Below are 214,107 nucleotides of genomic sequence, written 5' to 3' on the forward strand. Positions count from 1 at the left end.
ATTTCTGAAGAAGGGTCTAGGCCCGAAACGTCAGCCTTCCTGCTCCTCTGATGCTGCTTGGCCTGCTGTGTTCATCCAGCTCTATACCTTGTTATCATTGATAAGTGACAACTGGCCTTAATAAACTACACAAGATTGTTGATGTAATAGGTGAATTGAATGATGAGTTGCGTTTTAAGTTTATTATTTATATTGTTTGCACATTGAAAACAAGCCATTAAAACACACAATGACTCATTTTGCCAAAAGGGAGGACTGCAGCGTATCATCGTTTACTCAAGTTTGCCATATTTACCTAACGGACTGATGATAAGAAGGTGGTGTCAGAGTGGTAACATCACTGAACCAGCAATCCAGAACCCCAGGATAATATCCTGGGGACATGAGTTCGAATCCCACTACAGCTGATATTTGAATTCAGTAAAATCTGTAACTGAAGGCATGCTTAATGGCAAATGTGCAAAACCTACTGGAGAACCCAGTATGTCAGAGAAAAGACAAAGTTGAAGTATTGTATCCATCTTCAGTTAGAAGTGGAGTGAATGATCCATCTTTGCTTGTGCATTCTCAAACTATTCATATAAATGTAGGCCAAACCACAAAAGGATGGCAGTTTCCTTTCTTAAAAGACACTAGTGAACTAGAGGGGTTTATCCCAACAGTCGACAATAGATTCACGGTCATCAGTAGACTTAATTCCAGATTTTTATTGAATTAAAATTCCACCATTTGTAACAGTAGGATTCAAACCCAGGTCCCCAAGACAATACACAAATCTCTGGATTAACAGTCCAGCGATAATATTGCTAAGCCATTTCAAGGCCATTATCCAAGTGTTCTGGGGCTACACTTCGTAGCTTGATCAATGACATGCCCTCTATCATAAGGTCAGAAGTGGGGATGTTCATTGTAGTGTTTAACATTCACAAACCTCATAGACTGAAGCAGCCCATGTCCATATGCAGCAAGATCTGGCTTGGGCTAATAAGTGGCAAGTACCATTCACACAATACGTGCCAGGCAGTGACAATCTCTAACAAAAGAGAATCCCCAACAGTCAACATCCTTGGAGTTAACCATTGTCCAGAAACTGAGCTGCACATGCCATAAAAATATTGTGCCTACACAAGCAGGTCAGAGGTTAAGAGTTCTGCAATGAGTAACTCACTTCCAGTCTTCCCCAAAGCCTGCCCGCCATCTACATAGCACAAGTCAGGAGTATGGTGGAATACTATCCATGTGCTTTGATGGGTGTAGTTCGACACTATGTAGGGACAAATCAACCCACTTGATTGGCACTCCAATCACCACTTTCAAAACTAACTCCCTTCACTACTGATGCAGAGTGGCAATAATGAGCACCATGAACTACAGTAAATCATCAGGACTTGTGACAGAATCTTCCAAATCAGTAACCGCTACCATTTAGAAAGACAAGGGTGGCAGATACACAGTAAAACCACCACCTAACAAGCCATTTACGGTTTTGACTTTGAATTATATCACTGCTCCAGTACTGTCATAAATCCTTGAACCCTTTTCCTAACAGTACTATGGGTGACTCTACACTATGTGCACTGCAGCAGTTCAAGAAGCAGTTCACAGCTATCTTTTCTCTAGGGCAATAAATATTGCCCTATCCGGTGCCATCCCGATCCCATGAATGAATTAACAAGTATGCCGGTGGAGAGAGACAGAAAACAAAAGATTTGCCACCCTGAATATTTCTCATTAATAATTTTACACCAGCACTATCATAGCATTGTCGTAGCTCTGTCATCATCTCCATTCCCACAACCCTCCAAAAAAAACATTATTCCAGGTCTGGACTATTGCTCAAATTTGTTGCATTACTGGCACACGTAGTTTCGGGTGAGGAGGCCTTAAGCTCTGGAATTCCCTCTAAACATATCCCAACTGTTTTAAAACATACTATAAAACCTAAGTCCTTGGCCAAAGTTTGGTCAACTTTCTTAATGTCTCTTCTTTGATTCAATGTCAACGTATTTGTAATTCTCCTGCGAAGCACCTTGCCACATTTTGATATATTGAATAACACATAGCACTATTTTAAGTTGTGGTAAACAGCCACACAGCAATCTATTTAGAATGCTGTTGTGTGTTGAATTCAAGGAATAGAATGAAAACATTAATTTTTTACAGCAGTAACATTCCGTGCAGCCCATTAACAGGGGAGGCCGAGCAAATCATCTTATCAGTTCTTTGTGGTGCCAGTGAAGGGTTCAGCAGCATTGCTCAGCAATGCAGCACAGATTGTAGGATTATAGATCAGTACAACATATACGGATTGCTAACAAATTCTTATCAGTTATCTACACTGACATTTTGGTGTGCCAATCAATTCAATCACATTACCACGATCTAATTGCATTCTGAATGAAGAAAATTCTGCTCTTTACATGGTTTGTAAAGTATGGTTCAACAGCATAAGCAAATGCATAATAAAGGATTGTCCTCATAGAATCCAATTTTCCAATTTATTAATTGATAAAAGGATCAAGTGGCACATAAACAGCAAATAAATTGTATTGCACGGTTTAATGCAGCTCTTAAGCCATAAAACAAATTACAAAAATCATCCGAATTCTTAAAACTCAGCAGTGGGATCAAAATAGGTTAAGTTTACAATGTGGGCATGTTATGCAAGTGTCATACTTTTTTTTTGCATTGTTGTCATATCAGTAAAAGAAAGGCCATGGAGCATTTAATAATGGTCAAATCGAAAGAGTCAGACATCAAGAAAACAGACCTTTTGATCCAACACGTCCATGCCTATCAAGTTTCCCAGACTAAACTAGTCCCATTTGCCTGCATTTGGCCCATATCCCTCTAAATCTTTCCTATTCATGTACCTGTCCAAAACGTCTTTTACATGTTGTAACCTGCATATGCCACTTCCTCCAACAGTTCATTGCATGTACGAACCACCCTGAGAACAAGTTGCCACAGGAAGTCATTAATACAAAAACAAGTACAACTTTTAAGACAAAATTGGATAATGATTTGAAGCAATAATACAAGGCTATAGATAGAACAGGATGGTTAGATCAGTCCAAAACTAATCCTAAGAGTCGACACAAGTACGAGGGACTAAAGATCCTCTTCAGTGCTATAAAGCTTGTGGGTAGTGGGCAGAATGGTTTGGGAGCTTGAATCGGCAGATATAGCATCAGTGGAGTCAAAGGTTGCAAGTCAGAGTTCATGGATCATGATGCAGGTGTTTTAAAACTCTGTCAGGAGTTACAATAAGGACAGTTACAATGCTGTTAGGGAAAGGAAATCTCATTTACAAGTGTCCGCCCAAACATTAGGAGGCTATCAGTATGTTCCACCACAAAACAAAAAGGGTGTTAAGTGGCTGGTGATAGGGGAAGGCACTACAAAATTATAACTCAAAGACTTCTCAAACAGGAGAAAACACTAACATTTGTTTAAAATCTTAAAAACGCTGCTGTTCCCATTTGGACTGCGGTTTCGTCCTCCCATTCAGACCCATTTGGGTTCAATCATCAATCATTGTGCAGTCCATTTTGTAAACTTTGCAACTCCAGGCTCTGGAGTTCCTTGTTTTTTTAAAGCATGCCTTAAAAACAGATAAAATTTGAACACTAAGTTAACGGATGAAAATATAATGACTTGCTATTGCAGATGTTTTCCATTTGTACTACGAGTTTGCAAATACAGCACAGAAGTACAAAATGATGTGCTTTCCTCAATTTGCTACTACATACAATCTTTAACATAAATAATCATTAAAATAAAAATCAGTGTGAAAAGATAATTTACAAAAAGTCTCCAGTCACAAAAAAGTCATCAATTTTTTGAACTGAACAGACGAAAGTAATAGGAAAGTGACCAAAAAAATTGTTAGTAAACTTAATTTTCTATTAACAAAAGCCTATTAGCACAGTTGTTGAACAGTCCATAAAAGAAATCTGCATTTGTTAATTAGTAATATTTGCCTAAAACAGAAGTTTTGAGAACTTAATCTTCAGTTTAAGAAATAAACTTGTCAAACCTCCCAACCTATAGTAAAATAAAACAATGAGCTGTGGATGCTGGAAATCTGAAACAAAAACAAAAATTGCTGAAGAAACTCAGCAGGTCTGGCAGCAGCTTTGGAGAGAAAAGCAGAGTTAACGTTGAGTCCAGAAATTTAGAAATCTTTCAAAGAGCTTTTCTCAAATGCAAATATATAATCAAACACTCTCAAACTGTTATGGGGTAACAATATCCAGTTAAAGTCAAGGTTTTTGGGACATGCCTGAACTTTGAAATTTAAAGCAAATCTTTAAAAAATGAATTTTAAGACAAGAAATTTGACAAGCATAATTAGCAGTGCTTGTTAATTATTTTCATTTGTTTTGAACATTAATAATTTGAATTGGATAAAAATATAGAAGACTTTTTGCTAGAGTATTTAAGTAATTATAAAAAGTTCCTGAATAAATTATAACAGTAAAATATAAGGTTTTCTTTTTCATTGTGAAAGTGACGTACAATTTTTCCACTATAAGTGGATCAATAAAGTTTTCCAGAATAAATGCAGACATGTAAAGTGTTAAGAGAAAATAATATACGTAAAAGGTCCTGAATTTCAACATAACTTGTCTTGATCTTTCACCAAAGCTACAGCAAAAGACTGGGAAATGCACACTGAAATTCAAGGACACAATATCCACAAAGTATTTGAGCAAAGCAGTTTGTCTAATGTATTTCTGAATTAGTTTCTAGTGATGTTCAAGTATCTCAATTCACAAAGACACAGTAAGAGGGAATTAATTTTCCACAGTTTATTACCAATGCAAAGTAAGAGAGAGTGTTTGCTAATGGAAGTTTCATTTAAAAAAAACCTTAGGACCATTGCACCACATAGAGAGCTTGAGAACATCATTGTCAGGTTTTGCAAAGTTTTGGTTCTAAAAATTCAGAAGGTCCCCTTTCACGGAAATGAATCCACACAATTTACAATTAGAAATGCAATCACTCACTGTTAAGACATTTTTATATATCAGACCCAAACAACATAGCGAAACAAACTGACTCATTCATACCAACTTGGCATTTTGGTACATTCGGTAAAATGTTTAAGGTGAAATGTTTAAATTTACTGGAAATAATAAAATTAAGAGTAAAACACCAATCACTAGTTTGCACATAACTGTCAGGGTATGCCAACGTCAATGCAAGTGATTAACATACTTAAACAGCACTAAAATTCTGAAAAAAAATCCACATAATATCTACAAAATCTAGTTTAAACTATTTAAATCAGAACTGTACATTAAATTTACAAAAGAAATCGCAGGACAGTGAAAAGTCTTTTAAAAAATTAATCTCTGTATTAGAACTACATAAATACAGACCAAGAATACCACAATGATAAGGTGTTTTGTTACTATAATGTCAGATATCAAAATCCTTCAATACTCTGCATGTTGATACTGATACAAAACAACATTCTGAAATGGCACAGCCAATGTGAATGAAATTTGTTAAGTCCAGTTCCAGTAACTCAGGTAAAAGTAACTGATGTGTAGAAACATGCTGCATGATCCAGTGCAGCCATGCTGGAATTAGCTCAACAACACTTGCAAATCAATATGCAAAACAACATGGAGTACTTGTCAAATATAGAAGCTGTAGCATGATGCATTTCCGTTAAAGCCCAGGCACTTTAATTTTTGTTAATCATCAGACTTCTGTGTGTTGTTGAGAATCCAGTGGTGGAATAGTCACATCAAAGTGGCCTTCATCCCCACTTTCATAGTCACTCATCATGACTTCAGATTCTTCCATCTCACAGCACGCTGAAACATCAGAGCAAGAGGCAGTAGTGGATGTATACACAGACATAGACATGTTATCCATAGTGGGTGGTTCAAAATCATCATTGTATGTTAAAGAGTAGGGTGGGAAGGTACCCCTGTAATTGCTTCCAGCAGGGACTGCATTCTGAGGTTCTGAGAGGTCCGCAGAATAGTGGTGATGGGGTAGATACTGATTCATGTTAAAATGCTGTCTATTTTTTGATGCTGAATTGAGACTTCCAGCCATGGGCATGTCCCGGGGTGGCTGTATGGAATCAAACTCATTGTACTCCGGGGGCAGTGGCGGTAGTTCCTCGTGAATTGGAAAACCATCTGGCGGAGGTGGGAAATCACTTTCAATATCATACCCTCCAGGGTAGTAGTCTGTGTCAATCGCATTAGGATCAGAATAAAGAGGGGCTGGGTGCTCCACTACCTCATACTGTGGGTACTCTTGGATACCAGGGAGCTGAACATTTGGCATCCAATCAGAAGTGTCCCAGTGGTATGCTTTTGCACAGAAAAGAAAAAGAGAAAAATTAGAACATTTGGCATTGAACCAGGCCTTTAGTATCATACAAAAATCAAGAACACAAAAAATAATTTATACAGAATTGGTAATTAATGTTAGTGCTGATTGAAGTCTCCACAGTGCAACAGGACACAGTTGAGATGGCACAACTCATTACAAACGACAAGACAAATACATCTTTACCTGCATGTTTTAAAATGACATCAATTCACAGCCAGCACATAACCATAACAAATGTACACGGATTTAAATTAGCGAGCAATGTTATTCTGGTTATATTACAAATGCAGTGGCCACTGTGCTTGGATAGAAACTGCTGGAGTATGATTTAAAAGGTAAATCTTATTGATTTTCTACCACACACATTAATGACTTAAACCAAACATGTGAATAATGGATTAACAATTCACTCTCTTGCAGCTATGCAAATCAACGTGCAGTGAATATTAAAGTAAAAGAGGCCCAGGTGTGAGTACGAGAGAATAAAGGCATGCAGACAAAAGTCACCTCTTGGGTTCTTGAGGTCATGACCCGCAAAAGTTTCTTTAGATGGTAAAGAGCAGGAAAGGGAAGAAGAAAACATGAAATATTAAAGCACCAAAATTCTAAAGAAATGTCTATACTAGCATTCCATGTGATTGCTTGCAACAAACAATTTAAATGCCTGCTTGCTACATACATACACTTTAAAGCAGTTAAGTGCTGTTTACCAGAAGTGATATTTTAAAACCCTTTCATAATACCAAGAAAATGGCTGTGAAAATTTCATAGTTCACAACGACAAAATAAATCTGACTCTCGCTTTAGAAATCTAATTTTAAAAAAAATGCTGTGAAAAGTAAAAAAAATCCAAAGTATTCTCAAACTGAAATGCCTTTCATTTAACAACAGCTAAGATACGTAAATAAATTGTAGAAAACACCCATAAATTTGACAAAGAAAATATCATACAATGACCTAATAATAGAAGAGTCAGTGAAAAGTACTCATTGGTACAATTTTCTCTCAAAGTAATGATTCTCCTAACTTAAGCCTGAGTTTTAAGGTTAAGTGCTTAAACAAAATGTTCTCAATGTTCTACTTCATTACAAAGCTGGGCACTTCCACATCATTCTTGGAGGTAACACAGATGATTCCTGGCAGGATACACTGTTAAAACAAAGAGGCTAAACTGTTCTGTCCACAATCATAGGGCACAACTTGTGTGGGCTCCACTTTCATCAGTGTTCCATCATGGGACACTATGTACCTGCAAAATGCAAATTTAAATGCTAGCGTCAGATGCAGAATTGACTGCAACTCCAACGGATTACATCATTTGGCCATTTTTCAAGATGCAAGGAAGAAGCAAACAGTACACCAATTTGGTTTGTGGTGGATGTTGGGTGCACAGTAAAAATGATCACTAAAACTGGGAAATTTTCAAATTACGGGTTGTACGCCACAAGTACAATTAGATTGTATCCCACATTCTTCACATTTAGGAAGTGGAAAACCTTGCTCCTTTCTCAGTAAAATGTATGCAAAAGTAATATTCTGATCTTATAAGTGAAAGTAGGAGAGTGGTGTGAATTGAATGGGGAATGGGGAGTATGTGACGATTACTACCACCAGCAGCCCCTCCATCACAACATTTCTCAACTTGGCACGCATGCCCCCTCACTCCCTCCTGACCCCTACCCCGCGTTGAAACTTCAGTCTTTTGTCAAATGTCTATTAAAAAAAGGCAACACTGCAGTAATATCTGGGGTGGCCTTAACAATTTGAGAGTGGGATTTTCATACCGAAAGGAAGAGAAATCCTGTTAGCAATCCTCTGAGCAACGAAAGCATATACTGGGAACTGCCAGATTACAAAGTCACCCCAGGAAAATATATCATAGAAAGTAAAGTAAGGGAGGTCTGGTGCTTTAGGCCTGGGACTTTAGGAAATGATTTGGAACCTGTGCGGAATTGCATTCTGGAGACGAGGAGAAGTGGTTGAGTACAAAGCACAGTGGAACAAAATAATGGATTCATCCATATTTTACATGTTTCCGATCCACTGAATTTATGTGCTTAGGTATACTATAAACTTGAATATTTTACTGAAGACTAGCACACCTCACTAATCTTTGGCAACTTGTGCCTGTTGTTATTGCTGCTCCAAGTCACTACTCAAAAAAAACACCAGATGTCTTAAATGGTTGCTAAGCAATTAGATATTATATTTTCCTGGAGAATACCTGTAGTCTATTTTTATAGAATGGCACACAACCTGAAGAGAGAGATAACTAACAAATAGGAGGCAAGCAAATAAAAATGCCAAAGTTATTAGTGAATTTGCAACAGACCATATGCTCCTGAAAATGCATTGTTACAAAACCACATATAAAACTAGTTCCATTATGTGAGGACAATCTTTTACTTCTACATGGAAAAAATGAGAGAGAAAATAGGATACAGGAGAAAAAAATTCAAGCTGCCATTGTTGTTGTTAGGAGAATGACTTGGGAAAATGTCACGTTCTATCAACGCTAAGGGCTCTTACTGGAAAAAGGAAATTTAGTTATGAAAAGATTCAGAATTTTATGATAGTCAAACTACTGCTACATGGATAAACAGCACTCTCACTGCATTTACATACATGTTAAAGACATACAAGAGTTTAATTAACCACAGTACACTTATAACTGAGCTTTGTAAAAAAAAAGATATACCTTCTTTTTCTACCGAGTCAACAACTGCATTGACAAGGTGTATTACAGTCACTATGGAAGCTTGCAGGAGGATTGGGAAGGAGCAGATTGAAATAAATTTACAATTAGTACAAAAATTTAAAATACATTCATATCATCTCTATCCTAGCTTGGCTGTTGTTTGGATTACAAATTTAAAAATGTACAGCCAAAAAATTATTTGCAGTAGCAAGAATATGATTAGAACATAATGAAATAATTAGCAATGCCCAAACATCTGATGGGTTCACTTCAGCTTGAGACGTTTAGTAATCAGTAGCTGTCCCCATTGGTTCTCTGGTTACTCTTTAGCTACGGTTTTGTTAATGAGAAATATACTTCAGAATTGTTTCTTTAAGCTTCACAGAAAATTCACAAGGAATGGAGACAAGCACAAAAAAGTCGTCATTCCCCATTGCCTTAAGTGGGTACATCAGCTAATTTAAGTAAGTTGCTGTGCCTATTTAGTTAAGAGTAAAATATGTCCATAAAAGAAATATCAGAAAATACTAATTTCCTGAGGAAAATTTGAGAGGGACAGATATTTGTAGTTGTGATGCTCTTTAACACTGTGACAGTTCTAGTGGTTGCAAAAACCCAAGAGCAAGGTACCGAGGTTAGAAAACTGCAGCACAGACACTGAGAATAACTACATACTTTCAAAAATAATCCCAATCAGGACAATTTTTTTTTTAAACAAAGGTTAAATGTCTTGGTTGTTACAAGCTGGAGAATTTAATTGCAAGGCATGCCATCTGTGAGCAATTAACACAGATTCCTATGGAGTTCACCTACAAAGCCCCACATCGACATTTTCAGGAACATAACTGGAAACAGACTTTCTTGGTGATCACTGCTCACTTTACAAAGATGTATGTTTCTCAAGTCAAAAGTACTGTGTTAATCATAATATGCTACTGAATTCAAGTTGAACAATTAAAACTGCACACCTATTATCTTTGGAATGTACTTCCAGTTTCCTGCTGAAAGACTATAGATTAATTCATAGTTATTCACAAATTTACACAGCAGTGAAAAAAGCTATAATGGAATCCTCGATAAAGATAAAAGGAAAACAATCAGCGGCTAACTATGAAAATTCTTTAAAAACAGAAAGAACTGTGGATGCTGTAAATCAGGAACAAAAACAGAAGTCTCTGGAAAAGCTCAGCAGGTCTGGCAGCATCTGTGAAGAAAAATCAGAGTTAACGTTTTGGGTCTGGCGACCCTTCGTCAGAGCTCAGAAAATTCTTTACCGAAAGAAGTGATTAGATGGAGAAACACAAATGCATTTCAAAAACAGTCAGTCAGTCATTCAAGAAATTTCCCTATGAAGTTACAAGAATGTTTGTTATTTCTTGTTGGAAGCATTCTCAATTAAGTTTCCAAAAACAAAAATATTGCCGAATTGAAAAAGAAAACAAAACAAAACTAAAATCATGAAAAATATTCAAATTTTGCTACACCATATATTACAACACTCGAATCTTCCACCATTGCCAAGGAGTTCGACTGAACAGACAACAGAATACTGATTTCAAAAATGTGGTGAAGATATTCTAGGTATTTTAAAGATTGATCTCTCTCTGCAAAATCTAATTAATGTTAAACATTTATGTAAGGCTTGACATTAACTTGTAGTTTATTTCAATCTTTGTGGTGAACAAACAGACAGCAAGGGATTTTCTCTCTCAGACGGTACTCAATCTTTAAAATCACAAAACACTGAAGCAGAAGTAGGGCATTTGGCCCATCACATCTGCTCCAAAATTCAATGAAATCAAGGCTGATCTGATAATCCTCAGCTCCACTTCCCTGCTGGTGACCATAACTCTCGATTCCCTTACTCATTAAAGAATGATATCAGCTTTAATAATACTTAATAGTCCAGCCTCAATAGTACTCTATGGACAGAGTCTGCCTACCCAAAGGCAGAAAAAAAATTACCCTTCACCTCTATCTTAAATGTTTGACCCATTACACTGAGATTACACTCTGGTTCTAGACTCTTCCAAACAAGGAAACATCCTCTCCGCATCTACCTTGTCAATCCTCCTAAGAATCTCATATGCTTCAATAAGGTCACCTCTCATTCTTTTAAACTCCAATGAGTACAAGATCAACTTATTTGAGCTCTCACCTCCAGAAAATCCCTCAATGCTCAGAATCAACTAAATGAACCTTCTCTGGTTCATCTCTAATGCCAGTATATCTTTCCTTAGACAAACTGTTCACAGTATTCCAGATGTGGTCTTACTCATACCTTGTATAATTTTAGCATGACTTCTCTATTTTTATACTTCATTCCTTTTGAAATTAAGATCACCAAAACATGCCAGCTTCTGTGATTCATGCATGAATACTCCCAAATCTGTGCTGCTGCTTTCTGCAGTCTTTCACCATTTAAATAATATCCCCAGTCCTCTATTATTCCAACCAAAGTGCATGACCCCACATTCTCTCACACTATGTTCCATCTAACAAACTCTTACTCACTCACTCAACCCATCTGTATCCTTCTGTACACATTGTGTCTTACTCACTCTTGCCTCGCCACCTATTTTTCTGACATTTGCAAACTTGACAATAGTACATTCTCTTCTGTCATCCAAGTCATTAGTACATACAAATAAATTGCAGCCCCAGCACAGATTCCTGTGGTACTTCACAGGTTGCCATCATGAAACTGCCCCTTTATCCAACCCTGTTTTCTATTAGTTATGCAATCCTCTAACCGTGCTAATATACAACCCCACATCATATGCTCCTATCTTATTAAATTGCCATATATGTGGCACCTTATTGAATGCCTTTTGGAATCTGTGGAATTCTTTACCACAGAGGGCTGTCAAGACTGGGTCATTAACTATATTCAAGGCAGAGATAAAGAGATGCCTGGTCAGTAAGAGAATTGTGTTCTGGGGTAAGGCAGGCAATGGGAGTTGATAGTTATCTCATCAGCCATAACCTCTTGAATGATGTAGTCGTCTTGATGGGCTGAATAGCCTACTTCTGGTCACGCAAGTCTTATGGTCTTTAGAGGCAGTGAGCATAATTAGTTATATAATGGCTTAGGAGAAGTGGTTCCCTAGTCTGCAGGTCCTGGCTCAATTTCTTGAAACTCCATCTAATATGAAGCAGGAATCTTTTTGTCAAGCTATCCTCCATGAACTGGCAGAGTACTGAGCTTGGACATTTGGAGTGAGGAATTTTAACACAGTAATGGAAGAGATGTTGTTCAAGTCTTTTACAGAACCAGGAATTGTCTGAGGAGGAGAAGCATGACACAAAGACCTGACAGCAGAAGGCCAGAGCCATTAATTTACATGCAGTTAGCTGTTTTGTGAGTTCTACTTTTTTTTCTTTAAATTGGGTAGTAGCTTAAACTAGCACTAAGGATATTTAATTACAGTATTACATTCAATATTAGTTATGTTAAACTGGGTAAAATAGCTACAAGTAATTCCTTAAGTGATATTTCAAAACCTGAAATATTAGTTAAACTACTTACGCTTAATATGGCAAGGCAAGCAATGTATTGCAGCTGTACTATGTGGGAGCTGGTGGATACCACTGTGATTTATAGCAACCACATCTGCACTAAGTGCCTGCGGCTCAAGAAACACTGGCTCAGAGATGATAAACTGGAAGTCCCAGCTTCAGATTGCACAAATCATCATTTTGCAAAGTATAGGATTGAGAAGACAGGTCCTGGAACAGTCAGTGTCTAGGTTGGATTGAATGTTGTAGGGTCATTGCCAGATGAGATTGCTTAAGAATCTAAGAATTGGTTAACACTTGAACTCAGAAGCACCTACATCGGAGGGTTTTGACGCATTGCATGTAATCATTCAAGATTTCCTAACATTCCAAACATTCTAATATTTTCCTGGTCAGTGCCTTGTCCTGCCCCATCTTTACTATATAGCTCAACGAAAAGCCATCGTCCCGACTCCTGTCTTCCATGAATTCCATATTGTCTATCATGACTCAAGCCAGTGCTTCCAAAATTTTCTTTCTATAACTCCATTTTGAGACTTAAAAATTATTGTGATCCCCTAGGGAGAATTGAGAGAATGCAATCGAGGTATTATAATATGGTCAGAACTACTCGTTGGCCACTGCTTCCTCAGAGATAACTTATATCTTGTGTTAATGGTGCAACAGAAATGCTTTGCAAGATTCCCATGTTAACTAATTTTGGACAATTTCAGTTCCACTCCTAATTTACACGTTTAAGCAAAAAGTTGTGTCTAATTTAGCATCAATTGGACAGTTTCCCCAGAGAGACTTTTCCAAGCAGCAAAGTCCTTTGAGATAACATTCAGGATATCAACCAGCCAGCCTTTTGTCACCTGCCTCACCATGGAGTCATTAAACACATCTCTGGCCTCATTTATGAGATCCATAGGGTCTCAAAGATTTTCCTGCAAAACACCAGGGATTCAGTCACCCACAATGAACACACTATCCTCAAACATGAAAGGCCAACTCTCTTGTGGATTCAATAGTTGAAAACATTTAAGGGAAATATCTCCGAGCAGTATTCAGCCTCATGTACTTTGTTCAAGTGGCTCTAATTCATGTGCAATTTAACAGGGGCTGCTGACAGGCCATCCACCTGTGGGAGGTTATCATAGTTGTGCCCAGTTTGTTACTACTCTTGCCTTGCATCCACGTTCATGCTTGCAGCAAATGTACAACCACAAGGGACTATGGACAGAAGGAAATCTGAAGTATATGTTTCTCCAAGCAACTTTTGCTCCCCAATCCACATGTGCAAGTGCATCAGCACCAGAGCAACTTTTGGCAAGCCTGAGTATAAAACAGCATCAGATTGGAATTTTACCTCTGAAGGGGAACTCTACACAATTAAACTGTGATGAATGCAAAAGAATGCTCAGCTTCTTTAGTGATCCTTGTGGTCATTAAGGAGCAGCTTTGGTTTTAAAAAACAGAAGTTGCAATGGATCCAAGCAGTAGCACCAACACAACTATAGTTTTTATTTGGAGTGCAACCCTTTCCCCACCAAGGACTTATCTTTAGCTGGATGCTGTCAAAAATATGCAGCATCTGCAAAGTGCAAGCTCCCTGTGAAAACGTAACAGCCACCATAATGCATGTATAACATGTCAGGGTGGCCCCAGGTCCAATTTCCAGCCAGCCTTGGACATGTTGGTATGAAAAACATCTTCGAGTTTATTTCTGAGCCTCTAACATTGATGTCAAGCAGAATACAGTGATAAACGTCTTCACTTGGAAGGACGTCATGAGATCTTCTGAAGAAATCATGCCAGAAGGTAAGAATACTCAAAATCAAACCATCTTTGTGCATTACAATCCATTTAAAACGCAGCATTACAAGATGACAGTTCACTTAAAAGAAAATTAGATGGCATTTAAAATGAGCTGCAAAATCACTATTGCAGAAGCCAATTTCCAAGCCATAAGTTTTGACAAACGCACATTCTTGATTTTGATCATTGCCATGCAGATGAATCAGTTTATATTCTTGAAGCCAGCCTGCAACTTACAAATAAATGTTCTTTGGCATAGGCATAAGGCAAATGGCCTTCTTTTGTGTTTGTACCAATCTGAACTCAGAATTTTGTATATGCGCCTTATGAAATCACAATTCTGATATTTCAAAACTAACATGCTGTCTTAAGGTATATTCATATCAAGTACTTAAAACAATATTCTCCAAATTATACATTACATCTGATGTGAATTTAACAATTAGTATTAGATACTGTAGCTTCACCTAAAAAGGTAGTGACCTTTACAGGCCACTGATACGTTTTAGAGCTAAATTTTGGGAGTTCCACTTTCCCTCTTCAATGCGCTTCTTTGCATCATTAACTGCCGTCTTAGTTGGAGCCTTTATGCCAATAAAACACAACAACCCAAGGTTGACCTCATGTAAAATGGCAGACAACTCCATTGATGGATCTCAACAACTTTGTTAATATTGTCTACCATTTGTATTAGTGACATGAGGGAATATTCAGGACAGTGTCATAGTCTCATTACATGGAATTTTTTTTTAAATTTTATTTTGAATAAATTTATTTGGATATGTTACAATATACCTCTAAGGCAGGTGGGGACACTGTCACTGTGCTACAAGAACTTCAAGGTCTTGCATCATTATAGTTATTTAACTAAGTTTGCTAATATTAGCAATCAAGAATTAGTGACTCTTACGAGCCATGTAATATTAAATCAGGTAACTACAATTTTTTTTAAAAACTACTACTTTAATTGGAAATCAATAGTTAACAATGAAACTATCGATATCAGAGAATCCCACTTCTCTCAAACTTCCTCTATTTTTGCAAACTTAAAACAGAATACTCATTAAATTCTGTTCTACTGAGACCTGACCTAAATGGGAGGTAAAAGCCTCAGAAAAATGAAATTTTCCTATAGCCACTTAAACATTTTAACAAAATGTATTGAAATCCAAAAATTAAGTCAAAGCTGGAAGTCACTTCATTAGTACGATGTATATTCAATATGCAATACTCAAGATTTTTAGTAGGCTTTTTGTTAGTAATAATATGAACAGGCAGCGAAACTTCAGGCATTAATTGCAGGAAAATGTATAACCATCTTCAGATGACTGTTGTAGAGAACTGACAAAAAAAAACCCATTGGATTCCAAAAACTTTAGTGTCCTCTAAAAAAGGCAAACTGCTAACAGTATATGACAATATAGATTTTGATGCCTGAAATTCTTACCATTGTCATCACATGATTCAGACTGGAAAGAGCTAAGGGATTGTACTTCCGAGATGCTTCCTCGTGTGTTAAAAGGATGACAAGCACTGTCCTCAACAGGCTTCTTTGATAGACAAGGATCGAGATCCACCATTTTAGCTATTAAGTAGACAAAATCAACGTGAATTTTTTTTTTAAATGTCTGAAAATCCAAAAAAAACACTTGTGCTTTTAGCAGCTGCAATGTACAAAGCTTGTATAAGAAATGGATTTATAGCGTGCACTTTTGGAGGCAAGAGAGTTTGAAGGAGTCAAAACCATGTTTTATTTGCATATCAAGTAGCATGTTAAGGTTTTAAGTATTTTGCACACAAGTGCTACCACAGAAGTAAAATCACCTTTGTCAGGTTTTTAAACTGCTAATGGCTACTTAATGTTTCCTAATTCAACGGCTGCTCGATTAGCAAAAACAATATTTAATGGGTGTATATCATAAAGCTACTTGTAAAATATTCTAAAATAACTGGGCTTTTTGAGCTGCTGATATAGTTATCAATCGAACAGTTAAATAGGAGTTAGATCATAATGTACCATACAATTCGCAACCAATATTATTAAATAAATGTTCACAATGTAAGGGAAAGAGCAGATAGATAAGTAGGAAGTTTTAATTTTAATATGTTTATGGGATGGGGGATTTGCAAGCTGAACAAGCATCTGTTGCTCATTAGTAATTGCTCTGGAGAAGGAGGTAGTGTGCTATCTTCTTGAACTGCTATAGTGCTTGGTGTATGGAGAGGCCCACAATGCTGTTAGGAAGATATTTCCAGGATTTTGACCCAGTGACATTGAAAGAATAAACACAACCAAATCCAGGACAATTAGGTAAAGACCTGTGGATAGTGGAAATCAGAAATGAAAACAGAAATTGCTGGAAAAAACGCAGCAGGTCCAACAGCATCTGTAGAGAGAAAGGAAGCTTGAGGAAGGATCATTGGAACCAAAGTGTTAACTCTGATTTCTCTCCACATTTGCTGCCAGACCTGCTGAGCTTTTCCAGCAATTTCTGTTTGTGCGCCCGGGACGATTAGGGATGGGCGATAAATGCTGGTCCAGACAGCAATTCCCACAGCCAGAAAACAAAAGTTCCAAGTAAGAATTGTAAAAGAACTGCCGATGCTGGAGTCAGAGGTAACACAGTGTGGAGCGGGAGGAACACAGCAGGCCAGGCAGCATCAGAGGAGCAGGAAAGCTGATGTTTCAGGTCAGGACCCTTCTCTATTCCAAGAAAGAATGCTGTGTGGCTCTGGAGGGGAACTTGCAGGTGGTTGAGCTCCCTATCTGTTGTCCTTATTCTTCCAAATGGCAGAGATTGCAGACTTGGAAGGTAAGCAGCCTTAGTGAGTTGCTGCAGTGCTACTCGATACGTAGTGCATACTGCATACATAGTGAAGAGAAAGTAGAAGTTGCAGCAGGAAGACGTGGTACCTATCAAGGGGGCTGCTTTCTCCTCGATGGTGTCCAGCTTCCAAACTGTTACTGGACCTGCACTCAACCAGACACTCCTGTCTTGTGTGTTGTAGCTGGTGGGCAGGCTTTTGGGAAACAGGAGGAGTGTTATTTGTCACAGAATTCCTAGCCTCTTGTGGTTACAGTAGGCAGGTCCAGTTCAGTTTCTGGCCAATGGCAACCCTCCCAGCAAAAGTCTCACTCCTGACTTTCCTGAGTTTTCCATCACCTACAAGGCATAAATCAGGAGTATGATCAAATGCTCCCTACTTGCCTGGGTAAATGCCTCCATCATACACTTAAACATTTACTCCCTGCACCACTGGGAAGCAGAAGCAGTAGTGTGTACCATAGACAGCACATTCCAAACCCACAACTCCTACCACTGAGAAGGACAAGGCATCAGAAACATTGAAATATCACCACCTGCAGGTTCCTCCCCAAGGTACTCTTGACTTGGAAATATATTGCAGTTCCTCTATTCATTGGGTCAAAATCCTGGAACTCTACCCTTTACAGTTGCAGCAACTCAAAGCAGCAGCTCACCACCACCTTCTCAAGGGCAATTAGGAATGGGTAATAAATATGGGTGAGGAATACGTTTGCACTTGTGTCAATTCTTTGGGGATAGGTATCACCACTGCCAGTGAAGAAAACCTTGCAGCTGGCCACACATGTTGCAGTGTGGCAACTGCTTCCAGCACAAATCTAGGTAGCACCACCTCCCATTCTCTGAAGTGTGGGAAAAACCCATTAAAATCATTTCTCAGTCCTGTGTGGGTGCATTCTGTCATAACAAATATCGCCATCTCAATCGATGAAGAAAAGCCAACTCTACTTAACATTGTTATGTTGTCCACATGCTGACTGAAATAATTTCATATGGATGCTGCACAATCTTGACTGCTGATAGTATCACTCAGTTTGTACTCCTTGTTTACTGCCTAAAACAGGTGTCATCAACCCAGAACTTGGAATATAAATGCATTATTACAAAACTGAACAGAAAGGGATGGTAGCAGTTCACCTATTTGAAATACTGCGGATACTAGAAATCTGCAAAATAAAAAAGGACAGGAAATGCTGGAGAAACTCAGCAGGTCTGACAGCACGTATGGAGAGGGAAATAGAGTTAACGGTTCCAGTCTGATATGATTCCTCAGAATTGTTAACTATTTCTCTTTCCACAGCATGTGTTGTCTGGAATAGTGCGGCAATTGTTCAAAGGCAAAGTGAAAAGGAAAGAAATGGCCAATTTATAAAGAATGAACCATAATGACAACATTAAAATACTTACCATCGTAATCATAGTCCCAACTAGGTTTTTGTATGGAATCACAGTCTGAAGGAGAGTTGGATGGAGGAGGAGGAGGTAGGTTTGGAGCAACGCTGCACACAGCCACTGTTTTCCGGTGGCCATGCGTAGAGTCAGGATTAAACGTGCTGAATTCTGGATGTTCTGGTATAGCAGATCCCTCAAAAGAATTTCGATCGAGATTATTTCTAGAGTCACTTGGAATACTAGGCGTGTAAGAGATTGGGCGAACAGGCACCTGAGGTGGAATATCTGAATAGATGGTTTTGTTAATTTTAGAGTCAAAGTAATTCTTTTGCAAGAAAGTTGCAGCTCCAATACGTTTTTCACCGGTATCCTTACGTTGCTTCTTTTTACAAATCTTCTTACGGAAGACAACAAAAACTAAAACCAGGATGAATATGGAAGCAACAAAGACTATGATTCCAATGACTTCTTCTAGCCCAATGTTCCAAGGCGTTGATACATACTTGTTAACAACAGTATCGTCACAAAGTTTTCCACCAAAGCCATGGGTACAGTTGCAAACGAAGGATCCATAAGTGTTTTCACACTTTCCTTCATTAAGACATGGACTTTCATGACATTCATCAATATCAGCCAAGCATCTAGAACAATAACAAGGTAAAAGGAAAACGTGAATTCCTTTAAAAGAAAAATACTGAAAAAAAAATCTAAAACTGCAGTTATACAAAACACATACCTTTCTCCTCGGTAACCTTGCTCACACTCACAGACAGGCCCATCAAGGCTATCGATGCATCTCCCATTATTTTTACAAGGATTATCTTTGCAGTATGGACCCAACTGACACCTAAAATCAATACAGATTAAATCACTAAATTACTTTATTCCATAGGAAGTATTTCAATGCAGCAACTGATCAATTTTAAGTTTTTGTGGCCAGATTGAAACCGAAGAGAAAATCAGGAAGGTAAAATGCAACTTTGGTGGGGAATAAAAATGGCGGATGATTAGCTGCCGATTATGCATCTGCCTGATCTCCTTTGCATTGAAAATTGTGCCTCCACCAAATTTGAAATTTATTCTCCGTGAACAAAAACTACTTGAGCAGGTCACAGTTCAATCAATAACAATGAGACTGACCTCTGCACATTCCTTGCGGCAACACTCTAAATGAAGCATGAATTTAACAAAGGTGGCTGGGTTGAGTCAAAGAGGGCTGGGACAGAGTGGGGAGAATTTCCTCCAGTGGGAAAGAGCAGCCCACACTTCCCCGCCTGACAGGAGGCCTTGCAGTCAAGACAACTGGTCCAAACACACATTTTGCCTCCAAAATTCCCTTCTGCATTTAAAATAGAGGCAGAGGTGGAACTAGACTTCAAGTTGCTCTCAAGAGGCCACAGAATGGACAGGAAAGTACTGGAAAGGCCAACTATTATTTTATGAGCTCCCCAACTGCTTTCAAATACAGAAGGCTGTAAAATCCAGCCCTAAATACATGAATGCTTCACTGTAATCAAACAACTCCTAAAATTCGGCTATCGTGCACCATCTTCAAAGTAATAAATACAGACACAACAGTTTAAAATGTGAAAAACATGCTTTCAATCTCAGTAATATATTTCAAACTTAATGCACTTCAGCAAATTCAGGAAAGATAGACCATTTTATAATGTTTCAGATAATACTTCATCTAATTTAGAAGTTAATTAAATTTCTGTCCAACATGTGACAAAAAAACTAACCTTTGTCCTTTATACTGTCCTCTACATTGACAGATATAATCATCATTCACTGGAATGCAAGAACCACCATACAGACACGGATTAGAGGCACAAGGGCTGACGGCAATCTCGCAATGAATACCATCAAATAGAGAAGTACATTTACAAAAGTAACCTGCAAAAATAGAAACTCATGTAAAGTTGAGTGACTAAAGACAATTAAGGAATTAAAAACAAATCAATAGTGAAATCGCAAAACAAGAAACACAGTATGTAGAATAAACATGCACTGAAGAAAGCACAATTTCAGCAGCATGGTGCTCACTTCTTTAAATCAGCAATCATTTTGAAATAGCTGTCAATTCCCCTACCACCAAAACCTCTGGCCAAAGGAGTCAATGACTCACACGAATTTTTAAGTAATTTATCACCTTAGGTAAAATTAGGTCTTTTAATGTTTTGCCAAATAAAAATGAGATTGATAGAAAGTGGCAAAATGCATGTAATCAAATTAATTAGTGTACCTTAAAGTTCTGGATGTAGTGCTCAAAGTACAACCTTCTGTAAGCATGTCAGAAATAAGGAAAGGGTAAAAGGAGGAGGAGGAGGGCCAATTAAGGACCCAAAACGCGATTCACACTTAGCAAAAGGCATGACTGAAGTGTTAAATTAATACAATGCATCAGTCTTTACCTATGAAGCAGACAGTACCCAGGCCATGTTGATAAAGGAGGAATCAAGTCACTAGAAGGGTTCAAAGTCAATAAGGAGATGGTCTTCGTTTAACCGTCAGTACTTAAAGTTGATAAGGTACTCTGGGACTGGGTAAGATGCATTCAACAATATTGAACAAAACGAGTGTCGAAATTGCAGAGGCACCCACAATAAACTTCTAATCTTCCTGTGATTCAGGGGAGGCGTTAGAGGATTGGAGAATTGCAAAAATTGCACTCTTGTTCAAACAAAGTAAAGATCAGCCCAGCAATTACAGAGCAGTCAACTTAACTTCAGTGAGGAAATTTCAAGAAAAAATTTGGGACAGACTAATAGTCATATGGAAAAATCTGGATTGATTTGGAAGAGTCAGCACGGATTTGTTCAGAGAGAAGAGTGTCTAACTTATACTTTTTCAGAACTAACAGTGATTTGATGAGGTGAAGGCTGTTGATGTGGTGATACAGTGCCACATAACAAACTTGAGAGGGAAATTTAAGTCATGGAATAAAATGGACAGCAGCAACATGGACCCTAAATTGGCTCAGGGATGGGAGACAGACAGTAATAGTTAATGGGTACTTTCTGAGCTGGAAAAAAAATAGTAGGGGAGGTGCCCAGAGGCAATATTGGGATCCTTGCTTTTATTGACATTTTAAAAAAATTAATTCATGGAGCATGGGAATCACTGGCTAGGCAAGCATTTATTGCCTGCTCTAATTGTTAGGGGTCAATCACACTGCTGTGGGTCTGGAGTCAAACATAGGCCAGACCTGATAAGGACGGCGGATTTCCTTCCCTAGAGGACATCAGTGAACCTGATTTGATTTCCCAATAACTGACAATGATCTCATGGTCACCCTTAAACTCTTAATTCCAGATTTTTGTTTAATTCAAATTCCACCACCACCAAAATCCAACTCCCCTGAAAATTACCTGGGTCTCTGATTAATAGTCTACTGATGATACCATTAGGCCATTGACCTAAGTCTTGGCGTCTTAAGAAAATTTCAAAGTTTACCGGCAATACAAAACTAGTGAGAATTGTAAACTGAGAAGTGGAGAGTGTAGAATGTCAAAAGGACATTGATATATTGGAGAAGTGGATGGATCAGTGGCAGATTAAGTTCAATGTGAAGAAATGTCAGGTAATGAATTTTATTACAAAGAATATGGAGGGTCAGCATAAACTAAAATGCACTATTCTGAAAATGTTCAGGAGCACACAGGCCTGGGCGTATATGTACATAAATCATTAAAAGTTACAACAAATAGGGAGAGCTGTTAATAAAGCATACAGCATTCTAGGCTTCATTAATTGAGCATAGAACACAACAGTAGGGAGGTTATGCTGAACTTAATTTGGACACTCATTAGACTTTAACCAGGCTACTGTGCAGAGTACTGGTTCTAAGTACCACGCTGTAGAGGGATATGATTGGAGATATGGCAAAAAGACATTTTGTCTGAGAGATGGCACATTTCATTAATGAGAATAGATTCAAGAAAGTGGGACTGTTTTTCCTGGAAGATGGAAGGCCAAGAGGAGATCTGACAAGACCTTTTCAACAATCATGAAGCATCTGGACACAGTGGATAGTGAAAGTGTGTTCCCACTCAATCAGTTTAAGAATCAGATGGCTCAGTTTTAAAGTGGTTTTGCAGAAGAAGCAAACACAAAATGAGAATTTATTTTTTGTACACAGCATGTAGTTGAGATATGGAGTTCACTGCTTGGAAATATGGTAAAGACAGGTTCAATCGAGGGATTCATTAATTAAAGTGCCCAGGGAGCCAGTGCAGACATGTTGGGGTGTATGGCCTCCTGCACTGTAACAATTCTGTGAAGCAGTAGGTCAAGATGTTGATTTTTTGCAGATTTGTTTTCTTTTTCATTCATTCACGGGTTGAGGGCATCGCTGGCTAGGCCAGCATTTATTGCCCAGAGGGCAGTTGAGAGTCAGCCACATTGCTGTGGGTCTGGATTCACATGTAGGCCAGACCAGGTAAGGGATGGCAGTTTCCTTCCCCAAGGAGCATTAGTGAACCAGATGCGTTTTTCTGACAACTGACAATGGATTCATGGTCATCATTAGACTCTCAGCTCCAGATTTTTTTTAAAAATTGAATTCAAATTCTACCATCTGTCATTCCTGCGACTCTGGATTAACAGTCCAGTGATGATAACACTGGACCATCACCATCCTGATGGGGAGTGCAGTGACATCCAGAATTCTGAAGCATTGCTATATTTAATAAGTGAGGGGATGAGTTAGAGTTCCTTGCCTCCTTTTTGTAACATGCTACACTATAGTTTTAGTGAGAGCATTAACATTTACAGAACTCCAAGTTTTATTTGATGTGCAAATCTGAAATTTGGCATGTTTTATTTGGTGCGAAAATTTAAAATTGATTTACCAATGACAAAATGGATTTCTGCTCTGTGACTACTTAATTCAAATGTCATAAAACCTGCAATTTAAAATCAGATCTAAAGCCAATGTTTCAGAACTTTTTATGCATTCTGATGGTGGAAGACTTCATGCCTGACAAAATAATTTTAACTGTTAAGGAGATAACTGGTACAATCTGCCAGTTCTTAAAAAGAATTAATAGTCAACAATCTTTGCGTGAAACCAGCCTCACAGTGTAAGACACTTTGCTCTATGTCAATACTTCGAAGATTGAAAAACGTCAGCCAACTGAAACGTTCATAAATCCAAAGAACCAAACATACAGTGAACATAAAACCATATTGAGGGGCATAGAAAATGCAAATGACACCTTCTTGACTTTAATTGGAGGAGACAGGTTTAAAACTATAATTAACCAGCAGAACTAGAGGAATATTTTCCATCTTACAAAATGGATTATTTGAATCAGACTCCGAGTGATAATCAAATACAAATTCCTTCAAAAGAAGAGCAAGTTAATCACAGGGCTGAAGTGAGATTTGATAGTTTGATGGACTAGTATAAATGGAGATGGCATAATTTTCCCTAAGACATAGATATGCACTAAAAAGAGCAATAAGTTAAGGACTCAACTGGCCAAATGACGACCTTCGGTGCTGTAATGACTCTTTGATAAAGGTGTCAAATACCAGATTTAAAACATTCCTCATCGGACTTCTCATCGCTAATGTTTTTGTAAGCGATTGACTCACCTCCATTGGGTAGTGGAGAGCACGTGCCACTGTTTAGGCACGGACTGCTCAAGCAGCCTTCTGCTAGAACTAATGAACATCCAGGAGCCATTTCCACCGATTCCTCCATGACTGCGTGGACCCTTTGTTTACTGTTCAAAGGTAGCTCTTGTCCATTTAGCATAATGGACTCCAGGCATCCTCTGAAGCCGTTACTAATCTGCGGGTTTCTACCATGTTTTGTGTGCGGCTGTCGGATATGGCCCCCAAAATACAAGAAATTGTCCAAGTTTAGTGTCCTCAGGGTGCCTGGAGCTGTGCCAGCAGCTGTATGGACCCTGTCTAAAACCAGTCTTGCATAATTGCCATCAACTGCCAGTGAAACAGAATGCCATTCGCCATCATTGATTTGAATACTCTGTACAGAAACAGTGCCTGGACCACTGCCACAGTCAAATTTGTACTGCAGTCTTCCATTGTTAATCTGCAAAACAGTATTTGGGAACATCATGTCAAAATAAGTTTTTTCTTGTTTCAAAAAAATATTGAAAGAGAAAACAACAATGGATTCAGATGATAAGATTTGTAGTGACTGTCACAAATCTAAATAATTCCACAGATTAAGATCATAACCAATCTCTCGTTTGGCAATTATGTCATAATTATAGAAAATATAAATCACTAGCTACAATAAACTATTAGCATAACGATAAATTAATACTTTTTTAAATAGCACAACCAACACTAAAAGAATGCTGTTCTCCCTGATCAAAGTGGAGTGGCATAGAAAGCTTGATTCAAACATACAAAGAACACTAATACCTGCAATCTCCAGCAATGCAATTTAAAGATTCATTTTATGAACTTGAACTGCACAAGTTCCTTTCATGGAGAAAAAAAATGCTTGACTTACTTCTTTTCTTGTTAAGATGGCATGCAACATTTTTAGATTACAGTAACAGTATCAGTACATTTTTAAGTCAACTGATATAAAAAAATTGTTAAAAATAGCACAAGTTGGAACTTTGCAAGTAAATTAATCAAATCCTACGAATAGTCCTCAATAAATTTTGCCCCATTTTATTTGAGCAACATGTACCTCTAGAATGCTGTAATCTGTTCCTCTAGCATACATAACAACTGCATGTGGATGGTATGTCCGTAAGCGCAAAGAGAGTTTCATTTCTTCTTTGTTTTCATTCTCCATGAGGCGATATTTCACATAACTATTACCACTGAATGACAGAGAAACACCACCTGAAAATGGAAGGCAAAAATACAGACCCGGTGACAAGATGAGAAAGCATTAAGTAAACGTACCAATTACAATATGAAAACTTTTATGATAAGCATACGTACTGTGACAAAGGAACACTTTAGAAATGTTGCTAATTTTGTGGAAAATCCTTACCAGAGCACTGACCATGTTTGGCATTTTTGCACAAACAATTATATTTTTCTTCTTTTGCCTCAGGTACACATTCAGTATCAGGAGGACAATGATTATCTTCACAGAGTTTATGTATCGTATGGCATTTGCTGCCTAGAATAAACACAAATACAAATTATTCAATCCAAAACAAACTGCAAAAGCATTTTTCTACAATGCCATCAGTATAATGAAATTGCTATTAATCAAAACAATTAGACATAGTGCAAAGATTTTTCCACTGAAAAAGTATTTCTCCCTTTTTCTTTGTACACATTTATTCTGTTAATTTGTAACTTGCTTAGGTAACATGTTGGAATCTTGTCAAAAAGATGTGTCCAGTGTATTATAACACTGAATATTAAAAATGCCTTTTTAACTTTTCAGTGACTGATTCCTCTGTGAAAAACACATTGTCTTACATCACCAAAAAATATTTTCAACAAGTTTAAAATGTAACCACGCTATTGGTTCCATCAAACAGAATTATACAGTTAACTGATCTTATAGAATGCTCCTTACCTTTACACAGGCATGCAGAGGTTCTGTGGTGCCGTGGGGTTACGAAGCTTAGCCTAGCAGTGCTGTGTGTTGACATGGCATTTGTGTCTATAGTTATCTTCTCTTCACAATACTTCATAGGGCAGTCTAGGCCAGCACAAAGTTTGTGAATGACTTTCAGTATACGCACACCCATCATTTCTTCAATGCTTAACATGGAGGTATTGAGCTTGTGGAAAAGGACTTCAGGCAGATGGAAAGAATTGCTTGCTTTATTGACTGTAAGGAGAACATCCAAATCGGAAGGTGGTTCAGAAGGCTGCAAGCTAATAACTTGAATATCGTGCCTTCGAACACCAAGAATATTTCGCAATGCCCTTTGGAAGTTCCGCCAATAGTCTCCTATAAACTCTTCAGGTGTAATGTTTGCAAACTGAATGGCAATAGAGTGGTTGACCTGATGTTCAGTTACTTGTTTAACGTGCACAGATACATCAGCAGCAGTTGTGAAACGACCATCCGTTACCGTGACATTCAGGACATATAGTCCGACATCTAAAAGTTTGTGCGCAATCATTTTGCCATCAGTACTGGAAACTGCAAATGAGTTTCCCATGTCTGATGCAAGACTATATGTGAGCGTATCATAAACATCTTGATCTGTTGCATGAATTTTTCCAACAACACCACCAGCGTACTCATCTTCAACAGTAGTTATATGGATTTCAAGAGGAAGAATAGCAGGAGGATAAATACTTTCTTCAATAATTTTAATCTTTATAAATGTTGAAGAGCTTAGTGGAGGTCGGCCACTATCAGTTACCTAAAACAAAAGAAACTCAACTATTACAAGATAAGCAATTTTTTAAAACATCTGCATATTTGCAATTCCCAGTCTGTATATACTTCACAGAACTACATTTCAGAATGCACAATGTGGTTTCAAAATAATGTCCTTGAAGCAGAGTATTTCATTATCTGTTTCAAACTTCTTTTAGAAACTATGCAGTCCAAAGATAGTTACTCAATTGTTTTGGTGAACAATCTTCAAGGTATAAGGGAATCATAAGGATGTGTTGTACTCACTTTGCACAAACCTGAGGGGTTAGTATATCCCCCCTATTTTACATTAATGGTCAGACAGACAAACTGAAATCCTCGCATTTACTGACTTTAGAGAAGCAGATTGTCTTCTGTGACAGCACTAAAATTTCAGGTGGCAGGGGCGGTGTGGGAAGCTGGATGGAGCATGTAATCAAAAGCATTCCGAACATTTAAGTATACTATGTCCAATGGCCCTCGTTCATCAATTTTGGTAGCACCATTTTCAAAAAACCCAACACATCTTCATATTTGCAAATCCATGCTAACTATGCCCAATCAGGTCATTATCAACCACGTGTCTGTTTAGCCCATCTTTCATACTGAATTTTAGCACGTGCTCTACAATGGATGCAAGGCCATTTTCTCTCTCACTGCCTTCTTAAATAGTGGGGTGACATTTGCTATCCTTCAGCCTACAGGAATCATTCTAGAATATATAGAATTTGGAAGGTAATTACCAATGCACAACAATCTCAATGGAGCACCTCCAACAAAACTCTGGGAGGAAAACTCAATTCCTGGGTATTTATCATTTTCAGCCCCATTAACTTCTCCAGTACAATCTTCTTACCGATTCTAATTTTCTTCAACTACTCATCCTCCTTGACCACTTGGATCTCTACTTCTGGGATTTTTTTCTTGCATATTCCTATGCAAATCACACTCAAATAATAATTCAGCTACTTTGCAATTTCTGTATTCCCTATTATAAATTCTTCTGACTCTGCCTGTAGTGGAGCCATATTTGTTTTAACCCAATGGTTCTTTTTTACCTACCTACACAAGCTTTTACAATCACTTTTATGGTTTTGGTTAGATTGTATTCTCGACATTGTGGAATACTTGGAAGTACATGATAAAGCAGGGCTGAGTTAGCGTACCTTTGCCAAGGGAGGTCATGCCCAACAAATGCTAGAATTCTTTGAGGAGGTTACAAGCAAGTTAGGCAAAGGAGAGTCAGTGGACATGAGCCATCTGGACTTTCAGAAAGCCTTTGACAAGGTGCCACACAGGAAGCTGCTAAATAATAACAGCCCATGATGTTTGGGCTAAGATGCTGGCGTGGAGAGAGGATTGGCTGACTGGCAGAATGCAGAGAATGAGACAAAGGGATCTTATTCAGGATGGCAACCAGTGACTAGTGGATCAGTTTTAGGGCCACAACTATTCACGTTAATGACCTGGATGAAGGAACGGAGGGCATTGTTACTAAATTTGCAGATGGCACAAAGATAGGTGAAGGGACAGGTAGTGTTGAGGAAGAGGGAAGGCTGCAGAAACACTTGCACAAGCTTGGTAAGTTGGCAAAGAAGTGGCAAATGGAATACAGTGTGGGAGAGAGAGAGATTATGCTCTTTGGTAGGAAGAATACAGGCGTACTATATTCTAAATGGGAAAGGCTTTGGAAATCTGAAGCACAAGGGGACTTGGGAGTCTTAATTCAGGATTCTCTTACAGTGAGCATGCAGATTCATTTGGCAGTTAGGAAGGCAAATGCAATGCTAGCATTCATTTCAAGAGGGCTAGAATCCATGAGCAGAGATGCAATATTGAGGCTATAAGGCTCTGATCAGACCACATTTGGAATATTGTGAACAGTTTAGGGCCCGCTATGTGAGGATTTTCTGGCCTTGCAGGGGTCCAGAGGAGTTTACAAGAAAGATCCCAGGGACAAAGGGCTTGTCCTATAAGGAGCAGTCAACAGCTCTGGGTCTGTACTTGGAGTTTAGAAATATGAAGGGGGATCTGTTTGAAACTTACAGAATACAGAGAGGCCTGAATGGAGTGGATATGGAGAAGATGCTTCCACTAATAGGAGATATTAGCACCTGATGGCACAGTCTCAATGTGATGGGATAAACGAGATGAGCAGGAATTGCTTCAGCCAGAGGGTGGTGAACCTATGGAACTCATTGTTGCAGATGGCTGTGGAGGCCAAGTCACTGAGTGTATTTAATTCGGAGGTAAATAGACTTTTGATTAATAAGAGGATCAAACGTTATGGGGAGAAGGCAGGAGAATGAGATTGAGAAACACATCAGCAACCATGATTGAATGGTGGCATAGACCTGATGGGCCAAATGGCCTAATTTTGCTCCTCTATCTTATGATCATTTCCTTATTAGCTTCTGGAATGTACAGTCTTTTTAAGTCACGTAGTAGTTCTTTAAAGACTACCCACCACTTACGTAAAATGGACAGAGGATGTACATTATTGAAAGAAGTGCCCTATCCAACAAATGGCTGTAGTATTTGCGTGGATAAAGGAGGAGCATGGTCCCTTAAAATATTTACAAGCTAGTTATAAACAAACTTCAAATTTCCTTTAAAAGGACAACCGGTTTGGTTACTTACTGTCTGGGACAAATGAACAGAATGTGTTCATTTGCATATATAACTCTAAATAGACACCTACAAGTGAAGTAGGACTTTGAATTGCACATGGTACTGTTGGGTGAAATTGCTGGCTACCCATTTATAGATATCCTTTGAAAATGCATCATTAGAGCTGTGGGTTCATCCTGACATTCTAACTGTTGAACAACTTATTAATGTCAGTCCTTCTATTTAACTTGACAAATCAAAAACCATTGCCTTCACTTTAAGTTATTTTTTATTAACTCATTCATTCTGGACCTTTGGGTAAAGATTTCAAAGTACTTAAATGTTGTACTGTTGATAAATTATGGCATTTTAAGTTTTATCATCAGTTTGAACTGTTCCATTATGCAGCATTATACGCTACCACTAATTATAATAATTGCATGGAATGTGCAGCTGCCTGATACCAAAAATTCAAATAATGCTCATTTCAATTTTTCTTGCTACTGGCAAGGGCAAGTTGATGTTGTTTACCTACTGTGAATTTTCTGTGAAACATATCCTAACATGGGCCATCCTTTCTTTTTTACAACATCTCCTCTCCACCCCTGATAACCTTGACCCGTTCCAAAGATCAGAGTGGTGGGCACCCTAAAGCACCTTGTTCAAATCACAATTCCTCTTACTTCAGACTGTGCAGCGAGTGCTGGCAGACAATTCTATCATGGGAGGGTCTGAGATGCCCGGGAGATTTAGCTGAATATCCTTACCATTGCGCTTTGTTGTTCGGGTCCCTGGTCAGCAATCAGTCTTGGACAAAGGCGTGGGGATGAGGGTTTCATAGCCAACAGCTTACACAATAGATGGAGATTATCTAACATGCCATGGACTAGAAATAAGATCTGCCTGGCTCAATTGCAGACTGATAGAGTCAACATGGTTAATTTGTCATTGTGGAATAAGATATGCTCACTACCACTTTTGACACCAAGCTTTCTTCAGACAGGAGTAAGTACAGAGAATTCAGTGCACCCTGATATTCTCTTTGCATATTTGGTCTATTAAAAAGAATGGAAGATACATTATATAGGGTATCAATTAGGCATCTTGATCAATGTGTCAAAACTCTTCAGACCTAATTCCTCATGCGAACTTTTCCAGTGGGAGCAGTAACTTGTAAAATTTAACCCTATTATTATTAATTACCATCTGCTTCAGGAGCAACAAATTAAGAACAAAACACTTGCACGGCATATCGTACATATAGGCACAAAACCGAACTCTGTCCAAAGTGCAAGATTAGATATTTCTTTTACCTGTACTTGCAGTAGATACATATCTTTAATCTTGTGCTGGAGAGGAGCCATTGATATGAGAAGACCATGTGGATTTATCTGAAATTCATTCTGGTCATTTCCACTAATGATTCCAATAGTGAATGGAGGGCCATTGTGAGAGGAATCCCTGTCTATCACTTGAAGCTGTAGCACACTGGATCCAACCGGCTTGTTTTCCTGTAAAATGCATAGTTTATGTTCAACAGGTTTATGGTTTCTCCGTGTCACAAACTCTTAGTTAAATTATTTTGCCTGAATCTTGGTCGTCCTAAATCTCGAGAAAGCTGATACATCATCATCCTTGGAATCAATAACTTGCAACTTTACTCGTCTTAACAAGAAACATTTCAGAGGGCTTCACAAATTGGAGTAAGGGAAACAGACAGAGGAGGTAAAGGACAAGCAAGCAGTATCAGCAAGAGACAGAACTAAGCAATCCCACAACCAAACAATCAGATTTAAGCTCTGCAATCCTACTACATCCAGTCATCAATGGTGGTGGACAATTAAAGAGCTCATTGAAGAAGGCAGCTGCACAAATATCCTCATCCTTAATGCTGGAGGAGACCAGAATGTCAGTGTAAATAACAGACTGCTGCATTTGCTGCCATCTCCATCAGATGTGCCAAGTGGATGATTTATTTTGACCTCTCTCAGAGATTACCAGCATTACAGATGCCAATTTTCAACCAATTTGATTCACTCCACGTGATATTAAGAAACAGCTGGGGGAAGGCGATGGTCTAATAGTATTATCATCGGACCGTTAATCCAGAGACCTAGGAAATACACTGAGGACTCAGGGTCGAAACTCACCATAGCAGATGGTGGCATTTGACTTCAATAAAAATCTGGCATTAAGAGTCTAATGATGACCATGAATCAATCCATTGTCAATTTTCGGAAAAACCCATCCTTTAGGGAAGGAACAAAAACAGTTCCGAGGAATGGTCAGTGGACCTGAAACATTAAATCTGATTTTTTTCTTCACAGATGCTGCCAAACCTGCTGAGCTTTTCCAGCAAGTTCGAGTTTTGTTCCTGATTTATAGCATCTGCAGTTCCTTCGGTTTTTCTTCAGGGAAGGAAACTGCCATCCTTATCTGGTCTGGCCTACAAGTGACAGAAATGTGGTTGACTCTCAATTGCCCTCTGGGCAATTACAGTTGGACAATAAATGCTGGCCTAAATCAGTGACGCCCTCATCCCACGAATGAATAGAAGAAAACTGACAATGATACTGCAAAGGCCATGGGCTCTGACAGAATTCAGAAATAGCACCGAAGACTTGTCCTCCAGAAGTTGATGCACTCTTAGACAAAATGTACCAATACAATTACAACACTGGCAGTGAACCAACAATGCTCAAAACTGCCCAGATATGTCTTGTACACAAATAAGGAAGACAAATCCAACCCAATTACTGCTCTGTCAGTCTACTCTTGATCATTAGTAAAGTGATGGAAGGTGTCATAACAGTACTATCAAGTGACATTTGCTTAGCAATAATCTGCTCACTGATACTCAGCTTGTGTTCGGCCACTTGGCTGCTCAGTCCAACATGGACAAAAGAGCTGAATTCCAGACTGATGTGAGTATGATTGTCTTTGGCATCAAAGCAGCATTAGACAAATGTGGCAACAAGGAGCCCTAGCAAAACTGGAGTCAACGGCAATCAGGGGTGGAACTCCCCATTGTTTGGAGTTAGGTCGAGCACAAAGGAAGACACAGTTGCAGTTGGTCGAGGTCAGTCATCTCAGACCCAGGACATTTCTGCAGGAGATCCTCAGGATAGAGTCCAAGGCCCAATCGTCATCAATTGTGTCAGCAGGGATCTTCCTGCCGTCATAAGGTCAGAGGATGTTCACTGATGATTGCACAATATTCAGCATCTTTCATGGTTCTTCAAATATGCATAAGCAGCAAGACCTGGACAATACCTATGCTTGGACAAACAAGTAGCAAGTAACATTCAGATCATATTACTGCCGAAATGCCCAACTCTAAGCAGAGAGAATCTAACCATCGAGCCTTGATGGTCAGTGATATTATCATGTCTGAATTGCCATTAACAAAATCCTAGAGTTTGTATGGCTGGATCAGCCATATAAACACTGTGGCTACAAGAGCAGGTCAGAGGCTAAGGGCTCTGTGGTATGTGACTCAGACCCCTCTCTCCCAGTCAGGACTGTGATAGAATACACCCTATTTGCCTCAACGAGAGCGGTTCTAACAATGCTCAAGCAGCTTGAGACCGTACAAGATAAAACAGACCATTTAACTGGCACAACATCCACTGCCTTCAACAGTCACTCATTTCATGATCATTGGCCTATCCACATCCCACAAATGAATGTGAAGACTTAGTTGTGAGCAAGTTGGTATTATTGATGATGAAAGATCATCAAAGACATTGTTGGAATAGCTGCATACAACGATAGCAGAGCCACACGTAAAGTTTTCAGGTATTTAAGAAACTGGCGAAGGGCAGATGCATTTTTGGGAGGGTAGAAGTCCTAATAGACAAGATAGGAATTATAGAATGGGGTTGCATAGGACACTACCCTCACATAACGTTCAAGATCTCAATGGGCATTGTCACTCTCCTAAAGAACAAAAAATGGTTGATCCCTTCAAACTCCCTTTCCTATTTGAAGTCCCTAAGTATGTTGATGCTTTTCAAATTCATTTTCAACTCCTCTTATGAATCCCTTCAGTTAGATTCCTGCCCCTGTTATGAACTCGTTTGTCTCCATGCTCGTATGCTATAATATTGATATGGCTCTTAAAGACTCAAGTGACATCCTAAGTAACTGTGACAAACACAAACGTTCCCTCCCCTTGATATGGTTGACCATACCATTTTTCTCCACAACCTAGTCTGGCTGCCCTCATATGGTTCCATTTCTATCAAATTGTAGCTAAGGATCACTTCAGTGGCTTCGCTTCCTGCTCCCACAGTGTTACCTCTGGTGTGCCTTAAGAATCTACGGTTCCAGTCAGATCTCTCACCTATATGCTTCGCCTTAATGATAGAATAAGAAGTCAAGATCAAGGGATGATATGATGTAAGTCTTCAAAACATTAACAGGATAGAGAGGGTAGATAAACAATTTCCACTGGTTGGGGATTCCAGAACTTGAGAGCATAGCCTGAGAATTAGGGCCAGATCATTCAAGAGAGATGTTAGAAAGCACTTCCAGACACAAAGGGCAGCAGATGTTTGGAACTCTCTTCCACAAACAGCAATGGATACTAGGTCAGTTGGGGGTTTAATGCCTACTCCTGTTCCCATATTATTTTTCATATGTACACCAATGACATTGAGCTCCACCTTCTCACCACCTCCTTCAATTCCTCCAGTGTTGCTAAACTATTAGACAGTTTTCATTATTCTTACGTGGCATATGGGCTTCACTGAAAGCACTGATGGGTGGGTAAGGGGTAGTCTCTGAAAGTCAAATTCAACAGATCAAATATCTTAAAAAAAAATTTGTTTAGGATCGAGCAATTATTGCTCCAGCATGGTAAAAATAATTAACATTCAGAAAAAAAAAACAGGCATTACTGAATCCTACTAAAATAATAGGTCATTCTTACCTGGATGATAACACTGTAGTTTGCTTGTGAGAACATGGGAGGATTATCATTGACATCAGCCACATCAATATTGACTGTAGTCGTATTGAAGCGAGGTGAAACACCATTGTCTGAAGCTTGCACAGTCAGTGTATAGCCGGATACCTACACAAGATGATCAAATGATGAAAACCAAGCTACATCTATGTGCAAGAAATCTAATTTCATACAGCAAGGATATTTTTTCAGTTATAAACGTTATAAATTAAAAATCCTAATTATAATCATATTCAAAACTCAAGGACTAGCGTCATATCTAAAGGAAACTGATTAAACATACTCTTAAATAAAAGATGAATATTGTTTACAACTTAATATGCACTTCCAAGATGGCAGCGTTGGGGCTCAGCTGCTTATGGGCACCATGCAAAAGAGTTGGCCACACACGCACCATCTAGTACACCTTCATCATTCAGTGCTGCAGAGGCTTCATCGTCTTTCTGCAGTTTTTATCCTGTGGGGGTTTAGGTTGGGGCTGGAGCCCCATGCAGCCCCAGATCCATGGCCAACTCTGGCTCCAAGGTCACAGAGATTTCAGCGTCAGTGGAGGAGCAGCCCAGATCCAGGACCCAATGACTGATGACTGATGACCAGTGTCAGTGTTTGGGGAACAGGATTTATGAGACCAGGCCCATGGCTCCAGTTCAGACATAGTGGTTGTGGGAGCAGTGGCAATGGTAAGGGAAAACCCGTAACTGAGACCCCGGAGTCCCTCATAGGGACCCCCGGCTGATGTCAAGCAGCGAATGGAGGAGTTGTGGAGGGTAACAAGAACAGGGAAAGACGAATTCTATTGCAGTAAAATCTTGCATTTCATTCAGTGTTTCAAGATGGCGTAGCAGCATTGCGGCACTTTGCGTTTTGCACGCGGTAAAACACTTTGCACTGTATTTTTATATACATGTGACAATGATGCTTAATCTTAATGGCTTTAGTTGCATAAATAGAAGTTTTGGCTCTTCAACGATGGATCAGCAGCTTATCATGCAAAGCAATAATATTGACAAATGTAAAGTTTACTTAAGTTGGAGGGTTACTTCTCATCTACTCACTTTTTCTCTGTCTAAATGCTGCGCTACTTTTATTTCTCCATTTGTATTATCAATAATAAATGGGTTTCCTTGATTCCCATGAATGATAGAGTAATGAATCTGGTTGTTTGATGGACCATCTGCATCATCAGCCACCACCTACAGCAAACAGTAAGATCATTAGGGTTACAGTATATTCAAATTTCAGATTTAATAGCGTGTATAAATAGTATGAGGAGGGGTAAAACTGGTTTTCAACTGATGCTTATAATAAACTCACTGGCATTTCAGTATTGAATTACTTAAAAACAAATCATTATTTTGCATCCAGTGCAATAAATAGTAGACAGTGGGATTTCACACAAACATTTACTAAAAATACCCATAAGCAACTTCACCCATATTGATCCACAATAATATGCCTTGTTCTCAAACTGTTCTCTCAACTAATTTAAAAAGCATTATTCTTGAAAATACAAAAAAAACTTCTGCTCATGTAGTCCGTTGCATCAACCATAGTCTCTGATTAACAGAACTCAGACAATGCTAAATTTCTCCACATTCTAAATGTTGGCTTCCAAGTTTCCACCTTCCACAAACTACAGCTATTGTAGAAAGTCATACCAAACATTTCAGTTACACTAAAATCTAAATCCTCATTAATTTGATCTGGTTCAAATTTCATCATAAATGCAATCCTGATGTTCAAGAAGTGGTCCCGATCCAGTTTAGAAGAACGTCCCAATAGCTCCTACTTTCCCCTCTACTAATGACAGTGTTCTTGAATCAAAACTCATTTCCCAACCTTGCCCTTTGCCTGAGGCATGGTGACTCTCAGGTTAAATTCACCATCTGCCATTTCTACTTCAGGACAGCAAAAGTCTATGGTTTGCTGAGACTATGACAACTGTCAGATCATAGAGTTATACTATGCATGGAAACAGGCCCGTTGGTCCAATTAGTCCACCCTTACCATGTTCCCAAACAAAACTAGTCCCACTTGCTTGTGCTTGGCCCATACCCCTCCAAATCTTTCCTACTCATGTGCTTAGCCAAATGCCTTTTAAATCTCCTGAAGCTGCAGACTTGTTTGTCCTGGATCATGCTACCATCAATTTGCGCCTGCAGTCACTGTCCTGCCCTTTCCATTGTGTTAATTTATAATTCCTAATTAAATTATATAAAGCACTTTTGATGTCAGTACTGCTGCGTCAATTTGCACATTTTAAGTAGATACCTGCATTATCTTTGGCACAACTGTGGCATCCACCGTGATACCTTAGTGCACTGGAATACAATGCAATATAAAGTATTTATTTTAAATGTGAATGCCAATGGTGAAATTATTCCCAAAGAGTGGACCAACTTCACAATTTCTTACTGCTCACATTCACTTCGGGTACAAAAATCTCAATGCAAAAATGAAATACTTAAATTGCAAAAACTTGTTTAGTTGGAAATAATCGCAACAATCAATTGAAGCTTGTGGTCGCAGAAACATAAGCAAGTTCTGAATGAGAAACAGTCATTCAATCTGTGAAGACTGCTCCAGAGCCCATAAAATAGATTTATGGAATACCTACAGTGTAGAAGCAGGCCATTCCGCCCAACAGGTCAATTGTGACTCTTCAAAGAGCATCCCACCCAGACCCAGATGTGAAACTGAGGCTAAAGAATTGGGTTGGTCAAAATGCAACAGACAGTGAATTAATGTCATAGAAAATTCAATTCGGATGTGCCAAATAATCACTTAATAACTCTGACTTTTAAGATCTGTCTTGTTAGCTCCTTTTCTCATAGTGCTGTTTTTCATGACTCTTAAATGATGAAGAAAAATATGTAAAGGGGTGTTAAAACATACTGTAACAACCAGCTGTCCCAGGGGAGCATCTTCACTTATCACTGCCATGTATACATCGTGGCTAAATTTAGGAGTGTTGTCATTAATGTCTGTCACATTGATATTCACTGTTGCTACATCATTAAGTGAAGGTGTTCCACCATCCGTGACTTCAACAGTCAAGTAATATTCATGAGATGTCTCAAAGTCCAGGCTTTTAATAACAAAAATGGCACCTGATGAAAACAAAAATTGCAAATTAACAGAAAGAATAAGGAAGTTTCACAATGATACAGTAATTATGTACAACTTCTTTTAAATGTTAACCTATTCTTTGCATTGCAATTGAGAAATGTGAGCATTCTTATATTCTTCATATTGTTATCCTGTTTGTATCTTCTATACTGTTTTGAATTCTTATGAATTCTGAGACAGCTCCTGGCTGACGAAGTTAATTATAAACATATGCTTAATTGAAAACAAATACCTGTGTGATGAGATATAAATCAAAATCATAGTATAATGAGGATTGGTGTTGCGAACTGACAGCATAAATTGGAATGGAACAGATATCTTAACTGTGTTACTAGTTGTGATTGAAAGATGTGTAGGTTAATAAATTTTGGATTTGTATCTAAACGAGAGTAAGAATCGAATCTGGAAAAATATAATGCAGGAAAAAGGTAAGAATAGGCTGTTTAGTTATCCTGTTAGGGTTGTGACCATGGGTCCACTGCCATTGAGATATGAAATATCAAGATCCACTGAAGACAGTAACATTAGAACACATTGTCAACACATGTTACCGGGGATAAAAGGACTTTGAAAAGTCCTCCTGCACCAGTTGCTGAAGGTAAGCACGCAGGTCCTGCAGGCAGTGAAGGCAGCAGATAGCATGTTGACCTTCACAGCAAGAGATTTGGAGAACAGGAGCAGGGATGCCTTGCAATGATACAGGGCCTTAGTGAGATCGCACCTGGAATATTGTGCGCAGTTTTGGTCTCCTATCGAAGGAAGTATGTTCTTGCCATAGAAGGAGCACAGCAAAGGTTTAGCAAATTGACTCCTAGAATGGCAGGAATGATGAATGAGGAGGTTGAATCGATTAGCATTATATTCACTGAGGTTCTGAAGAACAAGGTGGAGAATCCCACAGTAACCTATAACATTCTAACAGGACTACACAGGGTTATTTGCAGGAAAGATGTTCCCACTGAAAGGGGAGTTCAGAACCAGGGGTCACAGTCTAAGGATACAGGATATCACAACTGACGCAAAGATAACTGATGCAAAATCTTCAGCCAGAACTGCCAAGTGGATGATCCATTTTGGACTCCTCCCATCGTCCCCAGCATCGAGTCAAATCGATTCACTGGATGTCATATCAAGACACGGTTGGAAGAACTGGAAACTGTAAAGCGTTATGGGCCCTGACAACATTGTGGCAATAGTATTACAGACATGTGCTGCAGAACTTACTGCATCCTTAGCCAAGCTTTTCCAGTACAGTTACGACACTGGCTTCTATCTGATGATGTGGAAAATAGCCCAAGTATTTCCTGTATACAAAAAGTAGGACAAATCCAACCTGGCCAATAACATCCTATCAGTCTATTCTTGATCATCAGTAAGGTGATGGAAAGTGCCATTAACAATACTATCAAGTAGCATCTGCTCAGCAACGCCCAGTTTGGGTGCCGCCAGGGCCACTCAGCTCCTGACCTCATTACACTCTTGGTTCAACAATGGACAAATGAGCTAAATTCCAGCAGTGTGGTGAGGGTGACAGGCCTGGCCACAAAAGCCACTTTTGACAGAGTATGGCATCAAGGAGCAAAACTGGAATCAATGGGAACACTCTCCACTGGTTGAGTCATATCTGGCACATAGATAGATAGTGGTGGTTGTTGGAGGTCAGTCACATTAGCTCTAGGATTTCTTCGTGGAAGTTCCTCAGGCTAGTGACCCAGGTCCATCTTCAGCTCATTCAACAATGCCATAAGGTCAGCAGTGGGGATGTTTGCCAATGATAGCACAACGTTCAACACCATTTAAGACTCCTCAGATACTGAAGCTGTCCATGTCCAAATGCAACAACACCTGGACAATATTCAGGCTTGGGCTAACAAGTGGCAAGTAACATTTGCATCACATAAATATCAGGCAATGACATTTCCAACGAGAGAGAATCTAACCATCACCCCTTGACATTCAACGGTGTTATCAATGAATCCTGACTTTCAACATCCTGGGGGTTACCATTAATCAGAAACTCAACCGGATTTGCCATATAAACACAGTGGCTACAAGAGCAGGTCAGAGGCTCGGAACAGAGCAGCAAATAGCTCTCCTCTTGACTCCCCAAAGCCTTCCACCACCTACAAGGCACAACCCAGAAGTATGATGGAATACTCCCCACTTGTCTGGACACCATGCAACATAAAGCAGTCTGCCCGAATGGCACCACATCGACAAGTATCCACTCCCTCCACCATCGACACTCAGTCGCAACAGTATCAACTATCTACAAGATGCACTGCAGAAGCTCCCCAAAAATCCTTAGGCAGCACCTTCCAGACCCATGACCCCTTCTGTCTAAATCTTCACCCAGAGACTGGCAGGCCTATGGAATCCGTTACCACAGAAAGCAGTAGATGCTGAAAACATTGTACGATTTCAAGGAGGAGTTGGATATAGCACTTGGGGCTCAAGGGATCAAAGGACATTGGGGGGACAAAGCAGGAATAGACTTGTTGGATATTATCCATGATCATAATGAATGGCGCAGCAGGCACGAAGGGCCAAAGGGCCTACTCCTGCTGTTTCTGAAAGCTTGCTGCACAGATTTCAAGATGACAAATTCAGAAAAGAAAAACGAGTCATGAACCATTATAAGTCAGTGGAAGGGAAAAGCATCTAGATTAGGATTATACTGCCTTCATTTATTAAGTACTGTTTTTGTTATTTAATAACTTGACCTGATATCACGATATTGTGTTTCCCCTTGTCCAAACTGTACTGTCTGACATCTGACCCTCATAATAAGCAGGGTTTTGTCCCTCAGAAATTGATTTTCACATTTTGCCACGATTACTGTACATTAAAAGTACCTGTATTTGCATTTATGCTGAACTTTCCGTGTTCATTGCCACTAATGATGGAATATGTGATCTCTGTGTTGGCCTCAACATCCTTGCTGGCTGCAAACACCTGAAGAACCTCAGTTCCCAAAGGAGTATCCTCAGAAAGGGTGGCTAGATACTCTCTGTGCTCAAACACAGGTGGGTTATCATTGATATCGAGGACAGAAACCAATACTGTACAAACTGATGATAGCTTTTTGAGCGCGCCTTGGTCAGTGGCCTTCACAATAAGTGTGTATGAAGCTTGGAGTTCTCGATCCAAAGGTTTCTCCAGACTAATAATTCCAGATAACTCATCAATTGAGAAGTGATCTTCTGCGGAATCCACAAGTGAATAAAGTATCTTACGATTCAAGCCTAGGTTTTAAAATTGAAAAAGAAAACAATTCAATTAATATAATCATTTTAACATGAACTTTGGTTCCAAACAAGCTTTCAGCGTGTCTGTTGAAATAACAAAATTAATTTCATATCTTTCGTAAAAGAAAATGGTATCATGCAAATATAATAAAGTGCACAATTATACTGCCTTTTTAAGTGATAAGGCATTTCAAAGACTTTTAATAGTACTTTTTTGCCCTGTTGTCCATTACTGACTGGTTTAAACAATGAACTAGAATGCAGCACTAGCAAACTTTTAGAAGTGCAACAGATATTTTTAACTTTAAATATCTTTTGTCAAAAAGAAATGCAGTAAACAAATTTTAGAACATTTTACCTTCTGTATTAATTCAACTATCACAACAAATCAATAATTTGAAACAATAACAAAAATTAATAACTGTAGATACTGGAAATCTGAAACAAAAACAAAGTGCTGAGGAAACTGTAGTTTGGCTGTATCTGTAGACAGAAAACAGAGTTAACATTTTCAGCCCAGTGACCTTTATCAGAACTGAAAATAGCTGGGAAAAGGTGATATTTATGCTGATGACAGGGTAGGAAGAGTGAATACAGTACATGGAGATGAGGCCCAGCAACAGAGAGCCACACACACACAGGGTGACAGCAAGAGAAAGAGAAAGCAATAGGCATACAAAGACTGCTGATAAAGTCTGAACATACTGGCTCTGCACATATTGTGCACATTATCTATTGTGTAAAGGATACCTCTATTCCTCCTCCCACATGGCTGTGGGCTAGTGACTGGCTCATTGCTTTCCATTACTCCATCAAGCCAACAGATTGCTTAGAGAAGATTATTAATTCTACACACCACCACCACCCCCCCCAACTTTCATTGCACCGCTCAGTTTCCAACAGCAGGTGAACAATTTGAAGTAAACTCTGCCAACCCACGTACTATCAGAGCCCTAAGCGGAAAATGTACAGTAATGCTAAATGCACAACAAAGTTTCATACAGAACTTTTCTTCTCCTGCTGTCAAATGAAAGTACAGTTCTGCATTTTTTGAAAGAATCCTGATCAGAATCGCCTGTCAGAAATGCAGAGCTCTTGTGCTGTGGAGTAAAAAAAGAAAAGGAGTACAGTGGCCACCTGAGAGAGACTTCTGCTTATCGGAAAATCCAGACCAATAATTTGGAATAGAATTAACAGTCACTTGGACAAATATAATTTGGGAGAACCAGCATGGATTTCTTAGGGGAAAAGCAAGTTCAAACTGCTGGAGTTAACAGAGACGGTGGTGAGAGGAAGCTGTTGATGTACTGTACACAGACTTTCGAAATGGTGCCAAACACAGTACCAGACAACAGACTGGTGATAAAAATTATAATCCATGGAATGAAAGGGACAGTAGAAACTCAAATATAAAATTGGCTCAGTAATAGGAAAGAGGAATAACTAATGGGAATGTTTAGGCTGGAGGAAGGTTTGTAATGGAGCTCCCCAGGGTTTAGTACTAGGACCAAAAACAAAAGTTGCTGGAAAAGCTCAGCAGGTCTGGCAGCATCTGTGAAGGAGAAAACAGAGTTAACGCTTCGGGTCCGGTGACCCTTCCTCAGAATTTTAGTACTAGGACCTTTGCCTTTCCCAATTTATATAGTGATCTAAATTTTCCATGATATGTGACAATTCCAAAGTTTGGAGATGACACAAATAGGCATTGACAAATTAGCGGAGTGTGCTGATGGGTGGCAGATGAAATTCAATGTAGACAAGTGTGAGGTGATACATTTTGAACAAAAGAATAAGAGTCAGTATAATAAAGAGTACGATTCTACAGGTGTGCAGGTTCAGAGAGATTGGAGGTATATATGTGCATAAGTCCAAGGTGGCAGGAGAGGTGGTGAGCTATTAATAAAGCATATATTATCCCAGGCGTCAATAACAGGGGCAGAGAGTATCAGGGCAGGGAGGTTGCAATGAATCTATATAAGACACTAGTTAGACCAAAGCTAGAGTTGCATACACAGTTCTGGGGACCACACTTTAGGAAGGATGCAAACACATTTGAGACAGCGCAGAAGAAATCTAGAAGAACACATCTAGGGATGAGGCAATCAGGATGATCGAAAAGTTGGAACGAGGAAGGCTCAGAGGAGATATGAAGTTTTCAGACCTCTTGTAGATTTTGAACTGAGTAGATAGGGAGAAATTGCTCTCAGTTGTATGAGGATCACAAATAAGAGACCACGGATTTAAAATAAATTGCAAAACCAAAAGTAAATGTGATGTGAGAAACAGAGTGAATTATTGTGCCTCCGATACGTACTGCCCGAGAGAGTAGTGGAGGCTGGCTCAATGAATGTATTCAGGAGGGCAATGTATGATCATGGGGAAAGTGCAGGAGAATAGTACCAAGTCTTGATGCTTATTTGGGAAGCTGTGCAGAGAACAGGCTAAATATCACCTGCCCAATAAGCAAGTTGTGAATTACTGTATACGATGCATAGAGATACTTCAGTATTAAAGGCCATACTAATATCTTAAAATTCAAAAATATTTAAACTAAAAGAATTCATCAGTTCTGAGGAAGGGTCACTCAACCCAAAACGTTAACTTTGATTTCTTTCTGCAGATGCTGCCAGACCTGCTAAGCTATTCCAGCAATTTCTGCTTTTGTTTCTGATCTCCAATATCCACAGTGCTTTTGGATTTTATTTAAACTCAGCTTGTTAATTTAAACACCATGAAAATAAATTGAACTTTACAGAAGACCAAAAAGGTTAGCAATTTGGACAGAATCAATGTTGAATTCACCATGCTTGAAAACACTTGCTTAACAATTTATGCTGGATTCATACTACTGATAGTGGGCTTTACTGTTCCCTTAGCACCCAGTCTGACCTGTGCACAGAATATTACCATGATTAACGTTTTGCCTACATGTGCTGACATGATTGATTCTCTTTTTGTATTTTCACTAAATTATCAGCGACACAGCAATGTGTCTTATGTGAGCTAGAAACAGACTGTTTGGAAAGAAATGTAAAATTTCTGGTTAATTGTTATTTAGACATGTCTTGGTAAACTGTCATTAAATGATATCTATCAATACTGCTTTAAAAAGGCTGATGACGCAAAAAACTGCAAAACTCAGTTATAGCTAATGAAAACAACAGTTACAATCACCAAAATGCAGCTGGCATTCAGAATGCACATCTCACTGCGTTGCCAAACCAAGGCTGAGGAAGTCTTCCGAGTCAGTGGTAGAATCGCTGCCTCTGAGCCAGAAGCTGAGAGTTCAAAATTCACTTTAGGAAGTTCCATTCACAATACAGTCAAATAAATACCTACTTACAAACTCTTCCAACATACGGCAATGGCAGTCAGTAAGTAAGTGCAGGAGAGATTCCTAGTGAGCCACGTGATGGAAATAAATTGGAGCCTCCAATATTATTGCCCAAATCTCCACGCTACAATATGCATTTACAAACAGGTGCTGCCACAGCAAGATGGACCCTTTGGCAGTGGAGTTGCTAAGCTTAATTGGACAAGGCAGCAGATATGGATTTTGGACCTGCTTCCTTGCCCTACTCTTGCTGAAATCATGGGTCCATGGGTCGTGCTGCCTTCAGGCAGAGAACTCAGGTACAGGAAAAGGAATCCTAGAGTGGAGAGTTAGAAACTCTCAAAGTAGGAGCTTGATCAGTTTTAATACCACTATTTTCTAATGACACTACAACAAAACCTTTGAGAATTCCAATATTAGGTGCATTCAGCATCCAGTATAAATTTAGTCCTTCCAGTTGATGTGCATTATGTGTACTAGCATGGGTGTACTACATATTGGTCAGTCTTTTGTTATTTCTTGCCTTCAGCTTGCATTGCTGGGTACTAGTACAATTATTGCACAGAGAGACTCAAGTGCACAATCCTCCTCAGCCAGTAAATAGCCTCTTCAACAGCAAATGACATGCACTGATTCCCTGTGGCAACCTATGTAACTTGTATACCTTGGAGGTCCAGGCTAAACTACAGGAGACAGAGGAGGCATGGATGCCAATCACATGGCATGCCAGTGTTTGGTCACATCCTGGTGCCCATGAAACCAGTTTCTCAGCCATTGCTTGAGAGATAAATATAAGTAAACCGGACAGAAAACCCAGGGTGAGGTGGCCTAGACTGTAGCTTTTCATTTATCAGACTAGTTCTCCAGCTGGACTGGCTCAAAACGATACTGGTTTCATCCTTTTCTTTGAACAACAAGTGCAATGCCTGGAGAGGACATCTTAATACTTGGGGCAACTCAATGCAACTGCTACCTGTCCAGGAAGGGACAGTCCAGGGACTCATACCAAAATTGAGAGAGCTAATTTACAGAAAAGTCACGCACAGTCATTCAGTCATGGTATCAGAATTGTACATTATAAAACAATATACCAGACTACACCATCTCTGGATATGTCTTTTCCCAATTTGTAGGGCAAATCCTCCAGAGGTGGTGGCACAGTGATAAATAGTAGAGAGAAGTTGTTCTGAGAGCTCTCGACAGTGACTCCAGTCCCCAAGAAATCTCATGGCATCACAACAAACTTGGGCAAGAAAACCCCGTGAGTAACGCATATCCATCCTCCTGCAACTTGGAAGAAGCCCTGAGGTTGGCAACGACACAGAATGTACTCTGGGTAGGGGACTTCAATGTTTAACACCAAGAATGGCTAGGCAGCACCACAATTACTGAGCTCGTGAGTCCTAATGTCAGGTCCTGCTGCGAGACTGAGCCTGTGGCGGTGGTGAGGGAACCAACAAGTTGAACCACTCGAGTCCTCAGATACTGACACAGTTCATTTAAAAATTCAACAAAACCAGGCTTGGGATGACAAGTAACATGCGTGACACATAAGTGTCGGGAGACAACCATCCTGAACAAGATAGCATCTAACTATCTCCCTTGAAATTGGATGTTATTACCAGGGCAGAATTTCCCACTATCAGCATCCTGAGGGCTGCCATTGACCCAAAATTGAACTGGATAAGCCACATAAACACTGTTACTACAACAGAAGGTCAGAAATTGAATTTTCTGCAGCAAATAATTCACCTCTCACCTTCCCAAATCCTGTCCTCTAGCTACAAGACAGAAGTTAGGAGTTTGGTGAAATACTTACCACTTCCCTGGATGAGTGCAGCTCCCACAACAGCTTGGAAGCTTGATGCCAGCTAGGACAAAACAGCCTTGCATGATTGACAGCACTTCCACAAAGGTTGACTCCCTTCACCATCAACACTCAGCAGCAGCAATGTGTATCATTTAGAAAGGTACTGGAGAAATTGATCAAGGGTCCTCAGGCACCCCTTTCCAAACCCGTGAGAGCTGCCAGGTAGAAGGGCAAGGGCTGCAGATACATGGGAACACTACAACCTGCACGTTCACCTCCAAACCACTCACTATGCTGACATGGAAATATTTCAGGGTTCATTCACTGTCAGAGGGTCAAAATCCTGGAATTCCCTGCCTAACAGCATTGTGAGTCAACCTACACCAAACAGAATGCAGTAGTTCAAGTGGCAGCTCACCACCACCTTCTCAATGGTAATAGGCATGGACCATAAACCCACAAACTCAATGACTGAACAAACAAATAAAAGGCTGTTAAAGCTCCTTGAGCCTTGGTTGATCTATGCTGCAAATCCATCTAACAGCTTTTGATCTATACCCTTCAATATCTAATAAAAAAAAATTGTTCATCTTGGGATTTGACAACTTAATTGATTCAATGCACACAGCTGTGAGAGGGCCATAATTCCACACTATTAATCCCCAAGTATGAAAAAGTATTTCTTGACTTCCCTCTTGAATGGGCTGCTATAAGTTTAAAAAATGTGAATCCTTGTTTTTATTCAGGTAGTTTAAGCAACCTGTTTTCATAATTTAAAAACGTAAGTTTGGGTAAATTACTGGAGAATTGTCAGTACACCACCTCCAAGGCCAATATATTCTTATTTGCCTTGTTCATACTTGTGATTGGAGTGCTGCTGGCAAGGAAGCTATCTATTGCCAATTCTTAAGTGCTATTAGCATGATGGTGAACCGTCTTTTTGAACACCGCAGTCTATGCGGTGGTAGCACCCCTGCAGCACTGTTGGGGATAGTTTCAGGATTCAGAAGTAGTGGCACTGACAAACAGTAATATAGTTGCAAGACTGGATGGTGATGTGGCTTCAAGGCAGTCTTCCAAATCATGATGCTCCCAGGTGTCTGATGCCCTGAGAGGTTTGAAGCTGTTGTTGAAGGAGCCTTGGTGAGTCACTGTAGTACATCTTCTACAAGCTACTATTGTGTATCAGCGAGGAAAGAGTGAGTGAATGTTCAAAGTGGTGGGTAGACTGTCAGTTAAGCAGTAGTGTTAAGCTTCAAGTGTTGTTGGAGCCACATTCATCCCAGCAAGTGCAGCCTCTCACTCATTTTTGTAGACACAATATTTACAAATTGCTAAATAAAAAAGGCATGAAGTCAAAGCTTTTCACCTACCCACCAGGATTGAGACACAATAACACTGACTTTAGAAAGGCAACAATTATTTTTGCAGCATAAAAACAGTGTGCTGATTGATTGGACTATGCTTGGCAAAGAGAAGCAGCAGGAATCATTAACAGTCTTAGTCTTAATTAAATTCAAAACAGCCAAGTCAGCTTTGACTGATCAGGGCATCACCATGGGGATGCATTAGGGAGTCACTGTCTCCATAACCCTGTCCGCATTGAAAAAGGTACAATGTTTGGACATATTCTTTTTGCCTATAAAGAACATGACCTTGTTTGTGAACAAATGGACCTTCCAGCACATGCAAATGATTTACACAGTGAACCTGACTGATGATCTTAAATTAGATTCCAGTGTAATTCTTAGTACAGTTCGGGTTATTTAGTGAATGTTAACAAATGGCAGAATCTCATCTAATCTTGGGCACTATGTTTGAGTTCTGCAAGCATTGGCTCCATGAGCATAGTTGGCACATGCCCATTCCAGATAATCAAAGAGATTCATCATGGTCTGGCAAACATTGAGAACTACGATCTACATATCTGGAATCACATGGCACTGACATTCGCTCACCATACTACTCATTTACGTGGTAGGCAAAAACACTCTTTTGGCTTTTTGGTAACATCATGTCAGTGGAGAATACTATTTGTGTTCACTTCAAAAGTAAGTGCACGAGTCAGTTAACTTTATCTGCAGTTCAAATTTTTTGACATCTTACAGGGTAATTTGACGTAGATTGGGCACTTTTCAGGGTCAATATTTATATGATTCAGTTCAACTGAAGTATTACTTCCTCCTGTTTGTATTCAAATTGTTTACAAAAGGCTAAACTTTATACTAACACTGTTGCACTGGTGCACCGGTGCACCAACTTTCAGTGATACATGTACCTGGATAGAGAAATCCTCGGTCCTAAACAGTTCTTCCCTATTAGGAAAATAATCTGATGTTTTTTTGGGGCCCACTTTCCCTCATAGATTGAATAGGCAGATTGCATTCAATTAATTCCAGTGCACCTTAAACTAGTGTCAGCTGTAAACTTCTTTGCAGTCAGAGGAGTACTTCTACAATGTGAAAGAATATATATACATGTCCTATCTACAAAGGAAAACAGGACTAATCCATTTTGGTCACTCCCTCCTCTTCATCATGGCATATATCATCAATAGAGCCATTAAGCAACAAATTATTTAGCAATAATCTGGGTGTTAGTACTTAATTTATGTTCTGCAAAAAACACAGGCTTCAATATCTTTCCAAAGTTACAATCGAGGCAAAGACAAGACCACATGCTAGATAAGACGCAAAAATAACTTGTATCAAGGCAACATTTAACAGGGTACATTTTCAAGGAACATTGTAGAGAAAACAATGCAAGTGGGAGCTTAAAGACCAAATAAATTTGGAAATTACAGCTATTTTTCACTGGTTTAAGAATTAAAAATTCCTTTCAATGAAGGAATGCTACCATGACAAGGACTGCAGCAGTTTAAGGAAAAGATCCACAACCACCTTTCTCAGGGTAACTATGGGTAGAGCTTACTGGAGTCTGGTGGACCGAGCGTCTAGGCAGGTAAGTCTGGAAAATCAAAGGCGAGTTTCTGCGTCAGAATCCCAGTGCCAGAAATCCTGCTCTCAATTAAGTTGGGAGGAGGAAGGGTCCAATGTGGAAATTAGGCTCAAAAATGAGTCAATTGGGAGCACTTAAATTTAGTGGCGGTTCAGGGATTTAATTGAAATAATATGGCTATCCTGTGATCCTGAAGATTACCAGCAAACCTGGTGAGGGAGACATGGAAAACTAGGATCTTGCTCCCCTACCATCTCTGTCACTTCCTGTCTGATGACTCCCAAAAAAAGTCCTATTCACCCGATGCTCAGGCTGCACCTTGCAGCAACCTGGTGGTACAGCCTCTGACTGATTAGCAGTTCTTTGGGACAAAATTTCCATCCTACTGGTCTTGATTGCTTGGACAATCAGATGCTGGTTCATTAATCGCCTGGCAATATTTAAATATCATCAGGATTCTCGAACGGAAACAACTTTCCCACTCATTCTCCAACTGGGGCGAGGCAGGGCTTGGCTATGGTTTTAAATCCCAGTCTACATTTGTTATTAATGTAGTCTTGTCACATCTCAAAACAAAAATCTATGATTTTCCATTAACATAATATACTGCTGCATTAAAGCATTATTTAAAAGTATGTCATTGGTTTTGACAAATCATTAAGTTTCTTTGTTTGAAGGTCACTGCATTAAGTTCCTATGATTATATCCATTCACAATACTGGGAGGTTGCACTACCCTTTTCTAAATGGAGCTGTCATTGTACAGTACATCTGGAAACAAATTATAGATTTGTTTAGTTTCTGATAACTGTGTTCTAACATTTTTGGTTATTAGTAGAACTGGAACATATCTTACCTGTATCTGGATCAGTGGCTTGAACTCTTGTTAGCAGTGTTTTGTTAGCTGTGTTTTCAAAGACAGATACAGTGTATGGATCAGATGAAAACACTGGTGCATTATCATTCACATCCTCCAGTGTTATCACAACATCAGCTTGGCAGAAGTAACCTCCTCCATCAGTGGCTCTCATCAATAGGTTATAAACTGCTTGCTGTTCACGATCGAGTGGAGCTAAAGTTTTCAATTCACCTAAGTAGTTAATTTAAATACAAAGTTAGGTGCTAAAATGATCAGTTGACAACTTTTACATTTTCTTGACATTAGTACTTGATTTTCATTTGGCTTTCAACAGATTTTAGAACTCAATCTCTGTTCAGTCTACTTTCTCCAGGTATCCTACAAAGCAATACTATTTAACAGATTTTCATTATCTACCCAATAGTCCATTAGCTTTTGGCATGGATGTCAATTTCTTTTCATTCAACAATCATAATTAATTTTCTGGAGGCAGATTAGGAGTAACATAAAATCAATTCAACTGTGGAAACAATACACTTTATAGTGAATGTTGGAAAGTTTGATACACTTCCTAAATTGTAACAATCTTGGAAAATAGACAGAAGTATCTCAGCAAACATTCTCACCAGTGTCTGGATCTAGTCTGAATTTCTCCGAACCAGTTCCATGGAGTGTGTAAGTGATTTCAGCATTCGAACGGATATCTGCATCTTCAGCCAGAACCACAAGAATTAGTTTGCCAGAACCAATGTCCTCTGCAATTGTCTCAGTGTACAGTGTCTAAAAAGAAAAATAAGGTGCAACATTTTACTCAGCAGTTTTCGTTTCATATCTCCCGTAAACCTTGAAATAACTGGCAGATGATGGAGTTGAAGAAAGACACTGATGCAGTTTCTCACGCTATTTTAAGGATCCACTGTTATCAGTGAACATCTACCCCCCACTGACGCCAACTAAATTAGCTCTGCCTGATCATTTCCATTTATTACTAATTGAGCAAGATTGACAGATAGCAATTTATTACATCTTGTTACCCAATTCTCACCATTTGATGATTACTGTCCCTAACACAACAACTCTAAAGATCTTCTTGTACTTCAATAAGAATTTCTAACACATTTGATCTCTCATGGCATCACACATGGAAAGTTTAAACTAAGTGCAAACTTCAGGTCAAATGACATTGAACTGTGATGGACAATGGGGTTAAAAAGTTATTCAATTCCTATTTAAGGTCATACATTGTCCTAGTTGTTCATAATTTTATGAAGAATTTTTATAATGGAAGTTGCTAAGTAAATGCAACTTGTTGCAGTTAGATGCTTCTAAAGAAATAATGGCATTAATTTGAGAAAGGGCATAATCACCATATCATAAATCTAGATTGATTGTGACTGGTATAAACGTGGATGAGTATTTATAATGAAGCAAGTTAACAAGAAATGGATATAGACATAATAGATAATAACATTTCTTAACACATAAATGACATGATTTGACATAATTGCAATCATTCAACACTAATTGCTGGAGACAGATTTTTAACACATAGATATTTAATAATTCACTAGAAGAGGAAATTAAAAACAAATCTGGATTTGTGTTGCTCATTGATCTTGTACTGAATTTTGAGGTTGATTTCAACAAAGCAAAGTGGGTACTGCGCTGCATTTCAACATTTGATAATTAAGCACAGTTATTTAAACCTTGTATATGTCGCCTTTGGAATACGGTGTACAATTTGGGAATTACCTTGTATAGCAAATGATGGATTAGAACAGGATTTGGAAGTAATGACTATTAAACTTAATATTTAAGACTACAAAAGCTGGTCTCATTTTCACTGAAGAAAATGGCTGAGAAGCACAGATGCTGTTTAGAGATAGTGAATCCGAGAGAAAACACTTTTTGGACATCGAAATAAAATTAAAGCAGATTAAAATACAACTACAAATGAGATTCTCTTCATGGATATGAGAAATCAGACATGCAGAAAAAGCACTATTACTTTATTAATATACTTAAAGCAGAGTTGAAGATATATCAGGTAAAGACGAGGATTCAAGTTGACGAAACAGCGTAATCAATGGACTTATTGGGTTGAATGGCCTTTCTCGTGCACCTTGTTTTTCCAATTATATCAGAAATGAGAGAATGTGCGCCCTTCAGGCACAAGATTGATCAATGCTCATCAAAATTTAGTAATATAGAAATAAGCAAAAAATATGTTCATGGCATTCTCTATGGTTTGGTAAAGTAATGTGCCTATAACCTAGGTGTAATACTGTACTTTCTAGCTCCTACCACCATCGCGTAATTAACGCTGAATATAACTGAAGTGTTGAATGATAAATATCGAGCAATGCTGGCATACAGAAATGCCAAAGTTTAAACAGGCACAACAAATGTTATCTCTTATGGAATTCCCTTTAAGAGTTCAATTGGCATAAAAACCTGACTTGCTATTAAAGGAGCTGAAGGCATGTTCCATCTGGAGAACAGAAGTCATCTAAGCCATTTTGGTGTCCAGAGGACTTCCAGTATTGGCACAACAGATTATAATGCACACGTTGCACTTATAACTTTGATTTAACAGCAGTGAAACAGGGTGCCATAATATCAAAAATCATTTCAGATCTCCAGCATCTGTGGTTCTTTCTTTATGGCATGATGCAATTTCTGCTCTTAGTATAGAGGTAAACTAACACCAAGCAAGATTTTGACCAAAATAAATGTGCCAAAAATATAACGTGAAATCTTCCACTGGAAGAGAAACAGTGAAGCAGAGTCATTTAAGGAGGATAAAAACATGATCTTTAGACTGGAGCCGAGATTCATTCTGCATAGGACCAAAAGGATTACATTGCTCAATAAGCTAAAAAAGCGAAATTCTTTTTAACCTACTCTCTTTGGCTTAGGCCATTGATTAATTCAGTTAGCTTCAAGTACGTGAAGAGTAAATGCACAAGATTTTTTTTTTAATTTGTTCTTATCAAGTGTGCCATCAGCTTTTCATGAATCCTATCCAGCATTTTGTTTATAGACATACTCACAACTGAGCAACACCATCTGTTTCATACATATGAATTGTGTCACTAAGCCAGATAATGATCTTGTCCCATAATCTTTTAAAGGCTGAATTTACTTTGTCTAGTTTTCTTCATTACAATTCCCAAATACACAATAACATCAAAATTTAAGCTGAACTTTATGAAATTAAAGAATTAAGAATTTAAAATATAATCCATCTGATACTGTAAACTCTAAATTCAGGAGAAATATCGCTATCTACCGTGGTTAGAGTGTGAAACTCAAGCTCAAGGAATAGTTGCAGAGGGAATGCTGTAGTTGAATTCAAGACAAAGCTTGCATATGAAAGAAAGGAAAAAAGAAAAGACTGGGAGTAAAACGAAGGCAGGTAGACGGAGGCTGCTGTAGACTATTAACATTGGCACGGACTTCATAGGCTAAATGGTTCATTTCTGCCCTGTAATGACTTTGCAATTTGGTAATGCTCCTTAGACCTTCAACAAGTAAGGAATTAATTAGGAACTTATTGCTTACATGTTATACGTTGCATTAATATATTAATTTCTTGCAAATATTTCTGCACATCCAACACTCACCTTCTCGCAAATAGGACTGTTATCATTTGCATCAAGGACTTTAACCTCTACTACAGCTTTAGCCACTAACGTCCCATCAGTCGCTGTAATGTTCAGAAGGTAATGATCTTTCTTCTCTCTATCCAAAGGTTTTCTGACATAAACCTTCCATTCATTTTGAATGTGCTCAATTGCATATTGCCCCAGAGGATCGCCTCCTGAAAATTAATTTAAAGTTGGCAGGTATGAGCATACTACCAGATCAAGGAGAATGGTAATGACGACTTCTCATCACTGATACCTTTATTTGGCAAATATTTTGAACCATATCGAAAATATTTGTGTTGCAGTTGCTGGTGCAAAAATCTGTCAGGAGTCAACTTGGTTAAATAACACTAAGCGTTAAAGAACTGAACATTAGAACTTTATTATGAGGTGATGGGTTTCTGGCTTCTGATGGCCATTGAGTATTTTTTGGGAGTTTTAGCCTAGATAGCAAATTTCAGCAGGTTGCTGAATGTGAAGAGATTCATAATCAGGTCCAAATTATCACCAAACATGCCAACTCATATGCTTTCTAATTGGAACGTATCAAAGAGGAGACACAAGGCAGCGATTAGCATTTAGCCCACACACGAATCTTTACGTCTGCATTAGAAACAAAGCATAACAACTGACACAGTTTCCAAGATGAGCTGTTGCACAGATTGGGAATCGAGCACAGGTAACTGGCGTACGTAGCCAAACACTGCATTTAGTGGCACCTTCGCCTACTTGTTATTGAAAAAAAAACAGTCCAGTCAACAGAATCTAAGTAGTAAAGACATCCCAGAAAGCAATAACTTCTCTTGCTTAAAATGGGCTGTAGTGTGCTGGTGGTGACATTTTAAAAAAAACATATTTTTAATTGATTTCACATTCTATTTCAACTTGAATAGAAAACAGGGCTTGCAATTTTAATGCTGGCTAGCAATTTTAGATTCCAACCACCATCTCGGTGGAGAACAAAAGCAAAATGAACTCTTCTTGCCAGGTTTTGATTGTGGGCTTAGGCTACAACATTAAAATAAAATGCAGCATAGAATCATTTATATCATGGCTGTACACCATGAAAAGCATCGCTAAGTTCAATCAGTTTATCTAGCCAAATTCTTATCAAGGGGCACAGCTCTTTGTACATGGTTTAATTAATGACACATTACTGCACATGCAAACAAAGTTTGTTTCCCATCAAAGCTTTCTGAACAAATCAATTACAGTCCATCAGCAACTCCCATTCTGTCTCAATAATGTGCCTTCAAGTGGGAGTGCTCCAATAAACAAAGCTCAATAAGTAATCAGAAAAGGCTAACCTTTACAACTTTAATCCAATTTAACTTATCAGCAGCTAAATACCAAAAAAAAATTCTGTACAACATAAGTACAGAATTTTATTACACAAATAAGAATTATTTTGTACCATTCAAAACAGAATCCATGGAAATGTAAATAACAATGGTTTCCAAACTAATGATAAAAGTTAATGACCCTAATGTTATGCACTCCTATGACAATCTGCCATTTCATCATTTTGGCAACAATTTATAAACATGTGATGAAGAAATCCATACTTTCATCTCAAAGAAAGTTCACTGTTATCTAGATACAAGGCTAGAAAATTACCCACCGACAATAGAAAAGACCAGCGGAGAAACTAGTGGAACAAACAGTTTAACAATTGTCCTCTAAAAGATGGTGTTTTGCCAAATTTACAGCTTATTTTGTTTAATCTAATGCTTCAGAGACCAATCATAGGCAAAGTTAAATTCCTAACATTCTTTTGTTTGGTCACAAATAACAGAACTATCAAACTGAAAAGTTAAATTTTTTTTGGGCACAGAGGTTTCAGTTCATGACCTGCGCATACCTGTTCACTTTTGGAGAAAGCAGCAAACCTGCTGCTGCCTCCTCATTTATTTGATGGTAGTGTGGACTTGTTGGGCCGAAGGGCCTGTTTCCACATTGTAGGGATTCTATTAAAAAAAACTCCTCTTAAAGGCCATCACCCCCACTTTCAAAGGAAACCTCATTCTGTGGAAGGAAGCAACTGCTCATTGACACTTTCTGTAAGAGGGAGTTATGGAAGAACACAAAAACAGAAGAACTAGGAGCACACCATTCAGCCCATTGAGTCTGCTCCACTTCTCAATAAAATCATGGCTGATCTAATAAGGCCTCCATTTCACTTCATTGCCGGTCGTCCATAAACTGTGATCACCTAGCCAGTCAAAAACGTCTCACTCAGCTGTGAATATATTAAACGATTGCTGAATTAGAGTATTCCAAACATTAGTCACCCTCAATAGAAATTGTTCCTCTTCACCAGTTTACAATGGCATTTTAATGCCCCGTAAAATCCCAGCTCATTCCCATGTACAAGCTGCTGATACTGACGGTATGGGCATGGTCCTCTTGTTTCCTAAATTCTTGCCCTATGTATTGCCCCTACCCCAACACCTCCCCTTCAGATATTGTGTTTTCTGGTGCCCAGCAATAGCTTTCTTTCCAGCCACACAAATCACAGGATGGCAGGGGGCAGTGGGTCACTTCCTCTTTAAATCCTTTCGGTGATCTAGCCTCCACAACTCTTTGGGGTACAGAATTTCACACATTTGCTACCCTCTGGAAGAAACTCCTTCGCATCTCACCTTTAAACGAATGTCCCTTTATTCTATAACTCTGCTAGTTCGAGATTCCCCCACTACTGCAAACATCTCTCACACTTGGCTCATATTTCAATAAGATCACCTCTCGTTCTTCTAAACTCTAAAGAATAAAGGCCTAACTTATTTGGCTGTTCTTGAGCAATCAACCCCTTCATCTCAGGGATCAGCCTGGTGAATCTCTTTTGAACTGCCTCCAATACCAATTAATCCTTTCTTAAATACAGGGGCCAAAACTGTAGACAGCACTCCAGGGGAGGCATTGCAAGCACTGGAAGTCTGTGTCCAGTGGGATTCCACAGGGACCAGTGTTGGGGGCGTTGCCGTTTTGTGGCTTATATAAATGATTGAGACTTGAATGTAGAAGGGTTGGTCAGAGTTCATGGATGATATGAAAATTGATGGGGTGGTAAATAGCAAGGTGGATAACCTTAGATTACAGGAGGATACAGAGGGGCTAATTAGTTGCAAATGGAACTCAATTCAGGTAAGTGTGAGCAGGACAAACAAGGCATGATGAATGGTAGAACTCTAGCAAGCGCCAAGGATCAGATGGACCTTAGCATGCATGGACCTTAAGACAGCAGGATAGGTAGGTGAAGTGGATAAGGCAGCATGTGTAATACTTGCCCTTATTAGTTGAAGCACAGAGCTTAAATGCAGAGAAGTTATGCTGGAATTGTACAAAAGGTTGGCTGGGCCACAGATACAGTACTGTGGGCAGTTCTAGGATCTACACAATAGGAGGGACGTGATTGTGCTGGAGAGGGTACAAAGGAGATTGATCAGAATGTTGCTTGGGCTAGAGAGTTTTAGTTATGAAGGGAGATTGGATGGACTGTGGTTGTTTTCCTTGGGGCAGAGGAGACTGAAGCGGGACATAATTCAGATGTGTAAATTTGAGAGGAGTAGAGACAGGTAGATGGGAAGAAACTTTTCCCCTTGGTGAAAGGATCAATTACCAGGAGCACAGATTTAACATAAGGGATAGAATGTTTAAAGGAGATGTAAGAAAAAAATGTTTTCACCAAGCAGGTGGTGGGAATTTGGAACTCACTGCCTGTAAGGATAGTTCAGTCAGAAACCCTCATAACATTTAAGTAGTATTTAGATGCACACATGATGTCAAGACATATAAGGCTATAAATCATATGCTGGAAAATTTGATTAGAATAGTTAGGTGCTTACTTTTGATTGGTACAGACTTGATAGGCGGAAGGGACTTTTTCTGTGTTGTGGACCTCTATGACAGCATAAGACGCACTGCAAATCATGAGCAGGGCCATATAACATTTTAAATTATACATACCATGTCAGTCCTGTACCATATTAATAACACTCACTGTGTATTCAAATTCCAGCCCCATATTTGAGTGAAGATCTAAGTGGAACACTGAACTAAACTTCTTGGATACACGCACGTTCAAACAAATAAATTCAGGTATGTCAATTTTCACCTCAAAATTTAATATGCCCAATTACAGAAAACAACTAGCCAATTATAGTGTAAATATTCTGGGGTAGATTGTTATAGATTAGAGTATTACAGACAATGTATATAAAATTACTAACCACTTATATCACACAGAAAGCAGAAATTTATTTCAGCCCATTACATCCTCAAAAATGAGGGCTGTCACAAGATGTGTGCCGGAAGTAGGAGGCTAGAGGATGGCCAGAAATTGGGCCTTGGGCTGCAGTAGTATTACTTAGACAAAGTCATGGACAGATCCTGATGTCTCCTTGCCTTGTTGTGATTTTTTTTATTTGCCAAAGAATATTTTTACATTTTTTTTTTAAGGCATTCGTGGCACAAAGGATGTTGGTCTCCAAAATTGACTTCCTGTACCAGTTTTCCCAACAATAAAGTGTACAAAATGGGTGAACTTTGAATGAAAAACTATTTGGTTACAAACTCCAGAGCTAACAAATATGGCACGCTTATGGGATTTTGCAATTACTGTAATAGGTTACAGAACTTGTCTTCAGCAACCTTCTGCAGATAAACAAAATGCAATGATTTAAATCTAAAAGCAAGGCATGGGAAATATAATTTTCATACTTATAACATATCAGCCCTATCCAACCTATAAAAATATATGCATGTTTTACAAGAAAATTGTTAACATAATATGCAGTCATCACGATCTGCACAAAGCGCCTGTACTTTGACAAAACTTTTACCTGTAATGTAGCAGGTAACTTGTTTATTGACTTCTTCCGTGTCAGCATCTGTCGTACTCAAGAGGGCTATCACTCCACCAGGTGGGTCATCTTCACTCACAGTCCCTTTGTAGACTTCAGCAGTAAAGCGTGGAGGATTATCATTCACATCACTGACAGTGACATCCACTACTGAAGAAGTGGACAATTGCACCTTTTCCCCATGATCAGATGCTACTACTATGATACTGTACTTCTTCTGCTCCTCATGGTCCAATTCTTTGAGAGTAGTTATCCAACCTGTTTCACTGTTAATGGTGAAGAGTTCCAGTATATGATCAAGTTCCTGAGATTGAGCTAAACTGTAAGTCACCTGGCCATTTGTGCCAGAATCCTGATCTGTTGCTTTTACTTGAATAACTGTGGTTCCTTCAGGTAGGTTTTCGACAACAAAGGCTTCATATGGGTTAGAATCAAAAACGGGTGCGTTATCATTTTCATCTTTCACTTGAATACGGACATCCACAGAAGAAACTATTTCATATTCTTCAAAGCGATATTGTGCCATGACTGTAATCTGGTACCATTTAGTTGTTTCATGATCAAGTTTCTTTTCAGTTTTTAACCTTCCAGTGTCTCGTTCTATGGCAAATATTTGATCCATGTTGCTTTCAGGGGTATTTCCCTTCACAAGGCTGTATGTTATTTGTTGATCATTTTCTGCTCGAATAACATCAATCTCAGTCCCAATATTGATCTCTTCAGAGATTGTGAATGTGTAGAAGGGCTCAGGAAATACTGGAAGTGGAACTTCAGGTGGGAGTATTCTAACATAGACGGGGACAAGAGATTCCTGCTGTGGCACTCCGCTATCTTTGGCTCTCACGAAGAAAGTATATAAGTGGTTTTCTAGCCCAACCAGACTCTCTTTGGTACTAATGAGCCCAGAAACTGAATCAATTTGAAGGTTTTCTTCAACATTGTCAGAATTTGCCTCGATGGTGTAGACAATATCTGCATTACTTCCTTCATCAGCATCTGATGCTACAATCCTAATGACTGAAGATCCCTTCGGAGCATATGCTCCGATGTTTACCATGTACTCTGTAGCTCGGAACTGAGGCACATTATCATTTTCATCAGTGAGTATAACATTGATATTGCAGAAAGCTACTTTACCACCACCATCTTTTGCCATAACACTGATGACAATTACTTTCTCTACTGGGTTCTCACGATCCAACTTCTCTGATGTGAAAATCTTTCCTTTCTGCTCAACAGAAAATTTCTCTCTTGCAAAGTCATTAACAATGAAATAACTTATGCGCCCATATGTGCCAGAGTCTTGATCTGTTGCCCTTACTTCAGTCACCAGGGTACCAATATCTGAATTTTCAGCCAATTCTACCTCATAGCTGGTTTGATCAAAAACAGGACTATGGAAATTAGCTGTAATAATGCTCACCCGAACTTCTGCTGAGCTTCGGAAAACACCATCTGATACAGACACACCGAGATTGTAAACTGCCTCCAAATTCTGTTTGTGCAAGTTTGCAACTGTAATAATGCCGGATTTACTGTCAATTGCAAAATTCATATGCTCATTGCCGGAGACAATTGAATATTGAAGTTTCTCCACATCAGACGTATCTGCATCAGAGGCCTGAATATGCATTACAAAATGTCCACGGGTTACAGGCTCACTTACACAGGCTTCGTACAACAGTTCGTTAAACAATGGTGGGTTGTCATTCAAATCAGTGATGTGAATAGTGAGAATAATGTCACTTGAAAGTTGGGGTTTTCCACTATCCAGAGCTCTAACAAGGAGATTATACTGCTGAATCTGTTCATAATCTAGCATTCGTGCTGTCAAAATGAGGCCACTGGTGCTGTCAATGTGAAAATATTCAGAACTTTTGGTCTCATCTTCTACCAATTGGTAATAAAGAACTTTATTCATTCCTGAATCTGAATCAGTAGCAATGACCTGAACCACTGATGTACCTACCACAGAAGCCTCAGACAGAGTGGCAGTGTACTTTCTCTCTGTAAACACTGGAGAATTATCATTGACATCTTCTATCACAATATCAACAAATACCTCAGCATGAGATCCAGTCAGTGAATCTGTTGCTCTTACTGTTAACTTATAAGCTGGATGTATTTCAAAGTCTAGGGAACTAATCACACTCACAACTCCAGTGTTGAAGTTGATTGTAAACTGATTGAAAGGATCTCCATCTGTGATACTGTAAATGACGCGAGGACCTTCTGGACTGTTTGCCTGAACGTATACAACAGGAGTATGCAGCTGGATGTCTTCAGGAATTTCAATACTGTAAAATGGTTTTTCAAATACAGGCATGGCTTTGTTTATAACAGTGATAGGTACTTCAACTTCTGCTGAAAGTGATACCTCTCCTCCATCTTTTGCTACAACAACAATAACAAACTCCACATTTGATAGGCTGGGTTCAAAAGTCTTTTTCAAGGATATTGCCCCTGATGGTCCTACCTGAAAATGCTCATGATGTTCTTTGAGGTAATAGTAAACTTCTCCATTTTTACCAACATCCTTGTCTATGGCAGTGACTTGGCGAATAACATGACCAACTTCAGCATCAACCTGGACTACAGCGTAATAAGGCAAGTTCACAAAAATTGGAGCATTGTCATTAATATCTTCAACGGTAACCTTCACAACAACATGAGCAACTCTGGATGATTTCTTTTCTTCACTAACTTCAACTACTACATCATACACTTCTTGTTCTTCACGATCAAATGGAGCTCCTGTGGTTGCAAGAACACCCGAAGTGCGACTTATTTTAAACTTGTTATCGGGGTTAAGGATATGGTAAAATAGCGGTTCATTCATTTCATTGCCCATTGTGGTAATAATAGCTATGGTTTTAACGTCTGTAGAGTTTTCCTTCACCACAGCAGAATATGAACTTTGTGTGAATTTCAAGTTGGTTTCTTGGCTTTCTTTTATATTTACATGTACTGATGCGGTGCTTAAAAATCTTCCATCACTAGCTCTAACTGTAAGCTCATACCTGCTTCTCAGCTGAGTCATGTTTCTCACTGAAATCAGTCCTGTCTTTGCAGCAATGGAGAACTTGTCACCTATGTTGCCATCAATTATGGAATAAATTAGATCTGCATTTGAACCAGAGTCTGCATCTGTGGCATTTACAACAGCTACTCTCACTCCTTTATAAGTCGGCACAAGGAGAGATACCTCATACATCTCCTGAATAAATACTGGAGGGCAATCATTTACATCAATCACATGAATGGTAACATTCGCTTCATATTCTGCAAATAGTTGTGGATTTCCACTGTCATGCACTTGCACAGTAAAATGAAAGATACTGGTCTCCTCATAGTCTAGCTTCAGGATTGCACGAATAGCACCTGTGCTGGGATCAATGGCAAAATATTTCTGAGCAGATGGTTCAGCAATCTGATAAACCAGAAGAGCATTGGATCCTTCATCAGCATCTGTGGCTTGAATTACGAGTGGAGTATTTTTGTCGTTCAGAACCACACTGTTGACATAGGCAGACTCACTAATGATTCCAATATACTCTGACTGAGTGAAGACTGGCATGTTGTCATTTTCATCTTGCACCTGTATTAAAACAGTAATATTGGTTGATAAGCCAGCCATATTCGTGGCTTGAACTGTAAGCCGGTACAAAGCCAGTTCTTCATTGTCAAGTGCTTTTTGAGTGATTATGACACCCGAGTTAGGGTTAATGTTAAATGCACCATCCACATTTCCATCTTTAATTTCATAAACAATTGTTGATTGGCTGGATGCAGTTGCCAGGATGACAAAACTGCCAATATTAGCTCCTTCACTTATTTCCGCATAGTACTCTTTCACTGCAAACTTGGGTGCTGCATTATCAGAAATGGTCACAAAGATGCGAACAGTAGTAATTGCACTCATTGGAGGCATTCCTCCATCAGTTGCTTTAACAGTAAGTTCATATTGTCTCCGTGTACTACGATCCAGACCTTTTGCAACAACAATAGTACCCAGAACTGGATTAATGGCAAAACTGTTGGCGGCATTTCCTGTAAAGAAAAACATATGCGTATTATGACAAATTATAACATATGCAGATAAATCACCGTGTGTTCTCTGACTAAAGACAGATCCTTGGCTCACTGTTGTCTTTTCATCTCTCTCTATCTTGTGCCATTCATTTAATTTGTCAATAATTTGCTTTAATTATGAAACCATCCAAACTCAAAATCCTCTGATTTCCCCTTCCGCTTTACTCTTGAAACCTTCCCTCCATAAGGTCTCTAACAAAATCTCTTTCTTCTTAAAACATGCCCGATCCAGCTTTTCTGGCTTTTCCTATTCATGTACAAGATTTTTTTTGTTCATTCAGTCTCCACAGCACTCACCATAACAAGTTGTTTTTTCTCTCCAGGAAATCCAATTCATTCACATCCAAACATTTCAAAGCTATTTAGCAAACTGGTCCCTTCCTTCTGTTAATGTCCATATCTCACATCCATTAAGAAAAAAAGAAGACTCCAAATCTAGGTCTCTACAAGCCTTGAGGTATTTATTCTGCATTCCTACTTCTAAACACATCATCTTAGCAAATATGGGTTTTGTTTTTTGCATTGCTACCTTTGTCTTATTTCCATGTGTTACAAGTATACTTTATTAACATATATCTATCAGATACAATAGGATGGATGTATACTGGTAAAGTATACTATTAATACAATCGAACAATAATTGGTCATCATAGTGCCAGTTACTGGACAGAGGATGGGGGCACAAGTAACCTACCATACAGGATTATGCCCTGCTCCCCAAGAGAGCCTGAAAACCTTCTGATGACAAACTGCCTCAGATGACGTTCAGGTGACCACTTAAAACAGCATCAAGGTCCTTCCATCAGCTAAAGAGAGTGGCTTAATGCTTGCTTTAAATTTTCTGCAAGAAAACTCGGTAGGTTTAGGGGGTGCAGGATAAAATTTATAATTTGGTAATCACATACCTTTCCAAGGACATTCTCCAACAGTTCTTTGAGGAGTACTAGTTTATCAACCAAATACTTGAAGAAACTGACAGCACGTGTGACAATAGCATAATAAGGTCATGCAAAATTAAATTGGAAGTCACATGGCACCAAGTTCTAGTCCACCAGATTTATTTGAAATCACAAGCTTTTGGAGTGCTGCTCCTTCGTCAGGCGAAGTGGAGGAAAGCATACAGGCACAGAATTTTTATGCAGACATATAATGGTGAGATAATCCCAGGCCATTAACAATGTTAAAAGATAAATACAAACGGAGAGAGTAGAGTGAACAGATGACCTATGATCCGACTAATAACTACAAAAAATAAAAAAAAGGATGGTGCCAAAGACAAACTAAAGGTCTGGAAATAACATGATAGGTATGACAGTCACATGCCGAGGGTCCAACCAAAGTAACAAATAATCCAAAACTATACAAACTAAGATAGAGAGATCAAAGTTATCAAGGTGATGGTGTCAAAACAGAACAGTAAGGAAGATTTTACAGATACCGAACAGTATGGTGAGGTTACATATAGCGCGACATGAATTCAAGATTATGGTTGAGGCCATCCTCATGGGTACAGAACTTGGCTATCTGCTCTGTGGTATATCTTGAAGGCCGCCTTGGAGGACGTTTACCCAAAGATCGTAGACTGTATGTCCTTGACCACTGAAGTGTTCCCCAACCTGGGAGAACACTCCTGCCTGGCAATTGTTGTGTGGTGATCATTCATCCGTTGTCATAGCGTCTGCATGGTCTCGCCAATATACCATGCCTCGGGGCATCCTTTCCTGCAGCTTATGAGGTAGAAAACATTGGCCAAGTCACATGAGGACGTACCGTGTACATGGTGGGTGGTATTCCCACATTTGACAGTAGTATCCATGTTGATGATCTGACATGCCTTGCAGAGGTTGCCATGGCAGGGTTGTGTGGCATTGTAGTCGCTGTTCTCCTGAAGGCTGGGTTGTTTGCTGCGACTGGTGGTCTGTTTGAGGTTAGGCAGCTGTTAGAAGGCTCTTATACCTATCATGTTATTCCAGCCATTTGGTTTGTCTCTGCTGCCACCCTGTTTTCATTTTTTGTCATTAATCATCAGATCACAGGTCATCCCTTCACTTGCTATTCAGCTGATGACACGTAACTCTCATTGTTTGACACTTTTGAGCCTACAAAGACTTGTTATTCAGCCTGTTGACACTTCACTCACACCAGTTGTATTATCTTTTGACACTCTTAATTGCCTGGAATTATCTTAACACTAACTGTCTGCATAAACATTCTGTGTCTGTGTACTTCGTTCCACTTCACCCAATGAAGCAGCAGCACCCTGTAAGCTTGTGATTTCAATTAAATCTGTTGGACTATAACCTGGCGTTGAGAGACTTGACTTGGTCCACTCCAGTCCAACACCAGCATCTCCACATCAAAATTAAGTTGTACAAAAGGCACACAACACAAATGCAAAGGTTCTTAACCATCAGTTCCATGCAGACAAATTGGACACCCTCGCCATTATGACAGATGGCACAGTTCTGGCAACATTTGACCGTTAAGCGTCTACATCATATTTGCAATAGAAATGCAGCGTAATCTAAGTTCTAGGACCTCTCTTCTCCTGTCAAACAGGATCAAAGTGTGTCACCACCATCAAATCTCTTAGAATTAGGAACATTTATAACTTTGACCCTAATGTTGTGTAGAAACAGAGATTGGGGAACTTAGAAATGGTGAATGTGCCCCAAATCCAGGATTGCTGCCCCCATTCCTATCCTGTGGGACTTCGGTGTCCTTGTGATAACGAGCTCACAGTCAGCAATTCTGTCCTCACCTATCTCATTGCATGGACAGAACTTCAAACCACTTGAAAAATTGACCGAGTCCAGCAAAGTTTTGGAGGAGACAGTTTATGGCTCCAGAACGTAGACATCCTTACACTAAAGTCAGGAACTTTCTGGCAGGCAAGTTTACATGGGTTGTCAACTTCACATTCTATACTTAGGCGAGGGATTATAATTTAAGTATGTCTCAGTATTGCGGTTGCTGATAGAGCTTTGTTCTTAAAATGTTAAGTGAATAGCAATTTGGTTCTGGAAAAAATGTTTGGATGCATTAAAAGGTGCTTTGTCTAGTTGATCAAGTGTTCTTCAGATTTCTATAGTAAGGAGAATTTGGCATTAATGTCTGTAAAGGACCTGCTCAACCTTTGAAGCTCTCTTCAAACATCTAGTTACAGAATCAATGAGTCCGATAATAACAAAGCATACCTATGAATTGTTTTGAACTGTCAAAATAAACAGACATTCAAAACAGACAATAGGAAAAGAAATGCTTTTTAGAAATTCATAAAACGGTCAATAAAAGAGCCTTTTATACTGCAAGAAAAATCTTCCATCCTGTAAACACACATTCCTGTATAAATAAACAAACAGGCATTGAAAAATAAACTCTTCAAAGAAGGCTAAAGTTATTAAAAGTTCACAAAACAGTCAAAAAAACCTAAAAGTCCCCTTCACAACAATGTAAACAATCCCTACAAAGCTGGGTCCATTATTGGGTCAAAAATTCAACAACAGTAATGGTTGAATTTCGTTGCCTGGTGTGGCAACAAAGGGTCTAAAACTGAATATATTGAAACTTTTGAAGACTGAACCGGTGGTCATATGATTCAGCAGATCACTGACTTTGATTGATAGATTGACCATCTGTACAGTGACATCGGCATTTCAAAGGCCAGCGTTATTATAGGGCTCAATGGTTCTGTAACTAGTGAATACTGGAACACAGGAAGAGAAGGAAGCCATTCAGCCCCTCTAGCCTGTTCCATCATTTAACGAGGCCATGGCTGATCTGTGGCCTTACTCCATATACCTGCCTTTGGCCCATATCCCTTAATATTTTAGTAATTTTTTTATTAAGCAATCTCACATTTAAAACTAACTGACCCAGCATCAACTGGCTTTTGTGGAAGAGTTTCAAGCATCTACTACTCTTTGTGAGTAAAGTGTTTCCTAAACATCTCTCCTGGCTTTAATCCTCAGACTCAGAGCTTTGAATGATGTGTACTGGTTTTTTTTTTTCCAATGAAACCAGATCTACCTGAGTTGGAAGTGCCATAACAGGTTTTTTTTTAGCCTGCTCTCAGCTTTCATTCTCGGACTATTTGTTGTGGTTAACCTCAGTTGTTGCTGGTCTTTGTCCCTGTGGTTAACAGTTCCACGTTCTCACCACTCTGGGTAAAGAAATTGTTCCTCAATATCCTGTTGAATCTATAAGCAATGACCTGATACTGATACATTGAAACTTGCTACTTCCCCATAAGAGGAATGTTGTAGTAATGTCGGTGACTAGCACTCCGCAACTTAGGCTAACTTTCTGGAGGCAAGGGTTCGAATCTCTGGTGAAATTTTAAATTCATTTTTAAAAAAAAAAACTGAACAATAACTCGTCCAGTGGCAACCAAGTAACCAAGTACTAATTACCATGACAAACCCTTCAGGTTCACTAATGTCCTTTCTAGGGAAGGAAATCTGCCATCCAGATCTGCATGTGACTGCAGACCCACAGCAATGACTCTGATCTGGGGAGTGGGGAATGGAAAATAAATGCTCACAACACTTAAATCTCACGAATAATTTAAAAGAAAAATGTGGAAATGCAGTTTGTGCTTGCTCTGTCAGAACTTTTGTTTGGTCAGCAACTTGGCCTGTTGCTTTGTGAAGAAACCCAGCTCAGGGTGGCACGGTGGCTCAGTGGTTAGCACTGCTGCCTCACAGCACCAGGGACCCAGGTTCAATTCCAACTTCGGGCGACTGTCTGTGTGGAATTTACAAATTCTCCCTGGGTCTGCGTGGGTTTCCTCCGGGTGCTCCAGTTTCCTCCCACAGACCAAAGATGTTCAGGTTGGGTAGACTGGCCATGCTAAATTGCCTATAGTATCCAGGAATGTATAGATTAGGTGGGTTTTCAGAGGATGGATCTGAGTGGGATGCCCTGAGGGTCAATGTGGACTTGTTGGGCTGAAGGGCCTGTTTCCACACTGTAGGGATTTTATGATTCTATGACTTTGTCCCTAATTTTGGAATCTCCAAATCAGTGACAATAATTTAGCTTGGAGACAGCAAGAACTGCAGACGCTGGAGTCTGAGTCAACACAGTGTGAGCTGGAGGAACACAGCAGGTCAGGCAGCAACAGAGGAGCAGGAAAGTCAATGTTTCGGGTTGGAATCCTTCATCAGGCCTGACGGTATTGACACTGTATTCCTGTTAATAGCTTGAAAACTTCAATCAGATTACCCCTTAATCTTTTAAATTCTATAGAAAACAGGTCTAACATATCTCATCTCTCCTCATAGATTAACCCCTGAAGTTCAGGTATCATTCTTGTAAACTAATGATGTACTCCCTCCAAGGCCAGTATATGCTCCTAAGGCGTGGTGCACAGATCTGTTCACAGTATTCCAAGTGGGTCAAACCAGAGTTACGTATAGCTGCAGCATTACTTCGCATTCCTTACACGCCAATCCTCTAGATATAAAGGCCACACTCCACTAGCCTTCTTGTTTATTTTCTGCATCAATTCATGCTATTTTAAAGATCTATGTATCCCCAGACCTCTCTGGCATTTGATTGTATTTAACTTCATACCGTCTAGAAAGAAACCTGACCTGTACTTTTGCAGTTCAAAATGGATAACCACATACTTGCTTATATTGAACTCCATCCACTACTGTTTTGCATATGCATTTAGCATAAAATTACAAAGGGACCTTGATAGGCTATCATCTACACTATCTACAATGCTGCGAATCTGGAAATCTAAATTTACTGGTGATGTAAAGAGGATAGAGAGAATAAATTGTGGGGTGCAGAGCGAGGGGGCCGACAAATTGTGAACAAAACGGAGTGGAAATCCAAGCATCATACCATTTGTCTACCTCCGTTTCCATCTTGTGCCTACATTTGGAGATAGTGGCCCCAATTCAAATCCATCCTCAACTTCTTGGAATTAAAACATGGCAAGTGATTGTACGGTATTCCTGCCTTCTGCTTCCAAGGTGAAAATCTGGTCCTTTATTTAAAATGAGTAATGGCATCCACAGCTCAATTTAAGAATGTCTGGACTGTTACCTTGTTCTGTGCTTAATAAACTAAATTCTTTTTTTTGCCAGACGTGAAAGTAACTCGCATAGTCAAACCATTTCAAATTTTAAAAAAACATTGAATCACTAATGTTACAAAATGTATTCTATCTAATGATAAAATATCACAATACTTCACTTCTTGGTGGTATTTGATATTCAGAATTTTAGCCTTTGACACAAACTGAAACTGTATCATAAATAATGCCAAAATCATTTCAGATATCTAAGGAATGTGCTTGCAATATGCTTAATCCAAAATTCATTATGCTTTCCACCTCCAGTTTCTTTGTTATTTGTACAAATCACAATACTGGGAAAATAGGAAAAAAATGCCTCTAAGTTAGTATTGTGCCAATTAGATTCATCACTACACAATCCTATTATTTATCCTAATTCAAATATGAAAATGGACACAACAGATGGAAGTTAACAAATCTGCAGACACCAACATGAAACACCAGGGGTGCAATATTAGCAATATGGATGTGAAAGCTCACTATGATTTTCCATTCTCAATGGTTGTACACCTGAACTTACTCCACAGAACTGGAAGGTTACAGTGGCAGAGTGCTAGGTAGAGGTACAGTTTGTTTGTAAAGTTAAAATGTGACCAGTTTTGTATCTGGCTATATGATCAATTTGGGAGGGGGTATGGGGAGAAGAGAAAAAAGGATGAAGAATAAGTAGGGTGTTACATAACCAGCATTGGGTCTATTTCTCATGCTACATGGACATCACGTATTTGTAGCCAGTTAGTATTTCCTGTTTTCATTTCAAACTCCTACATATATTTTTTAAAGAAAATTCCCAAATTTCCCCATTTTCTCACTTTTTTGTTTGCACAAACTAACCAGGCCTTTGTTTTCACATTTAACGTCTCCACAATATCTTATTTTTCTAATAATCTTCTATCCAGTAGTTTAAAGATTATTCAGGCTATTAACTTCCTTCAATATCATTTGACTAAATGTTGCTTTCTCTCCCTCCCTTTCTAACAAACACTGAAACATTGTCCTTGGCTTTAGAGCTTTAAAGAAGGATACACATTTGAAACATTACCCTCACTTATTTCTCTACATTTGCTGACTGTTCTGTTGGATAGTTTCCACCTTTCTTGTTGCATACTATACGAGCAGTAGCTCGAGTCTCAAGCCAAGGAAACTGAAAATTACCTGATTCAATAGTGTAAGTAACTTCAGCATTTCGGCCTTTGTCTCTATCCAGCGCAGTAACTTGAAGCACTGCTGAATCAACGGCAGCAGATTCAAACACACGACCAGAATAGGAGGTACTAGTAAACCATGGTGCATGGTCATTGGTGTCTTCAACATTAATAATGACTCTCACGTAATTGCGTTTGACAGGAACATCTTGATCCCGGACCTTGGGAAGAAATGAATAATGCATACTGTCACAAAAACAAATCTGTTGACAATCTAACAGCTATCCTCACCTGCTTCCTCTTTAAAATTAGAATGGAGGGAAAACTGGTGACTCTAATTGGGCAGTCCGCCTTCTTGATAGTTTCTTACCTACCTTCATATCATCAGAAAATTTAGCTACAATACAGGTGTTCTCTTCATCCAATTCATTGATATACTACCAGCTCTCCTCGCCAAGAGAGAATCCTCACAGTGAGTCACCCAAGGAACACCACGTATTCTGTTATCATCCCAAGGGAATCAAGGATCAATACAGATAGGCCCCAGCATGTTGATTTCTCCCATATAGCTGCTGTGGGCCTGTATCAATAAGGAGGTTTTTTCCAGCATCTTCAACGGAAGAACTAGATCTCTTTTTGTACATAATTTTGGAATGTTATCTGGATAGCATGGGTAATTCGGATTCTTAAATGTGTACTACCATCTCCCAAAATTGCTGGCTGTTATCTGCACTGCAGTTTCTGTATGCATGGATGGGTATACAGGTACATTTGCAATGGAACCCTTCACTCACACGCATGGGTCACAGGTACATTAGGAACATTTCATCTAAATGCTGCTGCACAGTCTCAACCCTTAAGATGCAGCCATGACTGTAACAGATCTCCAGTGGAGTTGAAACGATCATGCTGAAAGGATTACAAAATCATAAATCCAGAGCACATGAATAAAGTGACAAGTTCCAGATGTGGAGAAATTTTCCAGTCTCTGGTACTGCCATATTTCACTCTGAAGAGAATCAAACCAGTCCCTCAATCTTCTGTTTATAATCAAACTTAACTGGTGAAAGATGGCTTAAAAAAAAAGTCAGCAAAAGTACATATTCACAAAATCATTAAAGGAATTGACTGTGATAAAAGCCAAAATGAATCAAGAAAATACATTTTCTTCAAAGGGTATCACACTCACCATAACAGTAAGAATATGCTGGTGCTTCGTCTCATGGTCCAGCTTTTCAGCTGTAAACAGAATCCCAGTGGATGGATCCAGCCGAAATTTCTTCAGACTGCTTGGATCTGTGCTGCTTTGAAGGATGTAAATCAACTTATTCTTCTCGTCCTTATCAGTGGCACTAACTTGCAAAATTATAGATTCAGGAATTGTATCTTCTGGGATATTTATTTCATATTTTGGCTTTGAAAACTCAGGGCGATGGTCATTGGTATCAATCACTTTAATATATACCTGAAATGAGATAAAACTTTAAAGTCGAGACCTGTAACTCAATTACGTTCTTTAGCATAGCAAAATACAATTGCAACCCGATCATTCAATGACACGTTTTTAACCACTTCATTTTATGACACAGCAAGACCAAGTTAAAATATTGCATGCATTACAAAGTGAATTATAGACACTGGGCAAAGAACATTTCCCTCGCTGGGGGTGGCGTGAGAAATAGTGCAAAGGAGACATAAATGGCAAGTTGCCCTGGAGAAATCCTCACTCTCTTCTTGCCCCCTCATCAATTAAATCTATCAGGAACTGTTTCTACTCACCAGCAATTAAGGTCTTTAAGTCATCAATTAAGTCAGCTGAGGGCCACAACACGCCCAATTTCTGGTCTTCCCAACCAACAAGAAAAGTGACCGAGTTCACTATTGATATGGCTGGCATCTGAACAGGATGATCTGCCTTCCAGATTTGGTGATAGCCTTCATTTGCCCTCAACACATAGCCCTGAGAAGCTAAAGAATATCACTTCAAGACTAAGCCTGACTGATGGATTTCAGGACCTAGAATCTGCCAGCCACTGACTGGCTGGGAACTTCTGGCAAGGCCTGTGATAGGTCATGAAGCTCACTGGTCAGCTCTTAACCAGTTGATTAGCTCACAATCTGGGGAGCTTCCTTGGTTGCCACTGAACTCAGGCTCCTACACTTGGACTAAAAAAATGAAACATAGCAGTCAAGTGTTTTGTATAAATTTATTTTTTAATTCTAATGAACTAACTGCATACTTGGATGAACAGTTGTGGAGCATGAGTAAATGCAACCATCTTATGAAAACCTACAAACTAAAATATAAATGGATTTGTAATTAGCTCCTTACAGTCTCTATTTTAAGTAGCTTTCACTCTTTTCCCTCTTTCATCCAAGTTAGCAAGACTTAAATGCATTCGTAAATGCTCAAACTGTTAATAAGCCATGCATGGCATCAAGAATTTAAAATACTTTTCTCTGAAACTTATATTGCAAGCATTTGGACAACTTCAGATAACAGCATGCCTATCTTGACTTTCATTCCATTGACTCCTACTGCTGAGGGCAGATGTGATGCTGACTGCAGTGATTCACTTGTTCAAATAAAAATTTTAATCTATCCAAACATTCAGAAAGAGGAATGGAAAATTAAATATCACATTGACATCATATACGACTTATCTCCAATTAGTTCATTGATGAAGCATGTGAAGAATGCTCATTTTGTACAACACTTACCAGCTTTCTAAATCTGTATCATTCTATTGCAGTTGTCATACTTCATGATATTGATGCCAATTGATGCTTACTGACAAAGGATACTTAAGGCACCACTAATCCACGGCAGCAATAACTGAACTTACATCGAAACTTGGAATGCTACACATGATTTTCTTCCACATTTTAAAGCAGTTAATGTGCATGGTGTATGTTATATATTGGCACACAATGCCAGATTAAACAATATGATCTAAAAGCAAGGGAAGCAATTTGTCTTGTACAAATACACACTACATATCACTATCTATAACATTTCAATTTATCAGGCTGCACAACAGGTGCCAAGACACGGTGTTAGTTGCAACTACCAGAAGGGAATCAGAATACCAGTACTTGGGTTTCAGTGTGAGAGATAGTGAAAATAATTGAAGGGAAAAGTATTTAGTTACAACAAAAATGGTTAATCACACCTAGTGTATATGAAAAGGTTTTCCAGACAGTGAGCTCGTGGGGAAACATTTTTGCTTCAGGGTGTGAAAAGCTGAATGTGATCAAGAATTTTAAATTATACTCCAATGACCTCCTGTTCAGGTTCCTAGTGTCCACCATTTATCAACAATTTATAAAACAATGGAACTGATTACAGGGTTAGATGATCAGCCATGATGATACTGAACAGCACAGCAGGCTTGAAGGACTGAATGGCCTATTCCAGCTCCTATTTTCTAGGTTTCTCCGTTCCTAATTATGAATACTTAACTGTCTATCTCAGGCATTGGTGGTTCCAAAAATCAAAATCTTACGGCCTTACTTCCCATTGTTTCTAGTTTTAAAACTCTCACCCCTTGTATTTTAAGTCTTTCGTTAGCCCCATTTCTACAACTGTGTTGTTGTTACTCTAGGAGGTCTGACAATTTCTCCTAACTCTGTTCCTTTGGCTCCAGGTCCTTGTGGATATACTTCAATGATGCCACTTTTGGAAGCCATGCCTTTCATTGTCTAGATCCCAGTTAGCTCTGGTGACAGGATAGTTTCAGAGGTGGGAGAGAGGGGAGGGGTAGGGGGAGCGAGAGAGAGAGAGCGTGTGCGCGCGGCGGGGGTGAAAAGGTGGAAGGAGGATTGGGGAGAGAGCGACTGAGAGTGAGAGCAGAATCTTTGTAATTAATTATCAATATAAAGTAACAACCTCTTAGTCTACCAATGTGAACGTTTCTACTGACTATTATTTCAGAAATAACTATCAAAAGTTCCAGTGCTGGAGTTGAAGCTGAATTCTATTTGGTACTGTTGTAATTGTTTATCATAAATATTTCCAGTTCCATTTCTAAATTTTGGTCTTGTATTTTCCAAGTTATTTTATGTGATTTTTCATTTAAAGCAGACCACCTGAAATTTTTCCACGGTCTCGTCTCACAAGCAACTAATTACTTGGAACTTCAGTGATTTTTTATTCTTTAAATGTGGTATTTCCACTAACTCCAGACTATGATCAGTCCACATAAAAACAAAATACTTTGCGCAACTCAGCACATAATCAGTGTACATTTTTTACGAAACTAAGGTAGTTTTTATATCAAGCGAAATGAAGACTTCCAAATTACAGGCAACATTTAAAACTACAAACTGCCCCAAAACAGATGAGAAATTACATACCATCAATAATTTTAAAACTAAGACCACCTGAATGAACAGCTTTGATAAACAGGGAACAAGATTAATTTTCCACCAGAAAGCAGTTCAACATTGAAGATTTTAGGAGATTATAAACCAATAACTTTAAAATGAAACTTGTGTTTTGCAATGCTACAGCAGGGAGAAAAAACTGAAGCCAACTGTTTCCCCTGAATCTAAATCCTTTATCAGTAATTCGATTACCTGAGTGCGGATGGACATTGTTCCATCTGTTGCTTCCACTGTCAAGTTGTAATTTGATTTCTGTTCTGCATCAAGTGGTCTCGCAACAATGATGGTTCCACTACCTTTGTCCACATCAAATCGGCTGTCATAGTTGCCACCTGGTTTTAAGAAAACCGAAAGATAAATATAACAAAAAGAAACAGATTCCGTTCAGCTATCAGGTTACATGCGAATAAAAGAAATTGGTCTTGCTTCACTGGACATGCAAAAACATACAAGGAGTGTTGAACCCTTGTAGAATGTGACTTCAACAGGAAAAATAAAAGCTTCTTTTTATGTAATAAGGACTTCTGGCGAAATGGAAGATGTTTTGATTAAACAGTGGTTCAATAGGCTCAGAACTACATTTCATTTTGTGAAAAAGACAGTAATATGGCTTACTATCACATTGCAAGGTAAAAATGGAGTTTCTGATTGGACTACAGCCGTTGAGAGGTTGGTCACTGACAGTTTAATTATCAGCAGTGACAGAAGGGAATGGGAATAGGCTTTAGCATTGAGAGAGGAGTTAGATAAAACTGGCAGCATCAGTTGGTAACCATAGAAGACATGTGCATATTAAATTTGATGTTTTTTAAATGTTTCCTGGAAGTACATCTGTTTATCAGTTTTCTTTCTGTCTATTAGCAGTCTCTTTCCTATTTTTAGATGCATGCATGTTTCTAATAGAAATATTTTTAATTCACAGTATTGTGATTTCACAAATCACAATAATCAAGGTAATTAAGGCTCTCTGCTTTCAGAGGAACGAGGAGTAGTAGTAGGCTATTTGGCACTCGAGACAGCCCCACCCGGTCAATAAGATCATGGCTGATTTGAGGTGGTCTTAATTCTACTTTTTGGCCTGCCCTGCATAACTCTCTACTCCGTTGTCAACAGAATATCTGTCCAAGTCGATGGAGCATATATTCGGTGACCAGTCTCTAGTGCTCACTGGGGTGGATGTAGGGGAAAAACTTTTTTAATGTCAATGACACAAACAGAAAATCCCCTTTAATTCCACACTAAATAGGAGGCCCCTTATTTTGAAACTGCTCCAAAAGTCGAGACTATGAGGCAAAGCATTCTCTCAGCATTTATCCTATCAAATCCTTGATATTTTTTCAGTAAGATGTCCTCAATCTTCCAGCTAACAATCAGCACGTCAAAATCAACTTAAACTTTTCTTTCCCCAACTCCTTCATCCCAATTCAGTTAATCTTTTCTGTGAACTGCCTCCAATACAAGTATTTCCCTCATTAAGGTGATCAAAGCTGTGGCTTCGCTAAATTCCTGTACAGGGGAGCAAGATTTCCCTACTTTCACATACAATTCCACTTACCATAAAACCTTAAAACACGAGAAAAATTGACCATTCGGACCATCCAGTCTGCTCTGTCACTCGATCATGGCTGATATGTTTCTCAAACCCATTCACCTGCCTTCTCCCATTAAACCTTAATCTCCTTATCAATCAAGAACCTATCGCTCTCTGACATTCAATGATGTTGCCATCACTGAATCCCCCAATATCAACATCCTGGGGCCTGTGGGCTACCATTGACTAGAAACTCAACTGGACTTGCCACTTCAACATATCGGCTACAAAAGAAGGTTAGAGGCTACGAATATTCTGGCAAGTAACGCACCAAAGCCTGTCTATCACCTACAAAGCACAGGTCAGGAATGTGTTGGAATACTCCCCACTTGCCTGGATAAATGCAGGCAACAACACTCAAGAAGCTTGACACTATCCAAGAGAAAGCAGCCTGCTTGATAAGAACCATATCCACAAGCATCCACTCCCTCCAGCACTGACGAATGGTAGCAGCAGTAAGTACCATCTACAAGATGCACTGCAGAAATTCACCAAAGATCCTCAGACAGCACCTTCCAAATCCACAACCACTTCCATCTAAAAGGACAAGGGCAGCAGATACATGGGAACACCACCACCTGCAAGTTCCCATCAAAGCCATTTACCATCCTGACTTGGAAATATATCACCGTTCCATCACTGTCACAGTGTCAAAATCATAAGGCATTATGGGTCAGCCAATATTAAGGGCGCCACAGTGACTCAGTGATTAGCTCCGTTGCTTCACAGTGCCTGGGACCCGGGTTCAATTCTAGCCTCAAGTGACTGTCTGTGTGGAGTTTGCACATTCTTCCTGCGTCTGCGTGGGTTTCATCCAGTTGCTCTGGTTCCCTTCCACAGTCCAAAGACGTGCACGTTAGGTGGACTGACTATGCTAAATTGCCCACACTGTCCAGGGATGTAAAAATTAGGTGGATTATCCACGGGAAATCCAGGGATGAGGGTGGGGGGTGAGTCTGGGTGGGATGCGCTTCAGAGAGTCGGTGATGGACTTGTTGGGCCAAATGGCCTGTTTCCACACTGTGGGGATTCTACGACGCATGAAACCTACAGCATGCAGACTGTAGCGGCTCAAGATGACAGCTCACCACCACCTTCTTAGGGGCAGCTAGCAATGGACAATAAATGCTGGCCAGCCAATGACGCCCATGTCTCTTGAGTGAATAAAACTCAATAACTTGGCCTCACAACCTTCTGCAGCAATGAGTTCTACAAATTAATCACTCTCCAGCTGAAGAAATTCCTCTTCATCTCAGTTCTAAAGGTTTGTCCCTACAGTCTGAGGCTGTGCCCTTGGGTCTTAGTCTCTCCTACACATAGAAACATTTTCTCCATGTCCATTCTATCCAGACCACCCAGTATTCAATCAGACTCCCACCACCCCACCTCCCGCATTCCTGCTAAACTCCACTGAGTACAGGCCCAGGGTCCTCAACTGCTCCTCATACGACAAGCCCTACATCCCTGTGATCATTCTTATAAACATCCTCAGGACTCACTCCAACACCAGCACATCTTCCCTTAGATATCAGGCCCAAAAGTGCTCACGATGTTCCAAATGTGGTCTGCCCAGAGCCGTACATAGCCCTCAGCAGTACATCTCTACTCTTGTATTCTAGCCCTCTTCAATGAATGCTAACATTGCATTTGCTTTCCCAATTGCCGACTGAACCTGCATGTTAACATTTAGAGAATCCTGAACTAGGACTCCGGAGTCCCTTTCTGCTTCAGATTTCAAAGACTTTCCCCATTTATAAAATACTCTATGCTTCTATTCTTCCAACCAAAGTGCCTAGCCTCACTCTTTCCCGCATTGTATTCCATCTGCCACTTCTTTGCCCACTGTCCTAGCCTGTCCAAGTCCTTCTGCAGCCTCCCACTTCTTCAACACTACCTGCCCGTCCTCCTAAGATTTGTGTCAATGTCTAATTTGTATTAATTACTTGCTATACCGCCATGCTGACTTTTGTGATGCATTTTCAAGGACCACAAAATTCTCCAGTCTCTGTCATATAATTATGACTCTGCTTTTCTATTGTTCCTGCCAAAGAGGACAAGTACACATTTTCCCACATTACACACCACTTGCCAATCGTTTGCTCACTCATTTATCCATATCCCAAAGCCCACAATCTCTACCACCAGGTAGAGCAAGGGCAACAGGTGAATTGAAAGGCTGCTATCTGAAAGACCCCTCCAAGCCACGCAGCATGCCGACCTCAAACAACATTCACCATTTATCTTTGCTGGGTCCAAATTCTTGAACTCACTACACCACACAAACTGCAATAAGACAGCTCACAATATATCAAGAGCAATTATAGAGAGGAAATAAACGTGTTTGAAAGACATTTTTCGTCAACAATTCTTAATAAACGTTATCAAGTAGTCCAAAGAGAATGAGGAAAGCCAGCATATTTTCAAATTTTTTAATTAAAAAGATACCAAATAGTCTTCCTGATTTTCATTCTCATTAAAACAAAATTAAATAACTACTTGTTGTTTTTAATAAAATCAAACTCATACAAATTTTACCAGAGTTTGGAAATTTGTTTTTCAAAATTATTTGAAGAAAATCTAACAACAATCCATTAACAAAGTCAATATATTAACTACGATAGAGTGCATCTATTCATCTATCTTACAAAATACTGATGCACCACCGGAAATTCTGTGCAACAAACACAGACACACTACAAAAACTGCCTCTACATCACACAATCACCATTCTGAGCAAAATGTCGAGCTCAGTTACAGGCTTTTGGGACAGATGATTCTCTTCCAGTAAAATCTTTACCATAGCTATCAAAAAAGGTAGAAAAAGCAATTGATGAATAAACCTCATGTTACCATAAAATATCAAGCTGCAACGTATTCTAGACATTAACAATTTCAATTGCTGAGTGAATAATAAATAGCTCTTTATACCAGGAATTCAGTTTTTTCGACAAACCTGACAAAAAAGTTGGCGCACATCAAAATGGGTATTTGCATTCTAAGTGTTTACATATGTATACATATGCCTAGTGTTGGCACACATAGCTCAAATGTTAATTGTTGAGATTAGATGTACGATTCATGAATTACAACTTGTGAACAACTAACATAAGCTAAGTGGTTCCAAAGATGCTTAATGTACTAAAGTGTAATTTTCCAGTCATATTTGGAGACTATGAAAAAAACTTGAAACAGGTTCAAAATAGAGGTTTCATTCATCTTTTAAGTTAATTTTCCTGGTATCATTTGCATCAAAATGTAATTTTATATCTTTGACCATTCTTTTATGATTTTACAGAGTGTGTTTGCAGATTTTTGCAAGCTATCCACGAAACTAAATATTCAACATCACTGACAGAAACTCAGTGCGTAAAATCAATTCTGAACTAAATCAGAAAATATTCATGCAATAACTGCTCATTAGGAGCCAATTGTTTCAGGCTTGTTAAAATGTGAAAAAACTCATGCTTCCTACAGTAAAATATTTTTCAAGACCTGTTCTTAATAAAGTGAAGGAACTTTCTAAGGTATGCACATTAATACACTAGCATTCCTAAGGAATCGATGTGCAACATCAAATCAGAGTTTTATTGAGCCCACCTGGTCTGTTCTGCTATTCAATAACATTATGACTGGTGTTGAGGGTTGGATCAATCAAATGTTTTTGCTCCACATCCCTCAATTCTCACACTTAATAAAAATGTCAATCCGAATCTTAAAAATGTCAACTGAGCCAGATTGTTTGGGCAGAGACTTCTTCTTTGGAGAAAAAAAAAGTGTTTAGTTTTCACATTTACATTATGGCTTCTGTTGTATCCCCTCACCAGAAAGAAGATAATTCTTTATATCTACCTTTTCGAATTCTTTTATCACTTTAAAGACCTGAACTGGATCACCCCACAAGCATTTCCACTCAAGGTGTGGGACAAAATAAATGGTATTTTGCAAATTAGTTTGTACATTTTGTTAATGGGATTCACTGGACTACATTCAATTAATAGGAATAGGAAGATAGCTTTCCTTGTAAATTTAAAACATTGCTGTTAGTTATTAATTGCAGTTTGTTACAAAACTCTTGGCTTTGGGTGGGCAGGAATCATCAGTGGAAGTTCCAAATCCTCAAAGGAATTAGTATTAAACCGTAGAAAACTTTGGTATGTTGCGTTATGCTGAATAAGTTAATTCTAACCTTTCCAATGTCAATACTGGCCAAAATATTTTAGTAAATGTTGATGAGACTACAAATAAATACTTTGCCCTCTAATTAATTTTAAAGACTGGCTACTATCTAACACTCCGTTTTTAAGACAACTCAAGACAGAAATTCCAAATCATAATGAACCAGAATTCGACAATTTTTATTACTCTAGTTTTCACTAGAAATATTTTCTACCATCCACTCTTAAAAACAAAACAGGTAGGTGATTATTTCAATCATTGGCAGATAGCATTTAGACAGCAACATGTTGACTATCTAACCTGACTCTAGCACAAGGTAGTCTATTTTATAAGACGAAGTTATAAAAAACAGATTGTGCAGTGCTCCAAAATATACTGCTACAGTTCCCAATCATGTTACTGCTAATTTTTTTGATGGCTTTATTAGTGGGAATTGGTTTAATTCAAAATTGTCTTATGTTATTTTGAAACTCAAAACTACCATTAAGATCATTTGCAAATCAAAACAAATTCAGTTTGTGGATTTATCAATAACTTCACTTTTAAAGGTCATGGAGATATGGCAGTCCAAGTATCTAATTAAATGCTGAAATCACAGAGTAGTCCAACTTTAATTGCTTCAGCGGTATTAAAACTTAAACTCTAAACTGAATTAAAAAACTTAAAATATCCGTTCAATCCAATACCATGGAAGCTTTACAGCACAGAATGAAGCCATTCGGCTCTTCATGCCTGCACCAGTGGGTTAAGTGGGCAGCATCATCTAGTATTAACCTCTTGTCTTCTCCCCATACCCTTGCATATTATGTTACCTAAATAACATCCAATGTCCCCTTGAATGCCTCATTTGAATATCATGCTTCCAGGTTCAGTTCCACAAGTTAACTACTCATGGAGCGAAAAGGGTTTTCTTCATTTCACCTTTGCTTCATCTGCACTTCACTGAATCTACGCCTTATTGTTCTTGCTCCTTTGACAAATGGAAACAATTTCTCCCCAACTACTCTATCCAGCACAGTGACAATTTTGAAAACCTTGATTAGATCTCAGCCACCTTCTCTCCAATGAGAACAGTCCCAACTTCTTCAAGCTATCCTCATAACTGAAGTTCCACATCCCTGGAACCATTCTTGTAAACCAGTTCCGTATTCTGTTCAAAACATTCACATTCTTCCAATAAAATGATGCCCAGAGCTGTATACAATATTCCAGTTGAGGTCTAACGTCTTTGCTCTTGCACTCTGTGCCCCTTTTAATAAAGTCAATGATACTGTATGCTTTACATACTATTCTCCGTATCTGTCTTGCCAGTTTCAATGATCTGTGCACACATACACGCAGGTCCATCTGCTCCCGCATCCTACTTAGAATTATACCCAATATTTTCTATTATCTTTCAATGTTCTTCTCATGAAAATGCATCACCTCACAATTAAATACCTTAAACAGAATTTATCTTTTTTCGGTAATTATTTTGAACATAAAACATTGCATATATGTGGAACCGAATGAAATCTGAATTGACAAAAGAAAGAAAACAAACTGCAATTCATTACCAAATTTGTCACTGTTTTAGATAAAAATGCTGGCTTGTTTTTATTTTGTTTCCAACTTTCTCACCTTTCTCTCTCTTTGGAGAACAGACAAGTGTTGAAGGATTAATAAACTGATCCTTTTTAAAATTTAAATACAAGGAAATATGAGGACATGAAAGTAGCACAGAGAAAAAAATGAATTAACAAATTAATTAGGTTAAAGGATATATCAAAGGAGATACAGTAGTAGACACTGAAGGGGATATTTTTGAAACATCGAATGGATACATTCCAACGCATGAGAAAAATCGTGTCATCTGTGGTGAACTAGAAATGTTACAGAATATTAAACTAAAAGGAAAAACATAATAGTGCTAAAATGGGTGGCAGGTCAGAAGATTGGACAGAATATAAAAGGAAACAGCACACAGAAACCAAAACAAAAGGAGAAAAAAGTTAAGAGTATGAGATATAGTTAGCCAGAAATATAAAATAGATAGTAAAAGTTTGTTTAAATATTTATATAAAGTTAAACTGAGCATTGGTCCTATAAAAACTAAGACTTGAGAATTAATAGTGAAAAATAAGGAAATGGCAGATGAATGTAACAGGTATTTTGCATTAGTCTTCACTTTGGGGAATACAAACAACATTCCAGGAGCAGCAACAAATCAGGAAATATTTGGATGGAAAGAAATCAGGAAGATAACAATCACCAGAGTAATTTTTGTTTCTTTATTCATTAACGGGAGGAGGACGTCGCTGGCCAGGCAGCATTTATTGCCCATCCCTAATTGCCCAGAGGGCAGTTCAGAGTCAACCACATTACTGTGCGTCTGGGTCACATGTAGGCCAGATCGGGTAAGGATGGTAGTTTTCTTCCTTAAAGGGCATTAGTGAAGCAGATGGGTTTTTCCGACAATTGGAGATAGATTCAAGGTCATCATTAGATTCTTAATTCCAGATATTTTTATTGAATTCAAATTCCACCATCTGTTGTGATGGGATTCAAACCCAGGTCCCCGGAATGTTATCCGGGTCGCTGGACTATAATACCACTTGACTATCACCTCCCCTGTGTAGTACTGAGTAAATTGTTGGAGCTGCAGACTGACAAATCATAGGCATAGAGTGTCTTGGGTTCTGATGGACTTTGTCTCAGAAAGTGGTTGGTGATATAGTGATTCAATGGTTTTATTTTTCCAAAACTCCCTTGATTGGGGAGGGTCTTAGTATCTTGGAGGTTAGGAAACATAACTCCTTTATTCAAAAGAGATAGAAAGAAAGAAAATACGGGCCAGTAAACTTAACAACTGTCATAGGGAAAGTGCTAGAACAATTAAAAGAAACTACAACAGAACTTTTATCCTAGATTGATAAAGATGAGTGAGCAAAAATGTGAGAAATGGAGTATAACGTGCAAAAATGCGAAATTGTTCATTTTAACAAGGAAAATATGAAAGAATCATTATGTAAATGATGAAAGACAAAGCTCCGAAATGCAGTGGAATCTGGCCGTCCTCCTGCATGAATCGCAAAAGATTAGTTTGTGAGAAAAGCAAAGAAGGCTAATGCAACGTTATCATTCATTGAGAGTAAACTGAATATGAAAGTAGGGAAGTTAGACTTCAGTTATACAGGTGACACTGAATCTGCAGTATTGATCACCCTATGTAAGGATGTAAATGGATTAGAAAGCAGTTTAGAGGAGATTTATAATATCAAAATTTAGAATGAGAGAAAGAAAGAGTTAATATTTTGAGTCCAATATGAAAAATAAGAATCACACTGGATTTGAAACAATAACTCTCTTTCTCTCCACCTTAAGGTTGCCCAGGACTTTCACTTTTTTTTTTCCGACCTCCAGCATCCGCAGTATTTTGCTTTACGTGGATTGAGATAATTCCCATATGAGGAAAGATTGGACAGGCTAAACTTGTATCTACTGGACTTTAGAAGAGTAAGAGGCGACTTGGCTAAACATACAATATCGTGAGGGGCCCTGACATGGTAGATGTGGAGAGAATGTGTCCTCTTATGAGGAAATCTTGAATTAGGGGTTAATGTTTAATAATCAGTGGTTGACCATTTACAGCAGAGCAAAACGTTTTATCACACAGGGACATGAATCTTTGGAACTCTTTTCCTCAAAAGATGGTGGAAGCACAATCATTGAATAATTTCAAAACAGATAGTTTAATTCTTGTTAGGTAAGGGGTTGAATGATATTCAAGAATAAGCGTAACTTCACAATCCCCAATCAGATAGCCATAATCATATTGAATAGCAGAGCAGATTCAAAGGGCCTACTTTTGCTCCCAGTTCTTATGTTTATATGATCATCAACCAGGACCATGGCACGCAGACATATCAGTCTTCACTTTAAAGTTTTATGTTCTGCTTTGATATGTACATTTCCTTTAGATGTTCCTCTACACATTTTTACTGTAAGTCTATGCAAGTGTGCTGTAATTGCACCTTTTCGCGAGTGGGTGCAGCTGTACACAACTGAGATGGAAGAAAGAAAGAAACTACAGTAAGTTTTTATAGATAGTCTCCAAAGATAATGAACAATGAAATTAAAGATAATATTACAGATAGTATGCACAGAGACAAGGTTTTCTTTAATATATAGACAGATCCATACATAGACTGAGCAAAAGAGAACAATAGTATTTAACGTAAAAACTACAGCATACGAAATCACGGGCAATATAAAAGACTTAACTTGCTAAACTTTCTAATAGGAACACAAGTTGCTCAGGGAACACTTTTTTGCTTAGTTATTTTGCAATATTCATGATTTTCACTGCTATGTAATGAATAGATCTTATAACATAGTACCAAAGAATAATTATGAGATGGCAGCAGATACCTTCTGCTGTACAGTTCAGGTCACAAGCCATTTGAAAGATACAAAACATTTCTGTAGCTTGTTTGTCACCTTACACAGCCAGAAACAGTCGAAGACAGAAAAGGCAGCAAGGATAGAAAAGAAAAGAAATTAAATTAGTTTGTGAAAGTCTAGTTGAAAGGCGAGATACACAACAAGAGGTTGACAAAAGAAATCCATTCTAAGGCTAATTTCACAATCCAACAGTCCTGGTGGAATTCACAAGGAATGCATTCCATGATTTTTTTTTTTGTTTGTTAAAATGAATAAATAAAAAATCTCAGATTGCACACCTGTGCCTTCCCTTACAATGCCACTTCCTGCTAGGAGTATCAGATTGCAGATTCACTGTTTGTTTTCCAATTTTTACTCAAGGTACAATTTACATGAATTAACATGCACATGTTTGTACTAAGGCGGCTAATTCCTTGGTGAGACATAACCAACAATTCTGGGAAATAAAAAGATTTAAAGACAGTTAGATATAATTAAATTCTAAATAATGAATAGATGCAATCTTAATTTATTTTTCTATTCACTGGTCTTGGGTATTTTGATTTCTTTTAATGTAACTAAACAAGTTAGTTACCTAGTATAGGAAGATCACAACAGGATGAATTAAATTACACATATATTCAGTCAGTTTGAAACTGTCACATGGAAAATGCAGATATCTATTATAGAGAATGTATAAGCAGTACATTCAGAAATACATAATATGATCAAGCAGAGTCAGTGTGGCTTCATGAATTGGCTGCACAGTGGCTCAGCGGTTAGGAATGCGAACCACAGCACTAGGGACCTGGTTTGATTCCACCCTCGGGCAACCGCCTGTGTGGAGTTTGTATTTTCGCCGTGTCTGCGTGGGTTTCCTCCGGGTACTCTGGTTTCCTCCCACAGTCCAAAAGATGTGCAGGTTAGGTGGATTGGCCATGCTAAATTGCCCAGAATAGCCAGGATGTGCAGGCTAGGTGTATAAGCCATAGGAAATGCAGGGTTACAGGGTTAGGGTAGGGGGGTGGGTGTAGGTGGGATGCTCTTTGGAATGTCTGGTGTGGACTCAATGGGCCAAAAGCCTGCTCCCACACTGTAGGGATTCTGTGATTCTATGAAGTGTTGCTTGACAATGTTATTGGAATTCTTTGAGAATAGATAAGAGGGAAGCAGTAGGGGCAATATATTTGGACTTCAAAAAGGCATTCAATAAGGTCTCGCACACAAGTCTACGTGATAAGAATCTATGGCATTGGGGAAAGTACGCTAGCATGAACAGGGGATTGGCTAATTAATAGAAGACAGAGTTAGGATAAAGGGTGCCTTCTCAGGATAGTAATCTGTAACTAGTGGGAATGAAACACTGTTCAGTGTTGGGGGGGCCACAATTATTTACACTACACATTATGGTGAGGGAAATGAATGTGCAATTTCCGTGTTTCTGGATGACACAAAAATTGGCGGAAAGTGTGACGACGAGCAACAAAGGGGCTGAATAATTTTTAAATAGACAAAGCTTGCAAAGCGTTGCAGCACAGGGATTTTGGGGTCCTTGCTAATGATTGAGAAAGCTAGCTAAGTAAATGGAATGCTTGCCACACTTTGAATAATGTGGTTCACCCTAAATATATACTAGCACTGCAGGAAGTCCAAAGAAGGCTCATTAGGCTGATCCCGAGTATGGAGAGATTGAGCCTGTACTTGTTGCAGTACGAATAGAGGATTATGATATTACAAGCGTGAGAAGAACGAGAGGAGACCTTATTGAATCATACAAGATTCTTAGGCGGCTTGACAGGGTAGATGCTGAGAGCTTGTTTTCCCTTGTAGGAGAGTTTATATCAGAGGGCATAATCTGAAAAATTGGAATAGAGATTAGGAGGTAGTGGGTCCATGGAATTGTTCAACACAGATGTCAAGGCGGGGTTAAGTAAAGTATATTCAAGACTGAGTTAGAAAGATTTTTTAAATCAGTAAGGAGGGGTCATAGAGAACAAAAGGCAGGAAAATGGAGTTGAGGATTTTCATATCAGCCATGATCTCTTTAAATGGCAGAGTAGATTCAGTGGGGTGAATGGTCTATTTCTGCTCCTACAACTTATGTGCTTCTCTTGTCAGTATTATTATAAACTCAGTCTACAAACAGCACATTGAATTTACCTCTGTACGTATAAATCCAATAAATTATATGCACATTCCACAAATTACCTTTGTAAATCTGTAATTTGGGGTCTGATGTGGGCACCTTTGTTGTTTAAGATATTTTATGTAAGTATTCACTTGTTCATTTAAGCATTTCTATTCATTGACTGACATATTAACAGTCAGTGATTCCAGGGGAAAAAGTGTGAAAAATGTACTTCAGTTTAAAGATAAGGCAATGTACTGGCACAATTTGTTTATGAATCCTTAGTTTAGACACAAGGACCAGGGCAGGTCAAGGTCTCAGGGGCTAAAATGGTTGATCTTGTTCAGAAAGTAACCAACACCTTACGGAAAGCCTCTGTGCCTCTCAATTAGGGTAGTAAATATAAATCGGGGTTTCTGCTCCTGAATAACAACTGTGAGGAAACTACTGAACCAGCTAGGAGTTTTCATAGGCAGCCAGTCATGTTAATGATCCAGGCATGCATGTATGATAACAGGGTTTTTTTTTCCACATTTTCTCATGGAATCTAAACATTGCTGGTAAAGTCAACATTTCTTGCTCTATCTTGAATTGCCCTATAATCTGAATGGCTTGCTATGCCATTTCAAAGGCAGTTAACAGACGATCACATTGCTATGGATCTGGAGCCACAAAAGAAAGGACAAATGAATAAAGATGGCATATTTCATTCCCTGAAGGAAATTAGTGAACCAAATCTGTTTTTACCAACCATTATTGATAGATTATGGACAGCATTAGTGAGATTAGTTTTATTTTCCAGATCCGTTAATGGAATTCATATTCCGTAAGTCATTAGGATGGGATTTGAACCCTGGGCATGTGGATTACTGGATCAGTGTCATCATCGTGCCTGTCTCTATTTTACCAAATTTGCAGAGAATTTCATGACACAGGGATCACATGATTTTTGCAATCTACTCAAGGTTCAAAGCTGAGAATGATTTTGAAGACCATTCACTATCAATTGATTAGACTTGTTCAGTTATAAGTGTACCCCAGAGGGGAGCTGACATATTCAAAAGGAGCAGGGACAAAAATAACAAGCAGCATCTTAAAAGACATCTGTGCCCAATGGAACGCAATTAAATGTTTCAAAGTAGCCAATTCAGTAAGGTCTGGGTTTTGGAAATCATTACAACTTAACTATTCAGAAAGCACATCCCCCACCCCCCCACCAGATTCCTTACCAGTGATATCAAACCAGAGGGTAGTTCCAACAGGTTCAACAGCAATAACTCCAACCATGTGAGTAACTGGATCACTCTCCATGACACTAAAGAAAAATGAAGGTTCTTCAAAATGCCACGGCACAGTCGGTGGCTTGGGTTTCACAATCCATTCAATATGCAGCCGAGCTGTAGATGATTTCTGAGGGCGACCATTATCCACAGCTTTTATCTGTAAGTAAACAATTATTTCAACTTCAAATCCTAGTGTACATGGCAATAAAAAAGGAACCATCATTGTATTGATAAGTAGCACACAGTCACTTCTTGATCTGTCCAGGCACCCGTATAACTCTTCAGTTTGCTCTTAAGAAATGAACATTCACCCCACAGTTGCTGGAATAAAAAATCATGCTGTAGATCCATAAAAGGTACCCAACTTCCATCTCAAAGGCTGGTTAATTGCAAATGCTTCACTGCATATGGCTTACTTAATTTTAATTAACTAATAGTGACACATTATATTGGATACTACAGTGTTTCTCAGTTATTTTGAGGTACCCTATATCGTAAATAAAAAATATGGCACAACACCCATGGACTACTACATGGACTATCTAAGATAACTTTGTCAGTTAAGATCTCAAGGGATGGTCATCACTCTTAGTATCTTTTTGCAACTTGCCCCAGGCCTAGGCAAGCATCCCACGCTCTGTTTCACGTCAAGGCCAAAGGCAGAACTGACAATTTTTCATGGTGATGGCAAAACAACTAAGCCTTGAGGGACAATAACCATTTACAGATGCCAGTTCTTTTGGGAACAAGTGTTTACTTTAAGCACATGAGGAAGTCAATAAGAAACTCACCACATTTTAGTTCCACTAGTTACAATGAAGTTGAGAATGGGAGGTTTTTAACCAGTAACTAAGATGAAAATGCAGGATTGCAAACCTGGAAAAATTAGTAGAGGGTCTGCCCTTGGGCAACTTATCAATACATGGAGTACCAAGGCTCCAGTTTGGCAACCAGACAGCATATGCACATTTCCAGTTTGAAGCGCACTGCTGCTTTATTTGGCAAGGACAAAATGTGCTCTTTATCTGCAGCTAAAACAGGAATTAAATCCCTTTTTTTTGCATATGATTGCATGAGGCCCCTTCTGCTAGATTAGTTTTGCTGAGAATGACTTTCAGCAATCACCTATGAGCCACAATCAAAAGCAGTCAAGCAACTTACCAGGACATTGAGCCAAAATCAGTGCTCTTCCCAACTCTACATTAAAGGAACTCGGATTGTCATCCATCTTTCCATCCCAGAACTGCCATGGTCTTCCTATCCCCACTATCCAATGCCGTTGCTCCCTATGGTTATCGGAACATGGTCCTTCACACCCAACTCAAACAAGACTCCTGTCCCAACTTATTTGAGGGTTATCGCAACTTATATATAAACAGACATGCCTGAATTTCAGGGTTTACATATTACAACCAAATGCATATGCACTCACCGTAAGAATATCGTATTCTCCAGCTGCAGATAACTTCTTAGATGAGACAACACCAGTTTTAGGCTCAATGAAGAACTTGCCCTGGTCATCTCCCTCTTCAATGCTGTAAGATATTTCTGCATTTGGACCCTCATCTTTATCAGCTGCGATCACTCGGAAGATGGGTTCCCGTTTAACTGATTTCTCTCGTTCTAGTTTTATTCGTTCCGGAAGTTTAATTTTATAGAACTTTTGCAAGAATTGAGGTTTGTTGTCATTTTCATCCAAAACCTTTACTATAACTCTGGTAATAGTAGATTTTGGGACACTGCCATTGTCAGAAATTGTCACCTATGAAAGCAGCAAGGAAAAGAATACATTATTAGTGTTGGTATTTAAATTATCCAGTTTAACATCAAAATTAATTTTCTAACTGAATGGAAAAAATGTTCATAGGTCCCAAATGAAACGTACTTATTGCCAGAGCAAATAAAACATTTCCTTTATTTTAGCTTTATTTTAAGTTTAACCAATTTGGGACAAGTAATTTTACATAGCAAGCTTGAAGGGCTAAATGGTCTACTCCTGCTCCCGTTTTCTGTATTGTAATGCCCTACAGCAGAGATCAGAATTCTCACAATGGAAGATAAAACAAAAAGTCAGAGCATAAATAACCAATGTTTGATATTGGGCATGTAAACAGGTTTTAATGGATTTAAATCTATTTTTAAGACAAGATATCTCACATAAGGAATTAAAACATAAATATGCCAAGGGATTGGGTTCCATGATTTCGTTTTACATCTGTGACCTCAATGATACCAAGCAAGCTGATCAATTCAGACCAACTCCAAGACTGAAAATGGGATGTGTTTGAGCAGTCTCTGAAATTCTCTTGGAATTATCCACAGCATTAAACTGTTCACAGATCAGTGTGTATTGACAGGTATGCTCATAACACATGAGGTTCATTTATGCAGGAAGCATCACGACACCAGGAATTCTTGATGGTGCTGTAACAACTACATATGACTGACCGAAGTGAAGACATTTTGACACCGTATCCAAAATGGATGCATTTGCAGTTAACAATGCAGTTAGGGAATTAATTCTAGCATTTTAATTCAGGGACAATGAACAAATGTGATATGGTTCTAACTAGAATAGAATAGAATCCATACAGTGTGGAAACCAGCCATTTGGCCCAACAAGACCACGTTGATCCTCCGATGACTCATCCCGACTCATCCCCATACCTTATCCCTGTAACACTGGATTTCCTGTGGCTACACATCCACCTAATTGGCACATCTTTGGACTGTGGGAGGAAACTGCAGCACCCAGCGGAAACCCACACAAACACAGGGAGAACATGCAAACTCCACACCGACAGTCACCTGAGGGTAGAATCAAACCAGGGCCACTGGCGCTGTGAGGCAGCAGTGCTAACCATTGAGCCACCGTGCTGCCCAGGAATGCCCAACTAGGATGGAGAGAGATTTGGGGAAGTGGTTAAGATATTTAGGAAATGATTTGAGTTTGATGGTATCTGCACATTTTTCCTCACTTTGCTATAAAACTCCTGCTGCTTTTCCCTTAGATCTACTGCCACTTGTCATTGCACACTCCATCAAGGGGGAATGGTTTCTTCTTGTACACTCTGTCTATGCCTCTTATAATTTTATACATCTCAATCATAACCCACATCCACCCTCTCAATCTTCCCTGTTCCAATGGAAAAAAAAATACCCAGTCAATCCAACCTGTCTTCATAAGCTCTCCAGCCCAAGCAACATCTTGGTATGTCTCCTCTGCACCTTCTCCAGTACAATCGCATCCGTCCCTGAACGTGGATTCCAGAATTGCACACAATACTCTAGGTGAGGCCGAATCAACATTTTATACAGTTCCACCATAACCCCTCTGCAGTTAAATTGTATGCCTCAGCTAATAAAGACCAATGTCCCATGTGCTGTCTTAACCATTTTATCTAGCCATCCACAACCTTAAGGAACCGGTCAACATGCACACCAAGGACCCTGTGATCCTTGGTGCTTTCCAAGGTCCTACCATTCATCATCATGTATTCCCTTGGCACGTTGGTCTTGTCCAAGAGCATATTCTCACATTTATCTGGATTGAATACACAGACTCCCAGTCGCAAAAACACCCCTCGACCATCACCCTCTGCTTCTTGCCACTCAGCCAATTCTAGCTCCAATTTGCCAAATTCACTTAGATCCCAATGGGTTTTATGTTTGCTGTTACACTTTAAATGACAAATGTTCCCTTCAAAGTTTACTTGCTATACAAGGTCCCATTTTTCAGAGTACAGCGAAATTGAAAGTTTTGTGCAGTCACACACTCCGTGTTGCTTATCATGGAAACAGCCCCACATAGAACCTCTCTTCAGCCCAGCAGGAGCATAACTTGCAAGATGTGGTTGAGCTTTAATGCTCTCTACAAATATTGATACTCAATAAGCCTGATCCTCCACAGCACTTTCCAGGAGCTGCCTTCACTTCTTCTTTGAATAAGAAAGTTGAGTCTTGGCTGGTATCCACGAGATCTATCCTACACCGCCAGTGCGCTGCTTGTCAGCACCTCAACAACGCAGGGATATTAAGGAGGCTGGATGGACCACAACTCAACTCTACACCCCACCCCTCCCCCTGACACTCAATATGATGTCCCAGCTTTCTGTCGGTGAGGGGGAGAGGGGCGCCTTTTTTATTAGTGTAGGAAAAATTGCACTGCCTATAAACTGAACCTCATTTGAGAACGCTTACATGATTTTTCCTTCAGTAAAATTAGCAAAGGCTGGTTTCACATACTAACTGGATTGTTCATATCAAAAGGCAGCTGCTTTGGACATCTGCCAGCATTTCAAACTACAAAACAAGCATGTTGGGTCTTACTGCATACCATTGATTGAAACGGCTGAACTCTAATTGTGACATAAATGTGTAACAATTAAATGGTATTGTACATGCATTTTTTTTTAAATATTTCAATTAAATCTATTGAAATAGTGTAAAACCCAAGAACTTTAACTTACACCAGCTGTTAGGTCTGCAAGTGAAACAGGAGGAATCAGTGATTTTTTTGTAATCAAAAACTTCTCTTCAAAGTAACAAATTATCTTGGTATTATTTTCTACCCAAAGGAAGACTAAAATCACATCGATAAGCATCTGAGGTTACATTAACATTTTAAGCAGACACTCAATACAGATGTCCACCCAGAATGTCTTCTCTCTTTGCAAGGCCTGGTGGATCTGTGTTTTCTGCTTTCATTGCAAACAAAATAAAAATAATCTTGAATTGCGTTTTGCAGTGAGAATTTCTTGGATCTAATTTTGATTCAGTTGAAGAGTTTGAGCACCAGCATGTACCTAATTTAATCCAAAAGTTAAAGCTTCAGTGCATTCTGCACTTAAAACTCCTCAAGAGTTCCAAAAAAATTACCTTTCCCATTGCCAGACGGAAGTATTCGGTAGATCTCTGTTTAATTTGTACTAAAAAACAGGATGTTTTTCTTCTTTAGTCCTTCTACCTACCTCAGGTTGTACTTAATGTATTAAATCAGCCAATATTTTACCCATCAGAAAGCCAAACAAGCTGAAACAGCCATATGAACATATATTAAATGAAGCAATCAATCTGGAAAGATACCACCCAGCATGATGTATTCCATATTGATCAATACCATCTCACTAATAAACAAAGCCATAAAATCACAAAGAATCAGTGGACATGTAATTATGTTTAATAGATGGTGCACCAATTGGCTCTCATTCTAATTACACCATAATCCAACTAACCTCTGACCAGAAAGTATAAAATTACCTGAGCTGTTCTTTAAAATATTGAATTTAAAAGTAATCCAGTTGCTTGACTTTGCAAGCGGCAACACTGTAACAGTCAACAATGTACTACGATACTAACAAAAGTTTCATTAAGGAAAAAGAAAAGCAGATAGGTATTGTCCAGACGGAAAAAAATACGATTATTTTACTCATTAACACAAAGTATCTCTACACCTGTTGCTTCTTGAAAATTATGTTATCAGGCAAGAGTGATTATGGAGAACATAACAGCTAAACATAATGAAACACAGCCCAAGTAACACACAGATTGTCCATTTATATATAAAAGAAGGCCTAAACCACAAAAAGAAGCAATTCGACTTCATGGTGAATAGCAGTAGACAATTAAAATGTACTCCACAATCAATTGGCAGGGAGGATGACAAACTTGACAAAGAGCTAGTCAATATGTGCTGAAAAGCCAAATGGGTGCCTTTACAGCAATTGCAATTTTAGCTGCGTCAATTGCCTCTGAAATCCATTTTAAAGCAACGGCACAAATGAATGGAGAAAACCTTTCAGCACACACCTACCACAGCAAACAAGGTTTCTGCCTTGAGGGTGCAATCTCACCCACACTCACTCCATCAACCTCAGCTGTTCCACATACCCCCCGCCCCGCTACCTTCCGGGTCTCACCACCTCACCCTGCCATTAAACCACCTGCACTTGGGTTCGAGGATTTAGAATATGGGGTAAGTTTAAGGTGAGACAGGAAAGATTTAAAAGAGATCTACAGAGCAACTTTTTCATGCAAAGCGAATATGGAATGAGATGCCAGAGGAAGTGGAGGAGACTGGTACAATTACAACATTTAAAATGCACCCAACTGGGTATATGAATAGGAAGGGTTTAGAGCGATATGAGCCAAATGCTAGCAAATGGGATTCGATTAATTTAGGATATCTGGTCTGCATGGACGAGTTGGACTGAAGGGTCTGTTTCCATGCTGCACATCTCTATGACTCTATGCTTATAGACTCAGTCCTGGTCATTGCACTACTGGGACTAGCAGGCTGCCAACTAATCAGATCAACCAGTCTTCCCGGAGGTGAGGCTACATCCCAAGGGGTGGATGAAAACCCTGTCTCCAGCCAACGAACACTCCTTGAAGTGGCTACAGAGAGGCTAAGAATTTGCAGGGATGCATTCGCCACTAATTCTTCTGGTGAATTATAATCAGAATTTCCCATGAATAAGTCCCGAACCTAGAATGTATCACACAAAGGAGGAATTGCAGTGTGGTTGTAGCTCAAAACTGCATAAATATCATTAAATCTTACAGGGAAACCATATGCTAGAAAACAGGGATACTTACAAACTTGGTGGCAGAGGGACTGACCTGACCTTATTTGGTTAACTGTCCCATAAAGGGATGATGAGGCAGCATGGTGGCTCAGTGGTTAGCACTGCTGCCTCACAGCACCAGGGACCTGGGTTCTATTCCACACTTGGGCAATTGCTACATGGAGTTTGCACATTCTCCCTGTATCTGCGTGGGTTTCCTGTGGATGCTCCGGTTTCCTCCCACAGTCCAAAGCTGTGCAGGTTAGGTGGATTGGCCATGCTACCATAGTGTACGGGGATGTGCAGACTAGGTGGATTAGCATGGGAAATGCAAGCTTACAGGGATAGGGTAGGGGGTTGGATGCTCTTTGGAGGGTTGGTGTATACTCGATGGGCTGAATGGCTTGCTTCCACAGTGTAAGGATTCTATGATTTCTATGATAATGATGAGGTTGTGAACTCAAGACACAGCAAAACATTTCTAGAAGAACTCTTCTCCAATACAAAATTATGTCTTGAAATGTCTTGTCTAAAGACCTTTAATTTGTCATGCCCAAAAAAATTTATATGACCTGGTATTTATTAAAATGTCATCCACCAAGAAACACGACTCTTTGAACATGTCTAAATTATACATTCCAATGAACAATAACCTGAAAGCAATATTCTGACTTATCACTGGATTATTTGTACTATTGTGGAATAATGAATGACCTTAACTATGATACATACATGGAAGCTTGGTCAAAGCCAAATAAAACAAACTGCATTAGGTAAGTTAATTTTGTCTCATCATGCACATTTCATAGGGCACCCTGAATTAATTCGTTCACTCATTTCATTATCAAATGGATAATTATAAAAATACAAATCATTGGATTTGTCAGCCAGCTCAATTCATTTTACCAGAGTGGAATTAACTCATGCTCAATGCAGGGACATTGCCAAAGAAGAGAGAAAAAAAAAAAAAAGAGGTTAAGCCCAAACAGTAACTTGGTCAAACTGAGATAACTCACTGCAGATCTGGAATGCGAAGTAGTTTTGTGGCGAGTTTAGTTTATGCAGCACATTCCTAAAATGGTTGGCCACTGCAAACCAGAGGATAAACAGGGAATAATCTCAATGCCAAAGGTGGCAAGTTGGAAATACACTGGATATTTATAACACCATTTTCTTCATTAAAAATAATCCCTTCAAGTGGGAAGATGAGGCAAACTTTTGATTTTATTCATTTTTTTCACAATAGGAAATGAATGCAGAATGCACGGTAATTGACGTCCATGTGAATTTTCCATTGAGAGAACGTTCAGACTAAGTGATTTGATGCACCACATTAGAAAATATCGAGCAATTACAGAAACAAATGTGGAATGCAGCTTCTGAAGGGCAATTTATCTCCTGTATTCATTTTATCCCATATTGATAGTAACCGAATACAAGGTATCTACAACACTCAGCACATTATGTTGCACTATTTTGAAAGGATAAAAGTTTGGACAAATTCTTAGTAGGAGTCCTAACCAGAGATATATTGTAAGAATCTCATTTCCCCAACAGATTGGTATATATTGTTAAATGGTTTAGACACGTCTTTCACCCTTATTGCATCACACCAGGATAGTGCACTTGATTTCCCAGTTCCATATTCTCTGTTCAGTGTAGGTTTTAGTACAATGTCATAACTGATCAAACTAAAAGTGAGCGTAATTTTACAGGTCTCAAATGTATTTGCTGAACAGAATATGAAATGTGAATTCCAGCTAACAGTTAATTTAGGATTTTTATGACAATTATCTAAATGGGTTATAGAGAATTTTCAATTGCATCTTCATAATTAATACATTCATGAGATCAGTCAACCAAAGGTTCACATGACATCAAATTCACATTGGTAATTTTTTTATCACTTCTGCCTGACTTGAGTTCCTGTCTGACACTTGAGATAATTGTGCAATGTACTGCAAAGGTGAGAATGAGTAAAGATCTACTTCGGTCATATACTAATTTCTGAAAAGGCTTTACTCACTTTTCTTTGAAGATTTCTGACACGCAACCTTCACAAAAACCCATTGATAAAAATTTCAACATCCCAAAGTAATGTAGATGTATTGCAGCAAAGAAAGTCCTCAGGGCTTTTTGGTAATGCAGCCTATTCCAGCACTAGGACCTATGTTCACTGTCCCTTTATTAATCGATTCTTGTGCAGCCTCCACTTAAAGAACTGCTAAAGTACTTTCCTAATATCATGGCAAGGGACGTCTGGGAGTTCAGTGCACCAAATATGATTTATAAAAAAGGATGGTCGAAACTAAACACCTGAAAACCAGATCTAAAGCACAAATCCAGGGGGTTGCCACAGGCACTTGCATGGGCCCCAGCTTTGCCTGCCCGTTGGTTGGTTATATTGAACAGTCCCTCTTCAGTACGGACACCGTAACACCCTAACTTCTCCACCATTACATCGATGACTGCATCGGCACTGCATCCTGCATCCAGCATCCAGGCTGAACTGGAGCAGTTCACGGACTTCACTAACAACTTCCACCCTGCCATCAAATTCACTTGGTCTATCTCAGAAACCTCCTTCCCCTTTCTTGACCTCTCCATTTTGATTTGTGACGACAGCTTACATACCAACATTTACTATAAACCCACAGGCTCCCATAGCTACCTAGACTACGTCTGCTCCCATCCTGTGTCCTGCAAAAACTCCATCTCATTTTCCCAATTCCTCCATCTCCGTCACATCTGCTCTGACGAGGAGACATTCCACTCCCAAACATCCCGGATGTCCGTCTTTTTCAAACAACGCTCTTTTCCCTCCTCTGCCATCCAGACTGCCCTGCACCGTGCCTCCTCCATTCCCCACTCCACAGCGCTTAACCACCACCCCCCCTCTAAACATAATAAAGATAGGATCCCCCTTGTCCGCACTTTCCACCCTACCAGCCTCCACATCCAACATATCATTGTCAAACATTCCCTCCAACTCCAATTAGACCCCACCACTCAGAACATCTTCCACTCCCCACCCCTCTCTGCCTTCCGCGAGGACTATTCCCTTTACCACTCCTTAGTTCGTGCCACGCTGTCCACCAACCACTCCAACCTGCCCGATACCTTCCCCTGTAACCGTAAAAGATGCAACACCTGCCCAAACACCACCTCCCTCACCTCCATTCAGGGCCCTAAACAGTCCTTCTAAGTGAGACAGAGCTTCACCTGCATCTCCTCCAATCTAGTCTATTGCATCTGATGCTCCCGACGTGGTCTTCTCTACATCAGTGAGACCAAACGTAGACAAGGTGACCATTTCACTGAGCATCTCCGCCTGGCCTGTAACAGCCAACCTAACCTCCTGGTCACTGCCCATTTTAACTCCCTGTTCCACTCCCCCTCCGACATGTCCGTCCTCGGCCTCCTCCAGTGTCGCAGTGACTTGGAATGCAAATTTGAACACCACCTTGTCTTCTGCCTGGGCACCCTACAGCCCGGAGGACTCAATTAACATTGAGTTCTCCAATTTTAAATAACCTTCCCACCCACCCCTTCCAGCCCTATCTCCTCCCTTCCATTTCACCTTCTGAAACACCCCCCTTCCAGCCACCAATCAGATTCATCTGTCCCATTGACCAACCAGGTCGTACCTACCGCCAGTGTCCACCTATCATCACCATTCCACCTCCACACCTCTTCCCCAACTCTTTATCTGCAGTTCCTCCTACCCCCACATGCAGTCCTGAAGAAGGGTAATTCCCGAAACGCAGACTGCTCCTTTCCTCCAGATGCTGCCAGGCCTGCTGTGTTCTTCCAGCCTTCTGTTTGTCTACCTTGGATTCCAGCATCTGCAGGTTTTTTGTCTCTATCTAAACCATACTAGATTAGAACAAGCAGACATGGAAACAGCTTCAAATATAAATGAATAAAATGTTAGCAAACATCCATAGTTTATGTTTAGAGAAATCTTTAAAGCCAACAAATGAAACTTACCTCAAGGATATGTTCTGCCTGTTGCTCTCTGTCTAGTTTTCGTGACGTTGTCGTAATCAAACCTGCAAATTCAAAAAGAACCATTTCAGAATGTCTGAAAAAATTCTCAACCAGATACTATTATACATAATTAAGGATTCATTAACATTTCAGATTAAGTTGACTGTGTTAGTACCAGAAGATTTCTACTCGATACAAAGAAAATACAGCTTTCCATCATCTAGCACTCACATTACTAAAAAGTGGATGCTAAATGAAAGTGGTCCGAAAAACTTCTTTTTTTAATTAAAGAAAATCTCTTCAAATGTCAGCCTGTTTCTCAGAAGAAAAAAATCCCAGGCCAGGCAAATCTCCTCTGGACTCAAATGCAAGTACTTCTTCCTGTAATAGTGATTAGAAATGTATGCAGCTGTTGTATAGTTATTCATTTCTAGCATAACTTCCGTTTGCTTATATTCTACCCCACAGCCAATATTGCTTATGCCTTCCTAACCAGTATAACTACATTCAGGGATATGGGGAGTACATTCCAGGTCCCTCTGCTCATTTACATTTCTCACTATCCTACCATCAATTGAGTTCCCTTGACCTCTTATAGAATGTACTGTCTCACATTTTACCAGGATACCTTCCATTTCCCATTTTCCCACACACTTGACCAGTTCGGTGATATCTTCATGCAGCCTATAAAATTTACTTAGTCATTACTCATATGATCTGCAAACTTCTTAATCATGCCCCTTATATTCACTTTTAAATTTCACAAAAATCAAGGCACCAAGACTTTCCTCAAAGAGGATTAAAGTGTTTGGAGATTCCACCGTTTCTTTACCGGTTCTCCTTAGTAGTTTCTGCTACTATGTCAATCCTATTCATTATCTCTCACTTTTCTCTCTTTTGTTTTTAAAAAAGGACACAAAGAAGAAATTAACTCATCATTTTGAAAATGAATAGTGGAGATCTACCCTAAAAACAAAAGGTGCTGGGATCACAGCAGGTCAGGCAGCATCCATAGACAGAAAGCAAGTTAACGTTTCGAGTCCAGATGATTCTTTATCTAATTTGCACCTACTAGGGGAGACGTACCTAATGCCCTGACCAATGTTTATCCTGGAATGAAAACTGTAAAAGCAGATTAGCTTCTCATTATCATATTGCTGCCTTTGGGAGTTTCCTGCACAGAAATTAGCTGTACTTTTCCTACATTATGACAATGACCACACTTCAAAGTAATTTAGTAGCTGTAAACTGCTTGGAGATGCGGAATGATCATGAAAGGGCATACTTAAATTCAAGTCTTTCTGATCTAATACATTTACAAAATAACTTTGTGTTTTCCTGGACTTTAGTTGCCAATATTCTTGCACCCCGTCTTTGCTTGCCAAATTCCCCTTTGATTCCACTCCTGCACTTTCCTTATCCCTTTGAGTTTGCATAGTATTCAGCTCTCTGTTTGACAAATTTCCTTACCCTATCTTTGCTGTTGAGATACACTTAAAAAGAACACGGTATCTTACTAGACCGTATCAAAATCATTTTGGAATGTTGCAGAGGTAAGGCTTTTGGCAGTTAATGGCTCTTTGTGTACGCTCTGTGTTCTACACTAAAACATGATTTCACTTCAAAAAGGTACTTCATTAGGTGTAAACAGCTTTGGGAAATCCAGATAACATGAAAGGCATTATATAAACACAAGTCTTTATTTTCTATTTTTACTGAGACACGTTAACTAATCCGTAAACTGTTTCTTCCATTTAAATTTAATGTGAGTTTGCTGTATCTGCAAACGTTATCATACTTTGTGATTTCATATTGCCAGAGCCAACAAATATCAAACTCAATACGGAGTAATTGTAAAGTCACACAAAACATTTCGTTCAGCAAAAATAGAAAACAGAAACCTGAAGTGACAAAAACCTAATAGAAATATTCAAACAGCGCACAAAAATTAACATTGCACACACGCACAATACAAACAAGAAGGTATACTGCATTTAACTAAAAAGTTCCTGGCTTGTTCATTCTAATGGTTCAGAGAAGCAAATTTTAGTGGTAAAGTGTACCAAAGCAATGAAAGGAGCTAATATTGTGCTACATCAAAAGAAGCTCATTTTCAATGCCTACTTGTGCATTGCTCTTTAAAACAGTTCAACACATTCTGATGGAATAGTGCTATATTTTCTCTTTTCAAATGAGCTACCATTAGAAACTAAGCTATTTGAGTGTTTATAAGCTGTACAAATATCCAATATAATCTTTTCCCTTGAAGTATTCTGTTTCATCAGCTGCACAAACATACAAGTCGTGAAATCAAAAAAACATAGCTAGTATATATCTGGATTTTTGCCATATTTGGAATGAACAGGACCAACGCTTTGTGAAACCCACCATCACAAAAGCAGTAAAATGGGTGCAGAAACATTTCCGGTGCCTGGCTCCATTTTAGTGGTTGCTATATTTTACCATTGGATTAAACATTTACAAAATCAACAAGTCTTTATGAGATCCAGAACGCCATAGCTTACTGCAATGACACCTCTTCAAAACAAAATACAATTGTTCCCTTATCCTTTAAAAACATGCTAGTCAAAATTCAACTTAGACACTTCAAATGTAACTTGTTTAAAGTTAAACCCAATTTGATTAAACTATATCCTAATATTCAAATATTTGAAAACTAATATCCTAGCAGTTCAGAATCGGTCAGCAATCACTCTTTAGCTTCACATACCAGAGAAGCAAAACTAAATAAGGCATCTGTATGTCTGAGAACAGAAGGGGCCCATATTGGGAAACAGTGATAATACAGATTAGTATATAGAAAAAAAAAGTCTTGCTTTACAGCCAGAACACACTCCTACAGTAGAACAGAAAAATAAAGTATGCCCTTTTTAAAAGCCTAATTAACTAAAACTTGTAGCAATTAAAAATATTTGAATTTTGAACGAGTGAAAGCAACCATGAAAGATTAACTCATCCTCGATTGTTTGGTATTTGTTGAATAAAGTTAAACTGTTTGCAGAGCACCCAGCCCTCCCCACGCTTCCTTAATCTTCAATTTTAGCAATTTCTACAGTCTGTTGGAAAAATGTTATTTTGAATCAACTTCAACTTTAGAGATTAAAACAGTCTACACGTGTTTATTTTATTCTAAAGTCAACCGCAAAAATTTCACTTAATCAAATGCCTGAAAATAACTCAAGCTCAAGTTTTTCCAAGAGGCAACATTTCCTCATGCAAACAGGTCAGTAAAATGTAAGGGGTCTAGAAACAATACATTGAGAGCCATAGACATACAAGATCAGTTGTTACAGAAGGTTTCCAATTCCTAAAATGTAAGGTTGTTGGATGAACAAAATAATTGGTAAGAAGGGTCTGCAAAATGGCAATCCTTCACGGATTATCTGCATTTGTCCCATAACCCACAATTCCAGAACTCATTAAACAGTGTATTTTGACAACAATAAAAATTGATGCATTTATGCAGCAGGTGCAGTTAGTTACCATAAAGATTTCGATAATTTATGAAATTAGAAATATAAACAGAAAAATTAAAACTCATTACTGGTTAAATGTGAATGTTTCCCACTGAATGTGCAATGAAATTGATCCAGTTGCAAAAAGAGAACACAAACAGAACAGGAAGACTTGCAGATCTGGACGTAAAAATGGACTAATCATTTCCAGTGTCAAGATAATATGGGAAAACCCAAACAGAATGCTGGGTACATAGCCAAAACAGTGAAGTGTAAATCCACAGATGTTGGCAAAGCACACTTGGAGGGCTATGTACAGATTTGGCCACTGCACTTCAAACAGGACATGCATCAAAAAAAAAGTTGCTTAAAAGGGCACAATGAATGACATCAATGCCTACAAATAAGCTGAAAGGAAAGATGAGAAAGCTGGGGCAGAATTTTACGATCAGGTAAATACTGTAAAATGTGCAAGATGCCTGGTCCATTTTAATTGAGCGAATGGGAACTGTGGTTGAAATGGCTCGGTACCAGGGCATAAAAGGCTATAGACAAGGGCAGTAAATAGGATTGATGGTAGGCGTAGACATGGTGGACTGAAGGGCCTGAAGCTATGACTCTGCTTCCCTGGACAACGAGAATAATAGTCATCACAAAAAAAATTAAACTTTTTTGTCACCTTTGCTAATGCGTCCCATGACCCTCAACCCCTTCAGTACAGCTCGAGAAATAAAGCACACTGCATCCAGTTATGAGCCAAAATTGCAATCACAATTCCACATGAGGTCTTAGTAACACCAGTTATATAATGAAAAGACCTACTACCCAAAGCAGATGTGTCACTCAACCACCTCAGAAGAAGCCCCTTTGATAACAGTGGGGACCACTGAGCAGCACTTGTCTTTTTGTTTTTGATCACCATTACCCCTTTAACACTTAGCAGTCCAAATTAAACTCCACCCCACTCCCTTTCTACTGTCTATACAGCAGGCTCTGAAAGAACATCATCAAAACAGATAAAGCGTTATTAGGTGGCACAGATAAGTTGAATTCAGAATTATGCTTCAATACAGTAATATTAATGGAAATAAACTGTTTAATGCAAAACAAATTCAAAATAGACATTAAAAACAAAAAAAAAGGTCCTACTGAAAGGGATATTTACATGGCAAACCAAACCATAATATTCAAGAACACACAGTGGAATCCCTGCCCCACAGAGACGGGTGGGATTTCACAAGGGATGAACCTTGCTGCCCCATCTGACTATTCCTCATTATTGATTTGTTTTTCTTAGGGTTATTTAAGAAAGTTTGATGATCCTTTGGACCCACACCTCTTGGCAAGAGTTCTGCAAGCTTACAATCCAGAAAATTGTTGGCAAATTTCTAGACTTGCAGGAACAATATCTTTGATGTCAACTTAGTGCATGGAAAATACATACTACTGGTCAACTAAAAGTAAAAACCACTACATATTTATGATTTAGTCTATGTAACAAATGCTGAATGCTACATCTTATCAAATGAATCTTTAAAAAAATTAAATGATATATTTCATAAGTAAATTGAAAATAATACCATAATCACAATAATCATTGAATCACAAAATACTGCCAATCAAATCTTCCTTGACCTACACACTCAAAATTGTTTTATACCATCATAGAAAACTCAAAATTGTGCCTCAATAGGTCACGGATCATAGAAATGCAACATCTTCCAGACATTTCTAAACCAAACCATCATTATCATCAGCTGAGGCTTGTAAAAAAAAATTAACATTTGACTTGGAGTTACATTTAAATCAAAATCAAACCCATAACAACTTTAATATTTTAATGCATAAACACAGTTAGTTTTTTTTACCACTGTCTATCTTTACTCATGAAGAAGTTGAGAACTATTTTCTTCCTATTTTTAACTGCAATTTGAGAAAGCATAACGTATCTTCAAACTAGCTGACTTGGTTACAGCAGTAAACATGTGAATGAATCCTATCACATTCATTATTATGCCACTGTTCTTTAGCAAAATATTAGTTTCAATGGTTGAACCTGATCAGAAATCAACCATGTCATTTTTTGACAAGCTACGTGGAGGGATTCTCTCTATGAGCCCTAGCGAGTTTTCTCACTCTATCTTCCCAAGCTTGCCTCAATAATGTTCCACAAGCATACAGCACATTACTTGTCCTATTCTCCCACTCGCCAGAACTCCCAGGACTCTTGGAATTGATACCTTTTTTAAAGCCCAACTGTGCAACCAGTCAAGCAATTGTACTCCAGAACTCCCCTACATTGTTTATTTTATTTGTCCCGGACATGTTAGACAAAGGATAATTGGCATCACACCTGGTGGTCCTGCTGGGTGGGGTTGTGTGGAGTTGTGTGGGGTTGCGGAGCATGCTTGGGGATATTGCTGACTGATGAAGGCTCAGAATAACACATGGTCAGCTTAAGTGCCAAGTGATCATTCTAATGTTCATCACGCACTGTATGATCTAATTTCTATGTAGGTGGTGGGAAAATTGAAAACTATACATTAATGTGGCTAGGTGCCACAAGTATCAGGATATTAATGCTTGCAATCAGGCTTTTTGCTATTCACAAGTTTTGGTGTTCAACTTTTGGTTGGAAAATGGGACTTCTTGCACTCAACAGTGGGAAACTCCTCTCTGCCAATCTCTCTCAATTCTCCCAATTTTCTTAAAACCAATTCCCACATTATTCAGGGGCTGAGAGGGCACCATCCAATGTAGCAAGAATTAGCCACTGTAATAGAATTACTTTGTGTTGTTATAAACGTTAATGGCATCAAATAATAGATCTTTTATTAAATTTAAATTTGACAAATTGTGAGCAATTATTATAGAGCTATTTGATGGGATTCCGGCATCAAATAAAATGGGCCAACAATTTCTACATCAGAAAAAGGTTTACAGGATGGTCATAGCAGTCGATCCAGCAAGGTATTTGAGGGAATAAAAAATTCTTGCAATCGTCTTTGTGGAAAATCACACTTCTACGAGAAGGTACTGAATCTAACTGTTATAGCTACTGTCATCTGCAATTAGCTTTGCGGCTAATCAAACATCTATTTACATAAAACCTCAGTATTATTTGTCACAGGCAGGAACCATTCTATGCATTATTACAGCCATCTGTTAGACTAGGATTTGCCCATCAGCATAACCAAGTATAACACAGCCTCGTAAATTACTCTATATTGTAGGAGTAGCCTTAAAGAAAGTTAGATTAGGAGAACAATACAAAAGCGAAAAAAAAGAACCATCTGGAATTACTTTACTGCTTGTGCAAAATATCCATTAAGTTATGATAAAGTGACAACCTTTTAATATTGCACATTGCATTTATATGAAAATGACAAACTAGGAACAGTAGCAGAGTGTTAGGTTACTAGACTAGCAATCCAAATACCAAGACAAATGATTCAGAGATAGGAGTTCAAATCCTACCGTGGCACTTCGGGAATTTAAATTCAGTTAATTAATCAAAAGCTATGTCTGTAGTGCTGGTCAACAATTCAATTCTTAAGTGCATTTTATTTTTAGGAAAGGAAATCTGTGTTCTTATCCTGCCTGGCCTACATGTGACTCCTGTACACAAAAAAAGCTGATGCTTAATTGTCTGCTAAAATGACCTAGACATTCAGTTGTCTCGAAAATGGCTTATCTTCCCAAAACAATTAGGGTTAGGACTTGCTGGCAAAAGCCACCTCCCTTTCTTTGTCAGGTCATGGTTCACAGGTCTTGAGTCTTTCTCCCTTAAAGGAACATTTAGTAGCTGTAATCCATGTAATAATCCTTTATAGACTGTCCACTGCCTATGTAGAGTTTCCTCAATCCAGCACAGTCAACTTGTGCCTCATACTTTCATAATTTCCCTTCAAATTTAACATCTTTGTTTTAGATTGAATTACCTCACTTTCAAACATAATGCAAAAATTCTATCATATTTTGGTCACTCATCCTTAAAAGTTCTTTTACAAACTTAGCAATTAGCCATTTTTCATTATGCAATATTAGATGTAAAATAGGCTGTCTTCAAGTCAGCTCTTAAACATGTTGTTCCAGAAAACCATTCCCAAGACAATCCAGAAACTCATTCTCCACAGCTCTAATGCTCTTTTGGTTTATTCAGTCTATATGCAGATTGAAGTCAGCCATGATTAAGGTATTGCAAATGCTACAAACTTCTCTCATCTCCTGATTTATATCAGGTCCCACACTACCATGATTATTTGGTAGCCTATAAATAACTCCAATGTCTACCATTCTTTGTATCTTAGTTCCACCCAAACAGATTTCACACATTTTTTGTCTCACCCAAGATGCTCCCCGACTAATATACTGGTCCATTTTGTGCTTTCAGTGCAACCCCATCTCCGTTTCCTTCCTTAAATGTCAAATATCCTTCAATATTCAGTTCCCAATCCAGGTCACCATGGAGTCATGTTTCTGTAATACCACCTAGACCGTAACGATTTACCTCTGGGTGTGTCTTTAGGAAAAGTGCCTATGACTTTATGTTTTTGACATAATTCCACTGTGAAAGCATTCTCAATGCTCAGCCTTGTTTCTCCTATCTTCTAGATGTCTTTGCAGCGTTTTTATTTCCTGCTACTAGGTGAGCTCCCTTCCAATTTTGGTTCCCAGTCAGGGGTGTGGGAACCAATCCTACAGCACTCACAAATCTCCCTGTCAGCATACCCACTGCAGTCCTATTAAAATGTAATCCATCCAATGGGTACAGGTCCCACTTGCCCCTGAACTGATTCCAATGCCTCAAATCTGCTGCCACCCCTCTGCTACACTGGTTCTGCTGCCACATGTTCAATGGACTGATCCTCCTGTTATGTTCACTAATGAGTAGCACTGGGAATAATTCTGAGATTACTGCTTCAAGTCCTTCTGAGCACCCTGAATTTTGCTTTCAGAACCTCACCTGTCCTCCAGAATTGTTGTCACTAACGTAGACACCGACATCTGGCTGCTCCCCTTCCCCTGAAAGGAAGCCTATAGGCACTCCATACACTGTTAACTCGGGCACCAGGGAGGCAACACACCATTTATAAATTCTCTCCTCAAAGAAGTTTCCAAACTGAAATATGAATTAGCAAGCACAATAGAATCAGTGGATTCCGGCTCATCCTGCCTGGTTTTCTTAGGCTGTCTATTCCATTCCCCTTCTGCCTGCAGGTTTTGAATCTGGAGCGCGACCACTTCCCAATACATGCTACTCACAATGACCTCTGCCTTGCACATGCATAAGAAACACAAGTGTCTGCTCAAGTTCCAAAACTCAGAGCTCAAGCTTGTGTAGCTGGTGACACTTTCTGCAGGTATGTTCTTCCAGGGAGCATGATATGCCCATAAATTATGGGCGGCACGGTGGCTCAGTGGTTAGCACTGCTGTCTCACAGCACCAGGGACCGGAGTTCAATTCCACCCTCGTATGACTGTCTGTGTGGAGTTTGCACATTCTCCCTGTGTCTGTGTGGGTTTCCTCCGGGTGCTCCAGTTTCCTCCCGGAGTCCAAAGATATGCAGGCTAGGTGGATTGGCCATGCTAAATTGCCCATAGTGCCCAGGGATGTTTAGGTTAGGTGGGTTAGATGTGGGAAATATAGGGGAACAGGTCTGGGTAGGATGCTCTTCCGAGGGGCGGTGTGGACTTATTGGGCCAAAAGGGCCTGTTTCCATACTTTAGGGATTCTATGATTTTCTGAAAATCACACACACCGCAAACTGCACAGCCCACTTTTTTGTGCTGACTTGCTATCTCCAAAATCTGAAAACTATTCATTACCCTTAGAAGAAATACAAACTCAGTAGTAACTTAAAGTGAAACTGAAGGAAACTAAAGTTACTATTTTGTTTTAACTGGATTTCATTTTGAATCTTCCTTTTACAGTGTTTCTTCCCGAAATCCAAGTCCTTGCCACTTCTTTATAAATGGTATTTTTAGTTTTAAGCTATTCAGACAGCATTTTTCTCACCAGGCAATAACCTTAGATTTCCTGTGCCAGCACTCTTTGGATTTTTTCCAGTCTGTCTTTGTGCTGTGTTCAGCACAAAGCCACTCCCCGTTCTCCAAATAATGTCTACACTTCTCTGCAAGCTGTGTTTAGAACAAAACCACTCCCTGCTCTCCACGTTGTTCTTCAACTTGTTGCCTTCTCTCGTGGTGCACTGTCCGAAACAAAGTCACTCTCTGCTGTGCTCTTTTCTAAACTTGCTGCACCCTGTTTCAGTGCTGTGTTTACAAAAAAAAAGTGAGACTTCACTACCGTACTTACCTCGAAATGAATCGCAAATGGCAAGGCTATGAAAATGAAAAAGATCAAGCATTTTTGTGAAATTGGAAAATGCACTAAGGAAACATATGACCAACAGAATTTTTGTCAGAATGGCATTTTACTCTTTCTAGCTTGATGTTTTAACTCAGCGCCATTTTAAAAAAAGCCCTGTGGAAAGAACCTAATTTATTTTAACTTCCTCAGAAAAAAATACTCATCTGCAAAGTTTGGTCTCTTTGATAGTATAGCATTTCACAAGGCTATCCCTGTTATTATGGCGCAGCCGGTAGCCACAGCAACTAAATACTGGGGTAAGTTTTACAGAATCACCAGGAAGACACTTCCAAGGGGGAACATGAATACATATTCAAAACTATTATTTTTGCTAACATCTGCCAAGCAGAACATTTAGAAGAAACTCCGCTGGATTTCACTTGCAACAGCTCTGACAGAGACAGACTGGGAGACAATGGAATTGTCAAATTCACAATGCTTTTCTCATGCGTTTCCCTCAGGCACAATGTCACCAGTTATTTTTAAGTGTTCGGTTTGAATATTTAGAAGAATTCATTGAGCTTAAATATTACGTATTTTAATCAGTGGAAAGAACTCAAATTTTAAAAAATCACGAACAATAATTAAATACTATTGCTTAGAGCAAATTGATCTAGATATGCCTTATCTCTTTTCGAAAACAGCAGCATGGAATTAAGGAGGCAAATAGTATCTAAAAAAACACAGACAGACATCAAATTAGATGGAAAAATATATCCTCCAGAAATACATTCTAATTTAAAACTACAAAACCACATGCATTTTTAAAACAATAATAAATTCAAACGAGACAACACAGCAGGCCAGGCAGCATCAGGAAAGCTAACGTTTTGGGTCAGGACCATTCATTTTCTGAAGAAGGGTCCCGACCTGAAACGTCAGCTTTCCTGCTCCTCTAATGCTGCCTGGCCTGCTGTGTTCCACCAGCTCCACACTGTGTTATCTCAGACTCCAGCATCGGCAGTTCTTACTATCTCTGAATAAATTCAGAAGACTGTTCTGACCAGGATCTAATGGTTGGTTAGAAAAAGAGTCAGGACAGAAGGGGTTGGCACATTCAAGATAGAAATGAGGAGAAATTTGCTCTCTTCATAGGACAGTGGAGTTGAGGATCATCAGATCAGATCACTGAACAGCAGAGCAGACCTGCTGGGCTAAAGGGACTATTTTTGCTCTTAGTCACATGGATATTAATGTTATTTACTGATGCTGTGATTATAATGAAAATACGTTGAATTTTTGGTGCGGATTTTTATTTTCAAATGGGATACAGGCGTTGTTGGTGAAGAATTTCACTCCCCATCACTGACTGCAGTTGAAAAGTGGTTTTGAGTCACCCCCTCAGATAGATCAAAGTCAGCACTGGACAGTTAAGAGTCAACCAGCTGCAGTTCTGGGTCACACCCAGGTCAAGCCACACAAGGATGGCAGATTTCCTTCACATAAAAGTGAGTAAGCTAAATTTTCACAATAAATGATCACCATTCAGGTCACCATTACTGATGTTGGCTTTTTATTCCATATTTAATTGAATTAATTGTGGATTCTGCTTTAAATAGCAAACTTATTCAATTTTCACTCTTAGACACTCTTATTCAATGATTCTAAAATCAATTAGACATGCCATAAATGTGTCATAAAATGTGAAATAAAGCAACTTCCATAACACAAAACTTACCACAAAGCACTGATTTTTCATGTCTTTATTTTAACTTAATAAGTTCAATGATTTACTGGAATTCAAAAGTTTGAATCATTGTGGTTTTGGTGGCACTCTCCCTATTTCAATTTTGCATACAAACCAAGAAAGAAAATAACTGATGATAATATGAAACATTAGGTTCTGGTAACCAGGGATGGAAGGCAACACAGTTCTCTTTGTAATAGAGATAGTAAGAACTGCCGATGCTGGAGTGTGAGATAACACAGTGTGGAGCTAGAGGAACAAAGCAGTCCAGGCAGTATCAGAGGAGCAGGAAAGCTGACGTTTCGGGTCGGGACCCTTCTTCAGAAATGGGGGAGGGGAAGGGGCTCTGAAATAAACAGAGAGGAGGGGAGCGGTGATAGTAGGTAGGTAGTGGTGGGGATTGGTCAGTGAGGTGGGAGGAGCAGATAGGTGGGAGAGAAAACGGACAGGTCAAGGAGGCAGGGACGGCGGTGGGGGGGTGGCTGGTCTTAGGATGAGGTTGGGGGTGGGGAGATTTTGAAGCTTGTAGAGCCCACATTGAGACCATTGGGTCGTAGGCTTCCAAGGCGGAATATGAGGTGCTGTTCCTCCACTTTCCGGGTGGCATCGTTGTGACACTGCAGGAGGCCCAGGATGGACATGTCGTCCAGGGAGTGGGAAGGGGAGTTGAAGTGATTTGCGACTGGCAGATGTTGTCGTTTGCTGCAAACCGAGAGTAGGTGCTCCACAAAGCGGTCTCCGCCTCCTTGACCTGTCTGTCTTCTCTCCCACCTATCCGCTCCTCCCACCTCACTGACCAATCCCCACCACTACCTACCTGCTATCACCGCCCTCCCTCTCTATTTATTTCAGAGCCCCCTTCTCCTCCCCCATTTCTAAAGAAGGGTCCCGACCCAAAACGTCAACTTTCCTACTCCTCTGATGCTGCCTAGCCTGCTGTGCTCCTCTAGCTCCAGTGTGTTATCTCTTTGTAATAGTGTGTTTAGGAGTTTCCACGCAACCATAAAGAGTCGGTAGCCGTGATGTGGAGATGCCAGGGCTGGACTGGGGTGGACAAAGTCAGAAGTCACATGACACCAGGTTATAATCCATTACGTTTATTTAAAATCATGCTCCGAGTGCTGCTCCTTCATCAGGTGAAGTGGAGGGAAGCGCACAGGCACAGAATATATAGGCAGAGAGATAATGGCAAGATAATTGCAGATAATTAAGAGTGTCAACAGATCTGTTGACAACATTCTTAATTACCTCGAATTATCTTGCCATTATCTCTCTGCCTATATATTCTGTGCCTGTGCACCTCCCTCCACTACTCCCGATGAAGGAGCAGCACTCTGGAAACTTGCAATTTCAAATAAGCCTTTTGGATTACAATCTAGTGTCATGTGACTTCTGACTGACCATAAAGAGACAAAAGTCACCCCAAACTTAAAGGCACTGAAGCATATATTGCGCAGATTAAAAGTATTATGCACAATGTTTACAATATTTATAAATCAGTGCCCACTTCATAATACCTATACACAAAAACATTCATGCATGAGAAGAATATTTACGTACTTCACTACCGATAGTGATGGTTGTAAGCTATCCATCTCTTCATTTGTTTCCTTACTCAATTTCCCAATAGTACTTTTCACTGTATGTCTTAAAAAGTGCCAATCCTTTCTCTTATTCTTATGGTAAGACAGTGTGGAGCTGGAGGACCACAGCAGGCCAGGCAGCATTAGAGGAGCAGGAAAGCTCACGTTTCGAGTTGGGACCCTTCTTCAGAAATGGGCTTCTGAAGAACGGTCCCGACCCGAAATGTCAGCTTTCCTGCTCCTCGGATGCTGCCTGGCCTGCGGTGTTCATCCAGCTCCACACTTATCTCTGACTCCAGCATCGGCAGTTCTTACTATCTCTTATTCTTATGGCTACTGTTATCTCACTCGTTTGCTGCACACAAACATCTCACTGCCATTTATCACATTCCCACTCCCTTCATTTCCAATCGCCACCTCTACCACCTTGTCTATTATGCTAGTCTACTTCCACTCACCATTTCAGTTCATTTTGGAAGGAAGAACAAAAGAACACAGTATTATGTTAACGGTAAAAAGCTGCAACAGAAGGGACTTGGGGGTACTTGTGCATGAAACACAAAGCTAGCACACAGTTGCAGCAGGTAGTCAGGGAGGTGATGGCATGTTGGCCCTTATTTGAAGGGGGTTGGAGTACAACAGTAGGGAAGTCTTACTGCAACGGTGCAAGGTGCTGCTGAGTGCTGAGAACAGTTTTGGTCCCCTTATAGAGTCATATAGCACAGATAACGAAAAATACCATTTCACTGAAGGCAATTCACAGAAGGTTCACAAGGGTGATCCCTAGTATGAAGGGTGTGTCTTACGAACAAAGGCTAAACAGGATGGGGTGCTACTCACTGGAGTTGCGAAGAGTAAGAGGTGATCTGATGGCAATTACAGGCTCCTTAAGGGGCTTGACAAGGTAAACATTGAGATGACATCATCCGTCATGAGTGGGAGTCTAGGACCAGAATGCTTAGTCTCAGAATAAAAGGGCACCAATTTAAGACTGACATAAGCAGGGTTGAGTGTATGTGAAACTCTTTGCCAGTGACAGCTGTGAGGGTGCAGAATCTTTGTGTATATTTAAGGCTGAGATAGATAGATTCTTGATCAGTAGGGAAACCACAGATTAAACATAGGAAAATGATAGAGATTTGTCAGATCAGCCATAATCTGAACAAATGGCAAAACAGGTTCAAGGGACCAAACAGCCTGCTCCTGTTCCTATTTTTTACGGTTTTATGCTTGATCCCAGGCCTAATTGTCAAATATAATCCCCTTTGAACCTGCCCTAATCTTTTCCTTTCCATTCTCATTTCCACTGATTCCCAACTCAATTCCTGCTTTTCAGCAAGGAATCTCAGTAAAGATATTATTGCCATACAGCGAATTCAACAAAGGTTCACCAGGCGTTTTCCCAGAATGACGGGACTGTCCTATAATCAAGTGATGAGCAAATTAGGCCTGTAAAGTCTTGAGTTTTGAAGCATGAGAGATGACTGCATTGAAATCTACAGAGTACTTACATGGGTAGACAGGGTGCATGAAGGTAAGGTGTCTTCCCGGATTGGGGAATCCAGTACCAGGAGGGCGCAATTTTAAAATAACGAAGATACCATTTACAACTGAGATGGAGACTTTTTTTCTTCTTTTTACTCACAGTCGTGAATCTTTCAAACTTCCCAGCACACAGGGCTATGGAAGTTCATTTTTTGAGTATGTTTAAGATAGAGATTGATAGATTTCTGATTACCAGCGACGTGCAGAATTATAGGGATTGGGTGAGTAAAAAGCATTAAAGTATTCTGTCACCCATGATCATAGATGATGGGGTAGGCTTAATGGGCTGAAAGGCCTAATCTTTTTGTTTCATGGGAACATAGGAACACAAGCTGACTAAAATTTCTACAGTGCTAAAAAAAGTGCAAACATTCTTCATATGTTGGAATGCCATGTTGAAAATTTAGGCAAATCATTATGGGATGGAAACCATTTAAAAATCACCATGAATAATATTTTTAATCTGTTTTATAAGCACCTCAGTCCCTTGAAGTTTAGGATGACTTTCATCTCTGTAATGGCATTTTTCTTGCCATGTTGGAGTTCTCCTAAATATAGGTTAGAAAGGACTGAATTGCTTTCCACTGTCGATCACCAGAATTGAATTTTTTAACGTGTTTCATCAATGGCATTTTCCCAATCAGTTAAAATGCCAAAATGAAATAGGAACAGTGCTACCAACACTATAGCACTCTATATAAATGTACAGCAATGACTGGGGCTAGGAGATGGAGAATGGGAACAGTTTTCAGCTTTGGGTCATGAACACAGAATTGGAACACAACCTTGAGGAAGATTAAGGTGCAGGCAATGGCATTGGGATGAGGACTCCACTATTTGTATCTTTACCCATTGGATAGTAAGAGTGAGTGAGAGGAACAGCAAACGGAGTTGAGGACTTCCAAACTGGATAACATTCGGTTGCACATCCAAAGTGACATTTCTCTATTCGATTTACAATGGTTAACAGTCATATTGTGCTTTATATGGATACATGCTTATGTAAATTAGCGCAATTTGAAGTTCACTGGCGTACGGAAGTATCCACTGCTTTAATATTTATCGATTACATTGAGTTTAAAAATCACAACCAACCATAACCTTCATGTCGTACTAAGCCATGAGGGAAAATGATTAACAATGTAATTTCCTCTGTACTGGATATTCCAGAAGTTAACTTACAAAAGCTTTTAATGCAACTCCAAGGGAGTATGGTCTGAACAGCACTTTAATCTGATGTCTATTTATCTGTACCAGTATGAAGCAAAATTATCTGATAGCAAAAAGCAGGTAACAGTGTCAGCTTTGTCTGATATCACCATCTGATATTTGTCGATTAGCACTAAACCTTTTGTTCCAGCGCCTACATCTGCCTCACAGCAGAGAAGAAAAATAATCAGGCGGTTCCAATTTCACTTTTATTAATATTAGCACAAAAGTGTATGCGGTTAGTTTATTTGAGATAAAACTGGGAATATGATTTTGCACTGGCGTTTAAAAGAAAAGGCTGATATGTCAGTATTGCTCGATAGAACTGGTATAATATTAGAGGCACTGTTCTTTGAATGAGCCTAAAATTTCTTACAACCCTCAGGTTCAGAAACTAACTGTCTTTCCATTCTTTCCTATTTCACTTAACCACTTTGGAAAAGGAATTAGCAATATAAGTAATTATCAACTATCTGTTGTTGCATTAAATCAAAATACTCAGGGACCCATTTCAGATACATTGGGCTGAATAGCTCCCTGCATTATAACAATTCTCTGATTCTACTTCCCTCACCACCATTGAAGAGTCTCTGTAAGAAGCTACTTGACCAAGCCTTTGGTCACTCATCTACACTTCCCTTAATAGTCTGTTCCCCATTTCTTCCCTTTTGTAAAGTAGCATGGGTCGATTTACTACATCAAACACACTGTATTCTTTGTGCTGGCTTTACTAGTTTTGCCTTCAAACCTCAGTAGAGAAAGCAACTACTGCAGAGATCATGTGGCTTTGGCGAATCATCAGTACAAATTACAGTACACAAATACATTTATTCAAACATTCCCCACCACACCCCCCACCTCACCAAGCTGTTACTAAAAAAATTTGAACACATCATTTTACAACTACGAGTTACCTGATCTCTGAAGAAAATCACTGCTCATGAACAAAACTTGCCCATTCTAGTCTGTCCCTGTAGATACATCGTATACATAACCTTTAAAGCCCACAAATCTACCATTGGTACACAAGAGACCTGTAAACTGCTCCCTCCTGCAATGATATTTCTTCTCAAAGTCAAGTCTTTGTGCTCCCACCCTGGATGCAAGTACAACTGGTTTTCCTTCCTCTATGAAAATTCAACGTCTTGTCTCCCTGGAATCACAGTGTAATATGCATCAGCCTTAACATTGTGAGAGATAGTAGGAACTGCCAATGCTGGAGTCTGAGATAACGAGGTGTGGAGCTGGATGAACACAGCAGGTGAGGCAGCATCACAGGAGCAGGAAAGCTGACGTTTTGGGTCTGGACCCTTCTTCAGAAACCCTTAACATTGTGGTATCTTAACATGATGCTGTGATCAGTTCTCTAAAACCACACAGGCAATGCTTCCAAAAACTGATCTTAATAGTCAGTCAGGCAGTACAATTCAGTGTTGTTGCTCAGATATTCCAGTACAACATTCTATTAATGACAGAGGGATACACAAGTATATAACAACGTGACTGCCATTTTCTCCCTCAGACCCTTTTCCCATTATCATGTGTAAATTTCTACAAAACCTCAATAATGCATCTATTTTACTGATAGGAATGCCTGCAGGGCATGCTTAGTGAAACAGAAAATCCTGCAGAACTGGCTGATTTCCCCACTACTGATACCCATTCATGACAGGCAAAGCTCCAGACCAGGAGTACACATTTCATGAAATATACATAATTAGCTCCTATCAGGATCTGAAACTGCAGCTGGTCTTCAAAACAACAGGTGGAAATTAATGGGTTAATCGAGAAAGATAGATTTCAGGCAATACCTAGAAGCGATTCCACAGCTTCAAAGCCGTCTTCAATGTTAAAACAAAGTACCACAGTATTTCAGCTTGCCTATTAAACTATGTATTATTATGTAGGTCTCAACCTCAACTTCCTTACTGTCTGCATTTTCTAGAACTACAGGAAGCCACGGAAGTTGTTGGGGAGCTGGATATATTTCCTGTGCAATTGGGCTAGCAATCTGGAGATCATTCAAAATCATTGTTGTAAACAAAAAGGGCACAGAAGCAAACCAAATTGAGGATACGGATTGCCCATTATACTCTACAGCTGCATGAATGTTACAGCCCACCATGATTCCCGACAGGTCTTTCAAACAATAGTACAGTTAGCAAATTGACAGTAGAGCCCAAAAGCCATGTGTGCAGAACTGAGCAGTTATCAGCATGAAACACAAAACATTCAAATTCCTCTACCTTCCACGTAAACTGCCAGATTGAATGCCAAGTTTTAGGATATTTACTCATAGGTATTTCTATAAAATAAATGTATTTTTTTATTCATTAATGGGACAAGGGCATCCCTTACCAGGAAGCATTTATTGCCCAGAGGGCAGTTAAGAGTCAACCACATTGCTGTGGGTCTGGAGTCACATGTAGGCCGGACCAGGTAAGGATGGCAGTTTCCTTCCCTAAAAGGATATTAGTGAACCAGATGGATTTTTCCGACAATTAACAATGAATTCATGGTCACCATTAGATTCTTAATTTCAGGTATTTATCTAATTCAAATTCCAAAATCTGCCATGGTGGGATTCAAACCCAGGTCTCCAGAATGTTACCTGGGTCTCTGGATTAACAGTCCAGCTGTAATATTATTAGGCCATCGCCTCCCCAGTAGGACTCTCTTTATAAATGCAAGGTATTTCTAGGGTACTATGTTAAAAAAGGTAAAGTCACCACGGTTCCACCAGGTCATAGGGATACTCTCTCATTGCAGAGAGATGGCTGGAGGTAATTTAACCTGAGGCAAGGGGAAAGGTTAAGATTGAGTCCTTCAAAGCAACCTCAGTCAGTGTGAGAATTCAACCTACCTTGCTGTTGGTGTTACTCTGCATTGCAAATCAGCTATCCAGTCAATTGACCTAACCGACCCACAAACACTACAAAGGAATTGGTAGGAAATACAGTACTGCATTGGAACCAATCACTGGACTTGAACCTAAAACCTTGGGGCTCAGATGTGAGCATGTTATGAACCAAGTCAGAATTACACACAACCATAAAGGCCAGAGTTGCCAAAGTACAACTAAGTCCCTGCTGTTATGAGACTTCTGAATGGATCTCTCAAATTTTAAATTAAATGTTGATCACGCTCTTTGTGAGCCTTCTCTGTAGCTGTAACATTGTATTCTTCACTCTGTTCTATTAATGGACTTTGTATGGTACGGTCTGTCTGTACTGCACACAAAACAAAAAACTTTTCATTGTTCCTAAGTATGTGACAATAATATTCAAATTAAACATACACTACTTATTGGTTGAGATCTTTAATTTATGAACTGCCAATAATGGAGACAATTACAGTTTATTTTGTCATTCATTTGTGGGGAATGGGAAACGCTGGCTGGGCCAGCATTTATTGCCTATCCTTAGTTGCCCTCTGAGGTGGTGATGAACTGCCTTCTTGAACCACTGCAATCCATGCAGTCCATTTGGTTGAATGGACCCTGTTCACCCCACTCCCAATTTCTTCTGTACATATGTGTTTCTAATGCAAATAATAAAAAAACTCTCAATATTGCTATAGCATCACAGGTACTGCCAAAAGAAATGCAACTTAGGTGATCTACCAGCTAAAATTTCTCTAAAATAGAACATTGAGATGCTGAACATTCAAATTCAAAAATGGGCACTAATATGTTCAAGCATGGGAAGATGGAACCTACGCATATGTATTATCAATGTATGTGCAGGTCCTAATTTTGCTACAAAGGCATTGTGTACCCTCCAAGGTGGGCAGACTGGGAAGTATTTTTCATAGAATCCCTACAGTGTGGAAACAGGCCCTTTGGCCCAACAAGTTCACACCGACCCATCCTCCTATAGCCCACCTAAGCTCCACATCCCTGAACACTACGGGCATCCCACCCAGACCCCACCTAATCTGCACATCCCTGAACACTATGGGCAATTTAGCATGGCCAATCCCACCGAACCTGCAAATCTTTGGACTGTGGGAGGAAACTGGAGCACCCGAAGGAAACCCATGCAGACACGGGGAGAAAGTGCAAACTCCACACAGACAGTCGCCCGAGGCTGGAATCGAACCCAGGTCCCTGACACTGTGAGGCAGCAGTGCCACCCTAGTCTTGCACAGTGTACGTCCCATCACACACTGAAGAAAGGAGGAATATATTCTCTTACTTTGTCTGCAAGCCAGTGGGAGACAAACGTATATCAAACTTCCAGTCTACAATCCCAGTTTCCATGGGCCCCATTCCAGCCATTCTCATATTTCAAGTGTTACGCCAGGTCCCGAGACTGAGTGTCAGACATAGGATCGCACAACATAGCAATTTCCTCACCCTTCAAGCATTGATGACAATGCTCTGTATAGCAAGATGTCTTTCTGCAAAAAGCCATCCTTGAAAATCCTAAGGCAGCCAGAATCTGATGTAGCAGTACTGTGTTAGCCTGCAAGCCTTCTTATGTCTGTTTTAAAAGGAATGTTTTCATGAAATTCGTACCAGGGTGGAAACTGGATCATTATGTTTGAGGCTGTTCTTGTCTAAACATACAAAACTACAGTGCAAACATCAAGGTATAGCACCAACATTGATAGAGATTGACTTATTAATATTTACCAGTGACATGAAAATGTGTTTGCATCAGCAAATTAAGTAATAATAATTTCAGATACCAAAAGGTTGAAGATACCAGTGTGGAAACCTCGCTACGTACAGTTGAACTCTTTTTATATAATCTCATACTGTAAATCATTTCCCTTATGGTTCAGATGATTAAATCAATAAGCTGTTAAGTGAGGGCTTACAAATCCAGGTTAGAGATCCCATTTGTATGTAATGAGTTGATTGGAATCCCAAAGGCACTACAATTAAGGGACAGAAAATTAGTGGAGAATCTGCACTAGAAGCAAAATCAAATGTGTATTTATTATACCTTTCTCATTCCCAGAAAGACCCAATGGGCTTCAGAGTCGACTGTTATTTCAGAAAATATGGCAGTTTATCTGCATGCAGCAAAGATCCATGAATAGCAATGTCGCAAATCATTAATTAATCTGTTGAGAGGTAAATGTTTGACAGAACATCACATTATATTCCCTCCAGCTCTCCTCCAAAGTATACCATGGGTTTGTTTGCATCTACCTGACAATTCTAATAGGGCCTCAGTTTATTGCCTGCTTGAAAGGATGGCGCTCTGGGAATGACTCCCTCAGGACAGCACTGAAGTATCAGCTTGATGACATGCACAAGTTTGGAAGTGATACGATTAGGATTAGGATTAGAACTGGAAATCTTCTGACTCAGGGCGCAAGAAGTGGTTCTAAAGATCTAAAACAGATATCACACAGTTTAGTTACCATCTTCTGTTGTCAAGTTAACTTCTAATGTTCACAGTCTGCAATCAGGAATGAAGGATGGTGACATGGGGAGTTATCAAAAGGTAATAAGACCAATGAAAACATATTTCAAGTATAAAAGATGATTCATAGAAAAGCAAAGAAAATTTACAGGAAGCAAGATTGGTAAATGCTTAATATATGACCATTTAAAGCAAATAAAAAATCCTATTGGAGATGGAACGAGCAAAGTCGCAGGTAATCTTATTTTGGCACTGGTGGCATTATCCTATTTGGCAAATTTGCTGTTCAGCAAAGCATAAAATTTCCCTTGCAAGTTCCTGATAAAGGCAAAAATCCAATATCAATGCAGTAATTGAAAAATGATAAACAATCATCAAATCTGAACTGTTCCAAAATTACAGATTTGAGAAATAGAAATAAAGCTGGAGTGTTCAAAAAGTGAATATAAACTGGAATTATACCTAACATAACTGCAACATTAAGTCAGTTGCAAAAAATATTTCAAAATGTCAAACATTTCAGTTTCAACATGACAGCAGTATTGGAGACAATTGGCATTACAGAGTGAGAACACCTTTTATTGCACATTGCCATCTACAGAAAATGCTGGAAAATGTTCAGCAGGACTGGAAAATCATGTAGACAGAGAAGCAGAAGCAATATTTCAATGACCTTACAACAGTTGTTTTAATATTCTAACGTATATGATTGATTTTGTCCAATTACTTATCTACAAAATCCTGCCAGTGAGCTCTGACAACCCCAAACAGCTTGCCTTTATAAATCTTTGTCGGCAGTTCATCAAATCAGGATTTAAACACTTACCAATGCCATCTCCACTTTTTTGAGATGAGCAGGAAAGCCAAAAGAGGATTAAGGACAAATTCCATAGCATGCAACCCAGGTGACCAAAGACACTATCATGATTGATGAGTAGAAAAGGCAAAGGAGGACTATCACACAATGACAGAAAGTTAAACAATAGCTTCACCCTTGCTCCACGTCGTTCTGTTACTGAATGCCTTGAACATGGTTTTTCTAGATCTACATGGCTATTCTGGTCATCTCCTTGTTGTCCTCCCATAATCCAGCCTGCATCCATCTCAATCGGTCAAAAACTATGCTGCAATATTCCTAGACTATACCAAGCTTTATTGAACTATTCCAATTGTGTCTCTGATCTACAATAGTTTTAGGTCCCCCATTGTTTTAAACATAAATTATCCATCCTTATATTTAAATTCTTAAATGGTATCACCTATACCTGTAACATTTTCCAAAACTACAATGCTCCCTGCATCTCCCCATTTGTCTGAAATTGGCCTCCTAAGCTAATGTTCTTTTCTTCTGCTCATATCCAACAGCAGTGCTTTCAGTCATCGTAGATGCAGGTTGTGAAAATAGCTCCTTTAAGACTTCTAGTTCTGCAGCTCTCTCCCCTCCCCGTCAAATTTCTAACCAAATACTTAGTTTCCTTAGTTGCCTTAGCACTATACTTCCTTACACTAAAATAACACACGTACATTTCAACTTTCAGACCTTGGCTCCTGTCTAGACTGAAAGGCTCTCTCTTCTCATACCATAAAGATTTAAAAAGAATGAGCTTAGCAGTTACATCCAATTCCTAGGGAGAATAGACTGCCAACACAATGTGCGCCAAACAGGCCGCACAATTCAGACTAAATTTCTAACTTAGTAATTACTAAAATCACTTAATTCTACAACAGCTCGTGTAGAACATGAAAAATGTCACAACAGCAGGCAGGGTAGCAGGAAACATGCAAATGAAATCAACACTATTCAACCTCTAACTCGTACTATAAAGGGGATGCAATGTCCCATGTTTACACTGAGTTATGAAAGAGAAAATCCTTTATATTCCTCAGCATACAAACTACTTATTTTATTAAATACAAAGATCCCCTTTGCTACACTAAAAACACGTGGAATCCAGATTCACAAATCCAATGATATGCTTAAGTGCAGTCTCATCCAACTTCCTAGAAATTAACATTCTCAGAACTTTCAAAATATCCTGCAATCATTTTTAAGAACCTAATGTTAATAAATTGGAAAAAGCCCGTGAACAAGGGCCTAAAAATAGCGTAAGTACAGAGTTGATGCAGACTGCAACAAATTAAGGAAGACTCAATCAGCCAACAGCTTTTACCAAGCAGTGGAACAACAGAGACAAATGACTTCCAAGTGCTTCATGTTAAAAAGGTAAAAGATTGTAACTGGGCAAAACCTGAAAACTAAACATTTCACATCCCGCCCAATCTAGTTGAGAGCTTCACCAAGAATGCAAAGATTTGACCTAAACCACTGTTTAAGATTATCTAGTGCCAGGGATGGACAGAAATCGCTCTCTCACTTTTAATTGTTTTCAAAACAAGACTAGAAATTCATTTGAGCGGATATAGATTTCAAGTAAAATTACAAAACTTTAGATATGTTTCACTCCAATCCACAAATATTTGAACATTATACAGTGCTTTCTCATATCCTCAGACTCAAAAGAATCAGATGCTACTGTTACTTAAAAAGTTATTTTTTCCTTCAATTCCTTTTTTAAAGCATCAATAATTTTAGTCTGATCACTGAATACATATCAAAACTCAGTTTGAAAACTACCACCAAATAATTTCAAAAAGAGGATTTATAATCAAGATGGATCTATGCATAGAACTAAACCCAAAATCAATAAATTAATAATAATGATATTCTTTAGGCACTGAAGATGGCAAAATGCTGTTTAACTTATTCTAAGTGAGCACCCAAATAATAAGTCTAGCATGGATAATGCTTCCAAATCTTGGGAGTATAAATTATGTATTGCCTAGAAATAATTGCTTGCAATAGTGAGTACAAATGTTGAAAAAAATTGGTATCACATCATAACTTCCTATATTTAAATTCATGCACTAACCTGTTTTATGTCAATGTCCATATTCAAATAGAAGATACAGGAATGTCATAAGAGTACAAAATGTTCATATGCTAACAAAAACAGCAATTTCTAAACTTGTGTTCACATGATATGACAGTTTCAAAAAATTCTGTTCAATTTGACAAGTATTTTCAGTTCAATTAAATTTGAAGCATGAATGTCTTCAAACATCGGTGTTAAAATTCAGTACAACCAATCAAGAAATATTGAGATTTGTCACTTTGAGCTTTCAAAGCATTTTAGTAGCATATTTTGAATAATATTATACCTCAACCACTGGTTGGAGTTTCCCAGTTTATGATCCCACTATCTGGGGCATTGGTATTCGAAGCATGATCCATTCACTTCAGATAGTCCAAAGGCTGGTCCAAAATACAAATCAGTGACATGCAAAGCCCGAGCTGTGACCATACCATAGAATACCACAACCATCAGCCCCACCACTCGTATGACACCACATCACTGCTTTCTTTTTGACAAAGTGTGTTTGAAGGCAGACCTCATGATTCGACTGATTGTGATTTAAGTGAAAATGCAGTTTCGCCTAGTATTGGGAGTTTGTTTCTAATATTTTTTAAAAATTCATTCACAGGTGGTGGCACCACCGGCCAGGCCAACATTTATTGACCATCCCTAACTGTCCAGAGGACAGTTCAGAGTCAACTACATTGCTGTGGGTCTGGAGTCACACATAGGCCAAACCAGGTAAGGATGGCAGATTTCTTTTCCTAAAGGACATTAATGAACCAGAGGGGTCTTTCTGACAATCATGGTCATCATTAGACTTTTACTTCCAGGTTTTTATTGAATTCAAATTTCACCATCTGCCACGGTGGGATTCGAACCCAGGTCCCCAGAAAATTACTTGGGTCTCTGGGTCATAGATCATGGAAACAGGCCCTTCAGTCCAACCATGCCAAAAATAATCCCAAAATAAACTAGTCCCACCTGCCTGCTCCTGGCCCGTATCCGTCCAAACCTTTCCTATTAGACTAGCAATAATACCACTAGGCCATCGCCTCCCCTAAAACATCTCCAGTTATAAATTCATCTTAGAAAAAAAAAAGTAATGTATAAAATGACCATAAACTAATCACATTTAGCAGAGAAAAAGCAGAAAAATACTTATAGTCTGTATAATTCCACATTAATTCTGATCAGTTCTTTTGTGGAAGTAAAAGCAAGTGATGTCTGACTGTTATGTGGTCATAAGGGATCTAATGCCCTACCCAAGTTGCTCAGAGAGGTAAAACATTTGAGAAGTACTCATCCAGACCACGATGGATCATCTACTCCCTGTCAACTATAGGGCAAAGTCATTATCAGCGGCAATATTAAGCTGCATAGACTAGACGCTCCCATGTTCAATTCTCAAATGAATGGAGCTTGGCAAGAGAAATAATTAAGGATCGACAAATACACATCAGGCTGAGGATGGTGAAAATACTAGCCAAAATTACCGATCCTCAGTTCAGTCTAGTGATTTCAGAGGAATGGTGCATGGATGATATATCAAAAGTCAGACAACACCAGATTGCAATCCAACAGGTTCATTTGAAATCACAAGCTTTGGCAGCGCTGCTCCTTCGTCAGGTGAATTTCACCTGACGAAGGAGCAGCGCTCCGAAAGCTTATGATTTCAAATAAACCTGTTGGACTGTAACCTAGTGTAGTAAGACTTCTGACTTTGTCCACCCTAGCCCAACACCAGCGCGTCCACATCACGACTGATATGCAACGGCTGGCTGCATCAGCAGCCTTATACGATAGAGCATCTAAATTTATGCATGAATAATTGCAGAGTTATACCCAGGCAAGAAGGAACATTTCCATGACAGAAAACGTAACAGACAAAAAAAAATTAAGAGAAGAAATTCCTTTAGTGCTTTGGCTTCAAGTAGTTCCAAAAACCCAGCAGCAATTGGTGGTGCTTTCTTTCTACTTCAATAACCTTGGCTCCTCATTAAAAAAAAAAATCACAAATTCACCAGAGGCAAAGAAAAAATATGGTGAGCAGACTGAAGTTGGAAATTCCATTTTTATTTTGGAGAAAACTGGTGGAAGCTTATGGGGACCACCCACATCTTGCAGTGTAAATTTCCAAATAGTATGTTCTCTTCGTTCAATATAAAGAGAGCTGCTGGAGTCCACACGGTTGAGAAATTAAAATGAAGGTATCCAGCAAAAGGGCTGACAAACATGCACGCCAGATTAGAAGGCAGGGATGTACATGAAACGCCTTGAAGTGGTATGATACAAGGCAATTAGGATGGAAAAATGCTAAGTAGATCATCACTTCTAACCAACCAATATTTCCTAAAATAATCTCAGTAAACGACTTATTTTCTACAGAAGGCAAAATGATCAGACTGAATTTTGGAGGAAGATTAATTCAAAACACTACTATATTTAGACAGTTGGGTAGGGTGCATGTACAGGCAATAGAATTAAGAATTATTTCCGCAAGTTAAAACATCATAACCATCAGTTATACTGTGTGGTAGTTAGAGTAAAACTAAATAATCTTCCATTAATGATGCATGCTTATGACTCATATCTAATTCTTCTTCTTTACATCACCATTTATGTAATTTGTCAAGAAATCTAACAAGTACTAAATAAATATATCGGCCATGAGATAACTGTTATTACAGATTTGGGCGACATCCCACCAGTGCATTTTATTAAAAATTTTAAGAACATTTTAAAAGTGACCCTTAAGCAAGTCACTGCTCAGATTTAAAGTCCCAATCCAAAGTTAGAGAATACCCATTACAAAGAAATTGAACAAATAATTCTGAAGGAGAAGTCACATTCAATTGTCCTCAATTTACAGCATTTTCATTGGTTCTTTACATATGTATAAAGGAACATTTGCAGAATGCTGCACTTGTCAGATTGCACAAATGTACATTAAGTTTTCTTTTGACATTGTTAAACTTCAATTTTGGGGGGCAACTTTAACTTGTAACAATAATATAAAGTGGGTAATGTCACATTAGATGCCTATTTAAGTTTAAATAAAGAATCTGCTTAAGTGTAGCCCAGACTGACATGGAGTTAGAAAGGCACAAACTAAATACAATCAGTGATTAAAGTGTCATGTTGAAATATTTATGCAAATCCTTGTGTAAAGCCTTAGATGTGTTAACCATTAACAAATGTTAGTTAACTTTAGAATATTAAGCATTAAAATGTATACTCACCTTTGGTGTAGATAATCATTAATCCATTTCTGTTTCTCAAGATACAGTAAAAGCCTTGCTGATTTTGACCACAGTCTGTCACAATGTAATATTTAGGACAGATTTCAGCCAAATGTGGGGCACTACAATGCTCAATTTTAGCCCAACTGTGTGTTCATTTTCTCTGTCAACAGGCATTTCCCTCAGTGAGCATAAATTCACTTTGCAAAAACAAACCATTTTTGGCTTCTAGTTCCCATCATTTTGACTTGCAGCTTTAAAAAATACAACCTCCTTTCAGCTGTGTTCTGTGACTATTTGAGTTTGGTTTCTTATCCTATATAAATGTACATATAAAATGTACAGGCTGCCACATCAAATCAGGGAGATCAAAATTTCGTCTTCATTAAAACTTTATCACATTGGACAATGGTTAATTAGTCTGGAGCTTTGGGTTTCTTGAGTGTTTAAAAGATTATATGAATTGAGCTGAAAGCTTGAAAACAGGTTGTAAAGGCCCAATGGGAGCTTTGAGGGGGCAGGGAAAAGGAGCAGTTTTACCAACATTGCAGTTGAACTTGTTCGGAAAATTCTCGCATGCAAACCAAATGCACTTTTAGACAGTTAGATTCCTTTCCTTCAAATGTTCTTTATCTTCATATTCGATCAGTCACACTCTTATAGACAAGCACTGCAGGATTAATTACAATGAAACCTGTGCAATGGCACTATGACAGACAGATGAGTAACAAAAATTATCCTTCCTTAAGGCTACTAATAATTATTTTTTTAAATAGCTGTTGATATCAAACTTGATGACAAAAAGTTAGATAGAGAAGCAAGTTGTGAGGAGAATACAGGTTATGAGAGTGGGTAAAGCATTTGTAAAAGAGGTATAATGTGGAAAAATATGAGGTTGTCTGCTTCAGCAGAAAGCATAGAAAAGTGGCGTAGTATGTCACTTAAATGGAAGAGAGAAAGAGACAGACAGAGAGACAGTAAAGTCAAGGCTATGCTTTTGAATAACATGCCAGATGGACCACAAGAATGGATGGCTTTGAAATATATGGAACCAGTTAGTCAAGCAGAAATTGTGAATTCTGCAGTGATCTCTTGTGCAGTTTGTGGAAGATAGTGGAAAAGTTATAAGTAACTTGGAATTCACATGTTGAATTTTATTTTAGATTTCGATGATGAGATGAGGAACACTTCTTTCAATTACAAATTGAATGAAATTTGAAGGGATGCTTTAATGGCATGTAATTTGATCGAGGAGAAAAGAGAGGAAAAACTTTGTTTGATGATATCAATTACTAAACTGAAAAAGTAACCAGAGAGGGGAACAAGGAGACCAAAACAGTTCAAAAGAGATAAGAAAATTGCTTTAAAGATGTTCTTAATGTAGCAGATTCAACAACTTCACACTTAGAACAGACAAAAAAAATTGATGATTTTGTATAATGTGAAATACCTCAACTGCATTCTTATTTTTCATCCGTTAGAAATGTTTCAATGTGTCAACGCATGTTGAACTCAAACGTTCTCACAACTGGCATCACAGTTTCGAATAATATTCACACTTACCAGTCTTCTGGTTTATAAGGAAGAAACCTTGTGGATTGCCACCAGTAATCTTGTAGCTTAGCCTGTCACTGGAGCTGGAGTCTGGGTCAGATGCCTCAATCTGTACTACTGACACATCTTTAGGGCTGTTTTCCACAACTTCAGGGTAATAAACTGGCTCAGATGTCTGTGGAGCATTATCGTTAACATCCTCGATTTCAATGTACACTTCAATGAAGGAGAAAAGCGGCACCACTCCCAAGTCTGTAGCATAGACTGTAAGCCAGTAATGTGAAGTAGTTTCACGGTCCAGAAGTTCTGCTGTTTTTATTATTCCTGTGCAGGGACAAAAACCAGGAAAACTGATGAAGCATTTAGGTAACAAGAATGCTAGACTGAATGTATATAGTTTCTTTCTTGCACAATGTGCTAACATTATGGAAAGCTTGAACTCTATTTTAAAACAGTTGCAGATCTCTACAAACTTTATATAAACACATAAATTAAGGAGTTGGTCGTTTAGACGATCGAAGCTGCTCCAACATTTGGAAAGATCATGCCTGGTCTGAATGTGCCCACAACTCTACTTATCCTGTCTACCTGCTATTCTGTTTGATTCCCTTGTCAATCAAGAATCTAACTGGGCCTTAAAAATATTCAAACACCCTGCCAGCACCACTCTCAAGAAAAGAAAATTCCAGAGTTTGAACATATCGAGAACAATTCTCATCTCCACTTTCAATAGGAGAACCGCCCTTTTTTAAAAAAAGTGGCATCCCCAAGTTCCAGTCTCTCCCATCAGGCAAACTATCCTCTCCGTGCCCATTCTGTCAATTCAACTCTGGATCTGTATATCTCAACAAGATTCAATTGCTTCTCATTCCTTCAAACACCAATAGGTACAGATCAAACCTTCACAACCTCTCCTCGTAAGATAACCCTTAATTCAGTTCTCAAAACTGCTTCTAATACAATTATACCTTTTCTCAAGTGGGGAGGCCCAAATTGGAAACAATGCAGATGTGGTCTCAACAGTGGGGTCATAGGTAGTGCTGCTGAACAAAGAGACCTTGGAGTTCAGGTTCATAGTTCCTTGAAAGTAGAGACCCACGTGGACAGGACAGTGAAAAAGGTGTTTGGTATGCTTGTCTTTACTGGTCAATGCATGGAGTAAAGGCATTGGGAGGTCATTTTGCAGCTGTACAGGACATTGATTAGGCCACTTTTGGAATACTGCTTGCAATTCTGGTCTTCCTGCTATAGGGAGGATGTTGTGAAACTTGAAAAGGATTCATAAAAGATTTACAACGATGTTGCCAGGGTTGGAGGGTTTGAGCTATAGGAAGAGGCTGAATAGACTGGGGCTATTTCCACTGGAGCATCGGAGGTTGAGGGGTGACCTTATAGAGGTGTATAAAATCATAAGGGACATGGATAAGATGAATAGCTAAGGTCTTTACCTGGGGTGGGGATGTCCAAAACTGGACGGCATGGGTTTAAGGTGAGAGTGATAAAACTTAAAAGGGACCCAAGGGGCAACTTTTCATGCAGAGGGTGGTGCATCTATGGAATGAGTTGCCAGAATAAGTGGTGGAGGCTAGTACAATTACAATATTTAAGAGGCATCTGGATGGGTATATGAATAGGAAGGGTTGAGTAGTATGGGCCAAATGCTGGCAAATGGGACTAGATTAATTTAGGATATCTGGTTGGCATGGGCAAGTTGGACTGAAGGTTGTTTCCATACTATACAACTCTATGGACTCGGACTCTATAGTGACCTGGATAACCCGAGTAATACTTCCCTACTTTTATATTCTATTCCCCTTGCAACACATGCCATCCTAACCAACTATTGTACCTACATAATTTTGTTTTTTGATCATCCATCACCCTCTGTATCCCATAGTTGCGAGAGCTCTTTTTAATTAATAGTATGCAGCTTCCATATTATTCCTCGCAAAATTGAAAAGTTCACATTATCCTATAGTATACCGTATCTGCTATTTTGTTTTGCTGACTCACAAACTCCACAATCCTTTAGCAGACTCAAGTTGTCTTTACAATTTATCCTCTTTTGCATCATTAGTAAATTTAGCAACTGTATATTTGGTCCCTAGGGCTCTGGCGCTGCAGTGATTGCATCCATGCCTCTAGGCCAGAAGGACTTTGTCTAAATCTCACCTGCTCCAGACGTATGTCAGAACTCATCTGAACAGGTTGATTAAAAATATCTACATTTCGAACCTTCATTGGAAATCTTTGATCTAGACTCTAAACAGTTGAGGTCCCAGCACAGACTCTTCCGGTACTTCACAAGTCATCACTTTGTAACACAGAAATGACCCACTTATTCCTAATCTTTATTGCTGATTAGCTAAATCAATCCTCCATTCACATTGCAATATTACCCTCACACCATGAGCTTTTACTTTATGTATTAACCTTTCATGTGGTACTTCATCAAATGGATTTACAAAAAGACAAGTACACCACATTGATAAATTCTCCTTGATCTAAATAACTTATTAATTTCTCAATCTAATAATTTAAAGCTGACTTCCCTTTGACAGAACTATTTTGACTATGGCTGATTACTTTAAGATTTTCTAACTGCCCTGTTGAAACCTCCTTAACAACAGATTCTAGCTTACTCCCCAGGAGAGACTTTCTTTCAAATTATTTCATGGAACATGGACATTACTGGCGAGGATGGCATATGCTGTCCATCCCAAAATGTTCTTTGAGCCAAGAGCTTCACTCGGCCATTTCAGCGAATAGGGAAGACAGCTCCATTTTTTTCCAGAATCCTGTGTCGGCCAAATCAGGGAAGAATGGCAAATTTCCTTCTCTGAAAGGCACCAGTGAACCAGATGGATTTTACAACGATCAACAATAGTTGCACAGTCACCATTACTGACAGTAACTTTAAATTGAATTCAAATTCCACCAACTACCACGACATCGGTCTGGGTCTCTCGATCTCTAGTTCAGTGACATGACAACTATGCCACTGTCTCCCCTCCTCTCTCTCCACACCTGCACACCCACCATCCACATCCCCAAAGTTATCCAGTCAACTGGCCTGTAATTTCCTGCTTTGTCTCCTTCCATTTTTTTTTTCCAATAGAAGTCTCATTTGTAATATTTCAATCTGATTTGACCCTTCCAGAATCCAAAGAATTCTGGAAAATTTACAATCAATATGTCTAACTATTTCAACAATCACTTCCTTTTAAGGCCTAAAAGGTGAGGTCCATCAGGTTTGGGGGACTGGTCAGCATTTATATATAGAAGTTGATAGAGTCATACAGCAAGGAAACAGACCCTTCAGACCAACCCGTCCATGCCGACCAAGTTTCCCAAGCTAAACTAGTCCCCTTGCCTGAGTTTGGCCCATATCCCTTTAAACCTTTTTGATTTATGTACCTATCTAAATGTCTTTTAATCTTTTCTTTCTGCTCCAAAATCACCTCCATAATTATGGATCACATTTCAAACTCTTTGAAATATATTTGCAATATGTTTGTCAGCACCCTTTTCCCTCATGATTACCATTGCTTCAAGTTTCTCTCTTCCTTTCACCTTCATTTAAAAGTATTTCTGACACGTTTATATCAAAATCTGTTCAATGCCTCCAATAATTTCCTATTTCACCACTATTAATTTCCAAGACACTGTCTCCAGAGGAATCATACTCACTTCAGTTATGCTTTTCTAAATACTTGTAGAAACTGTTTGTTTTATTTTTAATGAGCTTTCTTATATTCTCTAACTTCTCTTTTATCCCCCCAAGTCAATCTTAGCTTTTAAAAAAGTTTGATTTCCTGATCTACCACTAATCTCGGCAGAATTTTTTCAAATTGATACTATCTTTGACTTCCTTAGACGCAAATAAGTATTCTTTCCCTATAATTGCTTTCTCTCAGGGGGATACTTCTGTTCTGAATGTTATGTCCTTAATGCCTGCCATTGCATCTCCACTGAGCTCTTCATGACCTAACTTCCCAGTTTACCATAACCAGCTGTGTCTTCATACGCACACAAATGTCTTTACTTCAGTTTAAAACACAGGTCTTTGACCCACTCTTCTCTCCCTGCTATCTGAAGAAGTATTAATTATATAGTCAATGACTCTTCCCAACTCACTGCATATCACCAGGTCAAGAATGGCCTGTTCTCTGGTTATCTCTAGAATGTGTTACTCTTAAGAAATTTTCTGAAAACACTATGAAGCCAGTTTCAAGGTAACCTCTGCCAATCTGATTTGTCCGATCTGCATGTAGAAAACACTGAATTATCTTTAAACTACTGATTCTTTCGTATTCGATTCCACTCTCGGGCGACTGTCTGTATGGAGTTTGCACATTCTCCCAGTGTCTGCGTGGGTTTCGTCCGGGTGCTCTGGTTTCCTCCCACAGTCCAAAGATGTGTAGGCTAGGTTGGATTGGCCATGTTAAATTGCCTGTAGTGTTCAGGGATGTGTAGATTAGGTGGGTTATAGGGGGATGGGTCTGGGTGGGATGCTTTGAGGGTCAGTGTGGACTTGTTGGGCCGAAGGGCCTGTTTCCACACTGTCGGGATTCTAAGGATCGAAGGATAGGTCATCCTATAATGTCAATTATCAGTAAAGTGTGGAGGAATATTCCATGTGAATGCCACAAACCGAGATACCAACCAAGGTTGGTGGGGTACACGGATTACTTTCTAGTCCCATACCTCCACTAATCAAAAGTTTTAAATTTAACTAAGTTGATGGAATGGTCAATGAGACATGTTTAGTTTGTATCACAAACAAGACAGTCGTGTTTCTTTAGCCAGCAAGGAACCAGTTTATTAGAAAGAGAACTTACTCAAACAAATATACATGACTTCTACTCTAACATGATAAAATTAACAAGGCAATTCTGATCGAATACCCTACAGAACACATCAAACAGCAATTGCAATTGAGGTAGACCCACATGGATTATTCAACAATTCTGGCAGACATAAAGTGACACAATGGGGCACTAAATCTCAAAACTCCACAAGGGATTCTACTGGTACACTCTGACCATCTGACCTTGAACAACATCAATGGCCATTCTGTCACAGACTGCCTCAAAGACTGCTCACGCTCTGGCTTTTCATCTTACTTTCCCGAGAGTACATTCCCCTACATTTTAGGGATTGCATTCAACACATACTCATAGGCACTACTCCAGCTTTTTTCACAAACAGTAGGTCTCACTAAGTCAGGACTGCCCCAGGTGGTTCTCCACACGCCACCTCTGCTCTTTGCCCAACCCAGTTCAACTTCCACAGTTAAAAAATGCAAATATTGCTCGGAGGTCTCCTTCACCCTTGCTCACAACTACTCTAAATGATTAATAGCTCGCAGCTTCTTCCATATACCACAGCTACCAGGACATTTTCTCAGCCCTCACTCTAACACGTAGTTGTACCTACCAACTCCTAGAACCTCAATGGAATTCTGACTGCACAGAGTCAATGCCTTAAGTTGCCTCGTCAGCAGTACGGTTGTTACTGATTTTACCCTGGAAATAATCTTCAGTGATCCCTGAATGTTTTTGAGCATGTCTACTGTACTTTGTAACTTACCCTATCCTGGTTCATAGACACTATTCAATGGAACTAATACTTTGGCAAGTCAAATACAGCAAACTATTGGAACTCCCTGTTCCGTGAATGTTAAATGATCAAGTGCTGGGTCCTACAAAAATGCATTTATAAAAAAAAAGGAATTAATTATACTTCACCATGAACAAAATATTTGTATATTGGCTAATTCAGAATGCTCAGTAGAAAGCAGTGAATGGCAAAAATCAGTATTTAGCAAAATTATATAATCTTCTCATTGTGGTGAAAAAAACACAAACAGAATAATTTGCTAAAATTGAGACTTCAAAATCAAGTGTGATTCTAAGGTAGTAAACCAGGGAGGTAGCATCACAAAAGCAATGAATCACCACAGAACTAAATGAGACAAACAGTAATGCTTACAAGTAAATTTCTGCCAAGACAGAGAGGCACAGAAGAACCACTGGTTTCATATGATATTTGGGGTTGAATGTCATTCAGATAATTTTTGAAGGCATCACAAATTTAGTTATTCAAGCTGGGGATGATGGGGAGTTGGAAAAAAAATTGAGTTAGCCTTACTACAAATATACTGTCTTTTAATTCTAATATCTAAATCACTGTGTCTAATTTAAAAGGAAACATCAACATACATCTAAGGGCGACACCGTGGCTCAGTGGTTAGCACTGCTGTCTCACAGTGCCAGGGACCCGGGTTCGATTTCTGCCTCAGGCGACTGTCTGTATGGAGTTTGCACATTCTCATGTCTGCGTAGGTTTCCTCCGGGTGCTCTGGTTTCCTGGCCATGCTAAATTGCCCCATAGTGTCCAAGGATGTATAGATTACAAGGGTTACAAGGAAAAGGGATGGGTCTGGGTGGGATGCTCTTTGGAGGCTTGGTGTGGACTTGTTGGACTGAAGGGCCTGTTTCCACACTGTAGGCATTCTATGATTCTAAATTACATATAGTTAATTGAATAGATTCCATTAAACTCTGCAGTCTTGCCAAATCCAGTCATGAGTGGTAGAAGACAGTTAAACTAATGGGAGATGGAGGATCCACAAATATCCCTCTTCTCAAATGATGACAGAACTGTGTCAGTTCAAAATGGCAGCTCGCCATCTTCTTAAGAGCAATTATGGATGGACAACAAATATTGGCCTAGCCAGTAATGCCCTCAGCTCATCAACAAAAACAAAACCAAGCAACCAATTTACTCACATTGAACTACAATATACTAAAAGAAGGACAAATAATCCAGTTTTAATTGATTTCAACTTCTCTATTTCCTGCACTTCATTGCTTGCTATTCATCAACAGTGGTTTCACTTCACAACTTCAAATGCACTGATATTTTGCCTGATCACCTGTCACTTTGAGAATAATAGAAAATCTATTTTGAAAAGCTGATTTGGCTCGAAACAGCTTTAACTGCTGGAGAGCAATTTTATTGACAGATGTCTGCTCAGCACTTCAAATACCATCTCCATCCAATTTGCAATTGTTCACTCAATTGAACTCTGGAGTCAGGGGTGATATTCCTTATATACCTGTCAGAACTATTAGCAACCATATGATTCTGCAACTGAAATCAAAAACCTGCCTTTGACAATGCCAAGGAAATACAGTCTTGTTTCAGCTGTCCTGGGAATTACATCAGCATAAAGGAGAAACTTTAGTATGAAACACAAAGCTTTTGGTCCCCTTTCGAACGTAATTAATCAAACTGAGAATACAGAAAGGGAAATGCCTGCTTGTTTACAAATAGCTCCACTTAATAATTCAAACTACATTAAAAGTAAGTAGATACTTGCATGATTTTGTTTTATTACACAAGTTAGTTTAGATACTGGCCAGCAATAGAGTCATACAGCACAGAAACAGACCCTTCAGTCCAACCAGTCCATGCTGACCAAAATCTTTAATTAAACTAGTCCCACTGCCTGCACTTTGTCCATTTCCCTCCAAACATTTCTTATTCAGGCACTTATCCAAATGTCTTTTAAATGTTGTAACTGGACTCACATTCACCACGTCCTCTGGAAGTTCATTCCACATATGAACCACTGTGTAATAAATTGCCCGGATGTCTTTTTCAAATCTTTCTCCTCTCACCTTGTCTTGAAATACCCCACCCACCAAAATGCAACATCTCGCATTTATCCAAATTAAACTCCATCTGCCATTTCTCAGCCCATTGACCCAATTGATCAAGATCTCTTTGCAATCTTAAATAACCTTTTCCACTGTCCACTATACCACCAATTTTGGTGTTGTTTCTTTTTATTACACAACATGTGCAACATCAAATGAATCCTTAATAATCACCCTGCTACCACATGCACTCAACTAAGAATTGCTCCAGTTGCAAGCTCTCATTAAACACATATTTCTCTTGCTAGCCCTCTTAAGTTTTTGGCTCTTCTTTAAGATTCAGATATTTCTACTTTGTCCCTAGCCACTCAATCCAAAAATATAAATTCAATGTTTGAACTAGCCTTAAAAAAGATTAATCTTGATTTGAGTTTGTTTGTTTAAAAGCACTGGCATCAAGACTAATGAGTGCATGATTACACGTACATTGCATACTGGCTTCCACAATCAATGCCGCTCGAAACAGCTTTTAATAAACAGACTGATATACCACACCAACACATTGAAATTGGCTTGTGAATAATTTTTAATTGAGAGATTTAACTGCTAATAAGTACAACCACAGACTTAATAAAATTATCAACATCCTTGAATTGTCAGTCACAATATAAAGGTCCTGTCATCATTTCAATTAATGCACATGGACAGGCACATAAATGCTTTCCATGGTTTCAATTAGGGTTATTAAACTGAATCCTGGAAATGCATGATCAAATAATTTACTGAGAAAACAATATGTACAAAAAGGATAACCATTTAGAACAAATCCATTTTACTTATGATGCAAGCAAACTACAAAATTCACTTCAGTGGCAAGATATTGAAAGTTGTTGCATTCCCTTGGCCCTTTCTCCACAAGCTTGAAAACAAACTTTCCATCAGTTTTTCATACATCAGTAAGTGATGTATGCACACCATGAGAATTTTCCAGTGCGGACTATGTATGGAAAATCACATTTTCCAGTTATTTTAAAAGCAAATAAATTCTCACCATTACTAATATGCTGTACACAATTGTTGAATTAAATAGAGTAAAAATCTCTCTCCATCAAATTGAGGCATTTTATCTATATGCAGTCCTTAAAGGAAGGTTTTTAACTCTAACAACTCAATACTTCAACTCAAAACTGCTAATGGCTTTCCAGATTCTTGAAGAATTATGGAATTACAGTACTTTACCAAGGTGCTTCATCTTCAAGCTGAGTATTCTAATTCCTTGCAAAGAAACAAATCAATGAAAAGTCATTGACCAGAAAAAAAACTATCATCTTTCTACAGATGCTGCCAGACCTGCCACGTTTTCTTTTTAAAAGATTTCCAGCAGCTGCAACACTTACAAGAACTCAAAAACCTTAGAAATTGGAACAGGGAAAACAGCATTAGAGCCCATTCCTTATGATCATGGCTGATTTCAAGTTTGAACTCCACATTCCTACTCTAATTTCTTTCCTCAACTTTTTATATTTCTGTTTGAATAATCACAATTCCTTTCATAACTGTAACCTCGAGTTTTCACATCTAGATCTTCAACCTTTCCCATCAACTTCCCACAACTCAAGACCAAGGAATGATGGTAACTCTGCCTTCACTGTGAAGGTCTCACTACAGTATTAGCTCTTTTTGTTAAACTTTCCTACAATATTTATGGATTCACATTTTTCCACATTGAACTGTGTCTGCTCATTCCACCATATCTCCCTGTAATTTTGGCACATTCTCCACATCCACTAATAATATCACATGTGCATCTTGATAGGTTTACTATTCTTGCAGTTCAAAAGCATTTTGGCAAACGCAAAAAGATCCTGATGCATGGCTCTAGAGGACAAAATGCCCAGATTCTACTTATTCCAAAACAATCATTTTTCCTCATGGTTTCTTCTGTCCTCAGGCTATCACTATCCATTTGTCTATGTACCTTTTGATATAGTCTTTATAAATATACTTAACAAGTCACTTAGTTAACAGCTCCACACTGGAACATTGCTTAGTCTATACTAGCTGCCCCTCACCTTTTTAAAACTGTATGCATAAGCATTATTCAGCAGACACTTGTACGTAAACTACAGAAAGCAAATTCCCTACTTTACTTAACAACTGAAAACCCCACACCACTGTTTTACTTTACACTCTCTGTCAAGTGGACACTTCACTGTCCAGGAACAAATCCCAAACTTATTCTCAGCTCCTGATAATAATGTGGAGCTGGAGTAACACAGCAGGCCAGGCAGCATCAGGGCGAAGGAAAATTGATGTTTCGGTTCGGGACTCTTCAGAAAAAGAAGGGTCCTGACCCGAAACATCAACTTTCCTGCTCCTCTGATGCTGCCTGGCCTGCTGTGTTATTCCAGCTCCACACTGTGTTGTCTCCGACTCCAGCATCTGCAGTTCTTGCTATCTCAGCTCATGATAGATTATTTCCTTTTCTGTTCTTACCTGGTCAACTTCGAATCCCAGAGGGATTTTCACTGAAGGTTACTTTGCTCTAGCCCCAGCTAGATGAATCATCCAGACTACTTTTAAAACCACATAAATCTAGTCCCTTCAATCTCAGCATGAACTTCTAACGCTGTTCTGTATGCTGGACAACAGAGTCAGCTGCTTTCTATTTCAGATGCAGAACTGGCTGCTTGGTCTCCTGTTATGTCTCTCAGGTGGCCACAAACTGATTTGTGTCTGTGAGGTTCAGTGATACCTTAGAAAACCTGCAACCTGAAATTACAATTGCTCATTACTTTCTCCCTCCTAAACACACATCTTTATTGGAAGATGAATCACATGGGTCTTGTATCCAGACAGAGCATTTTCAATAAATACACAACTTTTACGCCACAAGTTTATTTGGGAATCAAAGATGATTTCTGGAAGATCCATAACAGAATGAAGCCAACAACATAGCATCTTGCAATTCACAAACTGAAAGTGAAAATACATACCCACGCAACAGTACTGAAAGAAACCAAAACATTTAAGAATTGTTATCCACAGTGAAAGACAACAGGTAGTTTCTACCGTAAATCACAGAAGCACAAACAAACATTTAAGAGATCAATTGTACTAGATTTTATACACTCATGCCTTTTTTCATTATACTTCTCTACATTTCTAACTTGCACATAAGTAGATTTCCTTCTCCAATTTAGAATTCCCTATCCATAAAACGTAAACAACTGGCAAGAAAAAGCCAAAAGATTCTGTTCATTAAAACCATGTTCTATGATCTTAGTAAAAACAACAAGTGCTGGAGATCACAGCGGGTGAGGAAGCATCCGTGGAGAGACAGCAAGCTAATATTGAGACTAGATGACTTTTCAGTGCTGACGTGAAGTGTGGAAGGGGCAGGATTTATGCTATAGCTGGGGAGGGGGTCTGGAGTGTAGAGTGCTTGGAGAGAAAGGATGTTGAAAGTTCAGATCAAGTGATCAGAATGTGAGAATTGCAGAACGGTATCCTACAACAGGTTTATACCCTCAGAAGTCATTACCTGTCAACCTGGAACACAGTGTGAAAATCAGGCACAAATCAACTGGGCTCGAAATCATTTTGTTTTGCAAAGAAGTTAACGGATACGAAAAATCATTTTTCCTTCTTAGTCCCATTAATGGTGCATTTAAGCTGACGTCATGCAATGGTGCAAAATAGGTAACAACTAATAGGCAGCTGTGATGTTGGAAAGCCTGAAGAACAAACTTCCCAAATGTCTTGTAGAATTTAATTGCAGGGCACATTTGAATGGGATTTACCCTAATTCAGTCTGAGTGCCAGGTAAAAATACTGGAGAAGTGAAAGATTGTGGTGATTTCAGACAAGAAATAGGTGGTGATCAGGACAGGCAGCAAACAGGCTGTTTGCCAAGTGGAGAGATGGGCAAGAGATGAACACTTACTCTTTCTGATTCACAAACAGAGATATAAAGGTTTTTGATGTATTGAGATGTTTTCTACTGCATTAACCTGCCAAATTTCCTGAGGCATGAAAAGCATGGCTTCTCTCGCTTAAAAATAGAACAAAGTGTTAAAATAAAGGCATACAGCCTCAGTACAGTATCAGTGACCAACCTGCAGCTCTTGGCCTCTGGTCATTTACATCTTGTCCGACCTCCATTAAAACCAATAGATTTGCCTTCTAACTTTAGATATAACTAATTTTTGAGACTTAAAGTGTCCAGAGTGAATCTAAAGTGAAACAAAGTAAGAGATCCCCTTGCCTCCAACAAGTTTGCCTTTCAGGTTAGCTCAGTCAGGTCCAGCTCCAGAATCTGGTTTTATTTGCATTATAACTAGTGTCGTTGTAAAGAATACTGCCAATGTCATAGTTGTGGCATCTTTGCTCCTTTTGTATTCAAAATTACAATTTCATTTTGAAATATTATTTGTCTCAATTTTGCAATTCAGTTCTTCCAACAGAAAAACTGGAACTAACAAGCCTGACACCAATCTATTTTTTCTCCCGTTTGGGTTCACACAGAAGGCTGGATGTCTTACAGCTATCTGGTTCAGATATTGTTTGCGTTCAAGCAAAAAAAAAAATGATCTCCAGACATTACCAACAGTTTAAAAACATATTTCAGCAAACTTTCCTGCTCTTCATAACTACAGGACATGAACAGGACTTGTGCCAATTTCGTTAAGCCTACTTGAAGGCAGCCAGGATTCAGAAAGTTATTCACAAGCCTCATTTAAACGTATAACGGTTTCAAACATCTGCTCCTGCACGTTCACTGTGGCTAATAACCAGGCATCCAGTATGGATACAAGCCAAGATTGAGAATAGTGCTTGTCAATCAACATGATCTCACAACTAATAGTCAATGGCAGTGCACTGATGCTCATTGGCTCTCAGTATTGTGCTGACGGCTACTGCCCAGGCCGAGAACACTGAGCGGCAGAATACCAAATGGAAAGTAGATTCTAATTCCACTTAAGAGGTCTAAAGTCCATAACGCAAGACAAATAAATGACACTGGAAGACTATACAACGGCTTAATTAGGGCCAGAAACTGAATCATACCAATAAGAACAAAGTTTGAATATTGGGATATCCAAACTGGCAGTGAAATATTTAGCTGACAGTTCGTGGATGATATTCCCAAGAGGGAAAAAAAATCCTTGACTTAAATGGTGTCTCAGGTAAGTTGTAACAAACTGCTATGTTTTTGGGCAAGTATTCACCTAGTACGATGTTTTCATCTACATTAGTTGATATTATTGAACTACACATGATCAAGGCTCTGTCTATGACAACAGCAGGGAGAACACGTCCTGCATATTTATGGATGCCATCAGTAGTATCATAGTGATTTGCAGCCTGGCAAGATTACTTAATTAGTTCCCTACTTCTTTAAAAGGTAAAACAAGTTCTAGTGGCACCACCAGGGAAAATAAAAATAATGAGTAATAAAGCCATTTAAAAAATAAGTAAAAACAAACATTGTCACACACCCAAAGTGATTTAAGCTGGTATTGGCAAGGAGGGCCCCTGAATTTCAATTTATCTTTCAACCGATTGGTAAAAACCAATCACAATCTTGAATCATAGAATCGCTACAGTGTAGAAAGAGGCCATTCGGCCCACGAGTCTGCACTGATCGTCCATAGAGCATCCCACCCAGACCTAGCTAATCCACTGAAACTGCACATCGTCAGACTGTTGGAGAAAGCTGCAGCATCCAGGGGAAAGGCCTAGTTTGAATACTTAAGAAAACCCATTGTGCGACTTGAACCCACAACCGCGATAAAGAATCCTTATTATTATCTGCCAACTGAGCTGCATAGCAGCTCCTTGCAGACTGTCATTTGCGTTTCTCACTTTCTACTCCAGCTGTACAGCAGGGAGTACACTGTTCCTGTTTGGAGTTTGAGACTGCTGAGCTGAGCTTCGGCCTCAAGTCTGTGAGTGAGATGTGGATGAAATGTAAATCAACATTGAAGTAGGGTATTGGATTTCCAGAAGACATTCTGTAAGTTCCATGTTAAATGATTTGGACAGTACAGGAGCTCACAATGTCAGCATGGATCAAGGACTGGCTAACACACAGAAGACAGTCAGGATTAATGGATTTTTTCCAGGTTGGAAGAGGTAACCAGTGGAGTGCCAGAAGGATCAGTTCAAAGACCCCAATTATTTCCTATGTTAATGACTTTATAGAGTCATACAATGTGAAAACAAACCCTTAAGTCCAACTTGTCCATGCTGGCCAAGTTTCCCAAACTAAACTAGTTCCACTTGCCCGCATTTGGCCCAAACCCCTCTAAACCTTTCCTATTCGTTTACCTGTTCAAATTTTTTTTTAAAAAATGCTGCAACTGTACCTGCATCTAACAAAAACCAAAGAACTGCAGATGCTGTAAGTCAGGAACAAAAACAAAGTTGCTGGAAAAGCTCAGCAGGTCTGGCAGCATCTGTGAGGGAAAAAAATAGAGTTAACGTTTCAGGTTCAGGTCACCGGACCGGAAACGTTAACTGTTTTTCCCTTCACAGATGCTGCCAGACCTGCTGAGCTTTTCCAGCAACTTTGTTTTTGTTCCTGCATCTAACACTTCCTCTGGCAGTTCATTCCACACATGAAGCACCCTGTGAAAGTAAAAGTTGCCCTTCAGATCCCTTTTAAATCTTTCTCCTCTCACCTTCAAAATATGCCCACTAGTTTTGAACTCATCCGCCCCTAGGGAAAAGACCCTTGCTATTCACCTTATTTATGTCCCTCACAATTTTATAAACCTCCGATACTCCAGTGAAAAAAGTCCCAGTCTATCCAGCCTCTCCTTATAACTCAAACTCTCTGTTCCAGATAACACACTGATAAATCTTTTCTGAACCTCCTCCAGTTTGGGAACATCCTTCCTATAGCAGGGTGACCAGAACTGTACACAGTACTCTGGAACAGGCCTCACCAACTTCCTGTACAACCTCAATGTGACATCCCAACTCCTATACTTAATAGTCTGAGCAACAAAGGCAAGCGTGCTAAACATCCTCTGAACCATCCTGTATCCCCGTGATGCAACTTTCAAAGAACAGTGTACCTAAATCCCTAGGTCTCTCCATTTGACAACACTACCCAGGGTCCTACCATTAACTATGTAAGTCCTACCCTTGTTTGGTTTAGCAAAATGCAATACCTCACAGTTATCCAAATTAAAGGGTCAGAGTGTAATGCATCCAGATTTGCTGATGAGACAAAAAAGAGGTGGAGGGCATATTGTGATAAGCACATAAGGAATCTGCGAGGGGATATAGATGGTTTGAGTGAGTAGGCAAAACGTGGCAGATGGAGTTTAATGTAGGAAAATGTGAGGTCATGCACTTTGGTCGAAAGAACCAAAAGACAGCTGTTATTTAAATGGAGAGACTCCGAAAAAGTGCAGTACCGGGGGATTTGGGTGCCCTTGTGCACAAAATAAAAAGTTAACATGGAGGTGCAACAAGAAATTAAGGAGCCAAATGAAATTTTACACTTTGTTGCGAAGAGGTTGGAGTTTTAAAATAGGGAAGTCTTGGTGAGGCCACAACTAGGAGTATTGTGAACAGTTTTGATCTCCATATTTAAGAAAGGATATTCGAGCATTGGAGGCATTTCAAAAAAGAGATGCACTCATCTGATTCTCAGGTGAAGCGGCTGACTCAAACACTGCTAAACACGTCAGGCCTTCATTACAGTTGGGAAGAATGGAGAAACATATTAGATTCTAAGGAAGCTTGACAGGGTAGATATTGAGAAATTATTTCCATTGATGGGGAAATCTTGAAATAAGCGACATAGATACAGAGTAAGAGAAGTGGTGATGATAAAACTCAAATGAGTGCAAGGGCCCTTGTGGTACAATGGTAGTGTCCCTGCTTCTGAGCCAGGAGGCTCAGGTTCAAGTTCTACTTGCTCCAGAGGTGTGTAATAACATCCCTGAACAGGTCAATTAGAAAATATCTAAAACTCAGTGGTGAAACTGCTTTGGTGGGTAAGTTGTTGGAAGGCATTCATGCATTTGGAAAGGCAGGGACTGATGAAGGACGGTCAACATGGCTTTGTGCATGGGAAATCATGTCTCACTAACTCATTCGAGTTGACAAGGAAGATTGAAGGAGGCAGAGTGGTAGATGTTGTCTATTTGGGCTTTAGCAACGTATTCGTCAAGGTTCCATGTGGTAGGCTGGTTAGTAAGGTTAGATCACTTGGGATCCAAGGGGAGCTAGCCAATTGAATACAAAATTGGCCTGAAGGTAGGAGATAGAGGGTGGTGGTAGAGGGTTGTTTTTCAGACTGGAGGCCTGTCACTCGAGGCCAATGGGCGAAACAGTGGCAGATGGAATTCAATTTAGATAAATGCAAAATATTGCAGTTTGGTAAGGCAAATCAGGGCAGGACTTATACAGATAATGAGAGGATCCTGGGGAGTGTTGCTAAACAAAGAGACCTAAGGGTGCTGGTATATAGTACCTTGAAAGCGGAGTCGGAGGTAGACAGGGTGGTGAAGCGGTATTTGGTGCACTTACCTTCATTGGTCAGTGCATTGAGTATAGGAATTGGGATGTCATGTTGCAGCTGTACAAGACATTGATGAGGATACTTTTAGAATAGAGCATACATTTCTAGTTGCCCTTTGATAGGAAAGATGTTGTTATAAGTGAGAGGGTGCAGAAAAGATTTACAAGTATGTTGCCAGGACTGGAGGGTTTGAGCTATAGAGAGAGGCTGAATAGGCTGGGACATGTTTTTTTCCCTGCAGCGTCAGAGGCTGATTAGAGGTTATAGGTTTATAAAATCATGAAAGGCATGGATGGGGTGAACAGCCAAGGTCTTTTTCTTAGGGTGGGGGAGTCCAAAAGTAGACAGCATAGGATAAAAATAAGAGGAGAAAGATTTAAAAAGGATCTGAGGGGTAACTTCTTCACGCAAAGGGTGGTGCGTGTACAGAACTAGTTGCCAGAGGAAGTGGTGGAGGTGGGTACAATGACAACATTTATAAGGCATTGGATGGGTATATTAATAGGAAGGGTTTGGATGGACACAGACCAAGTGTTGGCAAATAAGACTAAGCCAGATCGGGATGTCTGGTCGGCATGGACGAGTTGGACCGAAGCTGTTTTTTTCGGTGCTGTACGTCTCTATGATAGGGAGAAACATTAGATACTTACACAGATTTAAAAGGCATGCAGGAATAAAGGGTCTTTTACATTCATGTCGGTGCATCTTTCAAGGTGGCAAACGGAAGAGAAGTTTGCTAAGCTTCTGAGATCTTGGGCTTTGTTAGTGAAAACATTGAATACAAACGCGAGGAAGTAATGCTGAACCTTACAACATTCTCACTAGGCCATAACGAGAGTACTGCACCCACTTGATTACCATACGTTTAAGGAGGATGTCAGGATCTAAGATGACAGAGGAGATTTTGCAGCAAGCTTATAGATATGAGAGAATTTAAACAATGTTAGGTTGGAGAAGCTGGGGCTCTTTTACTTGCAGTACAGGTGCTGGGGGCAGGGGGGCTAGACTTGACAGTGGTGTTACAAGATTACGACAGGTTTAAATGAGGTTGACAAAGATGAAGACAATCTCGTCTCATTAGCTGACCCACACCTGATCAGACATTGATTTAAGGTTTTGAGCAAAAGTGCAAGATGTTTTTGAAGAACTTGTTTTACACAGCAGTGTAATTATCTGAAACTTGTTGCCCGAGGATGGTAAAAATGATGATGATTTTATAAAAGGAAATTTAAGGGATACTTCAGGCCTATTTTGGTAGAGCAAAGGAACAGAATTGACAGGATTGCTATAGAGAGCCAGCATCTATTTAAACTGTAAAACTGACATCACATGATAGGACCAGTCAAAGTTCTAATATCAATTGAAGTTATCTGCCAAAAAAAAGAGTATTTGCATAGGAGTGGTCGATCGTGAGATGTTAAGTTCAAGAAGCCTGTCATTCTCAGCAGAAAATGCACATAACAGATTTTTCACAATTTTCAGTGTCAAGGTACAAAAAGATGCATATGCAGACCTGAAAGTTCTCAGTATTAAAACTTCAACTTAGAAAGTTAACTTGTTTCAACAGGGATCCTGTGGTGATTTAAAAACAATTTTCATTTTCAGTTTGAAATTTGTAGGAAGTATTGAAAGCCATATAGTCTTGAATAGATTATTTGTGCTCCTACTTAAGAGTAGTCATATTGTGAAGTTAATACAAATTACTTATTAAATCATACAGGAAAACTACACAGGATTACATTTTCATGCAAACAATTCTCAAGAAAGATTAAAATAGTTTGTGCATATTAACAGATTATTCTTCTTTCAATTGGATGCCTCTTAAATGTTACAATGGCTTCATCTTAGAATTACAGCTGCTGCTGGTGAGCCAAAAATGTAATAGCAGAAATTAATTTTGGAATGCAGGTAAAATAACTAATGTGATGAATTGAATATCAAAATACTCTATTTATTAACTCCTTTATCGCACAAAGAGGTTGCCTCATGTAACAAGATGACAAACAACGTAGGTAAAATAATTTGCCCATCACTAACATGCTTTTGCTGATACCGAGAATCAGATTAACAGGTGCATGGTTTTGATATCAACAGGAGATTAACATTAAACTTCTGAGCATTTAAATTGAATTGAAGTTCAGATTCTTATTCAAATAAAACTTAATTCATAAGAATACGGCAAATTAAAAGTAAACTAAGCTTAATAAAAGAGCAGATGCAAAGAAGTACAAATGCTGGAGTCAGAGTCAACACAGTGTGGAGCTGGAGGAACACAGTAGGTCAGGCAGCATCAGAGGAGCAAGAAAGGTTGGTGGGGGGGGGCAGTGATGGCCTAGTGGTACTATCACTGGACTGTTAATCTGGAGACCCAGGTAATGTTCTGGGGACCCAGGTTCGAATCTTGCTATGGCAGGTGGTGGAATTTGAATTCAATAAATATCTGGACTTAAGAATCTAATGATGACCATGAATCCATTGTTGATTATTGGAAAAACGCATCTGGTTCACTAATGTCCTTTAGGGAGGGAAACTGTCATCATTACTTGGTCTGGCGTACATGTGACTCCAGACACACAGCAATGTGGTTGACTCTTAATTGCCATCTGGGCAATCAGGGATGGGCAAATAAATGCTGCCGAGCCAGCAACACCCTCATCCCGTTAATGAATAAACAGAAGGAAAGTCAACAATTCAGGTCAGGACTCTTCTTCAGAACTTATGTTCTGATGCTGCCTGACCTGCTGTGTTCCTACAGCTCCACACTACATTGACACTAAATTTAATAAAAGGTCCATTTGGCTCACCCCCTACATCAGTGGTAGGGAAGCCATTGGAGAAGATACAGAGAGACATGATTTATTCACATTTGGAAGTGAATAGACAGTTAAATGATAGCCAGCATAGGGAAAGTCATGTCTCAGCAACGTGATGGAGTATTTTTTGAGGAGGTGACAAGAATGATTGATGAGGGAAGGGCATTGAATGTTGTCTACATGTACTTTAGTAAGGCATTTGATAAGATAACTCACGGTAGACTGATTCAAAAAGTAGAAACTCATGAGATCAGGGTGTGCTGGCTAGATGGATATAAAACTGGCTTGGTCATAGAGGACAGAAAGTAGCAGAGGAAGCGTGCTTTTCGGAATGGAGATCAGTAACTAGTAGTGTTCCGCAGAGATCAGTGCTGGGACCTTTGTTGTTTGTAAAATATATATTTAACGTATTTGTATATAAAAATGATCTGGAGGAAAATGTAGGTTGCCTGATTAGCTAGTTCGCAGAAGACAGCAAAATTGGCAGAGTTGCAGATAGTGGGGAGGATTGTCAAAGGATACAGCGGGAAATGGACAGATTGCAGATTTGGACAGAGAAACAGCAGATGGAGTTTAACCTGTACAGATGCAAGGTGATGCATTATGGAAAATTGAATTTAAATGTAAGTTATACACTTAGCAACATTGACATACAGGGATCTGGACATACAGGTCCACAGATCCCTGAAAGAGGCAACACAAGTGGATAAGGTGGTCAAGGTGGGACACAGCATACTTGCCTTCATTGGTCAGGGCATTGAATATAAAAGTTGGCAAGTCATGTTACAACTGTACAAAACTTTAGTTGGACCACATTTGGAATGTTGTACGCAGTTCCTGTTGCCACACTACAATGAGGACGTGGATGCTTTGGAGAGGGTGCGAGAAGGTTTACAAGGATGTTTCCTGGTCTGGGGCGGGGGGTTTAGGTATGAGCAGAAGCAATGGCCTAGTGGTATTATTGCTGGACTATTAATCCTGACACCCAGACAACATTCTGGGGACCGGGGTTCGAATCCCACCACAGTAGATGGTGGAATTTGAATTCAATAAATATCTGGAATTAAGAGTCTAATGATGACTATGAATCCATTGTCAATTGGTTCACTAATGTCCTTTAGGGAAGGAAACCATTATCCTTACCTGGTCAGGCCGACATGTGACTCCAGACGCACAGCAATGCGGTTGATTCTTAACTGCCCTCTGGGCAATTAGGGATGGGCAATAAATGCTATCTAGCCAGCAATGGCTTATTCATTAATGAAGAAAAACAAAAATTGGATAAACTCGAATGGTTTTCACTGGAAAGATGAAGGCGGAGCAACAATCCGAAAGAGGTCGACAAAATCATGAGACGCAAACATAGGGTGGATAGTCAAAGGCTTTATCCCAGAGTGGTCAGGTCAACTTCAAGAGGGCACAGGTTCAAGCTGTGAGGGAAAAAGCTTCGGCAGAAATTGGAGGAGCGGGGGGGTAGTTTTTCACGGAGGGTGGTGGGTGCCTGGGCCGTGCTGTTCTTTGTACTATCCTGCTAATCTAAAGATACAGCAATACTCTAGTTGTTGACTAATCAATCACTAAAAATTAGTCAGACAAAGGGCACAGGAATGTCTCAAAAAAAATCTAGCACAGGAAACCAGAGGTTCAAATTTTAGCCATTCCCAAGCATGTTAGACTTGTCCCATCTTTTATACATAGTCTAGCTTTTCTTCTATAAGTTAGCCTTACTACCTATTATGCCTCAAATCACTCAAACAATGTACACCAACATATTTTATATTATTATACATCTGTCTCCCTGCTATAGGAAGTGTGTTGTGCAACTTGAAAGGGTTCAGGAAAGATTTAAAAGGATGTTGCCAGGGTTGGAGGGTTTGAGCTATAGGGAGAGGCTGAATAGGCTGGGTTATTTTCCCTGGAGCGTCAGGGGCTGAGGGGTTACCTTATAAAAGGTTATAAAGTAACAGGGGGAATGGACAAAGTGAACAGTCATGGTCTTTTCCCCAGGGCAGGGGATTCCAAATCTAGAGGGCATAGGTTTAAGATGATTGGGGGGTAAAGATTTAAAAGGGGCCTAAGGAGCAACATTTTCACACAGAGGGTGATCCGTGTATGGAATGAGCTGCAAGAGGAAGTGATGGAGGCTGGTACAATGATAACATTTAAGAGGCATTTGGATGGGTATACGAATAGGAAAGGTTTAGAGGATATGAACCAAATGCTGGCAAATGGGACTAGATGAATTTAGAATATCTGGTCACTGTGGACGAGTTAAACCAAAGGGTCTATTTCTGTGCTGCATCTAGTTATGACTCTAATGATCATTTCCTGCAGAGCAATGTATAACCCAAGGATTGGTGACGTAGTACTATTGGATAAATGGGTTACAGCAATAGTATCAATTAGTCCTTGCTGTGATCCAGGATCCTGATCAAGGTGCAAGCTACAGTTATGGCTTCACTATGGAAGAAGGTTAGCTAATTAACAAACAAGGGAAAAGCTTTGCACGTTTGGATAACTCCACTCTGGCAGGTACTCGTGTAGAGAGTCTGGTCACAAGTAGCTTCTGTTGTCAAAATTTGGCTTAACTAAATAGTATTTAAGAACTGCCACGTCGCTCTTCTGTTGTTGAAATGCAGGTCCATGAAACCTTTTGTTTGATTGCTCCACCCAAGCAGTCACTGCGGATTTGAGTGATACATAACAACAAAAGGAGCTGATCAGCCACAACAGCGCAGACTGCTTTCTGCACCAGCTAATCCATACATTTTGAAGTGTATTACCCATTTGCTGATGAATGTGCACTAAAACCTCTGTTCCTGTGATGACAGACTAAATGAAGATAGGATCCTTTGCATGGGTCTCAGCTTCTGAATTAGTAACATTTTCTACTCCTTACAAGTTTTTCTCAAAAGAATTAAACTACAATCTATTTTTAAAACCGATCCCCAAATGCTCATATTGGATTAAGTAATTTAAAATGAAATTTGCCACCAACTTGGTGGTTTGAAGGGCCTGTCCCTGTGCCATACTGTTCCTCGTTCTAACTGCAATGGATTTGTCTCAAGTAAGTGCACACCATTGTCCTCATTTATAAAGGTTAGACCAACTATCAACTGATTGGAGAATAACAATTTATTGTCAAAATCTCACTTATGTCTGTTATTTTGTACAACTGGTTTTAAAAGCTGTATTGACTTTTGGAGCAAGTAATGAAGATGGTAATGCACAACAAACTGGAGATTCTATTCAGATTTATGTATGAACACATGACTTAGGAACAGGAGGTGGTCATTCAGCCCCACCGACCCTGAGTCTGCTCCATTTTATCAAATGTAAAAGTTTACAAGGCAAAGGCAAGAGACAGAACAGTGTGCCAGAGAGAAAACAGCAGAAGAGAACAAAAAACTAGGGGTGAGAGAGGCCGAGTGAGGGAGGGAGGGGGTGTATGAGAGAGAGAGAGACAGACAGAGAGACAGAGACACAGAGACACACAGACAGAGAGAGGCAGAGAGGAATTAAAAAGCTAGAATTTATGCAGGAACTTTCACATTTGAGAAAACCCAAAGCATTTCATGGAGAGTGATGCATTTTGCACTGTAATCACTGTAGCGTGTAAAAAAACGAACAGTTAATCTGCACCCAGCAACATCCTATAAATGGCTATTAACAAACGACCGCATAATTTGCTTTTTCTAAGTGTTGACTGAAGGATAAATATTGGTCAGTACCCAGAGAACTCCTGCTCTTCTTAAAATTAAATTCTTTACATTTGTCTGACAAAGCAGATATGACCTCAGTTCAACATTTCATTCAAAAGATAGCACCCTTGGCAGTGCAGCAATTTTTTGGTGCTGCAATGAAACAGACTCTGCCGATGGCACCAAGATTATGTCCCTATGTCTGGATCAGGAGACTTGGGTTCAAGTCTCACCTGCCCTAGAGGTGTGTCAATAACATCTCTGAAAAGGGTGATTAAAAATATCAACATTGCACATGCATGTCAATGGAATGGGGCTTAAAGCTACAAACTTCTAACTCAAAGGCAGGATAGGTTAAAATAAAACAAAGGTAATGAGAAACATAATAATGAAATGGAGGTGGTGGTGTGAAAGAAAAAAGGGATAAACAAATCAGTAAGAATGAACAATATGCAGGATTAAACATCATTTGTAGCCCATGTAAAATTAAGATGTAGACATTATCTAAATAACATGAGTGTCCAGCTATAGCACATCCATTTCAACCAATTTCAGGCCAGCTGCCAGTGGCGTATAGAGTTAGATGGGGAAAAAAATTATCAATCCATTTGGGGCCACTTGCTTAACCATAATCACATCTAGAAAACGTGATCAGAGCATGACTGCACAGCTGGTCTGTGATGCAGTGTCATACCAACAGCACAGGTACAACTCTCATACTTGGTGAGGTTACCACAAAGATTCCGCTTTCTCAACCTTGTCCCCTGCTGGAAGCACAGTGACCCTCAGGTTAAACTTGCCACTAGTTGTCTCTCTCTAATGAGAGGGCAGCCCTATGGTCCTCTGGGACTATGGCAACCTTACCTTTGCCATGAAGAATGCACCAACTAATGATGTTTGGCATTTAGCTGCCAAGTTGACTCCAGCAGCAATGCCTCTACTGATCAGAGTCCATTTGCCAACCAATCAGCATTCTCCTCTCATGCAGTACAAATGTTGGTTTTCCCCAAGACTTGATATACTTGCCAACTGTCTGATGATTGCAAAACGAAAAGCTTCAACAAGGCATGTCTTTTCTCCACCCCCACAAAATACTCAAATTCTGCACAACCAAATGACTATTTCTTTGGTTTTATAGAATGGACCTCCCTGGTATAGGCTGATATTATAAAAATAAGAATGCACCCAAATTATCACTTTCACAGCAACTTTTGATTTTATTGCAGCATGTCGAAGGCTTAAGGAAAAGAAAACAGTCCAGAAAGCATGACAATTCCCTTGCCATTGCTGGCAAAGGGTTAAGCGATATGAATTTAATGGAGACTCCAGATTTTTTCAAAGCATGCCAAGTAAATTCAATAGGCCCTACAAATAACACAAAGAAACCAAGACTGCTAGAAGCAATGTAACGTTTCCTTTCTTAAACGTTAGGGCTAAAGCAAACATTGAGTGAACTGCCAATGTCAGCAGGAAAAAGAAAATCAGCATGCTATCAATCTGTTCGCTGACTGAACTAAGCACTCATCTCTATTCTTGCAATTAAAGCGGTTGAAGACAAGTCATTACACTTCAAAACTTTTTGATATTTTATAAACCTCTCCTATCAAAGTCACAAAAACATCAAAAAGTAGCCACAAATGCATTGCTTAATGAATGTTTTATATATAATCTTATAAACATATTATCTAGATTAAACTGCCCAGAAAAACATTTAAAAGCACTGAGATACTCATTCTCAATATGGATATCTGCCCATATCAGCAACATGTAAGCCACAGTCCCACATCAGCTATTTGGGTCAAAGCAATTGCTGGGCCATATGAATAAGAAAAATGATGCAACCAAACATGCAGAACAGAGCCGTTACTACATTCCACCAATTATTTCTGGCCCAGCAACTCTTTTGCTCTGGGACCAGACAGTCTACTGTCACCCCATTTAAAGTTATTTTAGCAGCTCCAGTTGGCAATCCTCTTTCACAGACAAAATTGTTAACTAGCAGTAGCTTGTCTCTCCAGCAAGCTGTGATTTTGCAATTCACACCCTGCAATTCCAATAAATAAAGGCTTTTCAAACTTTACAGACCTGAAAAAATTATGTACCATTGAATTACGTATAACATGATTTTAAATAATTGAAAATTTTAAGCATTTAATTGAGTGCCAAAGAAGTCAAATCCTTCCGAAAAGAAACTTCATGCTCAAAGTCAGCTATTCTTTCTCCTCATAAGATGATGAGTAGGGTCTCCTAGGGATTGATGGGCTTCAAAACAGCACATCTGATAATGGAAACAAAAAATAACAAATAAATGCAACCTACTGTGGTAGAGCAGGTTCTGGGAAAGACAGCACATATACAAGCCATACAGACTGCACCTGAACACAGCCAGGTCTGAATTCATCTCCGGGCATTCTACTACTGTTTAATAGGATGGGAGTTGTTAGATTCCAAAAGAATTTATGAGAGATTAATACCAGAAGTGCACAGAACCTAGAGATGCAAATAGCATCAGACTAGAAAATAGTAAGTTACAAAAAAAAAGGAGAAAGTCTAAGTTAAGATTACGGCACATGTATGCATATACACAGTATAGCAAATAAGATTAGTAAACTACAGGTGCAGATTGCCAAGCAGAATTATGATGTTGTGATGATAATACAGACAGACATCGCTCAAGGAAGTTTAGGTCTAGGTGTCAAATATTCCCAATTATAAGGTGATCAGAAAAGATAGGAAAGGGAAGAAGTGGCAGTATTGGTTAAAGAGAACATTTTAATCCTGTAGAAAGGCAACATAGCAGGACAAGAGGTGATTTGATTAGGAAGAATAAAAAACAATTCAATAACTTGCCACATTCTATAGACTACCAACTAGTGGAAAGGACAGAGGAATAGGTATGCAAGAGAGGCACAAACATCATGAAGTAGGTGTAATGAGGGACTTTAATTACCCAAATACAGACTAGGTTAGTAGTAGTTTAAAGGTAGCAAGGGGCAAGCGTCCTTAGATTGCATTAAGAATTCCCAACAGCAGTCCAACCAGAAAGGAGATACTAAAGACTTGGGTGAGTCTAGGACCAGACAGCATCATCTCAGAATGAAGGGTTGCATATTAAGGCTTCTAGAACATACTACCTGGAAAACAGTGGAGGCAATTTAAATTTAGGTGCTCAAGAGAGCATTAGGTTATCAATTAAATACAGACAACATTTAGGGTTACAGGGAAAAGGCATGAAAATAGCACCAACTCGTAATACTCAGAGAATCAGTGCAGATAAGATTGGCCAAATGGCCTCACTGTGCACTTTAATAATTCTGTATTTCTGCAATAGAGCCTAGAAGGATGCACATGGCTCCAACAGCAGAGACCTTTTCTACTCTGTCCTAAATAATCCTAAAGCCAGTATTTCAGTCTTCAGGGTTCTTTTCAGTGATCAAACGTTATGACATTTTCCAAAGCACTCTGGCTTTGGTCATGTCAAGTCCAGCAATACAACTGTGAATAAAGAGCCAGACTTTTGCAGTGGTATACCCCATGTCTCCAGAATACAATAATCCAAGTGTTTCAGAGATCCTGTGAACTTCAAAATGGATAAATAGAATCTTCCCCTACTACAACTTGCACTAGGTTTCAACAGGTTGCCATACTGGGAAAGAGAATCAACAGTAGCCATGGAAATGTCAAGATTAATGATCTGACTACAAGGAGCTGTATTTGACAAGAGGAGAAAAGGGTATACAAAAGAAAAACATTTCTTGAAAAATTTATTGTGATAACATAATCCAGATACCATTAAGGTGAAGCGATGCTTTTGATGCCTGCTATAGCAGATATTCTCTACTTACATGTTTCTATATGGATGAGGGTATCAAAATTAGGGCATTAATAATCATTAAGTGAAAACCAACATTGATAGGAAAAGTCTTTCTGACTGTCTATATCCAAACATTTAAAACAAAAATGTTAGCAAGCTTCCCTCAAGTTACCACATTACAAATGTTGCACACAGGCTCGTGATTATTCTCCAGGCTTCGATGGAGTTCATTATTCATTTCATAATGAGCTCCCTTTTCATTTCAACAAGACATGAGCTGAATACAGTAAAGTTACCCCAAAAATGTCAATAACAGTTTGCAAATAAAAAGGCTGTGTTTCATTCATCTATCTCTGAACTGATTCAACCATTAATTCAGAATCAGACTCGACTCTAATGACATTCTGGAAACATTGGGAACTGCATGATAAACAATGCTGTAGCGTTTTAGAACCCCGTGGCCATAAAACTCAAAATGCAATGTCTGCCGCACCCTCAATTTCTTCGTCATGTTACCACTGTGCAGAGGGATTAGTTTCAATATTGTAAACCTAATTCACGTACCTTAAGGAAATCATTATTGGCTGATATTATCTAGCAATTGTTACGCTTGAGGATTTCGGTTTCTCTTTATATACACCCCAACGCAAAGGAAAGAATGGACAATAAGGCAACAATGGTGGCATACCAGTAATGTCAATGCACTAGTCATCCAGAGCCCCAGGTTCTGATCTGAGCATGCACGTTTAGACCCCCTCACCACCCTCCCAATGAACCCGCACAGGCTGGACCAGACTGCCCACCTCCTACTGGTACAGCGCTGGCTTCACTAATGCAACAACCCTCTGTGAGCCATGACTGACACTGTACTAATCAGGATGACAAGTGGAAGGTCCAGGTAAGGCAAGGCAGCAGCCAAGACCAAGATGCGGACTGAACTATAACCACAAAGATGTGAACAGAACAGACTTCATGGCCGTCCTGGAAGCTATATTAAAAGACAACAGACTCACGGACAAAACACAACAAGCCATCCAACAAACTATAATCCCCACATAAAGGCGAAGGAACGAATGGGACACCCTGAACCCAGACAGAAAAGCACTAGGAAAACTCAAGAAAGACAAGAACATTATAATCCTACCAGCAGACAAAGAGCACATGACCGTCATTATGAACAAACCGAACTACATTGAGAAAGCACAGGCACTGTTTGCAGATACAAACACTTACCAACAGGTGACAATAGACCGAACACTGCAGCTAGGTAATAGGATCACCCGGACACTGAAGAGACTAAAGGATGCAGGACAGATAACCAAGACAGACTACATGAGAACGAAACCAGAAAGGCACCAACACCCCCCCCGCTTCTACGGACTTCCTAAAGTACACAAACCAGACACTGCCCTCAGACCCATTGTTTGCCTACCAGGGACACCTTCACACAAAATGGCCAAAGACCTACAACAGAGGCTGAAACACCTAGTCAACGGATCACCCCATTCCATCCACTCAATCCAAGAATTCCTCAATACCCTCAAGAACATAAAAATTAGCGATGACAAGATTATGGTATCCTTTGACATCACAGCATTATTCACATCAGTTGACATCCCACTAGCCACATTATTAGAGGAAGCAGGAACACAGACCAGCAGCTCCATCCGCAATGACAACATACTCAAACCATTAGACCTGTGCCTCACCACACACTTCGTCTTTAATGGTCAAGTATACACCAGATCAATAGCACACCCGTGGGGTCACCCAACTCAGGACTCTTCGCAGATGCAGTCAAGCAAAGATGAGAACTCACCGCCCTCCCTTGCATTCAACCGAAACCGTGGATCCAGTATGTGGACAACACATTTGTCATTTTTAAACGCAGCAAACTAGAAGAGACTCGCCACCTCATCAACAACATATTTGCAGAGATTAAATTCACGAAAAGAAGAAAACAACAATCAGCTTCCATTTCTGGACCTCAGAGTTGAATGTATGACCAACAGGGGAGTTCCAAACCTCTGTACACAGGAAAGCAACCTCAACTTCCATAGCAACCACACCAATGTCCACAAACAAAGCAGTGTTAAGACGCTATTTAAATAGGCCACCATTCACTGCAACACGCCAGAACTACACAGGAAAGAGGAAGAGCGCCTATACAAAATCTTCGTTATGAACGGATATCCCCGCAACTTCATCCTACTAAATAGACTACAAGAGGTCACAGTACGCCCTAACATACTGGCCACACTGCCGTACATCAAGAACATATCAGAACTGACCAAGAGACTCCTACAATCACGAGGAATCATTGTAGCTCACAAGCCCACAGCCACTCTATGACATACACTCAATGATTAAAGACCCCATTCCCTCAACATGCAGAACCAACGTAGTGTACAAAATACCATGCAACGACTGCCACAAACATTACATCGGATAGACAGAAGGAAACCATCCATCAGAATACACGAACATCAGCTAGCAGCAAAACGACATAGCGAATCTTCCTTCATATCAGTACACTTGGACAATGAAGGCCATCAGTTTAACTGGGACAATGTAACCATAGAAGCCCAAGCCAAACACAGACACGCATGGGAATTCCTAGAGGCATGGTTCTCCACCCATAATGCAAGCAACTAACATAATGAAATGGACCCCAAATACAAACACACACAGAACAAAACTGGAAATGTCTCAACTCATAATAACAGACCGGATCGTGTAAATTCCAAGCGGAGTAGAATAACATCGCTTCATCAGAGGCCTCACTGATGTTATCTAGCATGGTGACAAAAGGTCTGAACAAAAACAAGCCAGCTCAGCGAGCAAGTCAACAACATCAGCCAACACCAAAACTAGCCACAGCAGGCAACCCGAAACCAAGCAAAGGTCCTCTGGCAGAGTCATCGGACAGCGGTCCCCCAGGTTCCTCTCTGAGGGTCTACTACAACAGATATTGTAAATCTGTAATTACACTCAAATATAAAAGAAAAACTTTTTATAAACTCATTTCATTTGGCAATATATCCATTTTAAGTATTGTTTCTCAACTTACTAATAATTTCTTCCTTCTAAGGCCTACAGAATTTAACTTCCACTTTAACGCCAATTCCTACTGAAAGCAACAGCTCATTTAAAATCGTTCACTTACAGCTGCAATTTTCAGGAACACAGCCATAACATTAAAATGAGGGCATCCTGTATCCTGCCTATAAAGATTCTTTGCTCAAGGGTGACAATCTTAAGTTCCCCATTTTTTCTGATAAGCCATCCCATTTATGTTTGGAACCCATCTAGCTGTTCTTTCCTGCACCCACCCATATGCTGGCAATGGGTTTCTGTGTTGTCAGAGTGTTCAAATCGTGGCCTGATTAACACATTACATATTACAGCGGAACATTCCACGATTATTGCTTTCCAACATTGGTCAGGCATTAGAAGTGATGAGTTAATCATTGTCTTGTATTTAAAGTTTTAAGTTTTTAAGCTCCCATTTCATTTTTATTCAGTATATTATTTTTACTTAAGTATTTAAAATAGTTAAGGTGATGTCAAAATGTAATGTCAGCCTGTTTAATCACACAGCAAATCCAAGTCAAACCCACAGATGCTTTACCTCCTTTCTCTCCAACTCTCTGTACTGTTAGCAATTACTGCCAGCTTATAGTTCATATAGATTTTCCAATTCAGCAGCCGTTAAGATAGTACACCTGCCCTGAGATTACACAGAAACAAAAACCCTGCAGGGTCTTGACAGGGTAGATCTGGAGAGGATGTTTCTTCTTACGGGAGAATTTAGAACTGAGAGTTACTGTATAAAAATCAGGGATCATCCACTCAAAACAGATGATTAGGGAACTTCTTTGTTTCTCCCAGTCATGAGTCTTTGAAACAGTCTTCCTGAAAAAGTCGTGGAAGGAGAGCCTTTGAATATTTTTAAAGGCAGAGGGAGACGGATTCTTGTTAAGCAAGGGGGTGACAAATTATTGGGGTAAAGGGAAATGCAGATTTTAACAATCATCCATGTCCTTAATGGAGCTTAATGGACAACTCTTCCCCGTAATCTGCATGCCTGTGATTTTGCATGCGCACTATTCATTGCTTTCTAATACATGCTTGCAACTGGTAAAGTACTTTGCTACAGGCACAAACCTGGAAAGTTCACCCTTTGTTTTTAAAATCCACTCATTAAAACACTGAAGTAGTAATAGTAGGCTGAATTTATCAGATTGGACAGGACAAATTTTAGGAATCTGTATCATGTTCCAATCATTTAAATAACAGTGCAAAGTTAAACACACAGCACTGGTCTATCTGATGGATACTATTTCCCACCAAAGGCCTTAAGCGAGAAAATCACCACTTTTATTCCTAGAAATGCTTTATTTAAATTTATTTTTATATCCAGTCTTTCAATGTACCAGATTTCCTGTAGCTTTAACCATGGTTTTAAGTGTCAGGCTTGCTCATTTGGTAGCATTCCCACCTGAGTCAGAGCTCCATACAGAATCTATCTTGTGTTGACATTGAGTAAGTGCTGCCTTCCAGATAAATCGATGAAGTAAATCTGCCTGTTTTAGGCAGATGCAAAATATGCAATTCCTGATTTAATTTCTGAGCTAGTTAGCGCTCACTCCCTCAGTACCAATCTTAAGTGACAGTAGACATTTTGTACTTAAATCTTTTACAGAGCTTCTGATTCAGATACAAGTATACTAATAACTGTGCAAAAATTCATTTCTCAAGTCTCTCTTCTCCAGGCTGTGCAGCCCAAGAATCCCTAATATTTGCCCACAAGAAAGACATCTGCCATTGCAGCTTGGTTTTGTCCTTCTGCAGTCTTTAAAGTTCACGTTACCAACAAGTGACTAGAGTATAACCTACTGCATTTGTGGCAGTTAAGTAGGGCAGTGTAAGATTCAGGGCTATTATACAAATGATTTTAACACAGGCCATTGGTAATTAGCTTTGTGGGATTATAAACCAAAGGATTCAAGACATCTAAATTAGCAACATCTCCCAGTATCTCTCGCCATGCTTTGGAAAAATGCCCTGAAGTTATAAAGAAATTCACGACCTAAGCAAACAAAAATCACACAAGAAACACGTTTTAAATTCTTCTTCCATTCACATTGAATGCTTTAACAAATGGCTGTCTGTCTCTCAGACAACACCTTTCACAAGCAAATGCTCATTCTATTCATGATCATGATGCGACTGAGAAGACACATTCTGGGCTTGAAGAATTAATGAATGAATTTGTAAACACGACTGTCCGTCAGCACTGCCAATAATAATCCCCACCTATGACTATTTAGCTGGCACCTTACACGTGGACGGAGATATTAATGTACATATAGTTTTATTTGTAACTAGTACCAGCAATCTCCATTTAGAAAGTGCACAGATACCACAGACTATTTAGAACCAGAGTCCTATTCAACCTCAAACTGAGCTTGAACCAAATATTCACTCCATGAGGATTCCATTTGCATAATATGACATAATTCTACCTATCATCTTCTACTGAAAACCCTACTTTATTCCTCAACTTTAGCAGAGGCACAAAACAGGCAGAATTCAATAGGAAGTACGACATATCAGTGGTTGAAGCCATGATGCCAATGCTGAAATTTACTTCTAAATACTCCAATACAGTCTTAGCCAGCTTCCAACCTTCTACCAATGCATTTTAAACCTTGTTGCTCATTTTTGATCTTATTCCCTCCAATCTTCATTGATTTACATGGCCTATGCCTTGTATTTAAATTATCTTTACTTTCAAATATCTCTATCAGCACCCCTTTATAAGTCCTGCAACACTCCCACTAAATTGACCACTCCTCTAGTTAGAGATAGTGAGAACTGCTGATGCTGGAGTCAGCAATAATGCAAGGAACACAGCAGGCCAGGCAGCATCAGAGGAGGAGGAAAGTTGACTTTTCAGGTCAAGACCCTTCTTCACACAGTGTTATCACTCCTCTAGTTACATGGCTTTGTGCATCTTCTCCCCTTCCCCACTCAAGCCAGCATTTGTCACTCTTTCAATCACACTGGTCCCATTTTCTGCAATCCCTTCTCAAAAACAGTTCCTTGTTTCTACTCCAGTACCACCCTCCCCTCCTCCCTCTTGTCCATCTAACTAGCTGCTCCTCTTGTCCATCCCTCCTTTCCACTGGTTCAGCGGATCAAGATTCTTATAACACTCTCCTGCCCTAGTCCTGAACCTACAACTTTGTCTACTTCATCTCCTGTCCCCTTTTATGTCACCTGTAACTTCACTGTCCATGAGATCCACCTCCTGTTCCTAAACGGATCACCCAATAACCTCCTGCTCTCACATGAGCTTATACTGGAAATAGCTCTCTCTTTTCTGATGTTATCACTTTCACTTGTAAAACTAACACTACGTGCTCTTCAACTACTTATCGCTTGATCTTTACATCCTTACAAACTGTCACCCCATCTCCATGGTTAATTTCCTCTCAAAAATCCTCAAACCTGTTGTCACTTCCAAAACCAGTAAGCAGCTTTCCTGGAGCTCCATGTTTAGATCACCCCAATCAGATTATGACTCTCACTACAGCACTAAAATCACAAATGGTAAGCAATGCAGATGACATCCTTATCTTTCACAACCTGTGTGCAGCCTTTTACACGGATACCCACATCAGCTTCCTCCAATATCTCGCCATTGTATTCAAACTGGATGAGACTGCTCGTGTAAATCCATTCTTTACAATCTGATCACAACCAGAAAATCATTACCATTGGCTTTACTTCCTGTTCCAAAATTATAGCCTCTACACGTGCTCCTGATGACACTTGGCACTACCTCAGTACCACCTCTCTGAACTCCTCCACAGCCGTTAAATTATCAGCTATCAAGTACTGGATGAACTGAAGCTTTTTTTTCCACTCATTATTGAGAAGACAGACGATATTTTCTTGGTCCGGTTCTAAGAGTCTTTTCCAAGCTACTGGCTACATTCCTCTCCTGCGCCACAATCTAAGAATAAGCCAAATCGTGCGACTTTGGCCTCACGTTGGATTTAAACCTCATTTTCACGCTAGCACAAGTGTTCACTCCATCACACCACCTGCTGCCGAAAGCCTCACTTTTCGCCTTTGTTACCTCTAGACTGGAGTATTCCAGTGCAGTCCTGGCTGGTCTCCTATCATGTGATCACTTGTGGGAGCTGTGTACAGGGAGGACAGAATCCAGAACTAACAGTAACAGTTTTAAAATGAGGGTTTGCCCATTGAAGACAGAGATAAAGGCAACATTGGCTGTCTTTGGAGTCCCCTTCCTCAATAGGTAGTGAACACAGAATCTATAAATATATTTAATGCAGAGAGAGAGATAGATTATTAATTACCATGGGGATGAAAGATTCAGGGGCATGCAGGAATGTGGATTTGATATTACAATTTGATCAGCCATGATCGTACTGAATGGTGGAGCAGGCTTGAATAGTCAGGTGCCCTTATTCAGTGCTCTTTTCTATCCTCTGTAAATTTAGAGTTACCTTTAAACTGTACCCCTTTCATCAAGCTTTTGGGCACCTGATGTTAAATCTCCTTGTGTAGATGAATCTCACATTTTGTTTTATAATGCTTGTGTGAAGTACTTTGGGACATTTCATTAAATGGTGCTACCTAAGTATAAGGTGTTTCTGTTGTTTAACCCACTTAGCCTTTAGTCTCAAGCTTTCTTCCCCCTCCTCTGGCTCAGTATCATTTTTCCTCTCATCTCTGGAGTGTTTTTAATCACAAATTAAAAGGAGTTTTATAATTCCCAAGTTGTGTTGCCATGTTTCCAGCATCTCACCATCAATTATTACAGTAAAGAAAAGGGTCCTCTAATTAAACATCACCAAAGGGTTTGAAAATCCAGATCAAACTAACAAGAGTAAACGGTAGTGCCGTGCCATTTTAGCATTATCACCATCCCTCGTTTCCTTTGCTCATTTGGAATGAAGTGTTACTTCTGAAAGGAGGTCACACGAAATCTGGTGGGAGGGTTAGCTTTGAGGCGGACGCAGAGAAACTTCAGTGTGACTTGGGCAAGATGAGCGAGTGGGTAAATGCATGGCAGATGAAATAGAATGTGGATAAATATGAGATTATCTACTTTGCAGAAAAACAGGAAGGCAGATTATTTGAAGAGCGGTAGACTGGGAAAGTGAAAAGGTAGCACAAGACTTGGGTGCCTTTGTATCCCAGTCATTCAAAGTAAACATTTGGTGCAGCAGGCAGAGCAGACAATAAACGACATGTTGGTCTTCATAGTGATTGGATTCACGTACAGAAGCAGGAATGTCTTGCTGCAATTGTACTGGGCTTTGTGAGAACACATCTGGGACTACTGTGTGCATTCCCGTCTCCGTTGAGGAAGGATGTTCTGGCCATGGAGGGAGTGCAATGAAAATTTCCTGGATTGATGGAAGGACAGAAGAACGAAAACAGACTGGATCAGTTAGGTCTATATTCAGTGGAGTTTAGAAGAAAAAGGAGGGCTGTCATAGAACCTTATAAAATTCCAACAGGATTCTACAGGGTGAATGCAGAAAGTACGTTCCAGATGGTCGGGGAGTACAGAACCTGGGGTTACAGTTTAAGTACACTGAGTCATTTAGGACTGAGGTGAGAAGAAATTTCTTCACCCAGAGAGTGACAAGCCTGTGGAATCCTCAGACACAGAAAGCAGATGAGGCCAAAAACATTAAATGTCTTCAAGGAAGAATCTGAGGATATGGACAGAAAACAGAAACAGGATAGAGGACTGGAATAGCAGCCATGACCATACAGAATGGTGGACCAAAGTCAAAAGCTAAATGACCTATAATGACCAATTCCTACTTCTTTCCCCCTCATGTTTCTATGGATACGCTGCTCTTGATTTTGTTACATGGATTGTCACTAGGATCAGCTTTGCTAATACTTAGTTCTACACAACGTAAACAAAGAGAAAAAAATTTTTAACAAATGACAAAGACAAATAGTGGGATTGTGTTTTCTGGTCACAAGTGATACAATTCTGATCTAAATCAGAAAATCTCCTTGCTTACAAAATCAATAATCAATCAAATCAATGACATTGTTCAGAACATGCACAAGTCTACTTGAAACAACACACTTCCTAAGTGACCTTTAACCACAACAAATGCAATCAGGCACTCCTCAGTAGGATTTTGCCCTGTTGAATCTTTTCACAGTGCTCTACATAGTTCTGTTGCTCAGCAAGTGTCCTTGATGTAAAGCTTGTTCCCACCAGAGTAAATAAGCCTTTCATTGAGTTTATATTTCTTCAAAGACTCCCTGTTTGTAATGGGGAATAATCTCATGACCAAATGTGGCAGTTCACACCCAATCCTACCAAATCCCCTTCAGTGAATTGGCCCTAGGCATTTGTGTCATCAAACCAAGCTGCAAACCCATGAATCAAGCTGAACAGAATGCAACACCTGTATTCAAAAGATGCAGTAAATTGGGTAGAAGGCAGGGGAAAACAAGTCATGACTGTCCACCTGTTTCAGTAACACTAGCTACCAGGTAACTTTAGCAATACACGGAATTGGCCCAGCACATTTAACAAAAACATTCAGTTGTCAGTGTTCAGGCAGATTTCATCCCAACAGCACTAAGATTAGAAAAAACACACAATGTCAAACAAAACCCTATTTCAGTTATTACCTTTGCTTTCAATTAAATAATAGATTAACTTTACAACATTGAAGGTATACTACTTCTACACATATGGTTTAAAATGCGGTTTGGAAAATCAGAAATGTGCAAGGTTTCCACCTCTGATGTGCTTCTTGACCACCTCAGCAGTGAGGACAGCAAGACTGCTACAATTAGCCTGGCCTTGGATCAGAGAAAAGAAACTTTTGTCAGCAAAAGAGAAATCCCAGTTTCAACATACATGTGAACTTTGCTGGCTCTCTGTACCAAGTAATCTTTCAACATTCATTATTGTTTACGTACAAACTTTGGCACACACAGTGTTGAGATCCTAATGGCAACTAGCCTTAGGAGAAATGCTGGCAAAAACAAAATGGACATAACACACAAAATACATTAAGAACAACAGTCAAAATTTTGGTGGTGGTCAGCCCCATCTCCCAGCATAGCCGAAGGTCTATATGGCTGTTGCATAGAACACAAACTAAAAATGTTACTACGTTTTACTGACATCATTACAAGATCAAGATTCAGTTAAAACTTATGCTGGCCCTATGGAAACGGCAGCACTTTAAAGTGCATTCGCAAAAATTAAAACCAATTTGGATTTTACAATTCCGAATCATTAGACATACGCTTAAGAGTTGTCTGTTAAACAGCACTTAAATACCACTGGTAACCTCATCTTCCATAATTAAAGCACCTCTCCCCAAACAAAGTAGTTACAATTTAAGTCCTGGAGTCATTGATAATACACATTTTACTGAGTGTTAACTATGCTTTCTGCTAGATCTAAGTTTGGGTGCGAGGTAAAGCTGCATTTTTATTCACTGCAAGCAAATAAAACACTGATCCAGTTTGTATAATTCTTATTCCACACAACATGTACTCTCCAGATCAGTAACACTATCATGAATCTGGAGAAAGTATATGATTCAGGTAAATCCTCCCTAATTTAATAATGAGGAAAATATCAAATGTTGGAGGTAATAAGCAAAAGACTAAATGTAAAACCATTTCCTGGTGATGGAGGGTAAGCTACAGTATTATATATACTATGGTCCAACATTCTCACAACTGTGACACCATTATAGCACCCAGTTAAAGCTATTTACATAAGATTTATACAAAGTGCTTTTGCTGTACCTCAAATAGTCCCTTCAGAACCATATTTCTGAAAGGGCCACTACAACTGACTTTCCACTCACAAACCAGCTGGTACCTTCATAGTAGATTGGGATATGTGAAAAATAAGCAGATGGCCTGGAATGCAAGATGATCTGAACAGGCTCATCTTCCCATAAGGGCCCAATTAACAGCAGAATGTCACCTTGAGAGCAACTTTTCAGGCACATTTATTTTTATCTGTAATTATGCCTTAATTACAATGTTGAAACTATTTTCTTTTATATATACACACTAATTAAAATCACTATGATCTGCGTCGAAACTATTAAGGTTTCTTCAACAGTAAATAAGCAAGCAGCAACTCCTGCTGCCTGGATTAGCTCCAAAACATGCCAATGTCCAGCTGCTAACAATGCGCAGAGATTTTAAATTTACTGATTGAGGCAGAATTTCACTTGAAAGCAATAGGAGGGAATCTGTTTTGCAGGAGAGTTTTGGCAGGGCAGAACTACTAACAGCCCTTCTGGCCAGCCCAGCAATCCTGCACCAGGAAGGGGAGTCTTCACTCCACCCAGAATTCACACCACTGAGCAGGCTGTCAGCACTAAAACAAAACAATTCCAAACAGTATAGCAGCATGACCCCAAAAAGGGGAGGGGGAGTTGGGGTAAAGGGGGTAAGGAGGGGAAGGGGCCAGCAGGAAACAAGAGAAAGAGGATTCTTAACAGTGAGAAAATCACAAAGATGGCATCATGTTTCCCACCAAAAAAGTAAGGCTTTCCACAACTGGACACAAGGTGGAGGGCAAGGAGGCGGTTACCAATGCTGCAGATCTCCTCTTTCCTTTATATTTTTAAAATACCATCTCTGGGGCATACAGCCACTTTCCACTTGGTGGCCAAGAAATGATGATGTGAAGCATGGCATGGAACATCACTGCTTGAAATGCCACCCCCTCCACCTTTGTCATTAATCATTTCTAGCGGGAGCATAGGAGAATGCCCATCAACAATTATTTTTGTGCATGTACAACCAAACTTTTATAAAGTCAATTTTAAGTCCTCAAGGTTTCACACAGTCAATGAATTGCTTAACTGCAGGCTTCGATCCCCTCCCAGAAGTTAACAGCAATGGGTGAGAATACATTGTTGAACACATTAGGAAGAACTCCACCATTTTAAACTTTGCTTGTCTCATTCTTACTGGGTGTAAACATCAGTTTAATGCCAAATGTTCATTTGCGTAATTTTTCCAGGATTTAAGGTGGCACGTTAGCCCAGTGGTTAGTACTGCAGCCTCACAGCTTCGGCGACTCGAGTTCGATTCCAGCCTTGGGTGACTATGCAAACTCCACACAGACAGACATTCTCCCAGTGTCAGTGTGAGTCTCCTCCAGGTACTCCAGTTTCCTCCAACAGTCCAAAGATGAGCAGATTAGATGGATTGGCCATGGCTAAATTGCCCACAGTGTCCAGGGACGTGCAGGCTGGGAAGATTAGCCATGGGAAGTACAGGGTTACAGGGATTGTGTGTGCGGTGGGGGTGGGTCTGGGTGGGCTGCTCTTCAGAGGGTCAGTGTGGACTCTATGGGCCAAATAGCCTGCTTCCACACTGTAGGGATTCTACGATTCTAGAGGTTATGTCAAACAATGAAGTAACTGTACAATTCTGCTTCAGAAGCTGGTAGTAACTGTACTTTCAGATCATTTGCTTCAACAAACTTTAAATTTTAAACACAGGGAAATGCTGGCACAGACTGGACTTGACACTGACTGCAATATATTTATAGCTGAGCTGAAGCACCCGTACATTTGTTCAGATTAGTATGTATGCTTTCCTTATCTGCATACTCAGCAAGTTGCATAGAAACGTAGTGTTCACACTAAGATACTTAGGTACAAAGTCTATTATACCTACAGATGGCACGCTAGTAAGGTTTTCTTGGTCACAGCACACTTGTCTTTTATAGGATCATAAAAGCAGGTGCCTCTGATTTCCCATTGAGAGGATTTGTACCTACAGTTCCCCACTCTGACCACCAAGGGGCTCTGCAGCAACTTGGATGCCCAAAATCTACAGGAGGCATTTTACTAGTGGCAAAGGAGCGGGCCAGGCTCTCAGATTTGGTATTGCAATCTGAAAGTTCATTTTTTTACTGGAACTTAATCAAATCTCCAACATGCAAGACCTGCACCCACACCCCACACCCCCCCCCCCCCACCCCGCCTCTTTTAGCCTCTACCTTCAAGCTGAAACATGTATTAAAACTTAGAAAAATACTGGACCATCTGTACATTTTCCATTAGCATTAAACGAATATAACAGTTCACACTTTGACATGTTTAAAGGTTTCCGCCTTGTCCCCAGTGGAGTTCTGTGCATATATAAATAAAAACGGAAAGAATTGTGAATGCTGTAAATGAGAGACAAAAATAGAAGTTGCTGGAAAAGCTCAGCTGGTCTGGCAGCATCTGTGGAGAGAAATCAGAGTTAATGTTTTGGGTCTGGTGACCCTTCCTCAGAACTCTGTATGTATATACTTGTTTACAATGAGAAAGTACCAGGTGGTGGAGCAGCAGCATTAGTTCTCAAAGTAAGTAATACTTGTAGTACAAAGAGATGATGAAATAGTATATCAGAGCTCCATGTACATGCTAAAAAATGGTATGCCTTTTACAAGATTCACACTGTCATTCATCAGCATTTTCCATTGTCCATCACACAGTTGTGCCCCTGCATTAGGTAAAACAAGTTGCATTCACGATACCAAGAGATCTTCCAGTTCAACTATGCAAAAAGCTAAGAATGACACTCAGAAGCTATATACTACCCCACCCTTTATCACCACTTTTTATTTGATTCCCTCACAATACAGAGATGTGCTCTGTTTCAATTGCCAAATGCACACTTGCCCTTTATACACAACTCCTAGATTATAGCCTATAGTCAGATTGCTTGGACACAGAACTATTATTTGGTAGTTATTTTCATTTAAACATGGCTATCTTTACAATCTTACAGCAAATAATTTACCATCTGTTTCTCTAACGTTACCTGTATGTGAGAGTGAAAGTTCCATGTAGATGCACAGATTTTCTACTCAACAGATTTTAGACGAGGTCATTTCTTTAACAACTATTAAATTCAACCATAATATCTTGAATTTAGTTTACTGTTCATATTACACTGTCATTGTTATCAGTTAAGAACTTCCATCAGGCTTTCAAAAAACAGAACTACAGAAATGAGTTACTTCAGGCATAAAAGAATGACTAGAGTAAGATTAGGGCCGGTCAAGGACAGTAGTGGGAAGTTGTGCGTGGAGTCTGAAGAGATATGAGAGGTGCTAAATGAATATTTTTCGTCAGTATTCACACAGGAAAAAAACAATGTTGTCGAGGAGAATACTGAGATACAGGCTTTTAGACTAGACGGGATTGAGGTTCATAAGGAGGAGGTGTTAGCAATTCTGGAAGGTGTGAAAATAGATAAGTCTCCTGGGCTGGATGGGACTTATCCTAGGATTCTCTGGGAAGCTAGAGAGGAGATTGCAGAGCCTTTGGCTTTGATCTTCATGTCGTCATTGTCTACAGGAAGAGTGCCAGAAGACTGGAGACTAGCAAATGTTGTCCCCTTGTTCAAGAAGGGGAGTAGAGACAACCCTGGTAATTATAGACCAGTGAGCCTTACTTCGGTTGTGGGTAAAGTGTTGGAAAGGATTATAAGAGATAGGATTTATAATCATCTAGAAAGGAATAATTTGATTAGGGATAGTCAACACGGTTTTGTGAAGGGTAGGTCGTGCCTCACAAACCTTATTGAGTTCTTCGAGAAGGTGACCAAACAGGTGGATGAGGGTAAAGCGGTTGATGTGGTGTATATGGATTTCAGCAAAGCGTTTGATAAGGTTCCCCACGGTAAGCTATTGCAGAAAATACGGAGGCATGGGATTGAGGGTGATTTAGCCATTTGGATCAGAAATTGGCTAGCTGTAAGAAGACAGAGGGTGGTGGTTGATGGGAAATGTTCATCCTGGAGTTCAGTTACTAGTGGTGTACCTCAAGGATCTGTTTTGGGGGCCACTGCTGTTTGTCAGTTTTATAAATGACCTGGATGAGGGCGTAGAAGGATGGGTTAGTAAATTTGCGGATGACACCAAAGTCGGTGGACTTGTGGATTGTGCGGAAGGATGTTGCAGGTTACAGAGAGACATAGATAAGCTGCAGAGCTGGGCTAAGAGGTGGCAAATGGAGTTTAATGCGGAAAAGTGTGAGGTGATTCACTTTGGAAGGAGTAACAGGAATACAGAGTACTGGGCTAATGGTAAGATTCTTGGTAGTGTGGATGAGCAGAGAGATCTTGGTGTCCATGTGCATAGATCACTGAAAGTTGCCACCCAGGTTGATAGCGTTGTTAAGAAGGCGTACGGTGTGTTAGGTTTTATTGGTAGAGGGACTGAATTTCGGAGCCATGAGGTCATTTTGCAGCTGTACAAAACTCTGGTGCGGCCGCACTTGGAGTATTGCGTACAGTTCTGGTCACCGCATTATAGGAAGGATGTGGAAGCATTGGAAAGGGTGCAGAGGAGATTTACCAGGATGTTGCCTGGTACGGAGGGAAGGTCTTATGAGGAAAGGCTGAGGGAATTGAGGCTGTTTTTGTTAGAGAGAAGAAGGTTAAGAGGTGACTTAATAGAGACATACAAGATGATCAGAGGATTAGATAGGGTGGACAGTGAGAGCCTTTTTCCTCGGAAGGTGATGGCTAGCACGAGGGGACATAGCTTTAAATTGAGGGGTGATAGATAAAGGACAGATGTCAGAGGTAGGTTCTTTACTCAGAGGGTAGTAAGGGCGTGGAATGCCCTGCCTGCAAAAGTAGTGGACTCGCCAACTTTAAGGGCATTTAAATGGTCATTGGATAAACATATGGATGATAATGGAATAGTTTAGGTTAGATGGGCTTCAGCTTGGTTTCACAGGTCAGCGCAACATTGAGGGCCGAAGGGCCTGTATTGCACTGTAATGTTCTATGTTCTTTAGAAGTCCAGCAAAAATCATTAGCGCAATCGCATTCAATTAATTTTCATAATAATTTTGCTTTTTAGGGTAAAAACTTATAGTTAAAACTTATCACAAAAGTAAAATTAACGTTTCTTTAATGAACCACAGCAGTTTATAGCTCAGGAATCCACTCCATCCACTGAGCTATTTACCAGTGTGATCCAAATACACTGTCTTTCTGTCTACCTGCATTTTGCTGCACTTGAAATTTACTTATTTCCTTAAAATACAATAATCTGTGCCTCAATTACTTGCTGGTACAAAAACATTTCATTTCTAACACCTATAGGAATGGTGTACTTTCCAAAATCAAGGCTCAAAGTGAAACATATTAAATTGAAGGAGTTTTTGAATGTGCAACCAGAGGAAATAACATCAGCCTATTAAAACTACGAAGGGTGTGGTTAGTTTATAAGCTTGTTAAATCCCCTGTTAACCATTTTTTAATTTCAGTTTAAATAACTCTATTTCAACATGTTTCTTTCAACAATTCAGCCAGTCCAATTACAATCCAGGTAAATCCATGCTATATGCTTTCCAAATTTATAATGTCTTTCCTACAAGGATACTCAAAACAGTTTTCCAATTCTTTTGATTTAAAATGACCTCTGTTCTTGCTCTCCATTCACCCATTTATCAAAATCAAATTACAGCCGGCCTCATTCTTTATGGCTTATGTACTTGTACTTTCAAGGAACTATGGGGATGAAATTCACCTTCGATTTTGTTCGAAAAATGAGCATAAGCGGTACTGCTCACAAAAGGAGGGAAGCTTCCACCAAAGAGAACTCTGAAGATTAACATATATGAATTGTGTTTGGGCTCCCTCAAAAAGAAAGGGGGGAACAAAAGAGAACTATTATGAATTTTGAGGAGAGGCTCAGTACCCTACCTAGACTGGGAATTCTCCAACATATTTCACAACGTCCCAGCTTGAATGGATGCTGAAGATCCACAGGTTAGATACTTCAATGCAATATAGGTTTTCAGCCACAAATGTCCAGATGTCAAATTTTTAACAACTAGCTTTAAACATTGCTTTCTTGACAGTATTGCATAACAACCATTCATTTAATGGTTGGTGAAGGAATGACCTTGTCTGGAACCTCCTAATTAGAAAATCTCTGTGCGTCTACACTGTGCTTTACTGTATGTGTGTAAACAAAAGCAGGTAACTTTTTTTGTCCACACATGAATATGCCCCATAATGGATATACATCAGAAACAATAATAGGCAAATTTTGGTTCTTTCTCCAATCCCATTACACTGACAGCAGTTACATTTCATTCTTTCCAAAATGTGAATTCAACATTTATTGGGTATCCACTTAGAGGCAGAAGGCCAGAGACCAAGAGCGAAGCTATGTTCCACACAAGTGCAAGGTGCAGGTTTGGTGATGGGGTACAAAGACCTCCAACCTCCATGCTTTCTGCAATTGCAGCTATCCACTGGTAACAGGATCATGCAATTAGCCCAGCAGCAGTTCATTAAAATGTAATAAAGAGCCCATTTCCCAAAGAAGCTAAGTATGACTATGCACATTACTTCAGTGGTTAATAAAAAATTCATTTTGTATAAATTTAGCAAATGTCCCAAGAGCTTTTGTGATCAATATTGCACCAAATGTCATGTTAATCTTGTTTCTGTTAAGATTTAAATTTTGCTCCAAATCAGTAAAAAGCTTGAAAATTGGCAATTTAATTTTACTGTTAATATGTCCACAATCTTTAAGCCAATAATATTTACACCAGTTAACTCAAAAGCTCTTTAAAAAATTCAAACGTTCTAACAATTGCAAGCTTTAAAATCTGTTAGGATGCTTAATAAGCAGAGTTTCAAACCATAAAAATAGAAACCCTTGCAAATCCAGGAAGAAAAACTTTAACACGAGTCCGAAATATAAACAGAAATTCCTAGACATTCCCAGATCCATCAGCACCTGAAACCAAAAACAGACTCTTCACTACCTATCTCTCACTTCAGCTTTAAGAAATGCTTAGGATAGGAACTCTTAATCTTGTCCCTTCTAAATGCTGCCTGTTTCAACTAATTTCCATTTTTAATCACTGAAAATTGAGACTTAAGACAGAGGACAGGAGGGTCGTAAGGCTGTCGAAAGCACAATGTCAATGACTGAAGGTGGTTTCTGGCAATATTTTAAGATTTCTCTGGTTAAGTTGCATGAAAAAATAAAGGGATATTTTAACAAGCTGGACTAACAGTGTTAGGGCTACTGCTCATGAAACTAAACATCTACATGTACTAATTGGACAGAACAATATTACAATAACTTCTAGTTACTTCAAAGTTACTTCAAATTGTGAAAGCTACATTAACCAAATTCTGTACAAAAGAAAAAGAAATCAACAGAAGACAAACCCAACAGAAGCAGAAATTCCTGCAATTCAAAATTTCAATAAGTACTTCTTAATCATTAAAAAAGACTATTTACTGCTCACTAGTGTTTACCAAACATCTCTTCAGGGACAAGCTTTCTCAATCATCTGTCAACATGCACAATTTGTTCCTGCACACAGGAAAAGCTTAAAATACAATATTTAGTATCTAAAATCATTTAATCGCACATGTAATCGCTATTGTTTTAAATATAAAAGGCTTATTATTTAACATTCTTTTCTCTTCAAGGTTTTACACTTAATTCCAGCACAAGAATCTCTTTATTAATTGTCCTGTTTTATTTTATAAGAATTAGTAATTAATATTTCCACAGGAGGCCAAAAGGCCAGTTCAAATGCCGAGCAGGTCTGACAGAAAAAAATCCAGATGGGTCACAAACTAGGTCCAGACATTTCAAATCCCATCCTAAGTTCCAATTTGAAAGTTCTTATTTACAGCACAGGAAGAGGCGTAACAAAGGAATATAGTTCAATTGATCTTATCAGGGCTTGAAATGATTTTGACACAAAGTAAGAGCCAAAGAAAATCAGAGACTTAAAATTATTTTAATGACCAAACAGGCTACTCTCATATTTAATAATCCTGACATTTGCACAGTTATTACTGAAGCAGACATCATCTAGACTTCAACAGACATGCATAAATAAAACCATATGAAAACGCTTAAAAGAATCCATTACACCATAAATACAAATTTATGTTTGTTGGAACCTCAAAACCAAAATTCAGTTCAGGACAGAAGCTCATATGAAAAACTCCTCTCCCTCCTCTTTCACTGTATTCCTCATGTACCTTGGCCTGCTGAAAATTTTACGTCATGTCTAGGACACATTCCATTATAGATCAGGAGTTAGAAAAGGAAGTGGATTAATATGAGCGAGGAACAAACGGAGATAAGTCTTAAAACAGCCTACCTTTTTCTTCATCAATTTTGAAGATTCCAAGTCCAGATCCATCCCTTATGGAATATCTAACTTCTCCATCTCTGCCTCTATCATTATCATCAGCAGTTATCGTCATTACAGGTGTACCAATAGGAACATCTTCTCTGACAGATCCATTAGCCACAAAGAACGGAAAGACAGGAGGGTATAAATTCTCATTTACATCCACTACTTCTATTTGAATGTAACAAGTTGAAGATAGAGAAATTGGTCGCCCTTTATCCTTTGCTCGAGCAGTCAGGTTATATAACTGTTTCTTCTCAAAATCTAGCTTTTGCACGATACGTAGAGCACCACTTAGTTTGTCCACATCAAAATGTCCTTCTCCATTATCTATCAGGCTATAGCGTACCTGACTGCTGTGTCCAACATCGGGATCATAGGCTTCTAGCCACATTGCAACAGTTCCTATTGGAAGGTCCTCTCGAACTTTATTGTGGTAGTTTCGAGGAATAAATTCAGGTGGGTTGTCATTTACATCTTCCAAAGTTACTTTCAGAAAAACTGTTGAAAACAGTTGTGGCTCCTCTTTAGCTTGATCTCTGGCTTCAATCTTTAGTAAGTAGACAGGGTCTTTTTCCCTATCCAGCGACCCTATAACTTTCACAATCCCAGTTGCACTATCAATTGCAAACACGTCTGTGCCTGTCAGAAGAGAGTACCTGATTTCACCATTGGCACCCAGATCTTGATCTGTTGCTTCAAGTTGAATAATTTCACTGCCCACATCTTGGTTTTCACTCACTTCTTCAAAATACATTTCTTGCAGAAATCGTGGACTGTTATCATTTGCATCCAATATGTTCACATCTAACAGACGCCAAGCAGACCTCTGAGGTATCCCAAGATCATAGACAGTTATATTTAGTGTGTAATGGTCAGTTTTTTCCCTATCAAGCGGGGTGAATACTTTTAGCCATCCTGCTTCAAGATCAACAATAAATCTGCTATCATGGTCACCTCCTGAAATTACATAGACTAATTTCCCATTAAAACCATTATCAAGATCGGTAGCATTAATAAGCAATAAATTTGTTCCTACTGGTTTGTCTTCTTTAACTTCAATTACACTTGGAAAAGAACCAAAATGCGGTGCATGGCGATTGATTGAATGATTATCGGAAAACAAATCTTCAGCATCTCCACGACTGTGGATCTTATTTGCCTGGAGAAGCTTTTCTGCCAAGTGCTTCGCCACTCCAGTCTCTGTACAATGCAGATTAACTTGTTTACGACTTGTGGCTACAGTGATGTTAATGTACGTTGAGATAGCAAAGTTCTCCCCATCTGTAGCTGTGATTTGCAGACTATAAAAAGACCCTTGTGGGCCAGGTTCGTCTGTCAGAGCTCGCTTCAAAACAAGAACACCTGAATTGGGATTCAAGTCAAACAGATCTAATTCATTTCCTGATAGTATCCGGTATCTGACTAATTGTAACTCATCTGCATCAATAGCAGACACCGTGGCTATTTGTTCACCAACATTTAGATCCCTTGGTATTGTACCTATACAGTTCACCTTCTCAAACAGTGGCTTGTTGTCATTTAGATTGTTTAAGAAAATAGTAACAAGTGCTTCAACTTCACGTCGATAAGGTGAGCCCCAGTCAGATGCACGAACCCGCAAATTATAAACCCTGGGCATCAATTCATAATCCAATTCCTCCGAGGTACTGATTTCACCACTGAAGTAGTCTATCACAAAAGGCGGTGGGTTCAAGTTAGCTATGCTGTATGTCACATACCCATTTTCACCACTATCAACATCGGTAGCGCTCACAGTCAAAACACTGGCACCAACAGGTACATTTTCATTGATACTGGCTTTATAGGATGACTGTTTGAATTCAGGAGCATTATCATTCATATCTATCACATGAACAATTACCTTTGTTGATGCTTGTCTGTCAACAATTGTAACTTCAAGCTCATAACGAGAAGCTTCCTGTGCTTTTACAAAGTCATTTGTAGTGATGAGACCAGTATCAGGGTTAACGTGAAACTTATCAGCGTGATATTTTAGGGCAAACTTGATCTGTGGGTACATTGGTCTGGCTGTAACCATGACAACTGAAGAATTAGGGGGTGCAAATTCATTTAGTCTGGCCTCGTAAACAGCTTTCTCAAATCTACATGGCAAAGACTTAGACCGTGGGGACATAACATGGATAACTTTCACAGAAGAAAACTGAGGAGGATATCCTTTGTCTTTAGCTTGAAGTGTGAGATTATAGCCAGAAGACTGACTTTCCCAATCAACCTGGTCAACAGCTTTAATTCGATATTCTCTGCTACCAGGGTTTGACCTCATTGCTTTGAATTGATGCAAGGGATCACCTGCCACAATATTTAAGGAAGCTATTTCTCCATTGACTCCCAGATCCCCATCTTCCACAGTTATAATTGCATATGTTGGATCCTTGTCAGTTTCTGATGGAGTAAGAGTAACAGCCGTGATGACTGGTGCATGTTCATTTCCCTGCTCCACGTGAATGGTAAGCTTTGCCATGCTGCTAATTCCACTGCTGCCATATAATTTCTGACCACGATCAGCTGCAAGGATTTCCAGGTCATATTGTTTTGTCTCAGCGTAGTCTAACTTGCCTGTAAGGGTAATCACACCATTGGTGGGATGAATGGCGAACATATCTGTCCTATCCTTAAAACTATAATAAAACTCTCCATTGGTACCGATGTCAGCATCAGTGGCTCTGACTCTGGCCACACTGGTTCTCAGTGCTGTGCTTTCGGGCAAAGACACACTGTAAGAGGTTGGTGAAAACAAAGGTCTCAAGTCATTGGTATCTAAAACATGGACCTTCACCTTTGTCCGTGCTTCAGCATTTGTTTTTTTCTCAACTGCTTTAACATTCAGCAGATAGTGGTCCTTCACTTCTCTGTTTAAGACTGCACTATTCCCTCCCTTGGTCCTTATACGCAAGAAACAGAAATCTCCAAGAATGTAGTCTTCAGCTTTAAACAGGTTTTCATGATCTCCAGAAATAATTTTATAGCGAAACTCCAATGATGGATTCGAGATGTAAATGCCCATTTTTACATGGCTTTCTAAATAGGTTTTGGCTGCAGAATTCTCATAAATATAAGCATTATAAAGATGCTGTGTGAACTGTGTTGATGATACTGGTTCTTTCTTCCTATTTCCTTCACAGCTGTTTGAAAGCTGTAAAAGCAGAACCGAAAACAGTAGTGCTGTAGATCTCACCATGATGACACTTGAGTAATCACCAACTGACCTAAAAAAACAAAAGTAAAATTTTAATCTTTCAATTGGAACATTTTGAAGCAAAGATTTTTACTCTGTACAACAAAAAATGAATGACATCCATAAGAAAGAGAACATGAATAAAAAGACTTTCATGCACATAGATGATCTACAAACTATGAAAAGCAATAAATAATGCACAAAGCTCTGGCAAGATATTTCCTTTTTATACATCAAGGCATCTACAGCAGAATTCCACCCAAGACCAGCATACATCAGACATGTAGCCACGCACTACCCAGGATTTTCCAACCCATAAATTTAGCTGCATGTAAATCATAGAGTGCACACCCAAATTATGAATTGAACAGTCTTTTCATAACTGACTTTTCTGCTTCTCTTGAAATATCTTTTTATATTTTCTCTTTCTGACATCGCTAAGTCTCGCTTCCACAACTCACTGCAAGCCAAATGTGAAACGATCCAACTTTCCTTCCTCGGTCCCATCTTAGCTGATATTACTATTGGTTTACTCTTTTTAGATACTGCTCCCTCCTTCAAATCTCCTGCCATCACCTCGTTCCTCTTCAAAGTGACTTGATAGAGTAAATTAAGAAACTATTTCAATTGGCTGTGCAGCTGAAAAACAAACAGTACAGGCTTAAAGGTATTGGCAACAAGGTGAAAGGTTTTAATGAGTGGTCAGGATCTGAATGAGCAAGTATCTCCTTTTCCCCAACTCTAACTTCCCAGCAACTGCGAAGGAACACTAGATTATTCGCAACTTTCACAGCACTTTTAACACCAAAATAAATTTTGAACATATACTTATGTCACCAATAAGGCTGATTATTTCCAACTAAGAACATAAGTAGGAGCAGTAGTAGGCTATTAACATCCCTGAAATGGATGCTACAAATTCAATAAGACAATGGCTGATCTGTACCATGGATTGACTATCCCTCTGCCTTATTGCATCTGCTGTGAAATCCAAGTTCATCTTTTTGTCACCTGCAGACAGGCTGAACTCCACGTTCTGCCCATTCTGAACTCGGTCATCCAAAACTCTGCTGCCCTTGTCCTTATTCACAGAGTCCTGTTTGCCCTTCACCACTGAGCTTCCTCACCTAGATCGGTTCCCAACAAAGTTAGGCTTCAATTTTAAACTTCCCATCCTCGTTTCTAAATCTCACCATTGTGACAATCCTCCTAATCTCTACTCTCCTCCAGCCCCACAGCCCTCCAAGATGTCTTGGCTTTTTTACTTCAGGTCTCTTACGCCTTCAGCTGAAAAGGCTCTCAATGTCCAGAATTTCTTCCTCATACCCCAACATCTCACCTTTGTCCATTAGATGCTCCTTTAAATCCACCTCTTTGACCACCTCCCCTTACATGGCTTGGTATCTGATCTGGCTTTATAATGTTTATGAGGAGTGTCTTTGAGAGGTTATTGGTGTTGCAAAGCCCCTAAGACCGCGAAGATCAGCATCAGGAGAATGTGCTCTCAGCGAATCCCTGTAACCATCCCCACAGTACCTGTTCTGAGGTGACTCATGGCACTGGTACAACACATCCAGTCCCTTATTGTTTGAGATATTCATAAATGCTGTAGATGAAAATGTGGCCCGGGGAGGCTGGTGGGACTGAGGGAGGAATTGAGGAACAATAAGTAAGGTTATTGATGGCACAAAGATTGGGTGATTGTCAATGAGGGGTGAGGTGGCAGGTTACAGGAAGGTATAAACAGATTGATCAGATGAGTAGATCAGAGGCAGACAATTTAACCCTGATAAGTGCATCACCTCGCATTTTGGAAGGAATAAGATGAGAGTACTCAATGAATGGCAAGACACTAGCGAGCCCAGAGGAACAAAGGGACCTTGTGGGTTGGGGTGAGTGCTTGTCCACAGATCCCCAAAAGTAGCAGGAAGGACAGGTTAATAGGGCAGCTAAAAAGACATATGGGACGCTTTCCTTTCATCAGTCATGGCATAATTGTAAATACAGGGAGGTCATGTTGGAGCTGTACACAACTTTGGCTGGAGAACAGCTGGAGTTCTGTCTATTGTTCTGGTCACCACACTTTAGGAAAGGGGTGATTATAATGGAGAGGGTGCAAACGAGATTCATCAGGATTTTGGTTGGGATTGAATATTTCAGCAAAGATGATGAACTGGATAAGTTTGGGTTGTTTTAATTGGAACAGAGAAGGGTTGGGGGTCCTGGTAGGGGTGTATAAGGGGCATGGACAGGGTGAATGGAAAGCAACAGTTCCCCTTAGTCAATTGGTCAATAATTTGGTCATCAAGGGGCATAACTTCAAAGTGAAAGGAAGGGCATTTAGAGAAGAATTAAGGAACAACCTTTCCACAGATGGGATGGTGGGGGTTTGGAATGCACTGCCTAGGAGGGTGGCTCAGGCAGGAAACCTCACAACCTTGGATGAACACGAAGTGTCATAACATTCAAGACTGTAGGCCTAATGCGGGTAAGAGGGACTAGCGTTGGTGGTAGAATACTTTTGGCAGTACAGACTCAATAGGCTTCTTCCGTATTGCATGACTAATATTTATTCAAGCTTGATTCTACTTTGACAGACGCTAGCAGTACTCTGGTACCTCAGCAATGTAACTACTCTCTTTATAGGAGACTAGACAGTGACTGCTGGCAGACTATTTAATTGTGGGAGTCTTGCTGAATCTACAAATGTCTGAACAACTGAACTCAATCCAAAGCGCTCTCAAAAACATGCTGAAACTTTTATTTTACAAAGGGATTGAACATTTCTAACATGTTTAGCTCATTTGATAAACAAAAGATTTAATCAAGTGTTCTTTCAATTATGTGGTCACATTTGCAATCTTTCTACTCATGATGGATGGATAATAAATTCCTTTTAGTGGAATCTTAGCCTTTTAAAGGAAATGTTTATCAAAATTCATAACAATCCTCTTAAATGCAACATTCCAGTCTATTCTCAAATATGAGGTCACATATCAGTTAACACTTGCGGCAACGCCAAATGCTCAATCTTAAAAATTTTTCCAAATCTATGGAGTGTAATAGAAAATCATTATATAACGAGATATATTTATAACGATTAGAGGTTTCATGTTGAACAAAACTGATGGAACCATTACTGTATTATAAAAGGTACAGTCACGTGGGTGGGGGGGGGGGGGGGGGAAGGGAACAAGAAGCAAGGGAGCGCGAGGAAGCAAACGATCCCGCGAGCAAGTAAACTACCATCACGCCTCAGGCTCGGGGCAAGGTTGAGAAGAAAGGACCTTCGAGGTAACCTCAGCCAATGCAGAAACTGAACTTGCACTGTTGCATGTGCTCTGCATCAGCAAACCAGCCACTGAGTTAACTGAGCTAACCAGCTCCAATTGTAACTGTCCACCAGCCATTCACTATAACTAAACATATATTACAAAGGCCTAGTTTTGCTCATTTTGATGTAAATTCAATACCTGGCAGTATTTAGTACAGGAACACACATTAGCTGGTTGTCCAGCAGCTAATTTACTCCACTGACTTCTTCACTACATTTGAGCAGTGGGTAGTTATACCACATATGGTTTTCACTCAAAGGCAGGGAAACAATTTCTATTTTAGTATATTCTTGAAGTAACTTTACTCTGAGTTCTTTAATTGAAAGAAATCTACAATGTGCATATTACATAGCACTATTCTCGTATGGGGATAAGTATGGCATGATAAACTTACTCAAGTCACTTCTTGTATTGGGTCATTAGTTTGGTTTGTCAAAAAGGAAGTAAAGAGTAAAGGTGTACGTTGCAGGGCAAAGTCTGAAAGTTGTTAAAAGTTAACAAAAAAGCCGAGGGCAATAAGGAACTTTGAAAATTCAGGAAAGCTTCCCATGTCACAAGTTATGCAATGGGACTTGCTTAGGACAGATTTGAGATATGTGAAGGAAGGAGTGTGTAGGAAAGTGTTGTTAACTTAGATTGAACAAGAAAAATAAAAATGCCACAGCAGTATTCACGTAATAAGAAAAAGAATGAAAACAGACAAAAACACAGGAGATAGGGGAATCATGTCAGATTATATTGTTTTTCTTACATTCCACGCAGTGAGAGACTGTGGGCTTGTGCAAAAGGGCTCCCAGACATGATTGCACACAAGTTTGTGTTACATGCAGGGTTAAGAAGTTGAGGGGAAAATAAATTATACCTCTTGGAGGCACCAGTGGAAAAGGTCTGCATCAAAACTGAAGAGATAATGAAGCCTACAACATGCTTGATGAGGAAGGACCAAGGACAAATCCAAAAATGCTTTGAGGTAGTGGATTAATTGTTAATACTGCTGGTACCATGAGGAAATTGTTTAATTGGCAAACAAAACAGGAATTTCATGGTTCAGTTTAAGGACATGAACTAGATCCTAATAAAACATATATATGGATCACAAGTATTGTGAACTGTGAATTTCGAAGGGGGTGTAATCTGAAAGGTGATAATTCAATTAGGAAATCATCAGCAAATGTTTTAGATGAAGAATGAAAAAAATAACTAATAAAGGAATAAAACAGAATGGGAAAGAAAAGGATCTTGTGGCATACTATAAGTGCCCCTACCATTTTACCAGAAAGTCTAGATTCAAGTCGCACCCACCACAGACATGTCACAATATAACTTAACAGGTTAATTAAAAGTATCTACAATGGGAAAGAGACAAGACTCTCAGGGGCTCATCAACTAATAGAAAAAGGGGCACTGGGTGAACTAAAGCACAATTAAAGTCATTTAACAATCACTTCTGTTTTCCTTAATAATTATTTTGTCCATTATAATTTTTCATTGTGCTGTTGACAAAGGAGTATATTTCCTGAAGCAGATGTATGCAATCACAATTCCATTATATCATTACTTAATTCGACATTCTGTGTATTACATAGGGTAAATATCATTAAGCAAAGCTACCAGTTTATTATCACTCTCGATCTGAGCATGGAAATCAATGTGTCCAAATTTCTAGTAATCAATTCTAATCATGGAAAAATTGAGAGAATCATCAATCAAGACCTCTGACTCTACATTTGCACAAAGGTCCTTGTGTGAGCTTGCATCACAAAACTTGTAAGTTTGCAAAGTCTGTGATGATCACCGTTAGCAAAGAGAACTGTAACGTTAACAGGACATGTCCAAACATGCCTTCGACTCCTTCAACATATAACTAAATTGTAACTTCAATCTTATTTTTGAAACTCTCCACCACAAAATGCCACACATACAGTCTTACAAAATAAAGGCATATCACCAATTTAACAAATATCATTTAAAGAATTCTAACAAGCAAGTTTATCACATATCAAGGGATTTCTGGAATTAGAAGTTTTCTATCACAAATTATCAACGTCATTTACTCTGAAAATACCTCTTCACATTCAATAATCATACACTGGCAAGGCCTGGAATTCTCTTGTAGGTTTCTTACAATTTCTTTTGTACAGTTACCTTTCTGCCAAGGTTCAATGTCCATTGCCAGAAAATACCAATGATGCCTTTTACCACACAGAAATAGAAATAATCACAAATTATCATCTTTTTCTTCACGATGACTTTGTCCATTAAAAACTTTCTCAGTCCTTTGCCAATGAAGTAACACAGCTCTGAAAGCAACTTTAAACTAAATGATAGCTATTTCACTGCCTGATACTAATTACAATTTCAGTCTCAAGCTCAAATTTATAAAGCAAGCTCAAATATTACAGATTTAAGCAATGCTTTTCAATTATCAGATGTAACACTACTGCTATCTCAATGATACAGTAATCCAATTGCAGAATTTTGACAGTTTGCTGTAAATCTGATGCGTAACCTGTAAATGCAGAAACCAAGCAGTCCAAAGCAAAGTTTACTTCTTCACAGCAAACCTACCCCCACCCGCTTCCGCCAATCTGCCAATCCACAAGACCTGAATAACCACTTTGCAAAGCTGCTGACTCACAGACAGGACCTTGATAATGATGCACCATGTCCAGGAACAAAACAGTATATCATAGCAAGCAGATAAAATTAACTGCTGATATTTCAAAATTGCGTGAAGCACAAAGAAGATAATTACAAGAGAGATCTAACCCTTAGAAAAACAAATCCAAAATATCTTGAAAGTCTGCAATTGGGAATGCAAGTGGTACAAGCATTTGCTAAATTGCTTTCAAGACAGTCAATTATCTACGTTTGTGAATCTGAAATTAATTTACAAATATTTAAACCTACTTCAGACAGAACAGAAAAAGAAAGTCACAGAATTACATTTATCATCCATATTTGGTACATAAAACAGTCAATTTAAAAAAAATTCCTAACCAGCTGAAGAACTTATTCTTGCTGCTTTCCAACAACTTAATTGCCATGTCAATTCAGTATAAAGTAGCAAAATGAAAATAACCTGTAACCCTGAGTAATTTCTAATAGATACAAGACTTGAAAAGAAGTCTCTGAAAAAGAAATTAATATGCTACAGAAAATAAAAATGGCTATTAATGCCATTTCATCAGTGGGCATGTCCCACTCCTATCCCCACAGAAGCTATCCTAAATAAACCAGATCTTTTGCTCTAAAGTATTAACAGATTTATTAGCAGTTCCAAAGCTCCTCCTACACAGCAACAAAACCGGAAAAAAGGTTATACACGGTTCGTCCCACCTGATCAATGATCGATTCAGTAATGACTGTACGTAATGAGTTTCTTAGGTCGCGACCCATTCATTGCAAATGGCACTCAAACTACTCACCCAATCAAACATGAACTAATTTAAAAATGGTAGAACTTGAAGCTAAGAACAAGACGCCTTGAATGAGGTCTAGACAAAGGTTTAAAATTGTTTTAGAAACGCTTTGGTTACAGGGTAAAATGAATTAAAGAGAGACAAAACCGCTTCATTGGCGTTCGGGGTTTGTTTCGTGTGGTATTGCAAAATGCCAAGCTGGATAACCAAGAAGTAAAATTAAACATACAACTCCCAACTGGTCAGAAGACGCCGAGATTTCCCCCAAGACCTCCTTCATTCCAGCCGTGATGCTGTCTCCAACATAACGTATCTGTGCTCCCAGAGCCATAAATACATGGAGCATTACTCTCTGGTCAGATCGAAAAATAAATTGCCTGCAGCTCCGAGATAGTGCAGCCCTACTATCGGAAGGATCGAATTCCCTCAACCTGGTGAGAGCGAAATGAAATGAAATGAATCGGGACAGAGAGAGGAAAAGAAAGGCACACTTTCTGAAGACTGCGAGCCCCCGTTTTGATCAGGCTGGCTTGCAAGTCTTTCCCTCCCCTCACCGCACAAATTTACATCTTCTGGCAAACTGCTGACCAAACTGTACAGCTTGAATGAGAAAATACCTTTTTTTTAATTAAAAGCAAAGCGAAGATAAACATGCACAAATGAAGCCAAGGTATTGTATGCATGAGACAGACAAGAGAAGGAAACTGCCAGCAAGTTCCCGCTCAGGTTCCTGAAGCTGGCCTGTTACCCCCATCGCTTTCTCAGGGAGGGGGGTGGTATATATGTGTGTGCGCCCCCCTTTCTCTCTCTCACGGGCTCACATCGATTAAATGGTAACGTGCAGCACCAAAAACAAGTGTTTTAAGCTAAACTTTCCGAGAAGTTGCTCCACTAGGCGACAGAATGATTAAAACAAGACACCAACAAGTACATATCTACTTTTGTGCTTAGCCACAGTAGAAAAGTATAGGGGTGCGGGGGGACTCACGGTAGTTGCATGGAGGCGTGCTGCCGCTGGCTGAAAACTGTTTTTTTACCTTTCCCCCTCAACACACATAAAGGCCACGGCTTTTTTTTTTTAGCTTTCTTCCCTCCCCCGGCTCGGGGATGCCGGCACTAACTGGTAGGGAAGCGGTGAGCAGGAAGCAGCAGTAACTCCCTCTAGCCTGGCCACACCATGGTGAGATTGTCCCTCAGCGGTCCACAGCCCGCCCTGAGCATGCGCCGTACCCGGCACTAGCTTCCCCTGGCATGCAGCAAGCAGCAATAGCACAGCGTGGCTCCCTCAGTCCATCCACACAACTCTCGCTGCACTTCCAAATCCATTTCCCCAACACAAAAACAAAAGAAAATCAACACACCAGTTGCAAACTTTCTGAAAGCGAAATAGATTGTAAAGGAATAAAAAGAATACATCTTTTAAAACTTTGAATTATGTTTTCCACCGTTTTACAAGTGTTTCCAGTCTTTCTCAAGCAGTTTTTTTTCTATTTCCCCCTTCCCACTTTATTCCGAACTGGACAAAATCTTCCCTTAACTTCCTCGGTTCCGTTAACAATACTGTACCATTGCGCCAGCTGAGTGAAGTGGAAAAGGGAGGGCGCACAGTTTAAAGCTACATCATAATTTTCTCCAGAAGTTACTTCAGATGAAATCAAGTTTCTGTTCAGTGAGTTAGAGTGTTTCAAGTCACCCGGATTGCCTGTAATATAAACTACCGGTCAAATAGACAAAGATTTGAGCGGAAAGGACAGATATCAGCTCACTTCAATCTCCAATGCAAAGTGGAATGACAATTAAATTGTGCCGAAACCATATGGGAACGGGAGAGACCACCTCTTGCAAAATTTACGACAATATGAATTCAACAGACGAAAAAGTGGGAGTTTGGGTATGCTAAACTTAAAATGAACGCCAAAAACCTGTCTCATCTAACGTTTCCTAATGCAAAACAAAATATGCATTTTACAAAAAGTACGATTTTAGCTCCAGGATTTCATTACCAACACGAAAAGCTGATAAACACTACCGAGAGAACACTGCTCCGTTTTATTACATTCCAATAAAGTAATCTTCACTGATTTTACAAAGTATTTTATCTCATCCCGTACATTTTTTTTTAAAAAAAGCACTGGAACAGAAGTTACTGGAAAAACTCAGCAGGTCTGGCAGTATCTGTGAAGAAAAAAAAAATCAGAGTTAACGTTTCGGGTCCGGTGACCCTCAGAACTTTAAAAAGCGCTGTTCCCTTCCCAAACTAAAAGACAGCTAGTAATAACTCCCATTATTCACAAATTAAATAGAAAATACTTACTAATAATCAACCCTCCAAAAGGCTATTTAGATCCAAAAAAAGTTAAAATTAATGAGCTCTAAAAGTTTTTGTCTGTGGTATAGTGTCCATTTTAGCTAATGTATGAGTGAGCAAGCCGACAGTTTGATTTACTGTGACTGCAAACCGCATTTTTGTCACCAGTTTCCTTTTTCGAACAAACTAATCACGAATACCTGACTTTGAAACAAAGAACTCCCGAGATTCTGCAGTAAATGACAAGAGGTTCAAATGGATCCAAACACGTTATGTGGAGGATTATTCGAGCACTGTCACTGGAATCAAACTATCCTTCAAATCAGACAGTCTTCTCCTGGTTAGAATACCCTTACTTTTCATCCCCCACACACTTGGTGCCAAAAACTTTCATGAACCTGCTTACAGGAGGAAAGGACATGGGAACAATTGTACAGTCAACCGTAAAGGGAGAGCGGAAATCCAATTGAAATGAATGATGGGCCTCACCTGAACTATTAATAAAAACTGCAATTCGATGAAATATCATCGACATCACAATGAAATTATTAATCATTGCAATATTGATTTACATCTTGGCCCCGGAAAAAAAAAATCAAATTACTCAACCTTTATTGTCGTGTTAAATAAATAACATTATTACATATATCAGGCAAACCTTCTGACGCGCCCACTCGACTTGCTGTGAAAGGTCTGCACCTTGCAAATATTATTGGAAAGCTTTCCTAAAACTACTAAATTCAAGGGACCGTTCAATTTGAAAAATAAAAGTCCCAGTGTTCCTCTTAATCCCGACTTCCACCATATTAGCACATAAATGCACACTCTGAAGATATTAAACGAGGAAACTTTGCATTTTCTAAGCTGTGCCTTAATTAAGTACTGACCAGGATGGATATTGGGACATTGGCTCGGTTGCTTTGTAAATGAACGCCGTTTTGTACCTTACTTTTTGTGAAGCACGCGGGGGCGCTCTCTTACAATGTTCTAACTGAAAGGATTTTCAAGCGATGAGCTGATGGTCATCGTTGTTACAGGAGTCGAGGCTGTAAACTTGAGTAATCGCACCATTTCGGGAAAAGCACTGCCAAAGGTTACCTTTAACAGGACTTCTGCAATGAACCCTCCCCTGCATTGCACATATTCAGTTGTTTTTTTTCAAAACGACCTAATCTTAGCTTTAATAAAGCTTGTTGCTGAATTCAATCGATTCGAGTTTCTTTCGAAATTTTTAACATTCACTTTTGCCAAACAGTATCTGGCAAAAGGAAAGCAATGTTTAAGACAAGGCGAGATATATCATCACGAACATTCTCTGTTTGATCGTCAGGGCAGGATTTAATGAATTTACCCGAAATTATCGAGCGGCACAGGGCCCATTGGAAACTGCATCAATGTGAAATCACTACATTGTTGTATCTACTCCATTACAACGACTTACCAGACCAGCTGGATCCGACAGCTCCCGGAGAGAAGAAATCCTGGGGATTACCGGAGAAAAAGAGAACACTGTTCCCGCTTTTAACTCACACCACCAGAAAATAGGATCGAAGTGATATTCTTCAGAATCATCACATTTCCAGGGATTCAAAACAAGTTTGTAACGATCTGGATAAAGTGGAAGAGTCATGTAAAAGCAGTTCCAAACTCAGCAGCGAATACAGTTCCTAGCGGGATGACTGTGGCCGAGACGCTGTGACGTCAGCGATTCCCAGGCTCTGCAATGGATTGAAAGTTTCCCAAGTTTAAAAAAAATCCAGAAGTAGTTTACAAGAAAAATAGACAACTGAATGTAGCTTGTTGCGCTGTGCGCTGCCCCTATATATCTCATATAACATTGCAAGCATTTTCTCTGCAGTATATTTGTTCTTTGGATAAATTCTTTCAGTAATTCACAGAATGGTTAATCTGCCCAGTTTAAACAAAGTTGCACTCAACCGAAAGATGCTTACTTTCGATCATTCAACACTTTAGCACTGAATTCATGTTTTATTGGTACTTACAGTGTTTCATTTAAATTGTTGGATAATGCTCGTTTTTAGAGTAAAAATGACCTTGGTTCTTCAATAACAAAATAACTTTTAATATGTTACCTTACTGAGTAAGATTTGTGGTTTGTTCAGGACAGTTCCATAGCCCAACCGAATTATTGAGATTATTGAGTCTTCACGATTAGTTTAGGTGGTAGCTGATCTGTACTTGGGTCTGCCTTTGCTCCATGTGTCATGGTAATGTTCTTGAACAAAAATCTGTTGATTTCAGTTGCAAAATTTTCAATTGATACATTTATGGCAAAGAAAGTTCTAAACTTCTCTGATCCCATGTCAGAGAATTGAGAATTGCAGAAAGGCAAGAAAAAATTAAAATTGTCAAATTTGAATAGAAACAAATGAAGAAAAGCTCCAAGGCCATACTCATCAGAATAACAATGTTTAATTTGGGCCATACAGTGAAATAATGAGAATATGACGAGTTGGACGGAGATACAAAATGATAAAATGTATGCTCAAGCTAAGTCATAAAACACTGCCTCACACAGTGAGTAGCATGGTATAGTATGGTGGCAGAAAATACTCCAGAATCATTCATAAATTGGATAGTAATAGGGAGGTCATAGGTTCCTACAGAAGGATGAGTTGGGATTTTCCTTGATCTTCCACTTATATTTGTGATTTGCTGGCCCCTGTGCAAGTATGCATTTTTCACTAGACTCTCAATCTCTTGGCTGACCTTATATCGTCCATCCTCTGAAAACTTTAGCCCATCAAAACCTATGCTGGTATTTCTTAACTCACTGCAAGATATTTTCACATCATTTTTGTGTTCATTGACCCACATTGCTTGTCAATCATACTGCACTTCACATTTACACTTCTCTGTCTTATGTTCAACTCTCTCCATTGTCTCACCTGACCCTGTCAATGACTTCCTCTAACTCTACTATCCACTGAGGACTCTGGATTCTTCCAATCCTTCTCTCTTGGGTATTCTGGATTTCCTTGGTGATCATGTCTTCATTTGTCTAAACCCTAAACTCAGAGATTTCCTCCCAAAACTTTGACACCTCCCTATCTCCCTATTTCCTTCTTTAAGATATTGCTTTAACTATCTGACTAAGTGTACTGTTTCCTGTTCTCATAGCTCCGAATGTGAGTCAATATAAAAGTTTATCTAGTAATGCTCCTATGAAATGTCTTGGCATGTTTAATACAATAAAGGTGAAAGTGTAATTGACCATTAAAGAATAATTCTTAACCAAGGAGTAATTGTGTTTTCTAAATACAAGCAATTGTGTGTTTAATAAGTTATATATTAAATTATTATCTTTAAAGAAAAGAACAGCCCTTTTCACATTAACAGGGCATCATACATTTACATAGAAGTCAAATTCACATTACATTTAAACCTTGCATTGAGCAATCAAGGCAGAAAGAACTGATAGCAGAAGAGACACAATGAGCCCTTGCTCATAGTTTTGCTAAAGTGATGCATCCCACATCCATTAAGTACTGGGCTGCTTTATTTTAACAAAAACATTTACAAGTGAAATAGAGAAGACTCATTTATACTTGTCCAGGAAGATGGAAACACATCTATTAGAAACAACAAAATAATCCATTGATCTAGCACTCATATTTTGAGAAATATGAGGTAAATTTTAGTTGTTGATGCTCCTACTACAGATTAATCATTGGCTGAAAAATGATTGGCAACCTGTCAAATTTTCTACAATGCATTCTCAGCCCATAACACTGTGCAATTGCAACACTGAAGTTAAAGTTTGTCCTATGGCAATAAGTTTGTCCCAGTAGCAATGAGCATCTGGGTGAATTTAACTCTCAACATCATATCTCTGGCCTGAGAGAAGAAAATACAGTCAAAGACCCTACTCCTTATAATTACTCATTGACAACTCAACCTTCCATCAAAACACAAGTGATAAGTACAAGAAATGAGTGCAAATGACAGAACCTTGTCACTTCCACCTGTTTGTTTGCAAGTATGTATTTTGGGACATAATAGACTTTCATTAAAAAAAAACCAAGATAATTTCTTGGAAATATTGTTTTCCGAATGTATTTCTGTCTTTGGTTATAGAACATTTCACAACACCATGAAGCATGATAGAATTTGTTTATTTTAGTTAACCTCTTTAATTAACTTTTAAAAAAAATAATACCCAAAAATATGTTAGTGAAACATTGTCTGCTTTCCTGACATTTTTCTGACAGGAAAGTATTGATAAGGTGGGTTTAGAGCTGAGAGGTAAGAATATGTTTAGGAATATTGGAACCAAAGTATAGGGTAGACATGAGTCAGTAGTTGGAAAGAAATGTTGAGGGTATTAAAACATTGGTGCAAATCTAGCTGGAATTCTACACAAACCATCCCTGATCCACTTAAAATTTTTGTATCATCACAAAATCACTAAGTTGTCTTTAAAGCAAACATTTATTGTAATTCTGAGTAACCTTTTTAGTAAGCATATTATTATAGTTATTAGATACAAAGCTTTTCCAATAGTACAATGAAATATGCTGTACTGTGAAATAACTCCATAGAGACCAATATCTCATCACCAAGTCACCTTTTATTTATACATAGAAATTCCTTGACAATGATCCAGCTCTCTCAAAGCCAGCTCTCAGAGTGACAGGATGCCTGATATTCTGTTTTTATTTGTCAGCCAGGTTTTCCTGATTGGACCAGATTAACAGCCCCAATCGGGGAACTCATATTCTATAACATCCACCTGACTGACCTCGTTACAAGCACCAGACACTGATCATACTTCCAAATAATACCTTTCAGAACCAACATCTGTTTTAGTTACGTATAAGGTATTTATCCATATTCCACTGGGAAATGAATACGGGTGTTCTATTGTTTCACATTGTACATCTTCTATGAAAGAGTGAGAATAAAATTTAATAATATATTTGAGGATTTATTTCAATAAGTTAAATAAAACCAAGATGTCATTGAAATCAACAGGCAGTTTAAAAATAATTTCACTTGCATAACCTCTTAAAGTTATCTTAGTGCCAATTAAAAATCTTAATGATGCACCACAACAGTTACTCCCATATTAAGCAACAAAAATGTCATAAATTTCAAATACTAATTGGATTTAATGAATTATGCACAGCAATGAATGCAAATATCTGTTGAATTATATTGTGAGAATATGGGTAATCATTAATGTTATGCATTAGATTCTGACACACAGTAATTTAATCACCTTGACAATTTTTTTTACAGAAAAGCTGTCATGCCATATGATGCCCCATAGTTCATACTTTCCATGTCAGAGTGGGATGTGATGATTTGGTAAACAAGGTAATTTGTTGTAACAATGTTCAGTTTCTCCAGTTACCATCAATTTTAGCAGCACACAATGCATGCACAAATTTTTGAACTTTGCTCTTAAGTCTTTGCTAATTAAAGAGTTGGACTTAAAGGTGAAATGCAGAATTTAACAACTGGAATGCACAAGTCAGATACTTCTCAACCTAAACAAGAAACTGAATGAACTGAGACTTCTGGAAATCGGAAACAAAAATGGAAATTTCTGGAAAAAATCAGCAGGTCTGATAGCATCTGTAAGGAGAAATCAGAGTTAATGCTTCAGGTCCAGTGACCATTCTTCAGAACATTGGATCCTAAATATTAATTCTTATATCTCTCTTCAGATGCTGCCAGACCTGCAGAGATTTTTCCAGCAATTTCTGTTTTCATTACTTCTCAACCTAATATTTCTTGAATATTTCCAGAATGGCTGAAACTAGGAGAACAACTTTTCCTCAATATATTGCTGTCTATTGCTTGTGAAACACTCTGGGGCATTTTGAAGTGGTCTATTGAGTGAATTAATAGTTTCTTTCTGAATTAAGTAAATTCTTTAATTTGAAAATATGCCTACGAAATAGTAATGAACACTGCTAGCTGTCTACTTCATTTCTCTGATTTGTTTCTGACAAGAGACATATTCAAAGGTAGATCTGGAGCTGAGGTGGGAACACCCTCAGGGATTTTTGTTATGGGCAAGACCAAACTCCCTCAAAATGTACTAAGAAGATAGCCTAGACCACAACTTTTTCTTATTTTTAATACCAAGTGTAAGGTGTTGAGTTTCAGATGCAATTTGATTGGTCAAACTTCCAGGTTTTAAGCAAAACAAACACTATTCTTACACTATAGTTAAAATACAAACAAAAGGAAGAAGAATTGGAATAGTTTAACTCTTCTGGTAAAGTTAACAGAATAATAGATTATTTAACTATTAAACAACAACTTCTCCAATATAGTAACATTCCATAAACACGCCCTTGGCAAAGGCAAATTCAATAAAATAGATTGTCTCATATGTAATTCTCCAGTCCAGGAGGAAAGAACCTCAAGTGAAAATTCTGAGAGAGAGAGAAAGAAAGAACTCAAGTGTTTTGCTGAAGCAAGGAGAGATGTATGACAGCTTTCAAGCAACGACAGCTACAGGAAGCTAAACTAAAATCCTGGTTCTGTAGGATTTGACCACACCCCTTCATGCTGCTTCTATTGTTCCAAAATTAAAATAAAACCCCAACGTTTCACAAGCTGTTTATTGGCTGGGAACGGACTATTCGGTGCCTTTGTCTCAACCTCTCCATAAAAAAAAGGACAAAATATACCTCTTAAAGCCATAGTATCATCTCAGTTTTAATTAAAGATGCAATCAACAGTTGAAGAGAACAGAAGGGACAAGTGCAAATTTCCCAGCAGCATTACATTGAGATCAAGAATGAGCAAAGAGGAGTGATAGACTGCAGCCACAAACACAATCCAGCTATGAACAGGACAATTTTAACATTAACCATAAGACCATAAGATATAGGAACAAAATTAGACCATTCAGCCCACCGAGTCTGCTCCACCATTTGATCATCCTTGCTATGTTTCCCAACTCCATTCTCCTGCCTCCTTCCCTTAACCCTTGATCCCCTTACTAATCAAGAACCTATCAGCCTCAACGACTTGGCATCCATAGCCTTCTGTGGCAATGATTTCTACAGATTAACAACCGTCAGGCTGAAGAAATTCCTCTGCATCTCAGTTCAGAGGAATCTTATTTACTTTAGGTTCCCTAATTTTCAGAGGCAATTGAACTAGTGCCTCAACAAGCTCTCAGTAATATTTTAAAAACTCAACACGTTTCTCCCATCTATCTTTTCCAACTATTAGCTCAGCACTAAGTTCTACATTTTTTTAGGGTTCTTGAAAATATTGTCACCTTCCAGCTTCAGGTGTATCTTATCTGTACCTCCTGCTCAAATCATTTAGTCTACCTTACAACCCTGTTTGCAGCATTACGATCACCCTAGACAAAGCCACTGGAGACACCATATTTGATTATAATTTCAGTGTACTATTTCTTTTTTAACCTCCTTGGCCTCCCTGCAATGTTAGCTAGATAGCTACATTCATCTTTTCATGCCAACTAATTCAATGGTTCGGTTCTATAGATGTGCCTTTGCTTAATTCCATCTTTACCAACCCAGTGAAGTCAGTACATTTCCAGCACCACCTTTTGTTCTGACATCCACACGTTCACCTCTTGTGTTCTCCAAAGAACCTTAGTTCCCACTCTTCCTCACAAACATATTACCTCACTGTTATGATCTCAAGAGGCAGGTCAACCTTCAAATATATACTAAAAACACTCAGATTTGCCTCTGAGATACAAGATGTAGAGCTGTATGAACACAGCAGGCCAAGCAGCATCAGAGGAGCAGGAAGGCTGACGTTTCGGGTCTGGACCCTTCTTCCTTTCAGTCTAGGCCTGAAACGTCAGCCTTCCTGCTCCTCTGATGCTGCTTGGCCTGCTGTGTTCATCCAGCTCTACACCTTGTTATCTCAGATTCTCCAGCATCTGCAGTTCCTATTATCTCTGAAACAGATTTGCCTCTGTATCATTTTCCTTGATCCTAGGGCCACATTTGTTGCAATGCTTTTTCAAGGTGGCATTAAATCATTGGTACATGAGAATCTTCTCCAGTAGAACATTCAGAAAATTAAAACCAAAATAGGATAAATTGAAGTATAAGAAATAGGAGCCAATGCATGACTCTTGGTCCACTATGTTTGTTTCAACAGTCACTAAAATCAAGTATAATCCTCCAATTCAACTCCACCTTCCTAGATTATCCCTACATTCCTCAAATCCCTTGCTATCCAAAAATGTCTTCAATTATGCCTCAAATAAACTCAACAATAGAGTATTCACACCTCTCAGGGGCTGAAAATTCCAAATATTCACAAAAATTTGAAAGAAGAAAAGTCCCATTGTCTCAGTTGTACGCAACCTTAATTTGAGACTCTGACCTCTAACTCTGCAGTCAGGGAAGCATCCATCTAGCATCTACCCTAACAAGTTCTGAAACATTTCAATGACACTACATCTCACTTTTCTAAACTCTATGAAATATAGGTCTGGTCTATTCAAGCTCTTTTCATGGAACAATCCCTCAGTTCAGGAATCAATACAATGAGCCTTGCTGGTTTCCCTTTAAGTCAACTCTAACCTTTCTTAGCTAACAACCAAAACTACCCCACAGGTGCAGCCTCACAAAGGCCCAATATAATTTTAGTCAGACTTCTTTACTTTGTGTACTGTTTATAACAAAAGACAACACATAATACTTTTCCTAATTGTGTACTAGACCTGCGTGTTCTTCACGGTAATTTGTACACAAGAGCACCAAGGTCTCTCTGAACCCCAACATCTGTTGCACTTCAAACATAATTTGCATTCTTTAATTTTCCCATCAAAAGTGGATAACTTTATATTACATTTCCTGTGTTATATTCATAACTGTACTCAGCTATCAAAATCTTGCCAATCACGTACCAAACTATATATGCAGCATCTTTGTATCCTCCTCTCAGTTTGTTTTGCTCCTACTTTTATAATTTTAATCCATTACACTCTATCCACTGATCTAAGTCAACGGTATTCACTGTAATAGTTAAGGCTGGAGCATTGGTTAAGCATAGTACATTACAGCCTGTCAACGCAAAAATATCCTGTTATTCCTAGTTTTAATTCCCTGTCTGTTAACCAATTCTAATTCCATGCTCATATTTTTTGCCACCACTCCAAAGAGCTCACATTTTATGTAATAATTTATTGTGTGACACTGTATTGAATGTTTCAAACATATTGCCATGGAAAATGAAACAGAGAACAGTCACCCCGAAGTTTTTTGTCTCCATTCAAAAATGGTAAGTCAATTCCGATTGGGCAGCAATCCCCAAGCTTTTATTTAATTGAAAAGGTGAAATGCTTGTATAAATTCCTTTCTGCCATACACATGAATTTATGTAATTTTGAGCCACTGTAAGTGAGTGACTTTTTTTTTGGGCTAACAGTTACCTGGTGTTTGCCATTGCATATCAACTGTCACGTACTTTATTCTAATTTCCAAATTCAACATGGCAAACTCACCCTCATAACTGCATAGTTTGCTTTTTTTAGATTTAAGATACCAACATAGGCTTGACCAAACTCCTTTCAAACTCAATACATGTTACAATCACTTTTCCTGACAGACAGTTTTACTGAAAGGTCACTCATTTGTCTTTTTTGTTGCACAATTCTAGTTCTAAAATTATCTGTTTTTGACTTGGTTCCTAGATGTAATGATCTAGAAGACTCTATGTTCTGTATTCCATGAAATTTCCCCTAAATTATTATTGCCTGTTTGACTTGTCATGTTTATATGTGAGCTTCATTTTCCCACATTTAATGTGTTACCTTTGTTACTTGCACACGCCAATTTACTGATATATTCTCTGCCAATGTCACAACAAAATTATAAGGGTATAAAGTCATCCCAGAAACATTTTCTGCTCCTCGCTGTGATTTAGCTTTATCTAAAATAATTCTAAATCTTGATTTTTGTCACCCTACATTTTTCCCCTATCTCTTTAAACTCAAGCATCACGGAATATTTGATTTACAATATTGTTCACTCTGCAATTTTGTATCTGTATTGGTTATCAGATCAAACTCATTTATTGTGAATACTTCTCGGACTCAGATGAAGTGCCTTTGGCTTTAATATTTCCCATTTTGTTTTGCTGAAGCCATCTTGCTCTGTAATTTCCTATTACTTCTGTTAAGTCCTCAAGCCCTACCTGACCCACTCTGCTTATTTTTACACAGGTTGCTGATTTGCTCAAAATCCCTGACTTTTGTTTTACTGTTTTTGAATTTATCCATGTTTGAATCATCTCACATGCCACTCCATTAGATGAAACCTTATCCATCAATCTCACAATTCAGTTTGTTAGCACAATGGTCACAGCCTGTTTTGAGTGAAGCCCCTGCCAAACAGTTCCCTTGTATTTGACCTGACCAAAGTCTCTACTCCCATTATACTCACTCCATACCCCCCTCTCTGACCATTCTCCCAGGCTAAACTAGACTGTGTGTGGCCTTAGGGTTCTGCTCAACCTAGAACTGAACTTCAAATCACAAAACATCACTATGTCTACTTTCACCTCTACAACATATTCTGCCTTTAGTCCACTGGCACTGTTTACCCCATGAATTAAATTTAAAATTCTTGTCTGCAATAATAAGTCTTTCCACTGTCTCACCCCAGACTATCTCTGCAATCTTTTTTGGCCTATGTATGTTTATATTTATTTATTTATTCTTATGCCTTTTGGTCCTCTGATTGCTATCTTCCGTGAAAGTCTCCCTGCCCCATAATTATTAGCAAAAATTTCAGCTAGCTCATCTCCCACTGTTTAGAAGCCTGCACCATAAGATTCTGCCTATACAATAGTCATTGCTTTTAAAAGCTTTCTTAAAATATATCTCTTTGACCGTGCCTTTGTAGCCTTTGCAAGTTTCCCATAAGGAATCTGCATCTGTTTGTTTCTTTCACTGTGAATTACCTAAAGGCATCTTTTCTACATTTAAAACAGTATTGAAATGCAAATTCATGTTCTAAGTATTGAGTGGGAAAGTAATGTCAGGACTTACTGCTATTGAAAACCATGAGAAACAGGAATTCCCCACTTAATGAGTCTTGGCAAGAAAAGTGTGATATTCCTTTACACGTGCACAGCATTACAGAGGTATGCAAGATCAGTCAATATAGTTAATAGCGACAGTCTGTGAATTTCAAAAATTTGTCAGTTTGAATGGAAATATCATCGTTAAACATGTTAAGATAAGCTTAATGTCCTAGAGTTACCATTGATCCCCAGAAACTCAAATGGACTAGCTGTGTAAATACTGTGGTTACAAGAGCTAGGAAGCTTGGAATCCTATAGAAAATGAATCACCTCTTGACTTTTCACTGTCTGTCTGCCATCGACAAGACACAAATCAGGAGTGTGATGGAATATTCCCCACTTGTCTGGATGAGTTCAGCTCCAACAACACTCGAGAAACTTGACACTTGAAGAAAAACCTGCCCATTCAATTGACACCGCATCCACAACCATTCGCTCCCTCCACCACTCATGTTTAGTAGCAGCAGTGTATACCATGTACAAGGTGCACTGCTGAAATTCTCCAAGACTCTTTAGACAGCACATTCCAAACCCACAGTCACAATCATCAAGATGGACAAGGTAGCAGATACAAGGCACCACAACCACCAGCAAGTACCTCTCCAAAGAGCACACAGTCTTGAGCTGGAAATATATCGCTGTTCCTTCAGTGTTGTTGGGTCAGTTCTTCAAATCCCTCCCGAACAGAACTGTAGGTCAACTTACAGCAAATGGACTGCAGTGGTTCAAGAAAGCAGCTCTCCATACCATCTAAAGAGCAACAAGGGATGGGCAATAAGTGCAGGCATAACTAGTAAAGCCCAATTGCCCTGAATGAATTTAAAAAATGAGAACTTCTCTGGTCACTAATATCATAATTCAAGGATAGTTAGAAGAGATGGCTGAAAGAAGAGAAATTTTCAACAATTATTTGAAGAACCATTCAAAAATCAAGCAAAGTAGACCCTTTACAAGTTGATCTCAATATTTGGATAAATGGAAAGTAACATTCTCACCACACAAATGTGAGGCAATGAGCATCTCCAACAACAGGAAATCTAAATATCTTCACTTGAGATTCACGAGCATTACCATCACTAAATCCCCCGCTATGAATTTAGAGCGTTATCATTGACCAGAACTGAACTGGACCAAAAATGAATGATTTCCCTGCCCTGAAAAGTGCAGTCTATTTCATTGTTATCCCATCCACCACCTTCAACATTCACTTCCTTCTTCACTGATGTGCAGTGGCAGCAGTGTGTACTAGGTACAAGATGCACCGTGACAACTCATCCAGGGTCCTTTGACAACGCATTCTGAACAGACGACAGCTGCCATTTTAGAAGGACAAAGGCAGCAGATGATGAGTGTGATTAGCTCTAGGGAGGAGTGTTGTAATGGTAATGTTGCCGGACCTGTAATCCAGAACACCAGGCCAATATCCTGAGAAAAGGAGTTTGAATTCCACTGTGGTGGTTGGAACTTGAATTCAATAAAATCTAAATTAATGGTAACCATTGGTGATTGTTATAAAAACCCATCAGGTTCACAATTTATTTTGGGAAGGAAAACTGCTGTTCTACCATGGTCTGACCTACATGTGACTCCAGATCCACAGTATTGTGGTTGACTCTCAATTGTCCTTGGAACAATTAAGGATGAGCATCGTGATGAATGAAACTTTTAAAAAAGCATGTGAACACCAGCACACTTGCAAGTTCCCTTCCGAACCACATATTGTGCTACTTGGATCTACATCACCATTCCTTCACTATAGCTGCAACAAAATTCTGGATATCTCTTCCTAACAGAACTGTGTGTACCAATTTCCCAAGGATGCAATGGTTGAAGAAGGGAGCTCACCACCACCTTGTGGATAGCACACACCGCTGGTACTTGAAATAAATCTGCAGAGGCCAGTATCCCATCACCAAGTCACTCCTCATTTACACCTGGAGAGTCCTTGACACTAATCCAGCTCCTTCAGAGCCAGCTTTCAGTGTGAACAGAACCTCTGACACTCCTGTATATATCTGTCAGCCTGGGACACCCGATTGGACCAGATTAACTCCCTCAGTCAGGGAACTCATATTCTATGTGGTATTGCAATGAAATCACTACAGTACTGAATGTTAGTGGTGGATGGAGTGGATGCTTGTGGATGTGGTGCCAATCAAGCAGGTTCCTTTGTCCTGGATAGTGTTAAGCTTCTTGAGTGTTGTTGAAGCTGCACCTACTCAGGCTAGTGGGAAATATTTCATCACACTCCTGACTTGTGCCTTGTAGATGATGGACTGGCTTTGGGGACTCGGGAGGTGAGTTACTCTCTGGAGTATTCCTAGTCTCTGGCTTGCTGTTGTAGCTTCTGTGTTTATGTGGTGAGTCCAGTTGACTTCCTGGTCAATGGTACACATTAATAGTGGGGGATTCAGTGATGGTAACACCATTAAATGTCAAGGGGCAGACGTTAGATTGTCTCTTATTGGAGATGGTTATTGCCTGGCATTTGTGTGGCATGAATGTTACTTGCCAAATGCCATCCCAAGCCTTGATAATGTTCAGATCTTGTTGCATTTGAACATGGATTACTTTAATATCTGAGGAGTTGTGAATGATGGTTAATATTGTGCAATCATCGGTGAACATCCTCTTTCTGACCTTGAGATGGTGGGAAGGTCGTTTATGAATCAGCTGAAGATGGTTAGTCCTGGAACTCTGTCCCGAGGAACTCCTGTCGAGGTATCCTGGAGCTGAGATGATTGACCTCCAACAACCACAACCATCTTCCATTGTGTCAGGTATGACTCCAACCAGCGGAGTGTTTTCCCTGATTCCCATTGATTCCAGTTTTGCTAAGGGTCCTTGATGCCACACTTGGTTGAATGTGGCCTTGAGGTCTGGAATTCTGGAGAGAGAGGAAGCAGCAGTGATGGCATCGCAGATTGTGAGGTAGCGGCCGTGGGTCCCGAACAGTGTCGGTCAGAGTTCTGGTGCGTGGAGGTGGTTGTGGGCCTGGAGCGGTGTCAGCCAGAGGTGTGCTGTAGGGAAGCAGCTGTGGACATGAGCCCAACTGGTTAGAGCTACCCAAAGTGTCAGTGAGGGAGGTCACCTGCCATTTGTAGCAACGAGAGCTGGAATCCCAAGGTTTCCCGGACAGTGGGCCAAAGAGGAGGAGACTGATCTGTTGCAGGGAATGCACTTAAAGGCTGTTGAACTTTTACCTTTTTTCCTTATTTTTCCACTTGTTATTCTGAAGGATGTAACGTTAACTTTCAACGGCATTTGTTTATTTTTCTACTAATACTAAGTACAATAGTAATGCTTTACTTTTAACTTTGTTTCTCTATGTTACTACTTGTATCCAAGTTTTGTACCTAGGTACCTTTGTATCTAAGACAACGCTGTGTGTAACGATATTGTACACTTTTTATTGTACTCCTGTACATGAGTACACATGACAATAAAGCTTCAATCTTATCTACAAGATGCACTCCAGAAATTCATGAAAGATCCTCAAACAGTACCTTCCAAACCCATGGTCACTTTCACCCAAGGCACCCAAGCTGGTTGAGGTCTAAAAGACATATCAGGTAGACTGTGTCTGTGACAGCTGTTGAGAGAAAGATTCTATTTGACCCTGACACCACCAATCTACCTGCAATACCCTTATCCCCTTTCTCAACTTAAAAATACATTTTAATTCTTTAAAATGTAGTCCCCCCTTGCCTTTCTCCTCACAACTCTCCTTTGCACATTTTTCTTGCTTTTTCTTTTGTTTTCTTCTGAAGGTATCCATTCATTCTGGCCATTTTATATTTTAGGGATATATGTATATCTGGAAAGGACAGCATTTGTTGCTTATCTCTAACTTCCCTTGAGAATATAGGTGTAAGCTGTTTTCTTGTTTTGCTGTAATCCATCTGGTGTAGGTATATTCACGGTTACAGTGAAAGAATGGCTAGTTTCAAGTTCAGATATCATGGTAATTTGAAGGGAAACTTACAGATGGTAATATGCAATTGAACCTGCTTTACTTGCCTTTCTAGGTGGTAGAGGTCATAAGTTTGGAATATATTGTTGAAGGAGCTCTGGTAAGTTGCTTAATTACATCTTGTAGATGGTACTGAAATAGGGCTTTTGGGCTGGATAGCAATTATGGGGTTAAAGTGATTCTTGTTTGCTAAGCTAACAAAGTGCAAAACCAAATAAACAACTTTATTGCAGACTTTGTGAGTCACACAATTTGTTCCAGTAAATAATATCACAATGACATCTCCTGATGACATCCTGTTGCACTTACTTTAATCCTGAAAATCTATTCTGGATAGGCAGTCAGTGTGATGTTATTTCTACAATTGAAAATAATATATTCCATCAAAGTGAGGTATACCTGTCTCCCAAGCTGGTCATTATGTAATAGCTTTCCTCTCCTTTAGTGACAGGGCTGAATGGATTTTGTCTGAGGTCATTTGGTTATGGTAATGGCCCCCTCCATTTCTTAATTAGGTTACATGACTATCCTGGGTCATTATTGTGGTGTCTTAAATTCTTGCTGAATAGTATCAGTCCTGTTGTATCTGGTGCTGTGATGATGATACAATTGCCAGCTTAAATCTTGACACTATCAAGGGCTCTGCTGTAGGCTGCTCCATTAATGAAGAGATTGTGAATGGAGCTGAACATCATGAAAAGAAATCAATTCCATTCCTACCCTGAGGAACTCCAGTGGTGATATCTTATGGCATGATTACTGACATCTGTCAACCGCAATCTTTTCCCTTTGTGTTGTGTTTGACTTTAGCAGCGAGAGTGCTTTTCCTCGGAGCACATTCCACTTCAGTTTTGCTTGCATTCATTGACTCCATGCTCATTTGAACACTGATTTAATGGTGAGTGCTCTTGTCTGGTAATTCAACTTTTGCAGCAGGTCTGAACAGGCCATTGGCACATGGACATTTGTTCAGTTTTGCTGACTTCTTTATCTTGACTGGTGATTGGAAGGAGGATGACAGAGCAGTAATTGGTTGCATTGGTTTGACCTTGTTTTTGTGTATCATCAGTTTGTGAGGTGCTGTGATGGCCTAGTAGTATCATCACTGGGCTATTAATCTAGAGACTAAGGTAATGATCCAGGAACCTATGTTCAAATCCTGTCAATTGCAGAAGTTTGGAATTTATATTCAATTTTAAAAAACCTGGAATTAACAGTCTAATAATGGCCATGAAATTGATTGTCAGGAAAAGCACATCCGACTCACTAATGTCCTTTAGGTAGGCTGTCCTTTCTTGGCCTGTCTACATGTAACTTCAGGTCAAGACTCTTGACTCTTAACTGCCCTCTTGACAATTAAGGATGTGCAATAAATGATGGCCCAACCAGTGATGCCCACATCTCATGAATGAATCAAAAATAAAATCACCTGAAGGAAATACTTTACTAATGAATAAAGGTAAATAAGTCATAAATTAGACTTGAAGAAATTAAGAATTGATCAATATTTTTGATCTCTCTTTTATATTACCAAAGGCTTGCTTCAAAGTAAATCAATAGATTCTTTTCTGTGGTGATTGTTGGGTATTCCACGATGAATACATCACTAATATGGAAAATATTAAGGATCACATGCAACTAATATTTAATTTGGTAGGATGTTAAACTGATTTCAAAAGACAGGTAATTAGAGATTTGGTGTTTGTTTGACCACATCATAACAAAAATAGCCTCTGAATATCAAAAACAAAGGCATATCTTTTGGAGAATTACAGAAATTGAGTATTACTTATTGCCTTGTACTCATCACGACATGCAGATCCCCATCCTTTTCAAACAGAAAGAATGTGTTGAAACATAAAAAACACTTAGGGAAAGCCATTCCCTGGTTCATTCTCCATGTCAATTCCCCTACCAACCACAGTCCACTTGTCAATAAATCTGTACCTTCTTCTTATGCACCACAGATAGCTGTACCCCTTGAGATTTGGTTTTTTTGCAATTCTGTCATGATGGGTTCAAAACAAAAAACTTTGACAGCACATGTCTTTTTTTCAGCAATATTCAAGTTCCATATGACCAAGTAAATAGTAACAACAGAAGTAAGACAGTTTTAACGTTCCTTTACTCATTAGGTCCTTGAAAACTAAATTGGTGCTCATTTAAATGTGTTGGCTTCTTCAGCACTGGGAAGATGTTTAGGATTTACTCAACATGTATTGTGCTCTCAGTTGACAGATTCTGGAATTAGTGAGAATCATAACCAAATCAATTCTCTTTTCTCCCATACTGTAATCCCAAATGTTTAATTCATTTTCTGTTTTAACATTGTGAATAGGATGAATGAATTTTATTAATTATGTGAGCATTTTTTTTACTGTAGTGGCAATGTTGAATCAAACAGCTATTGTAGTATTAAAGCAAAATAGTAAAGGTGCTGGAAATCTGAAATAAAACAGAAAGAGCAGGAGAAACTTAGCAGATCAGCCGTCATCTTAGGAGAGAGAAACAGAGTTAACATTTCAAGTACAATGTGACTACTTCTCTTTTTTAGTTCAGGCCATCATAATGCATTACATGTCATTTTAAAACTGACAAATATTTATGTAACAATTTTCATGTTTTCAAAATGTGTCAAGTACTTCCAACACTAATGAAACACATTGAGATAATGTCACTGCTAGGGTACAGTTAAATATGGCAGCCAATTTGTATATAGTGTGATCCACACTTTGAGAAATTACCTGATGATCTGCTTGGTAGTGTTGCTTGGTGGGGACCAGGAAAATATACCTCATTTTATTTGAATAGTGCCATGGTATATTCAACACTGACCTAAGGAGCAGTTTGATTTAACATCTCATCTGTAAGACTGCACTTCTGTGAGTACAGCACACCCACAGTATTGTACCTTTGTATTAATTTAATTTTGTTGGAACTTTTTGTACTAATTTAGTTTTATTGGAGATAGAGGAAGAAGACACACAATTTGGACTATTCAGCAGCATGAGTACAAAGTACCATATTTAGCAGGACAGTAACATGAGAAGGCAACTGATTTTCGTGCACTTTTGAAAGATGATAGAGGGTTCAATATGTAGTTTCCTCAAAAAGCTAATTTGCAATGAAAGAAATAGATTGATGAGAATTAATGTGCCTATTATTACCACAAGTAAGCCAACATAAGAATACAAAAGCAATAATACAGAAGCATTCTTGATATTGCTGAGTTATGGGAAATTTAACAGCAAAAGATTTAAAAATGTATAATACAGGTTTCTATTGATTCTTGATACAGTCAAGTAGCCCTTTGATATTACATTATTTTGTACTAAGTTTTAGGTTATTTAAGAAAATATGATTACAAATCCAAAAAATGTTTTGGGAAAATTTGATGATTTTTGGTTCTTCGGTAAGATCTGGTCACCATTTCAAATAACCAATGCACCTTAGCTCATTGAAGCAGATATCGAAAGACTGCTATGCATGAATGAGTCTGTACAGCTACAACAGAGAACATCCAATCCAGAAGTTACATACAACCTGGGTGCAGTCCATTGTCTCCTAAGATGAATGGGAACAGTCATCATGTACAAATAATAGGGAAGGCAAATGTAAGGTACTTTTCAGGGTTTGATTAGCTCAGTTGATTATGTGGTTAGAGTGTGATACAGAATGATGTCAACATTGCAAATTCAATCCCTGTAGAAACTGTTCCGTTCATGTTGGTTTGTTTTACTCCAAGCTTGATGTGTTCTTCAACCCTAGAACTATTTCTATCGCTCTCTGACAGTGATTCCTATGATCCTTTATGTACTAAGGCTACTACCTTATCTAAATTACATTTCACACATATTAGAAGTGGACTGGAAAGGCTGAAATGATTACTTTAGACCACAAGATGTCAAGGGGAGATGTAATAGAGGTGCCCAAACTTAGGCCGACTTTTGATAGTGTAAATATTGAGAAACTTTTGATGTTCACAAGAAATTGAGGCATAACGTTAGAACATAGAACATAGAGCAGTAGAGCACAGCACAGGCCATTCGGCCCACGATGTTGTGCTGAACTTTTACTCTAATCCTAAGGTCTATCTAACCTCCACCCCTACCTTATACTATCATCCATATGCCTATCTAATAGCCGCTTAAATGCCTCTAATGAGGCTGACTCCACTACCCTCTCCGGCAATGCATACACTCTCTGAGTAAAGAACCTACTTCTGACGTCTCCCCTATATATACCTCACTCACTTTAAAACTATGCCCCCTCGTAATAGTTACCTCCACCCTAGGAAAAAGTCTCTGGCTGTCTACTCTATCTATACTTCTGATCATTTTGTACACCTCTATCAAGTCATCTCTCATCCTTCGTCGTTCTAAAGAGAAAAGCCCTAGCTCTCTCAACCTTTCATCATAAGACCTTCCATCCATTCCGGGCAACATCCTGGTAAATCTCCTGTGCACCTTTTCCAATGCTTCCACATCTTTCCTGTAATGAGGTGACCAGAACTGGACACAATACTCCAGATGTGGCCGAACCAGGCTTTTGTATAGCTGGAGCATAACTTCACAGCTCTTGAACTCAATCCCTCTATATATGGAAGCTTACACACCATACGCCTTCTTAACAACTCTATCCACCTGGGTGGCAGCTTTCAGGGAACTGTAGACATGAACCCCAAGATCCCTCTGCTCCTCCACACTGCCAAGAATCTTTCCGTTAACCCTGTATTCTGCTTTCAAGTTTGTCCTTCCAAAATGAATCACCTGACATTTTTCAGAGTTAAACTCCATCTGCCACTTCTCAGCCCAGCTCTGCATCCTGTCAATGTCCCTTTGCAACCTGGAACAGCCCTCCGCACTGTCCACAATGCGACCCACCTTCATATCATCCGCGAACTTACTAATCCACCCTTCCACTCCTTCATCCAAATCATTTACAAAAATCACAAATAGAAGAGGACCGAGAACAGATCCTTGTGGTACACCACTCATAACTGAGCACCATGTTGAATATTTTCCGTCCACTACCACCCTTTGTCTTCTAAGGGACAGCCATTAACAACAAGAAAGAACTTAATGGATTATCAAGTATGGAATTGAAGATGTCAGCCTGAGCATATCAAATAACTGACATTTATATATCACCTTTAATGTTGTAAAATATCCCAAGGCCCTTACAGAAATGATTATTGAGCAAAAATTGACAACTGAGCAAAATGAAGAGATATTAGGAGAGCTGACCATTAGGAGTGAGAATGGTACTTGACTGATCAACATATGCTTTGAAATTTATTCATTATTGTAAATGGAATTTAAATTGTTAATTTTAACATTACACACTAATATTAGTTCTTATTATTTGCGAGACTTTCTGGAAAAAAATATAATAAAGTGTGAAAAAGTAACTCTTTTAGATGTCATGTTCTCTGTAGAAAATAAATTTATTGCTTTTGCATTCACATCTCCTTCAATGATTTTTTAATCTATTAGTGTGTTGTCGTATATTTAAAGTCTTTTCCTTAAGGCACTGCTGAACACATTTGCAGCTTATGTTATGGCAAGTTTGTGTCCCTCTATATTTTCACTTTAGTTTCTTGTCTTTATATAAATACTGTAGGGGAGAAACCTGACACAAATTGATGCCCTCCATCTAAGCCATTAGTTGCTCTGAACTGTGTCTATTTATTTTGAATCTGTTAGTAGGTTTTCATAGTTTTCAGATTGACATGTAGAAATTACATCCAAGCTTCTTCTATGGCATGCTAAACAATTTTCTTACCTGTACATTAAATTCGTATATTCCATAAATGTAAGAAGCTCTGTTACGTTCTCAGTTTTCCAATTCTGGCTGGGTTTCCACCATTGCCTCTAACTATGCAAAATGCAACCATACATATAGAAATGCTACATATGGTAATATTTAAATATACAGGCAACTGATTCCTGGAAACACAAGAAAAGTCACATTGTTTATTTCTGTAGAGTCTGCTATAACATAGATGGTTGGCAACGACATTTATATTAGAGTGTCACATCACTGCGTCCTGAGTTAACCTGCATTCAGAGGTATAGCATAACTTTTGTATCAGCGTGAAATTGAAACAGCTGTGCAGTTGCATAAATGTGTAACTGTGTACTGTAACCATACTACTTGGAATAATAAAATCATACAGCAATTCAAGATTTTACAATTTCAAAAATGTTTATTTGTGTCATTTGTGAAACAGATTTAGTAATATAGATAAAAAGTTGCATTTTCGATGGACAAAGGTTTTGGTACAAACGTAAAAGCCTGCAGCTCTTATTGAAGTCTGTGGTAGGTGAATGATATAAACTAAATTTATTGCTTCATTTGGATCTATTAGATGAAAGTTGTCTGGTAATGAATCAACTGCCAAAGATATACCTTCCACAAGATTAATCAAGAATTTTTTGATCAAAACAAGAAAAGCTATGCAGTGTCTGCAACAACGCACATAATATATACTCATCACTTGTTCAACAGGACAGTGCAATAAACTAAATATGTGGTCACTGAAAGGTTACAGCATCACATTTCACTCTCTGCTGTCGTTAATGTTCATTTAAACTCAGGTGGAATAAAATATTTCACTGCATGCAGCATTCATAGAATCATCTTTTATGCTGTTACTATTATGTGAAATTGGTTCAGAACATACCTAGGAACTCAAAACTGGGCTAGATGTCAAATGCTGAAGAAACTGAAAGGTGGCTTGGTGGCTTGGTGGCTTGGTGGCTGGTACTGCTGCCTCACAGCGCCAGGGACCTGGGTTTGATTCCAGCCTCAGGTGACTGTCTGTGTGGAGTTTGCATATTCTCCCCGTGTCTGTGTGGGTTTCCTCCCACGGTCCAAAGATGTGCAGGGTAGGTTGATTGGCTATGCTCTATTGCCCATAGTACCCAGGGATGTTTAGGTTAGGTGGATTAGACAAGGGAAATGTAGACGTGGGGTTAGAGAAGAGAAATGTAGGGGTAGGGGAATGGGTGGGATGCTCTTCAGAGGGTCGGTGTGGACTTGTTGGGCCGAATGCCTGTTTCCACACTGTAGGGATTCTATGAAACTTACATAGATCTTGATACACAACTTGATCCCACACTGCATTTTCATCTCCCTCCTCCAGTTGATGCTGAAGTTGAATTACAACAACTCTGTGATCAGGTCTTTACAATTTCAGCCAGTAAACATCGAGACTGAAATGAAAGCAAAACACTGCAGATATTGAAAATCTAAAATAAAGATAGAGAGTACAAGGGAAGCTGAGCAGGTTTTTCAGCATTGGTAGACGGAAACAGAGTGAACGTATTGAGTCCAGCATGATTTCAGTTCTGAAGAGGATTCATGGACTTGAAGCATTAAGCTCTGCTTTTCCACAAATGCTGCCAGACCTATTGAGTTTCTTCGGTTCTTATTTATTTATTTATTTTCAAGCACCAATTCTGGTTTGATTAGAATGATGAAATCACTTGTTATCTTCACTAACAGAAACAACTCACACATGAATGTCTTTGAGTAGTCCCAGAGTCAATGAACAAACATTCAGCCTGTAAAAATGCTAAATGTAAGATCTGCTTTAAAATAAATGCAAAATGGCTAATATAATACAACAGTTTGTGAGGCGCAACATCTAATGAGTGTAATGATCTATATTTTGACAATGTTCTGATGACTGAATATGGCTCATCCACCGCAGTCATGGCTGATAACATAACAATTTATAGAAATGAACTAATTGGTGATAAGGCAGTTGCAATGCAAATATAGAGTGAACATTCACTGCTGTTGTCAACAAACAATTACAAACGTAGCAGATTCTTTGCACCAAAATGAGTTGTTGCCTGAGAAAGTCTATACTTTTCTCCTTCCATGGAGGAGGTGGTATAGGAAATCAAAACAATCAGAGAAGACAAAGCCACAGCTCAGAAGGTGTTCCAGCAAAGCTTTGAATGTTTAATTGTACCGAGCTTATTGACAAAATTACACCCATCTTCCAGATTTGGAATCAGAAAAAACTTTGCCAGAACCTGCGGATGCCAACATAGTCAGCCTCTGAAAGCAAAAAGATCCAACAACAGACGTTCCTCCTTTATGGGATGATCTGGAACAAGAGGTCATGGACATAGAATGAGAAGAGGTCGTTTCAGAACTAAGATGAGGAGAAACTACTTCTCTCAGAGACTTGTGAACCTATGGAACTCACTACCTCAGAGTGCAGTGGAAGCAGAGTCAATCAACCAATTCAAGAAAGAAATAGAAATAAAGGGCTATGGGGAGTAGGCAGGAAAGTGGAGTTGAGACCAGGATTAGACGAGCCAAGATCATGTTAAATGGCGGAGCGGGCTCAAAGGGCTGAATTGCTTACTACTGCTCCTAATTCCTATGTTCTTGTAGATATGCAAATGCAAGAAAAGATCACAGAGCAATCTCAGGATCTATATTTGCTATTCATGGATCTAAGTAAAACATTTGATAGTTGTGAACTGACCTGTGGCATTTGTTCTCCAAGCTAAGAAGGGGAAATATGCTTGCCAGAATCCTGAACCATTACATGATGGTATGGATGGTTCAGTTTGAACTTGTGTCTGATATCTTTACATTAACCAGTGACAAAAATAAAACAAGAACAACTTGGTAGTGTGATTTATAGGGATACCACTATTGACAAAACTATCAGTGAATGCATCCAAAAATATGGTGACTCCATGTTTATAGCTAAAATCAGCATAGAATTAAGTTGAAGACTAAAATCAAACTCCACCAGGCCATCATTTGTCCTGCTCTGCTGTACAGCGCAGAATCCTGGTTCCACGTTAAGGACCACATCAAATTTGTAAAAAGCTTCAACCAAAGATGCCTAGGTCCATCGTGGAGAATTTGGTGACAGGAAAATAAGCAGAAACAATGAAGCACTTCTTTGGATTGGGATTCAAAGACATAGAGACCATTGTCTTGAAAATTCAAGTTAGATGGACAAACTATATTTCTCACATGGTTGACTATAGGATCTGCAAGAAGGTCTTCTATGGGGAACAGAATTATGGCAAATAACATCAAGGTGGTTGGTACAAACGATACACAGATGCCTTAAAAATAGCCTCAGAAACCTCTCAATTGCAAACCATTACTTGTTGGAAAATAACATTGTAGCTAACCGACCCATGTGGAGGCAAGCACTACGATTTGGCTAAGCCTGCTTTGAAGACATTCCACACCAAAAAATGGGGCCAGAGCCAGAGAAAGTCAGAACAGATTGCAGAAATTTCCCAAACACCAACAACGATAACATGAATTGCCAATTCTGTGAATGCCCATTCTGATCTCTTGGACTCTTAATTTATTAGAAGACCCATGAAAGACAATGACATCACTCATAGTTTGAACGCACTCCAACAATAACATGTCTACCAAGACCCATAAGTCATCTTTTCATCTTGGGTCAGCATAAAGTAACTGGGCCTAGCTTGTAGTTCCTAAAACCTAAGCATAAAATAAATTGCTTAAAATTGAGCTCATTGTATTAATGAAGAAGTCAGGAGTTGGGAGGGTGATAAAGTGAAAATTACATGGGGTGTAGAATCAGGGTGTCTTGCCGGATATACATCAGAGATATCGATATTGTTGTAGATTTAAATCACCTAAAACAATTGCTGAATTTCTCCAGCATTCTCTGTGTTTATAAAAGATGTCCTTCATTGAACTTTTTCTATTTTCCTTTGTGATGTTATCACCTGGTAATACTATTGACAACATGGAAACATTTTCATGTTGATCAGATGCTGCTTTTGCCTCATGACTAACATGCAAAAATTTGTCCCAAGTCCAACAAAGCAAAATTGGAATAATTTTGGATTAAAGTGGATTTTTGATCTGTGCTACACAGTCACGTTTGTGAATGAATTTAGTTGCTGGATAGCCAGACAATACAACTATTTGGCATAAAGGAGGGGTTTTTTTTATAATTACATGCCAGTTGCATTCTGTAAGCAAGTGTGGCTTTAGAACTGAGTGCTGTTCTTCGTAGTTTGATTCTGTACAGTAAAACATTCACATACAATTGGGTTGATAAGCTTTAATTGCTTTGCTTTATATCATGTTTTTAAACATTATTACCAAGAAATTTGATAACGCCACACCCATTTATTGGATGCCAGGGAACAACAATAAACACTCTTCCGAGCACCTAGGAAACTGAGCAGAGAGCACACAAGTTCCGAGTGGGTGTTGCACTGCCCACAATTTTGAACTTAGCTTCTCTTTTTGCATTAAGAACATTGTAAGCTGGACAGCCAGTTTGTAATGCCTACTGTGCAAGTTCAATTCCCACACCAGCTGAAGTTACTATACAGGAGTCTCCTTCTCAAAACTCTCCACTTATCTGAGGTGTGGTGACTGTCAAGTTAAATCACTACTAGTCATCTCTGTAATGAGGGAGTAGCCTTATATTCTACTAGGAATATGATGACTTTACTGTCGAACAGTTCAGAGTTTTGAGGTAACAAGACGTCAGCATGAAGACAGAAACTCATCTCCACAAGGGCTACACTGTGGTTACTTCTTCCAATATCATCATGGACATTTACACTGTGATAGGTCAATTGGTGAAGATAAGGTCAAATAAGAACAAAAAGATCAAGAACAAAGAACAATGCAGCACAGGAACAGGCCCTTTGGCCCTCCAAACCCGTGCCAACACATTTTGCCCTTCCATACTAGAACTGTCTTTGCTTACAGGATCCGTATCCCTCTATTCCTTTCCAATTCATGTATTCGTCCAGTTACTTCTTGAAAGCAGCTATTGTGTCTGCTTCCACCACCTCCTCTGGCAGTTTGGGTTCCACAGGGCTACTCAGCTCTTGGACCTCATTGTAACTTTGGCCTGGACAAAGGAGCTGAACACCAGCAGTGAGGTAAGAGTGACTGTCCTTGAAATCAAGGCTGTTTTGCCTTGTCTGAGATCAAGAATGCCTAGAAAATTTGGAGTCAATGGAAATCAGGGGAAAAATTCTCTGCTGGTTGGAGTCATACTTGGCCACAAAGGAATATGGTTGTGGTTGTTGGAGGCCAGTCATCTCAGCTCTAGGACATCTCTGCAGGAGTTCCTCAGGGTAGAGTCCTTGGGTCAATGGTCTTCAATGGCTTCATCAATGACCTTTTCTCCATCATAAGGTCAGTAGGGGGATGTTCATCGATGATTGCACAATTTGCAGCACTAATCACGAATTCTAAGATATCAAAGCAGCCATTTTCCATATATATCAAGATCTAGCCAACATCCAGTCTTGGTCTGACAAGTGGCAAGCAACAACTGTGCCACACTAGTGCCAAATATTAATTATCTCCAATCAAACAATTTCCCTTTGACATTCAATGGGCTATCAACATCTTGGGGGTTACCAATGAGCAGAAACTCAACTGGACCATGTATATAAATACTGGATACAAGCGCTCATCAGAGACTATGAATTCTCTTTTAAGTAGCTCATTTTCTGTTTTCCCAAAGCCTGTCCACTATCTACATAGGACAAGTCAGGAGTGTGATAGAATATTTTCCACTGGTCTAGATGGGTAAATCTGGTACAACACTCAAGAAGCATTACACTACTCAGGACGAAGTAGCCCACCTAACTGGCAGTTTATCCACCACCTTTGATATTCCTTCCTTCACAACTGCTGCAGAGTGGTAGCAATGTGTACCATTTGCAAGATGCACTGCAACAACTCACCCAGGATGTTTTAACAGCACCTTCCAAACCCATGACTTCTACCATTTGGAAGAACAAGGACAGCAGATGTACAGGAACACCACCACTTTCCATTTCCCCTCTCAGTAACGCACAATTCTGACTCAGAACTGTATCACCATTCCTTTACTGTTACTCGTTCAAAACCCTGGAACTCTATTCCTCACAGCATTGTGAGGCCAACTCTGCAGGAACTGGAAGCTGTACAATAAAGCAGCTCATCCCACCTTTTCAAGGATAATTAGGGATGGGAATAAATGCTAGCCTTACCAGCAATGCCCATATTCCACCAAGACTTTTTCAAGAAAAAGATTTGAGGCACTATTCTTTGAAGTGCAGAAGTCTGGAAGGCACAGGTCAGTCTACTGCATGTTCAGATTACTCACTGACATGAAACAATGGTAAGCAAGGATTGAAAGGATGCTTTAGTAGCTACATGGTCCCAAAAAATTCATATTATGTAAAATCCCTGTATCTTAAGTTAGAAACAAACCATGACCACTGGTTATGCATCTGAATATGGAAGTAATAGTGAAAATGTCAAACAGAATTCAAATGCTCAACTTGAGGGTGATGTGTTATGACTGGACAACCAAGTACATGCAGGGGAAGTAGCAGGTGACAGCCCACATACTGTTGTGGATACAAGTAAGTGAAGCAAAGAAAACACACTTAAGCTTCATAAAAGAGGACAAAGTCCATATGTCAGAAGTGACAAAACATTTACCTGGTACAGAAAGGAAATTGTAAGAAAGTCGACAAGCACAAGAAACTGATGAAGAATGTCTCTAGGTAAAGAAATGCTGTCAGGAAGACTGGCCAGACCATTCACTTAACCATGCTGTGCTTGGCCAATACTTAGAGAAGTGTTGTTATTTCACTCCTTATTGTTCAATGAGAGATGAGTCTTACTAAGACAAGTTAAATTTGATGTTCTTCAGAGAATCCTTCAAGCTCATTTGGGCCTTTTTTCAACATGTCATGCAACTGTCAGTGTGGTGGTCAGGGATTACACAATCAATACAAGAAATGATCAATAATTACATTTCATGTGTAGTGAACAGTCAAGAGAGGAAAGAAGCACTATTTTTGTCACCTTTTCCATCAAGGCCATGGGAGTGATTGGAAATGAATCTATTTGAATTTAAAGGCAAGATTTTCTTTATTGTCACAGATAACACACAAGCTGCAATGGGGTAAATGCCTCACAATATTACAGCAGGAACCCCAGAGTTACTCAAGAAAATCTTCTTAATACAAAGCATTGCAGAAATTGTAGTTTGGAGATTTGCAATTTTATTTACGGAACAAGGTCAGTACACTATCCTCAAGCAAATGGAGAAGCTGAGCAAGCTCTCTGTACCGTACAATCAAGACATCATCGAAATTGAATAAAGATTAAAATATTGCAATAATAAGCTACAGATCATCACCACTATAGAATGGATTATCACCATCAAAGTTACTGATGAATAGGAGATTAAAGCACTGCTTCTATCTTTGTCACAGAAACTACAGCCAAACATCACTGAGCTTGAGAGGGTGACAATGTATAAAGAAGAATAACGAGACAACAAATTTAGACGTTTTAGTAGAAGATACAGAACATGAAAAATCCCAGATCAACAGCTCAGGGAGAGAGTATGAATAAGAGATGAATAAAAAGGCCCGAAACGTCAGCCTTCCTGCTCCTCTGATGCTGCTTGGCCTGCTGTGTTCATCCAGCTCTACACCTTGTTATCCCAGATTCTCCAGCATCTGCAGTTCCTACTATCTCTAATAATAAGATCATATTGGGTTGAAACAGAGCAAGGGAATTAAGTAAGAAATTGTAATGCATTGTTATAATTCCAAAAATAACCAATAGAAATGTGGAACCTGCTTCTAGAAGGAGAGGAACAAGAGCAGCTATCCAGGGGCAAAACATTCAGACTGAAAGAAGGAAGAAAAACAAAGTTGCTGGAAAAGCTCAGCAGGTCTGGCAGCATCTGTGGAGGAGAAAACAGAGTTAACGTTTCGGGTCCGGTGACCCTTCCTCAGA

The 214,107-nt window shown here is 39.2% G+C and overlaps 1 protein-coding gene across 8 annotated transcripts; it reads right to left on the minus strand.

The window, feature by feature from the left end:
* Positions 1-4,799: 4,799 nt before the first annotated feature.
* On the minus strand, positions 4,800-186,925 carry fat1a (FAT atypical cadherin 1a). 8 transcript variants are annotated; one of them, XM_048603528.1, is made up of 29 exons: positions 186,706-186,925; positions 172,947-176,230; positions 127,193-127,507; positions 98,222-98,283; positions 89,098-89,427; positions 87,612-87,822; positions 74,258-74,397; positions 70,869-71,144; positions 69,690-69,900; positions 58,331-62,401; positions 53,466-53,662; positions 50,466-50,619; positions 49,837-50,070; positions 40,487-40,876; positions 37,398-37,612; positions 35,558-35,695; positions 34,467-34,610; positions 30,847-31,044; positions 26,126-26,927; positions 25,586-25,717; positions 25,274-25,431; positions 24,196-24,658; positions 20,337-20,490; positions 19,331-19,441; positions 18,610-19,235; positions 15,825-15,962; positions 9,062-9,121; positions 6,871-6,906; positions 4,800-6,341 (listed from the first exon to the last, which is right to left on the minus strand). In XM_048603528.1, exons 2-29 carry the CDS (start codon positions 176,200-176,202, stop codon positions 5,716-5,718), a joined length of 13,848 nt encoding a protein of 4,615 aa, XP_048459485.1. In that variant the 5' UTR covers positions 176,203-176,230; positions 186,706-186,925; the 3' UTR covers positions 4,800-5,715. The 8 variants fall into 8 exon arrangements, with proteins under 8 accessions (XP_048459485.1, XP_048459506.1, XP_048459493.1 ...); XM_048603549.1 differs by lacking the exon at positions 186,706-186,925 and adding an exon at positions 186,214-186,276; XM_048603536.1 differs by lacking the exon at positions 186,706-186,925 and adding an exon at positions 185,671-185,714.
* Positions 186,926-214,107: the final 27,182 nt, after the last annotated feature.

Source organism: Rhincodon typus, chromosome 1 (genome assembly GCF_021869965.1).
Source record: "Rhincodon typus isolate 14 chromosome 1, sRhiTyp1.1, whole genome shotgun sequence".
Taxonomy (NCBI): Eukaryota; Metazoa; Chordata; class Chondrichthyes; order Orectolobiformes; family Rhincodontidae; genus Rhincodon; species Rhincodon typus.

What these genes read in the sequence shown, in the direction of transcription:
- fat1a (XM_048603523.1), bottom strand. An exon ending in CAGACTAGATCCAGACACTG is followed by an intron (nt 50,071 to 50,465) that starts GTGAGAATGTTT and finishes TTAACTACTTAG; the next exon opens with GTGAATTGAAAACTTTAGCT. An exon ending in AGCATTTAGACAGAGAAAAA is followed by an intron (nt 34,611 to 35,557) that starts GTGAGTAGATGA and finishes CATCTTGTGTAG; the next exon opens with GTATCCGGCTATACACTGAC.